The sequence below is a fragment of the Juglans regia genome, chromosome 14 (genome assembly GCF_001411555.2).
Source record: "Juglans regia cultivar Chandler chromosome 14, Walnut 2.0, whole genome shotgun sequence".
Lineage (NCBI taxonomy): Eukaryota > Viridiplantae > Streptophyta > Magnoliopsida > Fagales > Juglandaceae > Juglans > Juglans regia.
In genome coordinates, this window is record NC_049914.1 from 9806506 (window position 1) to 10094863 (window position 288358).

At 36.2% G+C, this 288358-nt stretch overlaps 17 protein-coding genes and 6 pseudogenes across 28 annotated transcripts in view; 15 read left to right on the forward strand and 8 right to left on the reverse strand.

Moving 5' to 3' along the window:
* Positions 1-246, forward strand: part of LOC118344474 (methyl-CpG-binding domain-containing protein 7-like) — a 3828-nt gene extending 3582 nt beyond the window's left edge. Inside the window, exon 7 of one of the 2 annotated variants that reach the window (XM_035685051.1) lies at positions 1-246. This exon is cut by the window's left edge and continues 76 nt beyond it. The gene's annotated coding sequence lies outside the window, so the exon portion shown is untranslated. The other variant, XM_035685052.1, reaches the window with a different exon arrangement.
* A 304-nt stretch (positions 247-550) lies between these two features.
* On the reverse strand, positions 551-5879 carry LOC118343706 (protein ALP1-like). Of its 2 annotated transcripts, none has more exons than XM_035685018.1 (3): positions 5518-5879; positions 5248-5424; positions 551-1785 (listed from the first exon to the last, which is right to left on the reverse strand). In XM_035685018.1, the coding sequence occupies exons 2-3, from the start codon at positions 5381-5383 to the stop codon at positions 740-742; spliced, it is 1182 nt and encodes a 393-aa protein (XP_035540911.1). In that variant the 5' UTR covers positions 5384-5424; positions 5518-5879; the 3' UTR covers positions 551-739. The 2 variants fall into 2 exon arrangements, with proteins under 2 accessions (XP_035540911.1, XP_018823308.1); XM_018967763.2 differs by having other exon boundaries at positions 5248-5427; positions 5518-5862.
* Positions 5880-9763: 3884 nt separating this feature from the next.
* LOC108993011 (protein UPSTREAM OF FLC) lies at positions 9764-13693 on the reverse strand. The gene is made up of 5 exons (XM_018967774.2): positions 13565-13693; positions 13216-13450; positions 12710-12779; positions 11738-12625; positions 9764-10312 (listed from the first exon to the last, which is right to left on the reverse strand). Exons 2-5 carry the CDS (start codon positions 13436-13438, stop codon positions 10150-10152), a joined length of 1344 nt encoding a protein of 447 aa, XP_018823319.1. The 5' UTR covers positions 13439-13450; positions 13565-13693; the 3' UTR covers positions 9764-10149.
* A 25352-nt stretch (positions 13694-39045) lies between these two features.
* LOC108980459 (transcription factor MYB48-like) lies at positions 39046-40648 on the forward strand. Of its 2 annotated transcripts, none has more exons than XM_018951388.2 (3): positions 39046-39253; positions 39318-39447; positions 39606-40648. In XM_018951388.2, the coding sequence occupies exons 2-3, from the start codon at positions 39365-39367 to the stop codon at positions 40315-40317; spliced, it is 795 nt and encodes a 264-aa protein (XP_018806933.1). In that variant the 5' UTR covers positions 39046-39253; positions 39318-39364; the 3' UTR covers positions 40318-40648. The 2 variants fall into 2 exon arrangements, with proteins under 2 accessions (XP_018806933.1, XP_018806931.1); XM_018951386.2 differs by having other exon boundaries at positions 39328-39447.
* Positions 40649-44780: 4132 nt separating this feature from the next.
* Positions 44781-46540, reverse strand: LOC108980460 (aquaporin TIP1-1-like). Its single transcript, XM_018951389.2, has 3 exons — positions 46267-46540; positions 45911-46161; positions 44781-45388 (listed from the first exon to the last, which is right to left on the reverse strand). Exons 1-3 carry the CDS (start codon positions 46397-46399, stop codon positions 45014-45016), a joined length of 759 nt encoding a protein of 252 aa, XP_018806934.1. The 5' UTR covers positions 46400-46540; the 3' UTR covers positions 44781-45013.
* Positions 46541-62165: 15625 nt separating this feature from the next.
* LOC108990971 lies at positions 62166-65142 on the forward strand. 2 transcript variants are annotated; one of them, XM_018965114.2, is made up of 2 exons: positions 62166-62544; positions 63772-65142. In XM_018965114.2, the coding sequence occupies exons 1-2, from the start codon at positions 62509-62511 to the stop codon at positions 64693-64695; spliced, it is 960 nt and encodes a 319-aa protein (XP_018820659.2). In that variant the 5' UTR covers positions 62166-62508; the 3' UTR covers positions 64696-65142. The 2 variants fall into 2 exon arrangements, with proteins under 2 accessions (XP_018820659.2, XP_018820660.2); XM_018965115.2 differs by lacking the exon at positions 62166-62544 and adding an exon at positions 63439-63599.
* Positions 65143-67354: 2212 nt separating this feature from the next.
* On the forward strand, positions 67355-68455 carry LOC109015633 (NEP1-interacting protein 2-like). The gene has a single exon (XM_035685508.1). The coding sequence runs from the start codon at positions 67425-67427 to the stop codon at positions 68259-68261; it is 837 nt and encodes a 278-aa protein (XP_035541401.1). The 5' UTR covers positions 67355-67424; the 3' UTR covers positions 68262-68455.
* A 1163-nt stretch (positions 68456-69618) lies between these two features.
* Positions 69619-72801, reverse strand: LOC108990990 (60S ribosomal protein L23a-like). Of its 2 annotated transcripts, none has more exons than XM_018965133.2 (4): positions 72701-72801; positions 72493-72555; positions 70896-71259; positions 69619-69897 (listed from the first exon to the last, which is right to left on the reverse strand). In XM_018965133.2, exons 2-4 carry the CDS (start codon positions 72506-72508, stop codon positions 69813-69815), a joined length of 465 nt encoding a protein of 154 aa, XP_018820678.1. In that variant the 5' UTR covers positions 72509-72555; positions 72701-72801; the 3' UTR covers positions 69619-69812. The 2 variants fall into 2 exon arrangements, with proteins under 2 accessions (XP_018820678.1, XP_018820677.1); XM_018965132.2 differs by having other exon boundaries at positions 72493-72563.
* A 1555-nt stretch (positions 72802-74356) lies between these two features.
* LOC108990987 (monofunctional riboflavin biosynthesis protein RIBA 3, chloroplastic) lies at positions 74357-77528 on the reverse strand. Its single transcript, XM_018965126.2, has 7 exons — positions 77338-77528; positions 76944-77268; positions 76455-76676; positions 75995-76320; positions 75340-75469; positions 74936-75232; positions 74357-74816 (listed from the first exon to the last, which is right to left on the reverse strand). Exons 1-7 carry the CDS (start codon positions 77394-77396, stop codon positions 74610-74612), a joined length of 1566 nt encoding a protein of 521 aa, XP_018820671.1. The 5' UTR covers positions 77397-77528; the 3' UTR covers positions 74357-74609.
* Positions 77529-85242: 7714 nt separating this feature from the next.
* On the forward strand, positions 85243-92738 carry LOC108990988 (UDP-galactose/UDP-glucose transporter 5-like). The gene is made up of 11 exons (XM_018965129.2): positions 85243-85356; positions 86347-86460; positions 86688-86780; positions 86944-87009; positions 88809-88907; positions 89618-89697; positions 90190-90302; positions 91699-91787; positions 91908-91994; positions 92100-92168; positions 92258-92738. Exons 1-11 carry the CDS (start codon positions 85243-85245, stop codon positions 92354-92356), a joined length of 1023 nt encoding a protein of 340 aa, XP_018820674.2. The 3' UTR covers positions 92357-92738.
* Positions 92739-95854: 3116 nt separating this feature from the next.
* LOC108990984 (nodulin homeobox-like) lies at positions 95855-126587 on the reverse strand. Of its 5 annotated transcripts, none has more exons than XM_035685078.1 (18): positions 126410-126587; positions 122695-122746; positions 122362-122487; positions 122112-122270; positions 116305-116388; positions 116101-116229; positions 108205-108429; positions 107685-107813; positions 107446-107541; positions 106820-106981; positions 106160-106451; positions 105900-106025; positions 105740-105809; positions 98700-98763; positions 98510-98578; positions 97618-98169; positions 97478-97512; positions 95855-96509 (listed from the first exon to the last, which is right to left on the reverse strand). In XM_035685078.1, the coding sequence occupies exons 2-18, from the start codon at positions 122737-122739 to the stop codon at positions 95996-95998; spliced, it is 2877 nt and encodes a 958-aa protein (XP_035540971.1). In that variant the 5' UTR covers positions 122740-122746; positions 126410-126587; the 3' UTR covers positions 95855-95995. The 5 variants fall into 5 exon arrangements, with proteins under 5 accessions (XP_035540971.1, XP_018820668.1, XP_018820667.1 ...); XM_018965123.2 differs by having other exon boundaries at positions 97618-98160; positions 126397-126587; XM_018965122.2 differs by having other exon boundaries at positions 126397-126587.
* Positions 126588-138041: 11454 nt separating this feature from the next.
* Positions 138042-145803, forward strand: LOC108990974 (annotated as a pseudogene).
* On the forward strand, positions 140789-146801 carry LOC108990970 (DNA repair protein RAD51 homolog 4). 3 transcript variants are annotated; one of them, XM_018965108.2, is made up of 11 exons: positions 140789-141040; positions 141462-141541; positions 141654-141769; positions 141866-141947; positions 142274-142408; positions 142523-142636; positions 142722-142812; positions 144381-144451; positions 145001-145150; positions 145385-145573; positions 146787-146801. In XM_018965108.2, the coding sequence occupies exons 1-10, from the start codon at positions 140953-140955 to the stop codon at positions 145421-145423; spliced, it is 966 nt and encodes a 321-aa protein (XP_018820653.1). In that variant the 5' UTR covers positions 140789-140952; the 3' UTR covers positions 145424-145573; positions 146787-146801. The 3 variants fall into 3 exon arrangements, with proteins under 3 accessions (XP_018820653.1, XP_018820656.2, XP_018820655.1); XM_018965111.2 differs by lacking the exon at positions 146787-146801 and having other exon boundaries at positions 140845-141232; positions 145385-145707; XM_018965110.2 differs by lacking the exon at positions 146787-146801 and having other exon boundaries at positions 140849-141040; positions 141510-141541; positions 145385-145524.
* Positions 146802-151566: 4765 nt separating this feature from the next.
* On the forward strand, positions 151567-153104 carry LOC108990980 (annotated as a pseudogene).
* Positions 153105-153812: 708 nt separating this feature from the next.
* Positions 153813-154681, reverse strand: LOC108990979 (annotated as a pseudogene).
* A 2755-nt stretch (positions 154682-157436) lies between these two features.
* On the reverse strand, positions 157437-158903 carry LOC108990972 (protein SODIUM POTASSIUM ROOT DEFECTIVE 2-like). Its single transcript, XM_018965116.2, has 3 exons — positions 158301-158903; positions 158038-158113; positions 157437-157835 (listed from the first exon to the last, which is right to left on the reverse strand). The coding sequence occupies exons 1-3, from the start codon at positions 158766-158768 to the stop codon at positions 157666-157668; spliced, it is 714 nt and encodes a 237-aa protein (XP_018820661.2). The 5' UTR covers positions 158769-158903; the 3' UTR covers positions 157437-157665.
* Positions 158904-172370: 13467 nt separating this feature from the next.
* Positions 172371-176253, forward strand: LOC108990978 (annotated as a pseudogene).
* Positions 176254-188433: 12180 nt separating this feature from the next.
* On the forward strand, positions 188434-190911 carry LOC109018463 (exocyst complex component EXO70H1-like). Its single transcript, XM_019000624.2, has one exon. The coding sequence runs from the start codon at positions 188932-188934 to the stop codon at positions 190774-190776; it is 1845 nt and encodes a 614-aa protein (XP_018856169.1). The 5' UTR covers positions 188434-188931; the 3' UTR covers positions 190777-190911.
* Positions 190912-191692: 781 nt separating this feature from the next.
* Positions 191693-196256, forward strand: LOC108990977 (annotated as a pseudogene).
* Positions 196257-206933: 10677 nt separating this feature from the next.
* Positions 206934-209248, forward strand: LOC118344466 (exocyst complex component EXO70H1-like). The gene has a single exon (XM_035685009.1). The coding sequence runs from the start codon at positions 207269-207271 to the stop codon at positions 209111-209113; it is 1845 nt and encodes a 614-aa protein (XP_035540902.1). The 5' UTR covers positions 206934-207268; the 3' UTR covers positions 209114-209248.
* A 783-nt stretch (positions 209249-210031) lies between these two features.
* LOC108990976 lies at positions 210032-214584 on the forward strand (annotated as a pseudogene).
* Positions 214585-223874: 9290 nt separating this feature from the next.
* LOC109015471 (exocyst complex component EXO70H1-like) lies at positions 223875-226117 on the forward strand. Its single transcript, XM_018997945.2, has one exon. It carries the CDS (start codon positions 224125-224127, stop codon positions 225973-225975), a length of 1851 nt encoding a protein of 616 aa, XP_018853490.1. The 5' UTR covers positions 223875-224124; the 3' UTR covers positions 225976-226117.
* Positions 226118-249948: 23831 nt separating this feature from the next.
* On the forward strand, positions 249949-251585 carry LOC108990973 (3-ketoacyl-CoA synthase 12-like). The gene has a single exon (XM_018965117.2). The coding sequence runs from the start codon at positions 250041-250043 to the stop codon at positions 251436-251438; it is 1398 nt and encodes a 465-aa protein (XP_018820662.1). The 5' UTR covers positions 249949-250040; the 3' UTR covers positions 251439-251585.
* Positions 251586-288358: the final 36773 nt, after the last annotated feature.

Sequence of the window (288358 nt, forward strand, 5' to 3'; positions counted from 1 at the left end):
AGGACATCCCAAATCTACACCGGTTACTTTGCGTGGTGTTGGAACAGAAGTGTACTACGCGTATACTTCTTGTGTACTGTACTTGGATTGTGTATATTTTCAATCAATAAAGTTTTGTTCTTACTTATAATAAAGAATAATTTCTCCTATGAGTGCAGTTGTTTCAAGTCAGTTTTGCTCGCACGCTCCTTAGTCCTTATCATTATGTAAAGCGTTATTGTCATCGAAACAAAGCTTGATTGACAGTCCTCCATTTCTTTTGCAGGAGCTCAAAATAACTTCAGTACCTAAATTTATTTCTTCGATTCTAATACCCCTTAAATTGGTATATTTCTATTTAGTGTGATTAAGCATTGATGTTGGGACAGCCAATTGATTATTGAAGCTTGTTCAATGCCATTCAAATGCAGATATTTCTATTTTTAAGACTTTACAACATTAAACATATTTCCATATTTAGCAAATAAAAAAAGGGAAAACTAAAACAGTTAGCGTGCTAGTTCTATCTCTCGCCTGCTTGACTGAGCCTGTCATCTTGTTCCTTCTTGAGTGTCTTACCTTGTGTTGCATGTCTATATAAATCATTTACAATTTAGGACTAAAACAAATAAATCTCTGACTTCACTTTCATAATTCTAAGGAGATCCTGATCCAGAAACTCTTTCTAAATTAATGACAACAATCTTTACCTAAATAATTCAAATGCAGAATGAAATGATTTTTTTTTTTTTTTTTGAAATTAAGAATGCAACCTTCCCGACAAGTACAGAGACAACTTATCTCTCAGATGCACCCCCTTTATGTCGACAGTTCCACAAATCTGTTGGTGGTAACCTGAGTCGTGGTTGTGAGACAAAGGTACCTCGTCCTGCGCCTCATCATCCATATCAATAATAATGTTATGAAGTAGACAGCAAGTGAGAATAATCCTCGGCAACCTATGTTTGTCAGGCCTCCACATAACTCCTTGAATGATTTTCCACGTGTCTTTCAACCTCGCCAATGCTCTCTGTGCCACTATCCGAGTGGCATGATGCCGCCTGTTGAACTCTTCTCTTGACTCTGGGAGTTCTGTCCCTTCATAGGGAATGATAAGATGTGGCAATAAAGGATACCCTAAATCGCCAATTATGTATTCCCTTATTCCTGATCCCTCAGAGAGCTCTAAATCTTTTCCGTTCAACCTCTCCCCTTTATCACAGAGTTTGTAGAAGTTTGAACTCTCAAATACCAACCAGTCCTTCATTTTTCCTGGCCATCCAGTGACTATGTCTCGAAACCTCATGTCCGGGTCCACAATTGCCTGCAACACCATGCTATGATTCTTCTCATGATCGAGCCAGGTGTGACTTGAGGGATCCGATGCAGGCAAACACATCATGATGTGGGTTGTATCCACAACACCACAGCAATTAGGGAGGCCTCGCATTTTCTCAAATTTAGATTTTATTTCCCTCATTTCCGTATCTGTTGAAGGCCACTTCAGGTGATGAAGCCCCCTTTCTTCCATGGATTCCACAAAACGCCAGGTCACTTGGGAGACAGTTGAGTGGTTCAACCCAAACGAATCGCCAACTGTCACTAGTGACTCGCCGGAGCTCAGTCTTCTTAAGGCTACAGCTACCTGATCACATAAAGACAATGGCTTGCCATTTGCAAACACAAAATGTGCAGACTTAGCCATCATGTCTTCCTTCACGAGTGAACATATGTAGTCAAAGGTTTTTCTGGATATCTTAAAAACAGTTTCAAACCTATCTAGACTCTTGGATGGAGATTGAAGACCTGCAGTGAGAAGTAGAGCAAGGAGAAAATTAAGATTCACAAATGTGGGTCATTTAAATTTGTCTCAAATGCTCTTGGCAGGACTTAATGATATAGAACATAGAACTGACATTATCTTAATCCTAAACTATCAAGGAAAGTCACTTGGTAACAGATGACATACAGAGCATATATATAAATAATGTCAAACGAAGAGTATAACTTTGTTTGCAGAGTATACTGAAAGGGATTTTCAGAACTCAGGTGATTTTTTTTCTGGTAAGTAATGTGATCTCATCAAAAGGTGCAGAGGGGCGCAACCCTAGTATATTAAAAATCCCATTGATTGAACATGATCTTGCCAGCAGAATCAATTTATGGGTTAATTCATCGCAATCCACTTGGAGCATGCAAAACATCAAAACATACATGAGGAGACAACTAAGAAAAAGACGCAATGTGATTGTTGAGCCATTCTATAACATAGAATTATCCTTTTTGCATCATTCAACTGCTTGGTTGACCATGTGTTCCTATAGATATAGACTTGCAGTTATAAGATCGATCAGTACTTTGCGCTATAACTAGTTTCTATATAGAGGTCATTTCTGCTTTTCCAGAACCCGTACCAACTAACTAAACAGTTTTCTATAGAGAGGTCATTTCAGCTTATGCATAACCCATTCCAACCTTGTCCCAAAACAAAGACAAAAATATAGAGCATAGAGGTAAGAAGTTACCTGTTCTTATGTCAGACTGCTTTGGAGCCAAGTCAAAAGATGAGAAACAAACATCCATCTAAATAAGTTCCCAAAGGCGTGATACATGTTGAATGTGCCTTTTTTCTCATTAAGATGAAATTTTCTCCAATTTTAAGCTTGAAGGAGAGATTTTTAACCAGTTGAGCTCAAAGGAATTTAAACTGCAATGTTATGAGGTGAACCACTACACTATGGCTGCTGGGGACCAGAAATACAGAAACTAAAGGATGTAGTTTATTCAGGTATACGTGGGTTTATAACTTGTCTATATTCTATTTGTAGAAATGGTCACTACTCATCCTCTCTTAAACACTATGAGACTTTCAGTTATAACAACTCTTTACAAGAAAGTTCTTGGAAAGAGGATTCAAATGAGAGGACTACCTGTCCTATTAATTTTCTTTTCTTCTTCTTCAACAAGTACCCGTACTATTCCATTATCATAAAGAAGGTTCAAAATCTGTCTAGGAAGGAGAGAATGGAAGAGAAGAGAAATCACAGGCTACTGGATTTGTCCTGGCTCTCACTGTTTGTTTCTCACGTGAAGTGGGGTAAAGAAAGTATGAAGAAAATTTTTTAACAATTCCCAAAATTATTTTCAGGGAAGTTTTGGGATAAAGTTTATTAAGGTACAACATTTTAGCAGAATCTACGCTTACTTTGCACAAACAAACATGATAAATAATTAACCAAAAAAATGAGATTTTGAGAAAAATCTCTCTCCCTATCAAAATAATAATAATTAGCCAATAAAGATTTCAGAAAAATAGAGATTTTGTGGAAACTCTCTCTCCCCCTCCTTTCCTACTTTGTTTTCCCTTTTTATTCTTTTAAATAATAGATCAAATGGGAGTCATAACCTTTTAAATATTATTCTTTTAAATATTATCACCAGACAACTACTGGAGGTGAATGAAATCAAACCATTCAGAGCAGGCACTAGTTCATTCTAGTATACCTAAATATGTATCTCATTGCTCTGAGATCTAGGTAACTCGGCCTATGGAACTGGAAAAAATACCTCCATTCCAAGTTTTCAGACGTTTGGTATCATCTATTAGTGCACTAAACCACCTGGATACATATATTGTATCCACTATTTTATTCTATGTTGAATATAAATCTTTGAAGCTTATGGATATCTGTATATAACCCTCCCATTAATTCATTTGTTAATAGTACCCCAACTCATCAGCCTCTTGTAGCAGTTTATCTCGTATGCCTGCCTATTATGGTTCCTGAACATCTCAAAGTCTTAGAAAGCTGCTAGTTTCCCATCAAACAAAAGCAAAGCAAAATATGATCGGCTTCTGCTTCATGGGAAATTAGCAGCGTTTGTAACAAAACAAGCTGGCTTGATTTTTTGCACCAACTTTAATGAATAAGTGAAGATGAAAGGAAAGTCTCTTAATCCAGTCTTAATATTCTTTTTCTTCATAAGAAGGCAGTCTCAATATCATGTTATGCATCAAAATGAGCTTTCCTCCATGAGTGAATTGTTCCCTCTCATTAAAGCTGTGGTCTTACAAATGGTGAGAACCTAAACGCTTTGAAGTCCGAAATCAATGTGTGCATGTATGTGAGTTTTCTGAGGTGATTCTCACTTAAATGATTTCCAACTCTAATAAAATTAAGCTAACCTATTGGCAACTGGGGAGTAGGTCTTGCAATGCATTCTATTGACTAGTTACTGACTACAAGTTTGTTTTTAGACTATAGAGAGAATGAAACTTTCAAAGTCCTACTGCAATGATTTGATGCTTAAAACTCATTGAAACTATTAGTTTTCCATATCACATTTTTTTCTTTTTTGATAAGTTAGCAATCTTTATCAACAAGTTCAAAAGAAGCAACCCAAGTACATAGAAAGTATATAAGAGAGACACCTAGCTAGACGCTTCACATTTCCTAAATCATAACCAGTTATTTTTCTGACAACTAAAAATCTATTTGACTACTTCAATAGATAGATTCCAGATGTATCCCTCACGTCTCAACCTTTTAGTATGCCCCATGCAAAAAATCAAACATTACACAATTTAGGCAGTGGGGGCAAAATAGCATCAGCTGAACAACTCCCGGTGGCATAGTTAACAAAAACTCTCCCTTGCCTACAGAAGCTGTTTATTCTTATTTTTGAACTTTTTCCAACTCTAGACACTATAATTGGCACCTTTACAAGCAGTTCTACCTTTTAGTATCAGAGTGCCAATTGATTCACCACTTGAATTAATTCTCAAAACAATTTTCACTTCCAACTCTAAAGTGAAAACATCTGAAAATTTCTGCTTTTGGAAAAAAAAAAATATGCTTTACACCATCCAACTACTTCACGCTCTAGTAGCACACATAATCCACAAGCATACTCCAACAAGAAAGGTATCATTCTTTTCTTAGATTTTATTACGAGGTCATTAATATATCTAATATATCGTCTTATCCCTACTGCATTATATAAGAAAATCAAACAAGAATGTCCAGTAAAGAGATGATTTTGAAGTCAGACCAGGAATCCTTCCTACATACCTAATTTATCTATGATATTTCAGCATATAACATGTATGAGACATAAAGCAAAAACCTAATTGGATTAGACCAAATTCAATTCAATCCATGTACCAAAATCCATCGATTATAAATACAAAGCTACATACCTATTATACCAAAAAGGATCGTCAAGAGCAAAAACAGTAAAATAATCATAATCTCAAAGAAGATATACCATGAATTCTCCGTGAGAACTCATCCCACCAATCTAGAGGCCCCTCCTCCGGCCCCGGGGACCCAGAAGCAGAAGCATTCTCTTCAGGCTTCTTCTCTGTCTTTTTCCTCTTTCTGAATCCTCTTACAGGACCCATCAGCAGAAACAATCCAATTGAATCAAAACCCAGAAACCCACCTTCTTCAAACAACCATAATCAGAAAACAACTGTATAACTATTCAAAGACAAATATTAATAATACCCATTCGTAATAGTAAAATAATATTTACCACAGCACAGGAAGATCACGAAACAATGATGAAAGAAGCAGTGGCTCGTAACATGCAAGGAAGACTGTCAACAGAGACTGGTAGTTACAGTGTGCCCATAGCCGTTTGTAGGTCTGTATAGCATGCAAGAAAAGCGAAAGCTTGAAGAAATGGGAAGAGAGAGAGAGACAGAGAGAGAGATGGATAAACTATGTGCGGGAAACCGACGGAAAATCCAAGCAACACATGTTGTTTGGTGAGTGTCTAAGACAAATGTGGGCAGGAGAACTGAGGGACATGAACACAGAATTTCGCAGCAGTGAGTCTCGCTCTCACTCCGCATCTACGATTCCCCCAGAGACTAAAGTCTTGCTTTTAAAGAGGTTTGCTCCATTTTGTTGAGGTTTCACTTATATTTATTTAGAAAAGAGAAAATTATAGGTAGGTTGAAGAAATATACGAAGCGTGTAATAATTATGTAATCGTTTTAAAAAAATATATATATATAAGATTTATATAAAAAGAAATTAATTTCACGATTATATATAGAATTATTTGAAGAAATTAAGCACCGAGTCCAGTTCCGATCAAAATGACAACTTTACTACTAACTAGTTATTTAAGATTCTTTTGAAAAATAATTTTATTTAAAAATCTTTATATCACATATCATTCACGTGGTATAATTTAATTTAAAAGATAAATTTTAAATTTTATTAATTAAATTATACCATGTGAATATTATGTAATGTAAATACTTTCGAATGGTACTTCTACTCTTTCAATATATGGTCGCAGTGAATTTTTGCACCCATGGCTATTCTCATCATTGATTCATTTAAATGATAAAATAAAGGGTTATTTATTGAAAATATGAATGAATCATTTTTATTATTGAAAAAAAAAATGGTATTTATTTAGAAGAAAACACTGAATATAGTAATTTTTTAAAAAAGAGAGAAAATTATTATCTAAAATTTTTTATCTTTCAATACCGTAAATAAATATGCAGTACTGATGAATATGTTAATGACCTTTTTTTTTTCATATTGACTTGCGATTATAATATTATTTCTCCTATTATTATATATAGAAGAACATAAATTATATAAAATGAATAGCGAGAAAATAATCAGTTATTATAATATCACTGCCTTGTCCTCTCAATATTAATTTATGGTTCCTTATGTGCTAAATGATATTTTATTCCTTAATTAAAAAAAAATGGATGACGAATAAAGCCTTAATGAAAAACCTAATTTTGTAAAACCTAATTTTGTAAAAAGTATATCACAACAATAGCCGAATCCAAAACTCACATTTGGAAATGATTAAAATTGCATCCAAACAAGTATTTGATTATTAAAAACTAACCACATTCTATGAATTTTATTGATTTTCTACTTTCTGAAATAAAAATAAAAGAAATCATTTTAAAAATATTTATGAGAACTTAAAAAATCACATAATCATATTTTTAGTCATCAGGCAAAATAATATATATATATATATATATATATATATATATATAATCAAATTTCTATAATCAAAGATAATTAAAGTTATCTAAATAAATTTAAGATTTTTGCTACACAACCTCTCCAACCTCCACACATCATATTTTTTAAATTTTTTAAATTTTTTTTTTTTTTTTTTTTTTTTTTGAGTTTATTCTTCTTAAACTAATTCAATTCTTATATTCATTATTCATATATTAAATATTTGATAAGAGAAAAAAATAATAAAAATTAAAAAAAAAATATGATGTGCAGATGATATGGAGATTTTTTCTAAATTTAAACATGCAACTAGAAAAGTTGGAAAGTGATGTTTTTGTTTACGTTGAAAAAGGACAGTTTGAGTCAGGTGAGAATGCTTCGTTTGGAACCATAATTACTCTCAACTCATCTCAACTCATCATTACAACTTTTTCAAATCCCAACACAAAATATAATAAACAATTCAACTTTTTCAAATCCCAAAATAATAATAATAATAATAAATAATATTCTAATAATATTTTATTATCTCAACTCAACTCAATTCAACTCACTTCAACATCCAAACGCAACCTAAAAGAAGCTGGAATGGGAATCCAAATTTCGATGGGCATCTAATTTCCTCAATTCTATGCTTAATAGTTGGGCCTCGGGGTTTTCCTTAATAGTGACAATGGGCTTTGCTCTATTTTGGGTTGAAGGTTTGAAAATTGTGAAAGAATCAAACCCCATCCCCAGGGTTGAGTTGGACTTGAAATGGTGAAAAGACGAAGGACATTTTGGGGATATCTCTGCTTCAAGTTTCAACCTGAGAGGAAGAGAGTATTGTATGGATATTCATTGACAGAGATTTCTACTTTCTACATACATGAGATCTATGAGATAGGATCACAATGGTTACATATAGACAAAAAATAGTGTCACAACTATTGTCGGATAATCTTTATAACTGTTGCCTTATCTGATATTTTACCCATTTTCAATTTGTGATCATCTCCACTCGTGTGTTCTTGGACACACCCACACGACTCTCTCTCCTTAAACCTACTTTTTAATGTTTGGTTAGCGGGTGAGACAAAACAAAAGATAGCGAAACCTGAAATGTTACAAATATTACTACAATCATTTAATTATAATGTGATGATCACCTCATGTTATCATTTTAAGTGAAGTTTATACTGTATACAACCATTTCTACGCATAAACAAATGAATTCTCGATGACTTTTAGGCCTCGTTTGAATGCACAACTCAGTTCAGTGCACTTCATTTTTAAACTGAGTTGAACATCCAAACGCAGATTTTTACACAAGTTGAATAGAGTCCAAAACTGAACTCATCTGTAGGGCCCACAACTGACAAACATTAATTTTTTATTTTACTTTTTCATCTCTATCAGTTTACTTTTCTCTCCATTGTGTATAACTTTTTCATCTCTCGTACAATCCAACTCAATTATTTATCACTTTTTCTACTTGGCTGGTCTGGCTACAAGTGTAGCTTGTCGGGAAAATTTTTTTTTCAAGTTTTGGCATCTGTAGTTGCTTAGACCATGTCAGATGAATAGTGAAATTAATTTAATGGTGGGATCCATTTATTTTACAACTTCCTATAAAATATATCTAAACTCATATTAACATCTAAACACACATAAACTCGTCTTGAATGGGTCTTATAAAACTCACTTAATCATCTCAATTCACTACTATTTTAAAAAAAAACTCAGCTCAATTCAATCCACCTCAATATCCAAACGCATCCCTTAAGTAGCAAAAGAACTAGGTGAAATGCCCAATTACAATTACCGACAGATGAAAGCTCAAAGTCATTTAAACAGAAAAAAGTATTGGGAGCAACCACTATTTAGGATCATCCGGATCACATCCCAAGTGTCATTGAGTAAAATGACCAAAAACACCTCACAACAAAACTCACTTATCTTTCATTTTACACATTTCAAATTTTTTTTCTTCCTCTCTACCTCCCTAGTCGCCCAAGCCCCCTTGCCCCCGCCCTGCCCCACCACCCGAGTCAACATCCTCTCCCCCACCCGCAACCCGCATCACCATCCTCTCCCCAACCTGTACCCCTCATCGCCCATCTGGATCAAATGAGAGGCATGGCTGAGCATGGAGGGCTAAGGGAGGCTCAAGGTGGCGGCTGGAACCATGGGTGGTGGCGTACAGCTCGGTAAGGGGCAGAACCTATATGGGTGAAACCCATTTCGGGAAAGAGAGAGAGAGGACTATAGTGCTATGGAAGCTCGATGGTGCTCTATGGTGGGACTAGAGGCTGATGACGACGACAGTTGCAGCAACAAACCGTGTAGGAGAACCTATTTCGGGTTAAGAGATGGTGCTACGCATGGGGACTTCCGTGGAAATTTGAAGGTGGCTAGAAGTTGCCGACATGAGGGGAAGCCGATAGTGGTGGGTGGTCACTACAAGTGGCACACGACGGGGCTGAGTGAGGAGTGAACTGAGAGAGGGAATCAAGTGGGGGGAGAGGGAATCGGGTGGGGAGGGGGATAAGGGATTTTGTTTTAAAAAAAAAAAAAACGTAATGTAGCACAGATCTTTAAACATTTCTATAAACAACCAAAATGAGAACAACCATACCTACCTAGCTCTCGAGCGCACACACTCCCACACGTAATAGAGCTGTCCAAACGCAGAATTTGCACTTTCTTGGTAAGCACCACCATCCCAATCTCCATACACACCATGTCGGCCACAGGAAACAAAATCACCCCCGGGGGACTATTTCACGTGCAAAGCAAAATGTTATTTCATAATTCCCGAGGCGCAACAATATTCTATTTCCTATGTTTCAAAGTCAGATTTATACATGAAATGGGTCAAAAGGGTACACAAACAAACATTAGGAATAGGGGTTAGCGCCGATCACCCGATAATTGAAAGCCAATTTCACACCCCGGCCTGCCTCCACACCCCAACAGAAAATCAACAGCCCACTTTTTTTCCACAAGTACAGAGGATGAATCGCCTCGCCGTGACATGCAAAATATTGCACCAGTACCACATACTTACTTGTCGCCTTTCATACAGTTTTTCTTTTCCCCTTTCTTCTTAGTTTTCAGTGACAAAAGTAGAAACTACTACAATGTTACGCAATGTCGTGATCATGTTTAGACCTCAACTCTTTAATTTGTTCCCTCCTTGACTCTCACTACCGTTGAGACGCGAGCCATCGTTGTTACCCTCTTTCTTCTTCGTTGGCAGTGCCCTCGGTTTCCTCGGTATGCATTTCGTGCGCGCTCCTTCCGTCTCTTCTTCCGTCAATTGCAATTGCGAGGTCCTGCATGCATGTCCATAAATTCAAACATGTACATCATGAACACAACAAACCTTCAGAAATATACCAAGAAACTTGCATTATTTATAATCTAATATGCTATACTTTCCTCGACTTTAATTCATCAATACTCATTATAAATAGAAAAAAAAAAGTAGACACATAAATTATTAAGAGAAATATTATTAATAACAAATCAATGACTATTATAAATTAATCTTGAACAAAGATATTAATAAACAAATCAGTCTGTAATTAAAAAAAAAAAGATTAAAATAACTAAACATACTAAAGGTGGTAGTAGTTGAGGAAGTCAACTCTGTCAATTTAGTATTAATAATTTGACTTTAAATCAGTTCAGGAGCTCCAGGATAGAGAGAATTTATTTATGAATGTTCACACTACGGATCGGTCCCCCCACTGACTCACGTATGGATCCTTTCATACCAAAGTGGTCAATAAATAAGGACGTTTGAGTATTTAATACGATAGTTGATAAGTTTGATAGCAAAATAACAAGAGGCAGTACAGAATCACAGATTGAGATTGATTATCACATTCACAGACTCACAGTACATTGGCTCCGGTTTGTTCAGAAAAAGTGGATTGAAGCTAGCTGGCTATTTTGTCAATTTTATAATCTTCGTACGGATCTCTCTCTCTCTCTCTCATCCAAGAAGATGAAAGATCCAAAAGTAGGCCAAAAGGGACTATCAGAGAATCAAAACATTTATAACTGACCCAAAATCCCAGAAAAAGGCTATGCTTGTAAGAACCAATCCACTGCTTCAGTTACTGCCTATGTGAAATTTCAAATCAAGCTTCTATATTCTCCCCCCAATCACTTAAGAAGACTGGTGGATGCTTTCTGAGTACAGCACTACACTACTTCGTAATTTCAATACTTTCAGAGCAAAACAGACCGTTTTCTTATACATATATATCCCTTTCCGACTTTGTTATTCTAAAAAATAAATTTTAAAAAGTAAAGGTTTTGGCAACATTCTTTTAAAATACTACGAGTTTAAGCCTGCCCATCTCTTTGTTGTTTTGCTTGATGGCAACCATTGTCGTCTACAAAAAATCTAATCTAAATACATCATTGAAATCTTCATTGAAAATAACAATTTGTCAAGTTTCTAATTTTAGTTGGTTTTGAAAAAAATAATTATTGACAGTGGATGGTTGCTGAGTGACAGTGATGTATGTGCGATTTGTTCAAGTGTAATAAGTGTAATTCTACTTAGAGCTAAAGTTATGGAATAAATAAGCATCCTATAATTATTTTGAAAAATAGTAAAATTTACTATTAAAAAATTAATCTTTTTTTATATAAATTTTGTATTTATTCATTTTTTTAAAAATAATTACATAAAATTTATATACCCTCGACGGCAGCTATTATTACTCTAATAATAATTCACGTACCGATCTGAATTGTAGGAAGAAGACCTCTTCAAATGTGGAACAACCTCCTCTTTCTTCTTGGTCTCAATCAAGCTCCCGCTAAAATACTCCTTGTCTTCCAATTTCAGGCCCGCGAAACTTGTAATTCCCCTCGAAGTCCCCACGTGATTATTACTATTACTGCCATTATTCCCTGCTCCGCGGGGCAACCTCGCCTTGTAGTGCCCAATCAACGAGAACCCTTCATCCTTCGCTGCCATGTTCCCACAGTCCTTGAACGAGATTGACCCGCACGATATCAACTGCATCAGAACCGACGACGCCTTCGCCCTCCCACTTGGACAAATCTCCGCCGTTGGTGGATTCGAACTGTCACCATTAGCCCCACTTGAGCAAATCACTATCCTTCCGTCGGCCTTCATCAGAGACTCTAGCGTTTCGGGGCTCGAATCCGAAGGCGGTGGCGAGATCTCGTCCCTGCTCAGCTCCGTGCTTCGACTCTGGCACGTTTCGCGTTGAGCTTTCTCTTGGCGCGCATCTTCTTCGTCTTCTTTCTCCCTGACCGATCTGCGTCTTCTTCGCTTCTCGTCGGTCTGAGTCGACGCGTCGGCGGCAGCCTTTCCGGTTGACTCACCCGAAGACTCGGCCTTGTAGACCTTGTACTCGTTGAGATCGATCGAGCTCCACGATTGATTCCTTCTCCGCGTGACCACCGGGAAATCGGAATCCTCATCGGACTTGTTTATCTCCGGAGGCCTCAGGGAACGCGATGATGCCGTTCCGTGTACCGCACGGCTCAGACAGGTGTCGAGGACCTCAGAGCCTTTGAGAACGTACTCTTTGCCGTGCGCCGGGCATATGAAATCGTTCTCCGCGAGGTCGTGCCAAACGAAGCCGTTTTTGTAGCTCCTGAAATAACCGGAACCGAGTCAAGATACAATGCGGAACCGAAGTAGTAATTAGATCGGAGAACTCAGGGAGCGGTCACCGTACCGTTTGGATGACCAGGAGTACATGGTAGCCATGCCTTTTCCGCGGAGGAGGTTCAAGCGGTTGATTACATCTGAGGAAACAGTGTAATTTGACAGTGAGAAAGTTTCACACTTATCATTGACCTCGGTGGAACGAAGTGGTAGAAGATAAGGCTCTGTTTGGTTGCAAAGTAAAAAAGAAAATTGATGTGTTCTACGCGCTGAAAAAATTTAATGTTTGAGAGCGGAGAAACCAATAATGCGAGCTTAATTAGTTGAATTTTGCGTTTTCCGTTCTCTTGTATTTTTCACAGCAGCCAAACAGTGAGGCAAAACTTTGACCAGGTAGAAGCTAGAAAGAAAAGCAATCAATGCAATGAACTTGAGCGTTTTTTGGTTTTACCCAGTTTTAAAATGCATTATGCTTCACAAGGAAGCAAAAAGCTCCAATCAAAAGCCAAGATCATATATATATACAGCAATGCAGATAACATACTTTGAAAAATAGTCACCAGTCCGTGTTTTTACCTCTGAGATAGAGACCGTCGGGAGTGGAAAGAGGGACCTCCATGAAGTGAGGGTGCTCGAGCTGACCATTCCTGGACAGATAATAAACGACGGGGACCGATCTTCTATCGGTCTTAACCTTAGGCTCGGTCCAGACCTTGGTTCTATCCGGGCTAATCTCTCTGTCCTTCCACTTGTTCGGAAGCTGCAGCTCTGTCGCTCTTCCTCTGGTAGCCACCGCCATTTCTTCTTCTTACTGCATGAACAAAACGAAACGAAACAAAACAAAGAGAAGTAGTAAGAAAGAATCGGTTGGTTGTTGATAAAGAGAAAAGGTGGGAAAGAGGACGAAAGGGAGAATGGATAATACCGTGGGGGCGAGAGAGGAAGCGTGATGAGGGGGAAAGAACTAGCAGTGAGTTGGAGTTTTATATAGAGAGGGGTGAAAGGGTGTGAAATGTGAAGAAAGAGGGAGAGAGATTTCAAAATGGGGATGCGGCAGACAACAGCTACCAAACAAAGAGAGGGCTATTTGGGTTTCAGTACTTGCAGTTACCGTGACAGTGGAGTTCTTAGTTTTATTTTTATTATATATGATTGGACGGAGATTCAGATATGCACGTCTAAAACGCCGTCGTTTCTACTTGACTTGAGTCTGGCTCCTACTTCACTTGATTGATATGTTCTTTCTTTTTCATTTTTATTTTTTTATAAATTCTTAAGATATTTTTCCAAAAATTGAGCTAAAAATAGTAGTCGATGGAATGAAAAAGGTCTACTACGCTTTCAATTTAAAAAGACTGTGGTCCTCTAGCCCAGCAGGCTAGCTCCTCTGCCTCTCATACGAATTCTCTGTGTACGTCATAAAATGTCAACAAAAAATTGCAAGCAAAATCATTTAAAAATGGGCAAAAGGAAGGAATGATTTCTAGACACCTTTATTCCTACGACGTTCAAAAGCTCGAGGTCATATATATTCCCCATATATCTCTCATATACTTAAAAGCTATTATAAACATAAATATTAATGAACATTAAATTTATTTTTCACTTTTTTTTCCTGACATCCTTCTCTACTTTTTCACAGTAAAATTATCACATAAATTTTCACACAAATCATAAATTATGAGTCATCGCTTGGAGGAAATGAGGAAGTAGAGGGGTCGTCGGTGAAGAACGAGGTTGTTGGTGGTAGAGAGGTGTCGTAGGAGTGGCTAACGACTGCGCTATAGAGAGAAACCGGTGCGTGTAGAGAAAGAGAGAGGGCTATGGGCTTCGGCCTGTTACAGGGAGAGAGAGAGAGAGAGAGAGAGAGAGAGAGAGAGAGAGAGGTCTATAGAGACGAGATCGGCATGGAGAAGGTCGCCGGTGACTGGGCTTGGTGGTAGAGCTGGGAGGAGCCGAGGAGAAGAGAGATTGAGAGGGAGAGGGGCGTGCGGCTGGAGGGAGGGAGGAGAAAGAGGGAAGAGGGAAAAATGAGGAAAAAAGTTAGGGTTTAAGATTTTAAATCTCAATCATTCATCTTGAATCTCCAGAATTGATCAAACAGTAGAAGTTAAAGGTTGCGTTTGGATGTTGAAGTGAGTTGAGTTGAGTTAAGTTGAGATAATAAAATATTGTTAGAATATTATTTATTATTATTATTATTATTTTGAGATTTGAAAAAGTTGAATTGTTTATTATATTTTGTGTTGGGATTTGAAAAAATTGTAATGATGAGTTGAGAGAAGTTGTGATTCCAAACGAAGCCTAAAAATTAACTAAGTTAAAAAAGATAATTAAAATATAAATTCAACTTTAATTTATAAAATACTAATCTTTCATCATTAAATAAATAATAGAAATTTGTTATATATTTTTAAGAGAATAAAACTATATAAATAATTAGAGTTTTTAATATAATTTAAATCTCATAATATTCTTAATTAACTAAAATCATTTAGATAAAATAATTTTCTACTATTATAATATTTTTAGAGTTTTCAAAATAGAAGAGACTTACTTTAATAATAAAAAAATGTGAGAATAATATAGAAATAAAAGACTCTGTATTTTTTCAGTGCTCTCTAGGTTATTGAGTAGTGTGGCTGAATTCTACAATTCATATATTTTGTTAAGAAAACTATTGATAGAATATTCAAAATCTTTTAATTTTTATTTTACTCATATCACTATAACGTTTTGTTATCATTATAATGTTTGTTAATTTTTTTTTTTACTTCTATACATTAAATTATTGACTAATTAATTTTATTTAAAAATTATATTATTTTTACATTTTATGGATATGAACGTCACTCTACAATTAATATATATATATATATATATATATATATATATATATATATATATATATGGTCCATTCCTTATCCCTACTTGCTTTGAAATTGGTTGAAGGGTAACCTCAATTGCAAGTCTCACTTGACAAGTGTTTATAGATTTTCTTTATATAAAAAAATTGTGCGAAATTTGTCAATTCATAACTTATAAAAATCATTAATCTTAATCGAATCGTGTTTTGGATATATGAATATAGAGTTTTTTACTCCTCAAATAGCGTCTTCCCTTAATAACAGAGCTCAGCCATTTGAAATAGTTGCGAAGGAAAATTCAAACGAGCTTTGCTACACAACTTCCACCACACTCCACACTCCACGCTTTTTTAAATTTTTTAAATTTTTAATATTTTTTTTTGAGTTTATTCTTTTTAAATTATTTCAAATTTTTTATTCATTATTCATATAATAAATATTTAATAAAAGAAAAAAATAATAAAAATAAAAAATAATACGGAGTGTGGAGGTTGTGTGAATAGTAGGAGGTTGAGTAGATTTTTTGAATTCAAACTGCACGAGAGATTGGGTTGACTTGGGTACCCTATTTATTGGTTTTCTAAACCTAACTTTGACTGTGTAAAAGCGTTGATTGCGTTGGCAGGGGTAGGGTTGTTTCCGCAGGTATCAGGTACATACGCACGTAGACAGCGAAAATGAAGCTGCCATTCATGATGGCCATCCCCATCCCCTGTCTCTTCTCTGAAATAACTCGCTTTCACACTCCATCCATCCATCCATCAAATAGCACTTCCACCCAATATTTAAACCATATTCTCGATTTTAGGTTGTGAATTTCCTCATCTACATCTTCTAATTAACAATGCATAAGATTGAAGAAGAAATTAGTAGAAATGTGGCCCCCACATATGAGCATAGGTTTTCATTGTTCCCTAAAGTTCCAGCGAGGATCAACAAATTTGAGAAAAGTATATAAAATATGTTATTTTTTCCTTTTATTAAAAAAAAAAAAAACGTTTTTATTTATTTTTTAAAAAAATAGTAGTGGTCGGTACTGAAGAAAAGAATTGAAAAATGGTCGGCTTAAGTCCATGTTTTCGGCAAAATAGTCCAAAAGTTTAAACATGTTTCCATACGCACTCTAACGTGGATGTGCACATGCATTTGACCTGGATGTCCACGAGGCAGTGGGCCATACATATTCTTTATTTCGTAGCCCCACGGAGATATTGCGTGTGACCAAAGTCCAAGTTATTTAGCTTTAAAAAAAAAAAACAAAACATCCACGTGTGCGTGTGGAATAGGTTGCTCGTGACCCAACTCTAGAAGCATGGAGCAAAATGTTGCTTGAAAATTGAAATTATAATACCGAGTTGTGTGTCATGGGCTTAATAAGATTTTCTATAACTAGTATGGATCGAGTTCCCTACTTGTAAGTCGTGAGGACACAATAATATTGATCTCTACGTAGATTTGTCATTCATCTAATGTTTTCATTCTCAATCCCGCTTGTTACGTATAATATAATAAAGAGTAATTCTATGCATCAACCTACACTCTCCACACATTATACATTCAATTTTTTTTTTTAACTCAATACACTAAGTGTGTTGAGTGTGTGATAAATAGTAGGCTGATGTAAATATTTTTCTTATAATAAAAGGTTGTTATTTAACTAATTAAAATGTGTCGCATCAATAAATATGATTAGAGATGATCAGATTTATAAGAGAGAATATTATTCTTATGATAGTTACGACACTAATAATCTAATTTGTCCAAGTGTGATTAGCAAAAATTGTATCTAATGCAGATTGAGAGTCTCAAGATTAATTATACATTAAGATGTTTGGATAGAGAAACGATCTCATCTCATCATTATAATTTTTTTAAATTTTCATATAAAATATAATAAACAATTTAACTTTTTCAAATGTCAAAATAATAATAATATTAAAAAAATAATATTCTAACAATATTTTATTTAATTCATCTAAAATCATTTTATCTCATCTCATTATTCAAACGAACCCTTAAAGATTGATTCATACATAGTATAAAAAAGTGTGAATAAAACCTGCTAGTGATGGTTGTTTTTCTTAATCAACGGCGTGGGACATCATTTGGGTAAGATGGGTAGAACAACTAGAGTTGGAGTGGATTTGGCACTCTGTTGTGCCAAAAAAAAATCGTTGTATGCATGTGGAAAGCTAAGGTTAATGGTTTGGCTAGAAATGACTGCATTAGGACTCTGCGCATTCCGATAGTTTCACGCTATGATTATCGCTCGTGAGGTAGTAGTGAGTCACTTGATCATGTATTGGCTTCAAGGGATATTGCTGCAAAAGTCTAGGACTTGGCTGAAATGGCTTTGGGTCTTCCCCGTTTGGCAACTCGTTCGTGGTGGGCGACGATGTTGCATTGGTTCTCCTTCGCCAAAAAATTTCTAAGCGTGGTGTCCTAATTGGTATCCTTCCCAGCATTATCACGTGACGGCTTTGGATGTGACGTTGTAAGGCTAGGATGGAGGAGTTTCTCGAACCAGCAGAGAGTGTATGGCTAGATGTCAAAGTGTGGCTGCGAAAGTTATCCGGCTTGTTTATGCGTTCTAGGTCTCTTCCATATGTAGATATCTCCATTTTGCAGGCACTTGATATTCCTTTATGCAGTATTAGGAGTCGAAGGGCACAACTGATTTATTGGCTCAAACCAGTTGAGGGGTGGGTCAAGATCAATGTAGATGGAAGTTGTAGAGGGAATCCTGGGACTTATGGAAGTGGCGGTGTGATTCGGGACCACTGGGACAATTTTATTGATGCTTTCTCGTCCTATTTTGGACATGGTTCTAACAACATGGTTGAATTGAGAGCCCTGCTACTTGGCGTGCACATGTGTAAGGATATGGGGTTTATGCAGTTGGAGATATAGTGTGATTCAATGCTGGTAGTCAATTGGTTGTCGGCTAGTTAGTGTTTGAACTGGTACTTATTGGATTATTGGGAAATCTCCTCACCTTGTTAACGGGACTTCATTTCACCATTGCTCATCAATTTAGAAAAGGCAATGGTTAGGCAGATTTTCTTGCATGACAAGGAGAGGAGGGTATTGTTAGGCTATACACGGATTGTAGTTCATTACCGAGGACTTTAAGGGGTATGCTTAGGTTGGATAAACTGGACTTGCCGCATATTAGAGCTTGAGGATGTGTCTAGTTTAGTTTTTGGTTGGTATCTATTTTGTTGTTTTCAAATATAACATGGGCTAGTGGGTGTATTGTATTTGTCTGGATTTTTTTTGGTTTCACGATATTTTTTTGTCCCAAGTGAATTTTTTTTTTTAATAAAAATGGAAGAGGGTCACTCAGACAGGTAGCCTTCGTCTCTTTGAAAAAAAATAAAAAATAAAACTTAAGACGATGGTTTGATAAAGTTTTAAACATTGGTGGGACCTATTTTAATGAAAATCTAACGGTTCTTTTGCAAGATTTGTCCATGGAAGGGGAGCCGGGGCCTAAGATTAGGCCCAAGGCGTTGTAGATGGAGAACAGGTGAATGGATTGCTAAAGTTTTTTTTTTAACTGCTGGTACATTTCCATAATGATGGTGTGGGGGGCCATTATAAATTTTTGTTAGATGTCAAAACTTTTCGTCGAGCTTTTGAGAGATGCTATAATAAATAATATTAAAGATTTTTATTTAGATTTATGAAAACAAAAGCCATCTTAAACTTGCCCAACCACCCTGTCATGGCAATCCTGGCCACAGTATTGGGGTTGTTATTATTTTTGATAAATCATAATCAAAAGAAAAGAATAGGAGATTCCCATATCTATCAGATCTAAACAAATGTTTTTGAAAGTAATTATATATATATTCTATATATTCTATGTTAAATATTTTTCATTTAGGGATCACAAATATATTTTCGCAAAAATGAATTTTTCAATGAAATAGAACGATAACAAGACATACATATAAGCATTTCCTCATTTTCTGCGTAGTTTATTCGTGATTAGTCTTTATTTTTTTTAAATAATTATTAATTCATGTTAAAATGAGTCTATTCTTATCTCAAATAGTCATTATCGTCATAAGTAATTATTTATAAATTTTTTTTTTCTCCTTGTAGTAGTAGATAGATTGTCCCAATTTGGATTGCTGGTGCTGGTGCTAGTGGTGGTGGTGGTCAAGGTGGCCACCTTATGGAGGTGGCAGCCGCCGCAAGAGGTGGTGGTCATGTAAATGTCATTTTTCTTCAATAGTAGGTTTCTAGACTTTTTTTTTTTTTTTTAAAGAAATTATTTTAAAAATAGCTAATTTATAGATTTTGGATGTTTGAGAAGTTTTAACATTTTAGACGTTTTATGCTTGTGAAGGAAGTAGTCTTTAATAGAAAAATTGGTGACTATAGAAATCAATACCAGTGCAATGTCTTAATTTTATTTACAAAAAGGGTAAAAGTATGATTGAGAATAGTGTTTACCCATTCTGTAACAGTAGTAGTGGCCATACAGAGAAAAAGGACAAATTATTAGAGTAGAGTAAAATGACAAGCTGGGAAGGAAAGGATTGAGTAACTCATCTTGTTGATTTGAAAATGAAAGAATGTTCCATACCTTTTTTAATTAAAGCACTCAAGCATATTATTACTTTTCAAAAGGACTCCCTTATCATGAAGATGCCTGCTAAAATTAAACTTAGTCCAAAATTGACAGAAAAGGAATCCTATTTTTTTTAATGACTTCTGCAGTATAATAATTCAATCAAATTTATCTCTGACATGGTGTATTTTGCATTGCTCGACAAATAATAATAATAATAATATTAAATACAGTCATAAATTATATAAATATCGTATATTTATTTTAAAAAATAATGATATCTATCATTAAAAAATTATTATTTTTTATGTGGTTATCATATTTACTCACTTTTTTTAAAAGAAATGTGTATTACTTAAAGCACTCTTATTGGATTAACTAAAAATTAAATCTAATGAGAATTTAACTATTGAACCATAAAATGTATCATATTGAAATATAACTACAGTAATTTTTAAAGTTATTTCCAAATTTGAAAGACACTGTTTATTCATCAAATCCATTTTATATTATTTGTTTCTCTCTCCCGAGATCTCCATCAATATTTTTCTAGTTTCTATTTTTAATCCATAATTTAATTAGAATATGATTATTAATTAATATATAATATTATGAATAGTAAAATATGATAAAATAAAATAATTTCATAATTAAAAAAATTAAATTATTTTTAAAATTGATATATTAATTTGAGTTAGTGATATATTAATTTAATAAAAATATGATTATTAATTAATATATAATAGGTAGAATAGTAAAATATGATAAAATCAATTAAATTAATAATTAAAAAATTAAATATTTTTGAAATTATTAATTATTCATTACTATATAATAAATAAATATATAATCTAATATAGAGATTTGATGTAAATAATTAAAATCAAATTCATCTTATATTATTTTTTTATTATATAATAAAAAAATAATTATTTCAATATAAAAATTTATGTGAATGAAATAATTAAAAATCAAAATTTTCATATATTCATAAAAAATATCTTTTAATTTTAATTAATCTAATAAAAATGATCTTACGTATTCTATAATTGTAAATATCTATTTAAGTGCCTGAAGATCATTGGTGAGTATTATTATAGATAATGTACAAGGAGAACTACAACATTGGATGGCGCTTGTAGGACGTGCGTGCGGGCCCTCACGTCCATCGATCCAATCATGAAACAAGAGTCGGTGGTGAAGAAGGTTAGATATTTAATGTCCCACGTGGCACATATATGACTTTTAGGCTTTATTATAATTTCAATTCATTTCAATTAATTATTATAATTTTGTTTAATTCTAATATAAAATATAATAAATAATTTAATTTTTTCAAATCATAAAATAATAATAATATTAAAAAATAATATTATAACAATATTTTATCATCTCAACTTAACTTAACTCAATTCAATTTAGTTCAACATTCAAACGCAACCTTAGATTTTTAATAACGTGAGGTCGTCTAATCCAATCTCTAGAATATTGGCTGATACGTATGGGAGAAGTAGTTTCTTATTTTTACTCTTACTTTAATAGAAAGTAGAGTAGCGGTTACTAAAGAATTGACAGTTACCAAAAAGTAAACAGGTTCTCTTTACTAAAGAAGTGTAGTGCAAAATACACTATGCTAGGTATGTCTCAGCAGAGTGGTGTGGCTGAAAAGCGTAATCGTACATTGATGAATATGATCAGGAGTATATTAAGTAATTCTTCTTTACCTATTTTATTATGGATGGAAAGCCTTAAGATTGTTGTTTATTTATTGAATATGGTTTATACTAAAGCAGTTTCAAATACTCCTTTTGAATTGTGGATAAGAAGGAAACTAAATTTAAGGCACTACACATTTGGGGTTGACCATCGGAGGCTAGGATTTATAATCCACATGAAAATAAATTTGATTATAATTTTTTATTCTTTCTTGTAAATTAAAGTAGATTTTATATATCATATGTATTGTGTAGTTATAAATACATCTGAAAAAAAAGTTTATTCGAGTTGATGTAGTGTATGAAGATTATAAAACTCTTTTTTTTTTTCCCTAGAAAGTAAATTTTATGTATCACATTTAGTCATATTAATTTACAAGTTTTTATTTTTTGGATATTATTTCTTGATATAAATTTTATGTATCTCATTAACCATTAGATCTAAAAGGTTAGATCGATGGATAATGTCGCATCAGTAAGAAAAGTAGTGAAGTGAGATTATAGTATAATATAGCATTTCTCTCATACTAAAATGAAGTAGTAATATAAATAGCTTTACTATTCATCATCCCACACATCACATATTATATATATATATTTTTTTAAAAAATTATTTTTATTTTATTCTTCTTGAACTTATTGAATTATTCAACTCATCATTCATATATCACACATTTGGTAAGAGAAAAAAATAAAAAAATAAAAAGAATGTAGTGTGTAATGTATGGAGATGATGAATATAATTTTTCTAATATAAATGTTCTTTAATATTTAATACATGGTCCATGGGCTCAAATGATATCCTATTCTTTGGGTCGAACCCAGAAGGAAAACGATAGGCCTCAATTGGGAAATGGGAATGGTCTAATGACACGAATTAAGGTCCATGGGCCTCAAATGGGTACCCCCCTAAAGGGTTTCTTCTACTAGATTTGAGCTGCAATAAGGTTGAGATAGGGCCTAATTAAAATATTTGGAGCTCCTGCTTTGCATCAATTTCATGAGTCTAAAATAAAGTAGAGATAGGGCCCAATAAAGTTTGAGTTCCTGTAAATGCAGGTTTCAAAACCTAAAATCTCATTCGATCACACCAAAATAAACAAATGTAGTCTAAAACAGCAGAGCTTTTGCCGGGAATAATTGTCGTTAAAAGTGCATGGGAAAATAAATGAATAGAAGAATTGAATAGTAGTGAGTTGAGTAGTAAAGAGAATTATGTGAGATCCATCTAAATTGAGTTTAAAGTGTGTTTGGATTTTAAGATGAGTTTAGTATTTTTTATGATAAATTAAAAAAGGTTGTGGGTTCCACATATTAAGATGTTTGAAGTTGAAAAAGGTTGTGGGTCCCGTGTGTAAAAATATTTTGAGTTGTGATGAGTTTAGTAATTTGAGAGTTGAGTATTTTGATGTTAGACTCAGTTTAAAATTAGACTAAACTCAGCTGAACAGTTGAGTTCAGTAACCAGCCTATCTTATAATTTTTCATTAAAAAAATTCAAAAAGTAAAAAGAAAGTTGAAAGTACAAAATTCGGTCAAGTAGCTCTATCCATAATATATATATATATATATATATGCATGTGTTTATATATATTATATACCATATGATCGATGTGATGTCATATATATTCTGGTTAGTATTGTATGTAATTCTGGTTGGTATTGTATGTATAGTATTTTTTGTGACTTCAAAGATTAAAATTAGAGTCTAATATCAGTTGAGAAGCAAATTAAGCATGCAAGCAGATCAGCATATATGGGATGGATACATATAGCTTTGATATTGGAATATATAAGATTTCCTCACCACCAAGATCTCAGTTTCCATATAATTGACATAATGCAGATTAGCGATAAAGATATATAACAGCTATATACTTACAATATATATATATATATATATTTATAACAGCTATATGATCAGCAAATTAATTAACCCAATCTATGCTTGATGGAATGGGACCAAAACGAGTCCACTCAAGGCGTTCCGCTAGCCAGCCAGCCCGCCGATCTAGATATATATAAGGCAAAGCTGAACGAGCATATTTATATATATATACCAAGGTCATTCTTCAACAGTCTCTAGCATATCTTCAACTATCTCACTCAATATCACACACAAAATATCATGTTCCAATCAACCTTCTGTATACATACATACAGATACATATATATATATATATATATATATATATATATATCACTTGTACAAAAGACTAGATATATATATGCAATTATATTTCCAAATGCCCAATCCTCTCACTGATCTCTCAGCATACTCCTAGAATTATTTGATTCCGGCCTCTTGCTCTCAATGGAGATCATATACCCACACTTAATATATGATTACAGTCTGTACTGCATGCATGCCTTGAATGGCGGAGGACACCACCATAATCCTACCGAGGTCACCTCCTAATTCATTCATGTTTAGCAATATATATATATATATATATATATATATATATATATACCAACTCAACTTATATATAGTACTATTGGGAGTTTGCGCGATTGGTTAGACCAGACTGGATCGAATCGAATCGAATCTCTTGAGTTTTGAATGATGATTGACTTCATTTCTTTCATTTTTCTCTTAAGTTATAAATAAGAGAAATGAACATGCATGCATGTTGGCTCTGATCTAGCTAGTCTATTTCTTTTAAAATAATAATAATAATAATAATAATAAAAAAAGAATCCCACAATTCCAATATTGAACCTCCAATATTAATATTACCAGTACTCGGTACTCAATTAATTACCACGCACAACCACGACGCATGTCGACGTTATATTCATGTAGTCTCCTATAATATAGTCTATAACAACAATATATAATAGTACTCAAGGGTGGATACGTGTAGGCTTATAAATTTGCTGTAAATGGTCCCTCCGAACACTTAAGTTATTATAATATAATATTATATTATATTGGAAGTAGATTTTTGTATGAAGTGGCAGCTGATCTCAAGATTAGTTAATTTCTTTAATTTTCCCATTGGATATTGACAAATAAATTGGCATATCCTTATAACTTATGATCTCTCTCTTCGATCTGGGGCTAGATCATATGATCATCATCAGGGTGGGACCTATTAGCAAGTTATAATCTAAAGACTCGAATTAAATATTAAGATTTCTTCATGTCTTCCAATGAGCTGATCTATCTTTGGTGAGTGGCAATTAATTAAGAGAATGGTTTATATAATTTGGTAATTACATGAAATTTCAAGCTAATTATTAACCATGCATTACAATCATTCACCTATAGGAATTAATAGTTGTGACGTGATATCCTAAAATGTGATCTTCTAATAAATAAATTAATATTCTTGAGTTAATATTAGTTAAAGGTCAATATATAATGAGCGTTGTACGTTGAAATTAAACTGTTAAATTATAATCTGACTATATATATAATATGTATATGTGCTAGCTAAGCTAGTCAACATATGCTGCCAATTATTAGGTGCTAGCTAGCTAATGCCATATAACATATAATATAATCTTCCTGCCTGATGGTTATATATTTGTTGGGATTCTATGTGCAATTTGCAAATTGGCTTGCTATAAGCTGGGTTTAATAATTAGTTTATTTTTACTTAAAAGTGGCTTTGACTGCTTTATTTATGTTTGTAAAGGGCTATATATATATATATTTGTGCTTTGTTATTATGCATTGCTATTACTATATATACATATAACAAGGAATTAGAGAAAAACAAGTTCCTCAAAAATATAAATATACTCTATATAATCAAAAGAAATTATAACAATAAGCTAAAGAAGGATAATAATGTAATTTCCGTTGGAAACTATTAAGCCAAATAGTAATAAGTTTAAACAAACTATATGTTGAAGCAAGTTTGGGAAATAAAGCATGTTTATTGGGAATTCAAATTACAAGTTTTTTGCTTAAACGGAAAAATATGATGGAATTGTTTTCTTCACTGTTCAGATGGTGGTTACAAAGTTTTGGGGGTTATACATATAGAGATCATGTGGTGTCTTCATCCAAGGCATTTATCGAAATAACATTGAAATGTTTGTGGCACTGCTTTTGGAGTTGATCTACCTGATCTGCGCCTAGTTGTATGATCCATTTTTTTGGTAAACACAATGTTGTAATGTTTTGGACAATTGGTAGATGTTCCTATATCAAGTGACTTTGGAGTTTAAGTATGGTTATTAAAAATTTAGGAGCTTATAAATATAGGAAATAAAAAAGTATGGTGAACAAATAAAAATGCAGCAGTTGGGTGTTATGAATCTCACCACCCAATACATAAACATGAGTAATTTATAATCAGAAACATGAATGGAGTGAATTTCATGATGTCAATGACTTATGATTATCCATGATTTCTCCTTACTACTAAGATAAGCTTCCTCACAGTAACACAGAAGATGCACACCACAAACAATTTTTTTACATTGTGTTTGGCTTAATGATCATGAAGCAGTATTGTTACATGCATCAAAGCTTATAAATAATTATGAATACCGACTGCATCAAATAAATGGGTTGGATCGAAAACATGAATTAAACAAATAGAACCTAAAAATAGAAAATAATATGAAGTTTCTCATGGTTCTGAAAATAAAATTAACAATTTTCATTTAAAATCCTTCTAGATTGAAAAGATGCACCAAACAATATGTATGTTCAGCTGAGAAAGATTTGGGGGCAATGAATGGAAGTTGCAGATTTTGTAAAGTATAAATAGAAATATTTATGTTTTCTCCAAGTTTTGATATCTAGAAACATGAACAGAAATTAAAGAAAATGTTCTGTTATGTTAAAGGGCCGGAGAGAGTCGGAATATGTGAAGCTATGAAGGCTTTTTGAGATGACCTAATAAATAATCATTTAAATTTTAATTATTAAGATAATCCAAAACTCAAAAGTCAAAAAAATGGAAAAGTAATGTATTCTACAACAATTAACTTAATAAGTAGGATTTTTTTAAATACATAACGATTTGATTTTGGCTAAGTTTCAACAGGACCATACTCAATGAATAAGAAAATATATGTTTTTTGTGTTTATTGGAGAACATATGTTATGATTTAGTTGGTCTAATTCTAAGGCAAGTTACTTTTAGAAGGCTATGATGAGTGGAGTTGATTTTTTTTAAAATTCTAAAGGTTTTAAAATAAATAAATAGACATGATATAAATCAACAATTAAATAGAAAAATGGAGAATGAAAATTAGGAACACACCACCAATATTCATAAAAAAACTATTTTCTGACCCTTTTAGTAGCATTATAGTTGAGACCTAAATATTTAATCATCAATCAGTTTTGGAATTCTAATATATCACCACTTATATGCTATGATTTTATATATATAATATAAATATGATAGATCATTATTTCCCTAAACATATGCACACCATGATATGCATTTTGAGATCACATAATAATGAATCATTTGAACTTCAATGATTAAAATAACTCAAAATAAAAAATCCAGGAACATGAGAAAGTAATGCATTTTAAAACCATTAATTTAATAAGCATAATTTTTTAAGATAGATAATGACTTCATTTTAGCGCCCTTTGAATAAGAAGTATACTCAATGAACAACAAATATGTCATTTGTGTCTATTAGAGGACATGTGTCATGGTCTAATTGGTCTAATTCTAAGGCAACTTACTCTTAGAAGGCTATGAGTGGAGTTGATTGACCTATTCAATAAAGAAAAAATCTCCTCCATCCATATTTTTTAAATTCTATAAGCTTTAAAATAAATAAATAGATATGATATAAATCACCAATTAAATAGTACCTCCATCAAAGCAGCATGAATGACCAATAGAACCAAACAAACAACAGTTGCATGCTCACAAAAGGGCACAACCGAAAAGTAAAATTCAAGAGTGGGACAAAACCGTAACAACAGCCAACCACATAGGGGCATAAATGGAACAAAAAGTGTCAAACAAAAAATACTATTCATTTATGTTCATATGCTATAATTGCTTTTAATATATACTAGTTGTGGAGTGATGTGCAATATACGTTTTCCTAGTGATAAATATCCACAAAATGTAAAAATAATATATATTTTTAATAAAATTAATTAGTCAATAATTTAATACATAGGAGCAGAAAAATAAATTTTAACAAGCATCATAATGATAACAAAATGTTATAGTAATATAAGTAATATGAAAATTAAAAGATTTTGGATATTCTAGCAGTAGTTTTCTTAGCAAAATATATGAATTGTAGAATTCAACCATACTACTTAATGACTCAGGGAGAACTAAAAAAATACAGAGTCTTTTATTTCTATATTGCTCTCACATTTTTTTATCATTAAAGTAAGTCTCTTCTATTTTGGAAACTCCAAAAATATTATAATGGTAGAAAATAATTTTATCTAAATGATTTTAGTTAATTAAGAATATTATGAGATTTAAATTATATTAAAAATTCTAATTATTTATATAATTTTACTCTCTTAAAAATATTTAACAAAATTCTATTATTTATTTAATGATGGAAGATTAGTATTTTGTAAATTAAAGTTGAATTTATATTTTAATTATCTATTTTAAGTTAGTTTATTTTTAATGTTTTAACCTCTACTGTTGGATTAACTCTGGAGATTCAAGATGAAGGGTTGAGATTTAAAATCTCAGACCCTAACTTTTCCTTTCATTTTTTTCCTCGTCCCTCTTTCTCCTCCCTCCCTCCAGCCGCACGCCCCTCTCCCTCTCGATCTCTTCTTCTCGGCTCCGCCTAGAACCACCGGCTGCCTCTACCGCGCCACCACCAAGCCCAGTCACCGACGACCTTCCTCACGCCGATCTCGTCCCTACAGATCTCTCTCTCTCTCTCTCCGGCAACAGGCTGAAGCCCGTAGTCCTCTCTCTTCCTCTACACGCACGGGTTTCTCCCTATATAGCAGCCGTTAGCCACCCTTACGGCATCGCACCACCAGTAGCAGCCCGTCGATCTTGTCCCCATAGACATCTCTCTCTCCCCCCGCAACAGGCCGAATCTCATAGCCCTCTCTCTTCCTCTACAAGCACGGGTTTCTCCCTGTAGCGTCGTCGTTAGCTACCCCTACGACACCACACCACCACCAGCAGCCTCGTCCTTCGTCGACGACTGCTCCACTTCCTCCTTTATTTCCTCCAGCCGACGACCCTTGATTTGTGATTTGTGTGGAAACTTGTATGGTAATTTAGTGATTTGTGTGGTGATTTTGCTATGATTTTGTGGTGATTTTGCTGTGAGGATGGACGTAAATGCAGAGAGGGACACAAGGGGGAAGAAGAAAAGCTTAAAACACGTAGTACTGTTTATTACTATTCACGTATCACTGTTTATTATTGTTTACGTTTATAGCGACTTTTAAGTATAAGGAGTATATATATATATATATATATATATATATATATATATATAAAAAAAAGATATATGGAGGCTAAGGTTAATTACGAGATGCATGGATTCAATCAGAGCGGGTTTTATTGAGGTTGAAGACGGGTTTCTCTTGCTTCTCAATCGTCCAAGATTAAGCTAATTAATTAAGGGATTAATGATGATTTTATATGGTTAACGTAGGTAGGGTTAATTCTGCGTATGATTCCTAATTAATACTTTATACGTGTACGTACGTGATCTGTCTTCTTGTCTGGGGTAATTACTAATCATTGCTCCAAGTATAGATCAATTGCTAGATCACATCATTTATGCATGCAGGCCATTTTAGCTCTTCTGATAAATATTATATATAGTGTAAATATCCTATTTTGAACCTGATTAATGACAGAAGTAGTAGTTCTTGGTTTTGTATAACATAAGTATAGTATGTGTATATATATATATATATATATTATACTGAATTGTGAATCATGCACCTACATTAGAAGAATTAAAACTGTGTGGTACTTAACCATAAGTTAATGTTTCATTATAACATTATGTTATAGGGAGAAATTAAGATGATTACTCATTCAAACATATAATGTTAGAGTTATAAAATGAGCGTTGGTGTAAAGCCCACCAAAGGTATAGCCCATTATATTAGGTTGGGAGGTAGGAAGAGAGAATATGACAAAGGCAAGGAGTTGATTAGACATAAAATTAAATAATGAGGTGACATAAAGTAGTTTGAAATAACGAGACATAAAACAAGAAGACAAACTAGAAGATGGAGGCAACGAGGAGGGGACTTTGTCATGATCTGCTTCATTTTGAGACTTGCATGCAGGACCAGTACTGGAGATGGGGAGAGATCAACCATAGAGCTCCAAAACCATTTTTTCTATGAGTAATTATATATATAGAGTTTACTGAGGGTGGAGTGCTCGTATCAAATTCTTCTTATAGTAGATTTTAGTATTTTACATCCAAGGCCCATTAGTGTAAGCTTTAGCCTTGTTTGATTTGGTAGATGAGATGAGATAGAATCATTACAATTTTTTAAAGTTTAATGGAGATAATCCAACGAGGTCGTGTCAAACAACATAAATACCATCTTTATTTTTTGCCATTTATTATTAAGCAAGACATGAACGAACACTCCAAATACACTACCACCAAGAACTAACAAGTGAGATCGGTAATCCGACATGCATACTGTTCATGAGATCAAAAAATACATCAATAGAATAGATAATTAAATAAATTTTTGTCAAAAAAATACTAACGTTGAAGATGGCCGTATACTCTATATTTTTTTTTTTGATAAAACGGATCATAACATTTCATTAAGAGAAGATTTATAAAATTGACTTGAAAAACAAGCCAATTACAATCGTTAGTAGCTTCTCAGTACACTTTCATGATTGACATGATCTAGTCCAGACGATAAATCTCTAAAGACCTAGATCTTAGAGAAAAATCATCTCTATCCACGATAGAGGATACAAAATCCCTACCCTGACTAAGCAGGATAGGATTCTCCAAACCCCACTAAACCCCGTCAACGCGGAGGGGGGACCACTACTCCATTCGGACCATGGCCGTATACTCTATGATGACAAACGAACAGTTTCCAATATTGAAGGTTACTAATCTATTCGATGTCTTTAATTTTCCTCCACTATTTTTTTTAATGATTATATATATACACGGCACAGGCTTGAAATCTATTCCAATATCTCACCTGTCCAAATTCAAAGCTAGTGTTACAAAAAACGACAAATTAGAGCTTAAAACCAGGGACGTCGTTGGGTGCATATCCTGATCGATGACGATAGATATGCATGTGGAGAGCAATGTGTGGTATCACGATAGCGATCGGCCGTGATCGAGATAGCAAAATGCCATCTATCCTGATTTCTCACATTCCAATTTCAATGTCTCCCTCACTCATCAGGTCAGATTGAGGCTATATCTATACGTGTACCTGCGCGCGCTTTCTCCCACCACTTATCATGGTGAAACGCCACCACAGTACTATACTCCTCCTCCGGCTGACGTTAGCTAGGCTTATCTCCAAAGAAGAATTTTATTTCGTGATCATGCGATTAGACACATACACCACTTACTCAATTTTCATATATATATATATATATTATGTGTGTGTCATGTGTAATTGTTCTTTGAAGCTTCCATGGGAAAAATTAAATATACGAGGCCATCATCATGGCATGGGGCTTGATTCCTTATCATAGATTTATCAGCTAATGGAGATAAATATGGCAAGGACCATGAATATCTAGCTGGCAGCTGCTTTCAAATTAGAAAATAACACGTCCATATATGTTATAATTGCAGCAATAAAATCGATCTACTGTGGTCATGTAATGCGTGCATGTTTATTCCCAAATACAGTCGTTGCTTCTTTTTTGAGAAAAGACAATTCACGACGTATATGCCTTTTCTCCTTTACACGACAGTAGTACTTCATGAGGCTTCCGCCAATAGATAAGATAAAGCACCTTGACATTAAGAAAAGAAAGAGGGCTAGCTAGTACTTCACCATTCATGGTAACATATGATCAATTGAAACCATGTGATGAATTGAAACCTGGTGCGATGGGTCAATTACTAAAAATGAATGTCTCGACCACTAATTAGTACCGCAATTTCATAAAACTGATTGTCGTATCAATATCCAATAACAAAGGAACGGGCATTTTCGGGGGACTAGCCCACTTCCCATTACTCAAACGATCATAGACATATATATATTTCACCCCATTGATGTCGTATTGATTTAACTTTAGATTTGAATGTGTCATACTGATGGGTTGCTAATCCACCTAAAACTTATTGGTGTTAAGGAAGACCCACATTATAAGTCTTTTATAATATTCGACATTGCACCTGATCACCTAAAACCAATCGTTATCAGTGAAGGTCCTCTCAAGTCTTCTATGACATTCGACATCGCACTTGCAAGCCTGTTGTTAGAACATTCGCAGGGAACTGTGTTGACAATCCCTCCCATACAATTATGCTCCCATAACTCCCTCACAATGATGCTCCCGTAACTCGAATTCATGGTGTTAATGTCGTGTTTCTCATGCCTTTGGGCATGTTCCAAAAACTTAGGTTTTCAAAGCTTGGACCTGCAAAAAATAGGAAAGAAGACAATTGGAAAAGGGCGGCTTTGGGATCGGGAGTCTTCGATGCCAAAATCAGTAAATTCTCTTAAAAGTTTATAAATAAGTGAGAGAGTCTAGGGATCAAAGAGAGTTTCTCATATCTGAGACTTGTTATTTATACCATAAGTCTGGAGGGACAGATTGTGTCTGCCCTCATGGGCCCTCGTGGAGTTCGTGTCCTTCGTATTGTTCCTTTTGTCAGAGTCTTTTAATGTAGCGTGATTCTGCGACGACGCCATTAATACGGCGTTGTTTTTTTATTTCTCTCACCCCACTAGCGTCTTTGATGGTCCGTTGATGCCCCTCTTGTCAGAGGATTGAGGGTCCCCTGTACATCACGCCCACTATACGAACAAGCACTCAAGACCTGGATACTATTTGAGAGATCTCTAGGTCAGTGAGTCTTATCCCCTGCAGCACGTTCACTCATGCAGATGGCGTCTCGAGGAGCCTACCTATGGGCCGGGTAGGGGACTCTAATTGTTCTAGGTTGAGTCTTTGGTTCTTGTTCGCTTAGTTGCCATTGACAGGCTCGCTGAGACTGAGGGGGGAAAATCCCCTTACACATGGCTTCTAGTTCTGATACCACTTGGTCAGATCATTACTGTTGAGCTGTCAATGCATCTAAATTCAATTGGTATTAGGAAAGGTCTACTAAAATCTTTTATGAATTCAACATCGTACCTCATATGTATGTTTTTATAGCTATTGTACGTTAAGGGCGGTATTGTGGACATTCCTCAACAAAATGGAAGATAATATGGATTTTGTGTTCCAAACTCAAGATTATCTACTTTTCCATGATGAATTATCATTTGTTCGGACTTAAGCTATGAAAAATAACAATTCGAATATTTCTTATATTATATATATTAGAGGTACGTACGTATAACCCATTGGCAAAATTCTGGAAGGACTCCATTAATAATCTAAGATAAGAAAGATAACCTTATAACGATCAGAGGTACCAATAGCTAGCTAGCAAAACTATTACACGTACAGAATACAACTTGTCTCTGAACGTCAACAAGAATTATGAGTATCTTCTGAATTCTTCATAAATAAGCCAACGTGCATGATCCAAGTACCACATACTGATGCTTCATTGAATCCATTAATTCAAAACCTCAACCAATTAACCCCAGATACCGTGAAAGATACACGTACATGAGCTCATGATCAATAGCTTAGTTGCCAAAAGCAATGATGCAGGGAAGACCAAAACAAGAGAGCACTAAAGTGAAATGTGATCACCCACTTGATCAATATATATATATATGCATGTATATAATATATATATATATATATATATATCGTAATCATTCGAATCTTTTTATCACATTAATAATATAATTGGCTGCTGTTCTACCTGCCTTTGACTGATCACCAGTTTCTCCTATTAGGAAAAAGAAGTAGAAAAAGGAATTCCCCTTTAGATCCCAGATAGAACATTAACCCACTGGCTATCTAGCTAGCTAGCTAGCTAGGCTACTTTAGCCAATGGCATGCATGAGAATTTTTTTGAGTGCTATATATGCATGCTAGGCTTACATGATCTGATTATCATCAAGAGGTCATGAGAAGTTCACACGGTATATAATGAAAGTAACCGTGGCTAGCTCAATTATGGTAAGCTTGATTAAATATAGAAAGCTAGCTCTGCTATTTTCCCACCATCCCAAAATATGGGATCTTTACATGAGTCATGACCATTCTAGGCGAGACAATTCCCTCTCCACCACTAACTTTTGGTGCAACTTATATATATATCGGTAATTAAAGAACAAAACAACATGTCCTTTTAAATTTCTATGTTTTTTCCTTTGCCATTGATTAAAAAAAAGAGGCAAGCAAACAAACATTAATATATAAAAATAATTATATCTTGTCTCGCATATTAATATATAAAATGTTATCATGTAAGTCTATAAAGTATTCTAGTGGGAACTTTATCAGTACTGAGTGACGTATAGCTGTTCACACGTGGCGTGCCCTAGTGCAACTACGTTCGAGGGTTGCAATATCCATTATGATTAAAAAATAGAAGTAATAAAGCTAGCTGGAAACAAATCCAACAGTTAGATATCAATGACGACCTCTGCTTCAATATTTTATGAGTAATGGAATAAAGATATTATATAAAATAAATTTATAAAGTGACGTAATTTTATAGAATTTATTAGATTTATTTTATAATAAAAATAATTTTATAATTTAATCAATTTATGAATTTATTTATTAAAATATTTTTAATATATATATATATATACGTATGCATGCGAGCTGAGCATGCATGTATATGTATCCGAAATGGCTGTGGGATAGTCGCAGTAGTACTTGACTAATCACAAACGAGATTCAAGAATTTTGGGCAGCCCGCAGATGCTCCTTAGAAGTTGTAAAACAATGGGTAAGACAAGCAAATCTCTTCAGCCCTTGATCACCATTCTAACCCAATATTAGAAGACTTGCAGGCCAGGAGGTGTGTCCATGAATTAGCTAGCTACATGTATATATGTTTATAAGTGAATGTGCATATATATATATATATATATATGCATGCATGAATGTATATATGTGCGCACATTGCAAAACATATATATAATTATCTCTTCATCGGATAATATATATAATTATCAATCTTCATTTAAAAGAAAAAAACCTAGGTCTACCAGTCATTATATATCCCTGCACGAATTAACAAATGACACAGACACGAGCGTGCGTACGTACACACAGATTGAAAAACATATATAAAATAAGGAGAGATCAGATATAAGTGGGTTGGCCACACAGACACACACATATATATTAATTAGTGTAGTACACGTCAGTGGTTGCCCTGGCTGGGCTACTCTTTCATCACCATCCACTAAGAAGGTCGACCCCTCTGATCTCTCGCCAAAGCAAAGAGCTAGGGCAAGCAGTACACGCCCCTGCCGGATACAGTGCAAACATTAACATACGAATTATAATGTTCTTAGTATTAGCGGATGCAAATGATTATGCCGTGCATATATATGTAGGTTTTCGGACTTAGAGAATTCTAGAGGATCAATAAACATTAAAGTTAGACAACAGAAAATCACTAGGAAATTAATTAAACATTGCATGCCATTTTAGGTTAGAATTTTTAAGGAAACTATAACTCATGGAATGCTTTTGCTGATCTTGAGTCTATAAATCTCGTCTTTCCAAAGATTCCAGACATTAATTGATCAGTATGCATGGAGTATATAAATAATGGGAAAAAAATACAACCTTTTATACTATTATATTAACAGTACGTACGTTCTTCCAAATTTTCAGCTTTACATACGCATGTGAGGCAAATTACAGATTGAGCATCTTTTTTTTTTTTTTTTTCCCTTCTCTTCTCTACCCCATCACTGGGTTTTGGCAATAAATTAGATGAAGAGGTGTAAGTGTTTGAACTTTCGGACTCTAAGATAACATTACTAATTGAAGGCAATAATTTGGAGCACAATGTGAACTGCGATCATCAGATATGCCGATAGATACTCTCTGCAAGCAAAACAAAAATAGTACACTGGCAAAGACTGATAAATTTTTTATTATTAATTCCCTGATCTTGTTTAATGAGGGCTTGAGTAAGACGTACACGATCATGTCTAACACAGTTTTGTCATCATCTTGTAGGCAAATCAAAATCGCCGCAATAGATGCTTTTTCTTGTAGTGACGTACATGAATAGTTGATGATCAATTATATCAGAGATGATCAATTATATCAGAGATATATTGCTTATATGGTATATTTCAATCCTCCATTTTTGGGTCTTCCTTGGCTAGCTAGCCCCTCTTATTGAATCACTATCCCTAATCTATATTGATTGGAAAAACTCACAAATCACGGGTAATATTGATTTTTCCTCTTCAACAAAAGTTTTTTGGTTCACTGCTAAAAGCTTTCATCATAGAGAAGAAGAGAGGCGGAAAAAATTGAGCAAACGAGGATTAACGGATCAAAGATCGATTAAAAAAGCCTTATGAGTTAACAAAAAACATATTAAAAAAACTGCAACAATAACTGAGTGCATGAATCGTATGACCACTGCATCAAAGTTGAGTTTGAGGAAGTGAGGAGGCAACAGGGTCCTCTTTGGAGTGCAGCAAAGATTAGAGATTGTGGAACTATACGTAGAGATCAGATGAATATCGGAAAGATTATTTGTAAACAGATCTTATAAAAATAAAATATACTATATATATAACTCCTTTTTACTGCAAAGTTATATCTAGTCACATCAATTTGTAGACTAATTTACTTTTCTATCTTTTATGAATCTAACACTACTGTTTTAAATATATTTATCAGCAGTCTGTATATATGGAATATTTATACCTTCTTACAATATGCCATCATGATTTTTTTTTTCTTTTAGTCTTTGCTCTTATTATTATTGTTATATTAATTATTAGATATATGTAATTGATCAATCTCTTAACTAGCTTGTGAAAACTAACGTGGTTTGCAGGATTGACAAGTAAAAATGTAATTTTAAGTTGTAAAAGTACCTACCATACGTCATGGCCGGCTTGAAGATTGGTGACACCACCTTTCATTACCAACCCTCACCACTCGCATTATCTATCTAGTAGTGCTATATGTATTTATATTTTTACTTATAGGATTCATTTTGTTAGTTTTTTTTTTAAATTCAAATTTCATGATTTTCAACATATCAATAACTGACATGTGAATAAGTAAATTTTTTGTAAGTTTTTCTTAAATACATTTAGCATTTTCCTTATCTAAAACCTACTTCAGATCAATTCCCTCCATCAACTTTCATGCATTAGAAGCTTTAAATGAGCAAACTAAGAGTATTAGCATTGGATTAGTCAAATATATTTTTATCTTTAAATTTAACAAATATCATCTATATTTGCTCCACATTAAATTTGCTAAATTGTTTTCATCCAAACTATAAGTTACAGTAAATCTATTCTTCTTTTCAAATATAAAAAGAACTATAGCAAATCTAAAAGTATTTTTTTAGATTATTATATTATAGATATGATATTTTTATTCATATGAAATTTTACCATCTATATACATATGATATTATTATATTATAGATTGTTGGATTGTGAAAATAAAAATGAATATGATTTGTTGGAGGTTATTGAAGATTATGAAAATAAAATATAAATTAATTAAAAAAATATAAATAATAAAAAATAATAATATTTTATTATTATAGAGAGTATGATGACTAATCCAATATAGACTTCAAGTTTTGAATGATTAGCTAAAGGTGAAAGAGTTACATATTAGTCAAAATTTGAAGAATAGAATGGTCAATCCAATGCTAATGCTCTAACGGGTTTTTATATAAGAGAGAATCATATGAGGAACCTAAGAGTTTTCTAATAGTTTAAATGTTAGAAACCTTTAGACTTCTTTTAAGTTTAAAGATTTAAGTGACAATTTATAACAGAAACAATATAAGATGTATAGTAGATAAGTTAATGCTTCGAAAATTATATATGTAATATCATGTTTAGGCTGCACAATTTATTTCTATATGAAAAACTCTATGTGCAGTTATTTTTGCGGATTTTTTGCGCACTCCACTAATGTGATTGACTGCATCAATTGTTTTTAATATAAAATAATTGTTTTGGTCAATTACATCAGTGAAATGCGCAAGAAATATACAAAAATGATTGTATGTAATAGAATTCTTTCTATATTGCAAGTACTTCGATGGTTTTATATATTGCAGTGAGCATAAAGCTGTAGGCGGATGCAGTACTTGATCTACTAGCTAGATGGGAACTCGATGATCTCCTAATTTATCAGAATTTAGTTAACAATAGATTTCTTGGATTAATCCCTTAATATTCCATCTTCTCATTTTTCAATAAAGAAAAGAAAAGGCCACTTTCGAGGCACATACATATATGAGTTACTATTCCTCTCTTTCCAAGATTTGTCCTTATTCCTTTTTTCTTTTCTTTAGCTTCTAGTTAATGGCCTTTACTAAAGTCAAGGGGGCACTACCATCATTTCCTCATATCCGATGGTAGGAGAAGAAGATCTAGTGACTTCCATTAATTAACTATCAATTCTACCATATCCAACCAATTAAGAAGAGTGCTGAGCTAATTATAATGCTTATTAGAGAATTCAGTAAAAGGTTTTCCTTGAAGCTGTTGCGGCCACTTTTTGGTTCTTCCATACCAAAAGGCCAATTACTATGCATAATCTTACTTGAAACTACATGATCTTCAAACTATCTGTTAATTAAAAAGATTTGTTCTTTCAAATTCAAAAGATTGATTCTACATCACACCTGTCAAAAGCTGGATCAAATTGCGGTATTTTGCTTGATCAAATGCTCAGTTCATTAAACAGACGAGCAAATCATATCGAAACAAGTAGGGGTGATAATGAAATGCACATCAACAGATCAATCTCTTACTTTGATTATTTGCCTATAATGGCTGACATCAGAGGCATAAGGTGCCTATCACAGAATGCCCATGTCGAGCACAATATGTACGGTCCAGATGCACCAATCAATCATATAATACTAAAGAAGCTTTTAGGCACTGTTTCTCCACATTGGAAACTGGCTTATATATATAGCCGTGTATACACCTTGGTGTCCATGTGCCATTGAATAGGTGGAGAAGAATCCCTTTACAGAAAGAGTTGAAAGAAAGAGAGATAAAGAGGGCGGAAAATGAAAATGGTGCAAGAGGGAATCCGAAAGGGTCCATGGACAGAACAGGAGGACTTCAAATTGAACTGCTTTGTGGGTTTGTTCGGAGATCGACGATGGGATTTTATAGCAAAAGTTTCAGGTTTGAAGGTGGCGGGAGACAAAAATAATAGGTATGGTTATTTGGAGACGGGGGATTTTGGAAGGAGCTGCCTTTAACCTCCTGATTTGTTGTAGGTTTGAACAGAACAGGAAAAAGTTGCAGGTTGCGATGGGTTAATTACATGCACCCTGGCCTCAAACGAGGCAAGATGACTCCTCATGAAGAGCGCCTTGTGCTCGAACTTCACGATAAATGGGGAAACAGGTTTGAGAACATAAATAATATAGAAAGAAATTGACCACTTTTTACCCATGTTTATCCTCAAGTTGTGTGCTCTATCAAACGTTGATTTTACTGGTTTTCTTGATAACTAGTTCAGAGATTATTGTATTCACTAAGTTTCTGGTGATGATCCAATGCAGATGGTCAAGAATTGCCCGTAAATTACCTGGGCGTACAGATAACGAGATTAAGAATTACTGGAGAACTCATATGAGGAAGAAGGCTCAAGAGAAGAAACTGGCTGTGTCTCCACCACCATCATCTTGTACTTCTCATTTGTCATCAGCAAGTAATCCTGCTGTGGATTCGTCGCCCTTCCCACAGACTGGAGCAGAGAGCTTTTCTGAAAAACGAGGTGCTCGAATCATAGCTTCAGCAGAAAAGCAGAAGAATGAAGAGAAAGTGGGGGAAAGTGGATACTCAATGGATTATATATGGAAAGATGAAGCTGGAGAAGAGAGCTTTCAAGAAACAGGAGCTCCTAAGGTAATAGCTGTGGATTGTCTGCCCTTCCCACAGACTGGAGCAGAGAGCTTTTATGACACTGGAGGTCTCCCTGTCATAGCTCCAGCAGAAAAGCAGAATGAAGAGAAAGCGGGTGAAAATGGGTACTCCATGGATGACATATGGAAGGATATTGCTCTGTCAGAAGAGAATAATATAAAACCAGCCAATGATAGCTATGGTGAAGAGGTTAGAAGTTTCTCTCCTCCTCCTCTGGCTTCCCCACCATGGGAGTTCTGGTTGGACTCGCTATGGAGGTTCGATGAAGAAGAGAGTAAGATGTATCCGCCCATGGGCGATCAATTTTTCCCCTTTTATGAATATGGGAGGGCGTCTCTAACTGGCTAGTCATAATTTTATTGATTAAGATTTGTTCATATGTGTTATATGCATTCCCACCCCACCACCCAATAAAAAAAAAAAAAAAAAAAAAAAAGCTCTAACCTGCTGTACAGCATGGGTTTTCTCTAAGCTTTCTGATTCTGCTCTGCATCACATGAAAATCACTGTAATAATCTCATGCATACATCTAGTCTGCCCTTTGTATTTTGTGTTTACTTTTCTGAGAGGAAGATAGAACCTCATCAAATCTCCCATAAGGAGATTGGTAAGTTCATGGATGTAATGTATAATATACTACTTGGTACTATTCAATAAAGCTGGCACAGTTCTAATGTTAGAGGGTTTCATTTATATAACTATGCATATGTAGGTAGACAGACTCCTAATTTGCAGGTTGTCCCAGAGATTATGGCAGGAAGTTCAACTGTTCAAGTAAAAGTAGTATTAGAAGATTTATCAGAGGGAGTAAATAGATTGCTGTTGAACTTTGTTCTCGTAGCAGTTTATGGCAGTCAATAAACACATAGTAACTTCAAGATTTTCCCAAGCAAGTGATTGCGGATAATATTAAGAGATTTCCGGTTAAAGCAACCAAAGAACTACATCATTTGAATTTTGATGTTCTACAATTGATATGCATACTCAGAATCTCAGAACCTAAGTAGAGTTCCTAGTCCTGTATAAGATGGCACATTGACTCTTCAAAATGATCTTGAGATAAGAATCTACCGAGGAATAGAACACTCTTTTATCTTCTGACCTTATCCTTAACTGGCAAACGAGTAAAGAAATCTCTACCAGATGTTAAACAGCGCACTTCTACCCTTGTTGCAGTGAAACTTCAAATAATCCCAACAGTCCAAGTAAGGCTTTTCTTTGTTGGAAACATGATGGTAAGATACGATGCAAAATTAAAGCAAGTTTTCATTGTTATCAATTATGTCAAAAGTTAAGGAAACAAAGTAAATGGATCGGTTGTGAGTTAATCGGGACAGTGACATCTATAAGAATATGTTCAAAAGGCATAAAGGCTATTGCACACAGAGCAAGAAGAGTTTCAGCTTTAACATGAGGTGGTCCCGATAAATGGTTTTGATCTTCCTGAAGTAAAATACAAGCTTAGTGGTTAGCAACCCAATTCCATTACATCTGTCTACTTTATTGTTTTGGCTGTGCACAAGAAAGCCAGACATTCTTCATTACACTAAGAAAGAAAAGAAAAAACGCCTCCATTTAAAATCAAATCTGATTTTGACATATAGCTCTCTTAACCTGGCCGGCCCATAATATGCTGGGGCAGCTGAGTCACATCAGCCAAGTTCCAACAAGACCATCCACTTCTATAGAAAGGAGAAAATATTAGCAAAAGCACTCAAGTGCTAAAGACAATTGTACTTCATCTTCAGGAATCAAAGCATGAATGCCAAAAACTATCTATGGAGGTGAGAAGTCAAACAGTTCAAGCTTTTATGTTTCATCTTTTTGAGTCTTTACTGAAACCAGATATAGAATTAACTTAAAAAAAAAAAACATCTATTATCTATAGAAGGATAACAGATCCCAATTATAGCTCCCTCAAATTACAATCAAACATAAGAAAGGGACCATAGATATAGAGAAAGCCATGGATGAAAAAATATTTAGACATGCCAACTTCATTTTACCAATCACCGGCACAAAAAATGAGACTAACTAATAAAATCTAGTGGTGTGTTCTTTACCGCATAACATCATCTAATGTATATAAGCAGAGACTGTTCAATTGGACAGAAGCTCAACAACATCGATTCAGTGTCATTAATTATAGTCCAGCTCCATGTCTATTCAGTGTGATAATGGCTTTGGCATTCTTTCCACTCTTCCTTTTCCTTTGAGGTGATGTATAATGGCTTTGGCAGGAAACTAACTTAAGTAGCAGCATGTTTAATTATAAAGGTTTTAAACTTCAGATTTCAAGTGAAGATGGTAATGTTCCCTACGCCTGTAGTTGGAAATTAAACATTTTATAGTTTATGTTCCTTTCAGGAATATTATCAGTTGATGAACAGATCAGTGGGCTAAACTGCTTTGGGAACTCCTACTTTGGCTGATTCAAAGAAAATATCTAAATATTCTTTAGGCAGGAATAGGGGTGTGAAATTCAAATCTGTGTCATGTTATGTTTGCCTTGTACTTGCTCTGTCCTAACTTGCTCCAATCCTGAATCCCATCCCTAATTTAGGGATGGATCGAGATTGTTTTTGCAAAAAAAAAAAAAATTAAAATTTTATAAAACCATTTTAGGACATCCTATTCGTTAGGCACAATGATTGATCTCTGCGATGCCTACTCTTTCTAGGAGCATATTACAAGATCAAACGTTTAAACCATGTCCACACTTTAATATTCCAAAAAGGTTTTTTTAGTGCAAGAATTTTCCTGATCTCTGAAATCCCACTCACCAACTTTGCATAAAATCCAGAATATTACATTAATGTTCCCTGCATCACATTGTATTTTCATGAACATTAGCAGTTGTGTCACTAATTTTCTCCTTTTATTCTTTCATATGATTTTCACTAAACTAAAGGATGGTTCTGGTGTAGCTCGGGACAACTGGAGTCTCCTCCTACCATTATGCCATATGCTAATAAAGATATGATTTTTTATTTTCATCATTGACATCTAATTGAGTTTTCTATCAGGTTCTTATTCTATGCTACCCTTTCTTAGGCTAAAACTTTACCTGCACATGCTTATGCAATGGCAGGTAAACTGGGAAGAAGAAGAAGAAGAAGAAGAAGAAGAAGAAATGTGAAGGTTGGAGCTCATTCAAAGAAAAAGATCTACAAGAACTTGAAGACTTTAAGTAGAAGAGAAATAAACAAATAAAATAGGTTTTAAAGCCTTTATTGTTATCAAGCAACATTAGATTCCCAATAAATATTGTCGGCTCACTTTATATTTCTAATTCACTTCAAATTTCTATGATCTTTTTCCATATAAAACCTTTAATTGGCAGGTAAAGATTTGAACAAATCTTTGTCCCCTTTTCAGATTTGCGTTTGGGTAATGAGGTATTCTGAGGTATTATATGAATAATAGTGAAAAAATAATGAAAAAGTAATGATAGAATATTGAATAGTAGTAAAAAGCAGGTAAAAAATAATAATAAAATAATAAATAATAGTGAGATATTCTCTCATTACCCAAACTAGGCTAGCTCACTTGCTTGTACTGCTGGAATTCCAAAGGTCATATGTTCGTGTGCCATGTACCCTTGCTTCACAATCATTTGATATTGTTATTATATTTATTTCATTTGGGTGGATTGCATAGGCATTCAGTCATGGGTTCAATGGGTCGGGCCAAGTTTGTGGACACTTGAGGAAGTTCCTACCCTCACTCTATATATGTTTGGAATTGGTCCAATGATTTCTTTTATGCTCATTTTGTGTATTAACTAAGAACTATTAAGGCAGAGGGTGCCAGTCTCCTCCTACACAGCACACACTCTATCCTTTGTATGTTTTGGCATCAATATTGAAAACAAGGTACGTGTTTCTCTTCCACCATTTCATCCATACAGGCAATGAAAATAGATCAGTAGATTATTATGTTTAAATGTTAATATGTATTTCTTGATTCACTACTCTTTTAAACATTGAAGGTCAGGCCATTTATATATGTAGTTCCCTAAAAATATTCAACTCGGACAAGATTAATTAGATGTTTACATGATTGGAAATATTATATGTTAGGAGGAACTTGTATTCTAGCGCAAAGGCTGCAGCAGCAGTACTGGGTTCTGTTGCATGGACATGGGAGTGGAACGTGGCATGGCAGTGCAATTACTGTTGCAAGACCTGGAAATAGAGCAGCATTGTAATCTAATATCTGGTTTATTCGAGAATAAACGACTTTTAATTATGATGCTCTTTGTGATCAATAATCAAATTAGACTTCTTTTTAAGCCACCTGCCCCAGTCCCTTCCCCTCTCAGGCAACAATCCTTTTGTAATGGTTCAACTCATTCTCAGAAGGATATCCGGACTACCCTTTCCTACACTTACATAGGATCTTTGGGTAGAAGAAAGGAGACAGGAAAACTGGCATTGCATTGACTGCCCTGCCCATGTCATGGCCAGAAACCTAACCAGTGGGCTGGACAGGACTATTGGGGTTGTTGGATTTCCAGCCAAAATATTGTCATAAGAAATTATAAATCACCTCTTGCATATCATTTAGGGTGAGGAATAGTATATACATTTGGAATATTCTTGCTCAATTGGCATTTTGTATCAGTGATGGAGACTCCTAAACCCACCACCCATTCATTTTCTATTCTCCCTTTTCTGGTGAGTTCTAAAGAACATATTTACCCCGCTCTACTAAACCCACCACTTTTTTTTTTTTTTTTTATATATATATTATTATTATTATAATAATCATGATTATTCTATTGTCCCTTAGATCTAAAAGACTTGTCAAATTCAAAGGCTGAACAAGAAAACTTCTTAAAAGTGAGTACAAATGGACACTACTCATCAAAATGATTGCAGGAATACAGGACAGAGTTCACAAGAATCAACAATTAACAAGATACAGACAAAACATCAAAACACCCACCCACATTGCTGAAACCAAAATAAAACAGCCAGACATCCAAGTTTCCAACCCTTTTAAACTGAAAATAGAATGAAGAAAGAGATGATGATACTACTTAGAAATCAGTGGGGGGGAGTGGCTCATGGGTGTTTGGGCTAATGAAGAAGATCTCGTACACGACGGCGGCGATGGCAGAGCCGATGAGGGGACCGACCCAATAGACCCAGTGGTTTGTCCATGACCAACTGACCACAGCAGGGCCAAAGGAGACAGCTGGGTTCATGGATGCACCTTCGAAGGCACCACCGGCTAGAATGTTGGCGCCAACTACGAGACCAATTGCAATGGGTGCGATGATACCAATGTTTCCATTCTTTGGGTCCAAGGCTGTGGCATACACCGTGTACACCAACCCGAAGGTCATCACTATCTCGAACACTAAGGCATTCCATACACTCACATCAGATGATAGAGTGAAGGCTGGTGTTGACTGCATCAAATAATAAAGTGAAATTAGTTGATTATAACATGAGTGTCTAAACTAAGAGTAATGTCACTTTTCATCTCTCGTCATACTCAATAATGTGACAAATTTAAAGTGTACGTCTTCGTAAGTTTACCAATTAAATGAATAATCATAGCTTAAATATGAATGATCCATAAAATTTAAGATGAAATAATAATATATATATTTTTCGTATTAAAAAAGAGAAAAGAGAGAGAGGACACCAGAGAAGATCATTTTTCATAACCATATCAAAAATATCAATGAGCTTAACTGAGTCTATTGCTTTGTGCAAACCATCGTCATCAAAATATTATTTGGTCTATTCCAGCCAAAAAGCAACGAGTTTTACCGCGTCGTCACTATCCGTTTCCCAACTTTTTGGTTTTGTTCCTTTTCGTTTACTTTCTGCTTTTTTAGTCTGTATCTGTAATTTTCTTTTGGAAAAAAACATTCTTCTCTACTTGAGAAACTAGCTTTTAAAGACTTCATCCATGAATGTCTTACCAGTCCACCGGTGGAGAACTTGAGAAGCAAGCAAGCAACCACAGCTCCAAGGAGCTGCCCGATCCAGTATAGAATACCCCTTATGAGTGAGATGTGTCCGCCCAGGAAGGCCCCGAATGTAACTGCAGGGTTTACGTGCCCACCGGAAATGTTGGCGCCTACTGCAACCCCTACGAACAGTCCGAACCCGTGAGCCAGGGCTGCAGCCACTATCCCCGCCGGCGTTGACGACCCATCATCCGTTAGCTTGTCTGCCAAAACAACATTCAGTTTCTTAATCTCCAGATACAAATTAAAAAATCATCAAGGGAACAAAGAAGTTGGAAACTAAAGGAATCAGTACTCAGGGGCCTTACTGAATGCCATCCCGGAGCCTTCGCCGGCGAAAACAAAAATGAGCACCGATATGAACTCGGCCAGAGCCGCTTTGAGAGCTCCGGGATGTGTAAACTCGCTCGTAGATCCAACGGCAATCTGAGAAATCGGCATTTTCTGATACTGAAAATTCCGAAACAGCCTCCCTTGAGCTTAGAAAATGTCTGTTTTCCACTTGCTTCTTGCTCTACAAGGCTTTTACTAGGTGGCAGTGTTCATATATAGCAAGTTGCTCTGGAACCGGAAGAGCCGGTTTGTATCCGGTGACAGCATCATTAGTTCGATAAATAAAAGAACGCATGCATTCTCTTGCAGCCACCTGTCCTTGTCTGCTTAAGGCTGTAGGCTGTGCCTCCATTTCATTCGCATTATGCCACGTGTACGGGCAGAAGAAATTCATATCACCGACCAAAGAGCCGGATGTAGCACGAGACGGCTCCCGACAAAGCAAAAATATTTTATTTTATTTTTATTTTTTATACTTTTAAAGAACATAACTAAAAAAACATTTTAATCACTAAATAAAATGGACGCAATCGAGAGACCCAACTCTCGGTGACAATAACGTTTCTGCCAAACAAAACGGTGGGGCGGTGGTGGTGGTGGTGGAGGGTCCATCAATGATTGATTGTTACTATGGAGGTTTTTGTTTTTTATTTGCAAGACCGACCATTGGATTGTTTATGCTGTCTTGATGTCGACCTCTTCGCTTGCTTGAGCTGGTTTCATTATCTAATATAAATAACGAATAATATTTTATTTTCATCACATTAAATAGTATATGATATATTTATTATTATTAAATAATTATTTATTATATATAATAAATAATTATTTAATAATAATAAATATATCATATTTTACTTAATAAAAATAAAATAATGTATAAAATTTTCTCCCACTTGGAATTACCAGTACTGTATTGAAAAGGCGAATAAAGTTCACATGCTTTGGTTGCATTAAACTCGTAGGTTTTGTAGCTGCCAACCTTCCTTGCTTTAAAAGAGTTGAACAACCAAAAATAAAATAACCGCTTCCTTCCTCTTTTAAAAAAATATATTTTTCTTACAATTAAACGCTTTAGAAATGATATTTATGCGCCCATTTTATTTAAAAAATAATAATACATTTAAAATTTATTTTAAAAAATTATTCTTCTAATAATAAATCATTAATAATTGGAGGAGGAAAATGACAAACTTTGATAAGCACACAGGATTCATGAGTTGATCTGAAATTACAGTATATATGTATAGATCTCCCAGCGCGTGATCATCATGTTTTGTTTTACATTCGTTCAGATCTAAAATGAAAGCATGCATGGGGGCACAAGCTGAATATGTACTGTCACTGTGCATTTTGTATGAATCTTTTGAAATGCATGATGTGTATTCGCGCTGGCATTCGAGGAAATCATGTTGAGATGAGATCTCATCCTTATCTGCCAACCCAAAAGGAAATGAATATACAGAAATTGAAATTGCAGTGAGCCAAAACTCTTTTTACATCCAATCATTTTCACCACTACTGCTTCACCACGTGCATTTAATTGGGGTTCCAATGAGCTGCTTAAATTAATTTGTATTGTTGCATTCTGTGTCGTCGCAACCATCTCTACCGACAAAACATCCCGATTCCGATTTATTGTCTTAATTTTTCTATAAATCGATCAAAATATGTTCATCATGATTTTATTGCCCTCCAGCCACTTTAGATCAGCTCTACATGCATGGTATCCCTCTAGCTGTTGACTCGTTGAGCCTTCAATTTCACCTAAATTTATCACCAACAGATAGATCTTCACATGCTACTCAAATGTCACGTGATAAGTCTCAAATTCTCCCCAAATTCCACTTTTAATGATAAGTAAGTGTGTTTTCTTGGCTACCCGTGGATAATTTAAGACTATTCAATCCTAGCTATTTGACTATGTTCCAATATTCTCCCCAAACGTGGATGCAAGGGAAAGTATACTGTTGAGTTTGTGGAATTTGGTTTGTTGTTGTATCGGTCTGATTTGATAACCTGAGTCGACAAATATATGTTATGAATTTTGACTGATTTTCAAGGAGGGTTAGACCATACTTGCTTCGACTTGGGCCATTCTTACTTCGGCTTGGGCTGATAAGAAGTGTCAGACAGAAAGTTTGCTTGATATTTGCATGATAGGTAACTCGAGCGAAGATCAGGTAGAGAGTTTGTTCGAATCTCTCTCAACAGGTCGCTCGAATGAATGTCAAACAGAGAGTTCACTCAAGGAGCACTTGACACTTCACTCAAATAACGCAGAAAAAATAAAAATTAAAATTTTTGTCGTGTAACATTATAAATATATATTTAATAAATATTATAGAAGTTCTAAGTGTTTTGAATAGTGAAATTTTATCTCAAAATGTATTATGTGATTCTTCAGTACAATAAAATCCTCTATAACTCAATAGAGACATGCATATTACTGAACCGTATTCATTTTGTATGGTGCAATTGATTTATTTGTATTTACTTTTGATTGTCTGTCATTGTTTTCACAACATATAGTGCAATTCCCTTTTATTGATTGTAGCTCCCACCTACAACTCTTTATTCCACTGGATTAACTTTAGAAAACTCTGTTACGATGGACATGCCTGCTTGCCCAAATTAACCTTCGGTCTATTGTTCCATTTTCTATATAACTTTATTTTATGTACTGTTCATTTGATCATAATTAATGTGGTTTTTTGAAGTCATGTCTCACTCTTGCTCTTACATCCTTTTTTTTTTTTTAAACGAATCATAGTATTATAAAGAAACAGAGGAACCAAGATTACACAGATGGAGTTAAATCCATCGCAAACTCATCCTCAGCTAGCTCAAAGATGAAAACTAAGCTAGACAGTGACCAAAACAAGTGTCACTTCACCTTACAACTTCTTCCTATACATTGAACTATTTGTGATAATTATAAGAGTCATTCAATAACTTGAGAATCCGCTTGATGTCTGGGAGAAACATTACCAGACTTAAACTGAGCTAACTTGTAATCCTTCAAAGATTGTACTGCCTGTTTGACAACAATAGAGGGATGGGAGAATAAGCTATCAAAGATAAATTTATTCCTTCTGAACCAAATACCTCTAGCAATGACAGAGAATTCCTCCATAGAAGTCTGATTTGAAATACCATGCAGATGCTCAAATAACTCCTTAAAGTTACTTACTCTACATGAACTATTTTGAAAAACCATAGGCCCCTGACTCCATACGTCCATGGCAGAGGTGCAACTCCATAGAGCATGAGTAATTGATTCCTCTTCTCTACTACAAATAGGACACAATGGAGAATCTATAATCTTTTTCTTGAACAAGTTCAGTTTAGTTGGTAATGACTCAAGACATGCTCTCCATAAGAATACTTTAATGGCATTTGGGATCTGATAATTCCAGCAACATATCCAGTCTTTGGATTTCTGCACTACTCGAGAAGTTTGACCCTTTTCCATATCCAGCAACTCCTTTTGCTTGTAGTAAGCACTTTTCACAGTAAACATTCCATTTTTAGTTCCGAGCCAATCCATCTTATCACTAGCACCTGAAGCACTAATGGGTATTTTGAAAACTATGTCAGCCATTTCATTCCCCAAGACAGTCAACAAATAAGAGAGTGATTCATGTCAAGATATGGAATCATGATTACTTAATAATTGTAATATGTATAATCGTACAATAGAAGATTAATGGTGATTAATTATACATAAAGTCATTACAATTAGGGCCCACCATTTATAATTAGATTAATTAAATAAATACATGATTTACATCAACTGATTTTATGGAAATTAATTCCGTCGACACTCGAAAACTCAATGAAAGATCATGACGTAGGATATGATAGAATCTATATAGTACTTGATCCTATATATATATATATATAGTACTTAGCTGCATTAATATTTGTGGACTATATATATATATATATATATATATATATATATCTAACAGCATCATGTTGATGATCAGTTTCTATTTAGGCTGCTCTAATATTAATTTTATTTTTTGATCTGCAGAAAACTGTCTAAGTTTTAATTATTTTTAATTGGATTAAACAGCTGAAATGAGTTGTTAGAATTGATTCAGAATTAATTTAGTAGGTAGTGTGTGTGACATGTTATGCCAAATAATTCAACCGATGCCCACATACATGAGACGCACGACCATTTTCCCGTATATATATTTATATATATATATATATATATATATAATGTCATGTCATGGTATGCCTATAATAATCATGAAAAGCATTTGTATGTATCTTGTCTGCGAATTTTTCCTTTTTCTCTTTATTATTGACGTGTCTCTATTAGATTGTAAAACTATTGTTATTAAAAAGTAAATCTTGCAGTCATGTCAATTTATATATATATAATTATATATATATATATATATATATATGGTTAAAAAACTTGGGTCCAAACATTTTTTGGATGGATGGAATTAAGTTGAATTAAGTGTTGGATGATCATCATGATCACAACTAGGATCGATGGCACATGCATGATGAGGAAATTAATGTATAAGTTGGCTCATTGGCCGGAGTCGTTGTTGGCAGCTGCATGCGGCGGTTTCCGGCCTTTTCTGATAGATTCCGGTAAGACAGATATTGGAAGGAAAAAAAAAGCCCACAAAACCAACCAAACATATATATATATATATATAGATCACGAGACTAAAAGTCGTCTTTTCATCCTTTGTATAGTCACAAGATGATTCAAAATGAACTAGATGGAACAGTACTACTTGCGATTAAGGGAAATGAATTGTCAGATCATGAGGATGCAGGAGATCATGAGATCCAGATCAAAGTTATTAAAAATGGTAATTAATTTCTATCAACATGCATGCCCATGCAGATCAATTGAAAATAATAATAGCTAGCTAGGGACAAGTCTCAGTCTCACGACACTCTGTAATTTCAAATGTCTGCGTCAGTGCCAGTTGTGCATTAAATTAGGCACATGTGGTAGCCCTTTCTTCTCCCAACTACATGTGAAAATAATAATAGACTGCATCATCATCATTCCTTCTTTTAAATCTATCGTCTACGATCTCACTTTTTTAAAGTTGAAGGGGTACCCTCTTATATAGCTACATGATCTAGGGTTCCTTTCTTCTTTCTCCTCCTCCTCCTTTTTGTTCACCTCATAATGATGAAGCTTGAAATCTAGATCGGGAAAATAATAAATAAAGGTAAATGATTGTCCTGTTTTTTGCAATGAATTTGGTTCTTGTAATAATACAACCAATAAGATTGGCAAGATTAATAATTGGGAGATTAGGTATTGGAAACTTGGAAGTTTTACCTCCACATAACTTATCGTATCGTATCGTATTGTAGTTTAGATATTGTGAATATTTTAGAATATTTTATTATTATTTATTATTATTTTTTACATACTTTTCATTACTATTTAATATTTTAACATTATTTTTTCACTATTATTCACAAAATACATGATAATACCTCGCTACTCTAGTAATATATGCTATATATTATATCTTTGTCACATGACTTCCAGATTAATTCTTATTTTTCAAAATAACAGACTATATATATCCTATATCTTAAAAGCATGTAAAACGTGAAAAATAATGAACAATGATTACTATTCACGTTAAAGTGTAATGAACAGTGATTACTGTTCACGAAAAAAAACCAACAATAATGAATAGTTATTACTGTTCAAGAATCACTGTTCACGTTAAAAGTCAACAGTAATGAACGGTGATTGGAAAAATTAAGATTTGAGACTTTAAATCTCAATCCTTCATTTTGAATCTTTAGAATTGATCCAACAGTATAGGTTAAAACATTAAAAATAAACAAACTTAAAATAGATAATTAAAATATAAATTCAATTTTAATTTATAAAATACTAATATTTTATCATTAAATAAAAAATAGAGTTTTGTTAAATATTTTTAAGAGAATAAAATCATATAAATAATTAGAATTTTTAATATAATTTAAATTTCATAATATTCTTAATTAAGTAAAATCATTTAGATAAAATAATTTTTTTAGTACTCCCTGAGTCATTGAGTAGTGTGATTAAATTCTACAGTTCATATATTTTGTCAAGAAAATTATTGCTAGAATATCTAAAATCTTTTAATTTTCATATTACTGTAACATTTTGTTATCATTATGATGCTTGTTAAAATTTATTTTTCTACTCATGTACATTAAATTATTGACTAATTAATTTTATTTAAAAAAACATATTATTTTTACATTTTGTAGATATTAGTTACTAAGAAAACGTGCATGGCATGTCACTCATTGTTAGTATTTATATATATATATATATATATATATATATCATTTTCCTTGTATAATGGGAAGAGGATTCATCCCTGGATCTTACCAATGAGATATTGGAGGGAGTGATGCCCTTTGGATCTCATCCACTCCTTTTTAACTCTCAATCAATTTAAAAGAGAGAGAGAGATAGAAAGGAAAAGACATCAATCAAACCGGGCTGATCATATGCTGGGCTTCACCAATACTTGTATGCAACGAGGTGGTAATATAGAATGGACTTTTTAGCCTCAGTGTTCTTAATTGACCCATCAGCAGAGTCCGGTAAGTAAAAGCCTAATCCGAGCAAATGAATGGCCAGGAAACTTAGACGAGGCCCAACATCTTATCCACCATTACTATTCAGCTTCTTGTCTGTGTATAGGGAATTAGGACTAGGTAATTGGGTTTGGCTCGAGATATAAGAGAGATTACTACAAGAGTGCTTCTCCTTGCAAATTAGTATAGAAAACTACTGATACCATAATATTTTATTTGTAATGAAAGATTAAAATTAAATTCTATTAAGAATTAAATCTCACTATATGAGCAGTGTATAGAGTGACTCGCAAATTTAATTTGTCTTTTTTTTTTTTTAGAGAAGATGACGATGCTCCAATTTTATTGATTACCTTCATTTGTGGCGGAGGAAAACCGTGGTTACAACCAGACACTTAGGGGGTACAAGTTTACATGAAAACCAAAACCCAGGCATCCAAAAAACTAAACCATCCAGGAAAAAAAAAACATAATACAAGACAAAACCATGAGTAAAAATAAAAGAACCAACCCTAGATGAGAATAAAGAAGCCTGCAAGGGAAAAACACATGCAAATGAGGATAAATAAGACAAATAAATCACAAACAACTTACCAGAAAACCATTATGAGGTCCGCAAGTAAGGTAAATCAATTATGTCCATGCGGAAAAGGCCTCTGAGGCGGCTAGGCAGCTCACCAGACCAATCTGAATTTAGATCACCAGCTCCCCTCTTAATAAGAAAATAAGTCACGACATTACTTTCATGAAAAATATAATACACTCTATACTCCAAGCAGTTAAGGTAACCATGTAACAAATTGCTCGGAGTCTACCAAAGTTTATTGGGAAAGAAAATCTGCATGCTAAAGATTTTATTTGAAGTAGATAATGGTAATGGTTAGAATTTAGGACACCAAAAGCAAATTAATAAAAGAGGAGAGAGAGAGGGAGAGAGGGTAATAGTAATACACTTGTAATTTTAAATCATTTGGGCTTAGCAGACAGAACGAGGGTAAAAGGTCCGAATTTTGGATAATGATATCTTCATATTTTTTTTATTATTCAATTATTTTTTTTTCTTTTACTATTTGAATTTAGATTAAAAATTTCAAAATATGATTTTCTTGCATAATTTTAAAAAAAATAAATTCAATCAATTAACAAATCATGTAATTTAATTAAAAATAAATTCAATTTTATAAAAATTGACTCAAAGAGCAAAAAAAAGTCAATTTTTATAAAATTAAATTTATTTTTAATTAAAATTACATAATTATAGTAATTGATTAAATTTATTTTCTTCTAAATTATGCAAGAAGGTTATGTTCTGAGATTTTTTTTATCAAAATTCAAAGAGCAAAGGGAAAAAAATAGCTGAATAGTAAACTAATAGTAAAAGAAGTGTAAGGGTATCATTATCTCTTAACTTTTCTACTCTCTTTACTCTTTGTTTGACAGTTCTTTCCCCTTCAAATTGACATAGCACCATCTTTTCTAATTCATAGACATGATAAAATCAAAGGCTATATCAAAACTTGCAAAATTCATGTAAGAGAATTACTCCTTTTCATGTTTCCCATATTACATCTAGGGTAGTATCATATCTTATCATTATACATTTCCTAAATTTTTACACAAAATATAATAAACAATTCAACTTTTTCAAATCCTAATTCAATTTTTTTAAATCTCAAAATAATAATAATATTAAAAAATAATATTCTAATAATATTTTTTTAACTTTTATCTTTTATTTAAAATCATCTCATCTCATGTCTGAATCCAAACCAACTCATTACAACTACTTACTGCTCCGCTCCTGGAATAGAGATTTAAAACGGGTTTTATGCAAATTCTATAACAGGTCTAAGCAGATATACTAGCATCAATCATTAGGTATGGCAAGTTGGCTTTATCTAAGCACCACCCTCTTAAATCATTGTAACAGTACTAATGATTTCATTGAAAGAGATATGATCTGACTTTTGCTGACTACAAACACCCTCAAAAATAAAATCCACATGACCTCAAGATCTGTCTGTTAGGTGGTCTTCTTCACAACCTTGTTCCTATGGGCACCAAAAAAATCTTTTGTTTTCATGTTCTTTTTTCCAAACAGACCCCCATAAGCTAGCTAATCATTTAAACGGGGGTACAAATTAACCGAACGACTACTTCACACTGATCAAGTCGTGCCTTGGAAGAAGAAGACAACACCAAAGCTAAGTTACTTTTTTTTTTTTTTAAATTTCTTTTTCTTTTTCACTTTGCCGTCACAAACCTACTCCTACACCAAACTCCACCTTAAAGCGTCAATGCAGATGAGCCTAGCTAGCCTTTGTTAATTAGGGCCTTTCCTACAACAAAGAGAGCGTACGTTTTGCAAGTCTTTGTTCAAACTTTTAAGGATTGCTTTAATAAAAACGACCTTTGAGCATTGATAGAATCAATCCGACCAAACCAACAGTGTTTTTGATAATTTGGTCAAATGGGTATTGAAAATGGAGTCTTACTTTTTAGTTAAAATGGATTGGTTTTTTGGGTGAGTTTGATTAAAGAATCCTATGCTACATACTTATCAATGATCGATGCTACTAAGTAGCTGCTTAGATTATGATTGGCATCTTCACCTTTTTTTTTTTTTTCCAATAATTCAAACTTATAGCTAGGAGTATACAGCATATAATTTGCGTGAGTTTGAATTCCGTTTTTCTTGTAACGTGATGATACAGTATCATGTTATTTTGAGTCTAAATTCGACTATACTTGTAACCTGATAGTACAGTACCTAATTCTATAGGGCTGGTTAAAAAACGCAGTACTTGGCCGAGATACTTTCTTGTGACTGTGTCTACGTGCAAGGGATGACCACCCCTAGTAACCTTTATTCCCTGGCCAAAATAAAGAAACAATCAAGAAAAACAAAACATAAAATACTCATCGCAGATTATTTTCTTGTTTGTAGGGTGAGAGTAGGTTATGAGTTGAGATAATTTGTGAATAGTAATAAAATTTGTGAGTTAAAATTTATAAATAGTAATGAATAATAGTGTGATGACTTATTTTTCAATCCAAACCGACTTGAATCATTTCTTCCTTTTTATCCCCTGAGCTGTACTGCACTCATGATTTAACTAAATTAATTGATCAGGAGGGTTATATGCCAAGACTTGACTATATATCTGATCAAGAGTACTGTTATTGATCTGAACAGAAGAAGGGAGATATGAAAAGAAGAAAAGACAGAAAGAAAAAGATAGAACTCAGATATTCTATATAGTTGATCTTTAATGAATTTATATATACATCATAAAATCTAAGGATGCCCTGATAGACCTTTAATTAGGTGCTCGAGATCTTTTGCCTTGACCCACACAAACAAGTTCAGGCCATCAACCACAATGTCTGTCACCATCATCTTCACAATATGTGATCACAACCCATTTGACAGCAACTGCAAGGTGGGTTGGTACTCATAATTGCATTCTTATCTTCATTAGAACCGCCACTCATTTCCTTCCTAATTATCATACGTTATAATTTGCACTCTCTCATTGGTCGACAGTACTGCGCGCCCTGAAGAAGCGCGTACGTAGAATTGCCATTCTTTCTTCCCCCTTGACTCTTGAGCATTTCCCGCATGTCAAAGAAATTCAGAGAAACTAGCATGTTTATGTTTCTATTACTGTATATATCAGTAAAACATGATATTACTTGGGCTCATGCGTACGTAGTAAATAATAGTCACATCCTGATTTTAGAGGTCAGAGCTGATCACGACGGATGTAAATGAAAGAACAAGATTCCGAGGGAGCGTTGGAGTGAATTACAAGGCAAAAGGAAGAAGAAAAAAAGAAATGAAAACGATAGAAATATATGTAAGTTTGAGTTGAGTTGACGTTACAGTCCAGCAACTTTGTCTTAGAAACACTGTGTGAAAGTATTCAGATGATTGTCAGTTTGCTAGCTGCAGCGTCGTTTCAAAAACCCAATTTGAAGATGTCTTTGCTAATCTTTTCTAAACACTAAGAGAAGCTAGCACAGTCCCCACGTAGAATTGATATTTGCTACATCATGTTCTGTCTCATGCACTGCATCTTCGGAACTGAACTATGTTATATGAATGCAGCCTAAGATCCAATTTAAATGTTTGTCGCCTCTGTTAAATCTTTCAGATTAAGGCCTAATTAATTAAGAACCTCCTTTGACACCGACCGGCCTTTTGTTCCTTTCCTTGGACAAATGTTGCCGTTTGTGGACTGCTTTCTTCTAGCTTTTGCTATTATGGTTTTTTTCCTTAGCGCCCCACAAACGACACCATTAACGTTTTGATTTCCAACCCCATTTAGGTCAAATTAATTGCTGTGTACGGCACGTGCAACCTATCCATAAGCTCCGTGCACACCCCTGCATGTGCCTCGCCGCACGGTCGTTACGACAAATGTCACGGAGCGAGGGTCATGACATTAGCAGCACGTGCATGCTTTTTAGACTTGGATTTCTTAGATGTACACGTGTTGCATTGTGGATCACCCCACATGTATTGTACCCAATTGCCATGTGCAAGTCCACAAGAGGACAATCTCATGGGGTTGTGCCAATAGTTCTTAAGCCCCACCTTCTGATAAAGACATGTTATTTTACTGATGGATAATATTTTTTTTATTATTATTATTTAATTTGTTGTGTATCTGGTAGTTAAATGTATATATGATCTGCAAATGAAAAAGTGCTTAGAGCAAGATTCATTCTCTAATTGCATTCTGACACGTGGCAGGTTCTAATTATGTGGAGAAAGTGCAATATATATATATATAATTTTGTTTATTAGTTTTTATTTTGTACCTCTACTACGTACTACTTTTTGCGTAATTATTTTTTATCACGTACGATTTTTTACATGATTGGGTAGACAGTTAAAGTCGTTGCCCGTTAAGGAGCGTATGAGGTAAAAGGGGAACTGGTCTGCACTTTTTCGGACCATATATTCTTCAAATTAAATTAATCTCGCGAATTTACGATAATAACTTTGTGTATATATATATATATATATATATATATATAGTGCTTCACACGAACATGCGTGCATGTACTTCTAACGACGATGTTCACACAGATCAGGATTTGGTCAATTTTCTACAATTCGGCTGTAATAGGGCTCATAAATTAATATATATATATATATATATATATGTGTGTGTATATATTTATCTTAAAAGTGTTAGTTACAAAAATATTTCATAAAAATAAACCTATAAATATAAATATGATTTTATGTGATGTTACGATGTTAGATCTACTTTATATATATTAAAATTAATATATCAAATCACATAGATTTGTGCATTTATTTTTATAGAATCTTTTTTATTATTAAAATATTTTTCTATTTATTATAATTTGTATCGTATTTGGATTTATCTAATCAAACAAGAAATCATAGCAATAAACTTCTACTTTGATAATAGACTATTAAAGTAGAAGTTGTAATTTTGAATTCTTATTCCACATTAATGGCAATTTGATTAAGGTGTTGTTTGGATTTAGAAAGTATCTCAACTCATTTCATCTTATTATTATAATTTTTTTAAATAAAATACAATAAATAATTTAATTTTTTTCGACTCCAAAATAAAAAATAATATTTTAAAAATATTTTATTTAATTTTCATATCATTTCAACTCATTATTCAAACTTCTCTTAAGTATATCTCACACTCTAACATGTATTTGTAGAGATATATATAATCGTCCGATACATACAAAGTTAAAATATAAAATAAATAATCAAACTTAAAGCACTGCACAAGTCCTGGTACTAAATTTAAGAGATCGTGGGAGGGTCAACTGATGAAGGTATAGCTAATCCCTAAAGCAAAGATTAAATAATGTATAAACATTGTGAGATCACACACAAACACACTTAATTATAAGCACGTAGTAGTAATTAATTAAGCAAGCCGCTAGATGCATTGTATTTATAGAGAATCCCAATATATTATATATATATATATATTTCAATTTATTACCTTTTGTCGCAAATGAAGCATTTTAATTTAATACTCATACATGATATATAGTTAAAAGTTTATTAAGTATAATGATGTTTGTGGCGGGAACCGGCCTAGGCTTACTGCCTAGTTGTATAAAACATGCATGCTACTTCAATGGTGGCAGTCTTCTGGGTAAGGATGATGACATGATAAGTTACAGTTGATCATCATTAGGGATGGATCCCAACGAGCAGGTTATGGAAGTTGTATGGTAATTATGTATGACAGTCGGTGATACTACGTACGATGCTTCAAAAAAGAAATATATATATATATATATAGATAAATATTTGAAGAGTGCCGAAACCGCTTGTCGGGGAACAAAGCAAGAAATGTTCCGGTTTTTTCATGGAATTCTGAATCCATGTTCATTGGTTGGTTAATGTCAGAATTACAAGGTTTTTATTAAGGTTGAGAGATTTTTGTTGTTTTGTACTTTCCAAAGAGTAATAATATAAAGAAGAAAAATGAGGACTTTGTTTGCACCTGACGACCCCCATAAATTCCTGGTGTTGTATCTGGATTTGCGCCCACTACTTGGTCTTGCTAATTCTGTTCATAATTTAAGCAAGGGAGGAGGAGCCTTGTAATTTTTTTTAATATACTTTAAAGTATTGTAATCTCAAATTATTGTTTGGATTGTCGGATAAGATGAGAAATCTGTTAATAGTTGTGAGATGATTTGTAAAGAAATAGTTTGAGTTAAGATTATTTTTGAGTTTTGAGAAATGATAAAAAAAAAATCGAATAAAAATATTATAAAGTTAAAATATTCTTAAAATATAATTTTATTTTTGTAATTTGAAAAAATTAGAATTATTTTTTGGTTCTTATATAAAATTATGGAAAAGTTATAATGATTAATAACAATTAGATGAAAAAATATGAGAGAGAAATTGAAAAGCATTTATATTTGAGTAGTATTTGAATGTTGCGATGAGATGAAATAAAATGGAATAAGATAAAACCAAGTAGCTATCCAAACGAGGCGGCCTTACACTATTTATTTTAAAGATGATGAAAAATAGATGAAATGCTGGTTGAAATAGATCTAATTATTTTTATAACTTATTTTTTATAATTCCATTTTAAACAGAGGAAGGTTATAATGAAAGATTTTAAATTAAAGTAGAAAAAAAAATTAATATTTCTGATGAAGTGATGCTGTCATATATATAATTAGTTGTTTGCTATTTGAATTATAAGTAATTGTATGAATAATATCATGACATAATAATCATAAGAAACCGAAGGATATATATGATAATGTAAAAAGTCAATCATTTAACATTCATGATCATCTAAATCATGGAGATTGAAAATTTCAAAAATCATCATCTGAGATCATGTGAATGATAATATTGATCAAAGTGGTATTGAAATTTCACAACTAATAAGTTATAGATCATCATGTCTCACAATAGGTTACAATAATAATAATAATATATAATGGATATATAATAAGTCAACCATATAATTAGATGGTTGGTTTCAGTTTTCTTGGGCAGTTCAGAATGCAATCTAGGAAGATAATCTTATTAATTATTAATGGAAAAAATTAAACATATATAATTATATTATATTATATTATATTATATTACGGTTGATGTCGTCGTATATAGTGCTGCAAAATAAATATGTTCAATAATTCAAAGCTTGGAAAACTATAATCTAGTACTTTAGGAAGAAACGGTGGGACACTGGAGTTCATTCATTTTTTTATTTTTATTTTTTCTCTCTCTCTCTCGTTGATTATTCAAATATTTTGGAGGAATTATATTTCACATTCTCGAATTATATATCATCTAGTATTATATATTATGCATTCTAATTTATATAAAAAAAAAACTGTAATATATATGTATATAATACAAGTAATGATACATACAGTCGTGTAATACGCAAACGTCATGCAGTCGTTTTAAAAAAGAGTGAGATTCACTATTAAAAAATTAATTTATTTTTATGTGGGTCTCATATTTATTCACTTTTTTTAAAATGACTGCACGGTACTTGTACACTCACGACTGCAAGTATCATTTCTCATAATGGGGAAGGCCTCGCACACGACTACCTACGTGGATTAAATGAAACGCGGTGTTTAGCCTCGGGGAAGTTGAAGAAGAAAATCACGTTCATGAAGCCTTCTTTCTGTTGAAACTTGAAACGGTGAGTTTTCTACATTCCTAACTCTCCTGTAGAGGCCACGTATTATAATTTGTTTAACATTAAATTTAATTATTAAAATTTAGTATTTAGTATTTAGTATTAATAATTATTAATTCGTTAGTTTCTAATTATACTAGTATAGTATAAATAGTATTTAACTTATAAGGGAGATTACCTTATTAATTATTAGTGAGATTAACTTATTAGTTTTTAGATTAATAGACATGAATAATAGGATCAAAAGTTCTTATTATATTAATTAATAATTTAGTATATAATATATATAATGTAATATAGAATATTTATATATAATATAAAATATATATATCAGTCCAGTTTAATTCAAAACTGCAAATCAATTTTTAAAATATAAAAATCTGTATCGAATCAATAAAAGTTACAAACCGAGTCGATCGGTTCAACCGATTTTTTATTTTTATTTTTTTACACGGATAAGCTAACCCCTCCCAAAGGGGTGGTCAACCCATCCTAATTACTCTTTTTTTTTTTTCTTCCCAAAAAAAAAAAAAATTAATGGTCACAAGAGATGATCGGAATATTTAAAGATGTTACACTTTTTACGAAACAATTTTGAAATATATCTTTACCATGACCAAAAAGAATATTCTAATCAAGAGAAAAAAAATAAATCGATAAAAGACCAAAATATTGTGGGTATAAGACCAATTAACTCAATAACTCGAGGGCACAATAGGAAGCATAGTGGACCACTGCAAAAGAACCAATCACTGAACAGAAAAATGATCCTACGGTGCTTGTCTCGTGTTCTGGCGGCCACCAGAGGAAACTCCTCTCCATCCGCAAGAGGGTATTGATGGAAACTCGGGCTAAAATCAACCGCGTAAAGTTGTAAACATCAAAGTTTCAACCTTGTGCAAAGTGCTCGACCACCTTATTTTGTTTTTTTGTTTTTTTTTTCTTTTGTTCTTTGGAAAACATCAACATGACCGTTTAAATTTTCTTTTGGGAAGGATTTGTATATATATGGAAAATATAAGCCGATTCTGTTCTTGACCAGAAAAAGTCACAGAGACAGAGAGAGAGAGAGAGAGAGTAATTCTTGCAAGTAAGAGACAGAGGTCCTGAAAGAGTGGCAAAAGGTTTCAATATTGCAGAGAGGAGAAAATGGAATCACCGAATTTTTCTAGATGGAAATGTTTTGGCATTCCTTAATTTTCTTAGACGCCGACAGCCTCCTCTGGAACGTCCTGAAAAACCTTTCTCTCTCCTATTCTTGTCTTATATGCCTCGTCGTTCTTCTATAAATAAGTCACCATTCACTTTTCTTGAACTCCCCTCCTCCCCCATCCCAAACGCCTTATAATTTGCCTTCCTTCTCTGAAAATAAGGACTTTTTTTTTTTTAATACTTTGAGGAGGGAGTATGGATGAGTTTGGTTCTCTGTGGAGTTACCAAGAGGTTGGTCTTGACTCATTCCTCGTTTCCATGTTGATCTCGGTCTGAATTTCTGTTGGTTTTCTTCTTCTGGTTTTGCCATTTAAAAGCTTTCTTCTTCTTCTTCTTCTTCTTCTTTTTTCCAACTTAAGTTTGATGTTCAATGATCGTTTTTTACTGTGAGACTATTATTCTATTTAAATTTCTTTCGGGTTATCTCCAAATTCATGTTTCAGTTCATTGGCGTAGTTTTACTTGTCAGGAATCTGTCATGTTTGGCTGTTTCCTTGCGTTTTTTTGTGCTTCTTGACAGAGAAGAACGGTTTTTTTAATTTTAGCCAATGAAAGGATATTGCCATGCAGAGTATCATCATTTTCTTTGAATGCTACCATGCGTTGGGCAATAGTTATTCTTCTTCTCCGGAAAAGATTGTTGGCTTGAATGGGTTGCTTTTTGCTTTGGTAATTCTCCAGAAGATAATGCTCATAAAAACAAAAATCTCCAGAATATAAGCGTTTCCCCCTTTCGGAATTCTCAGTCAAATTTTGAAGTGTTGTACATGCAAATCATTCTTCAGGAAATTGTCAAAATTTCTACTTTTTTGTCATTTAATCACAGCCTTGTTCTTCCATGAAAATGAACGTTTTGGGTCCGTATCAGACAAAGAACATTAGAAAATCTCTGGATTAAGTTAAACAGTCTAATGCAGATTTCAGATGCAGGTTTAGTCATGGTGACATTCTTTTTTCCTTTCATTTTCTTCTTTTCTTTTCTGCAATTTCAAAAAGAAAGACTTGAAACTTTTTGGGGTTTTTTTTTTTTTTTAAACTTTTTCATCAATTTGATTTATTTGGAGCCTCTATTATGCCAATAAGATTCTTTGATTTTCAAAAAGGAGGTCGGGGTCCATGGCCCCTTTGAAATGATTGGCTGATGTTGATTTTACGCCCCCTGAAATCATAAAAATTCTTTTCAATTTCTTAAAACTTTGGTATATGCTTATATTTTTGCCTTTTGGGAACTCTTCTTTACGATTTCAACGTCTCGGTTAAAACATTCAATACGAACTCCATTATTGGTGATTTCTGTTTGTATTTTTATGTGTTTCTGTCTCTGTACCTATTTTCTCTCTATCTGTATATTTATGTTCCTACGTTTTGCAATTGTTCCTTGAAATTCTCATATTTTTGCTCTGCTATTTTATGAGCTCTCAATCTGAAACTAACAGCTCTGTTTTGAACATTTGTCAGAGCATGGATGAGTTGAGGCTGAAGCTTTTCTACGCCAATCTTGAACTGGAATCATTGAAAATGGAAGCAAATGAGGAAATCAGAAAGAACAAGGAGTACGTGAAGAGTTTGCTCAATCTTCTAAAGATTGCAAACCAAGAGCGAGATGAAGCTAGAGATCAGCTGCAGAAGCTTCTGAACAAGCTCATGCCCTCTAGCACTACTGAATTACCCAGCGTTCCCACCCATGTCCAACCTGAAAGTCCCCTCGTAATAATACCTGCAAAAGCAAACTCAAGCATTACAGAATCTAACAGTCTGTCTGAAACACATAACCACCATTCTCATGGATCTTCCCCTGTAGATTCGTTCTTTGACGCTGTTTCATCTCCGGATTTCTCCAACATTAATGTGGTTGATTCAGGAAACATGGGTCTTGTGAATCAGCACCTTGTTCATAAGTATTGTAGTGGCTATGTTTCCCCAGGCTTAGCCTCTTCAGGAAAGGTAAAGATCGATCCGGATTCTGAAGTGATTGAGAATCTTGTTAAAGGAAAAGCTCTCCCTGAAAAGGGAAAACTCCTGCAGGCTGTGATGGAAGCCGGCCCTTTACTTCAGACACTGATTGTTGCGGGGCCACTTCCTCGTTGGAGAAATCCTCCTCCTTCGCAGCCATTCAAAATCCCTCCTGTTTCCATTGAAGGTTTTGAAACTGCAAATATCAGTTTTAAATCTGCTGCAACTGCAAGCTTTGGGATTCAGAAAACACAGAGCTCATCCCCATATCCTGTAATGTCTCGTGGGAGTTCCCAAGCTTGTTCTGCCTCTGTGATAAATTTTTGTGCCGATCCTGCTTCTTCCTGTTTGAGCAATCCACGGCTATTGACTTCTTGTGCTAGTTTTAACAATCATATCCCAGAATCCAAGCGGCAAAGGTTTCAATGAAATCGCTAGACTTTGCTTCTCCTGTGTAGAAAAACCAATTTTCAGTGGTTGATGGTGTAAATGGGATACTTTTTTTTTGGGTTCGAGTTTTGAATGAGATAGCTCTTTAACTTGGGTTTATCCTTTTTTTAACTTGTACCTCAAAATTGCACATTTCCATTTGATTCTGCGACGAGAAATGGAGAAGTTCGAGTAAAAACTAGAAAGACATTCAAGTATGCTGTAAGATAATGCAGCAGCAAGATGCTAGTGCTGAATCACAGAGTACCAAAGACGAAATTCATTCGGTGCTAAAAGAATCTTTAATTGCAGTTGTTTGCAAATGGTTGCTTGCATGTTCTTGTTCATACAGAGTCGCAGACTTCTTCAGTATGAGATTAGTGACGAGAGCAAATTTTATAAAATAAGCACATCAGATGTGACAATTCATTTCGTTAGATCCATCAAACAAAAGTAAATTCTATATGTCATGTTACCATGAATTTGTAAATTGAAAAACAATTTATCTAATTAATATATTAATATTTAGTTTTTTAGTCTTTTTTTTTTTTTTTTCATTCCTTTTTTAGTTTGGATCGTGCTACAGCCCCCGTTGGGAGCTCCCGCTGGGGGCTGTAGCATATATTGTATGTGCTTTTTTTAAAGTTGTTTTTTATATAATTTTTTTAATATCTTTTAATATTTTTTAAAAAATAAAATAAATTTAGAACATCATTAAAAACATTTTCTTAATCAAGAAGTAAAAAAAAAGTTATTAAAAAATACTTCCTTAATCACGAAGTAAAATAAAAAATCATAAAAAAATATTTTATATTTTACTTCATGATTAAACAAGTATTATTTAAAAATATTATAATTTTTTTTTATTTTTTAAAAATATTTAAAATTATTAAAAATATCTATATAAAAAAAAATTAAAAAATACACATGATAAAATACACTAGAGCTCCAGCGGGAGCTCCAGCATTTTCCTTTTAGTTTTATAAACGATATTACTGATTTTCTATATAATTTTGAAATAATAGAGGTTTACTTTGGTAAGGTACGCAATCCTCTCACAAATACATTTATTACATAACTTCTTAATATAGTAATTTTTTTAAAATTCAAACACATCAAAGTCAAACAAAATTTAAATGAATTCAAAATAAAACTAATATTTGTTACATAGTCTTGCAAAAGTTGTGAATAGTATCTAATAATCTATATATTTTTGCTTTTGATTTAAATATGGTATGTTATTTTAATGAGAACTTTCTTTGTTCTTTTTTGCATCGGTTTTTTTTTTTTTTTTTGAATGGTTTTGCATCGGTTTTTGCTTCATGGTTATCAGATATAAATTTTGTTTATATTGATTATTTAAGCATATCAATATTGAGTAATATTATATACAATTTTAGAATATCTTGTGCAATATTTTTGAAAAAAAGTAAGGTTTATAATGAAAAAAAATAATTCTTCTCATCAGTCACTATTCACTATCCCACACTCCACACCCTATATAAAAAAAAAATCTATTAGGCGTGGAGTGTGAGGATGAATAGTGACTTATGTATAGCAAAATTAATGAAAAAATCTAATTTTTCATGTGGGTTTTAAATGTACCTACTTTTTTCAAAATAACTGGGTGAGACTTGCACACTTTAACATTGTACAAATCATTTTATGTTTAGCTTCTAGTCAAGTTTTAAAAGTTTAAGGCATGAATTCAATCTCTAGAAATCAGTCACTTTTTTTATTACGACAATTATCTGTAAGCAGAAGAGAACTTTCAACTTGTTAATAAGAAACTGTTGGTGGGTTGCTTCAACCGTTGGACTGTACAAATCATGGCATCCAATGATCCATCTCAGTAGTTTTGAGATTCGTTGAGGCTCTCTGGACGGTGTTTTCTAGGAATATAAAGGCTCCCCCAATGCATTGCAGCAAAAATTCATTTAAGTCTTTTGGAAACTTTAATCTGACATCTTTTTGTACCGGTCTACAAAATTTGGGCATAGCATGCTGCACTCATTCAAGTCCAAAATCATCTCCAAGACTTGATTCTTCACATGGAAAGTTTCCTTGGTGTCAACTTTTGATGTTTGCACCATCTTTTATCCCTTCAGTTACTACTGGCAGTCTGGCATACTCGAAACGGCTCTGCTGCATACTTCCAATTCCTGTTCTAACGTTTTCATGAAACCAGGTTGAAAGATGGCCAAGGAACCCTGCCGAGGCCACGTGATTTTTCTGTAGAGTTTGGGCTTAGAATCCTGGCGTATCACTCAGTTAAAGATAGAATGGAGAACAGCCCCAAAGAAAAACAGATTTTGCAGTTTGCTTGGGAGGATTTGAAGAAGGGCAATGGCTAAAGCATCTCCCTAAATTTCATCATGCCTTCCCTAATTCTTGCTGCCCACTCGGTTTCAGTCTCACTCAATGTAATGTTCACTCTGGACTCCGGAGAAGTTTGCAAGTGCGGCAGAAGTTAATCTGAACGGCTGACCTTACTCTTAAAGGGGATTTATTTATAGGAATGATTATCAAGCAGACTGGAAATCTCACAACAAACCAGAGGACATTCTCCTAGAAAACAAGACAGCTTGCGAACACTGGAAAGGGGCCTGGACCAAGAAAACCATATATAAATATATATATATATATATATTATCCGTTATCTGTCATCGAGTACCAGACTCAGCCGCATGCATGTCTTTATTGCCAAAGCATGAGTTTTGAGGCTGTACATGTCTGGGTGTCGGAGTAAACAAGAAGAGAATCCCTACATAGATGGCCCTATAAACATTTTGGCGGCTCATACAATAATAGGGTTTCCTCAATATTATCACCTACCGTTTGCACGTCCATATCTAGTCTGCTTCGATCTAATTAACAACCCCATTTCCTCCCAAACGCAAAAATATCTCCAAACATATCAACATAGGCAAAGTCCTTCACTTGAACCTCTGCACTTTTATGTTCCTATCTACAAAAATTCGCCCATGAATAAATGGGAAATTTCCTTCATTGCAAGTGTTTGCACCATTGTTCTCCTGTGCAGTTACTACAGCATACTCAAAAGTGCCTGCCTTGCATTTCGTGGTGCGACCTCTAGAAACCGGGATAGAAGGCGGCTTATGAACGAGGCCGACCCTGAATCCGATGATCTTTCCCTACAGTTTCACAGCCATGGATTGGAATCTTCCATCCTGAACTCTATTCCCATCACTCAATTTGAGAAGAAGAATGAAGGAGAAGACACGGAAAGAAACACAGAGTGTGCAGTTTGCTTGGGTGAGTTCGAAGAGGGGCAGTGGCTAAAACATCTACCCAACTGCACTCATGCCTTCCATGTTCCTTGCATAGACACTTGGTTTCAGTCTCACTCTAATTGTCCTCTGTGTAGATCGCATATATATGATGTCGATATCCATCATGAATCTTCTATTTCTCTGCACACAATGCTGGAAACTCTAAGGAGGGAAGACTTTTTCCATGAAAGGGCAGCACGTTACCAGATTCTACATTCTACAATCATAGCAGACTCAGGACCGAGACATGAATCCTCTAACGGCACCAGTTGATTTGGTTTTTACCCAATGGAGTTCTTCATTGTATGAGATTCAACTTTGTGGGGTTTGGCTAACAGCAAATCTCCAGGACAGCCTTGAAAACTACAAGTTTCAGGGGTTGTATTATCCTGTTGAACAAACAAGATAATGTACATCATAGTCTTGCGAGAATCAGCTTATGAAAACATACTGGTTTCTCAATTGTAACACGAAATTTCGAGTACAATGCCGATTTGCAGCAGTGGTGTACGTGAAAAATGATCTGACAAATTTATATTTTTATCATGTCATTGAAATAAATCTTAAATCCATGATTAGAAATATGAAAAAAAAATAAAAATGGAGCTGATCGAAACAGAATGCCTTCCATGACGTTCCTCGCACTGAAATTTGGTTTCAGTCTCAATCAAGCTGTCCTCCCTGCAGACCACGTGCTCATGATCCCGCTATACACCATGAATCTTCTCTATTTATTTTCACACGATGCTGGATATTCCAAGGGAGGACCTTTTTCCAAGAAAGGACAACGCATTACAAGGTCCTCCTTTCCACAATTCTAACACTAACCCCAGTTGATTTGATTCATGAAGTCGAGCCTCTTAAAGATAATTGGCGATTTTGATGAGGTAGTTATAATTTGTTGACTTTGTTGAAATTACCATGGTAATATCAACCGAAACTTTACACGAGTCTTCTTCCAAACCATAGAAATAAGCAGGTTCCAAGACTTTCGATAACTCAGCTAGGAAAGCTGAATATCATAAGATGAGGAGGGAGGATAAACAAAATCAACAGGAATTAGATGATTCATATCTCAGTCCCGAAACTGTGAATAACCATCCAAATATAACAGGAAACCTGCGTATAATGCAGACTTTCAGCAAACCAGGTGCACCCGTTGCTTAACCATGAGTGAACGTAGCCATGCAAATGAAAAATAGGCTGGCATGTTTTATCTTCCAATGCAGGTGAGCCTTAAACCCATGATTTGAATTAAGAAGATATGTAGCTAGGATTAACAAAATGCAAGGTGACGCAAAACCTTTATAATTTGGTTGCAACATTGACACCAATTATTCACAATAAACACGCTTAACCCCATCCCTGACGAAACTTCCTTCAGCTTTGGCGCTTTCCCAGTTTTTAATATTTCCGGTGCTTGTTTCCAAAGTAGATTGCATCAGCAAGAACAAAAAATAAATCTTCCTCTTCTAAGACGGACTACTCAGTACTCGAACCAAATAAGGTAATTAATAGTTAGGCACAAATAAATTTTGAATTTACTGATGACTGGTTTTTCTCCTAATATCATCTGAAAGAGTTAGTTTCACAAAAGGTCGCATGTATGCAAATGATTCACATCACCAAGTTAACCATAACTTCAAGCCTACCTTGTTAATTTATCAGTTAATAATAAAAGACAAACATAAACAATAAATGACAAAAGATTACAACTCTTAAAACTAGTTCTCAAAATCTCGCTGTTTATAGTGCCAACAGAACTTACTCTTTAAATTGAAAACACAAAAGAAAAAGCTACAAAAGAGGATGCCAGACACTACCTCAGATAATACCAATTTTGTTTGCCACATCCAAGGCATCGTAGTCTGGTGTCAATCTAACATAGGCCTTCTTGGTACCATCAGGCCTGTATTATAGGAAGTATATAAAGATAAGAATCTGACTATATTCCAGAGAGATGGGAAAAAAATAAGTAAAAAGACACACTGAAAGCTGTTTAAACATGTATAACAAACAATAGTGAAATTACATAACTTTGTTAACCGTTACCCTTGCAAAAAATGGGTAGCCGATGTCAAGTAAAACCCCATGTGATGCATACTAAAATTCACTTAAAATCAACTCTGAAGAAACACACTTCCAAGTTCCAACCATCAAATTTGACATTTTCAAACTCAATTATACCAAACGGAACCACCATTGAGCAATATTATTTGTCCCCACAATCTGGAATAGAGTCCACTTCAGTTAACTGGCTCAACTTATAACTAAGGCCAATAACGTAAAAAAGTAAACAAGTATAATAGAATTAAAACCATGAAAACTGAAAAGCATATGAAGTAGCATATATTTCACCAAAGAGTTCTTACAGGACAGGAGTAGAGCCAGGTACATGACACAAGGGTTCGAAATGATGTATTCCATGTGTTGCACCCCTCTATGTACGTGCAACATTTCAAGCTTCCAGATCTATCTATCTAGAGATCAAATTTGCATCCATAAAAAAGAAAAAAACCCATAAGGCAGCCATGTCTCTTAAACACTGCATAAGAAACCTTTTTGTTTCAGACAGGTGGAAACATGCTATAGGTGGAACTGGCATCATTATCAGAAATTTCTAAAAATTTTAGTACCAATACAGAATAAGGGAAATTATTAAGGCATATGCTACTAAAAAATGTGTGCAACAATTAGTTTTGGAAAGAATATAGCAATGAGAACTACTAGAGAGTAATTGGAGTACTTTACAATGAGCAAACTAAATACAAGATTTTTTGTTTATAAGTAAAAATCTATGGTTGCGGAATTGATTCATTTTACACACCATCCTGTTCTTTTCCATCTAACAATTGTGATAAGAAAAGGAGAAATACCAACAGTTATCTGGTAATACGAAAGGCTCACCTGATCAAAGTATTCACTTTCTTAGCCTGAATATCATACATCTTCTTGACAGCACCCTTGATCTTCTTCTTGTCAGCACGGATGTCAACAATGAAAACCAAAGTGTTGTTATCTTCAATCTTCTTCATTGCGGATTCAGTAGTGAGGGGATATTTGAGAATCTGATAATGATCAAGCTTGTTCCTTGGTGGAGCACTAATTCGAGGATACTTAGGATTCCTCTCCTTCTTCAATGTCTTTGGACGGTGAAAGGTAACTGATGTTCGTATCTTCTTAGCCTTCTTCTTAAAGGTTGGACCTGTTTTCACAGCTTTAGCAGTCTTCAGAGCCTGTGCCTTTGGATCACCCTTTTTGGAACTGTCAACTGCATAAGACATGCACACTCCATTAGGTTGCAGAATAAAGTATGGAGCCAGAATAACTGAATTTTCAATTCATGCTAAAAGAGGGTCTATGATAAATCAATGCATGAATGTCGTCCCAGACAACAATCACAGTTTTGTCAAACCAATATACTTTAACCATATCCTGCATAAACAAGACAATACATGTAGAAATCAACACAGACACACACACACACACAGAGACACACACACACACACTCTTATCTTTAGTGACTAAAGCTGAATATGTATCATCAACTCTGATTAGGCAGATACAGATACACCTTACTCAATGTGTTTTACATTGATTATCCAACTACCACACCTTTCTTATGTGGTAGTTTGTTAATAGGCAGAAGGCAACACTAAAAGTAATTGTGAAATATGAAATATAGGTGTTAAACGCCAAAAGAGAACCAAATCCCTAAATTAAAGTAAAATAAACAATTGGTTGAAGCCAGAGATCTAAGAGATTCACTCCACCCACCACAGAATATTCTTGCGCCTAAAAATACAAGCATTTCATTCCCCTCCAAAAACCACCACCATTTTCTTCCCTGCTGAATGGTTATGCAATTACCACATATCTCATACTTCTAACATCAAGCTGTGCAAAGATACCACCGATAGCAACACTCCCAACACTTTTATGGGGTGAGATCTCGTGAATACCTAGTCTAAATATAAGCCCGGGGACATATTTGAACTAAGTGCAATACAAGTTTTTGCTCAGTTAAGTTCAATTCCTTGTTCAGTTTCTGGCTACAAGGCATACTTTTAATAACTCCTCCATTCACGTATCCCTTCTCAAAATGGGATAAAGATATATATAGTCACCAAGATGAAACAAGAAATTAATAAATTTAAAACAGTAACAAAAGAATAAATAACAATAAAAAAAAGAATGCCAAAGAAATCTTATTTAAATGACAGTATGCCAAGAAACAACAATACAATAAATCGTAGAACTCGCTCATATATAAACCAACAATATCACGGAAGACAAAACGGACTTTGTTCTAAATTAAACATAAGATTGCAAAACAAAATCAGTGTAGCTCATTACACGTAATATTTACAGCATCGTCATCGTGGTCCACTAAATTTTCACAGCAATCAAACAAGTAGTTACTGAAAGATAGCAAGAAGCAAAAGAAATTGAAAGGAAATGAAAACAACAAGACCAAAGTAGATGTGGTGACCGAATCTAGTACCTTTAGCAGGCGCCATTGGTTGATGAATCGGAAAAAAACCCTCTCTAGGACCCTTTTGAGAACCTGAGTCGCTACAAAATACAGCATACAAAGGTTAGCCCTCTAAATAAAAAATCTCCAATAACATGACACAAACCTGAGCCTTCAACAAGTGTAACTTAAATTGTTTTACACGCTCACGGACAGGGAGAGAGAGAGAGAGAGAGACCTGTACGAGGGAAGCAGCGGACGGGCAGTCTCTAGGGTTTGGGTGACGGGGGTTATATAGAGGAAAGTTGACAAATGATATAGGTAATTTTACGAGTGATGCTGCCGGCCGTCGAGGCATAATTCCTCTTTTTTATTTTTTATTTTATTTTTATTTTCATATTTTTTAATATCTTTAAATATTTTTTAAAAAAATATTAATATACTAATAATTACTTTTTTTAATCAAAATAATAAAATTTAAGTAAATAAATGATCAAAATGAGAAAACAAAATAAAGGTACTAGCATTATTCTAATTTTATTACAACTTACCAAAATCAACCATACTTAGATAAAATAATATTGTTAAATAATACATTTCATTTAAAATTTATAATAAAAGAGTTGCAAAAATTGTTGTTTATGTCATTTTCCTTTTCCATTTCTACATCAACTGTGTTGTTTGAAGAAAATATCGACCTCAAGAAAATAGGGTTGGGCAGTGGGGGTACCGTCGCCCACCCTAACCCTAACGACATTTGCCTGATCGAGGTGAGGCCCCATGTCCACAGATGAGGGTGTGCATGCAGATGCTTGCATGCAGTTGGGAGACGGGGGCGGGATTCGAGTTGGGCCCAAGGTCACCCAGGGTTTTCCCCATCCACCTAGTCCAGGCCCTATATATATATCTATATATACCTATATATTTAAAGAATATTTTTTTTAATAAAATGACGTCGTTTTATTAAGATTTTATTTAAAATAAAAAATAAAAATAATATCATTTAGGATTAGGTTTAATTAAAGTAAAATTATTTCTATCCGGAAGCCGCAGCACACTCAATCTATTGAGTATAAAAAAAAATAAAAAAAAAATTGATGTGAGGTGTGCTACAGCTTCTGACTAATACGCAGCATTTCTCTTAATTAAAACTTAACATTTTGCCTCCTCCCATCTCTCCCTTTCCCCCCTCTGTCTCGCTTTCCTTTCTTAGTCTAGTTTCTCTCTCTCTCTCTCTCTCTCTCTCTCTCTCCTCCTCCTTGGCTCTTCCTCTACTTTTTCTTCTCCTCTTTCTTGAAGCACAAAATCAAATGGTTGTGGATTTAAGAGACTCACGACCATTCGTAGTTGTGGTTCTTTGTAGAGTTTGTTTAGATTTTTTTTTTCTCGATTTGTTGTGGATGAATGTGGATTTTTAGTTATTTTGAAATCTTTAACATTTTTCGGTTGTTTTTAACTTTTTAACCTTGGGTGGGTGGACGATCATGGGGCCAAGCCGCCCCTAGCATCTGGACAGGGGCACCTGCCCACCAGGGTCGATGCTAGGATACGGGGGGCCCAAACTGTTTCCATAGACAGCGGTGGAACAGGAGCACCCCCCATCAGGTAGAACCCTTAAAGGAAAGAGTAAAAGAACAAAGTGTAGTATTACTATTTATTCTTGATTTTGTTAATTTCAGCTATACGAGTTAAGACATTTTAAATGATTTTATAAATCAATCACTTACATAAATAATTATTTAAAATATTACACATCAATTAATGACTAAGAATAATAAAATTCATTATGAATAACACGATTTCTCAAGAACAATCAGGAAAACTCAGATTCTAAGGTTGGGGAGATAGAAATTCTAATATATTGGGAAAGATTTTACATAACCATACTTGTTCGTTTAGCATTTATGACATGAACACTCCCTGGTTATAATCTAAATGTCAAGTAAATTTCCCAACTAAATTAATAAAAAAAGGGAAACGCAGTCCTTGACAAATTGAAACGAATGAGAATGGTCGTTAACAAATTGAATTAACAGGCCAAAAACCTGTTGTAACTGATCTATTTTGTACTGTAAGAATTGGCTGATGTGTTTGTAAATGAATGAACATGTTTGCTCTTGTTGGTTATTTACATTTGGATTGATGAATCAGGCTAATGGTCCTTGTATATCAGACCCGTAAACATGACCCATCTTGGTTCGTTTGGTTTCCAAGTACTTCTTGTTTTCCTCTGTAATAGGTGTCATGACAGGAACCCGCCCAATGACTGCCAAGCCGTACCCCTTCAGACCAGTGAACTTGGCCGGATTATTGGTCATTAGCCGCATTGTTCGAACTCCAATGTCTCTTAGAATCTGCAGGCATCAATTTTGGAAGGTCAGTCACCAACTATGACAATGTAGAGGAAGTTTTGGAATCAAAGAGGATCACTAAAAAAAAAAAGGCAATGTACTTTTGAAATTTAGAAACTGACCTGGGCACCAATGCCATACTCGCGTGCATCAACAGCTAGGCCAAGTTCTATATTGGCCTGGACTGTGTCATGGCCTTGATCCTGCAAATTATAGGCCCGAAGTTTGTGACCTAGGCCTATTCCTCTTCCTTCATGACCTCGAAGGTAAACAACAACACCTCTACCAGCTTGCTCTATTAACTGCATCGCCAAATCCAACTGGTTACCACAATCACACCGAGCTGAACCAAATATATCCCCTGTTAAACACTCTGAATGAACCCTTACTAAAACATCTTCTCCATGGCCAATGTTTCCCTGTGAAATTTTGAAGGAAATTTTTCTTTAAAGAAAAAAAGCTTAGCAGAAAATGGCACAGCTACAGTTTATTAGATGAACCCTTCTGGTATAAGGACCAGTTTTACCTTTACAACCGCTACATGTTCTGTTCTATCTAGCTTTGAGCGATAGCAGTATGCCTGAAATAGACCCCATTTTGTGGGCAGACGCGAAATAGCAGTCCTTTCAACCAAATTCTCCCTCTTTCTCCTGTACCTATAAGCAGAGTACACACAATCATATTATTCAGTAAGCATAGTCGTTTTTGCCTCCCTCCCCCGGTGAACGTTAAATGTCAGAATTTATATTGGACAGCAAGAAGAACTAAAGTTCTAAAAAAAAAGTATAATCCCCCCTTTTGTTCATAGACTCCCCCTTTTTAAAAAACTTCATCTGACATTACAACTTGTCCTGAAAGTTTAAACTAATAGAAAGAAATAAATTTAGTTATTGAAGTTAGTACAAATTCATTCTACTTTTCTCTTGATTAAAGCCACTACTACTGAAGTAATTATTGAAAAAGAGTGTTTACACGTTCAGTGTATGCACATAATACCAACATTCACATGCATATCACCTGAATTCAGCTTCGCCTTATTAAATTGACAATTTATTTTCTTTTATACCAGGAAAGACATCCGAAAGAGGCTGCCGAGTGCTGATAAGGAAAAACCTTAAAACATTTACCAAGAAGTTTTCATCTTCTGTACTGAATCAATACGTGATCAGTGTGTAGCTCACCTAATTAAATCAGTTATAGACACAATTGGAATGCTGTGCTCCAACGCCAACTTCCTTAAAACGGGCAAAGACGCCATGGAACCATCATCTTCGTCAACGACAGCAGAAAGAACGGAAACTGGTCGCAAGCCAGCCAGTGAAACTAAATCTACAGAAGCCTCAGTGTGACCAGCTCTTCTAAGAACCCCACCATTTCTGTACTTGAGAGGAAAAACATGACCCGGCTTTCGGAAGTGTTCTGGCTTAGACTCGGGAGATGAGAGGGCATGAACAGTCTTTGCCCTGTCCGAAGCTGATACTCCAGTTGAAGTGCCAGTTTTTGAATCCTATTCAGGCAAACAAGACACGTTGAGGTACCTGAAAATCGGCCTGATGCAAACCTCCAATTTATATGGTAGTATATGCATGGTGCTGTAAATTTATACAAGCCCAAGAAGTAAGAATCGCCTAGAGACGGTACCACTGTGATTGTGAAAGTGGGGGCAGAAGAGTCTTCATCTTCAGTGTCTGGCGACATTAGAGGAAGCTTCAGTCTTTGAAGATCCTCCTCTTTCATACCCACCGAAACAATTCCTGATCCGTGCTTAACCATAAAGGCTACGTCCCTGGGATTTGTAAAAGTTGCTGCCATGATAAGGTTTCCTTCAACATCTCCACTTTCATCATCTACAACAATCACAAACTATGGAATTCGCGACGGAGGTTAACATTAACCTTCACCAAGACTAGAGTTTTGTGAAGAAAGCTAGGTACGTACCCATTTCAATTCGGGTATAACTAATCTTATAAATCTCATGAAGTAAACTAGTTCTGGTTTATCAATAACTATATAATTTGCAAAGATGGGTCAGATAGGATAAATCATGCTTGAAGTTCATCATGTTCGGGCTTTCACTTCCAATTCGCATAAATTGTCAAACACTATGATCAGAATAACGATGGAACAAACCTTTCCTTGGCGTAGTGTATTAAGCGCCTGCTCAATCGAAGAGTATCCGTCGGATGGACAGTCAGGGTCACCCTCAGCATCGCTGACAAAGAAATCAATGGTTTCTGGAGTAATTTCAGCGTCTAATGTCCCAAATGGTGCTGAAGCTGACTCGTCAAAGGAGCCCAACAGAGAGCCATTTTCAGTCCCCTTCAAAGTACTGTCATCATACAGGTTTCCGGCACCAACTCTAGAAATCCTAGTAGCCAAACAAGGATGATTCAATAACCTGTGCTTGTATAGGTAAAATCCCGTGCTCTGACAAGCCGCCAAGGATCGGTGCCATCTGCAACAAAGTCGTCATTGGAACATCCGTTTATTCAACGTGAAGAGGGCAGAGACAGAGAGAGCTTACCGTGAGCTGGTGAAGACATGCAGGGAAAACAAGGGATGAGGAAACAAAGCAGAATCCATAGATTTAAGAAGCCTCAGAGAGTTTTGAAGAAACTACTGTACTGTCTATGAAGGAAATTATATTCTACGTGTTTTTGGTATGCATGTAACGTATCGAACGAAGGAAAAAAAGCCCACCTCTAGTTCTGGATGTGTTTGCTCTAGTCAGCACCATTATCCAGAAGTTTTATACTTTTTAGAAATGTACGGAACTTCCAAAAAGTTTTTAACCACATAAATGATAAATCTGTTTGATCACTAGGGTTAGGCTTGGGCAACGGAACTCCGCGATCTCGTCCAATTAGGTACTGTTTGGATGGTAAAGGTGTTCCATTTTATTTTATTTTATTATTATAATTTTTTTTAATTTTTATATAAAATATAATAAATATTTTAACTTTTTAATATTTAAAATAATAATAATATTAAAAAATAATATTATAATAATATTTTATTTAATTTTTAAATTTAATCTCAACTCAACACATTATTCACACGTATCTTTAATTTGTCCGTAAGCCTCACCACTGAATGAGCCTCACGTAAGATCAAAGTCGTGTTTTGTACGCATTGCCAGGATTCTGCTACTCCATCAACTACGTACATACGCGGCATTGACATATTCGTTGAGATAAATAATATTTGTCGTCATATAGTTACATAAGATCATTTTTATTGAATTATCTAAAAGTTAAATTTAATAAATATTTAATTATTAAAAAATAAAATAAGTTCATATTAAATTAGTTTATATTTATTACAGTAACTTTCAAAAAATTTTCTAAATTTAAAAGTTACTATACATACATCAAATACATATTTTATTAATTATTTCTCTCTCCCTTCTTTCTATCACATATTTTATCACAATTAATATATTAATTTAATAAGAACATGATTATTAATTAATATATAATAAGTAGAATAGTAAAATATGATAAAATTAAATAAATTAATAATTAAAAAAATTAAATATTTTTTAAATTATTAATTATTCATTACCATATAATGAATAAATGTATAATCTAATATGGAGATTTAATGTGAATAATCAAAATAAAATTCATCTTATATTATTTTATTATTATATAATAAAAAAATAGTTATTCCAATGTGAAGATTTATGTGAATGGAATAGTCAAAAGTTAAATTTCTCTTATATTCATCAAAACTGTTTTTTAACTTTAGTTAATACAATGAGAGTACTCTAAGTACATCATATTTTTTAATTTTTGGATGAATATGAAATTCATATGAAAAAATTAATTTTTTTAATGATAAACTCTGTAAGAAAATAAGATGAGAAAAAAGGTCAGACTTTCATTTACGCAATGCTTGTGTTTGGATACAGAGGTCTATGAGAGATTACAACTTATGAAATGAATTTGTGCAGATCAACTAATGAACTAAATATGGAATGAAAGAATAAAATCATGCTGAACAATATCTATAATATCTGACTACAGAATCACTGGGATTTATATTATGATGATTTTTTGGTTTATGATGACAAGATTCGCGGGTAGTGATATTTGGCTTATTTGAACTATTGTGGTTAACACCCTCTGTAAGCTGATGGTGAGTGGTCGGATCAGCTTGTTAATCAGAAAAAAGAACCTAGCAGTAGTGGCTTGTTTTGTAAATATATTAGTAGCGGTGAAAAAAAACCGGTAAACCGGACCGAACCGAACCGGTGAGTTCGGTCCGGTACCGATTCTATTTTTTTCAAAACCGATCGAAATCTGTATGGTTCTGGTTTACTGCATCGGACCGGACCGGTTCATATAAATATATATTTTTAATTTTTTATATGATTTTTATATTGTATAAAATTTTGATATCTAAAATAATCTTGTATTATATGCTATATTACTAATTAAAATAACATTAAAATTTAAAATCCTATAAAAATAACTATATATTATCACTATAGTCTATAATATTAATAGTTATACTAATACAATATCACTATATATTATAATATACTATAATATATCACAATATTATCTATTATAATATATCACTATAGTCTATAATACAATTATAATATATATTATAATATACTACAATATATTATTACTATATTATTATATACTATAATATTTATAGCATATTATATATACTATATACATAATATACTAGAAAGATCAGACCGAACCAAACCAAAATTGTTAAAATTGGAAGTATCGGTTTAAGGGTGTAACCGGTGCGGTATTGGTTCTTCAAATCTCAAAATAGATGTATACTGGTTCGTTTCTAAAATATGTCTAAAATCGGACTGAACTGGACCCGTTACACCCCTATATATTAGCACACTTCTCTGAGGAGGAGATGTGTTTAAGACAAATATTGTTGTTGAGAACTTTTTCTCAGATAAAGTGATAATCCACTTCAATATGCTTGGTTTGAGCATGGAAGATGGGATTAGAAGCCAAAGCAAGAGCTCCCAAGTTGTCACACTAGATTATAAGCACACTGGGAAGAGAGATTTTAAGGTCTTTGAAGAGCATTCGTGGCTATGGTAAGGGACCTATATCCAACTTCAGTGATTCTTCGAGAGACAACAACTTGTTTTTTTGCAATCCATGAGTAAGACAGGGGCCAAGATAAATACCAAATCCACTAGTTGATCGTCTATCATCTATGGAGCCTGCCCAATCTAAATCACAGTAGCCAGTAAGAGAGAGTGTACCACAAGAGAGATGTAGACCATGGGTGATGGTACCTTTGAGATATCTTAATACTCATTTAGTTGCGGACCAATGAGTGCTGGTAGGGGCATGAAGAAATTTACATAGTTGGTTGATTGAGTAAGCAATGTCAGGTCTAGTCAGAGTGCATTATTGGAGGGGCCATGCAATTTGTCAATATTTAGTGCCATTAGTAAGAGGTTCTTGTTCATGCTAAAATAATTGGTGCCAGATGATACTGGGGTGGAACATGGTTTGGCACCAATCATGTGAGCTCGATGCTGTAAATCCAAAATATATTTGGATTGTGTTAAGTAAAGACCAGTGTGATCCCAAGTAGCTTGAATGCCTAGAAAGAAAGCCAAATGACCAAGATCTTTTAAGGCAAATTCTTGTTGTAGGACTTTAATCAAGGAGGATATATGTTCAAAAGGAGTTCTTGCGACAAGTATATCATCAAATTAGACAAGCAAGTAAAGATGAATATTATCTTGAAAATGTAAAAAGAAAATGGTCAAGTTGTGATTCTAAGAAGCCAAGAGCAATCAACACTTGGGACAATTTTTGAACCAAGCCCATGGGGCTTGTTTGAGTTCATAGATGGACTTTTGGAGCTTACAAATGTGGTTGGGGAATTGTGGATGTTTGAAGACAAGTGGTTGCTCCATGAAAACAGTCTCTTGCAAAGAGCCATGTAAGAAGGCATTTGAAACATCTAATTTCTTGATTTGCCAACCATAATGAATTGCAAGAATAAGAACGATTCGAATGGTGGTTGGTTTTATCATTGGACTAAAAGTCTCGGTGTAGTCAATGCCATCTCGTTGTTTATAGCCTTTGGCCACTATGCAGTCCTTACATCTATCAAGAGATCCATAAGCTTTTTTACTTCAATTTGAACACCCACTTGCAGTGAACTACATTGTGATTGATGGGACATGATCCAAGTTTGGTTTGCTTGAAGAGCTTGAAACTCAATAGTCATGGCTACTTTCCATTCCAAGGATTTTGCAACTTGAATAAATGAGGTTGGTTCAGGTGGTAGAGAAATGGAATGAAAAACTTTAATGGGGTATTTTATGGAGTAATATAACTGGTAGTCTGGAAAGTGTTTTGGTTGAGAGCTACCAGCCCTTACTCTAGTGATCATGGGGTGAGAAATATGAGGAGTGGGTTGCTAAGATGAGTGAGATGAGGCCTGAGGAGAAGGGGAAATTGATGAAGATGGGACATCAGTAGGAGGGGGCATGATGTTAAAGATGCTTCTATAGAGGTAGGCGAGGGAGAGTGTAAGAAGTAGTTGTCAATGAAAATGAGTAAGGAAAATGAAGAGTGGAAAAATGATTTAAAGATAAGGAGGAAGAGACAATACCTGATGGAAGATCTTTGCAAGGCTAAGAGTAGGATGTGGCATAACCTTTTGTTGTAAAACACTGCTCATCAAAAACCACATGCCAAGAGAGAAACATCCTATTAGAGCTTGGGTCAAGACAACTATAACCATTGTAATTGGAAGGATAGCTAAGAAAAATACATTGTTTGGTCCTAAATTCTAGTTTGTGTTTGTTGTTGGGTCAAAGAAGAGGAAAACACGCATAACCAAAGACTTTATGAGATTGGCAGGCAGGATCTTTGTAGAATAATTTTTTGTATGGAGAGTTGAAATGAAGGGTGGGGCTTGGCAACCTATTGATGAGATAAATAGTAGTAGAAAAAGCATCGGACCAATAGATTTTGGAGAGGTGTGAAGTGGTAAGAAGAGCAAGACCACTTTCAATGATGTGGCGATGCTTTTGCTTATCTACACCATTTTGTTGGGCTGTGTAGGGGCATGAGAGTCTATGATGGATGCCGTTTTGTTTGAGGAATTGCTTGAAGGAAAGGGAAGTGAACTCCTCTCCTCTATCTGATTGGAAGTTTTTTAACCTTAAATGAAAAAAGATTTTCTGCAAGACTTTTAAATTTGATGAAGTATTGTAGGACATCTGATTTGAGTTTGAGAGGGAAGAACCAAGAGTACATGAAAAAATCATCTACAAAAATCACACTATAATGAAAGTCTTCAATAAAGGAAAGGAGGGAGGATCACACATTAGAATGTAACAATTCAAGTGCATGAATGCTTTGTTGAGTAGAAGCAGAAAATGGGAGCTTCTTATTCTTTGCCAGTTGACAGGGTACACATACAACAGATGATATTGACTTGGAGACTGGTAAATTAAAATTGTTAATGACATGTTTGAAAATATCAGGAGCTGGATGTCCTAGTTGACTGTGCCAGATGGGGAATGATGTCTTAATGCCAAGGAAAGTTGTAGGAGTTTTTGCTTTATTCATGAGCAACGAGTTCAAGTGCATTGGGTAGAGTCCATCCTTACTTTTTCCTTGCAAGAGTATCTTCTGAGTGTGATTGTCCTTCACCATAAAGAAATTAGCAGTTAGGATAAAGTGACAGTTACTGTCATTACAAAATTACTGAATTGAAAGGAGATTGACAAATGCACTAGTACAATGTAAGATGTGTTTTAAATGCAAAGAAGAGCCATTAGAGAGAAACGTAGTAGAACCAATATTTGCAATGGACATGTGGGAACCATTTACAAAAGTAACATTGTCTGTGCCCTCAAATGGTTACTGTAAATGGAGATTCTCAAGTGTGGAAATGATGTAATTATTTGAAGCATTGCATATCACAATTGCTCAAGTTCTTTCAAATGGACAACATTTGATTTAGCCACCATGTTGCCAACTAGGGGTGGGCTCTGACTCCGACAAAGTCGGAATGTCCATCTCTGACCTCCGACTCCGACTGGGGTCAAAGGTAAAAATCATCTCCGATTCCGATCAAAGTTAGAGTTCGACCCCGATCAAAGTTCGGAGCTCCGATCAGAGTGCATGTGGGCTTGCCCTGCTCAGATTGAGTCTGGCCCACGACCCAATATCCAAGGCCCAATCTAAAATTCAGATTGGCCCATCCATGTTTAAAAATATTAAAAAAAGTACAAAATAATGCAAAAAAATAATTAAAAAATCTAAAATACTGTAAAAAATAAAATTTAAATACAATGACTAAACCGTATACAATACAAAAATATGTCATTTAATGTGTGCAAACGATAAATTTAAATTTAAAACTACAAATTCGCAATAAATTTAAATTTACAACACCAAAATATAAATAATGTCATAGATTTGATTCAAATAGACACAGTCCCCCACATCAATCCTGACAATCCATGCATTTTTGAGTCGATGACTCGTCAACTTGATACTCAATAGTGATTTCCTGATTGAAGTTTTACTGATTAGATGCACTATCTTTTCTTTAGTCATTTAACTATAGACTTCGAAACCATCAACCAAGATATACATGACATAAAATAAGACACATTATGAACTCACCTCCACCTCTAACTCTAACGAGTTTTGCATGATGGTAATCATGGTATTGAGTTTCTCACCAATAATGGGGCCAGGGGATTCTCTGTCCCACAGTGCGTTCATCTCAGTCATCCACAATCTGGGGTTCACAACTAGATCTATAAAATCATATAAATTATAAATTAAATAATGAAAATATTAAAATTATGTAAATAAACATTTAAAACCATAAAGTTATCCGATTCAAGCTTATAACTCTTGGCATCAATAATATCTACTCTAATGGGCATTGAACTTAACCAGTTCTGTGTACAAACGAGGGTCTGGATGGTGGTTAGAAACAATGAACTCCGATAGGCATCCAAGACACGACATCCGGTACTAAACGCCGACTCAAAGGCAATCGTAGTGATAGGAATAATTAGTACATTCCTGGCTATTCGAGAAAGGTCTAGAAACTTTTCAGAATTCACCTTCCACCAATTTAGTATCTGGAATGTTTTATTAGGTGTCTCGACATCTTCCATAAAGTAATACTCAAACTCAGATTTACACTGTATAATATTCCTCGATAAATGGTTTTGATGATACCGTCGTAGCCGTAATAAATTTGAACTCTGTGCAAGTGTGTCATCTAAGAAAGATGTCAAGCAGGTCGGGCGTAAGGAGCTATCACCTTCAGTTGAAGACTTACTACTGCTATTGTAATGACTATATAAATCATCAATATCACATTTAAGCTCGCTAATAAACTGATCAGCATCCTTATCACCGATGATGTCCATAATCCAAAATTCTGAAATCGTCAACTTATATCAAGGGTTAATTATCGTAACTACAAATAATAATCTATTTATTTTTTTAACATCCTCCAATATTTATTATATTTGTATTTCATCTTCATAGTCATAGTATTCAACAAACACATATTGTCAGTACAATTCTATTGCAAGTGGTCAAAAAGCTCCAAGAGATCCTCAAAATACATGTTCGAAGAGAGACAGAGAGAGAAGATGTTGAAGAAGGAGAACTGGAAATGAGAGAGAGTTCCTGTGCAAAAATGAGGGGGAGAAGTGAGAAAGAAATGAAGGGAGCCATGTGTTTTGGACTCCTTGTAAATAAAACGACATTATTTCACTTTAAACGGAACAACGTCGTTTAGTTAGAAAGGAGTCATGTGTTTTGAATCCCCTTGTAAATAAAACGACATTATTTCACTTTAAACGAAACAACACAACGTCGTTTAGTTAGGCCAATTTTTTTTAAAATGTCTCAAGACTTCGGAGTGCTTGTGGCTCCAAACTCGATTCTGAATTCTGAAAACTCTGACTTCGTTGGAGTCGAAACGACATCGGAGATCAAACGGAGTCGGAGTGGTCGAAGCTGGCCCAGTGATCACTGCTGACAGCCTAACGTTACTCAAAATAAAATAAAAACATCATCTTTATTCTTTTTGGGGTAGGAGGGAGTCGCCGGAGGGAACGAAACGCTCGCTCAGTCGGTGATCACTGATCTCAATAACCAGTCTGTCACTGCTTCCTCATCGGTTCCAACTTCCAACATTAATTGGTCGTTAAGAGGCATTCAGAGAGACTATAATTTCACCAAAGCTACACTAATACGGGCGTCGTTTAAGAAACATAGAGAAGGAGATGTACCGAGTATCGGTGACGCGAATTGCCGGAGAGAACGACCAGCTAATGTAGCGGGCCAAGGATAGAGGATCAAAGATATTGAACTGCAAGCGCACTCGAGAGAGGGAGACAGGCATAGGAAAGAGGGCCTTTGGGGCGGCTATGGCGAAACCAACAGCAGCTGCAGGTGTCACTTGGAAAGAGAGCAATTTATGGAAAATGGTTTTTTCCGTGGTCGGAATCATGACCACCCTTGTTACCTACGGTGTCTTACAGGTTTCAACATCATTTTCAAAACTTCTAATTTTTTTGTTTATATTTAATATCCTCTGTAGATTATGACTTTTGTCTTGTTTCTAGGTATGTTACGTGATTAGTGTTGTCTCCCAATCATACGTGCATTTTGCGTTCAATTAAATTTCGATTTCAACTATTAACTAATTGAAATACTGATTTTTCTGGTTAATCTTGATTTGGACTACATTGCAAATAGATGAAATTGAGTCATATATGCTCCATTTATGTTAAGCCGATGAAATTGAGTCATATAATTCGCTGACGATGTCTGTAGGACTTCCATTACTGGTGCATGGCATGATAGAAGATTTAGGTGATCAGTTTCAAAATTTGGAGTGAGGGGTTTCTAGAATCTTAAATGTGAGCCACCGTTGGCTACTTGGGTGTGAGCAAACTATTTCCTTGAAATTTTAGTGGCCATGGTTGAAATTATACTGACAATTTTTTCCCAGTTTTCTGGGTCATAAATCTTTTTTCGATAAGTAACAACAGAAAAGTTAAAATGAAATTTGTTCTGATCTGCAAGAAAGATTGAACCATTTGACTCTCTCGTACACAAAATGAATTGATAAATTGATAAATAAACAATCCTTACTTGGTCAGGATTTGAATGCTTGCTTAATGCCAAGTCATTGTCACTGGTGGGGCCACATTTTGTACCGTGAGAGCTGATGCATTTTTGTTTTCCCGTTTTCTAAATGACTAAATCAGTTTATTAAGAAGAAGCAGAATGTGCACTGGTCATTGTCTGTTTTGTAAACATGAGTTCTGTAAAATGCTCCCCCCCCCCGCCGAAAAAAAAGAAAAGGAATGAGGTGCAGGGTGAGGCTGTGGGTCAATATCATTGAGTGCATATGTAACCCACCAATCCTATATGTACATACATATATATGACACAGTAATTAGTTATAGTCTACAAGTGGTCAATCATGCTATTCGAAGTAACTCAGAAATGTTGGTTTCATGCAGGAAAAGATCATGAGAGTACCATATGGGGTGAACAAAGAATATTTTAAATACTCGCTGTTTCTTGTTTTCTGCAACCGCATCACAACATCTGCTGTATCTGCAGGTGCTTTGCTGGTGAGTAGCTGTTACTGTGATATTTTTTTAGGCTTACAGGGTCAGTAGACGTTGATTCCTAGAGAGTAAAACTGATGATCACCCAAATGGATTTTTCAACTGTGTTTAAACTGCAACCTATCTAATGTGCTGTGCTGTGCTGTGAGAGTGGCTTTGGTTGATTCAGCAACTTCTTGGATTATAATTATTATTTTCATTTATGATTTTTTTTTCCCTTTTTGTTCTAGGCAAGTAAACAAGCCTTGGACCCAGTGGCTCCAGTTTACAAGTACTGCCTTGTGTCAATATCAAACATACTAACCACAACATGTCAGTACGAGGTAAGCTGTCTAGATTTTCACATTTCTATGCATTATTACTCACTCCATAGGCAAAACTAATCTGCTTGTTTTCTATGTTTCCTTTTTGCTACTTTTCTGAATAAGTAATTTCTATTGCTACTTGATTGATTTTACACACTTTATTGACAAAGGCTTGTTACAGGCCCTCAAATATGTCAGCTTTCCTGTCCAGACACTTGCTAAATGTGCGAAAATGATACCTGTTATGGTAAGTTAATTGTGCATTTATTTATTCTGTAGTGACAGTATTCATTAATTTCTTTGTACAATCTTTTCATTTTTTGTATAATGTATTCCTATCTCTATAATGGAAGAACTGCTTGTTTTGGGTGCGTCACATTTTGCTTTCTTCTAGTGCTATTTCTATATGAGTGGGAAGGAGAACAGCTGTTCTTCTGTTTTATTATCCCTTGTGAGTCTTTAAATTGGGGAATTGATTACAGATTTTTGTCAACCACCCACTCTTTATCTTCTTTAGATTTCCAACGTAGCAGTTAAAATTAAATTCTTGTTGAAACTGTTGTATATAATTTGTAAATTTCATATCATTTCTGAACTTATTAACTCTAGTTATTGCAGTTTGCTTCTGAAAATTGCTAAGCAAATTGTTGAAACACAGTTTATGGACTCTCTCTCTCTCTCTCTCTCTCTCTCTCTCTCAATAAGTGCTTATGAGTGATGCATTTACTGGAGAGTCAATGCATTCTTGCTTTTCTTATCTCATAATGTCATTTTCTTTCATGTTGATTGCTTCTTTCTCCTTTTTTCCATGGGGATGGGAGAGGGGTACTTGGTGGTTCCACGCACATTCATTACTATCAAGATGGATCTTATGAGGCAGAAACTTATGAGAAAATGATTGTTTTTAGCTCCAGTCTGTGAGGGTGAATTATGACTTGGTCTCATCCCCTGCCTTTAGGTAGATAGAATTCTCTCATTCAAAACTACGTGCATGTTTGGGATTGCGGTGGGAAATATAACTTATAACTTTAGGGCTTATAGTAATAAGTTCTACTATTAAAAATTTATTTATTGTTTGGGAACCATATGTTTAAAACACTTTTAAATATGTTACGTTTGTTTGGAAACATATTAAAAAAGTGATTTCTGAGGAAGAAATGACGATTATTTAAATTTTTAAAGATTATGACCATATTCTTGAAAGTTTGAAAGTTGTAATTATCTTAAAGTTGTATGGGCATTTTTGTCCATTGACAGTCTTTTTAAAATTCGAATTACGTTCCACAGTATCCGGAAAATCATGTTTGAGAAAAAACATCAAAATGATATTTTTCCTCAAATGTACTTTTTAACTTATTTGAGATTAAAAGTGCTTTAATATGTAACACCCAAACAACCTAATTTTTTCCATTAAAGAGCTTTTAAAGCTATTTAAGCACTTTTTAAGACTACTATCGCAACCCCAAACAGGCCCTACAGTTATTGGCAGATTTTAGTCTTGCTACACCAATCTGTCATTAAAGGTTGTTAAATTATAGGATGTGTGGCTCTAGTCTGAATGAACGAAATTAAATATGAAATTTGGATAGCCATGTAAACCATCAATCTTAAGTAGACAATTCAAGAGAAACATTTGGAGATTGAGAGGAGCACACACGCGCGCGCGTGCGGGGTGTTTGATCAATATTTACTTCAATTGATCTTAAGTTTTATATGTTCACAATTTAAACTTATTAGAAAAATGAAGAGTATGATGGCCAGGGACGGTTAAATTATAACTTCTAAAAGAGGGCAGTGGATCATGGAATGTATCTTGGTGACTAGCTTTTCCATCTCTATTAATGGGAAGTTGATTGAGACATTCCTGAAGATTAGTTGAAGTGATGGCTTCGCTTAAACTTCTCTTTGTTTTTACCTTGAACTTTTTCCCCTCATGAAGTTCATTCAGTCAATTGATGACTTGCATCATTTTTCCTGTTTTTTTATATGGAGAACCTTTAATCTTCTGCATGTTATGCTTCTCATTATGAATTGTGTATCACACAGGTTTGGGGCACCATAATTATGCAGAAGATATACAGAGGACATGACTATTTGTTGGCTTTTCTAGTGACGCTGGGCTGTTCAATATTTATTCTATATCCGGTAATAACAGTGGCACTATTCTTGAATTATTTGCCTGATTCATGACTCTTTTGCCCTCTTTTTTTTCCCCTTTTTTCAATTGTTTTTTTTGTATAAGTAAATGAACATAAGACCTAGCCCACCTTTCGCCACTTGACCTAAGGTTTTTTGTGCACAAGTTGATGTTTGTGTTTCTTGTGTTCAAATCAACATGCAACTATATTTTATGTACTACTGTAACTTGGTTTAATTTCCTTTCACATGAAGTTCCCACGAGAACTGAGTGTGACAATGGAAGAAATAGCAAGCTACCCTAGGTTAGTTTCTTTGATGTTTTAGTCACCCTTGTGGATTGTTTTCATACGTTTCAGCATTTAAAATGGTTTTTGTTGTGTTGAAAATGTTATCTTCAATTCATTTATTTATTTCTTTAATAAAAATAAGTGGATGGCATATCTTTTAGTTATGGAATTTATTATCAAAATAACCCCAACTATGATGGTATGACCACATTGTCATTCGAGTATGCACACTTGATTAGGTCATTTGACAGCACACGGAGTAGTAGATTTAAAGTCACTACTACAGTGAATTTTGTTCTCACATGTCTGCTTTATAAATTAATGCCGGTGTTAATTCATGTGGACTCTGTTGAGGACACACAAGAACCTGACTAACTTGTCTTTTAACTTGAATATGATCCGAACTAATTCTTGTGTTTGCTTCTGCAGGCAGCATCTGATATCAGTCCATACAGTAGAGGAAGGGAAAACACCGTTTGGGGTGTCTCCTTATTGATTGGTTATCTCGGGTATCATATGTGAAACTCATATCATCTCATTATTAGGATAACTGATCTCTATAATTGAAAATTTCTTTGTATTAGCTATTAATTATATATTTTTTTATCAATATTATAACGTAAAAGTTGTAAATATTTCTGCTCCATTATTTTTTTTATTAAGTAACAAAAAATCATGAAAATTATTGTTATTTTGTTAAAATTCTTATGCCTTGATGCTTGACTCTCACACATGGAGTTGTATAAATGGTTTTTTTCTAACAATTCTGCCTATTAAACTAAATTGCATACATACAAATAAACATCTAGTCCATTATGGCAATATATACTACTCCCTTGATGCTTCATTGCTTGTCATCCTCACATCAGCTTGGTTGTAACATTTGGCATTTCCATTTTCTGAATGTGTTGCAGTGCACTTTAGAATTTACCTTCTAAATGATAATTGAGAGGTGTTTATTCATTTCCTGTGAATTCAGATGTTCATCTATGTGGTTACAGGTTTGATGGATTCACAAGCACATTCCAAGACAAACTTTTTAAAGGCTATGATATGGAGATACACAACCAAATATTCTACACAACATTGTGTTCTTGCATTCTTAGCTTGACAGGTAGGTTTTTTGCGTTATGTCAATTTTGTGACTTCCTAAACACTCCGGTTACATTTTGGTTGAGGATATATATGGGAGATGGGCTGCATGAAGAAGCATTATAGATGTGTACAAAGTTTTTTTCTTTACTCTGTTTGAGTGCATTAAGAATGTTGTATTATCATGGCATATGCTTGATGTGCTCAAGATTTTGTTATTTCACTATGAAAGTTACCTTCAGTAATTGATTAGTGTTAGCTTGGTTCAAGTCTTGAGATATGATTTTTCTTTTCATATAATAAAGATCAAAGATTTTATGCCAGTTGAGCTTTCTCTCAATATTGGATGTAGTTTAGTGAATTCAACTTAACCCTTCTAAGGCTTTTATCCCAACTAAATTGTTATCATTCCGAATTGATAATTGGAAGTCTGTGAGATGGTACTTCTATTTGAAGTTTAGCCATGTCAATCACTGCGACATATTTTGTCGTGGAAACAACATTAAGCACTAATGCATGTTGCATGGTGGGACATCTAAGCTAAACTCTGGATATATATTTTTTTTTATCTGTGTGACAGAAAATTTGTGTCATATAAGGGCTTGGAAAATATGGTGCGATTTATCAGACTACTTTTGCGAAGGACACTATCTCTACTTATCAGGCATCTTTTTCTTTGATGTCAATAGATTTCTAGAATTCTAGGCCTCTGTCATAAGCGTAGGCATGGAAGAAAAATTGAGTTGTTGCTCAAGAATGTGTTATAATGGAAGTAGGCTGAAGTTGGCTCAAGTAATAAGAGCATTGGTCTTGGTGGTATGCTCCTTCTAGGTCTAAAGTTTGAACCTTGGGTGTAAACAATTTCAAGGGGCCACATCCCATTGGTGAAAACTGATCATTTACCTGATTCATGTGATTGGTACACATTGCACGGATCCGGGGTTTAACTGAATAAAAGACATGATGCATTTCCACAGTTTCAGAGGGTTCCTTGTCATAAAAAAAGTAGTGAATAGTTTGTGAATAGTAATAAGCTATTTGTTAATAGTATTGAGTAGTAGTGTAGTAGTCTAAGATTACTTCACTTACCAAACACAGCTCGAATTTTGTGTACAACACATCTTGTGTAGAGTTATAGCCTCATCCAGATGCAACCTAAACTTATGCTATACGGTAAGTCATAAATGGAAGTATTCTCATATGTAACTGGGGCAGGATGACTGCCCTTCCCTTTTTCAATTTCCATTTGATCAAGTAATGTAGTTGTATTTCAATTTTCTGTAAGTAATAAATTTTAGAACAGACAAAAGCAAGTATGTGTACAAGCATATTGTACTACTTTTAGATTATATTTTTTTCTTTGTTGCACTTTAGCGGTTGGTGATTGATCTGTTTTGATGTTCATCGTTTTGATTTAGGTTTTATATTACAAGGACATCTACTTCCAGCAATAGATTTTGTTTCTCGCCATAATGATTGTTTCTTGGACATTTTATTGCTTTCCACTGTAAGTGACCTTAATCTTCTTGTTTTGTTTATTCCCTTTTTAAACAGCGTTTTATCAGTATTTATGAGAATTTATTACCATTTGTTTCATATTCTGTTTTTATGATGATTTTTGTTACAGGTCGCAACAATAAGTCAATTTTTCATTTCTTACACAATCCGAAATTTTGGGTCCCTTACATTTGCCACCATAATGACGACAAGACAGGTAAAGTATAAATCTCCATAGCAATGGTTCATCTTCTATCGTTTGTGTCTCACAACTATGTTTCTGGTGATGGTATCTTCTCAATCTCTCTCGTTGTTGATGAAGTTGGTGAGCATCATGCTGTCATGTGCGTGGTTTTCCCATCCCCTTAGCTGGGAACAGCGGATCGGAGCTGTAAGCATCAAGTTGAATCCTATCCTGGTCATTTGTTTTTTCAAATTTCTTTTGGAGTCCAACCACACTACATTGGATATATTGATCAGGTTACAGTCTTCGGTGCCCTTTATGCAAAAGGCTTCTTGAAACCACCTTCAGAAGCTTCGGAAAATGGAGCTTCTAGTCCTGTGAAGCCGAATCCATGATGAGGGTCAGTTTTAAGCTTCCTAGCTATGAGGTCTGGAATTCAAGACTGTCTAACATTTAGGTAATAGGCAGCTTTAATTTTAAAGCATAAAGCTGCATGTTGGAAACTGAGAAAGGCTAATGCACAAGTGATTTTACATATAAACCTAGAGAGAGTATCGCATGCATGCACACGCATCTCTCTGGATCCGCAGCATCAATTCTCATATACACAAGGATCCTACGAGTCCACATTTGTTTAATTTATTTATGTAGTCTTGAATGGGAATGAATGATGAGAGAACGAGAGATTGAAAGAAAAGGTTTTGAGGTTTATTGTTGTGCTCATTATGCACTTTGAGGCCGTAACATACATTTTTTATGTTGTATATGTCATGTGTACTTACACTATGCCTACTTCTCTCATTAATAAAATTCTTCTTTACTAATAAAAAAGCATGCATTCTAAGTTGTTCATAGTATATATTTATCAAAAAGCGGTGCTACTCTGCCCTCTGCATGTGACTGTTCACTCTGCCCTCTGCATGTGACCGTTCACTATGCTGCCTAATGCAAATTGTGTTTGTTTTTTAACTTTTTATTTCAAACATTTTTTAAACATGTTTAAATATTTTTAAAAAATTAAAAATATATATATATACACTAATAGTCATTTTTTAATCATTAAAAAAATTTTAAAAAATAAATATATAAACGGTTAAAATGAGTGAACAAATTGATGAGGCATAGTAGATTAAAAAAAATTCTACTTTTTACTCTGAGTTGATCTAGAATTTGATGAGCTGTCACATCAACGATTCGATAGTTTCAATATAGGTAGAGGTAGGAGTAATATGAGTCCTGCTATGAGTCCCGAATTCGGGACCCAAAAATTGTCCCGAATAGAGTAAATTTTTTTCTTTTTTATTCATGTATTTTTTTAATCATCATAAATATTTAAAAATAAAATAAAAAAATTCACAACATCATTATAAAATATTTTTTTAATCATTCGGTAAAAAAAAAAAAAAAAAGTTCCATTCGGGACATTTTTTGTTTCTCGAGTAATATATAGCATTATCATTATCAAATCTCCAATTTGTCCAATTACCTAGACCAAGCATCGAGCATTTTGTACCTTGGTCACTTTATCTTTTAGGCATGGATTATGGAAGCTTAATCAGTGCTGCAAATGAACTCAACCGTACTGATTTCGTAAGTTTCCGAGTGGATCAGACATTTCTAGGCAATAGAAACATAAGACTACTTGACCTATTCCCACATGTCATTTCTTCGCCAATGAGAGAGGGTTGCATCATGCATAGTCATCTCCATAGTTGCTTCATGCTTGTAGGCCTTGCCACTTGAAAATAAAAAACAAAACAAAGAGACTTAGGGGCCGTTCGGGAATACAAATGTTCTCAAATATTTTTGAGCATTCTCATATATTTCTTTTTCAAATATCACTCAAATATAAAATATTTTCAATTTTAAATGTTCAACATTTTCATATAATCATTACAACATTTTCAAACTTCCAAACAAAAGACAAAAAATAATACAACATTTTCAAATTTTAAAATAAAAATTATATTAAAAAATTATATTCAAACATTTTTTAACTTTATAATAGTTTTATTTAACTTTTTCTTTCATTTCCCAAAACTCAATAAAACGTCTTAACTCAAACTATTCCATTGTTATTTACAAATCATTTTACTACTATTCACAGATATTCTGAGATATTCTAAATATCCAAACATACTTTTATACACTTACCGAAGACCAAACTTAACTGGCAACCATATAGAGGAAATCAATATGATCAACAGACTATCATCGAGACAGGAGACCTATAATGAGAAAAAGAAATGAATAGCAATTTCATCATCTATCAGATATTATCGAATCTCACCCCTTTGGCCACCGCTCTACACAATTGATTCATAGGGGTGTAGAACCAGATACGGATCCAGAGACCCGATCATAACCAGATCCATATCCAAGTTTTAAAAATCGAACAATTATCTGCCTGGATAAGCTCGAAAAAAATCTGGGTGATAACCTGACATAAACTTGAATATTTTGAAACTATGGTATTATGAACAATGAATCTATGAAACTATTGCCCAGTTTCCTCGAGAAGGGATCTACCTATGCTTATGTCGTTGACGGAATTCCTCTAGGAGGATCTGAGTCTCACATCGACCACTACAGCAACAATGCCTATAGGATGCCAGCATTTGCTTTGTAGAAGTTTCGAGTTCTCTTATTTCATCCAAAACAATTTGCCTGTTCCTACACTATGCTGCAAAACCCTTGGTCACCCCTGCATTAGTAATGTAAAATCAATCGGTTAGATAAAAAGTTCAATTACAAACTTAATTTCTTTGTTCTTCGATTTACCCAAACCCAAGCTGGTCCTCCTAAAGGAATTTCATCAACAACATGAGCATAGGCTGATCCCTTCTCGAGGAAACTGGGCAATAGTTTCATAGATTCACAGCGTTCATAATGAGAGGAAAACTGAGCTTGGGACCAAAACGACGTAAGGAGGGTGTAATTAGCAAAACAAAACAATTTTTTTAAAAATGACCTGCTTACAAATAATCGATATCCATAACCGGATCTGGATTCATCTTACTCGCTCGAGTCTAATATGGACAAAAATTATCCAGATTCACAAGGATTTTTGGGTTCTGAACCGGACAAAAAAAAAATCCGATCCGGATGTGCACCCCTACAACTGAACAACAATAAATCGACCTGTCGCATGGACATACAATCTGAGTGTAACAAATCCAATCAACTTGGTCTTAAAAAGTTCACTTGCAAGGTTCTTGTTTTATTAGATCTAGTAGTTTATTTTAGTTGGGCTGGGCTCAGAGACTTTGACGGGCTCAGAAGACCAGACTATATTATTTCTTTAGTTGTATTTCCTTAATTGGGGCTAGGCAAAGTATAGACCTAGAACTCTATTTCTTTTATGTTTGTTGCTTCATGTTTATTTGGTTAGGTGGACTTGAGTGGCCACGACCTTAGTTGTTCCTGTAGGAATCGTGAAGGTATAGGTACCCAGCGTTATTCTGTGTAAGACATTCTGTAATGTTAATTGAATCTTCTCTCATTTTTTTTTTTTAAAAGAGCTCCCCACAAAGAGAGCAAATCAGTGTTAACTTATCAAGTCCTCGAGGGGAGATCTAATTTACAGAACTGAGAGCTAGGAAGAGGATTAAGCGGAAAATTTGTGCAGGTATATGGTGCGTAAGTGCCATAAAAGCTCTTTGAAAAACAAAAAAAATAATAAAAATCCATCCGAAAAATTCCACATTCTAGTAGTTGATCCCGCTTTTTCTAAAGGGCTTGTACATCCTGAAGTTATATCTAACATTACTACAAGGATTAAGCTGATCATAAGTTCTAAGGTTTGCACTAGGCAAGAATACAAGGTGGTGGGGTGGGGGATGAAGGAAAAGGTTATTTACTTTTACCCCAGTTAAGCTCGGTGTTGACAGCTCTTTGATCAAACCCTAATCTATCAAGATCCGGCTTCAAGGGCACGCGAAATTCCTGCCTCAAAGACGTTTTAATGATTATAACATGTGAAATTATCAACTTTCAGGCAACAAAAAATACAGCCATTTAGTAATCAGTTACATTCATTGAGGCCGCAACATGAAAATTCTGTTAGCATCCCACAATACTCTCATTACCCCAAGTTTTGATTCAGCCTCATCAAATGAACTGCCGGTGGCTTCGGACGGGTATGGAAGTTTCGCCCCTCTCTCAGCCTTGAGCTCATTAACATCCACAACACATCTCTCTAATTCCTCCAGGTTCTTTCCATACCAGTTACCGTGCACCTGATACACCTTTCCCTTACCAATCTCCTCTCCTTTCACATCTACAAGCACAACAAACTGACCTGGCCTGCATTGAACAAATTCTGCAGGGCCAATGTCAACAAACTCAGCCATGGCACTCCCAGAGTTCTCACCATTAACACTTCTCAACATGCTTCGAGGATCTCTTCTCTCCTTCGCTCTGGCGTTAGCATCTTCACTTGGTACTGGTCCTGCCCCACCTTGCTTGTCTGGAAGGGCATTGTCAAGATCTGAAGTTGTACGTACATCTTTAGCCGTGCGGGCCAGCCTGGCTTTCCGATTATTCAGCCTGTTGATAAACATAAAACATATATATACGTACAAATTTCAGTTACAAACAAAACCTGAAAAGATGTGAAAAATACTAGGCTAGATGTAATATTAAAAAATATACTGCAGTGCAAATAATGTGCTTATTTCAGGAAATGCATTTATCAATAAACGAGACATCCAAGTAAGTTTCAGAGTTCAATCATCACCAAATAGATTATATAAATTATTAGACTAGAAGCTTGCCAAAAAAGATTTGGCAAGATTTTCAAGAATGTCCAAAAGAGTAAGAGGGTAAAAGTCATCATTAGAATTGTGTGTTTGGTTTGGAGGAAAAGTTGGGCGACTTTGAACCCAGTTTGACCATGTAATTTTTCTTTTGGATAAGTCAGTTTGCCAATGTAAATTTCCCAAAGAACTCCCAGTGGTGCCACAAATATTTCATTATTAGCAAACATCCATTCCAACAGCTACTGATGCAACACCTATTATGATTCTAGGACCCCCCCCACCCCCCCAAGGACCAACAATTAGTGACATTTTGTGGACAACCAAAGGGATCAAGTCTGTCTTCAAAGTAGAATTTCACCTAAACCGTCCGTAGAAGTGAAGAAAAGGGAGATACAAGGGAAACGGTCCAAAGGTACCGGACACATTAAAAAGATATAAATCTCACTGATAGATATCTCCTCCAGAATGTTTGCACCTCTTAGGACATATTTACTTTTCTGTCACAAAGTACTTGCCAGCATTGTGATGAAGTTATTAAGGGTGACAGTGCATCGTCTTAGATTTCCACCTATACATTAACCTCTAAAATGACATTTTCACAGCAAGCCGTAGCAACTGACAAAATCTTGCAAGAATCACAGAAGCTCCAACCTGTTATCTTAATTATCATATGGATCTTTAAGTGAAACATCAAAAAGGAAAGAGTTAATAAACCACTGGTGCCAAAGCTAACGTGAACAGTTTAGGCATTCTCACCAATTTTTTAGCTGCGAAGCCGTAACTTCAGAACCCTGGAAAAGACGATGGATGAAAATTTTTAAGAAAGAAAGCACGCTTTTATTTACAAACAGAATTTACTCGAACAGTTACCAAATTATAAGGTGCATTTAACATACATGAAGACTTAATTTTTCAGCCCATGTTTGTATTGAAACTGCATTTCGCTGCATATCAGGTTCATCCAAGAGGGCCCTTTCTATAAGAATTATCTGTTTATCATTCATTATAGTCCGCTTCCGTTTTTTCCGCTGCTTTTCTTCAGATTGAACCATTGGAACCTTTTCATCCTCTGCATTTCCTCCAAACGCCCTCTCTTTGATGTGCTTGTGGAATTTTGATAACTCACCACTTTCCATTTGATCGGCAGCATTCTTTCCTCTTGAAGAGCTTGTGTCAGAACCACTAGTTTCAACATTCTGAACATCTCTATCAATCCCCCTCAAACTTCGAGATGCAACCTTACCAGATATACCTTTATCCTCCTTCCTATCTTGCCTCATTATATCATCACCTTGATCCCCACGATCAGTTTTGACATAATACTGCTCCACTTCTTGAAAATCAGAGTTCTCCGATATTTCCTCCTTCAAGTTACCTCTTTTGTACTTAGATTTTGGAGGTTCTCTTCTCGGTAAAGGTGATGAGCATCCCCCAGTACTCTGGGCCTCCTACCAGGAATCAAACGTTACTTCTGAGGTCATTATGCTGAGAAAAAGCTACACCATCACTGGAAAACTAAAGAAGCCAACTTACACATTGGCAGATTCATGTTGTTCCAAGATTTCAGACACATACCATTAGTGACTAACACGAAAATATACGTATTTACTTAACTCTGTACTTATGTTTAGTCCACAATGACTGTCCTGAGTTCAATTTTATAGCCATCAAGAAAGTATTCTATCATAAGTCTCCCCAGGTGGTTTGAATATCAAATAAAATTGTTTGCCAAATATCCAGTTCAAATTCCACATCAGTCAAAATGTGATCACTGACCACAGCATTCACCTGATGATTTTCACTGGCATTGAGTTTGGAAAACTTATCCCAAGATGTTGAATCCTCAAATTTGTTATCCTTGAATTTGCATCAGCAGTATCGTTAAAACACATAAATTATTCATAAGGGAATAAAGGAAATTGATCGAGTAAAGAACAACATAAATACGACATTAATTACTAAAAGCACAAAAAATTACTTGGACTTGATTTTCTTCCAACTCTCCAGAAGTAATCAGTGATTGCAATTGGTTAGAGAACACCCTGCAAAAAAAAGTGTATAAAAAATAAAACTATGATGCTAATCCAGGAAGTCAAACAGATGATGTTTTTTTTTTTTTGATAAGTAATCGATAATATTATAAATAGAGATAAGCAAAGCCCAAGTACACAAGATGATATACAAGAGATAAAACCTATCTAAGTCAACGAAATGGAAGCTAGAAATTCATGAACATTCAGGCCATTAAAATCTAAAGCAATGGCCCATAGCAATAAAGTACGGAAAAATAAAGCTCTGCGTTCCTCCGACGACCGCTCCTTGTTTTCGAAAATCTGATCATTGCGCTCTTGCCATATGCACCACATGATACAGATCAGATCATTTTCCACACCTCCTTAATTTGTTGAATTCCTCTCGGAAGTGTCCAACTAGCCAATAGATCAACCACAGTTGCCGGCATAACAAAGGATAACTCTACTCGGCTGAAGACTTCCACCCACAATGCTCTAGTTATCTCGCAATGTAGCAAAAGGTGTTCCATTGTCTCACCGGATCTCTTACACAGGCAACACCAGTCTAGTATAACTATCTGTCGCTTCCTCAGGTTGTCAGTAGTCAGAATCTTCTCCCACGCTGCTGTCCATGTAAAGAAGACTGCTTTCGGAGGCGCCTTATTTCTCCAAAGTCTCTTCCATGGGAACTGAATAGTTGTGGCTTGGGAAAGGGCCTTATAGAAGGATCGAACGGAGAAAATGCCCTTACTCGCGGGGTTCCACCATAAACTGTCAGCTTGCTGTCTATTCGGCTTCACAGAATATAAGAGGCTGAAAGAAACCTCAAAGATGTCTACTTCCCAATCTTAGGAGACGTTTGGATTCGAAGATGACTTGAGATGAGCTGAGATGAGTTGAGATAGATTGTGAATAGTAATGAGATGAGTTGTGAATAGTAGCAAAATTTGTGAGTTAAAGTTGCTGAATAGTAATGAATAGTAGTGAGATGAGTTGAGATGAGTTGAGATGAGCTGAGATGAGCTGAGATGACTTGCGAATCCAAACATCTCCTAAATGTGACGTTCCACTGCACTTGGTCCCCTGATATAAGCATGAGGTCCTCAATGGATGCTTCCTGATTGCGAGCCATTCTAAAAACAGCTGGACATGCTTCCATTAGAGCCACATTCCCACACCAAATATCCTTCCAAAACTTAATACAGGACCCCCTCCCCAACACCAATTTAGAATGAGAAATAAAGTCCCCCCACCCTCACCTAATGTGTTTCCAAATCCCCACACCACTTGCTCCATTTACCTCTTTGGTGCACCAGCCCCCCCATAAGCTTCCATATTTACAATCAATCACCAGTTTCCATAGAGTATTTGTCTCCATATTATACCTCCAAAGCCACTTCCCAAGCAAGGCCTGATTGAATGTTCTCAAATTCTTTATACCCAAACCACCTGACGAGATTGACCTACACACCTTATCCCAGCTGACCAGGTGAAATTTGAATTCATCCCCTATCCCACTCCAAAGAAAATCACGATACAGTTTCTCAATCCGAGCCGCTACACTGACAGGCAATTGGAACAAAGATAAAAAGTATGTAGGTAGGTTAGAAAGGGTACTCTTGATGAGAGTCAACTAGCCACCTTTCGACAAATACAATATCTTCCACCCTGCCAATTTCCTTCCTATTTTTTCAATAACTGAATCCCATATCGATGAGGCCCTAGCAGTAGCCCCTAAAGGTAACCCTAAGTAGGTAATGGGAAGAGAAGCTACCTTGCACCCAAGAATGCTAGCTAGCTGCCTAGTGTTACTCACATTCCCCACTGGTACTAACTTTGACTTGTCAAAATTAACTTTCAGGCCTGACGCTGCTTCGAAACATAATAACAGAGACTTCAATGTCCTCAACTGGTTGTGATCTGCCTCACAGAATAAAAGGGTTTCATCTGCAAAAAGTAAATGAGACAAAGTAATAGTACCCCAATTGGGGTCACCAATCGGAAAACCGGCCACCAACCCATGTGTGACCACCGCCGATATCATCCTGCTCAATGCCTCCATAACGATAACAAAGAGAAGAGGGGACAGAGGGTCTCCTTGCCTTAGACCTCGAGGGCTGCTGAAGAAACCAGTCGGGCAGCCATTAATCAAAACTGAAAATCTGGCCGTAGAGATACACCAATTGATCCAACTACACCATCTAACCCCAAAGCCGCATCTCCCCAACAAATACAAGAGGAAGTCCCAGTTTACATGGTCATATGCCTTCTCCATATCTAGTTTGCAAAGAAGCCTTGTGGAGCCAGCCTTTAATCTGCTATCTAGGCCCTCATTTGCTATAAGGACTGAATTCAGGATTTGTCGCCCCCTAACAAATGCATTTTGTGGCTTCGTAATAATCTTGCCCAAAACTGCCCCTAATCTGTTGGCAAGAACCTTAGAGATAATTTTATACACTCCATTCACCAGGCTGATGGGTCGAAAATCCTTAAGCTCCAACGCTTCAATCTTCTTAGGGATCAACGCAATAAAAGTGGCATTTAGGCTTTTCTCAAACTTTCCAACCAAGGAAACTTCCTGAAACACATTCATCAAATCCCCTTTCACCACTTCCCAACAAGAATGGAAGAAGCTCATCGAGAAGCCATCTGGGCCTGGAGCTTTATCTTTACCCATATGTCTCACTACATCATATACTTCTCCCTCTTCAAAAGGCTTCTCCAACCACGCTGCTTCTTGGGGCTCAATAGTATCAAAACCAAGACCATCCAGCTTTGGCCTCCATCCCTCACATTCTGTAAGCAGTTGTTCATAGAAATCCACCACATGGTCACTAATCACAGGGGCTTCCTTACACATCATACCATTAATATTCAGCATTTCAATGGTATTATTTCTTCTATGAGAGTTAGCAACTCTATGGAAAAACTTTGTACTCCGATCCCCTTCTTTCAGTCATAATGCTCTTGACTTCTAACGCCAAGAAATCTCTTCTAATGATAATACTCTCTCTAAGTCTGAAACCAACTCGGCCCTCCACAATATTTCTTCCGGTAAGAGAACTCTAGACTCAAGTATTCGCTCAAACTGTTGCAACTCCTCCACCATGAGTTTCTTACGCTCTCCTATGTCTCCAAAGGAATGTGTGTTCCAAAACTTAAGGTCATTTTTCAAAGCTTTTAGTTTACAAGCTAAAATGAAAGAGGGGTTACCGTAGAATTGATAAGAAGACCACCAACAAACAGATGATGTTTGTGCCGTATTCACATATACAGGTTCACTAAAAAACGGTATAAAGAGCATAACAAATACAGAGATATAAAGATACGATTGTGTGTGTGTGTGTGTGTGTGTGTGTGTGAGAGAGAGAGAGAGAGAGAGAGAGAGAGTAGGGGCAGATCCACATTTGCATGAGGAAGCCACAAGTGACAACAAAGCCAACTTGTAGAAACATAACAGATAAGCTTTTCCACCATATCTTTGTGGTTTTAACTAGGAAGTGATAAAGTTTCCAGCGACTCTGGGGAGAGGAAGGGGGGGACAAACTACACAGAAGAGAGAACTGAAAGGGCTATATTTTCCTTTCCATCTCTCACTTGAGATGCACACTTCTTAGGCAGATCAGGTAGTGATTTGCATTCCAGTTAGGTTCAATTCCATGAGGTTATTCCCAAGATTGAAAGCCACATTTCTATTGTTTCCAAAGAGATTTGATCCTTCATCCGTGTGGCTTTAAGCACCCACCTTTTAATTCACTTGGTGAAATCTACAAATACTTGAAATCCAAAGCGAAAGTGTAACCAAAGTGATTCCAGTACTCGTAATGTTACTTTATCACTATATATCCTTGGATAGACCTATATGTATGAAGAAAAATAGGTCTATTTATGAATGCATAGACATGAAGAAAAATTTTCCTGGAGGCCCCTGTTGGATGGTCTTAGCTTGACCTTATTGCTGACTAGGATGTAGGGTGGCTGGAATAAATCCTCATAGAGAATGGGGCTTTCGAGGTGGTGAAGGGTCTTAGTGGTAATAAGGCCCCAGGCCCTAATGTTTCGTTGCTAACCTTTTTTAGACCTGTTGGGAGGTTCTCAAAGATTTGATGAATGTATTCCATAAGTTCTATGCTCGAGGCAAGCTCGAGAACAGTCTTACGCTGCCTTTATCGCCCTTATTCCCAGATAGTTGAGGCAATGGAGATTAAGGGCTTCTTTCTATCAGCTTGGTTGGTAGTGTATAAATTTATCTACGAAGTCCATGCTGATCGATTATAGATGGTGTTGGAAAAGATACTTTCCAGCTCTCGTAACGCTTTCATTAAGAAGTGACGTATATTATACTGAATTCTCATAGCTAGCAAATGCCTTGATAGCTTAATCAGATTAGGCATTTCAGGTGTGCGTGACAAGCTATACTTGGAGAAGGTCGTGATCATTTGAATTGAGATTTCCTGCTATTTTACTCAGGATATGCAGTTTCGGGAGAGATGGTGCCAATGGATAACACATTTTTTTCCTTGTTTGTTTTTCATTTTTGATAAACGGCTCCTCTTTGAGTTTCTTCAACAGCTCGCTGGGATTGCAACATGGGAATCCTTTATTACCACTGCTCTTTGTACTAGCAATGGAGGCACTGAGCAGAATGTTGTCAACTACAATGAACAAAGGGCTTCTTAATAAGCTTCTCAGTGGAGAATAGAAATAATGAAGAGCTTGTTCTTGTACCATCTCATATTCGTTAATGATACTCTGATCATTTAAGAGGCTATCCAGGATTGTATCCACCATTTGTGTAGTTTATTCCTATGCTTTGAAGCTGCCTCAGGATTGAAGATCAGTTTGGACAAGTCCTAATTAGTACCAAATTGAGTAGCGGATAAATTGGCGGTTTCACACATATCCTTGGTTATATAGCCCTTCCCATGAAGTATCTAGGTCTCCCATTGGAGGCACCATTTAAGGCAAAATCCATTTGGAAAAAAGTAATAAAAAAGATGGAATATTGGCTAGCAAAGTAGAAGCGGCTTTGCTTATCTAAAGGTGTGTGGGTTGCATTGAGCAGGAGTACTCTCTCTAGCTCAGTTGACCTATTAACTTTTTCTATTCCTTATCTATATAGGAGTAGCCCAACATTGTGGGATTTCATGTTTGGAGGTATCAATCAAGGGTTCAAGGTCTATCTAGCCAGTTGGTCCAATAAAATAAGAAATTCATGAACATTTAGCCCATTAAAATCAATTGCCCCAACTCAAAGGAACAAAGTTCTAAAAAATAAAGCTTTCAACTCATTCATTGTGCTCTTGAGATCTCTAGCTTTCAACTCTCCAACTTGCTAGAAATCCACCAATCTTCTAGGTATGACCCATGATATTCCCACTCCTGCAAAAAAGTAATCCCATGTGGTCCTGACCAACTCGCAATGTAGAAGCAAATGATCCACCATTTCACCATTCTTCTTGCACATGCAACACAAATCCAACACAATGATCCCGCATTTCCTTAGGTTGTCTATGGTAAGGATCTTTCCTAAGGAAGCTGTCCAGACAAAAAAGCTACTTTCGGAAGAGTTTTAGTCTTCCATATATTCCTCCACGGAAAGGCATTCATGCCTTGGCTAGTCAGGATCTGGTAGAATGATCTAACAATGAATCTACCTTTCTTGGAGGGGCTCCAACTGATTTTGTCTATAGCTCCCACTATCACTCTTGTGAAATATAATAAAGCAAAGAACTCAGTGATGACATCCAACTCCCAATCCTATGCTACTCTGATGAAATCAACATTCCATTAATAGAAGCCACTAAGTAAATCCATGAGCTCAGCTAATGAACCATCCTTCTTGTGTGTTTCCACTAACACACGCCATGTGGAAAAATATTGGAAGAGGGTGGGGAGAGTTCTCCTGTCTTATTAGATATGAGGTTGGTACGAGTCTAAAATCAACTTTTGGTTCGATAATCTTTTAAGACTCGCTTCCCAGAGTTGTTTCACTTATTCCAATGCAGCAATACTTCGGTTACAGAAGACTCGCAAATTTCTGACAATATGCAACAATGCAATGTAACTTTTATTATAGAAACCCAGTTGGGGAGATGGAGATGTTTCTTTGTTCTTGAACAAGTCGTATTCCTTTCAGTGGAGAAGAGGTAATGATGATCAAATATGTTGGATTCCATTAAAAAGACAATGTCTGAGGTTAAATCCTTTTTCAATGAGCTCCTCCCTCCAGTTGGCTCTTCATTTCCTTAAAAGTATGTTTGGTTGGCCTTAGAAAAGATATAAACAATTTGAGGAAGTGGCATTTCGTAATCATGGATGGGTGTTTTATGTGAAAGCTGAAATAGGGAGAGCAATGATCACATTCTGCTACATTGAGTTCACTGGGGACTTATGGGAGGCAATATTCAGCACGTTTAGGATTGAGTGGGTTAGGGCCTAGAAGGTAGTGCAGTTGATGGCATGTTGGCAGAATCCTTATGGGTGGCAATATTCAACATGGCTACAAAGTGTCATCAAAACTTTGAGTTTGGTGAGAAATCTAGGTACATGTTTTTTTCTTTTCAATACACAAACACAACACAAATACCCTATAGGATTAAACAAATGACATCCCTCCTTTTTCCTCTATTGGCGAGGAGGCACTATTTGTAAAGATCAGGAGCTGGGTGTTTCTCAAGCAGTGTTCTGCCTGGTGCATATAGAGCCAAAGCATAAGGCTTGACTAGAACCACCCTAAAACATCTTAGCATACTAGAGTGTGGAACCCACAGGAAAAAAAAGATCTAGAAGCTTGTCCATCACATCTTTCTGAAGGAAAGTGGAAGGTATTTGGTTGCTAGGTCCGGCCAGGCTATAGAAATGATAGGCCTATGTTCATTAATTTGTGTAAAGGGCTGCTAATTAATTATAAATGACATCAATGTAGTAGCTATCCAAAGTTGTCATGCTATTCTTCCAAAATCTAGCAAAAAATGAAAAGGAAAAAGAACGAGTTTTACAACACCTTAAAAGCTGGACATCATCCTCATTCAAAAAGATAGGAACTAAAGATTCTGCATGGCTTAACAATGAACCTGTACATACAAGATACTCATGAGAAATGTGACAATATCAGCAATTATGATCGCTAGGGAGAAAAAAACAATTGAATGAGTGAGAATTACGAAGGTTCCTGCAAACAATCACAGCTTTCAGAGCATCAGGACTGCTGGAAAATTCAGGTGATGATTTAGATAGGTCCATTTGCAAGCACTCCAAAAACTTGAGAAGGAAGAGGTTCCTCTCCTGCTCTGCAGTAACAAAAAAGCTTGACTAATAAGTTCAAGAAGTACTGGAATGAACTTTAAAAAAGTTGTAATAAATTTTTTTTTTTGATAAGTAAAAGTTGTAATAAAATTTACAAAATCATTGATAAAGAATCAACCTTCACAGATTGTGGGAACAAAACAATGGAGATTTGCAATTATTTTGACAAATAAGGATGTTCTCTGATGTTCATAGGAAGCCTGGGGCATGTTATTTGGAACTAGGGTAAATCCCAAATTTGTTCTATTTGGTAGGCCCAATGATGAAAGTTTATCTAAAAGCCATCCAGCCGCTGCAAATGAATCATATTCAACACTAGCATCTTCTTCCCTCGATGGGAGATTAGATGAACACCAACTGGATAAAAAATCTCCATGAGGAAGTGAAAATATTGCAGTCAGAACTTTAGTCTGGAGTAACACACACAGAAAAGATAGTCAAAAACCTCATCAAGACAAATGCTCTGATGGAAAAATATAGATGAATGCGCACTATATCCATCAAATTTACATGTATACCACACAATGACTTTCTCAACTGTGTTAAGGAAAAGACAGTTACTCAATTTTGTGTAAATTTCTCACTTTTTAGTGAATCATCAAACTATAGTTTCTGAATTCTTTGAACATATCAAAGTGTAGTAGTATTAAAAAAGTCAACACAGTAATTAAGAAAAGTAAGATAAAGGAAATAAAGCAAGGATTTCTTTTGTTGGTAATTAGATGAGAGTGGAAAAAAAAAAGCTCATAACCAGGCTTTGAGGTTCAACACGGCTTACGAAGTGTATAGTAATGTAAGATCGAAAATTAGAATCATCGGAGAAGATATCAGCAAGTCGCATTGCATTGAGTTGCAAAAAGCCCATTGGGAAACTTCTGTCGGGACAAGAACTATGATGTGTGGAGTCTCTACCAAGAGCATTCTTCAATAACTCAAGAACCTACATCATGACAATTATCAATGGCAAGCAGATTGACAGTAAGCTGGAGTTGTATATAGAATGTATATAGGACAGAGTATCCAGATCAACAATGGTTCAACCATGAATATCTACAAAGTTTAGTAGTACTAATAACATAATGCATTTTGCAGACCACCTTTTCATGAGAGCATCCAAAGGATATTCCACATGGAATTTGATCACTGAAGCAGTCATCCTTTTTGCTGGGCACTCAACAAACCTAGCCTCTGCTTATGGAGTTCAGTGCCCAAAGAATTGTGAAACTTGAGCTAGTAGACGAGCATTTAAAAAAGTGACCTTTTTTGGAGCACTAGACCCAGGCAAAAACTGTCAAAAAGCTGACCCCCATTGGTCTATCTTGGCTGAAGAAACCAACAAGCTGTACCAACATTTGCTATGGTCTAAGAGAGGGATAAATACTTTGAAAATTACAGCAAACTAACCTCTAGTGCAACAGACTTTGCCATATTCAGGCTTTCTGGTGAGCTGGCAACTTCATCCAGGTAGGAAAAGCTTTCTGCTTCACACAGACTCAACAGCTGAGAAAAAAGGCAGTTGTGAATGGATCAATCAAAGAGGTTCATTCACGGGTGTACCGTGCAATAGAAAACTGTAGTAGATTCAAAAGCATCTTAAGCCTCTAAGCAGATGTGAACAGTAAGCTTTCATCCATGACACTCACAATTGATAGGACTTTAGCTTTCATCCTAGAGAGAGCAGCCACGACTCTGGAGGACCCGGTAAAAGGTGGTACATTTAACTTCAAGATAGCTCGAGCCAGAAAAAGAACTCCACCCTTTCCACACAGTTCCTGAAATATAACAATACAAGTTAAAAACATGAAATACTTTCAGGAATTACCGGCAAACATAAATAAAATGGGACCTAAAACTTCACAGAGATCTATGAATATAATCTTCCACGAAAAGATTGAAATACTGAGATGTTCTTCAATATTGTTCCTTTACAGTTGCAATCACACTGTTGTCTGCCAAGTGAAGATTTTGACAATTTAAATCTCCTCGTCCACTAACTCTGTGCCTTCGCTTTTGAGCCCCATACAAATGCAATATCTTCAGTAATATATATCCAGTACACTTCTTATAGTTTGATAGCATAAGAATGCATAACAAGGCGCTTCCTAACATATGACTTTGCTTCAAACACACAGGGAAGAAAAATAAAACAGAGAGGGAAGAAACCTTATTCTTGAGTAGGCGCTCTCGAAACATATTTTGCTGGCACAACAACTGAAGAAACTGTAATGAGGCCTCACATTGCTGGCATAAATAGTTTATATTAACTATTCGTTCAGCAGTCAGACTTGGATTTGTATAAATATCAGCATGGTGGGCTGACAGATTGATCCCAAGTAACCCAATGGCTGTGCGAACTGCTCCAAAAGCTGCATCCATAAAGATGTCAACCTGCCACAGAAGCTGCATGATCAGTGCATAGTTATGGGCGCCTGAAAAACTTTATAAATCAGAGGCAAAAAAATGTGACTGGTCTATTAACTACGCATTAAATACTGAATTTTCCCGAATTATCGATTATTCCAATTTAAAACTCCAAATTTTAAAATCGCATCGAGGTTATCCTTACCATGCCTTATAATCACTGTACAGACTGTCATTACATACATGACAAATGATTTTTTTTTGGGTAGACATAGTAACAAGTCTGACATCACCCAAGAAGCAACATTCAGGTATCTGATTGGGTTTTACACAAAGCCAAGGAGATTCAGCATTGTGTGGGGATATTGTGCGACAGTTTTGAGGACCAATTTATAGCTCCCCTCGCAGCTATAGAGGCTGGACAGACTTTCTCTAGTTCTCCAAGTGAGATCAACTCAGCAAAGAAGAGAGCTCGAGAATTAAAAAGGCTTAAGTGGAAAGTCAACGATGGAGTAGGAGAGAGGAGTTATAACCGTGGAAGATTGAAGGGAAGGACGACGGACGTTGTTTTATGAAGCTGAAAATCGTTTCATGGGGGGCTGAATGAGAAGGAAAAGTGTCTCAAAATTAGAAACCAATTACATAGTTGGAGAGAAGACATCGTTTGCTTACAAGAAACAAAATTGGAATCTATCCCCTAAGCACTATTAGGAGTTTGTGGTGTTGTAATCAAGTAGGGTGGCATTATTTACCATCCAATGGAGCATCAGGTGGCATCTTAGTGATGTGGAGTAAAAGAGTGGTGGAAAAGGTAGAAGATTGTACAGGGGATTATATGGTGGCTTGTTCGTTCAAGAATGTTGTGGATGGATATCAGTGGGCCTTCGTAGGTGTTTAAGGTCCTAACTTAGATCGTGCAAGAAGCGTACTTTGGGATGAATTGGCTGGCCTAAGCAGTATATGGAACTTACCTTGGTGTATTGGTGGCGACTTTAATGCTATTCGATTCTTGGGTGAACAATCGGGTGGTTCTAGCATCAAGTCACCAATGGTAGATTTCTCTAACTTCATATATGAACAAGATTTACTAGACCTTCCTCTTGCAGGTGGCCCCTAACCCTACACTTGGTCAAGCAACCGAAAACACCCCACTTGGTCAAGGATCAATAGATTCCTAGTATCACCTGAATGGGAAGCACACTATCCGGAACTTATCAAAAATAGACTTCCCAAGTGGTATTCAGGTCACTTTCCCATCCTTCTTGATTGTGAAGGTATTCATGGTGGCCCAAGGTACTTCAAATCAAATGGTTTCCTTGATTGAGTTTGACAATGGTGGTCTTCTTATCAATTTCATGGCACTCCAAGTTACATCATGTCATGTAAATTGAAATCTCTAAAGAAATATTTGAAGGCTTGGAATGAGCAAGCGTTTGGCAATGTGGAAGTTCAAAAGTCTACTCTCTTTGAGGAACTCAAAAGGATTTGAGGGAATAGAGGAGGAGAGGGTATTATCTGAAACGGAGAGGGCTCGCAAAATTTCAAGTGGCCTCAAACCTCGAAAGGGTTTCTCTAGTGGAAGAAATATCTTGGAGACAAAAGTTGATAGTACTTTTGGTTGAAGGAAGGGGATAAATGTACCAAGTTTTTTCATCGGGTGACTAATTTGCATAGGAGGAACAACGCCATAGAGACGTTGATGATCGATGGAATGGTTTCTTCCAACCAAATCGAGATCACAGATCACATTGTCAACCACTACAAGAGCTTGCTTTCAAAACAGTTCTCTTGGCGACCGCGACTAGACGGGCTTCAATTTGACGCTCTTGAATTGCAAGAAGTAGAACAGCTTGAGAGGCCTTTAGAAGAAACAAAAATCAGAAAAGCATTAAGCATGGCAGGTCACAAAGCTCCGGGCCCGGATGGATTTTCTATGGCTTTCTTCCAAACATGTTGGGAAGTGATCAAAGAAGATATAATGGGAGTCTTTCATGAGTTTCATGAAAATTGTTTGTTTGAAAAGAGTCTCAATGCAACTTTTATTGCTCTCATTCCAAAAAACCCAGCGTTGTAAAGGTAAAAGACTATTGCCCTATTAGCTTGGTGAGCGGGATTTACAAGATCCGTTCAAAAGTTTTGGTGAATCGATTGAGCATGGTGGTTAAGAAGTTAATTTCAAAGCGCCTCAAAACACCTTTGTCCAAGGTAGGTAAATTCTTGATTCGGTGCTTATTGCTAACGAATGCTTGGATAGTAGATGCAAGTCGAGAGTGTCGGGGCTCTTGTGTAAGCTTGATATGGAGAAGGCCTATGACCGTATTAATTGAAGATTTTTGCACTACATGCTAGAGAGATGTGGCTTTGGTTCAAAATGTGTTCTTGGATCAAATAGTGTATCTCTATTGATTGTTTTTCTGTCTTGGTGAATGACACACAAAAAAGGTTTTTTTAAAAGCTTAGGAGGCTTGAGACAAGGTGACCCTCTATCCCCACTACTTTTTGTTTTTGTAATGGAAGCATTTAGCAAGATGATTTCAGGTGACGTGGAGGGTAGGTACTTATCCAAATTCTTGGTAGGGGAGGCAAAAATACTGGTTCACTTCACATATCTCACCTATTATTTGCTAATGATACCCTAATCTTTTGCGGCGCTAGTTATGATCAAATTCGACCTTTGAGGGCACTTCCTTTATGCTTTGATGTTGCATTGGGGTTGAACGTGAACTTGGCTAAATCAGAAGTAGTCTTGGTGGGGAATGTTCCAAATGTGGAGAGCATGGCTAAACATTCTGGAATGCAAGATATCCCAGCTGCCGATGAAATACTTGGGTCTTCCTTTTGGTGCTCCATTCAAATCGAAATCGATTTGGGATAATGTACTAGAAGAAATGGGGCAGAAATTGGCTAGCTAGAAAAAGTTGTATTTATCCAGAGGTAGTAGGGTCACTTTAATCGAAAGTACCCTTTCCAACTTGCCAACTTAATTTCTATCACTCTTTCCACTTCCCACCAAGGTGGCTCATCGCATGGAGAAACTTCAATGGGATTTTTTTTTCTTTTCTTTTTTTTTTTTTTTGTTTGGGGGGGGGGATGAATGATGAGTTTAAATTTCACTTGGTAAAATGGGCCACGGTGTGCTCCCCTATTCCAGAAAGAGGATTGGGTATTCAGAACTTGAAATCTTTTAACAAAGCATTGCTTGGCAAATGGCTATGGAGATACCACAACGAACAGGGAGCATTAGCGAGAGCCGTCATAGAATCGAAGTATGGTGGACCGTGGGGAGAATGGTGTTCGAATGAGGTAAGTAGGCCATATGGGGTGAGACTATGGAAACACATAAGAAGAGGATGGACATATATTCAAGAAATATTCGTTTTGAGGTGGGCGATGGGTCCAAAATCAAATTTTGGCATGATGAATGGTGTGGCGATAGGACACTCACTAAAGCTTATCTAGAATTCTATGGTATAGCAAGAATGAGAAGCTTTAATTGCGGACCTCTTAATCCTATCTCATGGCACTCCCCAATGGAACGTTACATTCTCCAGAGATGCACAAGATTGGGAAGTTGACGCTTTCTAGGAGTTCTATGACCTAGCGTACTCTACCTGTATAATGAGGGGAGTTAAAGATAAGATCTTTTGGTGCCCTTCTAAGAAAGGGAAGTTTTTTTTTTTTAATAAGTAAAAGTGAAATTTTATTGATAAAAATAGGCATAGCCAAAGTACACAGGAAGTATACACAGAAAATGCCTAAATACTATTAAGCACTAGTGAGGGAAACAAACAAATCACGAAAACTATCATCATTACAACTAATGACCAAAGCCCAAGAAAATAAAGTATTACAAAAGAAACTTTTCAGCTCATCCAAGGAACGTTCCCAATCTTCAAAACACCTCTTATTTCTCTCCATCCACAAACACCACATAATGCAGAGAGGAATAATTTTCCACACAGCAACAATGTGAGCATTTCCCCTAACTCATTTCCAGCACCTAAGAATATTATTAACTCTTCCGGGCATAACCCAAGCCACACGTTAAAGATATCATTCCACAAGAACAGAGCCAACTCACAATGTAACAAAAGATGATCCCTAGATTTTTCATTTTTCTTACAAAAGAAACACCAATCCATAATGATGAGACCACGTTTCCTTAAAATATCAGTAGTGAGCAATCTCCCAAGAGAAGCAGTCCATACAAAGAAAACAATCTTTGGAGGTGCCTTACACTTCCAAATAGCCTTCCAAGGGAAACAATGATCATTAGAGAATCCCGAGAGAGCCTTGTAATAGGATCGCACCGAGAACCTATTACTCCCACCAAGAATCTAAATCATTCTATCCTCCATCACACTACCGAATGACATAGCATACAAGGAATCGAAGAAATCAGCAGACATTCCAAGTTCTCAATCATGAGCCACTCTAAAAATATGACATTCCAATGGAAACATTAGAACACCAACAAATCAGCCACCATAGCTTCTTTATCACTAGAAATCTGATAAAGAGACGGAAACACATACTTAAGAGCCCTTGCACCACACCATCATGCCAAAAGTAAACACCATATGATCATTTCCAACCACCAACCTGAAAAAGTTGGAGAAACCCTCCCATCCGGAACAAAAATATTTCCATATTCCCTTTAACTTTATTAGAACACCAACCCCCCCTCAAGCTCCCATATTTTGAATCTATAAGAATTCTCCACAAGCCTTTCCTTTCCTGATGATATATCTCCACAAACATTTCCCCAAAAGAACTTTATTGAAGGTCCTCAAGTTGCGCACCCCCAAATCACCACAAGTTACAGGAGAACATATTTTATCCCACCCAACAAGATGAAATTTGGCTTCCTCCCCAATACCTCCCCAATACCTACTCCGAAAAGTTTTCTCAATATGTTGCCACACCAGCAGGTAATGGATATAAAGACAAAAAACATGTAGGGAGGTTAGATAAAGTGCTTTTGATAAGAGTTAATCTACCGCCCTTTGATAAATAAATTATATTTCATCCTAACAAGCTTCTATCAATCTTTTCTAGCACACCTTCCCATATAGATTTCACCTTGAAAGCAGTCCCCAATGGAAGACCAGGATATTTCATGGCTAGCACGATACCTTATAGCCTAGGATGTCTGCCAACCCTTGAACATTAGACACTATACCCACAGGAACCATTTTAGACTTTGAAAAATTCACCTTCAGACCTAAAACAACTTCAAAACAAAGCAAAAGAGCTCTCAAATATTGAACATGACCACGATTTGGCTCACAAAAAAGTAAAGTATCATCAGCAAAAAGAAGATGAGAAATATTAACACCTCCCACAGTAAAACCAGAAAGAAAGCCTCCATCAACAGCAGCACTCAACATGCAACTAAGTACATCCATCACGATGACTAACAGGAAAGGGGAAAGAGATTCCCCTTATCTTAATCCCCTAGAGCTGTGAAAAAACCCCTCTGATGCACCATTCACCAAAACTGAAAAACAAATAGTAGAGATACAATGTCTAATCCATGAAATCCATCTTTTTCCAAAACCACATCTCCCAAGTAACACATAAAGAGTTAACATGATCATATGCCTTCTCCATGTCTAATTTGCAAAGGATGTCAAGTGTTCCCGCCTTGATTCTACTGTCCAAACATTCATTGGCAATTAGAACCGAATCCAAGATTTGTCTTCCTTCACAAAAGCATTCCGAGGTTTTGAAATAGTGCTACTCATAATGGCAATCATTCGGTTAGCAAGAACCTTGGCAAGTATCTTATACACCCCATTAAGGGGATGCTTAGGGATGAGATGAGATGAGAATTTTGTGAATAGTAGTGAGATAGTTTGAGTTAATTGTTTATGAAATTTTGGGAAAGGAGAGAGCAAAAGTTGAAAAAAAATTTATAAAGTTAAAATATTGTTATAATATAAATTTTTAATATTATTTTTGTTTTGAGATTTGAAAAAGATAAATTTTTTTTTGTTTTTTGTTTGAAAGTTTAGGAAAGTTGTAATGATTAGTTTGAACGTGTTTGTGTTTGAATGGTGTTTGGAAAGAATATGAGATGAGATGGGATGAGATGAAAGGAAATAAAATGGGATGAAAAAAATTTCCAAACATCCCCCTAACAAGGCTGATGGGTCGAAACTCCTTCACCTCCACTGCCCCCACTTTCTTAGGAATAAAAGCAATAAAAGTCGCATGAAGGCCCTTTTCGACTTTTCCAAAGAATGAAATTTGTAAAAGACCTTCATAATATCCTCAACAACCACATCCCAACAATCATGATAGAAGGCCATAGAGAACTCATCCGGACCCGGTGCTTTATCCTTAGCCATCCCATGAATCACCTAAAAAACTTCATCCTCTAAGAAAGGGAAGTTCACAGTCCGTTCCTACCATCAAGCCATGATCATGCATAATACAAATTTATTCCCATGGAAGAGTATTTGGAAGACCAAAGCACCCCTGAAGGCAAATTTTTTTGTCTGGACGGCTTGACTAGGGAAGATCCTCGCAATAGACAATCTGTGGAAATGTCACATCATAGTCATGGATTGGTGTTGTATGTGCATAAAAAGTGGAGAGTCCATAGATCATCTAATACTTCATTGTGAGATTGCTACGACCTTGTGGAATGACTTCTTTGCTTGGATGGGATTAGTTTGGGTGATGCCAAAAATGGTAATCAATCTCCTAGCTTCTTGGCGAGGCATCCAAGGCAACCCTCATATTGCAACAGTGTGGAAGATGGTCCCAATATGTCTATGGTGGTGTATTTGGAGATAGAGGAATGCAAGAAGCTTTGAAGATTGAGGGCGGTCAATGAATGAGCTTAGAAGTTTATTTTTCAATACTTTACTCCATCGGTTGATTGCAATTGATTTTAATGGTATGTCTTTTCATGAATTCCTTGTATCACTAAACTAGAACGCATAGGCAACGCTCTTGTATATGTCCCGTATACTCAGGCTCTTGTCTAATAATTCATGATCAATAAAATTTTTGTTTATCGATTAAAAAAAAAAAAACAATTTTGACATGGCACATTACAGTACAGGCTAGTTTCACAAATCAGATCGATTGAAAACATGTCACTGGCACATTTGTGACCGTAATTTTTTTTGTTTTCTATTTACCATTTTTCAATATTAACTTCTTGATGTATCTCCATATATTTTGAATTCGGGAGACCAACATGAAACCTCATGAACGACGCCAATCTCAAAAAGACGTTTACAAAAGAAAATGTCCACCACATCAGCAATTGACATTTGCATAGGATGCTAGGGCAGGGTAATGATAATATTTAACTTTTATTAATAAAATTTATTTTACCTATAATTTTTTTTTTTTTTTATAAGTACCTATAAAAAATTATTATATCTCACTTTCATTAAAACTTGATGGACTTGTTTTTTTGGAAAAAAAAATACATAATTTGAGTCCACAAATAGAGTAAGGACAAAAACTATGGTCTAACAAAACAGAAAATTTTTAGTAATCATTATTAAGATTAATTGAGCTGAAAATAAGGGCTAAGTAATAGAAGAACAAATTCAAACAAGTGAAGAACCATTTGCATGCAAACAGGGAGCTTTGAAGAGAGAAAAGTTGTGTTTTCTGACCGAACCCTCTTTCCATGAATAGAAGCTCTAACAAATCAAGTGGTCAAGATTGTACCTTAGGGTGCGCAAGCAATACAGGAACAAGGTCGTGCCACTGTGAAGATATGCATCCTGTTAATAGATATAGACTGCTTGCCACAAGTGCTGAATGCACCAGGGGAATGGGACCAAAATTATGGTTATCCTGCATCACGAAGGAAGCATTAGTAAAGATAAATAGTATGGAAGATAGATCTCAAAGGTGAGAATTAAGTACAACCTGTCTATAGCCACCAAGAACGATCAGCAAATAAAACACCAGGTCAAGAAGCTGCTCCAACACTTTTACATCGTCTAGCAAAATCTGCAATATTTCAATCAGGTGAGGATCATCACATTTTATTCTCTTATTCTACTCCCAAAATCTTCAAAATTTTCTAAACAAATATCCAAACAGGTGGAAAGAGAGATAAGCAGGCAAACTATGCAGCTGACCAGAAAAATCTAAAGCATCTGCATTTATGTCCCTTTATCATGTGAAAATTATTTACACATTGACTGTAATTGTAGAAAATCCCATACACCTTAGAGTAGCAAAAATGGAGATTTAGAAAGGAACACAAATTACGTATATCATTCTACACTTGAAGTGCTTCATATTTATCGATACACATGATCTTGCAATTGTGACTTCCCCTCTCTCTTATGACTTTTCATCTTCTATTTCCGGTGTCTCTAGCCAGGAATAATCCCTAATTTCTTTTTGTTTCTTCATTCTGGATTTTTTCTCCGTTTAGTCTTAGTTTTGCTCTTTTCTTTCTCAATTTTTCGGCGTTAGGGATTGATGGAGTGTAGTGTTTGGATCGAAGCTAAGCTGTTAGTGATAAGAAGAGAGAAGGGGGGAATCTGTTTTGATTTGTGGAGAAATGCAGAAAGTTCACGAAGGCTATATACCTCAGTAGAGATGTGGTGGTTTGGTTGGCCAAGGCGGTTGAGGAATGCTTGAAGTTCTCGGGCAATAAGGCTCCTTGCCAGATCAGAAGGGAGGGAAACAGAGTTTTTCTGATCCAACTTTGTCAAGTATGGTAGGTTTGTTAATTGGCTAAGCTGGGCACAGGCAAAGGAAAGGGTATCACTGCAATTCCTGAAGGTGGAAATGGAAGACTGGAAGTGGATGGGAAGTTTTTGTGAGGAAGGTGAGAGAACTTGTTGGTTCAAACTCCTCTGTTATTGTTTCTGAAAACAGAAGAGATTTTAACAATGGTGCTGTTTATAAGGTTCTTAAAGGAAAAGAGGTGAGAAAGGCTAATTCTCATAGAGGGCTTCCTCTTCCCATGAAGCTCCCTACTTGTCAACTTTGATAGTTCCAGTGCAGGATATCCCTGGTCAAAAGTTAATAGCAAGAAATAAGAAGGAAAGTTTGAAGGAAGTGAGTAGTAGGAAGCCTCCTGTAGGTAGGGTCGAAGGTTGGCATTCCCAGAAGTTGTAGAAACTAGGAGAAGTCGAAGGGTCACTATGGCATGTTCGAGCAGAGCTCCTGGGGTGGAAGGTGAAGTTGGACTCACTGTTGAAGATTGTAGATGATGGATTGGGCCTTATTTCACGCTTAGGCTTTGTTTCTAAAGATCTTATTGAAGTTTCTGCTGAGAAGGAAGGGGGGGGGGGATGGATGGGTCTAGGGTCTCTAATTCTAATATAGGATATGGGCCAGATAGAGGCCCATTTAAGAGGCCTGTTTTTCAGAAAGTCCTCAACAATGGCGGGCTTCAGAGAAAAATAAACCCAAGGATGGAGAAGCTTCAGCCCATGCCCACAACGGCTCTAACGGTTGGTCCGTCTTCACAGAATGGGTCGACAGCAATGGGCGAATCTTCCAGGCGTACCCAGGTGGTGAGTTCCAACGCGATTATTTTGGAAAATGGACCTTCTCATATCATGACATCATCTGCGAATCTGTTAGACCCCCACGTTGAGTTGCCTCTAGAGATGCCTCACATGCCCTAGTCATGGTGGGGACATGCACCTTGGCTAGCCCACAAGCATGTCTTGGCTTGTGGGGTGACACGCACGGGGCGCCTAGCATGCATGCATGCATGCCTTGGCCCACGCGATGGCACACAAGGGGCGCCCAGCATGCGGGCCAGCGAGGTTAGTGAGCGCCTGCCAATGCGCGCAGTCATGCGCCGCACGGCAATGCACACAACATTGCACCGCGCGCCCATGAGCGCAGCAGCGAGCCGTGAGCTCATGCGCATTCCAGTGCGTAGCCCATGCGCACGCTTATGGGCCGCAAGGCCATGCACCGCACAGCTAGCCCCCGCACGCGCGCGCACACACGCACGCACAACCCCTACTCCACACCAGTGAGGTTAGTGGCATGCCCCACTGGCATGCCATCCAGCGCACGGCTCCAACCCGTGCCTTGCAGGCTAGGCCACTGGCATGCCCACCAGGCATGCCATCCAGCTCATGGCTCCAGCCCATGCCTTGCAGCTTCAACGCCCAAGCCACCAGCTTGGGCCATGCAAAGTCAGCACCTAGGCCACCAGTCTGGGCCATGCAGCGCACCAACATGGCTCACCATCAACAAGCCATACCGCACCACTTAGCCATGGACCAGCCCGAAGACCACCATGCACCATCCTAGCCCACCATGGGCCCATGCATGCCAAGGCCAAGCTTGGTCCATGCTACTATCATGTTTATTTATTTTATTTAATTATTTATTTATTTCCAAGGGACCTATTGGGGGTTTCCAACTTGTATTACTTATAAGTAGGACATTCTTCAATTGCTTTAGAATCTTTTGGCAAATTTCCTAGAGGGAAGACTATTGTTTGAGAGATCATAAACGGTGCCTTTGCACTTGGGCTTTTTGGGTGAAATTCGTGAATCCAAAATAGAGAATCACATTTTGCAATTCTTTGAATAAGTGTGATTCATTTATCTTGTTTTTGCAACTTGGTGCAATTCGTGAATCCAAGTTGTGGTTATCAATATATGAGGTTTATTCAACACTTGTGCAATCCGTGAATCAATTGTTGAATTACTATCATTATTCATTCAAGTTCTTAAGTATAATTGCATTTGTTCTTGAGTGTTCTTCATTGTGTTCTTGGTGTTCATCACATTTTTGCTCTTCCTAATCCATTAAACCCTAAAAGTCGACCAGCACTAGTATTAGTCAACTTTCCATAATTGTTTTGATTTATCCATTTTGCCCTAGCCGAAACACACTTGCCTCCTTGGTCAAATTACCATTCGGCAATCACTTGCCTTATTTGGATTTGCCCTAGCCGCCCACTCCACTTGCCATACTAGTGTTCCTATAATTTAGGAACCCTAGTTGACCCAATCAAATCCCCATAACCGGCCATACACATCACCTTTGACTTCCAAGTTTTTAGAAAACTTTCCTAAAAACTCTCACTAGCCAAACTCGCCCAACCCTAGCTGCCCAACACTCTTACCCTAATTCCAAAACCCTAACTCTAAACCCTAGCCGTCCATCATCATCTTCCAATCCTTAAACCTAAACCCAAAGTGGCGCCAACCCTAGATTCACCCACTGCCGTGCACCACTTTCCACCATTGTAGCCATACACTTCATCAATCTTTTCCACCATTCCCTACACTCATTCAAGCCTAAACACCTAACCTCACCACACCCAAGTTGTCATCTTTGTGACCTTTGAACGAGAATCAAGCAAGTGAGGAACGGGCATTCGGTCATCTCAAGGAAATCCTAGGCGTGAAGATCATAGTGTTTAGGGACTTGACCGAGGTCCCTAACAGAATCATACCATTCAAGTAGCGGTGCCGACAAGTCTTCTTTCTTCACAGAAGAGGTCAACGACGTTCCCCTTGGAAGCAATACGATGACTGGTTTGTCTCAAGTGAATCCATAAACTGATTTAGATCCTTCTCAGGGCCTGTTTGGTGGCGTAGTTAGGTCCAAATCCATAACGGAGGAAAAGAATGTTTCTCAGAAGGATGCGATAGAAACTGAAGATTCTTTAGGGGGCTCTATGGGGTCGAGATCCTACTCAATTGACAGGAATGAGGCGTCTTCCTTAGCTTCAGTGCCAGGAAACGCAAGTGTGGAAGAAGATGTCAGTTGTGCGGGGTTGAGCGGGGTCGAGAAGTCTGTCTGTATGGCTCCTTGTGCTTAGTTTGATCTCTCTAATTTACAGATGGTGATTTGTGGAGGCGAAGGCTCTATTTCTGGTGAATCAGGTGAGCTGTTTGTTTCAAATGAAGACGAAGATTCTGATGCTATTCCTCTGTGTTCTATTAATCCTGATATCGAATGATCATAAAATCCTTCTGACTGGATGTTAAGGAAGGTGGAAGAAATTAAGAATTGTGTGGGGATTTCTTGTGACAGATTTGAGGAACAATTTAGAGCTCTTCTTACTGCCATTGAGGCTGGCCAACCTGCTCTAGCCAATCAGCTACCAAAAAGGAAAGGGAGTTGAAAAGGTTGGAGTGTACTATCAACTATAACACTAGGGAAGGGAGTGCCTTTAGATTAGAAATAAAGGCAAGGAGAGGATTGTCAATGGTTCTTCATGAAACCCAAGATTATCTCTTGGAATGTTTGAGGGCTAAATGACTATTGGAAACACCTTTGTGTGAAAAATATGGTTCGTCAATGGAAGGCAGATGTTATTTGCTTTCAAGAAACTAAATTGAAGTTTGGTAATCAATCGGTGGTTAATATCCTATGGAGTTGTTGCTGGGTGGTTGGGGTTGAGTTAGTCTCTAATGGAGCCTCGGGAGGTATCATTATTATGTGAGATTGAAGGGTTGTGGAATTAGTGGATCATTATGTGGGAAATTATTTAGTGGCATGTCATTTTAAGAATGTAGATAATAGAATTGAATGGGCGTTTGCTGGAGTATATGGGCCGAATTTGGACTCTAGAAGCATTTTGTGGGACGAAATGGCTGGCCTTTGCTGTTGGTGAGATCTTCCTTGGTGCTTCAGTGTGGACTTCAATGTTACTCAATATCTGAAAGAGGTGGGGATTATCATATTACTAAAGCAATATCAGATTTTTCAGATCTCATTTCCGGGCTATAATTGAGATTTACCCATGGCAGGAGGGGAATTCTCATAGTCAAATGGAAGAGCATGGTTCTGGTTGGACAAATTTTTTATTTCGGCTTCTTGGGAAGCCTTATTTCCGGAAGTGAGGCAGAAAAGGTTGCAGAAAATTGTTTCTGATCACTATCCTATCTTTTTGGACTATGGGGGCGTCGTAAGTGGGAGAAAATATGTGGTTGAAGGATGAGGGCTTTGTTGAAAGGGATAGGAGGTGGTGGGTCTCTTATAATTTTTCTGGCACTCCAAGCTTTGTTCTGGCGGGCAAACTTAAAGCACTTAAAAAGACTTGAAGAGTTAGAATGCAGAGACTTTTGGTAATGTAGTAAATAAAAGACAACAGCTCATGGAACAATTGCAAATTCTAGAAGATAAGGAGATTGTGGGAGGTATTTCCTATAAGGAGAAGGAGAAGAAAAAAGAGGTGAATGCAGAATTGGAAAGCTTTCCCTTATGGAGGAAATATCACAAAGGCAAAAATCCTGGATTCTTTGGTTGAAGGAAGGCGATTGTATGCAATTTTTTCAAAAAATGGCAAACTCTCATCATAGATTCAATACTATTGAAGTTCTTCATGATGGGGAGAATGTTCTTACCGATATTGGGGAGATTGAAGATCACATTGTGAGTTATTATGAGAAGCTTTTTACGGAAGAACATTCATGGAGACCAAAGTTAGATGGGCTGGTGTTTGAGTCCATTGATCAAATGAGTGCAGATTGGTTGGAGCGAACTTTTGAGGAAGAAGAAGTTCTTGATGTGGTTAAAGGTATGACAAAGGACAAGGCACGGGGCCCAGATGGTTTGTCCATGGCGTTTTTCCAAGCATGTTGGGACATTGTGAATGATGACATTATGAAAGTATGTTGGGACATCGTGAAGGATGACATTAGGATTTATAGGCTGCGGATACAAAATGAACAAAAACAACAAAACAGAAAAGAAGAAATAAAACTATGGCAGGAATTGCTAAAAGTAACCTGCTCAACTTTAGCATGACGAGGTGATAAGTCACACATGGTATGCAAGAGCCGAATACCACATAACAAATATCTGAAAAGAGCTTCCTCCCTATCAGATGATATGAGAACTCCAAGAAGGTGCAAAGGAAGAAAGGTTGCTAGCTTGTCCATATCAATCTGATAAATTGATAATATCAAACAAGATATATTGATAAAAATATAAGATCAGAATTGCAAGATGACAATGATATTAAAGGTTTTGTTTGACCTTTATCATTGATCCTTTTTCAGTACGGTAGTGAATTGTAAAATTTTCAGAATCCCTCAATAATTTGTTAAGTTCCTGAGAACTAAGCCCATGTAAGTCCTTCACTGCTGCAATTAAGTCAATGGCCTGTTCATACAGTTAATTAAACGAAACATGAGAGATAGAAATTGGGTCCCAAGAACAAAATGAACTTGAACACAAATTTTTTTGAAAGGATGCAAAAGAGAAGTCTACATCCAATTCCTAACCAAAGGAACTGGCATGTGTGTGTGTGGATGTAAGTATGTCTCAATGTATTTAGCACCAAAGTTTATTTCAATTTATAACTCTTACTTGTGCAGCACTACAAGACGGTTCTTCCTTTGCATGCCTCATCATGGAGAATCTAGAGCCAATAAAAAGAAAAGAATATGGATGGAAAAAACATAGAAAATAAGTACCAAGTACGATTCAAGACCATAAGGCATTTAATACGTATAAAACTACAGGAAAAAGCTGAGAATTGAATGTGTTGAAGCCACTTTAAGTGCTAGATAGTGAGGCAGACATGAGGTCTGCACAGAAGCAAAATGATATATAGTTTCATATGTACCAGAAGGAAAAGCATTTCCCATGCCATCCAAATGTCAAATGATCTTAAAGTGATCATTCCAGAACGTAATTTACTTTTAGTTGCAAAAAGACGTCAATATTTAGTATGTGCAACAAGCACACACCATAATGTCATTGAACCTTACTCTTCAACATTTGGAATGTTAAGTTCTTGATGACATACTGGTAACTTTTGCACATGGAAAAACTATACTAAGCAATATCATATGTTGGAAAAAGTTGATCTTGCCATCCCAAATTAATGAAACTGTTATATTACATCATATCCAACTAATATATCTAACATGTATATGGATGGTCAAACACCTAATCTCCTAAAAATCCAAATATGTTAACATGGACATGCTTGGCAACCAATGATATGGGATTTATGCCGTGGTGCCAACGCAAATGTGAAAAAAAATTACCGTGAGAAAATTTAACAAAAAAGAAAATATCGAAAACAAAACACAAGGAGTTATCAATTATGTGCTACGTGGCCAAGAAGGGGCCATGTCATGTTAGAAAAAATGAGCTGATAAAAAACAAGAAAGAGGTTAGTGGCTATATAGAAAGTACAACAAATTCTTGAAAGAGTAAGATATAAAATACACTGAAAAACCTAATGGTGGCCACATCAGGAATTCTAGACACTATGAGTGTTCTATGCTGCTAGAAAAATCTAATGAAAGCCACAATAACGAGATAGGAAAATTGAAAAAAAAAGAAGAGTGAATGGGTTCGACCACAGTGATCTACATCCACAAAACAAATAGCCCAAACAGCTACATCCATCTTATTCATCTCAATTCAATTACAACATTACCCCTGGAGTGTAACTAGCTTTATAGAAATCCTTAGGGGTTGGCTCAAGTGGTAAAGACCTTGGTCTTAATGGTATGTTTCCTCCAAGATCTAAGGTTCAAATCCTCTTAGGTGCAAACAATATTTAGGGACCATCGGACTGGGGAACTTTTCTCTTAAATTATCCGAGGTGCACTTGCAGGAAACTCTTTGCCAAGGGCTTGTGCACCCCCAGGATTAGTCGGGATGCTGTTCTCAAACACCCGGTGCCAATAAATAAAAAAAAACTAGCTTTATAGAAATCGATACAACTTTCCTAGAGCTTGTAACTAGCTTAGCTACAATATGTGCTCGCGAGTGCAAATGCACATAAACATGCGTATGTAAATAGAATTACCCAAAAGGGGGCATCTTCTTTCCAAAGCAAGTGAAGTGTTATATACAAAACACAAGAAAACCAATACCCTAGAGACCATAAACTCAATTATGCCCTAACAATTAAGGGCTAGTTTGAATTAAAGACTTTCTTGATCATTTCTACAACCTTTGGGAAAAACTTGAGGAGAGAGGTCTTTGTGAGGTTTCGTGCAAGTGATGATGTAACACCCTAGTCTCACGTCGAGAAAATGAATAATCCACGTAGCGTAGATAAGTTACTTGGAGAGCTGTACTTGGAAAGATTTTGACGATTGATAATCTAAGTGAGGTATGGTGGTCACGGAGTGGTGCTACATGTGTAAAAGGAATGAGGAATCGATAGATCATTTGCTTTTACATTGTGAGATGGCTGGGGAGTTATGAGCTAGTATCCTTAATAGAGCTGGGCTGAGTTGGGTAATGCCTAAGAGTGTGATGGAACTACTAGCGTGCTAGAACAGGAGGCATAATAGCGCTCAACTGGCAGCAGTGTGGCGAATGATACCTTTGTGCTTAATGTGGTGTCTATGGTCGGAAATGAATGATAGATATTTTAACAAGAAGGAGCGTGCAGTGAGGGAAATCTGGAATTTTTTTGTATCTTTCTTTTACAGTGGTTTTCTGCTATTGTATTGAAGGTTGGGAATGTCCATAAGTTTCTATCTTCTTTTCATCTCACTAGAATATAATTAGGTGTCTCACTTTGTATACATCCTGTGTACTTGGGCATTGCCTAGTTTCATTCTATTCAATAAAGATTCTTACTTATAAAAAAAAAGATAAGTTATAAAAGTAGTCATGAGTGCTATTGCCTACTTAGTAACCTTTACGAGTAATTCTACAAAATCTTCAAATTGACGAATATTTTAAGGTTTATAGTCTATATTGGTCACCGCTTTCCTTGTGCCATTACATATGATATTAGACCACCTAGTAGGGCTAGCCATGTGATTCTAGAGCATTGTAAAACATGGCCACAACTATGGTCCATATTCTTACAGGGAGAGTTTGTAAACTCCTAGTCCCACTTTTTTTCTCCAAGACAAGGAATAAAGCACATAAAGTGGGTTAGTTAAAAAGGTGGTCATGAGTCCTAAGTCCAACATTTGCTACTTACTACGTGAAACTGAGCTTGACTATTCTTTTGATGCTATAGTATAGATGTGGCTAACGCATTCCTTAGGTACTTCCAGATGGAGCCAGTAGAAAATATGTTTGGATTGAAATAGTTTTTTTATAGGTAATCAAAGATTTTATTCAAAATTGAAAGGCTATTCGCATAGTTTTTGAGATATGATTATTGAAAATTTTGAGAGATATTTGGAAAAGAAATATTTGAGTTTTTTTTGTTTTTGGATTTTGTGAAAGCTGTTTTGCTTTCTGTGTTTGTAAAATCATAGAATAAAATGATTAGATGGAAATTGTCTTTAAAAATGAAATTTTTTTTTGTGTGTAAAAGATGTTTTGGATTGAAGGTAAAAACTTTTTAAAAAAAAATGACATTTTTCCTGAAATTGTCACATCCCAAACCAAAAGATGGTGCGAAGTTTTAGACTAAAATGATTAGATGGAAATTATCTTTGAAAAATGAAAATTTGTTTTGGTGTGTAAAAGATGTTTTGATTGAAGTTAAAAACTTTTTTTTTTAAATAAATGAGATTTTTCCTGAAATTTTCACATCCCAAACCAAAAGATGGTGCAAAGTTTCTGAAATATTTGCACATCTTGTCTTGGGGAAATTTTTCGATAAGTAGACAGTAGTAATGATTTTATTGATGCAAACAATCGAATAGAACATGCAAACAATAGTAATGATTAGTTGTCATCACAGATTGATATTTCAACATTGTCTTGCCAACCTACTCCAATCACCCAAACAAGCTCCGAAAAGCAAAGTTCATAGTAAGAGCTAGTACCCAATAGTCAAAAATTGTACAAAAATGAAAATTTTAGCAAGTAAACTATAGTTGCACGTCAATTCTCTACACAACATACTAACTTACCCATATTCAAACAAACAAAACCAAGAAAAGCTAAAGTGAAATAAAACAGACAAATCTAAAAACACAATTTAGGAAACCCTAGATTTAGAGCAAGCAAAGTAACTTGAACGTTAAAGAAAAAATAACCAACCTACAAAAGCAGAGCGAGCTTCGGGGACAAGTCTGTTGAAAAATAGAAAGAACTTGAACAACTTTAAAATAAATAAATCAGAAAGCTGACCTGGGAACCGTACTGTCCGTGTCGGCGAGCTTCGAGTAGAAAGTAAAGAAGCAAAGAAGAAGAGAAATTTCGCGGGAGTGCAGGGGTTAATGCACACGACGATGTAGGGATTGAGAAGTAAAAGCTATGATTGAAAGACTGACGTTAATTATTTGAAAGCTTTTTATCGCTGTTTTTATTTTGGTTATGGCTGTTTCGCGATTATCTATTAGCTAACGTGCGCTGGTCAAGCTTTTATTCAAAGTGGTCTTTACTTTTGAGTTCCATATTTTGACCGGACGTCGTGCTAAGATTACGTTAACACCCACTAATGACACAATGACACGTCATTTTATCTTTTATTTTCAATAGACATTACCGTAGAGGATTTCGCACCACTTCTAACATAAAAGTTCGTAACCCTTTTAATTAAAAAAAAAAATTTGCCGGGAGCAAGCACTGTCCTTAAAAAAAAAAAAAAAAAAAAAAAGAGTAAATACAGAATTTATATAAAAATAATAATTTTTTAATAATAAATTTCACTTTTTTTTCAAAATGATTACGTGATATTTATATTTTTTACATTCTACGACTGTATATAACATTATTTTAAAAAAATATTTCTGTCACAATAATTTAACAAAAATAAATTTATAAACTAACGTGTTTTTATATGATATGTTAGATTTTAAAATTATTTTTATAATAAAATAGATTTGATGTATAGCATGAAACAACATTAATTTATGAGATTACATTTATAAAATCTTTTTATGATGTTGCACTTCTCAATACAAAAACCCATTCTTTGATGCATTAGCAAAAACTTAAAGGTCTTTAGGATAGATATGAGTAAATAAACCATTACGACAATGTATTCGAGTACACCATATTTCTCGAGTTTTATGATTATCATATATATTTTTTTTTTTTGAAAAGTGCTAGATAGTAGAATTGCTATAAGAATTCTACAATGTCTTTGATATATGCTGACTAGGGTTAGGGTCGGGCCTGGGGGGCAAACACCCATGCGACATGCAGGGGCGGTTGACTCGACTAGTAGGCCTAATTGACTAAGGGATCTTCACTGGATCCTCAACTAAGTTAGTGAGCCATGGGATTTGGATGAGATTGCAGTTAAAACCCTTGTTGGAAACCAGCCGAACAATGGAATTGTCAAGCTTGATGAGAAATTTAAAATGTATGAACCAAAGAAAGAACATCAGGATGGTATGACACTAAATTGTGAGGAGGCGCCATAAGAAGTGGACATTGAAAAAGGTGGAAGGGTTGTGGTCTTGAACACAAAGAACCTTCATTTGGTCAGTGAAGTAAGCCTTGGTGCTGACCTTGTTTTGGATGGGATTACAATGTGCTCTCCTGGAAGCTCTTGCGACTTGGCATTGCAGGTGACTTATATTATAAGGGATTGTGATCATGTTTGGGTTGTTGGTGTTGATGGTCGCAAGGTCTTGGAAACAATTGTAAAGGCAGGACATTTGTTTACCGTCCTAATGGTTTTTTGTTGTTCCGAAATATTGCTGCTCCTGATGGTATGGAGTGGCTCTCTATAATCACCACCCCCAAGCAAGACTTGTTCCACATTCTTAACCACTTTATCACATTTATTTATATTGGTAGTGGGTACCCCATGACCCATGTTGTGTCTACATGGGTGAGGGAGTTATTATTAACTCTCCACATCTACCACTTCAAGAAAGTTAATTAACGTCCCATGAAAAAACTCTTTAAATAAGAGTTTTACGTAAGTTAAATTAATAATAGTGAAAAAGTGAACGTACAAAAGAAAAGCTCATCTCTCTCTACAATTTTCTTAAAGAAACCATCTAAATCTCTTGATCTCGAAACGTGAAATTTTTTAGGAGACTCTAGTAACCTCCTAAGCGATGTAGAGGTGCAAACAACAAAGTAACGTGGGCTATAAGACAAGCAAAGACTCGGGCTTGTGGAAATTCTGCTCTTTTAGATAATTCGAATTAACCTTATTTAACATTGGTATCAGAGCCTATATTGCTTATTTTTACCCATATGAATATGATTACATGTTGTTTAATGCTTTAGGATAAATTTAACAGTATGTAATTGATGATATGTCATGATTGTTTGTATTTTATATTTTTCATTAGAGGCTACAATATGATATGTTTAAGATTGAATTCTCTATAAGAAACTATTTCTTTTAATGTCAGAACCATGTCTCTTAAACATGTTTAAAGTTCATGTTTGGGACGTGACTTTGAGCCAACTTTTAACTAACCAAATCTTATTTTTCAGAAATAATTATTATTTAGTTAGAAAGCTATAAGCTTTAAGTTATGATTGATTGAAAATAGGTAGTCGAAATCGGGAAAAATCAAAAATTTGGGTTGAGGAAGAAGATGATGAACAATATTTTTCACCAGTCCCACTCTCGACTATGGAGAGCGTGATCCATCCTTGCACTTGGGGTGCATTTTTACTCACTTTATTGACATACATACACATTAAGATGACTGAACTTTATTTGTGGACATTGAAAAACATCGAGAATGATGGAGGTGATATACACTCTCTGTCGTGGCAAGTGAACCAAAGGCAATACAACCTCTAGAGCCAAAACAAAGCCCATAGTCATAGGAGGCACATGGGGGCGCATGCGGCTGCTTCCGTTGTCCAATTTTTGACACGTGTGGCATGTGTACTCTTGTGTTGGTGTCTAAAATTGATTTATATATTTTTTTTGTTGAGACAAAGAGTTGAAAAAATATTTTTTAAATCATTATTATTAAAAGCTAATTATTATTAATTTTGGGACACTTGTCATACTTCCTCAAGTCCATTTTTTTTTGTGTTATATGAAAAATTATATAGATTATTTTTTTTATGCATGTATTGAATTGGTATTTTTAAATACATGTCCATATTGAATATGTGTCCCTAGATTTGATGACCTATTAAACCCTTCTCATTAGTTGAGAATGTGGGTTCTCTATCTATTGAACTATCATGCATATTTTTATGATTGGATGTTTAAATTCATTATTTTTAAGTAAAATAAATAGAGTTGACATTGATAATTTGTTGAGCTAATGTGTAATGTATGTATTTATTTTTATGTGAATGTATAAAGTATAGCTTATAAGTATATTGATGACATGGCATCCTTATTTATTATTTTCCTAGAAGATTTGTAGTAAGATTTTATTTAGAAATGTAATATTGATAATGTAATTTTATTATTGAAGCCATATAAAGGGATGTATTTTACGTCTATCGATATATTTTAAGGACACCTTAACATTATACACCAAATTATCAATGAGGTTTCAGGTGGAGCCTATGCATAAATATGTACATGAGTTTTGAGTATTTTTTTAAAAACTACTCTATAAATTTTATTCAAAATTAATCAGATATTATATTTTGACTTATATAGTAGGAGATGATTACTGGATTTTAGCGAAATCTTCAGTCTCACCATGTAGGAAGGAATTCCATGGTCTAGTTAGATTTTGGAATAAAATTAAATGTGTGTTAATGTCAATTTCGCACAATGAATATAGTGATAATGACTACTAAGAATATAGTTGCTAACCTTACTAGAGGAGAGAAACTAGATGAGACCAACTATGACATGTGGTATAGGAAAATCCAATATATGCTAATGTACAAGAGATCTTTGAAAATCTATCACATCTTATGATACAATCTGAGGAAGTGAATACTTTCCGACATTGTCATGTATGGAAGTCTATCATGCTTGAGTAAAGAAAGATCAGTATGCGCATTTTACCATACTTGGCAGCAATATGTACGATGATCCTATCAAGGAGTTTGAGAACTGTCCAACTACCCAAGATATGTGAAACCAGCAGAAAATTACCTATGGGAAGACATCAGCTACTAGGCTCTGTACTCTCACTTTGATATTTGAGTAATATGTTATGAACCCTAAACATATCAAAACTGAGCATTTGAGGTCGATATCTGCCTTAATTCATGATCTAAAAGCCATTGGCAATAATCTCACTAATAAACAGCAAGTTACCGTTGTAATACGATCTTTGCCCGAGTTAACATGGGGGCAAATTAAGCTCATTTTAGCACACAATGAGAAAATTAAGACTTTTACTTATATATCTTGCCATTTTGAGCTAGAGGCGGAGCGCATAAATGCGTACCATAATACTCTTCTTGTTACTCAAGCTGGAAAGTGCAAAACATTCAAGTCTAAACGCAAGCAACATGAGAGATATACTGGAGTGGCAAATAGTCTTGGGCCAAAGGATGAAAAAGTAGTAAAGCACAGTAAATGCAAGCGTGCTGGCGAGGCTAAGTCCAAATTGAAGTGTTATAACTATGGAAAAGTTTGTCACTTTGCCCGTGAGTGCACTGAGGCAAAAAAAGTATCACTAAACACAGTTCTCTCATTACTTTTGTTTGTTCATATATTTTTGTTGCTTACTCAATTCTTGAATAAATTGTAGACACAGGAGCAATCAAACATGTAGCTCGAGATTGAGTTGAGTTTATAGATTATAGAAGAATACTAGCTGGCAAATAGTACGTTATATTGGGTAACAAAACTCGAGTGGAAGTACTTGGAGGTGGCACCTACCAACTCAATATGCGTCTGAGGTGCTTGTTACTTCTTCATGATGTGCTATATGCACCTGGTATTCAATTTAATCTATTTTCAGTTATTTTTATATTGGAAATTGGTTTTACTTTTCATTTTGATTGCCCTCAACTGGACTTTTATTTGTATAGAGTTTTTTATGGATATGGTTTTATTTCAAATGGTTTCTTTATGTTGAATTTAGATAATTCTTTATTTTCTTTTATGGCTTCAAATGATGATGATATTGTTTCTAATTCATTAAAATGACATACTAAACTAGGCCACATACGAAAATATAAAATGGCTAGGCTGGCTAAAGAAGGCCTATTGAGGTTTTTCGCTAATGTAAGTCTACCTATGTGTGAGCCTTGTTTATTTGGTAAGGCCTGTAGGAATTTTTTTTGGAAAGGCTCATAGGGCATCTTATAATTTAGAGTTAGTCCATTCTGATATTTGTGAACCTATAAATGTGAAGGACGTTATGACGCCTCTTATTTTCTCATCTTTATAGATGACTACTCACGTTTTAGTTATTTCTATCTGATCTCCTATCACTTTGAAGCATTAGACTACAAGCGTTTTGTGGTTGATGTTGAGAATCAGAAAGAAAGGAATTTAAAAACTCTATAACTGATCAGGATCGAGAGTACTTATCTAAAGAGTTTCAGGGACTATATGAGCAAAAAAGGATACATAGGCAATTAACGATTTCTAGTTCACCACAACAAAAATGTGTTGCAAAAATGAGGAATCTCACCACAACAAAAATGGTTTGATCAATGATGGCGCAAGCTAACCTACCAATATCATTTTGGGGGATGTTGTTCTAGCTATTGCCTACAGTTTGAACCATGTGTCTTATAAGTTCGTTCCTTTAACCCCATATAAATTATGGAATGATGCAAAACTAAATTTAGAACATTTGCGGTTTTGGGATTTTGCGGGTTATGTTTACACCATTACCCATACATATGAAAAACTTGGCCCTATAGAAAATAAACATCTCTTCATAAAATATTCAGAGAATTCAAATAGCTATATAATATTTGGTGAACATCGTAGCAGAGGAATGACAAAAATAGAGTTTGGTGAACATCCTAGCAAATGAATGATTTTTCCAATATTGATAAAACAAAGAATGATATTGAATTGTTTGAGTTGTAAGAACTTAAACGAGTTACATCATCTTTTGGTAAGGGTGGAGAATTATCACATCCTAGAATTTCAAAAGATAATAAGAGTGACTTGCCTCTTAGTGGGAGTATACCACTAGAAAGTGACTCACAAGAATCTCAATTATGTAGAAGTGAACGTGGAAGCATTCATCGTCATCGTTTTGAGATTGAAGGAAAATTTTTCATGTGTGCTCTGTGTGACTTTGATGAACTTTCTTCTTATGAGGAAGCACTAAGTTCACCTACTTCAAATAAATGGTTAGCTTCTATGAGAGATGAGATGAATTCTATGGAAAAGAACTAAATTTGGGAGTTAGTTGATCTTCCAACTGGACGCAAATCTATTGGAAACAAATGAGTTTTAAAAATTAAGCTTCAGACAGATGGATTAATTGACAAGTATAAGGCTCGACTCGTGGCGAATGGCTATACTCAAAGTGGAGAACTAGACGAGTAGATCTATATAGATCAACCTATTGGCTTTGAGGTTGAGAGACAAGAGCACAAAGTATGCCAGCTGAAACGTTTCATCTAATGCCTTAAACAATCGTCTAGACAATAGTACTTCAAATTTCATGATGCCATTACTTCAATTAGGGGTGTAAGGAGTTCAGTCTGGACCAGAAAAATAAACCAAACTGAACATTTTATCAGGTCCCAAGGTCTATAAATTTTGGACCGAACTGGACTAAACTCCTATATATATTTTAAAAGTATTTTTAATAATTTAATAAATTATTTTTATATAGTAGTTATATAAGTTAATGATATAACTTTCATCAAATTTATTATTATTGACCATATAAAATATTTTTTTAATGAGTTAGTTATATAATCCACTTTAATAATTCATTTAATTTTAATTCAGTAATTTAAATAAATATTTTTATTAATTTATTTGAAAAAATAAAAAAATAAAAAATATTTGGGCCGGACTAAACGGACCGACCGAACCAGAGTCCCTATGGATGTTCGATCTGGTCCAAGGAAAATGATGGATTTCGGTCCATCACCCCTGGACCGGATCGATTTACACCCCAAATTTCAATTGACTTTGAGATGCTATAAGAATATTATTGTGTGTATATCAAACGTAAATTGAAGAGTTTTTTAATTTTGTCATTGCACGTAAATGACATTTTATTAGCTGGAAATGATATGGAGATAATTGTTACCACAAAAGAGTAGTTGTCCTCTACTTTTGAGTTGAATAACATGGGTGAAGCAAATTATATGCTTAGAATTAAGATTTCAAATGATCGATCTAGGAAACTTCTTAGTTTGTCTCAAGAGACTTATATTTAGAAGATTGTAGAATGATTTTGTATGCACAACTCCAAACCCATAGACACTCAAATTGATAAATGTTATACATTGAACTTAAAACATTGCCCTAAGAATGATGAGGAAAAGAAAGAAATAACTAGAGTTCCTTATGCAAGTGCAATTGGAAGTTTGATGTAAGCTATGTTGTGTACACAATCTGACATTTGCTTTGTAGTTTGATTGTTAGTCGTTATCAAAGTAACCCAGGACATGTTCATTGACAAGCAGTTAAGAGGATTTTTTGATACATTCGTGGGACAACAGACCTTTTTCTTTGCTATCATGCTGGAGACATAAGACTGAAGGGTTACCACGATACTGATTGAGCTAATGATAAAGACGAGCGTGAGTCCACGATGGGTTACACATTTATGCTTAGTAGGGGAGCTATTTCTTGGTATAGCAAGAAAAAATCATACATTGTTTTGTCCATGATGGAGTCAAAGTATGTTGCTTGTTCAGCAACTGTACAAGATGTTGTTTAGTTGAAGAAATTTTTTCAGCCCTTAGAGATTACAGTTCATGCTGATGAAGCTGTTAAGATATATAACAATAGTATGTCAGCTTTGACATATGTTAAGGATCCCAAATACCATGACAAAACTAAACACATAGATATTTATTTTCACTACATTCGAGATGTTGTTGCGTGAGGCGAGGTGATCCTACAACATATCTCTACTAGTAAGATGGTAGCTGATCCTCTTACTAAGGCTACTAGTAGAAATGTTTTCCAAACTCATGTTAGGAGCTTGAGACTTCATTGGATTTGATATATGTTGTTTAAAGATACCTTAGACTTTATAATACATTTGACATTATTAGCATCTATTGCATTAATGAAATTATTGTGTTTATCTTATATTGTAAGTGAAATGATACTATGTGAAAGCACACATTATAAAGATGTCATAAGAAAAATATCAGTCCACTCACATGGATGATCACCTTAGCGCTTGAATAGTGAGCAAAATGAGACAAATTAATTACTTTGATGCTTGGAAAGTGAGCAAGTAAACATATTGGTGCTTAGAGAGCATTTAAGATAAATTTAAAGAATGTCGTCTTATCTTGACTAAGATGAGACTTATAAGAGCCATATATGAAGTATTTGCATAACTTCATGAAGCCTAATTAATGCAGAATGTGAAATCTTAGACAGACACTAGATGAGTGACTGTGATAAGAAACTCAAATTAGAGTGCCTTTGTGGTGACTAGACTAAGATGTCTACGGCGTTTGAATGTGACAAACTCAATTAAATGGGACTTTTGCCGTAACATATATTTCATACTGTATGTGCTATAGATGACCATATGAATGAGTGATTGGATGGATCCCTGCTCCATCACTATGTGAGTCCTAATGGATCAATAAATGATCTATTCTTATGCCTTTGAACATAAAACTATATCATGAGATGAAAACTTAATGTTTATACTTTAGCATGTTTTCTTAGGGTCACGAATGATATGGTCTCATAGAGTATGTCTAAGAAAATAGTCAAGTCTAATTGAATTGACACGAGTGTCTAGGAAAGATTATTTGGATCCTTGTTATTTTGTCTCATAGCCCAGACGATTATGTTGTTTTGACTTGATATAATCATGAGCATATTACATAATGTGAGATTAATAATTACTTTGAATTATAAACTCGTGATGGATTAAGTACTCTTGACCTAGTGAGAACAAATAGTCTGGGACATAGACGGAGATGTTATGAGTAGTGTACTATATTAGTATGATGGTGACTTAATATAGTACTCCTATCATTTACCTTTTTGTCATGTCACATGCTTCATTTTCTGTATAAGAGATAATTGATCGAGAGATCAAGAGGAAATTGTTAATGAGCATAACATCCATTATAGACAAGTGAGAGATATTGGTAGTGGGTATCCCATGACCCATGTTACGTCCACATGGGTGGGGGAGTTATTAATTAACTCCCCATCACTACCACTTAACTTTAGGGAAGTTAATTAACCTCCCATGAGAAAATTCTTTAAATAAGAGTTTTACGTATATTGAATTAAGAAAAGTGAAAAAGTGAATGCACAAAAGAAAAACTCTTCTTTCTCTACAATTTTCCTAGAAAAACCATCTAAATCTTTTGATCTTGAGGCTTAAAATTTTTTAGGAGCTCTAGTAGCCTCCTAAGCAAAGTAGATACGCAAATAATAAAGTGACGTGAGCTATAAGACGAGCAAAGATCCGGGTTTATGAGAATTTTGCTCCTTGAAGTAATTCGAATTAATCTTATTTAACAATTTAGAACCCTATTATCTCTCTAATGAAAGTTGTGGCATACAACTTTTTACCCTTTTAGTTACGATTTACCTGATGGAGATTAATAATAGTCGAATTGTACATAATTTTACTAAATTAAATAAAATATTATCACAATTATGTAATGTTAATCCTTATATTTTTATTAGTCTTTGTCATAAGTCCACGAGCAGAATACATGGGCCATGGGCCAGATAATTTCAGTAGCTATTTCCTTCATTTTAATTCAACGTTTTTATTGGAACAATAGTATAGTATAGTAAGTGGGTTTGGACCCATAGTTTTAGTTTCTTTGTATGAAATTATGTCGAGTATCTAATGGACCCAATGGTTATGGGCTGCATAAGTGAATTGTATTAGTGTTAAAGGCTTAATATGAACTATTAGAGTTTATTTTGTTTTTACTGTTTTAGGTTCACTTAGGCCAACTGCTATGTAAAGAGCCAAAGGCTTCCTGTTTGTGCATCCAGAAGCTAAAAGAAAAGTGTATTTCCTTTCTCTTCCCATCTTCTTCATTCTTTTATGGAGGTACGCCCTTCAAAGTGAGCAATTTCAGCATATTTGTTCTTTAGTAACTTGGAGTGTGTTACAATTGGTATCAGAGTTAGGTTTTCCTTGACAGTTACTTCATCAATCCATGGAAATAGAAGAAATTATCTTATCATTACTCAAAATTAAAGAGATGGTCGAATAGCCACAACAACGTTGTGAAGTTATTCTACAGACATTCAAATATGTCAAGAACAAGTTTGAAGACTTCAGGACCAAACTTCAATAAAGAGTTCACCTATCTGCAACACCAACTTTGTGCATTGCAGGAAGAAGAAGAACACGCAATAATGGCGGTAGAAAAAGGGGAAGTGAATCCCGACGAAATTTCTCAGCTCTTTGATCTCCTTCTCCGATTCTCACTTCCTTATCTTCCTTTTAGAAACTATTTTCTTTTTTCTTCCTTTATGTCGGTCGCCCTTAGCACTAATGATTCACTGACTGTAAAAGGGGAACACCTAGCCATCCGATGGAAGTTTGATCCCCGTGGAATCGATTTTCGATTCCTCACCCTCACCACAAAACAATAACCATACCATATTCCAACCTATAGATCTTTCTCATTCCCAATTCTCTATGTCTCTTCGAAGAACAAACCTTCAAAAAATGCAGGCATCCCTAATCATCTCTGCCTCTACCAACACTTCACTAGTGATCGAATGGAAATAGATTGATGAGGGATGTTGTCGACGGAGGTGGAAATAGAACATGAAACGAAGGGTTCAAATGGTAACACCGAAGATTATCAAAATGCTCCGAAGGCCGACAAGGTATCGCCGCTCATGGGATCCTCAGCTTTTGCCCTTCTCCTCTTTTTCATGTCGTCTCTACTCTCACAATCTATCTACTCCACCAATCTGTTCGCCCCTAGTTGCCGACAATTGCAACTCCTTGCCATTTGCCATGATAGCAAGATTGTCTGGATTTTCGTGGTCCACTGGCACTGGATAAAGTTTATTGTGAGTAGGATTGAGGTTGTTCAGATAGCTTCATCTTTCAAGACCAAGTGTCGAACGCAACACTCCAAACAACATAGAAAATCTTCCCCAAAATTTGCAGTTATTGGATTTTTGAATAATACTTTAGAATAGAAGGGAGAACAATCTGTCTTCAGATGAAGAAGAGTTTGAAGGCGTGATTCAAACAGATTTTGCATTCTTCGATCCCAAAGCCAATGACTTTCATGGGGTGAAGACCTGGCTGCAAACCCACTCAAATCACATCGCTTATCATCGATGTAGGTTTGATTTAGAACTGGAAGACATCACACGACCTCCTGAGCATGGTGAAATTGATCTAGCTGCTTTGTCTCAGTCGATGCAACAAGCTGTTGTTGCTCTGGCCTTTGGTTACCTCATGCGTGATTAGCTACTGTTATTTTGCAAGGGAGGTAGTGAGCATGAAGTCAAAAAAACTCGTGTTCAAATTCTTACTCCTGACCGTGATGTTGGGGATGGTAAGATTTGTAAAGTTTGCTTGGGTGGAACAATAATCGAGCATCAAACGACAGTAGGAGGATCTGGCTCTAGTTACTTGTATGAATTTTCTGACCAAGCATGGATGAAAGGTATAGCGTCTCAAATGTTTGATGAAATGCTTGAAAAAAATCTTATGATGATTTTTCATTCTTTTGACTCCATTTTCTTTAGTTTGGTATCAAAATTTAGAGCTGGACTTGAAGCATAAATTAGGCTATTTTTTCCTATGACTGTTTTGAGAATTTTTGAAAATGTTGTTCAATCTAACTTCGAGCAGAAGATGATTGTGCTTCCAATTCTCGTGAAGCACTGTGTTAATTCCCAAATTTTGGTGGAAGCTATCATACTTGAGGTTCTTGTTGAAGAAAGGTCTTCTGTAATAATATTGACATTGAATAGACTGAGACAAGTGAATGCCCTTCCACTTCAAATGTTTTTTCGGTTATTGGAACTTTTCAGTGCCTATAAAGAGGATTCAAATGTCAAGTTGGTAATTATGAAGGGAAAAGGGAGAGCATTTTGTGATGGTGATGATGTTGCAGTTGTGGTTCTGATTGTAGTAAAAGTGACTGGAGATTAGGTGCAAATTATTTTCAGAAGGAGTTCCTCTTAAATTACATCATGACAACCTACTGTAAACTCCAAGTTTCAATTCTTAATGGAATTGTGATGCGAGGTGGAGCCAACGCTTCAATTCACAGTAAATTCCGGGTTGAAACAGAAAATTGGATATTTGCAATGCCAAAAACAGGTTTGGGACTCTTCCCAGGTGTGGGTGCCTCTTATTTCTTGTCCAGACCCCAATGATTCTTTGGAGAGTATGTGGGTCTTACTGACACTAGGTTGGATGGGGTTGAAATTCTTGCTTGTGGCCTTGCAACACACTTCGTCCCCCCAGTGAGATTGTCGATGTTGGAAGAGGCACTGCACAAATTAGATTCAAGTGATCCAGCCATTGTTTCTCCAATGAGCCTTAAGGTTTTTCTGAGATCAATTAGACAAGGAAGGCTCCAGGGTGTTGGAAAATGCCTTAATCCTACAATTTGCACAAATCAAAATGTTTCAAAGGATGACAATTGGCAGTAAAGAATACAGTGTTGAGCTTCCATTTTCTCCAATTGTTTTAGAAGTCAGGGGAGGAATTGGTGGAATGTGGTGTGTCACTTGTGGTTGTGTTCCCAAGAGGATTGAGGTGTATGCTGCAACACTTCTTGATGGTATTATTATTATGAAACTTTGAGTGGTTGCTAGTAAAAAGAAAATACTCGTTTTTGACCCTGGTGGTGGGAAAATTGTGGACAAGGATATTCGTACATTGTCGGAAAGGTGCTTCGATGGGGGATGGTTTGTCACAAGTCCACGAACAGAATACATGGGCCATGGACAAGATAATTTTAGTAGCTATTTCTTTCATTTTAATTCAGTATTTTTATTGGGACAATAATATAGTAAGTGGGTTTGGACCCATAGTTTTAGTTTCTTTGTATGGAATTATGTCAGGTATCTAATGGTCCCAATGGTTATGGGTTGCATAAGTGAGTTGTATTAGTGTTAAGAGCTTAATATGGACTATTAGGATTTTTTTTTTCCACTGCTTTAGGCCCACTTGGGTTAGTTGCTATGTAAAGAGCCAGAGGCTTCTTGTTTGTGCATCCAGAAGCTAAATGAAAAGTTTATTTTATTTCTTTTCTCATCTTCTTCATTGTTTTATGGTGATGCTCCCCTCGAAATGAACAATTTTAGCATATTTGTTCTTAAGTAACTTGGGGTGTGTTAAAAAAAAAAAACTTGGGGTGTGTTACATTTGTTATGAACCTATTAGGTAGAACTCACATTTGAAAACCAGCTTATAAGGGAATGGTGCCTAGGGGCTTATAAACCACTAACCAATTCCATATTTAGTTGATGTGAGATCGTAACAACCACCATGCTTCGTAGCCGACGTCCAAGGTGGTCCTAGCGCTCACACGAGCTAACTGTGACTAGGTCTTTCCTAGCCTTGGACAAATACTGCCATGCCAGTATCACTCCTGTGCCGCACGATTGCAACCATGCCAACATGGACTGTATACATGAGATGACTCTAATACCATTTGTTACGAACCTACTAGGTAGAACTTACTCTTGAAAATCGACTTGCAAGAGAAGAGTGTCTAAGGGCTTATAAATTATCAACCAATCTCATACTTAGCTGATGTGGGATCGTAACAGTCTTTTTACCCTTTTAGCTACAATTACCTATTGTAGATGCCGTAGAAGCAATTGTTTCTTTATCAAGAACTTAGCAGTAGAGGCAATTGAAGGCCTTATATTATAGGCCGAATTATTATCTTCCGTGAAGTGTATTAATTAACCCCTTGTGTAATTTTCCTTTTCGTGGCAATTCGATATGCACTCACTTGGCTGGAAGGACATTAGTGTGGAAGGCACTGTCTCCTCAAGTGCTCTAGGCTGCATTCAATTCAGATATGGAGCATCAAAGAGGACTTCTAATGCCATTTTCTTCTCTCCACCAAGCTCAACGAAAAGCTAGCTTGCTTGTCACCTCAATTAAAAACGATCTTAGAAAGCTATTGTATGAAATGGTTTGACGAGTCATGTAATTACAAAAATACGGATTATATAAAAATAAATATACAAAATAACGTAACTCAATATTATATTATAAAATTATTTTTATAGTCATGATTTCATTTTCGATGTTAAAATTTGGAGCCGATCGGTAGATTCTTCAAAATTTCTAGATTAATGGCAAATGTAAATAATTTATATATATATAATTTAATTTTTAATATTTAAATTTTAAAATTAAATTATATTGCGTAGATGGTATATAGCGTAAAAGATTCTGAATAAAATTATTTACGTGCTGTGGGACTGTATCTTTTCAAATTATAAAAATATTTAGATAAAAAATTGTAAGAAATGGCGATCAATGTATAATCTTTTCGAGAATATTCTTAGAAACCCGTTGACACAAATTTAACGAAGTTTTGAAACAGATAGAAGTGCGCCTTGACATCGAATTCTTTCAACGAGAGAGAAGAAAGAAAGAGGAGGGGGGAGTTTTGATTCCATCAGCTATATATAGTTTTCTCTATGTGACGACGGCGAGAGGAGAGCGGGGCAAATGTGAAATGGCACCATTGAAATATTTGGAGCAAGAGTATCCCATATTAGACTCCAACTTCCAGAACTTCTGTGCTACTCACGGCATTTTCTCAGGTCCGTTTCCCCCCTCCAACTTTTCCCGCATTTACTCTCCCATCCTCACGCCATCGTTTACTTTCCTCGGAGTTCGCTTTGCTCCAATTTTACTTCTCTTTTGGCGCTGCTCCTTGTTTGACTGCTCCGAATTGAAGGATACGAGAAGAAAACATATGAAATTTAGAGCTCTACATAAGAAAACAGAAGATCGTATGTTCTCTTCTGTTGTACTTTATAAAACATTTTGATATGGGAAAAATTATGAATCTTAGCCCCTTAATCAATTCTGGTCTTAGGAAAAAGTAATGATAGACGCAAATCTCGTTTATCCAATTAGCATAGTGTTTTAAGTTGCTCACCATCACTCCGTCCATTTTGCTTCCAGCCTTTTCCTTTTCCTTCAACTATTATATTATTTTCCATGTTTGTGTTTTTGCAGAGGAGGATTTACTCTTGCATGACCTCCATGTATTGGTTGCTTTTGCAGAGCAACAATCGACATCTGAGAGATTAAAGCAGGTTAGCCTCCTGAGGAATTTTTGTTGAGGGCTGCACTCCCTATGATTTTAAAAAAAAATTATTTAGTTCAGTGAAGTGGGGTAATTTAACCTGGTAGATCCTGGGCATTTAGGGCATTACCCAAGTCCTCTCTATCATTGATGGTCAGCATCAGCCGTGGTTGAATGGTATGGAGCTGTTGGAAGATGCTCAACTGAATAAACATGTGTTATCCACTGGTTGTGAGGGGTAATTTGATCAGAGACATTGTCCTATTTCTTGCTACAATGAGAGTGAGAATTCTATTACGGTAACTGATTGAATGCTTTGGGTTACATGACATAGGATTGATCTTTTACTTGAAGGTGGATTACGCATGGGACAGTTAACTGAACTTGTTGGGGCTTCATCGTCTGGTAAAACACAGGTACAAAGCCCCTTCATTTGTGATAACCCTTATATTCTCTTGATGAATACTCTGACTGTCTGAGTCATCTCTCTGCAAATTCATCTGGATGTTGTGGTCATTGTTATGTGTTGGTATGCTTAACAATACTGTATGGTCACAATACAATGGATATTTCTAGATATTAAAGGTATCAACACTTTGAGTTAATATCTAGAAATATCCATTGTATTGTGACCATATAGTATTGTTAATATTCTAACATGCATTATTTGTAACATGCATGTGTATGTAGTCTACAGCTTACTCAAACTCTTCTTAATGACCAAACTCTTCTTATTGTCTAGGTTTGCCTTCTAGCCACCTCAAATGTTGCAAAAAAGCATATGGGCGGTGTTGTATACTTAGATACAGGCAACTCCTTTTCGCCCCAACGTGTTATAGACTTTATTCGTCAGAATTCTGACCCTGCCATTGATCAGGTTAAGCGTATCATCGCTTTTATTGGTGCACTGTTTTTCTTTCTTCTTTCTTAATCTTCCTCGTGCTGTAAATCTCCTCTGTCTAATTTTATCCCAATTGAAATTTTGTTTTAGGCTAAACACAGAATTCTGCAGAAGGTAATGAATAGAATATTATGCCACTCAGTATTTGACATCTTTACAATGTTTGATGTGCTACATCAGCTGGAAGTCAATCTGAGATCTCAGGTTTGCATCAGATATGAAGCACTTTGGCTAGTAAATTTTGGTTGAATTTCACTTCAGTTTATTGAACATATGACTACTGGTTCAGATGCAGAAAGGAGATTGTCAGGTGCGGCTGCTTATAGTTGATTCGATATCATCACTGGTTACGCCAATCCTTGGAGGAGGTGGTTCTCAGGGTATACACTCTTGTGCATAAATCAGACAGTCCTTGCTATATTAATATATTTTTTATAATCTCTCACAAAAGTTGCATAACCTCTCTCTCTCTCTCTCTCATGATTCTACAAACCTTTGTCAGCTTGAAATAGGGGCGAAGCTTGGAATACTAGTAAGGGAAGGTCAGATTTTTATTTTTTGTGGAGGGGGGGGAGTAGGCTGCTTTTGGGGGCTCACAATTAGGAAACCAAATTCTCACTTAGTTATTCTTTTAATGTTAGTACGGCATTTCTGGGTTCAGACAGTAACATTTGAATCGCTCTCTCTCTCTCTCTCTCTCCTTTGGTTATTGTCTGTTTTATGATTTCTCATCTATACTTTGAGATACAAACATTCTGGGCAAAGTTTTTCTTCTCTCTCTCTCTGTCTCTCATGATTCCACAAACATTCATCAGCTTGAATTAGGGGCAAAGCTTGGAATACTAGCTAGGGAAGGTCGGGGTTTTTGGGGGGGGGGGGGGGGGGGGGGGCTAGGTTGGAACTTTTGGGGGCTCACAATTAGGAAAACCAAAATTCCCGTAGTTCTTTTTTTAATGGTAGTATGATGTTTCTGGGTTCAGACAGTAGCATTTGACTCTCTCTCCCCCCCGCGGGGTTATTGTCTGTTTTATGATTTCTCATCTATACTTTGATATACAAACATTCTGGGAAAAAAATTTCATACTTTAAGAAGTTAGTTGCAAGAGTTTAAACACTGATGTTGTTATCTTCTTCTACGCTGAATGCAGTTATTGTGTAATAATCAAGATAATTGTGAACTATATAGTTCATAATTGTACTGTCATTACTTGTAGAATTATCCAGGCAGTTGTCAACATTTTTTCCATTTAAAAGAGAATAAATGAAACTTCCTGAAGCATCCCCAAGAATTCTCGACTCTGCACCATCGAGAAATGTTATTCATGTGTGTATTTGTTTCTTGATTATTGGGGAGAGATATGAACTTTCAATTTTGTGTAGCAGCATGACAGTTTTGAGAGTGCTAGCCTTTTGTTAAACCAAGTCTCAACATATCAAATGTTCTGCTGCCAATATAAACCTTTGAATAATACTCACTTTACGAATAAAGACACTTTCTGACATAAAAATCTATGGTTTCCGTGATTGACCACTAATTTCCTTGACTGTTCACCTAGTGATCCTGCGTAAAAATGAATATTTGTTGGATCAGATTTGTGCTAGCAACACCAGAGAAAATAGACTGCAACAGAGACCGTATTCATTACCAACTTGTTCAAATCTATTAAATTGATGTTTTTGGCTGCTCAGGAGCTTGATTAGGAATGCTCTTTTTGCTTTTGTTTAAAATTTTTTGTAATATGTTTCTTTGCTTCTCTAAGGAGGAATTCTATTTCTTGTTTTCTATTGTTTCTCTTTATAGGTGCCAAATTTAATTTTCCATGGTTAAGCATGTATAGTATATATTTCTCTCCACTCTAGGATATTGAATTGTGTAGTTCTGAAACCTTTCATATTCAAATAGCATCAGTTAGGAATTGAAGGTACTATGATTGGTTGATAAATACAGGACATGCATTAATGGCTTCTGCTGGATTTCTGCTGAAGAAATTAGCACATGAGCATAATCTTGTCGTATTGGTAAGTTTTGTGATTGAATTTCTTGTTTGGTTTCCTTCATTACTAAGATCCTAGCTTCCTGAGTTGTTTTGTTCATGCAAATCCAATTTCCACGTGGCTAAATCATTGTTTTATAATAGGACCCCTCTCTGTGGCTAAAGATAAAGCCAGGGTTTTTAATTGACAGCCTTGGAGAAAACAAAGGAAAGAAATAGAAAAATATAGAAGTTCATGAATAATTATTGTTTGCATGTCTAAGTGTTTTCTCACTTCCATTTTTTTAAGCAGTTACAGCCCTCTCTATTTTCTTTTAATAAATTGGCATCTTCCTAAGTAACTTTGACCTGTGTAAATTATACTATTAAAACTATTACTTGGTTTGCATCCCCTGACGTTCCATCAGTAGATATAAGCCCAATTGTCATGGTATCGAGTAGGTGCAAAAAAATGTAGAGTTAAGGCTATGCTTATGGGAATGACGGTAAAATTTGATTTCCTATGCTTTCAATTTCTGATTATATAGCTGGGTAGCAATGCTTGTGCCTTGAAATAAATTCCATGGATTTGAAGGTGACGAATCACACTGTGGGTGGAGAGGGAGGTATCTCTAAACCAGCTCTTGGAGAGAGTTGGAAGAGCATCCCACATGTTAGGCTTCGGCTTTCCCATGACCAAGGAAGCAGCATCTACAATGTTTCTGTATTTAAACACCCATCCATGGTACGATCCGTGGCTGCATCTTGATTTATGCATAGACTATCGATCTATCTCTTTGTTTGGTGTTTCTATCAATCCACCTTAACTCCAAGTTTTAGATAGCCGAAACATGTTCCAGTCAATAAGGACTAAAGTGCTCTCACCATCAAATCCTAAATTGCCATTACTCGCCAAAATATCTCCTAAAGCCTTCTTGTTCGGATTATTTTAAGTTTTAATGCTCTAATTTTTTCTCAGGTTTCTGGTAAGGCTGCAAGGTTTACGATTTATGACTAGTGATGTGGATTATACTTGAACCTGGCCAGTTCTCGGGTGAAATATCTGGGGTGGCAGAGAGTCATACAAGGAAGATAGTGATACTCTTGATAAACTCAAATTGCAGAAATGCAGCTGTTTTGTCATATCATCAAGAACTAGCAATTTTGTGTAAGTTTTGTTTTTTTCATTATTGTCTTTATTTATAGGGTGCGGAAGCTGTTTTAGTTAGAAGCACATACTCTTGACTAAATCTGTTAAAACTCAAAGCACATACTTTTAACTTGTACTTACTGGAGATAATATTCGTTGTGGCCCAAATTTGGTTGCCAGTGAAACTGTGAAAGGTCACAAAATGTGAGTGCTGGGTTAGACAATTGAGTACCACTGTGCTTCAAAGATTTGAAATGAGCATTACTTCACACTTTTTCAGGATGAATTATAGAACCTGAGATAATTTTGGGCCATAGAGGGCAGGCTCAGCCCAAGCTGAAGCGAATATAAAAAGTTTGAGCATCAACCATAATTATTATCATCCCATGTAATAGAAAGAGTTTCTACATTGGTGGTGGTGCCAGCATTGTTTTTAATTTCGTACCGTACCGGCCGGTATGGCCGAAATTTTTCGTTTCGGCCGTCCGGCCAGTACAGGTACTAGATATATACCGTATCGGTAAAAATTAGTGGCCAGATTCAATTTAAATTTTCTTATATCTTCTTATATTTTCGTTTGAAATATATTGGACTGTTTTTTTTTTTTTTTTTTTCATTTTTTCAAATTATAAATTTATTTTTTGACCCCCAATTTTGGATTAGACTATTTATAATTTATATGTATGTATGTATTTATATATAATTTATTCATATATAAACTATTATTTTAGAATATAATTGTTATATATATTTATATATATAATTTATTCATATATCGACTATCCCGAAACGGTACACGAAACGGTACAGGTACCGAAATATTTCGTTCCAGTGTCTTGACCGGTACGCCATCCGGTACGGTATTCAAAACATTGGGTGCCAGGACTTTAGGTTTGGGGTAAAAGACTCCAACCTGAAATGATGATATGTTCATTAGCAGATATATGCTGACAATGACAAAAATGGTTGGATGTCAACGGTACCTTTTTTTTTTTTTCGTAGTACTTAAAGTGAGAGTTGGTAATTTTAGACCTTCCCAAATAGATTTTATACGTGTGAAAAACTTAATTTCAGATTGGAGCCACAAGTTCTAAATGTTTGAATCTATTTTTCAAAATGACAGCAATATATATTAAGGAATTATTCAAACTTTTACAGTGAAGGGGTCAAGGCTTCCTCACACAAAAACACAATTTTCCTATATGAAAAATATTATTTGTGAGTTTTTCAGTAGGTACTTGGCTGGAGGCTATTGGATGATGAAGGTGGTCTTAAATTATAATGCTTGTGGAAATTGAGAGAGTTTAAATGTGGGGTTGAACTCAATAATAGGATTTATGAGGTTGTAGAAGCTGCAAGACATTACCCAAACCTCCACTTGGAACAACCAAATCAAGTTAGGGCTGAACTTTGGACAGCTTCCATAGGTAAACCTCTAAATTTGAAAATTTTCCTTCAGCCAATTGGAAAAGATTCTTCTTTTATATCTCATATACCGCAATCTTTCATTTTCTTGTTTTAACCATATTGAGAATGGTTAAGTTCCAAATACTTCTACATGGCCCTTGAAAAGTGTAACACACCTCAAATTACTAAAAATAAAATACACTAAAATTGCTCACTTCGAGGGGAGCACTTTCAAAGACAAGAGGAAGAAAATGATAAGAGAAAAGAAAATCGGATTTTCATTTAAGTTTCTTGATGATGAACACTAGAGCCTTTGGCTATAAACAAGATGCCCCCTACATGGGTCCAGGCTAACAAAATTAAAAGCATACAAAGAAAATAAAACTAAGGGCCCGGGCCCACTGACTATCTTATAGTCCAAATAGCATGCTGAATCAAAATAAAGTAAGTTGTTCATGAAATTAAACTGGACCATGGCCCATGTACTTCGTTCGTGGACTGTGAAAAACCATCCTCATAAAAGCACCTTGTCCACAAGGTGCGGTATCATTGTCTACAATTGTCCTACCATCAGGGTAAAAAATGAAGATTTTCCTTATCTCAACAGCCACACCATGTTTTTGCAAATCATTTTTTTAGGCCCACTACAGAAAGGGGTGGTCTGCTGAACACAACAACAGGTACATTTTTGTAGTCTCGTTTCGTAGGTCACCCACCAAAAATAGTTGTTACAAGGCATGTGGCCTCCATTAAGGCCACATGGATAACAATCATTCTATTCGTAACATCACCTACACACAAGAACAATTCCTACTCTAGAGCAGCAGTTCTTTTAGCTGTTGCAGCACTAGCCATTAACTTGCACATGGAAGCCTGATAAGTGTCACTCAATGGCTGATGGAAGTAAACACTTGTTATTAGATGATGATGTAATAGTCCACCCCGCACCTCAACAAGTTGAGAAACTACTATTGCAAGTTGTTCATCCCATGGTTCTTTGAGCAAACATTGAGAGTTGAATAAGTATCACCTCCAAGCCGAAAGTAAGCAATGGCCAGCTCTAGCTTATTTCTTTTCATCAAAACATAAGCCTTCTTCAAAGCGACTACCTTATATTTTTCTTCCCGAAAAGTCCTTGCAAGAAAAGCCACCAAAAGCTTATCCTTCTCATCCCTGCTGATTATAAAAAGACCAACCAACACTTGAAGTCTATTCAATGTTGTATATAACAAAGCTTAATCATTGGGATCTTTGTTTTTAAGATATTGTAATCTTGCCAGTTTCTCCATCTATGCATGCAATTGTGTTGTATTAGCAGACCAATATCCAACTCTAACAGCCTGCATTTCTTGCCAAGTTGGTTTGTTAGGTAGAAAAGAAGCAATTAAAATTTATTGGGAATCAAAATGGTATGCCCATATAATCAACCTAGAGCCAACACCCAACTCTTTCACAAATGTCGATCTTTCAATCATTTGGAAAAAATGTAACTGCTGACACCTCACCACTATCCAAAACCTTCGCCCAAGTTTATCAAGACTTTCATAGGCCAAAGTTTGTGGAATACTAAGTTCACCAAGAAGATTTGTAGTTCCAACAATTTGAGTCTTCTCTATCTTGGCTATTGCTGCCAACCAATGCAAGTTTTCAAGAGGCTCAACAAAACCATTAAGTTTAGATTTTCTGGAAGAGGAAGGGAAGTTTTTATTGGAAGAAAAAGAATAATAATCAGAAGCAAATTGGAATATGTTGTTCTGAAATTGAGACAATGCTGTGGTCAAATCTCCACTCCATTGAAATCCCTTATCAGTTGAAATTATGAAAATGCTTCCTTCCAAATAATCAGATGAGGATCTCTGGGATTATGCAACTGGTCCTTGTGTGAATATTTTTCATCTTAGTAGCATAGTTAGAAGTAAGACCTTCAGCTAGATGCCACACAACCATATATGCAAGTTTCCATTTCTCTTAATCATATTTCAATTGATCCTTTGCTATGAACAAATTGATGGCAAGGAAATTCTTCTTATGAAACTCTATAGATGATTGAGACTCACATGATTGATTAAAAATATCAATGTCACAATCAGTAAAAACTACAGAAAGATGCTTAAGATCTAAGCATTACAGCCCCAAGACAGTTAAGCAATTTGACATCCTTGCCTAACTGAACCATTTGCATTGATCTTGTAAATCCAGGAGTAGCACCAACATTGGCGACATAGCACCTCTTCAAGCTATTAATGAGACTACTCTTACCAAGATTGGGTAGGCCAATAATACCTACCATAATTAACTTCTTGATCTCATGGTTTCTTGAGTAATTCTTCAACAATTTAATAAGAGTTTCAGCCCCTATACAATCCCTCATTTGTAGAAGATTGCTTGGTTTTGTTGCCTTGAATGACGACTCCCACCCTTAGCTTGATCTTTGCTGTTGAGTACTGCACTTAAATGCAACTGCTGGTAATTCTTCCCTAACATACTTGAGCCACTTCTCAACAGCTTCTCTAGGAACAAGATCAATTTTATTCAGAAGTAAAACTAGAGTCTTGTGAGGTAAAAATTTAATCACCAACTTCTTCATATCAACACATCGAGTACCTAGGGAATCACGAGTATCAAGAACCTCTACAATAACATTTGATGCTTCAATGACCTTACCCAACTCCTTGTAGAAAGCTTTGTCCACATCATCCTGATTTTTTCCAGCTTCCATTGAATTGGCGTTATGTTGGCTCTTACAATTCATTCCCACAAGTTTTCTTTCTTTTCCTCTATCAAAGGGCCCAAAAACACCCTTAAGTGGCAATATATCAAGCAATTGGAGAGCAAAAGTCATACCTACCAAAAATTTATCCCTCTTCTGCAGTGTTAGATGCATTATATCATCCTCGATGGTCCAGAAAGAAGAGTCCGTCTCCACTGGATCCCAATCTAACTCATGCTCTTTAGCTATTTATTTCATAAGCTTTAGTTTCTTTTTAGGTGAAGGAGCACCAATTGTTAGTAGTTCTATTAACTGGCGATTAACACCACAATCTGGCATGAGCTTTGTTGCAGCTAATACAACTTTCTTGCCATACTTAGTCGCAAATAGCATTTGAACCTGCAACAACTTTGTAGATTTGCAAAACTTGGTGCTGCAAAGCACACATTGGATATCACTTCCTTCACATCCAGAGGACAGTCCCTTTGTGGTTCGATAATTGGAAGGCGGATGATGATCAGCTCACAGAATGGCTCACTTGTCCTTGAGCAGCCATCATATTATCTTCTCTAACAATTTGCTCAATGCGAATGTGAGCAGTGGTCGAAGATGAAATCGGGATCTGAGAGAGGTAGCTTTGGTTGAAGATGAAATTGGACAAGAAATTTGTCGTTGCTCGTTCTTTGTCTTCTTTCTCTCTTTCTTCCTCCGACGTTGCATGTACTTCATCTTCCTGTATTGCAAGTTCCTTCTGTATTTGACAGATTTGATTCTCCAAGTGGTTGAAGCTTTCATTAAAGTTGCTTGCAAATTTGTTTACATGCTGCCGGAATACTTTGTGCATTTCATTCAAATGCTGCTCGAGAACTTGATAGCCTTGCTGAGTTTGAAGAACAAGTTTCGTAATCTTCTGAACCGATGCAGAATTTCTTGCATTTTTTTAAGCATAAGGATTAGTGTCTCTCTGATACCAATTTGTAACACACCTCAAATTACTCAAAATAAAATACACTTAAATTGCTCACTTCGAGGAGAGCACCTCTAGAGAAAAGAGGAAGAAGATGATAAGAGAAAATAAAATAGGATTTTCATTTAAGTTTCTTGATGATGAATACTAGAGCCCTTGACTTGTACATAGACAAGATGCCCCCTACATAGGCCTAAGCTAACAAAACTTAAAGCATACAAAGAAAATAAAATTAAAGGCCCAGGCCCACTAGCTATCTTAAAGTCCAAATAACATGCTGAATCAAAATAAAGGAAATTGTTAATGAAATTAAACTGGCTCAAGCCCATGGTCCATGGCCATGTACTTCGTTCGTGGATTGTGACAAAAAGTTTCTATTTGAATTGCATGCGGATTGAGTATATATGATTTCATTGAAGTTGCCAAAGTAGATGAGATGAAAACATCAGATCTTGTCCCAAGAAATAAGAATTTCGGCTAGTTGAAGCATTATGTTGCTTTCCTGAAGAGGCCCCAAAAACTATTTGCCATATGGGTTGCCCATGATTAGTAGGTTTGGCATTATTGGAAGAAGATGAATCATTTTGAATGCCTTGTGTCGAAGTTATGAACTTCAAAATGTAGATGACACAAAGTCAAGTTTGTCCTTGAATCCTTAGCCTGATTGTTTGGATGAGTTTACAATTTGGGGTACATTTGGGTACACATTAGATTACAAGAGCACAAGAAGTCAAACTATATGCAAAACTTCAACTTCTTTGATTTCCGTACGGTCGCTTTACTACCGCACTGTGTATCCGACTATCTTCTAAAATAAAATTGTATGTAGCTCCTTGATGTAGATATATTGTTGAGCCATGTGAATCTTGTGTGTCATGTGTGATTGGTTCCGTTTTGGCTTTACTTTTTTTCTTATTGTTCCTAACAATGATAAAAGGCTAGTTAGGGAAGGGTGAGTGGAAACAAGCTTGCGATGTGTTTGATGAAGTGTTTGAAAGAAATGTGCAAGCGAGTGTCATGACTCATGACATATAATTAGAGGTGGCAATTCTTGTTTACATATCGTGTTCCTGTTGTGAAGTGTTACCCAAATCCGACCCGTTAAGCTAAACATGTCAGACTTTCAAACTCTAACATAACCCATTTAAATAACAGGTCGTGAAGTGTCACATGTTTTGACCCGTTAATAACTAATTAGAAATGGGTCAGCATAACACAACCCATTTTAACCATTTTGTAAATGAGTTGAACTAATCCACATAACCCTGACCTGATTAACATAATTTCACATAAAAGCTAAAATTTATATATATTAGTAATCACAATATCTAAAAAAAAAAAGACTGCATACTAACAAAAAATATCAATATTTTTCAGATTTTAATCTATAAAAAAAACCAATATTACAAACCCAATAATAACAAATATAAGCATAGGTTCAGAATTATAATCACACCAACAAAAACATATATAAGCATATTGCGAAATACTAATATTACAATCTAACAACAATAAAATTAAAATTTTGAAATAAAATTTGAACACGTTATTGCGGGTTGACCCATTTATTAGTCGTGTTTTAATGAGTCAACTCGTTTTGACCTGAACCTATATATATCAAACTCAAATACACCAATTTCGTACCGTGTTCGTATTGAGTTCACAAGTCATATCATATATTGCCACCCCTACATGTAATAGTCTTGTCATGTTTTTGTCTAAAAAGGGTAGTTTGGATGAAGCATTGAGTTTGCTTGAGGATATGATGCAGAAAGGAAAACATCCAAGTGGTGACATCCGTTGTTGATGGAAGGTTTGTGCTCTGTCGGAGAGTATACAGAAGAAAAAAAAGATGACGTTTGATATGGAGTATCGAGGGTGCAAGCTGCAGCTGGTGAATTATGGTGTGTTTTGATGAGTGACCTTGGAAAGAGAGGGAAGATTGAGAAGGCAAAATCTCTACTTCACGAGATAAAGAAAAGGGGGTTTAGGCCCATGTTGTGACGTATAATATATTGTTAAATTACATCATGTGCAAGGAAGGTAGAGTGAGTCAGTGACTGAGGCTTATAAAGTTTGGATTGAAATGCGGCTTGGAGGTTGTAAGCTGAATGATGGTACATACCGGATGATGGCTGATGGATATTGCAGGGTTGGGGATTTTGAAGGAGGTTTGAAGGTATTGAATGCGATATTGACATGTAGGCATGCATTATCCACGTTCAGAAACATTTAAATGTTTGTTAGTGGGACTGTTGAGTTTTGGGAAGATAGATAATGCCTCCTTTGTTTTGGAGGAGATGGAGAAGATAAAGATTCATTTTGATTTGGAGGATTGGGAAGCCTTAATCAGGGATGCTTGTAGTGGAGATAGAAGTTCCTGTGGGCTAACTGAACTGGTTACTGCTAAAAAATGTGTGACATTTAGTAGTTGTTCTAGGATTTGTGGTGGGAAGGCTCTGTGACTTGTCACCAGGGTAATTGATGCTTGGGCTTAATAATCGATGAGGTCCTCCAGGCTTTAGATACACAAGGAATCATCATGCATGTTGTTCTTATTTAAATGGCTTCTAAGAGCTAACTTCGTGTTTTCCTGTTTAGATACGAAAATACTTTAGTGATGCTTCACCTACTAAAGTTATCATCTTACGATATTTGTACTAATGTGATGTAGCCTATTTCCATATAACTTTTTTTTTTTTAATTTTTAGTTTAATACATAAACTTAATTGACTAAATACAATAAATTAAGATGTATTTATGAGATTTTTCTTTCTTAACAATCCATTGAGCTCTCTAAAGAGAAATGCTTTAGTCACAAAGATATTTTATAAAAGTACATCTACAAAATAATATGACTTGATGTGATACTTTAAATTATAAAACTACTTTTATTAGAAAGTAGATTTAACGTATCATTTGAAATATGAAGCTACGTGATGTAATACTTCTCTCTAAAATTCTAAATAGTGGACATAGGCCTCTTTTGCGTTCTTCCTTCTCTCCCTTCCTCAATATTTTCTTTATTTTATGTTACAATTTATTTGTTTTATCTACAGACCATCTCTTTCTTTAAATTTCTTCGCATCTGATGCAACTTCAAACACACATATATAACCTTCTCTGCAACAATTTAGTGGGGGAAAATGAAAAAAGAAAGAAAAAAAAAGAAGCTATTGCGTAAGGTAGACATTAAACTGAAGAATCGTGTCCACACCATCAGTGATATGCTGATCGGATAGATGAAGAGTCTGGATGGTTGCATATCCTATAGCATTCGTATATTTCCCAGTTCCTCCAACTATAGCCAGCTGAGAGTCACGTGCAGCAGCCGTGCGGTGGACCCCAAAGAAACTAATTGTATCATAATAGTGATGATCTTCGTTGTGAAACACTGCTGCAAAGGCCATGGTGTGGCTGCTTCCATCCAGTGAGGTAGCCAAGTGAAATCCCTGTGCCTTCCCAATTACAGAGTAGCCCAATTCATGCCCTTTAGTAAGCTCATCGTCAAGAACGGTGATTGTCCCAAATAAAAGCTTTTGCATTGGGGCTCCTGGCAGGAACTGGCCTGCAGTGACAAATGGAAGTAAGCCTCCATTGATAAATAAACTGTATGCACCGTTTAGGCTAGCCAGAAATGGCAGAAAAGAGGTATACCACCATTCATGGGGAAAACCCCACCATAATTATTGGTCTTTGAGAAAGGGGGGGTGTTGATTTGAGTAGCAGCAGCAATTTTCCCTGCCACAACTCTGCTTGTGGGAGCTGATCCACCAAAGATGTCATGCATGAAAAATGAGAATGGAAGTTGTTCCACCCTGGCACTTGAAATGGTGGCCGGTGTTGTGGCAGTGGGACCCGCCACCGGTGACACATTGGCACCTGGTGACTGGACATAATTCGACTCTTCAGTTGTGGGGATTGGTGCAAGAGTGTCCCCCTCAGCAAGGATTGTGGTTGTATTGGCATGACATGTGGTGATGGCTGCAAGTAAGAGGTGGAATGCGGCCTTGAGAACAAGTGATAGCGGCCTCTTGGCCATTTCAGCTTTGCCAACTTGAGGGAATTGTTGATTGTACAAATAGAATCAAGATTCTTGTAATGGAATTGGAAGGGGAATGGTTTACCAGCTTTTCTTATGTGGTTAGAAGGGTTAGCTGAAGAAAAGTGGAGCAGATGAGAGTGGACTTATGTATGTTGAAGATATGTGTACACATTATATATATATATATAAATTGTTGTTTTTGGTTGAATTTGTCATGAGCAGCATACAAGTTGGAGACGTGGGGTAGCTGATTCCTCTTGTAATATTGTATTTTAACAGTATTTTCAAGGAATTCGTACCTCAGAAAAACGATTTTATCGTATAGAGGCTTGTAACTTCATCTCACCATTAATAACAAGTGAAGAATCATCAAGGATTCAGGATGATTCTGCATTCGATGATTCACTTGTCACTAAGATCATGAAGTTATAAGCCTTTATACTATATCTGTGAAATTTGAGTGAATGAGAAAGAAAAGACCTCCATTAATGTCGATATATTGAAAGGGGAAAATACAGTTTAGCTTAGAGGAAAAACTTCCAAAATGGTACCACAAAAGTCATCACAGTACTGAGGTATGCTGAACTATATTTCCTGAGCTCCCATTGAATGTTCAAAGGCGATATTCAATATATATATATTTACCAAAAGCAATCCAAAATTTCAACAACTCCAAGAGACATAAATTATAACTTGTCTCAAAAAGAAGATAAAAGGCGACAAAGTTGTTTCGGATAACTTATGGATATTATCAAACAATTTACGCTGTGGTATCTTTCCCAACTTTATCAGTTTCATGTTCACCTTTTCCTCTTCTCTGTTTGGTTGCATCATAGAATACAACCAGCCAGCTGATCATCTTAAGCTAGCTTGTCCTCATTACTTCTTTTTAAAAGCCCTTTGTCTTTTTTTTTTATTCCATATTTATTTATTTTTCTTTTTATCATTCAACCAATATTGTTAAATGATTACTGTATTTAATGTTACATGATCAGAAAATGATGAACAAAAATAGAACTTCAAATGAAACACAAATAATTAGATAGGAAAGAGAGAGTACTGCATGCGCTCTCTGTCCATGGATGGTGTAACTACCCAGATCACCAAACATTTCTATCAAAATCATATAATAATTTCTTAATGCTGGGTGGTCCTTTCTCCATTTTTTTCTTTATTTCCTGTCATTTTCTTCTCCAGCCGTCCAAGTTTTTAAGTCAAAGAAATAAAGGAACCAAATTTAGAGAGAAGGCACAAATTATGTTGGATCAAGATAGAGAAATGAAAATTTTCTTGCTTCTACAGTACGGACTACATACACATCATGATAATCCAAAATCAGTACTTTTGTCTCGATCGTCAATTTGTTGAGAGATCAGGAAGTTTTAAAAGCAAGAACAGAGGAAGAAACATAAAGCTCTGATCATGAAGCAGCCCCACCACTAGAAAATTTGAAATGGACTTGTGGCTAAAAGTTTACCATGCTTTCATCATTTGGTCCATTACGAGGATGGGACATTGATGCATAAAGCTGCAAAGGATTGCCAACAATATTATTCTGGCACAGGTCGCCCAGATTAATTAGGGTATAATACTTGGAAATTTATTAAATATTATGCTCAAGGATATCATGAAATGATGACTATTGTCTAGGTACGCCCTCCCTTCCTCTCTCCCTTGTGACTACATACATATCCATAGTTCCCAAAAGTACTTATAAAGCCATGAAAAATTGTGAAACAAAATCATATGTATTTGTCCAAACCATGAAGAAGAAGAAGAAGAAAAGAGGTAATTCATGCTAAAGTTTTAAGGGAAAAAGCACAAGAATCCAAGTTCTGACCACCATCCAACAGAAGAACCACCCACCAAAGCGATCTAGCAGAATCCAGAAGACAGATCAGAGAAGAAAAGTATAGTAAAAGTGCATGCCGCATGTCTGTCTCCCAAGCAATAACCTCGCTCGTCCTCGATTGCCCACCATTGCACCCGCATGCATTCTCATAAATATTATCTCGACACGCTCTCTTGAAATGATGCTTGTCATCTTTTTGTTTATAACATGATTGATCTAGTCACTTGTGGGCGCAGGCTATCTGTTCATGCTTGGAGACCATGGTATATATATTCGATCTGTCTGGTCGTTAATTTCGATTAACATCATGTACAGATCTCTTGTTCTAACGCTCAAGTAATTATTGAAGTACTATTCTTAGTAATTTTCTCTCCACAATGATCTAATTTGTAACATATCATAGTCCTAAAGCCTGATGACTAGTAGTGTAAAGTTTCTCCCCTATTAGTGACATTCATAAAAAAATGAAGTTAACAAAGAAAAGGGATTAATAAGGAAGTCATAATTAATAATTTCCAAGCGATCGAGCCATTCAAATTCAGAAAAATAATTCCAAATTAGATAATGAAGAAACTTTAATCTAATTAAGGACATGAAGGCATGACACTAATCAAATTCAAATGCATATGGTGGTTGATGATCACCAAAAGTTGAACGGAAAGAGATACATCGACCTGGGGGTTTAGCGATCGAGTCGAGGTTGTTTTTTCTACACATTAATCACCATACGCTTTGATGCATGCAGTAGTGGATGGCTACAGAATGCCCCCCCACAAACAGGTCGGGCATTATATGGGAAACAGTAAACTATGAGACATTTTCAGAGTTGCCAACGCCAAGTATGCTTTTGAATTCAAATAAAGTAGAATGGAATACTTAGAAAGATACCAATATTGTTTGTTCCAAGAAATGATGATCAGAATGCACAACATGAGTACCATATTAATTATATACTAAATCCCCCTTGCTTTTACTTATTTCAATCCCATATATAGAAGAGAAAGCTTACATTTACATCACATATAAAAGCATGATAAGTTGATTTTACATCTCTGGAATCACACACCCATCTGGAATTCCCAACTCTTACATCAAGATTAAATGGAAACTCTAGTTTATTTGTAATTATTCATGCTGACCATCGGGAAGATGGCAATGGGGACGTGGATGATGATATAGGAGACGGCCAAAGCTGTGCGTTTTTCACCTTGGACACACTGGCAAGTACACCTAAAGGGGTCACGTCCCCAATCACAGTAACTTTCTTTGTCTCCAAATCAATACTATAGGATCTCACTCCTGCACAAAGTTACTTAGCCAAAAAAATCACTTTAAAAATGGCAGCACTGCAAATTAATGTTAGTTTACTAGCTAGCAACCCAAGGCCAGGGTCTAAACAACATATAAAAGAAGTATTACAGCAATTAATTGTTAGTACATGGCAATAATTAATTAAGCTATTTAAAGAGACAAAGACTATATGTCTAGTACTATCACTAACCTTCCATTTTAGAAATATGTTTTCTCACTTTTTCTTCGCAGCCCTTACAGTGCAGTGACACCCTCAAAACCACGACCTGCAAATTCCAGTATCAGTAGTAAACTAATAGAGTACTGCGTATGTACATATATATCATGAAGACTCTAAGTAGATATGTTCGAGTAAAAACTGTATAGGAACACGTATTTTTCACAAACCATAAGACTAAGTTCCAGATTGTTTTCTAGAAGTATTAAAGAAAAAGAGGGATTAATAAAAGGAACCTGTTCGTGGGAGCGAGATGAGGAAGAGGATTTCAAGGCAGGAGAGTCATTTGAACTCAGGCGGCTAGGCTTTGCCGTTTCAACTGGAACCAGTGCAGAGATGGGTTCGGACTCAGATAACCAGTCGATTAAGGGTGTGTTACTCAAGAGATATCTAGAGGAACGTCCTGGGGCCCTGTTAGGATCATTTATGTCAGCGGAGCTTTTTCTGCGCAAATCACTTTGCTTGGCGGAACTCCTCCTTTGCTTTTCATAATAAGGCTTAGGATTTATGGGCAACTGAGATATTGAAGTGCAGGGGACGTGAGAATGGAATTGGGTTTTTCTTCGACCATGGAGATGTGGATTGTGGCGCTGATCAACGTCGGGTCTGGCCGGGCCACGGCGAACCATGGAATAACGGTGTTCCATGCTAGAGCATATAGCTGTGGATGCTGGAGATGCACAGAAAAGATCCATTCCCCTCATGTTGGTGGGATAGTAGTTGGGAATAACTAGGAAGCGATTGCTTTTGTGAATATGCAACTGAAGCAAAGTAAGCTGGAATAAGTAAAAGAAAGTATCTTCAGAGTGAGGCCAACTAATCTCCTTTTAAATTTGGATGAGAGAGGCCCCATAGATAAGAGAGAGAGATAAAGAAAAAGAAGCAGCAAGGTCCCACCAAAGGGACTAAGGTTGAGTAATGAATCTTGATACCAGCTTGGAAGATATGTGATTAATCTCGACCTTTAAAGTTGTCTAACCCTTTTCCTTTCCTTTAATTTCATTGTTTAAGAGGTGGGGGAGCTTAAAAGGTTAGGCTCATCTTTGTGTGATATGATTACTACCACTACTAGCAGTGAAAAGAAAGCCTCAAATCAAGCAAATCATATTATTTAGACATCATTGTTTTGCCATTGACAATTGCAGCAAGCTGTACAACCTAATTCTAGCTTGGGGCGACTCATGTTTATGTGGGACATTTGGTTTTGGGATTTGTAGCTAGCATGCATGGCTGGATCTAATTAATTCCCCAATCATCTAGTACTTGACATTCCTTTACAATTATAACAAACTCAAGACCTAATTCATATTATTAGAAAATTGTGCTCATCATTTCCATTGCAATGGACCACAATATTGAAAGTCTTGCAATATCGATTCAAGCAAACCACCAATGTTAGGTTCAATAAGGCAAAGGGGTGGGTGGCAATATTGTCTATTCAATGTGCAAACGGCCAATTTGTATAATTTTGAGTACTTCCATTGCTTTTTAATTAAGAACTGGACATGCGTTTCCCTGCTTGGAGTTGGTCTCTTTAAGATAATCTCATAGTCGACAAAAAATAATATCACTATAAGAAAACTGCTTATTTGTGACCAGTTAATTCTAGCGAAATAACTATTTACAACTAAAATTGATTGTAAAAAATCTTTTAATTGTAATAAATTGGTCACAAAAATTCATTTTTCTTGTAATGAATATTCTTTTGAATAATTCGGTTAATATATAAACGTTGGACAAAATGGAAACCGCGCAGTTCAACAGCACGTGGCTGTTTAGATCATAAGAGTAATATTATACACCGTCTTAAAGTATGCAAAAAGTGTACAAGTCTTGTACATGACTTTATTTAAAAGAATCCACCAATTTTATAATAAAACCAATCATGCATGATTTCACAAGCTTGACTACCCTATAATTCCCATAAATTTTATGATAACTCCTTCACCTGCTGCATGCAACTTTTTGCCGACTTCATTGTACATCTGATTAAAAAAGAAGAAGAGAATTTCAAGTTCAAGAGTATAATCCAAAAGAAGTCGCTAAAGAATTAATTTGGAATCCTAATAATTCGGGGATTACCTTCGAATGGGACAGAGAAAAGGTCAAATAGTCAGTAATGGTCGACTGCATTAAATTGATTGAAAATTGAAATGAGGACAACTTATATATGCAGATAATTAATTAGAATTTAGGGCAAAAAGAAGATGATCTAAGCTGGGGTACTTAAAGCAATCTTACGTACGTATAAGCCAATATATATATATATATATATATATATATATATATCTCCATCTTCTCTAATTTGATTAAATAAACATTAATATATTTAACTAAATTACTAATTTTTATTTAAAGTTAAGTGATTTGTAATTTTTCTCACGCATTCTTTTATTTCTCAACTCATGGCTTTTTAGTTACTTATAAAAGTTATTAAATTTTAGAGAAAGATTAAGAATTTATTATGATTCTTGGTGTCCAGAATTATCTTGATATACTAATTAATTACTATATATATATATATATAAAACTATTAGTCATTTTCTCCACTCAAATTACAATATATATATATATCAACGCTAATATATAATATTTACTCATAAATATGCTAAATTTGTTCCTGAAATTCAATGGAAATAAAATAGGAGTCCTAATCATAGTCTATTAATTATTCCTAATAAAATAGGGTCAATATTCTCTATTTCAGATAATAATACATGTCATTCTTTTCGTACAGTTTCCCTATGTATAATATATATATAGTATCTGTTTTACTTTTAGCTTATTTTAAAATTTATTTAGGGCTAGCTGTATCTAATGCATGACATGATTAATGATTAAGTTTGGATATGGCTGAGGTGTTCTCCATCAACTGGCGAACCGGTGGGTCCAACATCCATCTTTCCTGACAAGTAATAAAGTTTGAAAAACCACTAATGTATCTTCTAATCACGATCTTATATATATGATCAAGTATATTTTGTTGAAGGATGTTGCTATTATGACGCCCAGTTTTGATGGTTAAGTGTACTGTGTCTTAGTGTAAATTATATATATTTTTAAAAATAAAAAAATAAAAATACTAATAATCATTTTCTTAATTATTAAATAAAAATAAAGTACCGAGAGGATAAATTTAGATGGCATATATTTTAAGTGCGAATATTATGAATAAGGATGAGCCAAAAGGATCACCCAAGATCACATCCCCATCAAAGTATAAACATACAAGAATGTCTATATATGTACATGATACGTATGCATGCACATACATTTTTTTCTAATTGATCTCTCTCATCTTTTTTTTCTTTATCAACCATTTTTTCTTTCCAGCCTTTATCAGACTCTCTGATCAAGTACTTTAGAATGTATAATATCATGTTAAGCCATTTGTTGTATAATCACGCGTTTAAAGATGTGGGTCTTTCTTTAATAAGTTAAAAGGAATTAGGAGGAAGAAGGGGTCCTTTATTAGTTCTTAATTGCCCTTTTTTTTTTCCTTTTTCTTTCTTTGCTTTTGCTTCTTGAATCCCCCATGCCCTCTTTGATTCTTTCCTCCTTAAGTAGTACGTGACGAGAATTTGAGATCAGTTTATATCATACTGATCCATGACTTGAAATTGATGTTTTCCAAGCTCTATTATGTTCAATAGTAATAACTAAAGCCGCACCATTGCTCTGTTGTTGGAGGCATGGACGCATTTATGCAGTTAACTACTACAGAAAACTGAGTGCTGCATGTACGGGAATCATCATCATCTCTCTCTCTCTCTCTCTCTCTCTCTCCCCAAAAGCTTACCACACAAACACCCATATTCCCTTTTTTTTTTGGATTTTCTCCTTAGCTTGAATTACAACTCCCCAACCATTGATATCTCGGTTCTACAAAGAATAGCCACAAAACGATCGATCCGAGGTGCTGTCTAGATTGAGTGGGTGTCATGTGCTACCGTGCCTCTGTAAGTAATTTGATGGCGGCAGGCATGACATCGATGGATCCAACATCCAGCTCAATTCTCCATATAATTTGACCCACCTTATCACACCACCCCAGCGTGCGTGGGGATGATCCCACACGTCAGGAAAACTGCAAACAAGTATTTTCAGACACCAACACTGGGTCACTTGAAGGCTATTCATCCATCTATGTTACTGCTTTCCCTAATCGAGTATTACAAGATAGATAGATGAAGTGAGTTTCACTGCCGGTTTGTCCAGGACCAAGAAATGCAACGACGATCATGAACTTGCCAAGGTACTGCATGATCACCAATGTGTGCATGGCGCCATAATTCACAAGTTAGGTAGGCTATAATAAAAATAATAAAAAAAAAACAAAATTCAAAGCGACTCTCTCCCTTGAGTTCTTTAAGAATTATAAGAATGGGTGAAGATCAAATTATTCGTTTCAAATCTTATTTTGTAGATTTTTATTCTTGTATACGTTCATGTACAAATTGTAATGCGGTGTTTGTAATTGAAAGTTTCGACGTACGTACACTTTTCCCATCATGTATTTTCCATCGGTTTAATTAATGAAATGCTTGTTAATTCTTTTCTTTACATGAGTATCATGATAGAGAGTATATATATATATATATATACAAGACCATATGCATGGATTAAGTGCATGCGTAACGTTTTGTCGGTCCAATTAATAGGCCTTGTCCATATATACTCCGACCAATATAAGAAGAGTCTCCGTTTGAATCGTCATTTGTCATCTTACCTAACACCACTCTCAAGTTTTAATACTTAGCTAGCTTGTTATATATGAAACGTCATACCTACCAATCCTAGCTACTTTCCTTTTTCTCCTATTTTCAAGTTGGTCCCATATTAATTTATTTTTCTTTTTAAAAAATGTAAGATATTTTTACACTCTATAAATATAAATATCATTTCTCCTAAATATCAATCCATACGTGTACTTTACCTATCGGAAAAGAGGGAGAAGCTTCCCTAGTCTTGCTTTCCCATCTTTCCTCCTGGCAAGTGGGCTTCTAATTGTGTCATTCTGTTTTTGTGTCACTATATGCTGCACATGATGATGCCGCTCCATTAGTTAATTTATGGGCTCTAGATCTTTCAAATATGAACACTAATATTAATTCATTCACTGTCGGGATCCCTTCATGCCCTACGCATCGGTACGTACTGCAGATTCTCATGTTTCTGATTCTCATGAACAAAATTAAGATATGTCAAATTTCCTTTACTTACCTAATTACTGATCATTTTCTGATCGAGTCGACGTACCCCTAGTCTAGTACTTATTATCAAAGTTTTGAATATCGTACGTATCATACCGGTTAAGGTATTGAAATAAAATATTTTGTAACAATATCATTTCGAAATAATTGATATATGAATAAATTATATATATATAAATTATATTTTAAAATAATAATCTATATATGAATAAATTATATATAAATTATAAATAATGTAAAAAAATAAATTTATAGTTTAAAAAATAAAAAAAAAATTAAATACCAAAATATCAATTAATACTAATCGAAATATAAGTTAATACGATCAGTATTTAAGTCGATATAAAATATATATAATATTTATATTGGACCAATAATTGATACGACATATACCGACCGTACAAACTGATTCAATACGGAATTTAAAACAATGCTTATCACGAAGATCATGAGGATCGGAGTTTGTCTTTTATTTATTTATTTGTGATTTCTCAATGCAACTTACAAAAGTGCACCCCATAGCTAGCTTCTTGTCACAGTATCCGCCCTTGATGTTTGTGCTGAGACATCGCCTCAACCCAAAAAAGATTAAGCAAATGGATTTGACTTCGAAATGTTATATCAACTACTCGCTTTTATTACCATCATTTGATATTGGATTCCATCATTTTTTTTTGGAATCCAACTTTTTTGAATCATTTAAGCACATGATCATGTGCATGCATGCCCCTTTTAATATTTTCTGGATCCTGTAAGCCAACCCATGTGCCAAAGCAAAAGCGAGAAGATTACATAAACTAGTAATCTATATAGTAATATATAGATCAGTGCTAAAGTTAAGCGCCATAGCTTTTCTTGAGAAAAATAATGCTACATCAATAGAAACCTAAAAGAAAATGTCAAAAGACTGCAAGATCAGAGCTTTCTACCCTTCAATATTATCTAAAATAAATTATATAAAAAAAAAACTTGGAATACCAATATTCTTAATTAGCTAGCAAATTAAAGCTGTGGCTAAATTTCATTATGAGAAATAATACTTGCAGTCGGGAGTGTGCAAGCGCTGTGCAGTCATTTTAAAAAAAAAGTGAATAAATATAAGACTTATATGAAAAGAAATTAATTTTTTAATAGTAGATCCCATTCTTTTTCAAAGTGACTGTACGATATTTACGCATTTCACGACTGTATATAATATTACTCTTTCATTCTATAGCCGAGTACTGTATCCTTGCGAGTGCCAAAACATGAATGAGCTAGCTGATCGTAAGCAGAAATATACAAGAAGGAGAAATGCCATTTTCTTTTCATGAATTTAAAATGTTTTTGCTTTTTTCTTTCTCAATAACATTTTGATCATCCACGTGATCTATCCCTTGTAGACACTTGTTTGGTAAATGATAGCGGTATTTTTGGGTGCAACCCTTTTACAATTGTGCAAGATATATAATTTGGGGATGAGGTATTTACCATCTTTTGCTTGCGGATATATTAGCTTAAAGTAATAACGTTTTGGGCGACATGTATAGTATCTCTAGACATTTTACATATAGCGTCTTCTCATTTGAACTTTTAAGTCTATCTGACCTTTTTGTTTGTTGCATTTTCTCAATTAAAAAATCAGTTTCATGCATCCAACTTAAATCCTAAAATTTATGCATCTATTATACTCGTAAGATATTTTAGCATTTCTTTTTATGGGAAATGGGCTTCATTCATTCATGAAAGCGAAATTACAGTTGTGACTGATACATACAGTAAAAAAATCCAGATTAAAGCCAACTTCTCACTATTGGGGCTCGACTAATACACAAATTCTTTTGTGACTGACATGATCTTAACTTCTAGAATTCTCTATAAACAAACCATCTGAGAGACCACACTCTGCTTAAAGCAGAAATTTCAAACCTCACCCTCCAGAGGAGGAAATGACTTTCACTCTATAGACAAAATATCCGAGAGACTATTTCTTTTTTATTATTAATCTAAAATAAAGGAAATAACCGAAAACGTAAATGATACATGGGAAAACAGCGGACAGTCGAGTCTTAAGAAACCAATGACTCTGGTCCCAAAAATGCCGCGGGTGGCGACGGTAGAGCTCCCCTTGCGATAGTGCGTGGATGTCACGTGCGCACTTTGGATTGTGCGTGTGGCTCACGCTTTGCTCCGTTCAACGAGATTTTTTGCCCGTATGAAGGATCGACGCCTTGGGAATCGTGCAGTGGGTAGTGTGGTGGTTGCAGGGCTCCAGAGAATAACAAATCAACATTTCACCCTACTTTGAAAGAAAAACACATAAAATTAGAAAAAATAAAAGAAGAAACTAGAGAGAAGAGGAAGGAGGGATGAGGGATGAGGGAGGGAGGAGCCAAAGCTCCAACCCCCTTCCTCTGGTCTGGGTTTTTTAGGGGGGCTATTCTAGAGAGAAAAGGGAGAGAGCGAGAGGTGTGCTAGGGTTTTTTTAATGCCCAAGATATTTTAGCATTGAATTATTGTAATGACACAAAAACAATCGAAAGAAAACCCAAAAAGTCTCTCAAAATAAAAGATTAGGATTCTTTAGAATTATTGTATGAGCTTTAAAATTTAGACAAGTTTAGATCCATATAGATACATAAAATGGGTCTTACAATATTTATTATTGTTTGTGTGAAGTTTTAGATATTAATATGAATTGTTAATGCTTAATAAATGGAGTATTTTGCTAAATAAATATTTTAGAATCCCCTTTTATGTTTAGGTACTCTCTCCTATCTTGGGTCTTAAAGTTCAAACATAAACTCTAATATTGATCTTGATCTAAAATAAGGCGAGATATAGGATGTTGTAAGTAACCAAAACACAAATGAAAGAGAACAAAAAAATAGGAAAGAAAAGAAAACTCCACAAGCATACGTTGAGGTGTATAAACATGCTTGAACTCAAATATGAGCGGTGGGTGGACAAACTTTGCTCATTTAGTTTTTATTTAAATATGAATTGAGTTCCATCGAGCTTATCACTTAGTTACAATCAATGTTAACAAATAGCACATTTATTCTTTAAATGAGTTTGAGTTTGTTAATAGCTATTTAATTTTGATAATATAGATTATCTATATATTGTCTACAGCTTCATCTAAAACTTTTGATAAAGTAACTTCGGGTTTTGATGCCGGGCTTACAGCTAGTTAATTAACAAAAATTAAGGACTTAAACTGACAAAAGATGCAACACATAGAGAAAATTATGAGAATAGAGTTTATTCATAAAAATCGAAAACTGGTTCTGAAACCCGCATGTCGGGCTTAAATAACTAAGGAAAATATTCGAGATCTTGAATTCAAATTATTACATAAATATAAAATACAAAATAAAGTAAGTATTTCGCCAAAAATTTGGTCCAAATCGGAATAAAAATCATCTCTAAAAATGACAGCAAAATACTACTATAAAAAGAAAAAGATAACTTAAAATGATGGTTAGGAGGGAAAACAGTTAATTTCAATGGTGAAAGGGCGTGGTGACCATGACATGTGCGCCAAAAAAGGCTTTTCGAATTGGGGTCATATGCTCGATTCTGATACCTTTGACCAAAGTTATGGCCAAAATATTAACATATGGGCAATATTGTCCCAATTCGCCCAATCTTCACATTTTCCTGCCATATTTGTGCTGATTTGCTTTCTCGAGATAGTCTAGAGCTATCAATGTGGAATCTACCAACTCAACATCATCAAACCTAAATTTTCTTGCATCTGTCTCCCGGGATTGGAAAGAACTCGCCCTCGAGTTCGTGCTAGCATCGACAAAGCATGAATTGAGGCGTTTGATGCTGAACACATAAGAAATCTTTAGATGACATGAAAGGCACAACCTATATCCATTGTCATTGATCTTCTGCATTAGGTTTTCACAAATATCTTTGTATAGTTTGCATAGACACAAGCATATCAATGATTATAATCATAACGATTTAAATGTGTCTTGTTAGGGATCACTTGATTTTCAAATTTCTATTATCTTTTTAAATATTTAAGTCATGATTATCATAATAAGTTATTCGAATTTATACAACCTTAATTATAAAACTCTAGCCAAATTTGACAATTATATTGCAATTTTCCCTTTATCAAACTGGTCATTCTGTTATAATTTTTGCGATTTTGTCCAAGACAAACTGGATTTTGTCTATTACATGAGATGTTCCTGTAACTTGTCTTTTCTACCAAATCGTTGATTTCATTTGAATTGTCTTGGATTTTTTCTTGAACAAATCTTTTAGTCGTTTTAATTTTTGCTTTCTTTAATAGTGTTTTAGTTGTTTTCACTAGTATTATTAGGGTTGGGTGACACCTGCCCCACCCCGTCCGACATCCACCTGGCCAGGGCGGGGGCCCTCATTCGCAAATGGGGGATGTGCAAACGGATGCCCACACAAAGTTTGGAGCCAAGAGCGGGGTTCGGGTTGTATCCAAGCCCGCTCGGGGTTTACTCAATTCGCTCAGCCCAAGCCCATACACACGCGCGCGCGCACACACACACATGTTAAAAAAATAATTTTCTTTGATGAAACAACTTAAAAACAATGTCGTTTAGGGTTAGGTTTAACTTAAAACCTAATCCTCTTCCTCCCCCATCTCTTTCTTTCCCCTCTCTCTCTTTCCTCTCTCAATCTCTTTGACTCTTCCTCCCCCTTCTCTCTCTCTCTCTCTCTCTCTCTCTCTCTCTCTCTCTCTCTCCTCCTCCTCCTCCTCCTCCTCCTCCTCCTCGGCTCTTCCTCCACTTTTTTTTCTCATCCTTCTTGAAGCACGAAATCGAATGGTCGTGGATTTGCAAAAAGACTCACCGCCATTTTTGCAGTTGTGGTTCTTTGTAGAGTTTGCTCAGATATGTTGTTTTGAATTTCTTTTTCTTGTTTTCCGATTTGTTGCAGATTTTTGGTTGTTTTGGAATTTTTTGGCATTATCCTATTGTTTTTAACTTTTTCCTATAGGTGGGCAGTGGATTGAGTGGGCCAAACAATCATGGGGTCAATCCGCCCCTGGCGTTTGGACGGGGGCACCCGCCTACTACGGGAGGTGTCAAGGTACAAGTGCCCAAACTGTCCACCCCCCATGCAGGGGCGGCGGCGGGAGAGGGTAACCCCCAATCCATGGGGTGCAGGTAGCACCCCTAGGTCTTATATTTCAACACTGCATTATATTGGTTTTATTATGCTCTCGCTTTCTAAACTCGTGGGAAGAGGACAGCATGGCAGAAAACCCATTTTCTTGTCACAGCAAAATATATATATATATATTTTTCAGCATGGAAATGGAATCTGAAAGCATTTAATTTGCATAATGTGTTATGTTTATATTTTGTAGAAATTAGGTTCAGTTCCTGGGGTTTAGTGTGATGGGTGATTATTCCAACTCACAGTTGCTGAAGGCTCTTTTGTTTCTGGTGTTTAATTCATGCAGGCATCTTTGAAGGGACAACGAGATAAGAAGAAGGAAGATGTACTTTCCAATGAGGAAGAATGGGCATTACTTTTAACGAAACGTCGGAAACGGCAAACAATTATTCTGATTAGAAGGCTTCAGCTGTTAATTATTCTGATCCTTCTTTATTAACGAAAAGTCGGAAACGGCAAACAATTATCCACGGTAACTTCTGGGCCGGGCTTGATACACTTTTTCAACCAGATTCTTTCTAATTGCTAAATTAATTGTGAACTCTAAATTCTAATATTAAATGAAAAATACCACCTACTTTATATCACTCGTTATGCCTCGTTGATATGTCACCATAGGTCCATAAATATGATTAACGTGTCTTATTAAAAAAATTTAAAATATAAATATAAATAGGTAGAAGAAATCTAAAATTTATTATTCATCTTTTTATATTTTCAAGAGTCATTTTGTTTTAAATATATATATTTTTAATTTTTTAATAAACCACCACTACAAGAAATAGGCCTTTTACCAGCGATTTTATATCTGCTGCAAAAGAAATCGCCACTATATAATATTTTTGCCAGCGATTAAGAATTCGCCGCACGTTTTAAAATCAAATCCTCATAAAAACACAGGGCCGGTCCCAAATTAAGTAATTGTTGCGATTTAATAGATTTTAGCTGCGAAAATAATCGCCGGGATATAAAATCACATGTTGTAGCGACATGAAATCGACGGGATAGCTCTGGGCGCCAAATCTAATTTATTTCCCCCTTTCCCTCCCGTCCCGAGCCTTACCCATTTCTAAAATCATCTCCGTTCTTCCCCAGTTCGGCTACCTGCAATTAAATCCACCCACTTCACACACACGACTTCATCTCCATTTTCAAATACGCCCCAAAGCTTCTGCTCTGACCTCCACTTCATTTTCCTTCCCCATAGAAGCGAGGGTCGTAATTTTTGGAGTCACTTCTTCTGGGATCAAGTATCAGAGGGCAAGCATATTCCACCAAGACTCTTGGAGTGAATTCCTTTAGTGAACAGAGGTATTGCTTCGCCTAATTTCTCTATCTCTCCACCTTCATATGTAGACTGGTTGCTTTACAACAATCGGTGCATTTTTCTTGTAGACTAATTTCCATCTGTTTGAGTCAGAAAGCTTGATGCTTTTTGCACGAAAATGCCACATTTATATTTGCATTTTGTGTAGGTGTTGATGTGGGGCGTTAATAGTTAGTAATTTTTGGGTGATATTTTTAATTTGCACACCATAGATACATATATATATATATATATATATATATTATATACATGTCCAACCAGGAAATAAATTAAATTGATTTGTTGGTCTGATAATTACACCCTCTAGCTAGGCTGCTAGTGTTATAAAGTCATGCAAGTTATTTGGGTGTCCAAAACTGGCTATCTCACAGCCCTGAAGTTTTGGACACCTAAAATTATAAATGATGATGATATATTAGAAAGACTTCCATAAATATGTATTTAGAAAGTATATATATATATATATATATATATATATATATATCATTATAAGAATATAATTTGAGCCTTTGGAATTAAACAATAGTTTAGCAGCTTGGACTTTTCTGGACAAGTAAGAATACTGTATATGTATACCATTATAAGAAAAATTGTATTCAGGCGCAGGGCCAGGATTATAATATTACCCCAAACAATACCACATATGGAAAATTAATTAGGAGGGTAAGATCACTACAAGAAAAGTCAGCTTTCTCCATCATGTGTACACCATACCAGACTCTACTCTGAATGAAATTTACAAGTGAAAATCTGGTCCTTCATTTGGTTGTGATCTTCTCATGAATTTACCCCTTCGATCGTAAATGCATAAACAATCATTTTCTGAAACCAGCAATGAGTGTCAAATTGTAATATGAGTAACCTATCCAATAACTGGATGAAGATTATTGTCAGAGAAAATCAGCTCAATCCATGAAAGCTTTGAAGATTTCCTTGGGTGCTTCTGGAAATTCCTCCCAATATTCTGCCTGCATGTTCTCTGCAGCTAGCGAGCAATTAAGGATCTAATTAATTTGTTAAGCATTTTTAAGCCAAATATATATATGCATGTGGCATTTTCAGTTGGTGTGAGAGGTTTGTGCCCAGTTTTAATACTTTATATATATATATATATATATATTATAATTGCATTAGTCTAAACAGTACTAATATATGAAAAACAGACATCCACGTTATAAATGTTGGAATGATAACTGCATGCACGATTTCAGTACCACAACTAGAAATAGAAAGCTGGAAGATTTACACGAACATATATATATATATCGCATATATATATACATATTATATATATTAGTTTCTTCTCTAAAGTTCTGCTTGATATATATATTCTCAACCAAGGCATTAACTAAACATCTTGCAGCTATATACAGACCAAGGCATTAATAATCAGGCCCATAATTATTTTGCTTTTTTTCTGATGCTCTCAACTTTATATATAGACCTTAGATGATCTGGGCATGCAGCATTGTAGACTTTGTTCAAGGAGTTTGGTCCCTTTTAGTATCATTCCTTATACTAAAAGGTTTGTGTATGGTTCCCTGGTGATTATGTCCCATATGGTTTCAGGATTTAAAGGATTAAAAATTTTAGTGGATCATGCAAGCATGAACATGATCTTATATATATAGGCATCTTAGACATAATTATATATATTGGTTGAGGCCTTTTAAGTATAATGAACTACTCCTCTAGCTAGCTAGCTAGGCTCTATATGGTTATAGTCCATATATATCCTCCATTTAAAGAACAAATAACGTATGTACACAACCTGCAGGCACGTATTTAATGCAGTTTATTGTTAGAGGTAATTAATGAGGAATCTGATCCCTAGCTAATGGACTAGGGCTTCTCAAAACAGTGTCATCTTTTACTCATGCTATCGTGTTAAATGTAGGCTTATTGAATATTGATATTTATTTCTACTCTTTTTAATATTGAGAAGATCTTCTGTTTTAAATATTGAGTTTGAATCATGTTTTGACTATGTTTAACCCTTTATGACTATGTGTTAAACTAGTGGAGATGACAGAAAATTTCAGCTCAGCTCAAAATCGGGAGAACCGAAACAAGCAGACCATTAATCACACATCAGGACGTAAATCATTCGTCCGATTACTTGAGCAAAATGTATGTCTAAGGGAAAACAATCTTTTCATTTCAATAGAATAGTGAAAATGCACTTGGAGATTTTAGTGACAATATTACTTTACTATCACTAAAGGTGGTTACTCATAGCTTTTGTTGTTCAAATGTCACATGGTTCATACACATGACAGCGCAATGAGAATGAGAATTTGGTCGACTTCTACAAAGAGACGCGTTGGTCGAAGCAAAAGAATGCATTTGTCACAGATGCTACAGAAACTACTTATGTGAGTAGTACAGAAACAGCTGTTGGGATCTATGTTTCTTTCATACGTGATAAATATTAATATAGCACTAGCTGATTATTTGTTAATAATCGTTGCTTTCTCAATGTGCAGAAGGAGATGTAAGGTAGGTTGGATGGCCTAGGACCAAAGCAACGTAGTGATGAGGCAGCAGCGACTGTCTTTAGGGAGGTTCTTGGCCATCGACTTGGATATGCACGGGGACTTGGGGAAATGGTCATCCCCGAGTCAAGTAGACAACGTGACAAAGTTCAAATGCAACAATACATGTCTGAGGCTGAAAAGCACAAGAAGGATGCTGAACAATATAAGAAGGATGCTGAGCAATATAAGAAGGATGCTGAAACTTACAAGAGTCAGCTGGATGAAATGAGGACAGAGATGCGGGAGCTGAGGGAGTATCAGATACAAAATGACAATCTGATGCAGTCTTTCTTTAGGGCTTTCCCGTCGTTCACTGAGTCAGTTCGACAGACTCAGTGTAATGATTCCCCTGGCCCATAAGGGGCTTCTCATAAAAGGGCACATTTTTTGGGTGGTTTTTTGTGACACCGGGGAGGCATGAGGAGTCAAGGGTGTCGACGTAGTGATGATTTTGGGTGGTTTTTATACTTAGTCTATACGACATTGGGCTATATATATATAAATATATATATATAGTATTATATATATATTTATATAAATCTTGGATCTATGTCTACACCGGAGATCTCTTGGATCTCTCATGGTCTGCAAATGAGGTTAGTATCATTTGGAGTTATCCACCATAAAATGTACTTGTACAAGTGAAGTGTTCAATATATTTCTAGCAACTTGGTTTCCCAAACCCGACTTCTGATTCAACCAAAATTTTTGTTGTTTGCCACAGTTGCTCTTGTCGTCCTCTGTCGAGAAGAATATCTACGTACACTCAGCTAGTGGGATGTGACGGATGCCTAAGGATCTTTTCTCAAAATATTCTATGGTGAGCATAAAAGCTGATTGTTTGCTTGTATCTATTAAGTGTACTAGTTCGATATGGGTGATTTTATGCATATTTATTTCCAAGAATTAAATAAATAACCAAACAAAGATTCTATTAAAATCCCAAAAGGCATAGCCGAAGCACATGAGTAGTATACAAGATGAACTCTTTATTAGGAACAGGAAAAGAGATGATTAAATCATGAAAACTCAGCCCATTACAATCTATAGTAGTTACAAATATGTAGGTGCAAGTCTTGCTCTAGTCTTGCTCTCTGATATGCTGATACAAGATGTTTTGTTGAAGTAATTTGCAATCCTATCGATCCCAAACTATCAGATCATATATTATTAGTTTCGAACAACTACTTTCCTTGCAAATTCTCCACTCATTTAATTAAAATCCAACTGTTTATGGGGGAGTAACGAATTAAGTCATACGCTCATATATATATACTAGGTCAGGACAAAACAATATATTGGATACTAGGTCACAATTACAAACGCCAATATTACAACCAAAAACTTGCTAGTACTGAATATTCTATCAAAACAATATACTGGATATTTGGTTGGCTTGAATTATTCAACTGGCCTGCATCAAAGACTTTCAGAGGGCCACCTTTGAGTTAACAAATTACCTTGCTTTGCATTGAAAAGGTTCACGAAAAACAAATGATTTTAAAATTTTTGGGGTCTTAGATGAAAACACCCTGTCGCAAGCTCAATCTTTAATGTTTTTCGTTTCAGATCTCGACTTTCGGTGATTGTTTGAACCTATATAAGCCTTGTAAAAGTTCATGGGAATTAACATCGAGAAAATAAACCTCATTGGTAGTATCTTATAAGTTTTCTAGGCATTTTACCTCCTCTCCAATATATTTAAAAAAAAAAAAAACACCTCATTTTACAATAAGATTGTAAAGACGTTACCGCAAAATATAACAAGATCTTCACAACACAATAACCAATCATGAACAAGCCTTCGATCAGACATAATCAGAAAAACTCTAGAAAACGAAATATATATATATATATAATAATAATAAAACAAAACTTGTTCTGGAAAACAAATACCTAGTTCCCTTCCATCACAGCCTCCATACAATGACCAAATCTTCACTTTCTGCAGATCTCAGTCCCAAACCAGGAAAAGAAAAAAAAGTTAACCAAGAGGGGCCAAACACTGTCTGTAGAGAAGATATTTGAGAGACATCGCTGAAGAATCGTGAGGACGGAGTGAGTTTGAGGAGGGTCGAGGGTGAGAGAGAGTAGCTCTGGGGGAATATACAGAGGATTGAGGGTGAGACATCCCTGCATGTTGAGTGCGTGCTGTGCCATATGATGTCACTTTGGGTTTGTTGGATGTGAATTAAGTTATTAATTAATATTGGGATTTTGTTTCTTGAGAGTAAGTTAGGACAGCCTTTATTTTCCATTATGTTTACCAAAGATGAAACTGGATTTGGTCTTGTTCTGTCAGTTGTACGTACACCATAATGGATTTTATTTTCTATTATGTTTTCCATTGAGTGCGTCCTGCTGCTTGCTTTCCAAAATACCAAAAAAAAAAAAAAAAAATCTAAACTAGTATTAGTTCCTGCAGGAGTTAGAAATGGACGGTTTGGAAGCTATTGGGCTTTTTAGGGTCATAGTTTAGCATGTATTGTTGAATTACTTGGGTAAACTAGTATTGTATATCCATGCATCCATCCGTCCCTATGGCTCTATGATATGATCATTTTGTGTATTGGCTGGCTAGCTTAATATTTTTATTGCCAGGGGAATGGAGTATCTTCACAGTGTGGCTCACCAGAGCTTCATACACAGAGATCATAAATCTTCAAATATCTTACTTGGGGATGATTTAAGAGCAAAAATTTCAGATTTTGGATTGGTGAAGCTTGCTCCTGATGGTGAGAAATCCGTGGTAACCAGGCTTGCTGGGACTTTTGGATACTTAGCACCAGAATATGCCGGTAACCTTCAAACTAATTGCTTTTCAATTTGTTGCATTGAAAATTGATATGAATAAGAGGGCAGTGATCTTCTTTGTTCAGTACTTAATACCTGAAGGAATACGTGTTTATAGAAGCTATTTTAGCTCACTTAGGAATATATAACAAATTTCAACTTGGAACTTTATACCCTAAATATGGACATAGCTGACCCCCATTGGTGGATCAAGAGGGCTACATTTCATTGAGCTTATGGCACTAATAAGAAAACTTCTTGCAAAAATCAATTTGGATCCGGTAGATAATGAGGATCTTCCATATGCTTCAAGTATACAAACTGGAATTTGAAAGTTATTTCCAAAAATCACATTACTTTCAAACTGTTATGTCCATTTGTTTCGATCTTGATCATTTATAAATTGATTGGCAATTTGTGCAAGTTTCTAAAGGGATTTTGAAATGTTAGGTTTTCCTTTCAATTTTGAGCGGGAGAGAAATTTTGGTGCCTAAACCAGAAATGAAATATTGGTAAACGAATTATAGCCCTTCCAACTTATTCAAGAGGTAAAAAACATCTCTTGCACAAGAAGTCACCTACCTAAGTAGTCAACTCCATAGACAATGATTGGAAATGTACAGATGCATATTTACTTATCTCTTGTATAAGTAGGAATGACCATGCAATTTCATTGTCTATTATCCCAAAATTAGTGCGTGCACATGTCTTACTAACTCCAACTGCGATCATTTGATTGGTCCAGTGACAGGAAAAATTACAACCAAAGTTGATGTCTTCAGTTTTGGGATCGTGCTAATGGAGCTATATATTGACTGGGTTGATGGCACTTGATGAGGACAGGCCCGAGGAGAGCCAGTACTTAGCCGCTTGGTTCTGGCGCATTAAATCAGATAAGGAGACACTGATGGCAGCCATTGACCCAGCCCTAGATGTAAAAGAAGAAACATTTGAGAGCATCTCCATAATTGCTGAATTAGCTGGGCACTGCACTGCTAGAGAACCCATCCAAAGGCCAAATATGGGCCATGCCGTGAATGTGTTGGCCCCACTTGTGGAAAAATGGAAACCATTCGATGATGACACTGAGGAATATTCTGGAATTGATTACACAAGCTTAGGGCTTTGTGATGACTGTGATGCTTATTTATTATTCTGAATTTAGCTCGGTTTGTATATGAGAATACAATACACCACCCATTGTAATACATGAGTTTGGATGCTTGTTGATGGGATGTTCAGTTTTGCATGTTATATCGATGTTCAACTTGAATGAATGAAGTAGCCATCGATTATGAATGTTGCATTTAGGAACAATTAAAAACCAGGCCCAGAAAAAAAAAATTAGGCCAAGGAAATTTAAAGCCGAATTAATTTTTAGCGGCGAATTAAACGCCTTTACCGACGACTAATTTTTCGCCGCTAAATACCTATAACATTATTTATCCTAAACTAGCGATGTACAAATCGCTACTAAAAATCAATTCCGGCGATTAAATATTCGCCACAAAAAAATTTAAATAGCAGAACAAAAAATACGGCGATACTAAAAATCGCCGTCTATTAATAATTCGCAGCGATATAAATATCGCCGCTATATACTTATCGCATTGAAAAGTCAATTCGCAGCGAGTAAAAACTCGCCCTAAAATAGTAAATAGCAGCGATTAAAAGTTCGCTGGGAAAAAGGAGAACTAAAATGGCGGCGATAAAAAAATCGCGGCTATTTATAAAGGCCGGCGACTAATTTTTCGCCGCTTGGACCAACATTCGGCGATTTTGATATTACGGCGAATTTTATGGGTCGTTGCAAAATATATTTGGCAGCGATATTTTTACTTATGGCGTCAAAAATTAATCGCTGCTATTGATTTTTCCCAGCGACTAACAACTGAATTTGATATTGATCTTGCGGCGATTAAGTTATATTATACGGCGATTAAATATTCGCCGGGAAAAAATATATATGGCGGCGAGTTTTAGGTTCCGTTGGACTAGATGTAAAGTGGGGCTTTAATACCGGCGATATTCCAGCGACTTATAAATCGTATGCCAGCGATTTTGTGGGTATATCCAGCGATTACGTATCGCTGGCAAAAGTGCTGAACCTTGTAGTGCACATGGTGCAACATCAAAAAAGCATAATGAATGGTATAAATTGGAGGATATACCAACATTTTCCTTAAATAATAGGTGCGGAATTGACTAAAAGTTTCTAATAATTAATGTCAGATACATTCTTTACAACGACCACAAAATTAGGGGTAAGAAAAAAATCTAAAAATCAATCGAACTGGTTGGTTCGGTCATTTTTTAATCGATTGAAAATTGGTTCGATCTTGATTTTTATGTTTCGAAAATTGATTTATACCAAACCAAACAAAAAAATTAATATAACGTTTTATTTATGTTATATACAGTACACATTTTATAAAATTAATATAACATGAGATTTTAATTTTATTATTTAATTATATATTTTTTTATATAAATTTACTCTTAAACATGGATATTAATATTAGATTATTAATATGTTATTATTTATCTTTATATATTAAATTACATACTTCCATATATAATATTGTATAAGAGTACACATTTGATATATATATATATATTATAAGGATAAATGCATTTTTGATAAGTATATTTTTACACCTTTTTGGTATAATTTTTTCATTTAGATCAGAAAAATCAACTAACCTAACAAAAAGTTCAAAACTGAACTGAATTAGACCGAAATCAAAAATATCAAAAATTTCGATTTCCTAGTTGAATTGGTTTATATCAATTTTAAGAATTCCAAAACCGACTTAGACCGATTTAGTTTCAAAATATGTCCAAAATCGAACGGAATCGAACCAATTACACACCTACACAAAACCATAAATTAGAAACCATCTGATCCTTCAAGTCCTGAACGCTCACTTCCGATGGAGGCAGGGATGTTCTTTATATGCTAGAGTCAGAGTGCTTGGAGTAAAAAATCAGATCGGAAGATGACAAGTCGGGGAAAAAAAAAAAATGGAAACCCTTTCTCTGGAAAAAAAAAAAAAAAAAAAAACACAGCCTTACTCTTCATTGCAAATACTTAATTTAGACTTGGACGCGCGCACGGGTAAATTAATAAGGATATACGTGTTTGGATTCAAAAATCATCTCAAATCATCTAATTATTATAATTTATTTCAACTTTTAAATAAAATATAATAAACATTTTAATTTTTTTAAATCTCAAAACAAAAAGTATATTAAAAAATTTTATTCTAACAATAATTTATTCAATTTTTAACTTTCATCTCATCACATTTCAATTCAGCTCACTGTTAAAAAAAAAAAAAGAAAAGAGTTGCAAAATCAAATTAGGCATGCATGATGCAGGGTTATAATCCCATGGGCCATAGGTAGGAAACGTGGAAAAGCCAATCTCTTTAATCCCGTCAACAAAGTATTAATTAAAGTCAAACATAATAAAACCGCAGGGGGTTTATGGTGGCAAATCCAGATTTTAATTGCATCAAGGAAAATGAAGCGACCATGTTTTGTTCGGTATAGACGCCAGAATAGATTTCATTAGATGATCGATGGTTCATTTGGGTAATGTAGATAATAATTAACCACATATATATATATATATACACAACTTAATTCATCATGACTTTTCTAGTACTACTCTTCTAAATGACCGGATTGGATCAAGTCAACATGAATATGATTTAATATATAGCCCACGATGATAATATGGATGTTGATACAATTTTCGCATAAAGACATGAAATAAACAGTGTATAAAATGTAATTAAATAAGGAAAGAGACATTGAGATCATTGAAATATGATTTCCAAGATGTTGAGAGAAGTAGTCTAGCTATTCCATCCCCACATTAATATATAGTGATTCCTTCGACATTTTATATAGATGTTTCTAATTTCCTCCTTTAAAGTATATATAGCTACGGTCAACTTTCTCTTTATTACTATCAATGGGCTTCCAAGTCTAATTTATTGAATTCATATACAACGTGTAGTTTTACCAGTTTTCTTTTCAAGTACTACTTCTTTAATTTGACGAAAACATTAATCTTCGTGCTGCATGCATGCATGGATATCGATGGGCTTAATTAAAGTTTTGATTATTCTCTCTTGCATGTTTCCTTGTCAAGAAAAACGATTAAAAGAACAGAAGTCTTTATGTGATGATGATCATTAGTAATAATTAGCTTGAAAATGACTTGCATGCATGCATGGGACGGACGCGCGTTTGTAATTAAGGTGCATATAATATGCATGGTGCCTAGTGTTCCAGGTGGCGTTTTTCAAAGTCGATGATGATATATCATTAGATCATCAGGAATATTTACGAAATGACTAATTTTGTGATCCACACATGATATGTCCTACGTACGTACCATGCATGCATACATATTCAACGCCATTAATATTGATCAGTACTAGTAGTAGTACTAGTACTACTATTTTTCGAGCACTGCTACGGTTCTCGTATTCGAATTCTAAAATATGTTTTGATCAAAAGAATAATTTTTTTTTATGTATTTTTTAATCATCATAAATATTTAAAATATAATTAAAAAATTCATAATATAATTAAAAAATTCAATAAAAAAAGAAAAGAAAAGAAAAAAAAAAGCATTTCTCCTATATTTTTACAAGTCAGAGATGATAAGCGCCGTGGTCGATAGGGAAGTAATTGGTTGGGGCCGCATAGAAGCCGTGACGTATCATTGATTAAGAGCAGAAGATTCAAAATTCAAATGTTTGACGTTTCTCGATTTATCCATATATGCATTATAAATATCTTCTTCGATATATCTAATCTTAATTTCAAGTCTGTCCAAGAGATTCTGTCAATAATATTATAAAGCTAGACGCCATAATAGATTTCTTTGGCCTAGCTTAATTCTGACCCGCAAGTATATAGTATCATCTGCGCACGTAATCATTATGTCCGGCCTGCCTTCCTTCTTGTGCATTGGAAAATTATATTCACTACAAAAAATTTTAGTTTTAGGGACGGAAGAAATTTCATCCATAAAAGTAATTATTAGAGATGAAATATAAATTTTGTCTTAAAAAATAATGACTTTATAAAAATGTTTAAACAGCTAAAAACCCATTCGAACCAAATCTTTTGAGACGGATTAGGTTGTCTCAAAACGTCAAAACCATTTGAACGGTCAAAAATACAATCGAACATGAAATTAATGTTTGTTCGAATGGTTTATAATTTGTTTGGATGATAATTTTGGCGCGGAAGTAATTTATTTTGGCGGAAAAAGTTCGAATCCGTTCGAATCCAAATATGTTAATTCAAACGGGAAAGATTTGGTGGGAAAAATAGGCAGGAAGGTTGCAAGCTCATTCGAATGCACAATTTATGCATTCGAACGAAACATTTTATGGGAAATTAAGTTAAAATTTGTGGGAATTTTTTTAAACCTTATTCAAACGAAACATAAGATATTTTCAAATTCATAAATTAATTTTATGTAATTAATGTAAAAAACTTTTAGTGATTTATTTTATGCTAAATAAATATTACTTATAGTGTCTTTTTTATATTATTGTAAACGGTACGTAAAATAAGAAAAAAAAACATAATTAACAATAAACAAGCTAGTAAACACTAAAAATAAAAATCATACATTAATTGCATCCCAAAAATATAATGTTTGGCGAGAATATAATGTATGAATATTTGAATATTTAAATTAATTATACAAAATATAAATAGTCATAATTGTCCATACAAAAAAGCACATTTAATACAAATAAAAGATATACAGTATTACTGGGCCATGTCGTGTAGCACTGCCTCGACTCCAGCAATGTGTGCCTCAATATTAGTCACTCAAGACATGATCTTCGACTCAATCTCTGCGAGGGCAACCCGGACTGCATCAACAATCTTTGCTGTCTATGCACGCATCTCTACACGCATGATATATGCAATCTCCTCACGAGTAGCACTGTGTAATACACTCTGTGTAAATGTTTCACTAGATATGCTCTTGGACCTCCCTGAGTGTCGGCCACCTTTGTAGTGGATGCACGAATATGAAATCTAGAGTGTCCGGTGCTACGAGACAAGGTCGTCGAGTTGATCGGTCCAATCGGCTCCTGAACACTCTCAAGCTCATCTGGTCTAACTCCTTTTGCTAAAAGGAATTGTGTGAGCATGACTCCAAACGGAAATATATCTGTCATAATTTTTTTTTGATAAGTACAAGTATTATATATATCAAAAGGAGTAACCAAATATCCTGAATAAAATAAAACTCTACTTGTCGTAATATAGGTGGCCTCTGATCCAATTCTAGAGAATATATATCTTGCTAAGTCGATAAGTACCCCACGAGCGACCCGTAACATAAATCGTGCCCGGTCCATGCTCACCTCAATCTTGTGCAGTCGAGGATCGATGTTGTTGGCTATTAGGGTTCCACACAAGAGAACGATTCATTCCTTTCAGTTACCACATTTCTGTGGAGTGAGTTATATGGTATTTGAAATCGTTCTACCTTCTTGCTTGTCAGATTTTCAATGCCTTCCCAAGTGTTTGAACTCATTAAACATGTCACTTACTGCTTCAAAAAAACAAGTCCAGCCTTTTCTCAAAATGGTCACCAAAAAACAGGGCGTCACCTTGCACAAGATGTGCCCCAAATATTAGAAGAAATAAACTGCAATAAACTTGATTTTGTACTGCTTCACAAAGACACAATGCTAACAAAAAAAAAATAAAGCTTCCTTGTCTTCTGATTATACAAAAGCAGAAAATTGCTTACTCACAAATGATCATGCTCGTTCACTCATATGGCTCAATCAAATGTGTCATAAACTTGTAATACCTGAATCTGAAATGTCTAACTATAACCTTACGACTGCACCAATCATTGTCTCACAAAATAGAAAATACAGACCATCAATCTTATTTCCTTTCATTATAATCGAAAAACCCTTGTAGACTCGAATGACTCCACTTTCAATTGTATACTAATAATCAAAGGAGTCAAGAGTGTCCAAAGATATAAAATTTTTCTTGTAAGATAAATGTCGAACATTAGACAAAGTTCTAACGGTTCCATTATACATCTTAATCTTAATTAAACCAATCCCAACAATCACACAAACCATATCATTCCCAACTAAAACAAAATCATTGTTGAATGATTCGTAGATAGTGAATCAATCTCTCTTGGGACACATATGGAATATACAAGCAGAGTCCATGACTCACTTGTTACCAAAACAACTGCTAGAGCCGTTGACTACTAGGACAACATCAGAGTTGTTAGTATTCTCAACAACAATAACAATATTAGAGGAACTCGTGCCTTCCTCCTTATTCTTCAATCTTGAACACTCATTCTTGTAATGATCAAATTTGCGACAATGGTGACATTGAATATTTTTCTTGTTAAATGTAGAGTAGCCATTGGAATTACTCCCACCCCAATCCGAACCTCTTCCATAAGATTCACCACCAGAAAAACATTTCACAAACAAGTTATTGGCTTGATTATCTGTGTCTTGTATACCCAATTTTGTTTTCAACTCCTTAGAATTCAAATTAGATTTTACATCGCCAAGAAGATGGCATCTCTAATCTACAACATCGAGCTCACAAAGTTATCAAACGCACCGGCAACGAACATAAAAAAAATTAAAACTTGATCTTCCTTGTCAAGTTTAATATCAATGTTCCTTATATCCATAATGATTTTGTTAAATTCATCTAGATGATTAGACATAAGAGTACATTCCTTCTTTCGGAGAGTGTACGGTCGTTGCTTCAAATACAAACGGTTGGTGAGTAACTTCTTCAAATACAAACTTTCCAATTTTCTCCAAAAACCTGCGACAGTCTCTTCATCGGTCACTTCACGCAGAACTCCATTAGAAATAGATAACAAAATCGCACTATGTGCGTTCTCTTCCTCTTCCTTTATTGATGTAGAAGGTTCATCCGACACGTTCTCCTCCAAGACTTTCGCCAACCCCTGTTGTAGTAACAAGGCTTGTTTCTCTACGCGCCACAAGCCAAAACCATTTTGACCATCAAACTTCCCAAATTTCACTAAATCCTTCTCTCAAGAACAAAGATCTTCCACGGAACATGACACTCTGATTTCTATTTATTGGGATTAACTGAATATCTAGAGACGAATTTGGAATAGATTAACGGAAGCAAATAACAAAAATTTGACAATCACAAAAAGAATGCCAAGATTTAAGTGATTTGGCTTAAACAATAGTCTACGTCTACTGGCAGAGTCGATTTCAAGGAATTCACTTTTACAAAGATGGAGTACAAGAGAGAAATCATAAAAGTTCTCAATCTCAAAGTTCTAACATATCCAATGAGCTCTCAAGAATCTCTCAAAGAACTTTTCTCTCTTTTCTGTATACTGGTTGTAGCTCCCGCAACTCACCCTTTGAAAAAATATGTTTATATATAAAACGGCGAAGGAACTAGGTTTGCTGAACATTCGTTCGAGCGGATGTTGAGCGAACAATTTGTCTGAAGTTTGCTCGAGCGGACTGTCGAGTAGATATCAAGCGAACAATCTATTTGAAGTTTGCTCAAGCCAAGGTTGAGCCAAAGTTCGCTCGAGCCAAGTTCGAGCTACAGTCAAGCCAAGTCTCTATAATTACGTTTTCAGCAGGAAATCAAGCAACTATTCCAACGTGGCAGGTGTACAAGTGTTCTTACGGTAACTCTGAAAAAAAGATAGATAAAAATTTAAACACCCTAAATTTATTTTTAGTATTATACTATTTTAATACGTAATATTATATATAGTAGTAAGAACACACAAGATACTACTACTTATAAATAATTTAAGATCACCTCAATATCCAAACACAGCTAAAATGTGTGCAAGTCTTGTGTAGTATTTTTGAAAAAAGATGGGACCCACTATGAAAAAACTCAATCATGACCAAGTGTGCCCACTTTTTGAAAAGTATTGCGCGTAGGTTGCACATTCTAAGACTCGAAACATTTTTTAATTTTAATAATCAAATTATTATCTTCTAACGTGACATTAAATAATTAAAATTATCTTAATTGTTATTATTTACTTTGCTGACATGATAGAACGACGATGGTTAAGTGTACAACAAATAACAATTTCTTAAATTAAATGGGGTCCACCACGTCATTAGAGAGATCACGGGGATACAAAGGAAACGGTATATTTTCTTTGCATATTAACTAATTAAGAATTAAACTGAGGGTGAGAGATCACAGTAGTCTAATTAATAAGATGTCACTCATGATCTTATACAATCAATTCATAATTACGTTATTAACAAATGAATATTCACTAATCATCACTAATTTAAAGACGACTTGTTCCGTTATCCTATAAATAACTTGAATAGTGTGAGTAATAATAGGGACAGGTAGATGACGTGTCCTTGTCATTTTTTTATTAATTAAGCTAATTAAAAATGTAGTAAAACAAGAGTTGAAAAACTCTCCCAAACTTTTTTTTTTAAGCAAGTTAATTTCATTAAACTAGAAAAATGATACATGAGGAGGGGATGGAGTTTCCCAACAATGGCCTTCAAAAGCAATAGAAAATAATGAAAAGTGGTGAGCGGGTTTATTTGGGACCAATTTTTTGGTCCCTACCCCTGTCTTACGAAAGGATACCATCTTATAGAAAAACATAAATATGTTTGCAAAACAGCGAACGCTAGAACCACAGTTGGAGACGGTGAAACCTTCGCTAGAATCGGTGAAGGTGGCGAGTGCACTGTCACATATTGTCTGGAGATAATTTTTAGAGAGGTCCATGATTCCTCTTACAAGATCACTAGTTAGGAAAAACGGTAACATATGGTAGCAGCTGGAATCTAAGCCGAGTCACCGGCGACAGGTCAACACAGGCGGTGGCGGCGCTTGTAGGACACGTGCCACCTAAGGAGGTGAACGAATGAGCAGATCTGAAGGACCTGAGGCCTCTGAAGCCGGTGGGGCCCCGCATGGCCGCCAATGCCGCTCTAGGATGCGACTGCGACTGGAAAACCTGCATGGTAGGGGTCACGCGTGCTTCGAACGCACCAAGCATAAACACATTCTTCTTCCTCGAACATGAAGATCGGCGACCAGAGAGGTTGAACCTGCGTTGCGTGTTGGTCGAAGGTTGCTGGAAAGCAGTAGATTGGCGAGGATCAACACTAAGGAGAGAAAACTATGGAAAAACTTAGGGAAAAAAATCAAACAGAAAAGCATAAAAATTAAAAAGCCTATTGGGCTGGCTAGGGGAGGAGATGCTTGGAGCCTAAGCTCCGAACGCCCTCTGCCTAGTGAAAACGAGAGAAAACTTGGTCTGAGAATTTCAGAGAAAAAGAAAAGAAGGAAAGAGAAAAAAAAAAGAAGAGAAAACTCGGTCCCCTAAAAACTCTCCCTAACTTTAGACACTAGATAGTGGGTCATGCCTGCCCGCTATCTCTAAACCAAACCGAATATATTATTTGAGATAATTACAACCCCATTGATTAATAAATAATTGGTTGAACATGCTTTGGGATCAAATTACACATATGCCATGAGATCAGGGGTAGGGCTTGAAGAAAAGGTACGTAATAACTATCTCCCATTGTATCAAACTAATAAACTAGCTTAGGTAGTACATAGTGCACCAAATTGTAAATTCTTTTCAATTAAAGTAAATATAACGTCTTACATTGAGTGCAATATTTCTTTGTAGATATAACATTGTTTCAATCTCTTAAAAAAGTAAAATAAAAGTACTAGAGACACAAAGAGATTTTACAAAATCTATAAACTGACGTATTTTTAATTTTATATATATATGGATCATGCGCGCGTTTTTAATTTTATGAATGGAAGGTCGATCTAAATTAAAATAATAATAATAATAATAATAATAATAATAATATTGACTAATGGAACCTTCTAATTATGAGTAATGAGTAACGCTCTAGGAATAAGTTAAACCGACAGCTCCAAACAACAAAATGACTAATGGAACACGAGTACTATATATGTCTATGTATTGAACCTTGATTTCAGCTAAGAATTAGTCAATTATACTAAGGATAATTTGTAGTATATAATATTATTATTGATGTTTACGAAGCTAATGTTTGTGATGATTTATGCTTTGGTTTGGGAATATTTCCACGCTTACGACGGGCAACGCAATATATATAACAGCTGTCTCTAAGACGTACGAGATATATGTCGTTGTTGTTGGTTATAATAATAATAATAATAATAATAATAAAATAAATAAGATATTTTAAATAAGAAATGATTTATACAGTATTAGAATATATAAATTTTATATATTTTTAGAAAAAAGTAAATATGAAACCCAACATGAGAAAAATCTACTTTATAAATTATAATAATGAACCTTATATTTATTTTAAAAATAAATACGCAAAATTTATTCAATCATATAATTATAAGTCCTGTAATACATTATACAGAGGAACTGTCGTATTGAAAAAGTCAAAAGTATAAAGTACGTGACTGACTTTGTCACGGTCTCGGTCTCACCAAAATATGTGTATATATAAATAAATAAATAAAATACTCTTTTTTGGTACAAGAAAGAGTACCCAGAAAGAAAATAAATAAATAAACAAATAAAACAAACATGGTGGTGGGGAGTAAGCGGGCGACGGTCTCGTGCATTAAATTAACTGCAATTTCTGTTTTTCTGTGACTGGTGGCCAAGGAGAGCAAGACAACCGCCAGTACGAGTATTAATAAGGCTTGCGATGACTTGAGATGTTTGTATTCGAAGATGACTTGAGATGATTTGAGATGAGCTGAAATGAGTTGAGATGAATTGTTAATAGTAATGAAATGAGTTGTGAATAGTACTGAGATTTATGAATTAAAGTTGCTGAATAGTAATGAGATGAGTTGAGATGAGTTGAGATGAACTGAGATGAGCTGAGATGACTTGCGAATCCAAACAAGCCATCAAAATTCAAAATCATTTTTTGTTTTTTTTTTTTGAAGTATAAAGTTAGAATACAGAGGAGTAGTCGTCGTATAGAAAAAGTCAAAAAATATACAAATAATAGTTGTAGTAGTAGTCGTGACGTCTCAGTCTTACCTAAAGGTCGTTTATTATTCGTATGAGCTCTACCTCATCTGCAAGGAATTAGGCTCGCTATACATGTATATTCGTTGTGACATGCTTAACTTATAAAATAATTACATAAAAATAATCTTATAAATTGATATGATTTGATATAATTTATTAGATTATAAAATTACTTCCGTTATAAAATAAATCTAATAAATCAATAAAAATCATATCATTTTGTAATATTTTTTTATATAATTTCTTTATGAATATAAACAGTACTTGGGTTGGGAAATATCCACAAATTCCATATATATATATATAGATGAATTATTTGTATAGTGATAATTGATAAGGTGTGAAAGTCCCCTATATTTATTTTGAAAAAATTAAGCAAATCTGGAATTCAATTAAATAAATAAAATTTTAATAGTGAATCTTACTTTGTTTAAAATGAAGTGCGTGAAATTTGTATATTTTATAATTATATATAACATTATTTCTATATTTATAACCTAGTCAGAGTAGAATCATTCAAAGTACTCATCAACGAGAATAATGCATTGGCATAAATTAATAAGCCATTCTATTATTTGTAGGAACCACGCAATAATGAAGGATTTTTATATGAAACCGAAATTCCAAAATCTCAAGATCTCATGCATCAAGCGTGGGAGAAAAAATATTGTAAAATTAAGGTCTCCTCGATGATTACTTGCGCATCACAGGTTCTCAGATGATCTTGAATAAAGACATAGTATTCGCAGCCACGTAACTCGGAGCCTTTCATGTGCAATGTACTATATTTTATGGATAGATAAAGAAATTTTATTTATATAAGGAACAAAAGTTTGAATTATGAGTAATGTTACTTATCATTTCAGCTTCCATCATTTTATGATGTGACAATAAATGATTGAAAATTATTTATTACATTTTACTTCTAAACCTATCATTTAATATTACATCATAAAATGATGAGAAGATGATAGAAATTGAGATAATGAATAGATTTATTTATTCATTTATTTAAAAGATACATTTTCATAATTTATTTTTACTGGATATAAGCTCAATTTCGAAATTAATGAAAAAGCTCAATTTCGTTTAAAAAAGATAAGAAACTCAAACATGGTACTCATGATGAACTCGGATATAATTTAATTTTATATTAAAATTTGATCGGTAACTCTGATTTGACATCTTAATCATAACCACAATCTACCGGATTTCGACCCCAAAGAACATGACAACGACAATGACACGAAGGAATTAATCTGAAAATCGGGAGTGGAGAAGGACATGCAAGCAATTCCTGCCGTCTGTCGTTTTGACATTATCTTTTTGTCAAACGTAATTCCAAACTTAAAAGCGAACTTAAAAGCAAAACAAACAAACAAGGGGCGAAGCGCGTATACGGCAGTCTTCAAACGCGCCAGTCTAATCAGTCCTGCTATCCAGACGACAATGTCAACTATTCTTACCGTTACCGGCCCCAGTTGTCCCCTGCACTCTTGAGTCTTTCTTCCCTCTCCCTTCCTCTATAAATGCCCCCCACTCGTATTCTCTCCCCTTCCATTAAGCAATATTCCAACTCTCTCGCATAGCAGACTACGCCAGAGCAAGAATCTACAACCCATCTCTTTTTCACAACTCTCGTACTCTGTTTAAATCTTATCTGAAAAGATTGAAAAAACAAATACCGAAGATTATACAGTGACTGACAAGAAAATCGGAATGAGGAATCATTTCTTGTTCAAATCTTCACCTCCATCTAAAACAATCCCACCTCCTTCACCCCCCCGCACTACTTTCTCTGAATCGCTAATGAATGAAAACATCGAAATAGCAGAGTCCCTTATTATAAAGTGGAGCACGGACGCTTCCTCTTACGTCAAAATCGCCTCCCTTTTCCACGACGACCGTACTGAATCCAAACAGTTCCTACACTCCGTCAGAGACCTGCAGTCCGCCATGAAATATTTTGTTACCCAAAACGCGGCCTCCGAAAAGCTTGTCAGGGCCCACACCTTGATGCAAATGGCTATGAAGAGGTTGGAGAAGGAGTTCTATCAGATTTTGTCAGCCAATCGGGCGTGCCTGGATCCCGAATCGGTTTCGGCCCGCTCCTCTAGATCCTCGGCGGCGAGGTCTAGTGTTTCCGACCTGGAGGATGATGAGTCGGAGGACGAGTTTCGTGCCGTTGGCGAGTCGGTATCTGAGGTGGACCGAGCTTCGATGATTGCGATGGCGGACTTAGAAGCTATTGCAGACTGTATGATAGCTTCTGGTTATGGCAAAGAGTGCGTGAAAATCTACAAAGTAATACGCAAATCTATCATCGATGAGGCTTTGTATCATCTCGGGGTTGAGAGGCTGTCTCTCTCGAAAGTGCTGAAGATCGATTGGGAGGTTTTGGAGCTGAAGATCAAGAAGTGGTTGAACGCTGTAAAAATGGCCGTGAAAACTCTCTTTTATGGAGAGAGGATTCTGTGTGATACCGTGTTTTCCGCTTCGGAATCGATCAGAGAATCGTGCTTCGCTGATATTTCCAGAGAGAGCGCGATTAGCTTGTTTGAGTTCCCGGAAATCGTAGCAAAGAGCAAGAAATCCCCTGAGAAAATGTTTCGTATGTTGGACATGTACGAAGCTATCTCTGATTCCTGGCCAGAGATCGAATCTATTTTTTCGTATGAATCGACCTCTGTCGTTCGATCACAGGCAGTTTCTTCTCTGGTCAAGCTCGGTGAGGCGGTGCGCACGATGCTAACGGACTTCGAAACCGCCATCCAGAAGGACCCGTCGAAGAGTCCCGTCCCCGGAGGTGGGGTTCACCCGCTCACACGCTACGTAATGAACTACATCTCCTTCCTAGCCGATTACAGCGGCGTCCTCGCCGACATCGTCACCGACTGGCCTTTAACATTGCATTCACCGTTACCAGAATCCTGCTTCGACAGCCTAGAGTCCGACGATAGTCTGATTTCCACTCGAATTGCGTGGTTGATCCTCGTCCTCCTCTGTAAACTAGACGGCAAAACTGAGTTCTACAAGGATGCGGCGCTCTCGTACCTGTTCTTAGCCAACAACCTCCAATACGTCGTCGTCAAGGTGCGCACGTCGAACCTGAAACTCCTCCTCGGTGAGGATTGGGTGACTATGCACGAATCAAAGGTGAAACAGTACGCTTCGAACTACGAGCGGATGGGCTGGAACAAGGTATTCTCTTCGTTGCCCGAAAATCCGACGGCTGAGATTTCACTGGAGCAAGCGAGGGATTGTTTAAAGAAATTCAATTTGGCGTTTGACGAGGCGTATAGGAAACAGAGTGCATGGATTATTACGGACCCGAAACTCCGGGACGAAATCAAAATCTCGGTGGCGAAGAAGCTTAGATCGGCGTACCAGGAGTTTTACAACAAGTATCGGGGTAAGTTGAGGTTCGGATCTGGATCTTTGGTCAGATATACCCCAGATGATTTGGGGAATTACTTGTCGGATCTGTTCTATGCGACCGGAAGTGCAGGGAGTGTTTCGTCATCTTCTTCGACTTCCCACTCTCGTGGTGGGCAAAGCCATTGAGATTTTTGTGCTCGTGTTTTTTGTACATAAAAAACAAAAGAAAACTCAAAGTGAAAATAATTTTGTACACGTATATAGAGATTGATACATCTGATCTGGATCAGCAACAATACAGATACTACAAAATTCTTTGATTTTTAATTTCTCTATTTTTAATTTTGAATATTATTAAAAACGTTATTATTATTATTATTATTTTTTATTTTTTACTCTCAAAACATTTCCAAATCATATTGTGCAACCAGCGCCCACAAACAACAAAATACTGTACAATCACAACCAAGCTGGTAGTCTATCAAAAAAAAAACCAAGCTGGTATCTAATTATTTCAGGAAATGAAGCGAAGAAATATATACATGTATGAGTAAATACTTACGAAAAATTCTATCTATACTTATAATTTTATTTATGTAACCATACGTGCTAATGTGTCAACCTAAAAGCGGTAAAAATATAAAATTCAAAATATAAAATATAAATTAAAAAATAAATATTAATATAATAAGGACATGTTTGCTCTGTTTTCTTACTTTTAACAAAAAAGTCATCTACACAAACTTTCATATTCCGCCTGATTCGATTTTTGAACATTCGGTTAACTAGTCGCTGGTACGTTACTCTCAAATTTTTTAGACCGAATGACATCGCTCTGCAGCAGTAGAGGCCTCCGTCTGTGATAAATGCAGTTTTCTCCTCATCATCAGAGTTCATCCTGATCAGATTATAACCAGATTATGCATCCATGAAGCTAAGAAGTGTGTTCCTGGCCGTTGAATCCACTATTAAGTCTATCATTGGGAGGGTAAAGCTGTCTTTAGGACATACTTTATTTAGATTAGTGAAGTCTACACACATTCTCCACTTTCTACTTATTTTTTTTTTTTACCAACACGATGTTGGAAAGCCATTCGGGACAATGAACTTCTCGGATGAACCCTATGGCCAAAAGGTGATCTTCTTCCTCAGCGATGGCTGCATACTTCTCAACACTGAAATTGTGGTGTTTTTGTTGGATCTTTTTCGCCTCAGGGTTTACACTAAGGCAGTGTTCTATTACTGACACATCGATGCCAGGCATTTCTTCATGACTCCAAGCAAACACATCTCAATGTTCAATAAGAAGTTGCCTCATGAATTGGCTCAATTCGGTAGCCATTTTAGTTCCTATTCCAGCAGTGTGTTCTGGTTTCTTTGGATCCATTGCTACCAAAACCAATGGTTCGTTGGGCTCTGTCTTTGTCTCTTACTTCTCTATCTAATTCTGTTAATACTGGAGGCAGGGGTAAGACTGTTCTCCTATGGTCTTCTTCGAGAGTTTGTACAGCTATTGCTTTAGACTTCATTTCTCGGGTATGGCAGTCTCTTGCAGTTTTTTGTTCGCGGTGTATTTCGCCTACTCCTGACGGGGTTGGAAACTTCACCTTCAGATGATATGTGGAGGTTATAGCCATCATTTGATTCAAGGATGAGCATCTGAGAATTGTGTTGTACGAGGATGAGGCTTTTACCATAAGGAAGTCTACCATAAGAAACGTCATTTTGGGGGCTGTTCCAGCCAATATAGACAAAGTGATTATTCCGATAGGCTGGATTGTATCCCTAGTGAAACCTTTGAGGGGCTTATGTGCCGGTCATAACCAATCAAGAGCAATCCCCATTTTAACAGATAAAGCGCACCGTTCGACGAAGGGTAACAAACAAATACAACAGACGGAAAAAGAAGATAAAACGGAAGGTTAAAATCAACCAAATACAACAAAACAAAGCGCACTGTTCAACGAAGGGAGACAAGCAAATAAAACAGACGAAAAATAAGATAAAATGAGAGGTTAAAATCAACCATGCTCTGACCAAACCAAAGGTACATTCATATATGCAAATTTGTCAACTTACATCAAAGTCTCATGCAGGTCTGGAAACTAAAAGAATAAACACACAAAGAGGTTGAAGGTTAAGGAGAAGCATCATGGAAGGCTAGGGGCATATCTATGCCCATGGTCAACATATCATAATAAGCCGACTTATTCGGAGGGAGTTCTTGAGGATTGAGGGTGTGGAGACATTTCATAAATGCCTCTCTAGGAAAGTGAAACGTTTCTCAGAGGAAAGAGATTGAAAACTACAAACACTCTCATCAAGCCGATTGATATGGTACACTGACAGAAATTCCCGACCAATCAGATCAGGATAATTCTCCAAATCACCAAGAGCAATTCAAAAGGCAATGCAACTAGCCATTATGAAATGCCAAGCATTGGGGTTAATTTGGGCCGGAGCTAGTTCCAGTAAGGCTAAGATATCACGCACCAAACGGCAGAATGGCAACCAAAGTCCATTGGAAAACATGTGGGGATAGAGAGCAACCCTTTTCTCCAGTCCATTAGCATCTACCATCGGAACACGAGAACTGGGAGCTTCCAGAACGGTATCGTAAGGGATAGGGTATAACCTGCAAAATGTGAATGGAGGTCGTTACTAGTCATAGTCTACGTCCAACGTTTCCCTGCAAAGTAGCTGGAACGGGCTTCATTATCGCCACGTTTAGTCATGATGAAAGGAAGCAGAGATGGTAGAATTTTAAATTTTCAGAAATACGAAGAGGGAGGTCAAAATAGAAATGGCAGAGAAGAGAAAGAGGAGAAAGAAATGAGTCTAAACAATGCGATGGAACAGCTAGACTTCTGAAGCGGCCGCACAAAATTCGAAGGGATACATCACTTGCGAAAATGCAGAATGACGCTTACCAACAGCACACATGCAAAAAACGAACCAATCTCGGGCGACGTTGAAGTTTACACAAGGAAATAACTCCAATTAATGAGGACAAAGTTAATGATTAATCATGCTCATTAATGCTGGAGATTAGTTCGCATCCCAATAATCTGGAGGAGGTGAACAAGTGAGTATACGCAAACCCTTTCACCTTCCACATGCCCACCCAGGTTAGAAATCCTTATAATGGCTCACTCGGCTAAAAAAAAAACTTTTCATAATTTCCAGCCCACAAGTGTGTTACAAATTTGCGGGATACTGTGAAGAGAGTAAATCTTTTGGGCCGGGCTAAAAGCAAGGCCTAGGTTAGAGCCTAGATACGAGGTTTGTACAAGACTGAATAGATTAGGAAGTCTTGGGTCGGAACCTGGGTATGAGATCCGGGTCGGACCATGCTTACGTTAGGAACCTAGTCAGAGGATACATGAGAGGATTAAGGAAGAAGGAATGTCGCATTCAATGCAAGCCGGGAAAATATAAGGCAGTTCACACTGAGCATTAATGGGATAGGAGGAACTCAGAGCAGAAAGCACGCCGCATTCAATGCGAACCAGAATAGAAAGCGTGCCGCATTCAATGCGACCCAAAGCCTAGACTACACATAGCGAACCTAAACACTTCATAGCTCGGCGAGCAGACGACATAAAGATAGCTCGGCCTGTAGACGGCGTGAATATATTACTACCATGGTGACCAGGTCGGCAAGTATAAATAAATACTACCTGCAGCAAACAAGAAGGTTAGCTTTTAGACCCATCTTCATTGTTATTTTATCTTTATCTTCTACATCACAACTAACTTAAACATCGGAGGTACAACGAACCTTGAGGTTCCCCCTTTTCCATTGTGCAAGTGACGCTCCGAGAACTGTCTACATAGAGTTGCCCAGGCCCGCAAAACATGACATCAACAGTTTGGTTGGACCCAATGGAATGGGCAAGTATATGTTATTAAGGCCACGTTTGGATGTTGAACTAAGCTCAGCTGAATTGAGTTCTTTATAAATAGTAGTGAGTTGAGTAGTAAAATGAATTATGTGAGACCCATTTAAACTGAGTTTAAAGTATGTTTGGATGTTAAGATGAATTTAATACTTTTTATGAGAAATTGAAAAAGGTTGTGGGTCTCACATATAAATATGTTTTAAGTTGAAAAAGGTTGTTGGTCTCATGTGTAAGAAGGTTTTGAGTTGGGATAAGTTTAGCAATTTGAGAGTTGAGTGTTTGGATGTTAGACTCAGCTTAAAATTAGACTGAACTCAGTTGAGTTTAGTAACTAAACGAAGAAAGCTTCTATCTTGGAGAAAGATCCATGTTCCTAAGAATATTGATGTTCTTTTGGTTGAACAAGAGGTGATTGGTGATGATAGAAGTGCTCTTGAAGCAGTTGTTTTAGCCGAAATGAGGTTGCATTTTGCAGAATTCATCTTCTGTCGTTGAGGATGAGAATGATGACGACGTGGCAATGCTGATGATGCAGGAGAGAAGCTCGCTGAGTTGTATGAGAAGTCGCAGATCTTGGGATCAGATACGGCTGAGGCCCAGGCATCAAAGATTCTTGCTGGGTTGGGTTTCACCAAAGAAATGCAGGTTTTTCCAACTCGTTCATTCAGTGGTGGTTGGGGGAATATGAGAATATCACTGGCTAGGGGCGCTCTTTTCGTGCAACCAACACTGCTGTTATTAGATGAACCCACAAATCAACTCGACCTTAGGGCTGTTCTCTGGTTACTGGTGTAGTCGTTGTGTCGGTGGAAAAAAACTCTTCTTGTTGTCTCACATGACCAGGATTTCCTTAACACTGTCTGCAATTAAATCATTCATCTCCATGATCTTAAGCTTCACTTATACTGTGGAAACTTTGATGAGTTTGAAAGCGGGTACGAGCAGCGTCATCGCAAAGAGATGAACAAGTGGTATGAAACTTACGAGAAGCAAATTAAAGCAGCCAAGAGGTCAGGGAGTCGTGCTCAGCAGGAGAAGCTGAAGGACCGTGCTAAGTTCAATGCTGCATAAGAAGCATCAAAGAACAAGGCGAAGGGAAAGGTTGATGAGGATGAGCCTTTTCCGGAGGCCTCAAATGTTGATGTTGGTATTGATATGGGAACACGTGTTGCTATTGTTGGCCCTAATGGAGCAGGAAAATGTACTCTACTGAATCTTCTCGCTGGTGATTTGGTTCCAACTGAGGGTGAAGTGCGGAGGAGTCAGAAGTTGAGAATTGGGAGGTATTCGCAGCACTTTATGGACCTGCTAACAATGGAGGAAACTCCAGTTCAGTATCTTCTTCGTCTTCATCCAGATCAAGAGGGACTCAGTAAGCAGGAGGAGCGCTGTTCGTGCCAGGCTTGGAAAATTTGGTTATCCCAGCCATAATCACCTCACTCCAATTGCAAAATTATCTGGAGGGCAAAAAATCACGGGTTGTATTCACTTCAATTTCTATGTCAAAGCCACATATATTTTTGTTGTTGGATGAGCCCACAAATCATTTAGACATGCAGAGCATTGATGCGCTGGACGAGTTTACGGGTGTTGTTGTCCTGGTCAGTCATGACTCTAGGCTCGTATCACGTGTTTGTGAGGATGAAGAGAAGATCAGTGAAATATGGGTTGTGGAAAATGGAACTGTGAGAACTTTCCCTGGAACAGTTAAGGAGTACAAGGAGAAGTTGAAAAAGGGAGATCAAAGCAGAGGTCGACGATTGATTTTGAAGTATCGATATTGCAAATCATGTAAGGCGGTTTCCCCTACACTCTTGTTGTGTTATTCAATTTTAAAAGTGCAATAAAACAGATGCATATAACTCTTTTTTATTCCATTTCCTGTACTCATGCGGATGTGAAGAAATTACAAAACTGATTAGTAAGATAGATGTTTATACCTATCTTTTGATCTAATGCAAATTACTCCACTTGTGTTGTTATAACGTTGCTCTGATTATACCATTTTTCCCTTTCCATTTCACTGTCATCACAACCCCAATATTTCTGCATTGATTTCCTTGAATGAGTCCTATGATGAACTCTGAATTTATAAATTATAATAATAATAATAATCTGTCTTTGTTTTGGTTGCCAGAACTCCTACAGGTGAAATGGGATTTGCAGTCTTGGTAACAATTGAGATTGCTTGGTCTTTGGTTTTTTATAGCTGGGTTTTGGTCTTTATACTTATTTGTAACCTCTCTAATAAATATCTTATTATAACTACGGTTTTACTCCCCTAAAAGTTAGTGTTATCAATAAAATTGCGGTCATTTTTCTATTATCTATCCTACTTTTATTATCACACTTTGTAAACGTAACATTTTCCCATCATTTCTTCATAATATGATAAAAGTGGAATAATAATGCTGTACATGGAATTTTCCTTAATTTTTTCAGGTTATTACAATAATGAATAAAAGAAAAATAGTTACATGATAACTTCATGTGCACATAAACTCTAAGGACATGTTTGGCAAACATGAAAATTTTTAAAATTTTCAAAATTTCTCATAACTCCATTATCAAAAATCACTCAAACACAAAAATACTCCATTATCAAAAATCACTCCATTAATTTTAATTTTTTCATCAAATTATTACTCAAATACAAAAATCAATACAACTTTTACAAATTTAAAAACAAAAATAATATTTAAAAATACTTTAACTTTATCTATTTATTTTTACAAATTCCAATACAATACCATTTTAAAATATATTTTTATTCAATTTTTTTTCTCTCATTCTCCAAAACTTCAAAAAATTATTCTCACTCAAATCATTTCACAGTTTCACCACTACTCACAAAGTTTTAAGATTCTTTAAGCATCCAAATATGTCCTAACTTCATTATCTTTATTAGGCAAACTTAAATATGTCAACTCATATATTTTAATTTTTTTTTTATTTTTTTAATGATTAAGAAATTGACTATTAGTAAATTTTTATTTGTATTTTTTTTAGATGTCTAAAGATGTTTAAAAAATGTTTAATAAAAATAAAAATAAAAATATATTTGTATTAATGTGCATATTCGGGATGCACCCTAACATTTTTTTTTTTAAATTGTCAATACCATTTTAAAATATATTTTTATTCAATTTTTTTTTTCTCTCATTCTCCAAAACTTCAAAAAATTATTTTCACTCAAATCATTTCACAGTTTCACCACTACTCACAAAGTTTCAAGATTCTTTAAGCATCCAAATATGTCCTAACTTCATTATCTTTATTAGGCAAACTTAAATATGTCAACTCATATATTTTAATTTTTTTTTATTTTTTTAATGATTAAGAAATTGACTATTAGTAAATTTTTATTTTTATTTTTTTTAGATGTCTAAAGATGTTGAAAAAATGTTTAATAAAAATAAAAATAAAAATATATTTGTATTAATGTACATGTTCAAAATTTCTCATAACTCCATTATCAAAAATCACTCAAACACAAAATATTTTTTAATTTTAATTTTTTAATTTAATTATTACTTAATCATTACTAGAACACAAAAATCAATACAACTTTTACAAATTTCAAACTAAAAGTAATATTTAAAAATACTTTAACTTTATCTATTTATTTTTACAAATTCCAGTACAATACCATTTTAAAATATATTTTATTCAAAATTTTTTTTCTCATTCTCCAAAACTTCAAAAAATTATTTTCACTCAAATCATTTCACAATTTCACCACTATTCACAAAGTTTTAAGGCATCCAAACATGCCTTAACTTCGTTATCTTTATTAGCCAAATTAAATGTGTCCACTCATATATTTTATTTTTTTTAATTTTTTTTAATGGTTAAGAAATTGACTATTAAGAAATTTTTATTTATATATTTTTTAAAATATTTAAAGATGTTTAAAAAATATTTAATAAAAATAAAAATAAAAATATATGTGTACTAATGTGCATATTCGGGATGCACCCTAACATTATTTTTATTTTTATTTTTTTTAATAATTGTCAATACTTGGGTCCCTTGGTGTGTGAATCCTTGAAATTTGGGTAACCGAGTGTGAATCTTTGAAGTGAAGTCAGCCAAGTTCTGACATGTTTCAACACCATAAGTTCCCTGGAATCTGGAATCCTCTTCTATTTTTCTTCTCTTTGAATGTAAAAACAATTGGATGCCAGATCAGGCAGGGAACTAACTAGACGGTGCCCATGAGTTGAATTTCATTGACTAATTTCTAGTTGATTTTCAGTATCTTCCAAAATTAATTGGTTCACACATTCATGTGGTTGCAAAGTTTGACACTTGGTGCTGCCAAAAATGAAAAAAAACAAAAATATTGCATTGAATCCGCTGGAATTGGTGAAGGTGGCGGGTGCACTGTCACATATTGTCTGAAAATTTTTGAAGAGGTCCACGATCCCTCTTACAAGATCACTAGTTAGGAAAAACTGTAACATATGGTAGCAGCTGGAATCTAAGCCGAGTTGCCGGCGACATGTCAACATAGGTGGTGGCGGCGCGTGTAGGACACGTGCCACCAAAGGAGGTGAACGAACAAGCAGATCTGAATGACCTGAGGCCTCTGAAGCTGGTGGGGCCCCGCATGGCCGCCAATGCCGCTCTAGGATGCGGCTGCTACTGGAAAACTTGCACGGCAGGGGTCGCGCGTGCTTCGAACGCGCCAAGCATAAACACATCTTTCTTCCTCGAACATGAAGATCGGCGACCAGAGAGGTTGAACCTGTGTCGCGTGTTGGTCGGAGGTTGCTGGAAAGCAGCAGATCGGCGAGGATCGATACTAAGGAGAGAAAACTAAGGAAAAACTTAGGGAAAAAAATCAAACAGAAAAGCATAAAAATTAAAAAGCCTCTGGGGCTGGCTAGGGGAGGAGATGGTCGGAGCTTAAGCTCCGAACGCCCTCTGCCCAGTGAAAACGAGAGAAAACTCGGTCTGAGAATTTCAAAGAAAAAGAAAAGAAGGAAAGAGAAAAAAAAGAGAGAAAACTCGGTCCCCTAAAAACTCTCCCTAACTTTAGACACTAGATAGTGGGTCATGCATGCCCGCTATCTCTAAACTAAACCGAATATATTATTTGAGATAATTACAACACCATTGATTAATAAATAATTGGTTGAACATGCTTTGGGATCAAATTACACATATGCCATGAGATCAGGGGTAGGGCTTGAAGAAAAGGTACGTAATAACTATCTCCCATTGTATCAAACTAATAAACTAGCTTAGGTAGTACACAGTGCACCAAATTGTAAATTCTTTTCAATTAAAGTAAATATAACGCCTTACATTGAGTGCAATATTTCTTTGCAGATATAACATTGTTTCAATCTCTTAAAAAAGCAAAATAAAAATACTAGAGACACAAAGAGATTCTACAAAACCCACAAACTGACATGCATGCCACGCCAATTAAGTTTTTTTCCTCCTTTCACTCTCCCTGGCCCCGTTCCCTACCCCGTCAGCCTAGAGAGAGATGGAGAGAGAGAGAGAGAGATCTTGTACTTGCCAGTGAGGGGCGATGACGACGACGTTCTAACATCGGTGACGAGAGGAGGAAAATGGTTGGGCTACGGTGAGGGGTGCGGCAACGACGTCAATGAGGGGCGAGGAAGGTGCGGCGCGATGTTTTTTAGGGCATGAGTTGGCAATGACGGCGAGGGGTGATAGAGGAAGGTGCAGTGACGACGTTTTTTAGAGGATGTGTTGGCAACGTCAGTGAGGGGTTGTGGAGACATTGGGCTTAGGGGTTTGGGAAAGGGAGCGGACAAGGGGAAGGGGGAGGAAGGGAATGAAAGTACTGTTCATTCGTGTTCTGGCCAGGGAGCCCGAGTATACCCAGACCGAAACCCGAATTGAAACCGGTATTTAAAAATCCGAGTTGCACCCAAGTTTTTTTTTTTTTAATAAATCAAAGTCTATATGATATGAATATGCTTTTATGAAAAAAATGTTGATGCAGCATTCAAACTTTATTTATTTAATTTTTTAAATCAAAGTCTACATGTTCGTTGACCACCATTAAAAAGTCACATAGAAGAGAGTAAAAAAAAACCATAAAATAGATGATTCATTGAACATAATATGCATTTTCCTTTTGAGTTTTTTTCCATTTAGTTGCTAGAAAGTAAGGTTGTACAACAAACCAAGAAACCGACCTAGACTGACCCAGACTAGCCGCCAGAGCTTAGAACCGGCCGAAATCGGTGGAGAATCGATCGGCGTGCGGCAGCAAATAGAGAAAACCAATATCGGCCTATTCGACATCAGTTCGAACCTGGTTCAAACTGCTGAACCGACCGATTAAATAAATTATTATTTTTTTATATGTTCTGTACTCAAAATGACGCCATTCTACTTAAGCTTAAGTGGAACAATATCGTTTTAAGCCTGTAGTTATGTTTTAAACACAATTAAAACGACGTCGTTTGGTATTACACCAAACGTCGTCGTTTAATTCATAACATATTAAAAAAAGTTTTTAGTAGAACGACGTCGTTTGATTTAAACCAAATGGCATCATTTCAAATAAAGTCGCCTTCTTCCTCGGGTCTTCTTCCCTGATTGCAGATTCTCAGTTCTCATCCACTTTCTCTCTGGCGGTTCACAGTCAGTTCTTAGGCCGAGCTTCGTCTGAGAGAGTAGAGAGAGCGAGTGTTGCAAAGGGCTCGGGGTTTTCTATGTGGGTATCGGGCCGAGAAAAAACCTGGCCTAGATGAATAGTCCGACGAAGCGGCACGAGGGAGAAGGAGAGAGGGGAAAAATGAGAAAAAAAAATTTGACGTGGCATACTAATTAGTATTGTGTCACATTAATTTGTGGGATCTGTTCGTATCTCTAACAACTTTCAAAACAAAAAGGGAGACGACTAGAGAAACATATATAACTATAAGAACCAATAGAAGAATATTTAGGCTCTGTTTGGTTGTTAAACTCAACTCAGTATAGTTCATTTTTAAACATCTTCAACCATCCAAACAATCACTTAAACTGCATCTGGAAAGAACTTGAGTGAGTCTACACTGTTTGATGTAACTGTCCTGTCCAATGGCAGAAATTCTGTAGTGGGCACATGATGCCTACAAACCGGTGGCTAGGAAAAATAGAAAGTAATATTTTGTACATTTTGCCCCTAGTTAATTTGATGTGGATGGATGTCATATCAACACATTTAAATTCATTTTAAGCGGACTCCATAAAATTCACTCTACCATCTCAATTCATTATTATTTATAAAGAACTCAATTCAGTTTAATATCTAAACGCAACCTTAAATTGAGAGGGTACTGTAGCTATAGCTAGCCTAAGATGTCACGTAAATATGATCTCATGTATACACAGAAACACGGTTTCGACGATGATTGATTCAAATATATTTTATGATCAACATCCAATTTAGAATTCAAATTTGACATTTTTGAACAAACAGGACAAATTCCTGGATGAGCTCTATGCCTATATGTATTATACTCAAGGAATAATATTAATTAATTGATCGTGATTGGTCTACATATAGACGACTCGTTCCATGTACAGTATTTTATAATTACTTTTGAAAATACCTTAAGAACTCCGCCATCTCGGGGCACACTGCTCAGCCAAACTATATATGTCATCAGAAATAAATAAAGAAAATAAAAATAAAACATCATAAATGACTTGACACATACATAAGATCATTTGATTTTTTTTTTTTTTTAAACATGTTTGCTGAGAAGAAAATTTTCAATTTTCTAATATTTAAACTTCAAATTTCAATGCATGCACACATATTTAAAATCCCAAAATTGTTTTTTCATCTCCCTAAAAAAAACATTTTCTACTTTAAAATAATCAACTAAAAATTATTTTTCACATCTTTTTTCACATCTTTTTTAATTCGAAACATGCATATATATATATATATATATGGATCATGCGCGCGTTTTTAATTTTATGAATGGAAGGTCGATCTAAATTAAAATAATAATATTGACTAATGAAACCTTCTAATTATGAGTAATGAGTAACGCTCTAAGAATAAGTTAAAACGACAGCTCCAAACAACAAAATGACTAATGGAACCTTCTAATTATATCGTATTTTGGTGTCATGTCATGTCTTGAGGTGCGCACGTACGCAATAATTGCTATATATATATGCCACACGAGTACTATATATGTCTATGTATTGAACCTTGATTTCAGCTAAGAATTAGTCAATTATACTAAGGATAATTTGTAGTATATAATATTATTATTGATGTTTACGAAGCTAATGTTTGTGATGATTTATGCTTTGGTTTGGGAATATTTCCACGCTTACGACGGGCAACGCAATATATATAACAGCTGTCTCTAAGACGTACGAGATATATGTCGTTGTTGTTGGTTATAATAATAATAATAATAATAATAAAATAAATAAAATATTTTAAATAAGAAATGATTTATACAGTATTAGAATATATAAATTTTATATAGTTTTAAAAAAAAGTAAATATGAAACCCAACATGAGAAAAATCTACTTTATAAATTATAATAATGAACCTTATATTTATTTTAAAAATAAATATGCAAAATTTCTTCAATCATATAATTATAAAGAGTAATGTTATATATAAGTTCTAAATAGACAAGTTTCATACAAGTCTTTTGTAAAATAATGGGTCTCACTAATAAATAATAATTTTTTTATATTTTTTTAAAGTAGAGTCTACTTTTTTACAAAAATTTATATAAGATTTATCTATTTAAAATTTATATAAATCATTTCTCAATTATAAATCATGTAATACATTATACAGAGGAACTGTCGTATTTAAAAAGTCAAAAGTATAAAGTACGTAACTGACTTTGTCACGGTCTCGATCTCACCAAAATATGTGTATATATAAATAAATAAATAAATAAATAAATAAAATACTCTTTTTTGGTGCAAGAAAGACTGTAGGGGTGTAACCGGTCCGGTCCGGTCCGGTTTTGGATAAAATCTAGGACCGAACCGGTATGTACCGGTTTTATATTTTTCAAAACCGATTACGCACCGGTTATCCTCCTAAACCGGTACTTCCGGTTTTACCGGTTTCCGGTCCGGTCCGGTCCGGTTTTCCGGTTTTTTAAAAATATAAATTTCACAATTTGTCATTAAAAATTTGTTTATAAAAAAAAAAAAAAATTGATTTAAAAAAAACTGTTTTATACTTTTATTAATATATTAGACTATATAATAGTATTAATATTAGACTATTGGTATAGTTATAAGTTATATATTAGTATTAGTTATAAACTTTTAGTAATTTAGTATTAATATTTTATGTAATAATTTATAAATTATAATAAGAAATTATTTCATATATGAATATATATGTTATATATAAAATTTCACATAAAAATTTATAATTATACATTATATATAAAACTTATATATATTAATATTTAATATATATAAAATATTTTGTATAAAACTTATATATAAAATTATTTTTTTTTATTTTTTTTAATCAACCGGTCCGGTCCGGTCCAAAAAATTCTGGAACCGGAACCGGACCGGAACCGGCCGGTTTTTACGTTTTAAAAACCGGTTCCGGACCAGACCGGTTCAAAACCGGTAAAACCGGTCCGGTTCGGTCCGGTTTTTCGATTTTTCGGTTTGAGTTTACACCCCTAAGAAAGAGTACCCAAAAAGAAAATAAATAAATAAACAAATAAAACAAAGATGCATGGTGGGGAGTAAGCGGGCGACGGTCAAGTGCATTAAAATAACTGCAATTTCTGTTTTTCTGTGACTGGTGGCCAAGGAGAGCAAGACAACCGACAGTACGAGTATTAATAAGGCTTGCATCTTAGAATTCGTCAAAATTCAAAATCATTTTTTGTTTTCTTTTTTGAAGTATAAAGTTAGAATACAGAGGAGTAGTCGTCGTATAGAAAAAGTCAAAAAATATACAAATAATAGTTGTAGTAGTAGTCGTCGTGTCTTACCTCATCTGCAGGGAATTAAAATAGTAGTTAAAATTTTAATGCATGCGGATCAACTTGCACTATTATTCAATCCAGAATTGAGATTGCACAGCTCTTCCCACACAGCTCTTCCCACTAAGCTACCTAAAACTTCAGATTGAACGAAAGGGGGTGGGAGCTTCGGCTCCTCCCCCCTATTCCTCCTTCCTCTCCCCCTTTATGTCTGTCCATGTTTATCTCTGTGTAGTGTTTGTCTTGGTTTTATTTTTTGTTTTTCAGGCCGAATAAGGGAGGATCGTCGTTCGGCTCTTTGCAGCCGTCTACCGCCTACACGCGCCCCACCGGGATGAAACCCAGCCGCCGATCTTCAAACCCACCAAATATGGCGTTCATCGGAGTGGAGCGTAGCCCGCACGCGCGGGACGAAGCTCTGGATCTCGTCGACGCGTGCCCACCACGCGCCACTGCGGAGCCCTTTGCCGATGCCACGCTCGGCTTCTCTGGACTCCTTGACTCCGGGGCTTCCAAGATCGACCGTCGGTTTCCCTCCCCGAGTGACTAGCACCCTGTACGCGTCACTGCCGACGCATCGTGCACTGTTCATTCGCTGTGGTCTTCTGTTACTTTGTTCTATTCCAGTATTTTGTTGCGTTTTGTTTTGTGTTCTTGTGTTCTTTTGTTGACCCAAGTGAGGTGTTGTGCCTTTGGATTGTACGCAATCTAGGGCAAGAGCTATTTGAGAGTGGGGGGTGATTTCATGGCCGGTGATATCGTATGACCAGTCCTCGCGTAGGTGCTACCTGCGTAGTGGAGGCTGTTGTGTCTGTACGTGAGCTGGGTGCTCGTGCCGTCAGGGCTCGAAACGTCGATGCTTGCGGTGGGCGTGTGGTCCGGGTCACACCGAGACTTGTGGTTTTGTAGTTTAGTTTGTTTAGTTAGTAGTTTTTTAGTTGTTAATGTGTTTTATTTGATTTTTGTTATTTTAGGTTTTAATAAAATAGAAATAGGTTATTGGATTTAGTGTTCATAGTAGTGTCCCGTACTTTTTCTCCTTAGGAGGATAGAGGGGCCGTCAAGTTCTGTTTACAGAATGCTTTCTCCGTTAAGAGAGAGTTATTAAGAAGTTAAGACAATGTCCGCCATAAAGAAATTTGTGTGTGGGGAAGCTCAAGAACTTATGCGTAGTTGGCTTATACTCTGGATTTATCCATATATTGATAAGTCACATTTGTAACTTCGGTTTATTAATGAAATGAGACTATTTCATCAAAAAAAAAAATTTTTAATAAACAAAATTTCAATAGTGAATCTTACTTTGTTTAAAATGAGGTGCGTAAAATTTACATATTTTATAATTATATATAACATTATTTCTATATTTATAACCTAGTCAGAGTAGAATCATTCAAAGTACTCATCAACGAGAACAATGCATTGGCATAAATTAATAAGCCATTCTATTATTTGTAGGATCCACGCAATAACGAAGGATTTTTATATGAAACCGAAATTCCAAAATCTCAAGATCTCATGCATCAAGCGTGGGAGAAAAAATATTATAGAATTAAGGTCTCCTCGATGATTACTTGCGTATCACAGGTTCTCAGATGATCTTGAATAAAGACATAGTATTCGGAACCACGTAACTCGGAGCCTTTCATGTGCAATGTACTATATTTTATGGATAGATAAAGAAATTTTATTTAAATAAAGAACAAAAGTTTGAATTATGAATAATGTTACTCATCATCTCAGTTTCCATCATCTTATGATGTGATAATAAATGATTGAAAATTATTTATTACATTTCACTTCTAAACCTATCATTTAATATTACATCATAAAATGATAAGAAAATGATAAAAATTGAGATGATGAATAGATTTATTTATTTATTTATTTAAAAGATACATTTTAATAATTTATTTTTACTGGATATAAGCTCAATTTCGAAATTAATGAATAAGCTCAATTTCGTTTAAAAAAGATAAGAAACTCAAACATGGTACTCATGATGAACTCGGATATAATTTAATTTTATATTAAAATTTGATCGGTAACTCTGATTTGACATCTTAATCATAACCACAATCTACCGGATTTCGACCCCTAAGAACATGACAACGACAATGACACGAAGGAATTAATCTGAAAATCGGGAGTGGAGAAGGACATGCAAGCGATTCCTGCCGTCTGTCGTTTTGACATTATCTTTTGAGATTTGCTACATAATTTTCAATACACTTTACACTTTAAATTTTTTAAATTTTTAATATTTTTTTTAAATTTTTTTCTGAGTTTATTCTTTTTAAATTATTTTAAATTTTTTATTCATTATTTATATAATAAATATTTAATAAAAAAAAATAATAAAAATTAAAAATAATGTGAAGTGTAGAGGTTGTATAAACAGTAGGAGGTTGAGTTTTTTGTCAAACGTAATTCCAAACTTAAAAGCAAAACAAACAAACAAGGGGCGAAGCGCGTATACGGCAGTCTTCAATCGCGCCAGTGTAATCAGTCCTGCTATCCAGACGACAATGTCAACTATTCTTACCGTTACCGGCCCCAGTTGTCCCCTCCACTCTTGAGTCTTTCTTCCCTCTCCCTTCCTCTATAAATGCCCCCCACTCGTATTCTCTCCCCTTCCATTAAGCAATATTCCAACTCTCTCGCATAGCAGACTACGCCAGAGCAAGAATCTACAACCCATCTCTTTTTCACAACTCTCGTACTCTGTTTAAATCTTATCTGAAAAGATTGAAAAAACAAATACCGAAGATTATACAGTGACTGACAAGAAAATCGGAATGAGGAATCATTTCTTGTTCAAATCTTCACCTCCATCTAAAACAATCCCACCTCCTTCACCCCCCCGCACTACTTTCTCTGAATCGCTAATGAATGAAAACATCGAAATAGCAGAGTCCCTTATTATAAAGTGGAGCACGGACGCTTCCTCTTACGTCAAAATCGCCTCCCTTTTCCACGACGACCGTACTGAATCCAAACAGTTCCTACACTCCGTCAGAGACCTGCAGTCCGCCATGAAATATTTTGTTACCCAAAACGCGGCCTCCGAAAAGCTTGTCAGGGCCCACACCTTGATGCAAATGGCTATGAAGAGGTTGGAGAAGGAGTTCTATCAGATTTTGTCAGCCAATCGGGCGTGCCTGGATCCCGAATCGGTTTCGGCCCGCTCCTCTAGATCCTCGGCGGCGAGGTCTAGTGTTTCCGACCTGGAGGATGATGAGTCGGAGGACGAGTTTCGTGCCGTTGGCGAGTCGGTATCTGAGGTGGACCGAGCTTCGATGATTGCGATGGCGGACTTAGAAGCTATTGCAGACTGTATGATAGCTTCTGGTTATGGCAAAGAGTGCGTGAAAATCTACAAAGTAATACGCAAATCTATCATCGATGAGGCTTTGTATCATCTCGGGGTTGAGAGGCTGTCTCTCTCGAAAGTGCTGAAGATCGATTGGGAGGTTTTGGAGCTGAAGATCAAGAAGTGGTTGAACGCTGTAAAAATGGCCGTGAAAACTCTCTTTTATGGAGAGAGGATTCTGTGTGATACCGTGTTTTCCGCTTCGGAATCGATCAGAGAATCGTGCTTCGCTGATATTTCCAGAGAGAGCGCGATTAGCTTGTTTGAGTTCCCGGAAATCGTAGCAAAGAGCAAGAAATCCCCTGAGAAAATGTTTCGTATGTTGGACATGTACGAAGCTATCTCTGATTCCTGGCCAGAGATCGAATCTATTTTTTCGTATGAATCGACCTCTGTCGTTCGATCACAGGCAGTTTCTTCTCTGGTCAAGCTCGGTGAGGCGGTGCGCACGATGCTAACGGACTTCGAAACCGCCATCCAGAAGGACCCGTCGAAGAGTCCCGTCCCCGGAGGTGGGGTTCACCCGCTCACACGCTACGTAATGAACTACATCTCCTTCCTAGCCGATTACAGCGGCGTCCTCGCCGACATCGTCACCGACTGGCCTTTAACATTGCATTCACCGTTACCAGAATCCTGCTTCGACAGCCTAGAGTCCGACGATAGTCTGATTTCCACTCGAATTGCGTGGTTGATCCTCGTCCTCCTCTGTAAACTAGACGGCAAAACTGAGTTCTACAAGGATGCGGCGCTCTCGTACCTGTTCTTAGCCAACAACCTCCAATACGTCGTCGTCAAGGTGCGCACGTCGAACCTGAAACTCCTCCTCGGTGAGGATTGGGTGACTATGCACGAATCAAAGGTGAAACAGTACGCTTCGAACTACGAGCGGATGGGCTGGAACAAGGTATTCTCTTCGTTGCCCGAAAATCCGACGGCTGAGATTTCACTGGAGCAAGCGAGGGATTGTTTAAAGAAATTCAATTTGGCGTTTGACGAGGCGTATAGGAAACAGAGTGCATGGATTATTACGGACCCGAAACTCCGGGACGAAATCAAAATCTCGGTGGCGAAGAAGCTTAGATCGGCGTACCAGGAGTTTTACAACAAGTATCGGGGTAAGTTGAGGTTCGGATCTGGATCTTTGGTCAGATATACCCCAGATGATTTGGGGAATTACTTGTCGGATCTGTTCTATGCGACCGGAAGTGCAGGGAGTGTTTCGTCATCTTCTTCGACTTCCCACTCTCGTGGTGGGCAAAGCCATTGAGATTTTTGTGCTCGTGTGTTTTGTACATAAAAAACAAAAGAAAACTCAAAGTGAAAATAATTTTGTACACGTATATAGAGATTGATACATCTGATCTGGATCAGCAACAATACAGATACTACAAAATTCTTTGATTTTTAATTTCTCTATTTTTAATTTTGAATATTATTAAAAACGTTATTATTATTATTATTATTTTTTATTTTTTACTCTCAAAACATTTCCAAATCATATTGTGCAACCAGCGCCCACAAACAACAAAATACTGTACAATCACAACCAAGCTGGTAGTCTATCAAAAAAAAAAACAACCATGCTCGTATCTAATTATTTCAGGAAATGAAGCGAAGAAATATACATGTATGAGTAAATACTTACGAAAAATTCTATCTATACTTATAATTTTATTTATGTAACCATACGTGCTAATGTGTCAACCTAAAAGTGGTGAAAATATAAAATTCAAAATATAAAATATAAATTAAAAAATAAATATTAATATAATAAGGACATGTTTGCTCTGGTTTCTTACTTTTAACAAAAAAGTCATCTATATAAACTTTCATGTTCCGCCCGATTTGATTTTTGAACATTCGGTTAACCAGTCGCTGGTACGTTACTCTCAAATTTTTTAGACCGAATGACATCGCTCTGCAGCAGTAGAGGCCTCCGTCTGTGATAAATGCAGTTTTCTCCTCATCATCAGAGTTCATACTGATCAGATTATAACCAGATTATGCATCCATAAAGCTAAGAAGGGTGTTCCTGGCCGTTGAATCCACTATTAAGTCTATCCTTGGGAGGGTAAAGCTGTCTTTAGGACATACTTTATTTAGATTAGTGAAGTCTACACACATTCTCCACTTTCTACTTATTTTTTTTTTTTACCAACACGATGTTGGAAAGCCATTCGGGACAATGAACTTCTCGGATGAACCCTATGGCCAAAAGGTGATCTTCTTCCTCAGCGATGGCTGCATACTTCTCAACACTGAAATTGTGGTGTTTTTGTTGGATCTTTTTCGCCTCAGGGTTTACACTAAGGCAGTGTTCTATTACTGACACATCGATGCCAGGCATTTCTTCATGACTCCAAGCAAACACATCTCAATGTTCAATAAGAAGTTGCCTCACGAATTGGCTCAATTCGGTAGCCATTTTAGTTCCTATTCCAGCAGTGTGTTCTGGTTTCTTTGGATCCATTGCTACCAAAACCAATGGTTCGTTGGGCTCTGTCTTTGTCTCTTACTTCTCTATCTAATTCTGTTAATACTGGAGGCAGGGGTAAGACTGTTCTCCTATAGTCTTCTTCGAGAGTTTGTACAGCTATTGCTTTAGACTTCATTTCTCGGGTATGGCAGTCTCTTGCAGTTTTTTGTTCGCGGTGTATTTCGCCTACTCCTGACGGGGTTGGAAACTTCACCTTCAGATGATATGTGGAGGTTATAGCCATCATTTGATTCAAGGATGAGCATCTGAGAATTGTGTTGTACGAGGATGAGGCTTTTACCATAAGGAAGTCTACCATAAGAAACGTCATTTTGGGGGCTGTTCCAGCCAATATAGACAAAGTGATTACTCCGATAGGCTGGATTGTATCCCTAGTGAAACCTTTGAGGGGCTTATGTGCCGGTCATAACCAATCAAGAGCAATCCCCATTTTAACAGATAAAGCGCACCGTTCGACGAAGGGTGACAAACAAATACAACAGACGGAAAAAGAAGATAAAACGGAAGGTTAAAATCAACCAAATACAACAAAACAAAGCGCACTGTTCAACGAAGGGACACAAGCAAACAAAACAGACGAAAAATAAGATAAAATGAGAGGTTAAAATCAACCATGCTCTGACCAAACCAAAGGTACATTCATATATGCAAATTTGTCAACTTACATCAAAGTCTCATGCAGGTCTGGAAACTAAAAGAATAAACACACAAAGAGGTTGAAGGTTAAGGAGAAGCATCATGGAAGGCTAGGGGCATATCTATGCCCATGGTCAACATTTCATAATAAGCCGACTTATTCGGAGGGAGTTCTTGAGGATTGAGGGTGTGGAGACATTTCATAAATGCCTCTCTAGGAAAGTGAAACGTTTCTCAGAGGAAAGAGATTGAAAACTACAAACACTCTCATCAAGCCGATTGATATGGTACACTGACAGAAATTCCCGACCAATCAGATCAGGATAATTCTCCAAATCACCAAGAGCAATTCAAAAGGCAATGCAACTAGCCATTATGAAATGCCAAGCATTGGGGTTAATTTGGGCCGGAGCTAGTTCCAGTAAGGCTAAGATATCACGCACCAAACGGCAGAATGGCAACCAAAGTCCATTGGAAAACATGTGGGGATAGAGAGCAACCCTTTTCTCCAGTCCATTAGCATCTACCATTGGAACACGAGAACTGGGAGCTTCCAGAACGGTATCGTAAGGGATAGGGTATAACCTGCAAAATGTGAACGGAGGTCATTACTAGTCATAGTCTACGTCCAACGTTTCCCTGCAAAGTAGCTGGAACGGGCTTCATTATCGCCACGTTTAGTCATGATGAAAGGAAGCAGAGATGGTAGAATTTTAAATTTTCAGAAATACGAAGAGGGAGGTCAAAATAGAAATGGCAGAGAAGAGAAAGAGGAGAAAGAAATGAGTCTAAACAATGCGATGGAACAGCTAGACTTCTGAAGCGGCCGCACAAAATTCGAAGGGATACATCACTTGCGAAAATGCAGAATGACGCTTACCAACAGCACACATGCAAAAAACGAACCAATCTCGGGCGACGTTGAAGTTTACACAAGGAAATAACTCCAATTAATGAGGACAAAGTTAATGATTAATCATGCTCATTAATGCTGGAGATTAGTTCGCATCCCAATAATCTGGAGGAGGTGAACAAGTGAGTATACGCAACCCTTTCACCTTCCACATGCCCACCCAAGTTAGAAATCCTTATAATGGCTCACTCGGCTAAAAAAAAAACTTTTCATAATTTCCAGCCCACAAGTGTGTTACAAATTTGCGGGATATTGTGAAGAGAGTAAATCTTTTGGGCCGGGCTAAAAGCAAGGCCTAGGTTAGAGCCTAGATACGAGGTTTGTACAAGACTGAATAGATTAGGAAGTCTTGGGTCGGAACCTGGGTATGAGATCCGGGTCGGAACATGCTTACGTTAGGAACCTAGTCAGAGGATACATGAGAGGATTAAGGAAGAAGGAATGTCGCATTCAATGCAAGCCGGGAAAATATAAGGCAGTTCACACTGAGCATTAATGGGATAGGAGGAACTCAGAGCAGAAAGCACGCCGCATTCAATGCGAACCAGAATAGAAAGCGTGCCGCATTCAATGCGACCCAAAGCCTAGACTACACATAGCGAACCTAAACACTTCATAGCTCGGCGAGCAGACGACATAAAGATAGCTTGGCCTGTAGACGGCGTGAATATATTACTACCATGGTGACCAGGTCGGCAAGTATAAATAAATACTACCTGCAGCAAACAAGAAGGTTAGCTTTTAGACCCATCTTCATTGTTATTTTATCTTTATCTTCGACATCACAACTAACTTAAACATCGGAGGTACAACGAACCTTGAGGTTCCCCCTTTTCCATTGTGCAAGTGACGCTCCGAGAACTGTCTACATAGAGTTGCCCAGGCCCGCGAAACATGACATCAACAGTTTGGTTAGACCCAATGGAATGGGCAAGTATATGTTATTAAGGCCACGTTTGGATGTTGAACTAAGCTCAGCTAAATTGAATTCTTTATAAATAGTAGTGAGTTGAGTAGTAAAAAGAATTATGTAGGACCCATCTAAACTGAGTTTAAAGTATGTTTGGATGTTAAGATGAATTTAATACTTTTTATGGGAAATTGAAAAAGATTGTGGGTCTCACATATAAAGATGTTTTAAGTTGAAAAAGGTTGTGTGTCTCATGTGTAAGAAGGTTTTGAGTTGGGATAAGTTTAGCAATTTGAGAGTTGAGTGTTTGGATGTTAGACTCAGTTTAAAATTAGACTGAACTCAGTTGAGTTTAGTAACCAAACGAAGAAAGCTCCTGTCTTGGAGAAAGATCCATGTTCCTAAGAATATTGATGTTCTTTTGGTTGAACAAGAGGTGATTGGTGATGATAGAAGTGCTCTTGAAGCAGTTGTTTCAGCCGAAATGAGGTTGCATTTTGCAGAATTCATCTTCTGTCGTTGAGGATGAGAATGACGACGACGTGGCAATGCTGATGATGCAGGAGAGAAGCTCGCTGAGTTGTATGAGAAGTCGCAGATCTTGGGATCAGATGCGGCTGAGGCCCAAGCATCAAAGATTCTTGCTGGGTTGGGTTTCACCAAAGAAATGCAGGTTTTTCCGACTCGTTCATTCAGTGGTGGCTGGAGGAATATGAGAATATCACTGGCTAGGGGCGCTCTTTTGGTGCAACCAACACTTCTGTTATTAGATGAACCCAGAAATCATCTCGACCTTAGGGCTGTTCTTTGGTTACTGGAGTAGTCGTTGTGTCGGTGGAAAAACACTCTTGTTGTTGTCTCACATGACCAGGATTTCCTTAACACTGTCTGCAATTAAATCATTCATCTCCATGATCTTAAGCTTCACTTATACCGTGGAAACTTTGATGAGTTTGAAAGCGGGTACGAGCAGCGTCGTCGCAAAGAGATGAACAAGCGGTATGAAACTTACGAGAAGCAAATTAAAGCAGCCAAGAGGTCAGGGAGTTGTGCTCAGCAGGAGAAGCTGAAGGACCGTGCTAAGTTCAATGCTGCAAAAGATGCATCAAAGAACAAGGCGAAGGGAAAGGTTGATGAGGATGAGGCCTCAAATGTTGATGTTTGTATTGATATGGGAACACGTGTTGCTATTGTTGGCCCTAATGGAGCAGGAAAATCTACTCTATTGAATCTTCTCGCTGGTGATTGGTTCCAACTGAGGGTGAAGTGCGGAGGAGTCAGAAGTTGAGAATTGGGAGGTATTCGCAGCACTTTATGGACCTGCTGACAATGGAGGAAACTCCAGTTCAGTATCTTCTTCGTCTTCATCCAGATCAAGAGGGACTCAATAAGCAGGAGGAGCGCTGTTCGTGCCAAGCTTGGAAAATTTGGTTATCCCAGCCATAATCACCTCACTCCAATTGCAAAATTATCTGGAGGGCAAAAAATCACGGGTTGTATTCACTTCAATTTCTATGTCAAAGCCACATATATTTTTGTTGTTGGATGAGCCCACAAATCATTTAGACATGCAGAGCATTGATGCGCTGGACGAGTTTACGGGTGTTGTCGTCCTCGTCAGTCATGACTCTAGGCTCATATCACGTGTTTGTGAGGATGAAGAGAAGAAGATCAGTGAAATATGGGTTGGGGAAAATGGAACTGTGAGAACTTTCCCTGGAACAGTTGAGGAGTACAAGGAGAAGTTGCAAAAGGGAGATCAAAGCAGAGGTCGACGATTGATTTTGAAGTATCGATATTGCAAATCATGTAAGGCGGTTTCCCCTACACTCTTGTTGTGTTATTCAGTTTTAAAAGTGCAATAAAACAGATGCATCTTTGTTTTATAACTCTTTTTTATTGCAGTTCCTGTATTCATGCGGATGTGAAGAAATTACAAAACTGATTAGTAAGATAGATGTTTATACCTATCTTTTGATCTAATGCAAATTACTCCACTTGTGTTGTTATAACGTTGCTCTGATTATACCATTTTTCCCTTTCCATTTCACTGTCATCACAATCCCAATATTTCTGCATTGATTTCCATGAATGAGTCCTATGATGAACTCTGAATTTATAAATTATAATAATAATAATAATCTGTCTTTGTTTTGGTTGCCAGAACTCCTACAGGTGAAATGGGATCTGCAGTCTTGGTAACAATTGAGATTGCTTGGTCTTTGGTTTTTGATAGCTGGGTTTTGGTCTTTATACTTATTTGTAACCTCTCTAATAAATATCTTATTATAACTATGGTTTTACTCCGCTAAAAGTGAGTGTTATCAATAAAATTGACGAACCGTCCTCTTTTTTTTTTTTTTAAATGCTAAATCTCTCTTAAGGAATAATAAAATTTAAGCCCAGTTCATTTTATGGACTCTTTGATTCCGCAATTTGGGCCCCTAAGTTACGGCCCGGATTCACAAGGATGTTCTGTTTCAGTGCTCAAGTCAAACCCCAACCTATCCATTAATCATGAAACTCAAACACTCATGCCTGATGTTTTTCTTTCTAATTTCATAAACATGTGAATATTAGATAGAGACTTTAACGCTAAATGACATGATAAGTAATCTATACGTTGATTTCTCAAAGGACTGATGTGATTCAGTAAATTACTATTATCTATCCTACTTTTATTATCACACTTTGTAAACGTAACATTTTCCCATCATTTCTTCATAATATGATAAAAGTGGAATAATAATGCTGTACATAGAATTTTCCTTAATTTTTTCAGGTTATTACAATAATAAATAAAAGAGAAATAGTTACATGATAACTTCATGTGCACATAAACTCTAAGGACATGTTTGGCAAACATGAAAATTTTTAAAATTTTCAAAATTTCTCATAACTCCATTATCAAAAATCACTCAAACACAAAATATTTTTTAATTTTAATTTTTTAATTTAATTATTACTTAATCATTACTAGAACACAAAAATCAATACAATTTTTACAAATTTCAAACTAAAAGTAATATTTAAAAATACTTTAACTTTATCTATTTATTTTTACAAATTCCAGTACAATACCATTTTAAAATATATTTTATTCAAAATTTTTTTTCTCATTCTCCAAAACTTCAAAAAATTATTTTCACTCAAATCATTTCACAATTTCACCACTATTCACAAAGTTTTAAGGCATCCAAACATGCCCTAACTTCGTTATCTTTATTAGCCAAATTAAATGTGTCCACTCATATATTTTATTTTTTTTTAATTTTTTTTAATGGTTAAGAAATCGACTATTAAGAAATTTTTATTTATCTATTTTTTAAAATATTTAAAGATGTTTAAAAAATATTTAATAAAAATAAAAATAAAAATATATGTGTACTAATGTGCATATTCGGGATGCACCCTAACATTATTTTTATTTTTATTTTTTTTAATAATTGTCAATACTTGGGTCCCTTGGTGTGTGAATCCTTGAAATTTGGGTAACCGAGTGTGAATCTTTGAAGTGAAGTCAGCCAAGTTCTGACATGTTTCAACACCATAAGTTCCCTGGAATCTGGAATCATCCTCTTCTATTTTTCTTCTCTTTGAATGTAAAAACAATTGGATGCCAGATCAGGCAGGGAACTAACTAGACGGTGCCCATGAGTTTAATTTCATTGACTAATTTCTAGATGATTTTCAGTATCTTCCAAAATTAATTGGTTCACACATTCATGTGGTTGCAAAGTTTGACACTTGGTGCTGCCAACAACGACAAAAAAAAAACAAAAACATTGCATTGAATCCGCTGTTCAATCACAGAAGTTGCGTACCGAGTAACATTTTCCTATTTTGTTTTTTACCTCTTTATTTTTATAAATGAGATAAAATAAAAATTAAAAATTAAATAAAATATTATTTTTATTTTAAAAATTAAAAAAATTGAATTATTTATAATATTTTATATAAAAATTTAAAAAATTTATAATAATTAAAAAAAAAATTATAAAAGTAAACAAAGTCTGTTAACTTTTTTACACGCAGTTTACATTTCAGGTTACGTCTCTTTCTAGTTTCTGATATTTTTGGGGTCAAGAACAGCGACACCCACCGTTTATATATAATTGGCGCTACTCTACGCGGTTGTGGCCGTTCGATCTTACACGCAAAAACAAATTTGGTAAAGGAAGGTATTTTTTCTGTGCTAACATAAAACATTTTTTTTTTTTTTGGGAATATATCTGTTTTATTTTTTTGTTACTGTCAAATTAATTGAATTCTTCTGATTATTTATTGTTACTACACTATATATACTTGTTAAAGAAAAAAAAATAAAAACAGATATACATTATAAGAATGATTACCAAAACTTTTCTTCGTGCCTTAGAAAAGATATGGGAATTAAAATAATAATAAAAAAAAATCTAATGTGAAAAGGAGAGGTTTGATAATGGAGCCCCTGAGATGTCACTAATGGTGTCATCAGGTATTGTTTGTTGACTAATTTTAGTTGTTCAGGGTGGCCCTTTCATCCACCAGTAATATTGAGAGCTGTTTGATGCCATAGATCACAATAATTAAATGGGTCCAAATACATTGCTTATAAAACAAAAAATGGTTCCAATGCATTGACTACTGATAACCACGAAAGAATTTGTGGAGAGGACGAGAATGTGATATATTATATCTATTTTATAATAAAAATAATTTTATAATATGATATATGATATTAATTATATTAATTTATATTTAAATTTATTTTTATAAAATGTATTTTTAATTAAAATATTTCTTTTATATATAAATATATATATATATATATAGAGCTCATCACTAGAAAGAAAAATAAAGACTGCACAGCCACACAGAATGTAGACAATGACGAAAAATGCTTATTGCAAGTGCCTGATGTAAATATGACTGATGTGGAGACACTTGATGAGAAAGAAAGACCGAACTGATGAGAGAGACCAAGCTGATGAGAGAGACCAAGCTGATGCAAGAAGAAGAATTTATTTTAAATCTGACGAGGTCAACTACATGTTGATTGTATCTACCGACTATATATAGAAAAACTGGACAATGACAAGAAAAATTAACAAATCCAAAGTCAAAATCTTGATAGCAGATATGATTTTTATTTTTTATTTTTTTATTTTTTTTTACAAAGGTGAGAGGTCTCCAACCCAAATTTTCTATTTAAATAACCGGATCATACGCGCTCTTGGCAACAACATGTTGATTTTAAAGTATTCAAGTGTCACAACTGTTTCAAGCTCATGCACCCAAAGGAGTAGGAAGCAAGCTGTGTTGGGTTTTGTCCTCTGCAAAAGGCTTAGCTGTAATTACAATATTTCGACTTTGCCTTACTAGTTACTAATTAAGATGGTTGAGGGACGGCTGTTCAGCTACACAGATAAATTCAAGACGGTAGAAAGTGCCACTTGTTTCATTCTAAGAAAATTTTGAGAAGATGCAAGACAATGTTTTACTCACTATTCATTACTAATGCTATTATTTATGAGTAATGTTATTTAAAGTCGTAAAATATCATAAATATACGTGATTTTTTTAAAAAAAATTAAAATTTATTAAAAAAAAATTAATTTTTTTATGCGATCTCAAAATTAATTTTATTTTTTTTTTAAAAATACACATAATTTGCGCATTTCAAGACAACCAATATCATTTATCTATTCAAAAACATTCAGTTTTGGACTTCAGCATCGAAGTTTTTTTTTTAATCACGATTAGTGTAAATACAAACCTCTGGGCTAGCTTTTGATACCACTCGATCGAAGCCAAGCAAGCATCTGTTGAATAGAAAAAAAGAAAGAACATAAACAAGATGTCAATATACAGTCTGTCTCTAAAATAATATATATATATATATATATATTAGGATTATTAATATGACTAATAATTAACTATATATTATAAAAATTTAATCAAAAATTTCTAGTCATTATACGTGATTTCGGATCAACCATGTTTAAAATCTAGTATTTCTGTTCATGCATAAAAAATAGGTTGAAACCAAACTAATTAACTCTCTTATATAATGTAGCACTAGATTAATTTAATTGACTTACCAATTAATTCGATAGCTTCAACAACAAATTAATGACAAGTACTGGAACCTTCTAATCGTCTTTTCGTGTACTTTGAGGTGAAGAGAAAAAAAGAAGAAAAAAAATAAAAATAGAGAGTTGCCATATCTGCAGCCACTCGTACGAGCTCTTCTGTAATGAATTTGAACCTTAAATACAACTCACATATATTGATGTTCACGTACAAAAGCTATTTATAAAGACCAGTTGTCTAGGAATAATTCGGTCCTTGCCACGGGCAGATCAACAACATTTAATAAAAACTATCTTTCTATTACTATTTATTACTGTTCTCTCCGCATGTTTTGTTTTTCTTGTTTTTGTTTTTTTTTTTTTCTCTCCGCATGTTTGTTTAGTTTTTTGGTTTTTTTTTAGATTCGTTCGTGTGAATGCCAGTGTGCGATGTAATACTACAATCCGCATCCCTCTCTACATCATCACAACAAAATCACGGTAAAATAACAACAAAATCACCACAAAATAAAAAAATAATCACACAACTCACCAAATCAACACACAAGTTTCTACACAAATTGCAAATCACAAATCATGGTCATCGGTTGGAGCTTGGGAAGGAGGGAGAGTCCGTGAGAGAGAGTGGGTATGCGTGAGGGGTAGATCGGGGCCATGGGTAGTTGGGGTAGGTCGATGGTGGCCAGAGGAGGCTCATGACGGTGGCTGGACACCGTGGATCGTGGCGCACGACGGTGGAAGTGGGAGAACCCGTGCGTGAGGGAGGTAGACTTCGTGGAAGCAAACGGCAGGGAGATAGAGGCCAAGCTCGTTGGAGGGGGATGGCCGGTGGAATAGGAGGCTACTGTTAAGGTGGTGGCGCCGAAGGATGGCACACAGCGGCGCAGCAACATCAAACCCATTTGAGCTGTGCATAGTCGAGAGAGAGGAAGAGAGAGCGTGAGAGAGGGAGACTAGTGTGAGGGGACTTGCCGAAGTGAGGTGGTGCCGGTGGAAGGGGCGGTGAGGCTCACTGGTGCACGGCGGCGCCGGGCTGGGAAGAGGAAGATTCGGCTGGGAGAGGGGCAGTATACCGCGTACGCGTGAGCTGAGGGAGGAGAGAGAGAGAGAGGAGGAAAAAGTGAGGGAAAATGAAGAGGGTCTGAGTATTTATCCAGTCATTTCGTCTTGGAGTCTTCAAAATGATATAATTGTAAAAGATTAAAATATTGATTTGAATATACATAAACATTAACTTAATTAAAAACATTGAAATAAATTAAATAGATGATGAAATTTTATTAAATATTTTTAAGAAATTAATCTCAACCCTTTATTTTAAGTCCTTAGATTTGATCTAAGGATAGAAATTTAAACACTGATTTAAACTAATTTAAAATTTAAATAATTAATATATAAATAGCATATCATACATAAACTATCAAATTTAATTTATAAAATACTAATCTTTCACCATTAAATAAATGATGAAATTTTATTAAATATTTTTAAGAAATTAAAACCATATAAATAATTAGAATTTTAACATAATTTAAGTATGATAATATCCTTAATTAACTAAATAAATAGCATATCATACATAAACTATCAAATTTAATTTATAAAATATTAATTTTCCATAATTAAATAAATGATAAAATTTTATTAAATATTTTTAAGAAATTAAAGCCATATAAATAATTAAAGTTTTAACATAATTTAAATATAATAATATTCTTATTTAACTAAATTGGGCAAACGTGCGTGAGGAATGAGAGAGAGGGAGAAAGGAAAAGTGGGAAAAAATGTTAGTTTTTGGGTTTTAAATTTCAACCCTTCATCTTTAATCTTCAGATTTAATCTAATGGTAGAAGTTTAAATATTGATTTAAACTAACATAAAATAGATAATTAAAATATAAATATTTTATCATACACTTAAAATTAACTTCAATTTATAAAATACTAATTTTTCATCATTAAATAAAAGATAAAGTTTTACTGAACATTTTTAAGAGAATAATATTATATCATACACTAAAAATCAACTATAATTTATAAAATACTAATTTTTCATCATTAAATAAATGATGAAATTTTACTATACATTTGTAAAAGAAAAAAACTATCTAATTAATTTGAATTTTTAATATAATTTAAATTTCATAATAAATGATGAACATAAATAAATAATAATTTTATTCTTATAGATTAAACTATTTTAATATTCGAAGTTACACTTTATTTTTTTCTTCAGTTTGACAGATGTGGCAAACGTGCTTTGTACGTTTACCGCTGCTGGTATATATATATACACACACTAGGTGCAAGTAATGTACAATGCGCGTTTGCTTAGTTTATTTTATTTATTTATTTTTGTTAAAAACTAAATTTTTATTAATAAATAGATAATCTTTTTCGTTAATTAAATAACGATGTAATATTTATGTAATTTATAAATATATACATGATGCTATAAATAAACATCACAAGCAAAATAGATCATTACATACCAAAATATCTATCCCTAAAGCATTTCTAAAATGTAAAAATATCAAAAGATTCATATTTTAAACTAATATTTTTATTGAATTTGTATTAATTTTATCGTAAATAATTTTGCTAAAACTATTGAAAGAAGATACATAAATAAAAGCATGCATACATACATACATAAAGAGCTCAGATATCAAAAATCAACAAAACCACACGAAAATGGCAATTATTTACTACACCCCTCTTAAATTTGTCGTCAGTTATGTCCCTCTCATTTCATTTACGAGAGAGAGAAGCTCTGGTGTAGGATCATGATAGCCTATGGGTGTAGGATCTTAAATTAAATACATACCTTTATACGGTGCCGTTTAAAGAAAAAATAATCCTCATCATTGACACCATAATTTTTAATAAACAAACTATGAACTAAATCATAAGATCTACTTCTTTTCTTCTTTGTGCCGATACATTCATTTCTTTTCGACTATTCTTATTTTCTTCTTTCCTCTCTACTCACACTTTCTTCTCTTCCTTCTCTCTTTCTCATTTTCTCCTCATCTTCTCTTTCTGAAACCATACTTATTTCTCTCTCCCTCTCTGTGCGAATAGGGCTTCTCCGATCTCCATATTTGAGTGGTTTTAATTTTTTTTTTAACTTTTTGGTTGATTAGCAAATTTATTTTTTGCTTTCGTTTTCTGTTATTTCATTTTTTTTGCTCTTCCTTCTATGGTGTGTTTGGATGTAGATGAAGAAATATGTGGTTTTTTTTTTTTTGTGATTCTGTCTCATATATCTGAAGGTTTCTTTTTCATATCTGGAGGATTTGTTTTTGCTCCTCCTCCTCATTTTTAAATATTAAGATCTTAGCTCTAATATTTTGGAAGAATAATTATTTTCTTGCAACTTCTTACATATTTGAAGGTTTATTCTCTCTAATACTTAAATTTCTTTATTAATCTTTAGTAACTTATTGATAGAAAACTTGTGTTTTTGTTTTTCTCTCTAATAGTTAACATAAAACAGATTACTGAAGATATGTAAGATTACCTTACACCGAGGAAAATTTGAATATGTAAATCTCTAGTAGCTTCCAATAGCACAAAGATGAATAGAAACTTGAGGAGAGACAAGATTTCTTCGCCTAAGGAGGAGTATCTGATGCGTTTGTGTTATTCTTTAAATTTTATTCATTTGTATTTATTTTTTGAATATGTAATTGTTAATTGGAGAATTGTATCGCCAAATATAAATACAATGAATGTCAGAATGGATGTGCATGCAGTTGTATCGACTGGAACTGATAAATAGAAATATATTTGTGAACTGATAATTTTAATGAGTGGGCAAAAATACAGCCATTTCATGAGTCATAAATAGGGCATCAAATTTGAAAATACAGCCGTTTAATTTTTCTCCTTTCTCATCATTTGAATAAGTGAAAATTTTTTCATAAATAAGGTAATAAATTATTCTTTCATAAATAAGGTAATAAATTATTGTTTTCAAATTCAGAGAGAATTATTGTTTTAAATTAACAATCATTAAATGGTTGTAAAAGAGTTAATAAATTGTTGTCTTTAAATTATAGATCAAAATCCGTTACAATCATAGTAGACGAAGGGGAATAACTTTAATGGAAAAACAAGAAATGCCGTTAAAATAAGAATTGCAGTTTGATAGTCACGTTATATATATAAAAAGACACACACACACACATATATATATATATATATATATATATATATATATTATGGACCAGTTGTGATCAGCAAGACAATACAATACATGTATATCTTCATGTACGTGAACAACAAAAAGCATATCTTTGACATCAAAAGCACAAGTACCAGATGTTTCTCCTGTTTTTTTTTTTTTTTTGATTGAAAAGATTACACTAATTAAATTTATCTTTCATTGTTGTGATCAATAATAATAGTTGTAGATAATCGTACGGGAAGAAAAATATAGGGCCTGTATAAACGATTTGACCCTTCAAATCGCGTAGACTTTTTTTATTGAAAAAAAAAAAAAAAGTTAAAAAGAAGGTTAAAAAATTATTTATGCCTTCGATTCATGCCGTCTCACTGAATAGATATCTTACACGTGCAGGAAGTCGTTGTTTTTCAAAAAGATATAGAAGTAATAAAATTCATTCAAATTATATTACACAACTTCCGGTACTGTTATCATTGAAAGAGGAGAAATACTTTTTGTTTTGAAAATGTGTTTTGAATGATTTTTTTATTTATTTAGCGATTAAAAATAATTTTTTAAAAAAAATATTTATGATGATTAAAAATATATATGAAAAAAATAAATAAAAAAATGAAATAATCTATTTAAAATATTTATTCGAAATGCGTAACAATGCTCTTGAAAGAGGTAGCAGAAGGCTACAAGCAATTACCTGCGACTTTCATTGGACTCGGGAATCATTTATTTTCTTGCTTCGTAACATCGTAAACCTTGAGTTCCCTTTCTTTTTTCTTTTTTAATCACACGTCACTCCACACGCAGCCAGACAAAAACAAACGGCCTAACTAAGCGCGTCCCACCCACATTTGTCGAATGTTTTTTCACTCCATAAATACTCCATTTCACTCTCTCCCTTTCCTCCAACTAAATTCCAAACTCTCCCACATTGCAGACCACGCCTTCAACTTCTAGCAATAACAAACTCCATAACAGAAGCAGCTACCTTGTACTGCCGATCTCCTTATCTACTAAATTATTATCTGGAGATTGAGAAATTTATTGAGATATTTTCTTGTAAATGCCAAGAAAAGGAATGAGGAGCATTTTCTTCAAGTCTTCGTCTCCGTCTAGAGCAATTATCCCACCTCCCTCCCAGAGCCGCCCTTTCTCTGAATCGTTAATGGACGAGAACATTGATCTCGCAGAGTCTCTCATTACTGAGTGGGATTCCGACGTTTCCTCCTACTGCAAAATCATCTCCCTTTTCCACGGCGACCGTACCGAGGCCAAACAGTACCTACGCTCCGTCAGAGACTTGCAGTCCGCCATGCAATTGTTGGTTACCCAGGATTCCGCCTCCGACCAGCTTGTTAGGGCTCAGAACTTGATGCGAATGGCTATGAAGAGGTTGGAGAAGGAGTTCTACCAGATTCTGTCGGACAATAGAGAGTACTTGGATCCCGAATCGGTTTCAGTTTCGACCCGCTCTACGAGATCCTCGGCGGCGAGGTCGAGTGTCTCCGACTTGGAGGACGATGAGTCGGACGAAGAATTTCTAGTCGCCGGTGAGTCCATATCTGAGGTGGAGATAATCTCGACGGTTGCGATGGCGGACTTGAAAGCCATTGCGGACTGCATGATATCCTCTGGCTACGCGAAAGAGTGCATGAAAATCTATACTATTGTTAGAAAATCAATTATCGATAAGGCACTGTATCATCTTGGTGTTGAGAGGCTGAATCTCTCACAGGTGCAGAAGATGGATTGGGAGGTAGTGGAACTGAAGATCAGGAGCTGGTTGAACGCTGTGAAAATCGCTTTGAAAACTCTCTTCTACAGAGAGAGGATTCTCTGTGACAGCGTGTTTCCGGGTTCGTTTCCGATCGCAGAGACGTGCTTCGCTGAAATTTCGGGAGAGAGCGGGATGATCCTGTTTGGATTCCCCGAACTCGTAGCAAAGTGCAAGAAATCCCCCGAGAAAATGTTCCGCACGCTGGACTTGTACGAAGCTATTTCTGATCACTGGCCGGAGATTGAATATATTTTCTCGTTCGAATCGACCTCGGCAGTCCGAACACAGGCCATCAATTCTCAGATCAAGCTCGGTGAGGCGGTGCGTGGAATGCTAACAGACTTCGAAATGGCCATGCAGAAGGACTCATCGAAGACAGCCGTTCCTGGTGGCGGAGTCCATCCACTCACACGCTATGTAATGAACTACATCTCCTTCCTCGCCGATTACAGCGGTATCCTCGCAGACATTGTCGCCGACTGGCCTTTAGTATTACAGTCGCCGTTACCGGAATCCTACTTCGGGAGCCTGGAGTCCGACAACAGTCCGATTACCGTCCGAATCGCTTGGTTGATCCTCGTCCTCCTCTGTAAACTCGACGGCAAAGCGGAGCTCCACAACGATGTGGCGCTCTCTTACTTGTTCTTAGCCAACAACCTCCAATACGTAGTCGTTAAAGTGCGAACGTCGAACCTAAAGCTCCTCCTTGGTGATGACTGGGTGACGAACCACGAGTCGAAGGTCAAACAGTACGCCTCGAACTACGAGCGAATGGGCTGGAGCAAGGTGTTCGCTTCGCTACAGGAAAATCCGACGGCCGAGATTCCACCGGAGCAAGCGAGGGACAGCTTCAAGAAATTCAATGCTGCGTTCGAAGAGACGTATAGGAAACAAAAGGCATGGATCGTTCCAGACCCGAAACTCCGAGACGAGATAAAAGTTTCGGTAGCGAAGAAGCTCGTATCGGCATACAAGGACTTTTTTGAGAGGAATCGTGTGGGGTCAGAGTCGTTTGTTCGGTATACCCCTGATGATTTGGGGAATTACTTGTCGGATCTATTGTATGGGAGCGGAGGCGGAGGGAGTGTTTCGTCATCTTCATTGTCATGTGATTGGCCTCGTAGGCAAGGCCGTTGAGATTTGGGCGGTTGCTATGACCGGCGTTAGGCGTGTTTCGTATAAAAACAAAAGAGCGCGTAGATATTATATAGATATTTTTTTTCCCCGTGTATAGAGATGGATTAAACTGCATGTAACACGATTCTTTTATATATATATAAAGAATAAAATTATTTTTTCTTTTCATTTTGATCGTTCCATTCAATTTATTTTTATTTAATAATTAAGAAAATAATTTTAAATGTGTTGATATTATTTTTTATTTTTAAAAATATTTAAATATATTAAAAAAAAAAAAATTACTAGACAGTACGCCCAACGGTAAGAGTGAGGCGGCAGAATAGCCCCACTCATATATAAATATATGGATTTGTTATTAATTATCTCCGCACATTATATATTGTACTTATTTTTATTTATTTATTATTTCTGTTTTATTATTTTTAAATTAATTAAATTATTCTATACGTCATCTATGTATCATACATTTGATAAAAAAAAAAAAAAAAAAACTATGTATAATGTATGATATGAAAGTGATGAATATAATTTTTCATGAATATATGTATACAAGTCGGATTGAGGCGTGAGACAGACACATTCATAGATAGTTGGAGATAATAATACAAGTCGATTTGACTAAGCAAAGAAGTCGGCCCCCTTATGCAAACAAAGGGCAATCGCCAATCACTAAAGTCTCTCTCGCTCTCTGTCTTTCGTATGTCATTTGCCATTTTGAATTTAAATTTCGCTGTCAGTCCTCTCAACGAAATAACAACTACTTCTAAAAATAGTTGCCGTCGATATTCGGGTAGATTTCCATGCATTATCTTCAGGCTCAGGTTGAAGAATTTAGATTAAGATTTTTATTAGATTTTGGAAAATGAAATAAAAAAAATGTTGAATAGAAATATTATAAAATTAAAATATTGTTATAATATAATTTTTAATATTATTTTTTTAAAAATTTGAAAAATTTGAATTATTTTTTATATTTTATATGGAAGTTTAAAAAATTTATAATGATTAGATGAAAAAGTATGAAATATAAATTTAAAAATATTTGTGTTTAAGTAGCGTTTGAACGTTAAGATGAGATGAGACTAACTGCATATCCAAATAGGGCTTAAGAGACTCATTCATCTCATGATGCGATATTAGATGATTGAAAACTATTTATTATATTTTACTTATGAACCTATCCAAAATGCTGACATGAACCACGTGGTCTTTGAGGACGATCTTCCAAGTAATGGGCCGAAGAATATTTTCTAGTCCAGTAACCGATAGTGGGCTGGTTTCGTCAAATGTTACTCCTTGTGGAAAGTTTAACAGCAGAAAAAAGGAGGAGACCCTAATACAAAGGAAAACTTCTAGTTATTCTTGTGGAAAGTTTTATTTTTATCATTTTATTTAAATACACACATATTGTGTTTAACTAGAATGACAAAAATGACATATCATATATTGGTGTGTGGTGTGGAGACGATAAGTAGCATTTCTTTATATAAAACAAGACAATTACAAATCTCTTAGAGCATTGGCATTGAATTAGCCAAATGCCATTGAAGCAAAAAATATGGCTCGTTTTTTTATTAAACCAGCTGTATTGGACTAGCTAAATGCCTTCAAATAAGACTATGAGCTAAAGTATAAATCTATTGCAAAAATCATATTTGGAGAGTCACTGTTCACCAATGAAAAACATATTTTATTGAAATATGAGAGAATAAAATGTTAAAATTCTTGGGTCGCATCCTCTATTAACTTGTGACTTCTCAAGTGACAGTTTTTGATTTAAATGTCATGATGTTTCACTTAAAGACTAAATTATATACATGTCAAGTGTTGGACACTTCCTTTCTCCAGGGAGGTCATTGGTTTGAAACACACCTATTCAACATGAAACATTGCACCCTTTTCAAGTGCCTAAACAAGCCAAGCATTGCACCTATTCGGCCAGGCCAATGCATTGCTCCTCTTTGGCCCAAACATTGTGCTTCTTCGGGCTTGGCCTATGTGACTATTCCATGCCTTGTTAAAATTTAAACATCAAAGTGTAGCTATGATAAGTGGTTTAAACCCATATCATTTCTTTTGAATTAGCACATTCTTATCAATGAACCAATGCATCTCTTTGAGATAGTGGTTCACGAAAATAAATAATAACTAACATTCAATACATTCACATATTTAATATCATAATCTATAATAAATATAACATTAAAACTTTTACAAATTGTTAAAATTGGTCTTATGTCTTCTTTTTCACCGATTTTAATGATAAAGTCTCAACCGATCGATGATGGAAGATTTTATTAACCTTAAGTTATAACTAAATTACCAAATTCCATAGTTTAGGGTAAATGACAAATTTTTGTAGCAAGTTGAAAACATATTAATAGTGGTTCAAAGCTAGAAATATAATTTCACCATAAAACATGATTTCCAAACTAATGGTTGGCCTCTGATCAATTCGAGTTGTTTCTTGAATCAAAAGATGATTTACTTTTGTTGGTTTCCAATTATTGACTCGGTCCCTATGTTTTATTGGCCAAAGTCTAAAAAGAAGATTGTCATTAAGGTAGTTTTTACTAGAAAGAAGACTGCTGCAAGTCTTGCACTACCTGATGTACTAGAAAACTGGAGGCCGATAGCAATGGAAATGATTCCATAGTAGATGACTGAAATGAAGCAATTGTTGGAAGTTCCCCCATTCCACATTACTAGTAGTACTAGAAGTCTAGTAGCCGCACCTGAGCTCTATGTGCTTACAACATGCAGCACGTGTGATTCATGTGTCGAGGATTTTGTTTCCAAAATCGGTAGGGATGGGAGAGAACACAAAGAGGATATATCATATAGGGTAGGGAAAAAATCATGGTCGGGGGTGGTAATTAAGGGAGATAGATCCAAAGCTCCAGTACCTTCTACCACAAGCATGGCCACCAGCGGCGCTTAGGTGAGAAAGGGCCTTGGAAGAGAGATGATTTCTATGGAGCATCTCTCTCTATGGAGCTTCTTTCCCTCTTACTTTCCTAGGAGGAAGATTTTGGCAATTAACTGCCCGTACACACCCATGCACTTGTTTCTTTGATGGTTTGTTGCCCTTGGGTAAATCTAGTTCTCATGCTGACATATGCTCTAAAATCTGTTTGGGAACACAACCATTTAAATATTCTCATACTAGCTATTAGTGGTGTAACCATTTCGATTTGATCAGTTTTAAGAAATTTTAGAATCAAACCGGTATATCGGTTTTGAGATTTAAAAAACCAATATCACACCGGTTACACTCTTAAATCAGTATTTCAAGTTTTATCATTTTCTGTCTGGTTTGTTATGATTTTTCTGGTATATTATATATATAGTATATATAATATTATATATATATATATTATATATATTATATATATAGTATATTATATATATAGTATATATAATATGCTATATATATATATTATAGTATATAATAATATAGTGATAATATATTGTAATATATTATAATATATATTATTATTGTATTATAGACTATAGTGATATATTATAGTATATTATAATATATAATGATATTGTATTAGTATAACTACTAATACTATAGACTATAGTGATAATATATAGTTATTTATATAGTATTTAAAATTTTAATGTTATTTTAATTAGTAATTTAGCACATAATACAAGATTATTTTATATATTTGATATCAAAATTATATATAATATAAAAAATCATATAAAAAATATATATTTATATAAATCGGTCCGGTCCAGTTCGATCTGGTGTTAGAAAAATAAAAATTTAAACTAGACCGATTTTGATTGATTTTGAAAAAAATGAAATTGATACCGGATCGAATCAATTTAGAATTGGATTGGACTCACCGGTTCGGTTCGGTTTGGTTCAGTCTAATTTATCGGTTCATTGATTTTTTTTTCACCCCTACTAAATACTTCACTATTGTTTATAAACAGATTATTATTATTTTACTATTATTTATAGATTATCTAAAATACTCATAGAATCTAAACAATCAAAATTGGTGTCCATGTATGTGATGGTTTGGATCTTAGTACAGTTACTGCTCATCATACAAATACCAAGGTCGATTCAGCCAGCAGTTTACATCGTATATGTCTGTACTCGTGGAGACGTTTACATTGCCAAGTTGGCCGGCCAATATATTAATACGCATATTGACTTGCTTTTGAGAACTGTCTTTTCCAGAAAGTGGGCTTAAAAATCTCTCTCAGCCCATTAAGAAGTGGTGGGCTCATTCCGCAAATCTAGCTCCTAGAGAAGTAGACTTCAAAAAATAAAAAAATTGATAGAATTGCCTATTTTATGTAGGTAACGATGATAGCATAGTTCCCCATTACAAAGTCGAAGCCTTTGATTCGCACCATCATTTTAAAAAGGAAACTGCCAGGCCAGTGTTCCGATAATTCCCACCCATAAATATAAAATATATATATATTTTAATTTTAAGTGTTTTTTAAAGTATTTTTTAAATCATTTTAAAAAATTATAAATTTATTAAAAAATTATTTTTTAATTATTAAAAAAATAAAAAATTGAACCGGTGAGGAATTTCGGTCGGTGGCCTAAGCATTATTCTTTTTTAAAAAAAAGAACCTAGCTAATATGGTGGCCAAGAGTTAATTCATGAGAGCTGGACCTCTTCTTGTATCTGATCATGATATATCAAGGACAGCTTTGGCAGTGACTCAAACCTACCAAATTGACCATTACCTTTGTTTAATCATGGACCATTAATAACAAGGCCGGCCGGCTGGACGGCCAGTACTCAAGCACACCGCCGATAGCGAACGGCCAACACAGCCACAGTTGTGTACTCGGTCAAATCCCCTGACCTCGTTAATTTACTTTAAAAAGAAAAATATTTTCAATGAAATAGTTTTATCGCATTAATCTTATTGTAAAGTGTTATATGAATGTCATTATTCGATAGGTTAATCTATCTTTAGAATTTCATAATCTTTCAGTGACATATACTTTCTCGAGAATGTTAATGTATATTTTGTGTGATAACCATATAAGCTAAATTTTTATAAACACTAGAAATATATCAAGTTGCCAAAAATATTAATTGGAAAGTCATATAATTAACATCTCTAGATCAGCTATGACATGAATGTGATTGATCTTTTTTTTTTTTTTCCCCGCAGAAAAAACGAATATTTGTAACAGATTATTTATTATAAGAATTACTATTTATAATAAAAAATAAATTCATTTTAATAGAAAATAATCATTTTTACAGAAAATAATTGGTTTTAAATAAATAATTTTTTTATAGTATCTTTTTTTATTTTTACTGTTAAGTAATAGGTCCAAGAGATCAGTGTAAGATTAATGAATGTCAAACGCAAACCCTTCCTAGCTAAATATCAATGTAATAGGTTGCCAACAATGGCCTCATACTAGCTATATATATATATATATATATATATATATATATATATATATATTTTTATTATAAGAAAATTATTTATTTATATATATTATTTATTATAAAAATAATTGTTTTTTATTAAAATAAGTCTATTTTTATTATAAATAGTCATTATAAATATTTTTTTCTTTTTAAGGCTTGCCAAATTGGTAGTAATCTAAATACTTTAGTACCCGTTTAAAGAATACATATCGGTTGTCATCATCTTAATTTTGAATATTTTTTTGTTTTAAAAAAGAAATAGCTGATGTATAGATAGTGACATATTATCAGTGTATCACAGTGACAGGAGAGTCATTACAATCCCAGTACTATAATGAGGTGGCATGCATCATCCATCGGTGAAGTAAATAGCACGAATCATTATTTATCTTAACAAAGGGTCAATTTCTAGGAGAAGAGAAAAGTTGAGAACTGTTTTGCCAACTTTATCAAATGTCTTTAATTAGTATCCAGCCCCTCATGTCCTTTTTATTTGCAATTAATTTAAGACCAAACTTAGAGGCTAACGTGGCTGGTGAAGTCCATGACATGCCAACTGATCAAAATACTTATAAATGCTGGTATATACAAGCATGTGCTAAGGTGGTTGTGCATTAAATTAAAGGCCAGCCATGCAGCCAAAACATTTTGTTTTCAAAAAATAATCTGATAAGAAAAAATAGAAGATTTTTTTTTTTTATTAAAGTAAATACAATTAACTTACGGTCATGAATATGCATGCATATACACAATTAAGTACAACTGATTCAAATTACAGGCAGTCGATTTTGCATGCCTATAATTATTTTTCTAGCTATATGCAAAATAACAATCGATTCTAGCTATCTGTTGCAATTATACCGTTTTGGAAAAGTGCTGCAATCACAAAAAAATTATATAAAGTAAATTTATAAATGGTTATAATTTTATGAAAATGTGATTTATTATATTTATTTTATAATAAAAATAAATTTAAAATCTGACATATATACCATATCAAATCATATCAGTTTGAGTTTATTTTTATATAATTTTTTTATTGCTAAAATATTATTTGATCAGGTTTAGAATCAATGAGGTGGATTAATCTAGAAGTTATGCCATGGAGACTGGAGTTAGATAATATATAAGCACATGATCAAGCGCGGATTATTATAATTTCGGCCACGAAAAAAAGGTAAAAAATAAAAGATGTTTGAAAGGTGTCAATAACGCAGGCCGGCATGGCAGAGATAATTCCTTTAATTACTATTATTAATATCTGGCATAAAATATATATTCTTCTGAGTAAATAGGCTGATTTTTTCTTGTAATGCATATGATCTACATATAATATATGCATCAGTTGATACAGCTTGGAGCCAATTAATTAAGTGGTGTAGTGAACGTATTTTTACAGCTAATTTAATATTGCTCGAATTGCCTATTCGTAGGGGTGTTCATCCGGCTTTTGATCCGAGAATCCGGATATACCCGGACCGGAACCCGGGTTTCAAACTCGGGCCGGAAGCCAGACTGGGTTGGTCTGGGACAAACCCGGGCCAAAACTCAGGTGGATCTGGATTTTCGAAACCTGAAAATCCGAGTTCCGAGTTGTATCTGGATTTTTTTTTTCTTTCAACTTTGTGTTTTTTTCTTTCAACTTTCCCAACAACCAAACAGATTCATTAATTTTTGAGCATGGATGAGTACATACAGAGAGTGAAAAGGACGAAGTAAAAAAATTTAAATTTTTTTCCTTCAACTTTCCCAACAACCAAACAGATTCATTAAAATAGAGAATTAACGAATCAATAAACAAGTCGATACCCAATACTGATTAAAAAAAAAAAAAAAGTTTCCAAACATTCCAAAAACCACATGGCCACTAGCAAACAGATGGTCAAAGCATCCATCCACCACCGCATAACCCATCTCAACGGTAAATAGTTTACACACCCAATGACCTTGTACTTACGCACAGAAACATAGTTACAAGGGGAGAGAAAGAGAGACAGAGACAGAGAGAGAACCGGAACAACAACCTAGAGGCAAAGGTCGACGACGAAGGAGATGCGACGACGGGGTCACGATGGCGGTGGCTAGGGTTTCTCCTTCTCTCGCAGCGGCAGTGCAACAAGAGAGAGAGCGAGAGACTAGAGAGAGAGAGATAAGTGTGTCAGGGGGTTTACAATCAATAGTTTTTTTTTTAAAAGACTCGGGTACCAGGTCCCTAACCCGTACTCGGACCGTGTTGGTCCGAGTTTTGCAATCAGGATTTCAGATCCGTTTTGATCCGAGCCAGAACCCAGAATCGGGATCCGATTTTTTGGATTCCAGACTGGGCTGGAAAAAAAATCTGGTCCAAATAAATAGTGCTACCAATATGTATGTAGGACTAGACGGGATGATTAAAAACCAAACAAGCAGCTAGTTTATTATGGTAGCCTAAAAAAGATGCTCTACTTTTGTATATACATACCCATGCATTAATTTCCTTATTTTAATGTTTTTATAGCATATATAGGGGTCATATATATATAAATATATATATATATACACACATACAAGAGGTGTCAAAATGAAAGACCAACTGGAAGGTGACAATCAAATTATTATAGATGTTATAAAAAATGAAGCTCCCTTACCAATATGACAAATAACTCTAATCATAGATCACATTTGTCAAAATCTTCACTCTCAACAAGATTGGAGAGTAACTATAATTCATAGGTCACAAAATTGATGTGCACACTCTGTGACAAAATGGGCAACGATTAATTTTATTTCTGGTTACATACCCCTTGATGTCATTCTTAGATGTATCTTATATATTGATAGTGACAAAGTCCCTCGTTGAACTTTATGAATCTTTTAATTTAGTTTTCAATATAATTTATACTTGTTGAGGAAAAAAAAAGATCTAGCTGTTAAATGTGTCACATGATCACCTACTTTTCATCAATCTTAACAATTAAAATTAAATTAACAAGGGTCTAATCAAGTGTTTGTTTTTTAATATTTTGAAGTTTTAGACTGTGTTTGAATATTGAGCTGAGTTCAATTTTTTATGAATAATAGTGAGTTGAATAGTAGAAGAAGTTATGTGTAGCTTATTTAAATTAAGTTTAAAATGTGTTTATATATTAAGATGAATTTGATACTTTTTATAGGAATTTAAAAAAAATTGTGGATCCTATATATAAATATGTGTTAAGTTAAAAAAAATTATAAATCTTATTTATAAAAAAATTTTAAATTAAAATAAGTTTAATAATTAAATAATTAAATATTAAATTCAACTTAAAATTAAATTGAATTTAACTGAATGCAACTGACACTTGTAATTGAACGCAGCATAATATGTTATAAGTTTTGATAGTGATGCATGCATGCAGAAGTTGTTATCATCAAACTTTCAGGCCATTTATACTGATTGTGACATGTCAAGATCATGGAAAAACACACTCCCAATATTGAAACTAAAAGGCAACTAATAATATATTAATCGACCATGTTATTAAACAGTACTCATACTGTACGCGAGATTGTGCAGTACTACTCGTGTGTATTTAGCTAGCTAATATATAGCTAGGCACGTAATTAGTTAGGATGTATTTATTGGCCAATGTAAGTTGTTACTGGGTCACATCTTGCTAGCTAGCTAGGGATCCTAATAGATTAGATACCTAATAATAATAATAATAAAAAAAAACCAATATTAAGCCTCCTCCTCCCATTGGCCTAATTTAGTTAATTAATTAAGCAGCATCTCTCTTCCATGCGCCAGTAGTACTCTCTCTTTTTTCACCAAAAAAAAAAAAAGCTTAAATAACGGATGGAACATGAGCTGACACGGCTACCATCTTTGTGTTTTGTCAACCAATTCTTCTAGATACAAGCAATCTTATATATCGATTGTACATAATTATTGCATGATTTATTATATTAAAAAAAAATATCAAATCCCCTTCGTCATCCCCAAAATATGTCCATTGTGCTTACCGTACTTGTTTTCTCAGCCCCTGAATAGCTCCCCCACTGCATCCGCAGTTGCACCTCCTCTTAAAGCTTCTCCTCCGTTGCCACTGCCGCATTAGTTGCTGCGTCTGCTATTGCATCTGCCGCTGCCATAGTTGCGACATCCAAAAACCTAGAACACCCGTTTCTCTAATATGCACTGAATTCCCTCATATTCTCCATAGTTGTGCCATTCTCGATTATGTCTTTATGCAGGGGTTTATGCTAATGAAAATGGCCTAAAAGAATCTTTGGGTGAGAAATACGAGAAATTATCCACCTATGAGTTCAAGGAAAACAATGAGTTTAATGAAGATCTTATTGATAACGATATAGACATGACAGTTAGACTTCAAATAGTCTATAGCAAATTCAGTATCTGCTCTGTACGTAGTGCTTTTGAACATTCAGTAGGGAGCAGACTCCAAAAGTTTGGTGGATCGGATAATAAAGAATTGCTTCAAAGGTAAATCATCCTATGACTTAATAGTTTCTTTCCATACCAATGGTAAGTATCTGTTGAATATTATATTTCAAAGAATGAATGACTGGAAATTGTTAAGAACTTTCATAATTGGAGGCCATTTTATGAAGGGATATCACATCTCTCTCTCATTTTCTACATTTCGTGATGTATTTATAATTGTCGGGTGCTCTAATTTCACCATAGGAAGTGTTTTCAAAATTTTTCCAAAAACCATATCCCCTTCGTCTTTCCCAAAAGAGAAAAACTTGCAGTCGGATAAGTTTAAAACTCATTTTCACACATGTCAATCACATCTTGCCACGTATGCTATTCACAAAAAGACTTCATGCATCTCACCACACCCGAATACCTCTCATATATTTCCTTCAAATACGTAAAACTTCATTTCTTCCATTCTCACTGCACTGCATCAAATCAACCCAAGACCCCATCTCGCTGCACTGCACCTTCCCATAAGAAAACCCACCTTCTCAACAGAAAACCCAATGTCCTCTCTGTTCTCTCCCTCTCCCTTCCTCAAGCCATCAACCCAGACGGACACTCTGTTCTCTCCCTCCCTCAAAGAGTCGGACCAATGAAAGATGACCAATGACTTAATAACCGGACCAATGACTTAGATTTTTATTATTGAGATTATAATTTTAGACCTATGTTCATATTTGTTATTGTATGGTTTGTAATATTGATTTTATTATATATATATGTTAAAATTTGAAAAATATTAATATATATTTTTAAAAATATTGTGGCTACTAATAAATATAAATTTTTATTTTTATTTAAAATTATGTTAATTAGGTCAAATGAGTTATGCGTGTTAGTTCATCCATTTATATGAAACGAGTTTAAATTGATGGTGTAGTGTTAATTTATTTTTAATTAATTATTAAATGGGTTAAAACGAGTGATACGACATGACCCGTTATCTAAATAGATTGGATTAGAATTTGAAAGTTTGACACGTTTAGTTAAACAAATCGAGTTTAGATTGTCCTATATAATTAAATATTTATGACTTGGCACGATATAAATACGATCTTAAAACACGATTTATCACCCCTAATTTAGAGATATGGACAGTGGAAACCGACTTTTTGAAATGACACCCAACAGACAAAATTTTTGTTTCTTTGTTGTATGTGTGTTTGCTATCATTTTGAATTGTGGGCATATATTTTGTTTGCAATCAAAAGTTCTCCATGCGTTGCTTAACAAAACAAAAAATAGTCTCCTCAATGTTCAGACGAAGACCCGGTAAACGCATACCTTTATCATCGGACAAGTGAGGAGCTGAGCTTCCTGGAAGTTTACACTTTACAGTACCCGGAATCATTTACTTTTCTAAAACAAAAGACTAGAGAGAATTTTAATTTTTAGCTATAACCATCGTATCAAAATGGCCTTTACTCCCTTTCAATGACAGAAAATTCCTGTCCTTTCTTTATTTTTTGGCTGAGCAATAGAAAATTCCAACTTGGTATGGCTGGATGGTAAGAAACTGTCACGATTCTGAGTTGTGACTGATAAACATTCAAGTAGACTTGCCAGTCATCCCCAAAAATTAGAAAAAAAAAAAAAAAAGAAAAAAAATTCATAAAAAATCAGACTTGCTAGTTTCGTGTCTTGCGCGAAACTTTCACGGGAAGATCGCAGGTATGCGACAGTTTTTCAGATATCTTATGTTTTTGGCGGCGATTTTAAGCAACCAACCAATTATAACATCATAGGAATTATAAAAAAAAAAAAAAAAGTTTTTACTGTTAAACCTAACAGCTGCCGATATAATCAATATAAGCCTATAATATTATCACTTAGCCCTTGAAACATATAATATAAGCTATAATTCTTCTATTCATTAAAAGAATGAGTAAAAGGTAGAAAGGTAACAATTAACATATCTCGCTGTGGTGTAAGGCCAAGTTTTAAGACTTGCCGACCCCCTTCCCAACAAAGCCGAGTCCCTAGACTCGCCATAAAGTCGAGTTTCTAGACTCGCTGCGGGGTAAGGCCAAGTCCCTAGGCGTTCTGACCCCCCATCCAACACAGCTAAGTTCCTAGACTTGCCACGAACTCGTGTCTCTAGATTCATTGTGGGGTAAGGCCAAGTTCGTAGACATGCCGACCCCCCATCCATCAAAGCCGAGTTCCTAAACTCGCAACGAAGTCGAGTGCCTAGACTCGTTGTGGTGTAAGGCCAAGTCTATAAACTCATCGATCCCCCGTCCAACAAAGTTGAGTCCGTAGACTCACCGTGGGGTCGAGGCCGGGCATCAGATCCCGAGCCCTCATCCAAGCCTCGGGACCAAAGAAGTCAAGTCCCTAGACTCACTGCTGGGTAAGGTTAAGTCCCACGACTCGCCGACCCTTCGTCCAACAAAGCCGAGTCTTTAGACTCACCACGAAGTCGAGTCCCTAGTCTCGTTGCGGGGAAAGACCAGGTCCTTAGGCAAAGAAGCTGAGTTTTGAAGCTCGTGGGGTCGAGCTTCGAAATTCAAGGTAAGGACAAAAGACAATAAGTAAAGTACAAGCAGTCGAAAAAAACACATTCTCATTTCATTAATTAACAAAGTACCACCCTTACAGAAACAAAAGCAAAACAAGTGCTATACAAAGGTCCTACAAAAACAAAAAAGGCCCGAGCCCATCATTGGGGAGGAGGAGGTGGAGGAGCACTAGGGTGGTATGAAGGATACTCTGGCCTCCGGAAGTTCTTGACGTAAGCTTGCGCTTGGGAGTTCAGAGGAAGGGAGGCAAAGGACAGAGCGTGTAGGTTCAACCCTAGGTTCTGAAATAGGTGTTCGTGCATTCGTACGAGACCTTCTTGATAGTCGTAAGACCAGGCCATGTCCTAGATAGCGTTGGCCTTCACGATCTAGGATTTGATTTCCCTAGACTGCTGGCAACGTTATCCAATTGAGACTTCAAACCGACGATCTCCATGTTGCGGGCTAGGAGGTCAATGTTCTTCTGGGTCCCTGATTGTGAGAGTTCATTGATGCGTGCCTTCGCCTGTCGCAGTTGCCCTTAGATGCTAGGCCTCCTGGGTGAGTTTGAAGTGCCTGGACAGCAGTTTCAAGCACTGCCCGGTGACCGAGGCCCGATACCGCTGAGACTTCTCAAACTTCTTCTCCCGAGTAGCCTCCAGTTCCGCCTCCAAAGCGAACAAGTTCCGCTAGGCCTCGACGCGGGCCTCTTCAAGGCATTTGTTCGCTGACGACCACCAGCGGATGTTTTCCTCAACATCACGTGGTAGGTCTTTCAGAACCTTCTTCTTCTGCTAACACCTGGCAGCGACTGTCTCCAAGAGTTGGTTCTGCTCCTTCATGTACTCCACCTCGTTGATTAACCCTCTACACTTATTCTTGAGGTCCTTGATCTTCTAGGTCGCCTGCTTCATCTTGAAGTACTCGAAGTAGTCCAACGTCTCGTGATCTCAGTTGGCTTCCTCTAGCTCCCCCAGCGCCTCCCCAATCGTTGCTGCCAACTAATCTGCGGCCTGAAAGTAAAAGAGTAGTTAGAGGTGTCAAGGTAAGGGGCCGAGATGGCTCAACAACATAAGCAGAGTGAGGGAAGGGCCTACTTGGATGAAGAAGGGTCATAACATTTGGGCTGCCCGCTCGGTGGTCGCAGCACGGGCCTTGTACAGGTTCGAGGCTGAGGCCGGCCTCCCCTTGACTCGACAGAGGAGGAAGAGCCAGCTACTGCAAGCTGCCAACGACCTCAAACTCTCGCTCCAGGGTCTAGGTGCAACTGGGACGGAGTCTTAGAGTCATCGTCATCGCATAACTCCACGACGAAGGGAGATTCTGGGAACCTCCCTCATGATCAGTCCCGTTGGACTCGGCAAGGAAAGGAGGGACTTCTTCTCGTCTTTCTTCCTCTCCTTCCCTTTCTTCTTCTTCTTCTTCTTCTTTTTCTTCTTCTTTTTCCTCTTCTTCTCCTTTTCCTTATCCTGCGTGGAAGAAGAATTGGAGATGCCCTCGAGCTAATTTCTTTCCCCCTTTCTCCTTCTTCGCTTGCTACCTCGGAGGGACTCAGCTCTTTTTCTCGATGCCTAGTCTTCGGGGTCGTCTCGAGAACCTCGCGGACTGTCTCCTCCTCAGAGTGTCTTCGAAAGACATGAACGGCTCAAACGTGCTGGGCTCGCATGGGGGGATGCGTGAAGGAACTGAAGAAAGCTGCCTGGAGGTCACATTCGTCCACCTCTTCCTCATAAGGGAACAACGGTCAGGGAAGGACCCAGCAGAAGCAGGACGGTGGCCCATCAAAGAGGAATAAGGCCCGAAGGTGGAGTGCGAACCACTTGGAAACGAGGTGCTCCTCCCCCATGTTGAAGGAACTAGAATCTCTGGGCACATGAATTCCTGCTGCCCCGGTTCACGAGTTTCTTGAGCCCAGGGCGATTCGACATGGCTCCCCGACTCCCAAGCATGACCCCTAAAAGAGGAGGAGCATTTGGCCTCACTACCCGATTTCTTTCGGGGCGGATTGTGACGCACATTTGGCCATTTTCCCTGGCCGTCAAAGGAGCTTGAGGCACTCTTCCGCCCCTAAGGTGAAGGAACTTCGCCTAAGAAGTTCCTGCCAACCACGTACGATCGTTTGGGCATTGACAAGTAGCGTCGAATGTCTCATCAGAAAGGGCCAGGTCGGTCTGCGACTCCTTAGGATGAGTCCTCACCCAAGCCATCACTATTTCTAGGTGGGCCTCGTCCCTCTGGTTTAGTGTGAGTCCCAGACTATGAAGAAGGTAGAAACCCTCGGACCACTTGGACAGGATATTCCTTGTGTGCTTCCTCCCCCTCGGAGAATTCCCAGTCTGAGCCCGCCATAAATAAGTACTTCCGGGACCACTCATTGATGCTCGAATGGCGATGTTCGAGTGAAGTGATCTTTCGACTGGGAGTTCGAGCCGGGAAACTACATATGCTCCCCAGCTGGCGGGTGATACGGTACACCACCAAGAATTCCCGAGCTGTCAAATCAGGGTACTCCTCGACAATTCCACTAAGAGCCCTCTAGTAGATGACACAGCTGGACACTAGGAGTCGCCAAGCGTTGGGGTGGAGCTGAGCTGGGGCCAGCCCGAGGTAGTTGAGAGCCTCGCGAACGGGGCGACAAAACGGGAGGTGAAGACCATTTGCAAACATCAATGGGAAGAGGGCCACTCGAGACGCTGTGCAGTCAGGGTTCACCGTGTGCTCAATCCCTCAAGGAATCTCTAGAACAACGGAGGAAGGGATGTCGTATTTGGCTTGGAACGCCCTAAGATCCACACCGGTGACCGATGAAACCCAGTGTTTCCTCGACGGTATTGGAAGGTGCTTTGAGGGCAATGACCACGAAGGCTGCAACATGAAAAAGACGAAGGGGCTCTGTGAGAAGGGAAGATGAAGTCGTGGCTTGGAAGAGGAAGGCTTGGAAGAAGAAGGTTGCATTGTGGAGAAGACAAAGGGGCTCTATGAGGAGGGAAGTAGAAGGCTGGGGAAGGGAGGAAGACACGACAGCAGGGGAACCAGTTGAGAGAAGGGAGAAGCTCGAGGAAGGCAAAAATGGAGGAAGTGGGAGGCATAATGGGGCTTTATATAGACGAGGAAGGGAGGAAAGAGCAAGGAAAACGCCTCGGGAAACACTTCGTTTGGTAGTAATGACGCCAGCAAAATGCCTCGCGAATCCCAAACGACAAGGTCGACACGGGTGGGAGCCAGTGTGTCTCGTCAGCCGTTGGAGGAAGGCAGGGCCACGGGAAATGAGGAAAGGCATTTATTGAACGAATAGGTGGCCTTGGGAACACAAATCAACATGAGCCAAATGGGTGGCCTCGATAACTCAACTAACAGGGGGCTCATTGAAGACAGAAGGAGAACGAGCCTAGGGAACCAAGGAGACGCAGAACGAACAGGCAACCTCGAGAACTCAACTGACGGGAGGCTCATTGGAGACAGAAGGCGGACGGGCCCTAGGAACCAAGGAGATGCAGAACAAACAAGTGACCTGGAGAAATTGATGGGCGACACCATTATTGGGAGGTACACTGAATTCTCACCACATTTCTGTGAAATGTATTTGCGGGGTACTGTAAGGGGGGGCCTTCTGAGAGAGAGAGAGAGAGATAGGCGCAGGCCCAAAGAGATCAATCCGTGTAGAGCCTAGGCCCCCTGAGGCCAAAAACCAAAGCAGGCTTGAAGCCCAGATCGGGAATCATGTACCGAGCCCACGGCCACAAGCCCATCCAGAAAGGCTTTGGCACCGAACTCGACCACGCCAAGAAGCCCACCATAAAGGAGTGATTGCTTGGGGACCCAGTGAACTGTCGAGCCCTGCCAAAAGGTATGTTGCAGACCGTCGCCGCTGGATGCAAATAGTTAGGCATGTCCGATCGCGGGCATGCCTGGCCCAAGACACATTGCATTCATTGCATGCCAGGGAACCCAGCATGCAATGATGTGTTGGCAAAGGTATCGTAGGACGGCTCGACCATGGTAGGAGAGTGGTAGCAAGCATGACCCAGGCATGACCTGACACACCACGATGTCTCTCGACAGTCTAAGCCGCGGCCTAACATATTGTCACCACAGGGGTGGTACTGGTTTGACCCAGACACGAACTGACACCCCACGATCTCCCTTGGCAATCAAGTCCAAACCAAGTATAAATAACAGCCATCCCTCCCATGGGAAGGCTCTCAGAACCTTTACTATTTTTCAGTTTACTTAACCATCTTCATCACCCAACTATTTTCTACTGACTTTGGCATCAGAGTGACCCCGAACGTCACTGGAGCCTCTTCTCCCTCTCAGCTGCAAGTCCAATGAGTTTGGTTGCTGTGGAGCTGATCGGGCTGTGAAACACTACATCAACACATATGATCGAATATTTATGCTAATGGATGGTCGCATGGACCACTGCAGTAAAAAAAACAAAAAATGGTTTGTTAAAATAGCTTGATCATGTTTTTATCCTGAAAGAAAGATATTTACATATAATTAAATAGAGTAGATGATCATGTATCTTGTTTCTGTAATCTCCTGTAGATCATCTGCATGTATTAAAATTAAAGAGGTTAATTTGGAAGATAATTAAAAAGTAAATTCGATCCGAATTGCACGGGATGGCATTCATCGATTGACTTTATAAGACATGATGCAGAATAATAAGGTACTTAGCCGTAGGGCTGGGGAGGGAATTAGGTGCATGCAGGTGGTTAATAGGGACAAGCACGATGACTAATACTCGCTACTACTCATACTTATTACCATCAACTTGATCTTATTAAAAAATATATATATATATATATATCCTTCTAATACTTAAAAGCATGTATAAGATCTACAGTAATGAATAGTTCTTAATAGTTATCTCTGTCCAGACTCCAGCGTCCTCTTTTTATTTTCTCGTTGGCTTCTATGAAATTTCTTTCTTTTTAGTCAGGATTTTACTCTTCTTCGTTGAGTTAGAAACATTTTAGCATTGATCTTTTTCGTGGTGCGACAGTTAAAATATATGGCCTCTTCATACAAGAGATGAAATACGACGTCTCTTGCTTTTCCACCATCTGCAGAACAATTTTTAGAATCAGCTGGAGGAAGAAAAAAAAATTCCGTGCTGTTTGAGATTTGTTCTCACCGTTGGTATGCAATTCTCTTCAATCTCTGTTTTGTTTTTTCGATTTATTTTCGCATCTCTTTTTTTTTTCTTCTTTCATTTTTTTTCTTATTCGAAGACAAAGAGGGGGAGGGAAGTGCCGTGAGAAATGAGTTTCTGGGTGCAAATCGCAGTGTGCGACGGAGAGGGAAAGGGAACTTCGTGGTGGCTGGGTCCGCTAGAGGTTGTCGTCGGTGTCAACTGGTGGAGGTGCGGTGGCCTGGGTGGCTGCCTACGACCGCGGAACTGCACACAAATGGGTCATACCCATTTCGGTTCGGTTTCCGTGGGGGAGAGGGAGGGCTGCGCGTGGGGGACTTCGATGGTGGCTGGGTTGGTCGTCGGCTTGAGGGGGACTCGTCCGTGGTGGTCGTGAGGTTCGGTGGCCGCGTACGGCGGCGCAATATGAGATAAATGGGAGAAACCCATTTCGGTTCTGTTTCCGCGAGGGAGAGCGACGGCTGCACGTGGGGGACATTGGTGATGCCAGGGTTGCTCGTCGGCGTGAGGCGAACACGCCGGTAGTGGCGGTGATGATGGCCGAGGCTTGGCGGCGCCGGGCTGCGCTGGAGGAGAACTGGCCGTGCGGAAGAATCGCATAGAAGAGAGAGAAAAATTAGGAAAAATTTTTTTTTCTACAAAATTACTATAAAATCACTTAAAAATATATATATGTTCCTATATTTTACAATTTTTCATCTGAAAAAGATTAAATAATAGTAAATTTTTTTTTTTTTTTTACAACTTTACTTTTGTCCTTACTATAATATTACATTGTTTAATTTTTTACATAGGTTGAGCTCCGTGACGTTGAAAGTGGAAACAAAATATTCCAACGACTAGCTACTTATGAGAGTGTTAAAAGTATGGATCCTTTAACTTTTTTATTTCGTATTGTGAATTAATAACTCAAAATTATCAATTATCATTGTTGGAATATTAATGGTTGATGCTTGAAGATCATACACATTTCTTACTTGTCTTAAATAATCTAATCTGCTTCTCTGATTTTAAGATCTTTTAAATCAATTATTTAATGTTAACACTTGAAGAGATAGTAGATAGTTGAATATTAGCTCTATAATTGTTTTGCATGGACTTTGAGCTATTTTTAACTCATAAAAGATTCAAATATGAATTCTAAAAGAGGATCTACCACATTTATCTTCTCAAAAAAAAAAAAAAAAAACCATCTCATGTCACATTTACATCCAAACATATGCTAAGATAAATCATATAAATGCAAGATGATATTTGTTATAACTTATATTGAACCCACAGGTATATACCCGTGATACCACATCTAAAACTATAATTCCGAATTAATCTAAAAATAATACTATATTTTAATTAATGAATTACCATTGCTTAAAACATTCACTAGCGATATTTTATTTAATTAGTTCCACTTGTCTTAGTTGATTTTACACTATAATTTTGCTTCTTTTATAATTCCAAAATAAACAGAATAGGTTTGCCATTTGAAAAATAACATCAATACTTACAGTGTTACCAATATAATTATACATAACCAATTATTGAAATGTTGAAATTTTAAAAATTGAAATTTGAATTAAAGAGTTTGATAAAATAGAGTAATACTCAATAAAAATAATATTGTGCATAAAGTTGTACTCTAAAACATGCTTGAAAAAAAAATGAAATAAAAATTTTGTGAATAGTAGTAAGAAAGTTTGTAAATAGTAGAGAAGTAGTTTTGGATTAAGTAATTATTGGATTTTCTGAAATGAGACATAACAGTTGAATAAAAAATATTATAAAATTAAAATATTTTTAAAATATAATTTTGTAATTATACCTCTTTTACTATTATTTTACTACTAAGCAATTTTTTTTTTCCTTCTGCTATTTATATTTGGATTATATGTTATATCTTATTAGTTATGTATGCATGTTTATCAAAAAATTTTTTTTTACAAAATTGCTATAAAATTTCTGATAAAATTTTATCAAAAAAATTATTTCTGTATGTATATAATTTTACTACAAAATTACTATAAAAATTTTGTAAAATTTTTTTTACAAGATTACTATAAAACTTTTTTACAAAATTACTATAATTTTTTTAAGATGTTTCCAAACATGTGTCAAATATAGTTGCTTTATCTTAAAGTTGTAGAGAACATATTTCAATTGGTGAGGTTTCCTACCATGTTTCAAATACCAATTTCTAATTAGAGAACATATTGCTATTTGATTAGTAATTTCTAATTAGAATTAGTTATATTATCTTTATAGACCTTATTATTAAATTCTGTTCTTCTATACTAGATGTCTATATTTTAGAATAATCTAATACAGAGTAAACATGTATCGCACGTAACTTTACTGCTAGTATATATATAAACATACATTATTTTTTATAATATTTTATATAATAATATTTTAAAAATAGTAATATTTTTATAAAATATCTTATATATTTAATATTATTTTATAAAAGTATTTTTATTTTATAATATATATTGTGTGGACATGCCATTAATTCTGTCAACTAACTTTTCAGTTTGGTCCTTTTCTTTCACGTCCATCAAAAAAATATCATCTAGAGGCATCCCCATTATTGCGGTCCCTCCCCCCTCCCCTCTTTTATTTTTTATTTTTGTTTTATCAACAAACGGGATATGAGTTTAGTACTAAAATTAGTATGAGTTTTATAATGTATAAGTAAATTTGTGTATTAATCTATATATTAATATTATTGTCTTTATATATTAAATTTAAATTAATATTATTTTTAATAAAATTTATTTTCTAACTAATCATATTAAATAAATATGTATATTAATATCCAGAATCGCTTACAATTAAATTTTTTCAATTAGTATTAGTGTTGGAAAATAGATCGTGGGTTTTTTTTTTTTTGGTTAAAATTTACCATAGTACTGTTTTTGGAAGCTGCCATGCATGCATAGTACTTACTACTCGATCGAGTAATATCCTAAATTAGTCCATGCACGACTGCAAGTTATAAAGCGCTTAATTTGGGTTATTTGCATGCACGCCTTTGGTGGGGAACATGAGCTTCTGATACTTAATGGTTGTTTTATGGACAATTAATATGTGTTTACTTTTGGTTTCGACTCATCGAGGAATGATGTATCCATGCACGTTGAATTTATATATACAGGTAATTTATTGCCTTGCATGAAAGGGAGATTCTCATTTAGTCATTAATAAAAAATCTAGCCAAGTTGTATGGTTTTGGGTCCAGGATGCCCCAGGAAGTGATGATTTGGAAGCTAGCCAGCTAGCTAGCAATCGAAGCGGCGGAGGCTATATATATATATATATATATATATATACACCTTCCGCCCGACGCTTATTTCATAGTATTAAAAATAAGATTAATAAACATATGCTAGACTGACAATTAATATTGCATGATGATATTGTACTGCATGCCGGCAGACAGACACAGAATTGACAGAGTCTCATTCATGACAAGCTGGGGCATGCAAATTTCTGGTTACGTACGTAGCTATAGCTGATGATCAAGCATTTTAAGTACACCTTTAACTGTAGCAAAGTGCATGCAGCATGCTTTTGCTTGATTTCTTTCGTTTTGATTTTATGAAACTATTTAGCTAAGAGAAATATATATATGTGATGCTATATATTTTCTAAGAAAAATACTATCTATAAGAGTACTTTTTAATTGCTTTTTTACAAACTATATTTGTCTAGCTTAATTATACAAGTCCCAGGCAGCAATTTGATGACTTGATCAACTTTATTATAAGTCTCTAATTGAAAATATTATATAGTACTTCACCTTTTAGAATGTGCCCAACATGATGATGTGCCATAGAAGAGTGTAACCGATATGGAAACCTAACCGACCGTATCATGACGAGATTCGAATCTATGAACATAAGTCCGATTGTGATATTCGCACTGGATGGGCACTATCAACTTCCAAATTATCGTACTCAAGAAGATAACATCCCAAACTAGGTGCTAAAAATCGTATCTATAGGGAAGTTTTAGCATATTGGGTCTCCTCAACCTTTTAAATAACCCACAAGGGATGTATCATTGAGATTATATAGATTCATTAGCAATTGCAAGAGCATAACTCTTCGTTGACTTAAAGGTCAGAGGTATCCCTTAATGGTTATCCTGATCAGTCTTCATTTTCTGGTTTTAGGTCGTTCGGGCATGTCGTAGACATACTGAGAATTATTGCATCAACATGTTGTTTAAATTAATCACGTCATTCCATGAAGAGATTTGCTTTATCGATGACTGTCAATGACTGACCTTTATATATGCATGTTCAAATTTCACAAACTGGACTTGTTGCATGCTCGTGATTCATTGTGAATATCAAAATGGACCAAATTAACAAGGGATGTTTGGAAAAGTTTTTTAAGATCTCATTTCATCTCATTTCCTTCTTAAATATTATTCAAATATAAACACTTTCAAACTAATTATTACAATCTTTTCAAACTAATCATTACAACTTTCCAAACTTTCAACTAAAAATTAAAAAACAATTCAATCTTTTCAAATTCCAAAATAAAAATAATATTTTAATATTTTTTATTCAACTTTTTCTCTCTTATTTTTTAAAAATCAATAAATATTTAACTTAAACTATTTTACTATATATTATTCACAAAGAGAAAACCTTCCCTCAGGCGTAACCTTTCTTCTCTCAAAAACGGCATCCAATGAAAATATGCCATGTAGACACTCCATTTTCAAATCTTGTAGCCGCATTGCAAAGAAACTTCCCATTTTCCATCTCCCTCTCTCTCTGTCTCTCTCTCTATGTGGAACCACTCCCTCCCTTGAGCACTAGCCCCACCCACTCCTGAAAGTCCCATTGAGCCCGAGCCTCACCACTCCCTCCCTCCTGTCGAGCCCTAGCCCCACCCCTACCTCCCTCCCGTCTCTCTCTGTACTCTTTCTCTCCCACATGTGAATCCATTCCATTGTTCCTAGCTTCCCAAAAAAGCTTGCAATTTGATCTATATCCCTTAGAGGATGAACGTACAACTAGAGAGAAAATGGCCACTCGGACTGGTAATGGCTTTTAATTTTCATTGTCCCTCAAAAAATCATGTCTGATGATTCTTCAACGCTTCAGAAGATAACTTTAAATAAAACAACCCTTTGATCAACCTAGCAGACAAAACTAAATAAAACAACCAAAGAACAGAACAATGCTCTGTTTGGTCGCCAAGAAAATGGTGAGAAATAAAAGGAGAGAAAGAAAATCCAATATTCTAAACTTTTAATTTTCACCACGTAAAGCTCCAGCATATTTGTCATGGCTGAGGAGACAAATGTGAAGTGTTGCGGAGTGAAAGGGATTTCAATGAAATGAATATATTCTTTGTTTTTCTAACATATTTAATTTTGCTATCCCCTGTAATATGATTCATGGGATTTAGATGTAGATTGCTGACGTGTTTAATTTTTATTTGTTGTTGTTTAAGGATTGAGAACGGCGTAACCGTCCAGAAGAGGGCCTGATTCACAAAATCTTCATCTCATTTCATTCCCCCAGCTTCCCCTAAGGCATTTAGAAAGAGGGATCAACCTATATAGCTCTTATCTTGAGCAGTACCCCCACTAGGTCCTATAATGCAGTTCGATTAATTTTGGGCGCAGCTAAAACTAGTTTCTAAAGGATGTGTAGATCGATCAGTCTACAGAAAGCTGATTGAGAAAAGCATGTGTACAATGCCCTTTTGAGCTACTTACATACAAAGTTCTATATATCATAGAGTGCGGACCGATATCCTTGGCAGCCAAACATGTATAAATATATAAGATATATTAGAGAGAGAGAAAGAGAGAGATAAAAGACGAAAAGCTGTATGTTATTGATGATCATATCATAATGCATTGCATTATTAGCTAGCTACGTGCAAATTATATCGATCATTTGTTCACTGTAGCGGTACTCCTGCATTATATAATGTCACCTTTGTTTTTCCAAATAATAAACAATAATTTTTCTATCCACCTCCTTATCATTATTAAATGATCGTAGCCACGTACGGGTCCTCCAACTTACTAATTAAATGAACTATTATATATAATTAATGGCGTTCCCTTGAAAAATGGTACAAATTAAACTGTATGATCGATTGATATCGATGTAAATTGAGAAGACCATTTGATAACCAAGATAAGAATTAACAAGCAAAATTACTTGAATAAATACCATAATTTAACGAAAACCTTGACGGGAGAAAATGCCATTCTCTTCCTTTATTTCACATGCATGCCTAAGGTGTGACCCCGTTTTTTATTTGTAATAAAGATTGGTGCAGAATTTAAGTTTGGCACAAAACCAGTTCGGTGGGAGTTGGGTGAGAACAATGGGTTATAATTAAGCATTTCCACATATACTGTACAACGCATCATCCACTGTCACACTTCTTCTTATACAAGAGTCCCATTTGAATTCCCAACTACAAATCCAATTCTACTCTCTCTCTCTCTCTCTCTCTCCCATGGAGCATCTCATTTTAGTACTTTATGTTGTCCCTGTCTTCTATTTCCTGTTCTTGGTTTGGAAGTGGGTAGATGCAAAAAGAGATCAAGAATGTTACATTTTGGACTACCAGTTGTATAAGCCGACCGATGACAGAATGCTAAACACGGAGTTCTGCGGGGAGATCATCAAGAGGACCAAGAATCTTGGTCTCCTTGAGTACCAGTTCCTCCTCAAAGCCATTGTGAGCTCCGGCATTGGGGAGCAAACCTACGCACCAAGAATCATGTTCACCGGCCGGGAAGATAATCCCACATTGCAGGATGGGATCTCGGAGATGGAAGAGTTTTTCTTTGACAGCATTTCAAAGCTGTTGGCCAGGTCAGGAATTTCTCCCTCCCAAATCGATGTTCTTGTGGTTAACGTGTCCATGTTGTCCGTGGTTCCTTCTCTTGCCGCTAGGATCATCAACCGTTACAAACTGAGGGATGACATCAAGGTATTCAACCTCACCGGAATGGGGTGCAGTGCTAGCCTCATTTCCGTTGACATAGTCAGGTACCTTTTCAAGTCGTACAAGAATTTGAACGCTCTGGTCGTGACTTCTGAGTCCTTGAGTCCAAATTGGTATTCAGGAAATGACAGATCAATGATTCTTGCAAACTGTTTGTTCCGGTCTGGAGGCTGTGCAATCCTTTTGACTAACAAAAGGGCCATGAAACACAAAGCCATGTTCAAAGTGAAGTGCCTGGTAAGGACACACAATGGGGCTAGAGATGACTCCTATGGCTGCTGCATACAGAAGGAAGATGAACAGGGGAGGGTAGGGTTTTATCTAGGGAAGACTCTCCCGAAAGCTGCAACTCGGGCTTTTGTGGATAACCTAAGGGTGATATCACCCAAAATATTGCCAATGAGGGAACTGCTTAGGTTTCTGGTTGTGTCCTTTGCCAGGAAAATGAGTCATAGCTCCAACAAGAGTACTGCTGGGGGAACCAAAACTTTGCTGAACTTTAAGACTGGTGTTAATCATTTTTGCATTCACACGGGTGGAAAGGCAGTGATAGATGGCATTGGAGTGAGCCTTGACCTTAGTGAGTATGATCTAGAGCCGGCGAGGATGACACTGCACCGATTTGGTAACACATCGGCGAGTAGCCTTTGGTATGTTTTGGGCTACATGGAAGCCAAGAAAAGGCTGAAGAAAGGTGATACAGTATTGATGATAAGCTTTGGTGCTGGCTTTAAATGCAACAGCTGTATGTTGGAGGTGGTGAGGGATCTGCAGAGCAATGGAAATGTCTGGAATGAGTGCATTGATGTGTACCCACCAGAGTCCTTGACCAACCCTTTCATGGACAAGTACGGCTGGATCAACCAGGAAGATCTAAGCACCTTCAAAATCCCAGATCAGTAAATCAAGATACTTTAAAAAAAAAAACATTCTTAGTTATTGCCATCATCGATTTCTATTTAATAAAACAAAACAAAAAACACTTTCCTTCTGTCATTCTTACTGTTTCAATTATTTTCTGTAATTTATTATAATTAAGAAGGTTCTTTTGTGTAACTTTGAGATGTTTCTTATTGTTGAAATCTCCCGATCGATCGCCGGATCATGCCATGATCTATATCCCACGCTTTTTATCCAAAGCATAATGATATATACAATTTTTTTTTTTTTTTTTTTTAATAACAGACCAAATTCTATTCATTAAAAGAGGACATACAAAGTTGACTTAAAAACAAACTAGTTACAAATGTTAATTGCTTCCCGGTACACTTTCGTGATTGATATGGTCTAGTCTAGACGGCAGATCTCTAAAGATCTAAGTCTAAGAGATAGCACGTACAACTCTATCCATGACAGAGCTAATAGTAACCAGGTGACAAAATCCCATATCCCGACTAAGCGGAATATGGTGCACCAACCCCACCATAAGCACCGCCTAAGCGGAGGGGGGGACCACTCCATTCGGACTAAGGTCTGAATGCACTATTTTTATAGATTTTTATTTTTTAAAAAAGTAAAGATAGGACACGACATAAAATACAATAGAAAAACACTGCAAAAATTGAAAAACAGTGCTTCAAGAGGCTGCTGTGACATGTGCAGCACACGCTCCACTCTAGGAGGAAAACTGACGGTTGATCTTGGAAGTCCTAGACTCACAGACCCGGAAGCGCCGCGCGTGGTGTCTGTAGAGGGCTTCCCGGTAGTGCGTGAGAGCTATGTGCCGAACGTTTTTGAGAACTTCAACCTGCGTGTGCGGGCTACTCGCTACTCTGTTTGGCGCCGCATTTGGTAGTCTTGAAGATCGACGGCTGGGTAACACCATGAAGGGGCGCGTGCTGGCCTATAGTCGCCGAAAAGTTCCAGATCTGCGATTATCCTTTATTTTGCTTAAAAAAATACAAAATGGAGCATTATACAGTACCCCCTCTAGCTGGATCTGTAGTAAAAGTTTAGAGAGAAGAGAGAACGTTTTGCTCTAGAGAGAAGGGAGGCTCTCAAAAGAAAATCGCAAAAGGGTTGGGTGGCTTTTTCGTTAGCCTTAGAAGTGAGTCAATTGATATATACAATTCTAAAATGTATAAATATCATGCAGATATTTTATTAAACAGTATTTTTATAAAAAAAATGTGAAAAATTATTTATTTTTAAGCCCCCTATATTTTTATAAAAAATTTACTTTTATTTGGGCATTTGGAGGTTTTCCGTTACTCTTTTACCAAAATGGCTGTTAGACCTCCAATCATTATAATCTACTTTGCTTTCTTATTTAAGGTTGATAATGGTATGCTTTGTTTCATTTGAATGAAATAGATATTGTAAAAAAAAAAAAAAAAAGTTTGTACTATTCACAACCCTTCCCCCTTAAAATGGCAAAATCATGTAATTTTTATTTTTTTATTTTTTTAACTCTTTATTGATTGCTGATAAACTCATTCACAAACCATCTCATCTCATCTCATCTAATTATTTTAATTTTTTTAAATTTTTACATAAAATACAATAAATAATTAAACTTCTTCAAATCTTAAAATTAAAATTATACTAAAAAATTATATTTTAATAATATTTTATTCAATTTTCAATTTTTATCTTATTTATATACCAAAGGAGACCTAAATCTTATTGAGTTGTTTTTTTTTTAAAAAAATTCCAAATTCTTCTTATTTGCATGCAAGAAATTTATAAAGTGCATATATACCAAGAGAGATGCTTCAGGCCGCTCGGGTGTCCAACGAGATTTTACACCAGCAAATAAATAGTTGCCACGTTTGAGTTTCAGTAAAATTGAGAAAATAGTCGGATGTAGCATATCACAATTTCCTCTTACCAGATCTATCTTGTGCCCCACCCAAAAAATTTCCTGTGCCCCCACCCCCGTCCAAACACTGCCCCCACCCCTGTCGAAACCTCTCCGATGAAACAGTAGTATCTCTCTCTCTCTCTCTCTCTCTCTCTCTCTCTCTCTCTATCTCTCTCTCTCTCTCTCTCTCTCTCTCTCTCGCTTTTGTGTGCAAAAATATTGCCTATAAAGAGCGCTTCTGTGTGCAAAAACTCATTCGCTTGGTGGGCATTTATATCTCTGAGGCTCGATATACAGATAATTTCTGATTTGGTAATTTATGATTTGGTAATTTATGTTTGGTGATTTTTAGAAAATGTGAGAAAAGTAAATTCAAAAACTTTGGTGATAAATGATTAAAAGAGCACCTTTTGCTTATACGTTGGTTGCCATTTGAGAGAAGCTAAACGTTTTTGTCAGAATGGAAACTCTGATCGAGAGGTTTGTGTTGAAGTTTGCATTGATAGTGCTCATGTTGATCTTGGTGACTCTCACGAGAATGTCAGAGACTTGGAGTGTTCATACTTGCTGCAAATTAGATCCCCTATAGATCCTCGCATCCCAACCTGCTCGAAGAACTAGAAAATTATATAATGATCTTCTAATAATCCTCGCATCCCTTTCATACCTAATTTCCCTATCACGCGGTTCCCGCACTTGTTTTTAAATTATTGAAGGTGTTAGGAGCTAGCATTGATTGCATACACGACACCTCGAAACTTTAATTTATTACAACTACTCGTATGCATTAAGTGAAGGGCTAGGATACAATATTCGTACGTCTCAAACATTTTTCTTTTCAGTGAAATATTTTCAGGTAACATTGAAGTGATAACATAAATGAGAAGCCCACAGCTGAAAGAACATACATATGTACGTACGTACGTGTACACATTAATTAGATCTAATTCCATCTAATTCATGCAAATCCGGACATTGGCCGATAGATTTAAAGAGACAATAAACTACACTTGATTTTGTTTTGAACACACAATATATTTCATTCTGTGTTTGTATATAAATACAAGATTCTAATGATCTATTTATGGAAACATATTAACCCTAATGATAACGTAAAGCATATACAAGGAAATTAAAAACTGACAGCATATACACATCAATTCGAAATCAATCCCTTGATTTTCTGGTGGACATATTCACGGCAGATTTGGTGCATGGATTAGGATTTGGCCAGCTCTTCATTATCTTCCTTGATACGCCCCCGCAAGAACGGGCTGCCATCAGTAAGACCGATCTTGTTCTTGAGATATTCCGTACGTTGTCGGGAGAGAGGCTTGGTCAATAAGTCAGCAAGTTGATCATTTGTATGAACATGACGAACATTAAGCATATTTTTCTGGACCAAGTCACGAACAAAATGAAGATCAATTTGAATGTGTTTCATCCTAGAATGTTGAACCGGATTGAAGCTAAGATGAGTGGCTCCCAAATTATCACATAACAACAGTGGAGGAGTTTTGAGTGAAAAATGCAGTTCTTGAAGGAGAGATAAAACCCATATACACTCAGCAGCAGAGGTTGCTAATGCCCGATACTCCGCTTCGGTAGATGAGCGAGAAATTGAACGCTGTTTTTTTGAGCTCCATGATATAGGTGTAGAACCAAATAGAAGTAAATAGGCTGATGTGGAACTTCGATTGTCCAAGTTTCCTGCCCAGTCTGAATCCGAGAAGCATACAAGAGCTGGAGTGACTGCCTTTCGTATTGTGATGCCATGAAAAATTGTATTTTTCAAGTATCTTAACAATCTTTTGGTTGCTGTCCAGTGCATTGTAGTTGGAGCATGCATGAATTGAGAAAGTTTGTTAACAGCAAAACTGATGTCGGGCCTGGTTAATGAGAGATATTGCAGCCCTCCAATCACTTTTCTGTACTCAGTAGCATCAAAGGAGGGGGTGCCATCCTCGAGTTTTAAGGAAACTGAGGTTGACAAAGGGGTTGCAACATCTTTGGCACCTTCCATTTTTGTTCTCCCTAGTAATTCTCGAATATATTTGTGTTGACTTAAAAACAGGCCATCACTTGTGGGTATGACTTCTATGCCAAGAAAGAAGTTTAGTGACCCCAAGTCTTTAAGAGAAAATTTTTTTCCAAGCTGATCAATGATACTTTCCACAAATTTCGGTTTATTGCCAGTAATGACCAAGTCATCAACATAAACCAAACAATAAACAAGGATAGAATCATGATGATACACAAATAAGGAGGAATCAGATTTAGCATTCATAAACCCAAACTCAAGTAAAGCATTTTTAAGAGCAGAGTACCGAGCACGAGGGGCTTGTTTGAGTCCATATATTGCCTTGTTAAGGCAACACACATAATCTGGTTTTTCTGTGTCCCGAAAGCCTGGGGGCTGTTTCATGAAAACTTTCTCAGTGAGGTGCCCATTTAAAAACGCATTGTTTACATCTAGTTGCCTAAGTGACCAACCCTGCATCACAGCAATAGATAAAACTGTTCTAATCGTAACAGGTTTGACTACGGGACTAAAAGTCTCTTTGTAGTCCAAGTCAGGCCTCTAATGAAAGCCTTTTGCCACAAGTCTGGCTTTGAACCGATCAATAGAACCATCTGCGTTTCTTTTAATCCGAAAGACCCATTTGCACCCAATTATATTAGACCCTTTTGGAGATGGAACAAGCTGCCACGTATCATGACTCATGAGAGCAGTCAATTCTAAGGACATGGCTTCACGCCATCTGGGATCAGAGATGGCCTCAGAGACGGTGGTGGGTTCCAGTGAGGAGGGAATGGGATGCTTGGTGACCAAAAAGGATTTTTTTGGTCGGTAAATGTTATTCATGGAACGGGTTACCATGGTGTGTGTGCGCAAATCATCAGTAGAGGGCATCACAGATTCGGTTTGGGTAGGAAGTGATGAGTGAGGTTCAGAGATTGGCAAAGATAAAATTTGTTGTTCAATTAAAGGAGATGAGGAAGAGTTATTTACCTGGGTGGGATTCTGAGCCGGAGAAGACGTAACCTGAGGCGAGCGATCCACGAAGGTAGCCATTTCCGAAATCGTGACCGGTGGAGCCGAAGGAGATGAGATTTTGGTCAAGGAGATCGGGACATGAGGTGATTTTTCATGGGAGGGCAGAGATAGGTCAGCACGATTTGGAGAGCTGGGCGACGCAAAGGGAAAGTTCCCTTCATCGAAGAGAACATGGCGAGAATGGAAGAGACGGTGCGTTTTGGGCTCCAAGCATAAGTAGGCATTTTGAGACAGGGAATATCCCACAAATACACACGGCGTCGCTTTGGGTTCCATCTTATTTTTGTTGTAAGGTCTGGTAAATGGATAGCATAAGCAACCAAACTGTTTGAGTTTCAAATAGTTTGGTGTTTGGTTAAACAGGTGCTCAAATGGGGATTTATTTTGAGAGGTGGAGCTCGGCATCCTATTGATTAGGTAGGCAGCGGTTTGAAAAGCATAGGGCCAAAAAGATTTAGGCATGTGAGCATCCGTAAGGAGAGTAAGCCCTGTTTCAACAAGATGACGATGTCGTCTTTCAGACATGCCATTTTGTTGTGGGGTGTGTGGAGCAGTGGTATAATGAGCAATGCCATGGACAGACAAATAATTTTTTAACCCAACATACTCGCCACCATTGTCTGAGTATAGACTTTTGATTTTGGTGTTAAATCTATTTTCCACAAGATGTCGAAATTGTGGAAAAATAGTTTGAACATTGGATTTATTTTGCATAGAGCCAAATATATTTGGTATAATGATCAACAAAAATAATATAATATTTTGACCCGTCAATACCAATATCATGAGATGGACCCCAAACATCTGAATAAATTAATTCCAAGGGAGAATCACTGGTCAAGCCATGAGAATTAAAAGGTTGACGATGCGATTTATTTTGAGAGCATGAATTACAAAGAGATGAGTGCCCATGATTTTTTGTGGGTAGAGAAAAAGTACGAATAATATGATTAACAATTTTAGACGAGGGATGACCAAGTCTTTTATGCCAACCATCAGAGGTAGTACGCTCATGCACGTACGCAACAACTTTTTTTGAATTTATGGCCAACGATTCCTGTAATGAATACACTCCATCTTCACATTTGCCTTTGAGTAACGTCGCCCCCGTGATCTGATCCTTCACCAAGAAATAAGAGGGATGAAATTGTAAATAAACATTGTTTTGTTTTGTAAAATGATGGACTGATATGAGATTTTTGTGAATGGTGGGAACATAAAGAGTATCATGTAGATGAAAAATACGATTAGGTGAAGCAAAAGATAAAGAACCAACATGAGATACAGGCAAACCTGAACCATCACCAATTACGACCTCATCAGTACCATCATATTCCGAGTGTATTGAAAGATTAGAAAGATCAGAGGTCATGTTGTGGGATGCAGCGGAATCAACAAGCCATTTCTGATTTTTGCCTTGAGAAGACGCAGCACAGTTTGCTGTAAGTTCGGTGGACTTAAACTTGAAACAATTCTTGGCCGTATGGCCCATTTGGTCACAAAGTTGACATTTGGGCTTGTATTTCTTGAAGCCCGAATCTGAAGGCCCACGTTTTCCACGCCCACGGGAACCATGTGAGGAACTCTTCTGCGCAGAGTTGCCTCCATTTCCAGAGAAGCTCCGCTTCTGTTGCGTGTAGTTGGCGGTGGCAATAAGAGTTGCCGATTGTGCTTCCAGTCGACGGATATAGCTTTCGTGACCCACGAGCAAGTCATGGAGTTCCTCAAATCTCATTGAGGTTTCCCGAGCACGAATGGGTGCTGCAATTTCACGGAAGTCTGGTCCAAGACCATTTAAGATGTAGAGTGTAAGATCATCATCCGAAACAGGATGATCTATGATGGCGAGTTCATCAGCAAGCATTTTGATGCTTTGAAGAAATTCGGTGACAGATCTATTGCCACGGGTGCTCAAAGTTAAGTCCTCCTTAAGTTGCATGGCACGTGTTCGAGATTTGCCCGCATAGAGCCGAGTAAGTGCAGACCAAGCTTCTTGAGATGTTTTGCAAGAGGCAAGAAGTGGTGTGATTGTTGTGGAAGTGGAAGCAAGGATGGCGTGAAGAAGAAGTTTATCTTGGCGGACCCAGTGGGAGTGCGCAGCTTGAGAGGTAGCAGAATTTGTGGCATCAATGGCTGGACATTGACGTTTTCCGGTGACAAAATCAATGAGATCGTATCCGATGAGTAGAGCCTCAAATTGGGCCCTCCATTGAGGAAATGTGGCAGGGGTAAGTTTTTCATTGATGGTGGTGGCTGGGTTGATTGTGATGATGGATGTTTCGGATGAAGGAGATTGTGCAGCAGCCATGATCAAGATGGAGGTAGGAAACTCGTTAGAGGTCTGGCTCTCTTGATACCATAAAGAGACAATAAACTACACTTGATTTTGTTTTGAACACACAATATATTTCATTCTGTGTTTGTATATAAATACAAGATTCTAATGATCTATTTATGGAAACATATTAACCCTAATGATAACGTAAAGCATATACAAGGAAATTAAAAACTGACAGCATATACACATCAATTCGAAATCAATCCCTTGATTTTCTGGTGGACATATTCACGGCAGATTTGGTGCATGGATTAGGATTTGGCCAGCTCTTCATTATCTTCCTTGATAAGATTAACCATTCTGATTATATATATATGTATATATATATATATATATACATATGTGCATATAATATGCATGCATGCAGGCATCTTAGTTTAAACATAAAATTATTTTTATGTTTATAATTCTGTCATTTGTTTTTAACAGAAGAACCTTAAGCAACTGTAATAAATCATATACATTTAATTTAACGGTTTAACAAACATATATGGTTGATGGTCCAGTAGTAGTACCACATGAGCACCACCTTTTTGTCATGAATGCCATTAATTGGGCGACTGCCTACTCGGCATTCACAGCTCTGGGCCAGCCAGATCAATGAGATCATGAACCTTTTAACCTCCTCCTGCAACTGGAATTATCCAAAAAGTAATGTTATACATTATATTTTTATTCTATTAAATAATATATAATATTATTATTATTATTTATAATAATAATAAATATATCACATCATATTTAATAACGGATCTATAATTAATTATCGAGGAAGTGTATCGAACGATAAATGCAAATGATTTTTTTTTATTTTAATTATTTTTTATATATCTTTCAAATATTTTTAAAAGTAAAATACTTTTAGTAATTTATTTCTTCCGTTCTTTTCATTTTTCTTTTGTCCTGTTTCTAAAAATTTATATATCTTTTAAGAAGACATTATCGGAACAGAATTTCCTTCATCAGTACCTTTAAAAGTGCAGTACTTTATATATTATTTATATATTTAATTGTTATAAATATTAACGACGAACGAATCATTGATATATTCTTTTTAAAAAAATTTAAGTTCTCAACGGAAAGAAAAATAGATTTTATAATATTTATTATTTATTTAATGTTGTCCAAAATATTTTATAGATAGTAAAAAATATTATAAGACCTATTTTATATTCTATTGAATAATGATAATATGCCTCCTAATTTATACAAGTCATGACTTTACCCCTTTACGTTGTGGTGTCACGTGGTTTATTAAAAAAATTTAAAATATAAACATAAAATGGTAGAGAAAATTTAGGATTTTATTGTTTCTCTTTTTAAACTTTTAGGCACCGTTCTGTTTTAAATATATATTTTTTAAAATTTTATAATAAATCACGTGGCACAACATTTGATGTCATGTCAAGAAATCAAAGTGAATGGTATAAATTAAGGAGGCATAATAGTGTTACACATAGTACCCTCAAATTCATATATAAGGATATAACATGAAAACCTTGACTATGACTCGAGATCATTTCCTAAAATCTTGGTTTAAAATTCAAAGCAAAGATTTCTGTCAATATTTTTTTGTTATCCATTTGACTCTCCCTGATAACATATGACAAATAAGAGAAGTGCTATAATCATAAAAAAATCATACAAAACTAAGTTTATAAATTGATGTGATTTAATGTAATATGTAAGGTATACTTTACAATAAAAGAAGTTTTACGATCTAGTGTACCATATCAAATCACGTCAATTTATGAGTTTACTTTTGTATAATCTTTTTGTGGCTAAAGTATTATCGATAAAGAAATATGGGTAGTGCTACATCTCTTTACAACTTCACTCATAATATTATATATATTGAGTATCCGTCTTATTTTATCAATTTTTTTAATTTAAATTTTTAATATAAAATTTTAAAATTTTTTACTATTTCAATAACTAATACGTTAACACTTATATGCGTAAATATAAATAGTATTTAAGAAAAATCCAAGTTGTCAAAAGCTTTTCTCTTTTTCCAGAAAGAGAAGCTTTGACTTCTCTCTAGAAAAATACTCATGATCTTTTCATTTAGTTTCATCAGAGAGCCCGAGACTCACACCTCCCTCTCCATCTCCTTTTCTTTTTTTCTTTCCACTACCTATATGCGAATATGCTTATAAGGTAGTTTTTTCTCGCCAGTTCGGATTTTCTCAAATTTGCTGCATTTCGGCCAGGAAAGTCGACATGCGCTCCACCATGACGTTCCCCTGCCGTTGATTTGCTGGGAAGACGCTGAATGCACCCAAAACGTCTGCGCGTGGCTTGTTTCCGCGTGTGGTCTTCACGCACCACCACCCTCCAACAGCTCTGATGGCTACACGTGCCACACTAGCAAATTCCCCCACCCTCCATCCTTTAGGTCGGCCAGACCCCACCTCCATCCAACAAACACGTGATCCTCACACGCCACTCTAGAGGCATGGGTTGACTGTTCCTCCATTGCAGATTTGCTCTTCTGATGCCAGTCTATCTGGATTACCGCTTTTCCTAACCGGCGATCTTGTTAAAGGGACTACGGATCTTTGCAAAAAATATCTCAAGACAACAGATTGCAGTGCATCCGCTTACACCATTTCTAGTAGTGGCTTATCTTCTGAACGTCTCTTAAGACGGTACCCTATTTGTAGGGCTTGGGTAGAGACCAATAAATTGGTTTCAAAATCTTTTTTTTGTTTTGTTTTCCTTTTTATCACCACTTTTGTAATGTAGTTGTTGTATTGGGATATTTGTTGGGGAACCCAACCCCTTAACATGTATCATCTTTTATTTTAATGAAATTTTCTTGCTTAGAAAAAAAAAATAGTTTAGATAGTATTTTTCAATAAATATTGAATACCCAGGCTCTTTTGTGAATTTATCCTCTAGTTAATGATCTAGCTGAGCCTAAGACCCGTGTAAAAGTTACATGAGGGAATCTTGACCCATCTTAATCTCCTTAATGATTATTCAATATCATCTTTCAATCGTCATTAATAGTCTGTCACCAATAACTAATCATTAAACTGACTCTCATAATATTTATATATATATATATATGCATGCTTATAATTAGTCGCTATTTAATTTATGGTTTGAGAAGATCATAATTTTTTAATTTTTTGGATTTTATAATTTAGAAAGATATAAACATAATGCATATCTCTATTATATTTAATGTTGGGGTTGATCCATTGTGTCCGCAGATAACATTTAATGCAGTAAGATCCATGTACATACTTGGTGCATACAATTATCTTTCCAATTGCAGAAGGTGTTCAAGTTAGAAAGTTATAGAAAGATTTCTATATATTGTTATTAGCATAAAATAAATGTGCATGTTTGATAACGTGGTGCACGATGTTCCTTTAATAAAGTTTTCGCCCGTTATCCTTTAAATTTCCTTTACATTCCTAATGTGTACGTGAACTCTTATTTAAATTATTATATTCTCAAGTCACTACAAGAAAATAGGCCATTTCTAGCGATTTTAAGATCACCGCAAAAAATAATCGCCACAAATAATGCTTATTTGTGGCGATTTCCATTTCACCGCTGAATTCTAGCGTGAAGTTGGGAAATACTGAGGAGAATTCATTGTTCACTTTTTTGTGGCGACTTTTATTCCTATTGTGGCATTTTTGTCGTCACAAGAAAATATTTTTACAATAATAGATTTTCTTTCTGTCTGATAGGAAAATTGCTACAATACATACTTTTTGCGACGAGACATTTCGTCGTAAAAGCCATATTTTTACTGACCTGTCGACTTATTTATTTGCGTGCAGTTAATGATTCTTTGCTGCGATACAAAAGCACCAAAAATAGTCTGTTATTCTATATTCCCCCCACCTTATTTTTCCCACCCTTCTCGATACTCCCCTAATTCCTTTCCATCCAGCTGTCTGCCCCCCCACCCCTCTTTTTCTCCCCAATCCCTCTTCTCCCTTAAGCCTCCGTCGCGCACAGCCCGTCGCCAACGACCCCACTTAGCCTGCCACCTTCTCCTCCTCCCCTCCAGCAGATGCTGATTTCTCCTGAATCTGGCCTCACCTCTTTCTCTATCGGATTTCTCTATATCGCCGCCGCTAGGGGGTGCCATTCACCACCACCCACACCTCGACACCATCACCAGTCCTCTGTTGGAGCCTCCTTCTCCTCCACGCCTAGCCCAGCAGCCGAGGCCCTCGCTCTCTCCCTTGCTTTGTTCGCAACCCACGTTTACTGCTAGATGATTGGTGGTATTCTTAGGACTTCATAATTTTATTGGAATGTCTGTTGCAAAAAAGTTTTGAACTTTACATTTGATGTGTTTGAAATTTGAATTTTATAAATACCATTGTGAAGTTGGAGGAGGCTTTGCTTATCGATCCAGTGAAGCATGATGCTCTGTGGTGCCTGGGAAATGCCCACACCTCCCAAGCATTTCTCACTCCTAGCATTGATGAGGCAAAGGTAGCTTTTGATAAGGCACGTGACTATTTCCAAAAGGCAGTAGACGAGGTAAATTTCCAGTTTCTGAGTTTTTAAATTATGTTTTTCTTGAGGTCAGAGAATCTCGTAGAAGCTTGATGGTGGATTTTGTTTTTGTAGGATCCATCTAACGAGCTTTATCGCAAGTCCTTCGGAGTCACAGATAAGGTAACTTTCAAGTTTCAACTTTTATTTCATTTGAACCTTATTAGCAATGATCCTATATTGAATTTTAATCTAATGACTTGCATTCCATTTTTAAATGATTTTTTTCGATAAGCAAATTTTTTTTTAAGATGATGACATGGCATTGTCTCAATATTGCTTGGGAAAAAATAGTAAATATGGTTTTATGAGCTTTTTTGGTACTACTAATTATCTAGCAGAGAATTTAGTGCTTCTTTAGTGTTTGGGCCATGGATAAGTGTGGTGGAGAGTGGGATTGTGTTGCCCCTAGTGATATCCTTTCTACTTCAAATAGTCTAGCCTTTAACTCATAAACCCAAGTGTCAATTGATTTTTGCCATGATTTTTCATGCTATTAATTCGATTCCATTGTTTATTGTTCTTAGGCACCAGAGTTGCACATGGAGATCCACAAGCATGGGCTTGGTCAACAAACTATGGGTGGGGCATCTTCTGCTTCTGGTTATGTTAATGAAAAGGTTAGATTGTCAAAGTTTTCATTCACTTTATAGTTTATGCAAGAGGATTCTGTAAGCTATAATTGTGTAAAGCCTATTGACTTGGTTGGAAGCGCTTGTCAGAGTTGAACAAATCATTGACCAATGCCTTTCGTTTTTTATTCCAAAATTTCTAATAACATAAAATATTTCTCTAAACTTGTAAAGTCACTGTTGGTTGTATTTATTTATTTGTTGATTGTGTTTGGATGTCAAATCTCTGTCATCTATATTAGAGATATTTCTAGTATCTCTCTCTTCTATGTGCCCCCTTAGACCTATTTAATTTACTTGTACATGAGCATGAGAAGGCAATGTTCAACCACCAAGCTTTTTTTTTTTCCCTATAATTACATTAAATGTAGCAAATAAAGATTGAAAAAAAGAAAGAAGAAAAACAAAAGATTATGTGGGCAAAATGATATGATTTCCCATAACTTTTGGGGGATAATTAATGCAAGCTGCTGTTAAATTAAAACATGAAAATCCTTATTGATCTAATACCCAATCCTTTGCTATAAGGATCCAAATCTGGTATATCTGAGTGAGATTTGTAATTTTCATGATGATAAATTCATAGGGAGCACTTATAATATGAAAACTGGAGTAGGAGTTCTTGGATCAGTACTATTTATCAATAATTCGACTTTTGATTATTGGTGGTACCTGTATCTCATGTGCTTTCTTCCAGAACTCATCATTTACTGTGGGGCTAGAAGTCTCACCCTTCCATTTATGTTTCTCTCATTTGTGATAAAGAAAGATGGATGCTCATTATTGGTTTAAAAATCAAGGTCTACCTTTATACTTCCTAAATTTATGCGATTCAATCAAACTTTCAAGATGTTGTCACACACCATTTGCTATATGTCCCCCTTTTCCTACAGGATTTTGGTGATAGTATACCTGGACATGGTGAAATTACAGATAACTTTGTAATTTCCAAGTAAGCTTTGATGAGGTTTGGATTCAGGAGATTCCTATGAAATACTTAATTGAAGTATATTTTAGACAACTACTAATTATAAGATTTTTTTATAAGTACTAATTATCCAATTTTTTATTATGGTTGCTCATAATTTTTCTTGTTCTACTCTTGGTTTATGTAAATTGTTTTACTCAAGATAAACTTGATTACCATCCCCAATGCATGTGTGATTATTCATAATGTCATTTTTGGCAGGAAATCATGATGCCTTGCTTGTTTAATTGATGTTTGTAGCCATAAATTATGTTTTACTCTTAGAAACTTCAACTGAAAACCAAAAAAGAGATGTGAAAGATGAGTTTGATGTCGTGTTTTGCACACCCTTGGGCCAGGCTCCAATTGCTCAGGCCTTCACAATGGGCCCTGCAAAGAGAAGAACGTATCTGGCTTTGAGAGGGCGACCTAGGGGTCGGGGTGCCTCTGATGCCAAAGTCAGTAAGTGTTCTTGGAATGTAGTAAAAAAGTAAAAAAGTCTAGGGATTAAAGAGAGTTTCCTCGTACTTAGGATCAACTATTTATTCTATCTGCTTGGAGAGCAGATCATGCTTGTCACTATGAGGTTCGGAGTTTTCGTATTGTTCATTTTGTCAGAATATTTAAATGCGGCGCAGCTCCATGTTAGCTTCATGATGATGGAGTGCAACTTGACTTTATGGCGTCATTAATGTGAGGTGGCTCCCTACACCTCAGTCTGATTTATGTGAGTCGTTGATGCTCTGATGCTGGCGAATCGAGGGTTCTCTGCTTTTCCCATATATCCTGTGCATATTCTGTTTTCGAGGGAGGTCGCCGATTGTGTCAGGTCGGGCAGTCTTGTCGACCAGATGGCACTACTCCTTGGCTGACAGCTAGCTCTGTGCATTAGTAAGATCCTCATTTGTTTTGGGCTTTTGGGCCGAGGTCCAATGGGCCTTTCTTGAGGGGAAAATTCTCCTTATAGTTACCTCGACAATTCTTCCCGGATAGGTCCGGTAGGAATTCCTTTTATCTCCTTCGTCTTAGGTCTGGCTAAGTTCCCGATTCTCCTAGCGTATGATGAGTGACCGCTTGTATTCCATTCATATGGGAGCACAACTTCAGCCACGTTTACACATTTATGGCATACTTCCAGCTTCTTCGCCACGTCCGTGTATTCTGCACTCATTAATTTGCACGTCATTCCAAGGGATATGCTTACAGTGGTTGCACTAACTGAGGGATCCTGGTACTTGAGTGGGACACGTGTGAGATATGTGGAGTTATGATGCTTCGATCAGAGGGATTTCCCTCCTAAATATATATATATATATATATATATATATAAGGGCTCCCATTCAGTTGAGCGGCCTATTGCAATTTTGCCTTGTTCTGTTATTCTGCAGTTTCGTTTCCATGTCTTTTCTCGCAAGTATCTTTGTGAGTTTCTCCTTGTTGTTATGACTCCAAAGAAATCATCGCGCTCCAGTTCCCGCGTGGTGACCTCTCGCCCCGATTCGGCTTCTGCCGATTGAGATGACCCTCTTACAGATGATTTCACAGGAACTTTTTGACGATCGACAATTACTTTTGAGGAATTAGAGGAATTGAAAGCGACCTACGAGATTACTCCAAAGCTGGAGTTGGAAGTACCTCCTCCCATAGGCAGAGCGGTGGATAAGGAAGGCTACGGTACTAGAGTTGCAGTGTATCCTGCAATGTTCTCCTGTGGCCTGAGGTTGCCAGTTCCTAGGCCTGTGCGTGACGTGCTGGCTTTTCTTGAGATGGCGCCTGCACAGCTCCCCCCTTTGCATGGAGGATTTTGGTCTCATGTTGCGCCATTTGATCTCTGGAGTTCGGGTCTGACCATCCTGACTTGACCGCTCGGGAATTCTTCATTACCCACAATTTAGTACGGAAGGGTCGGCGCATCTATTGCTTTCAACCAGTCTAGGAACTGGCCCGGATAGAGAGGCGGCATAGGGTGGTGAAGGGATATAACCGTAAGTTCTTCTTTCTACCAGTCCACGGTTGGGAACATTCTCTTGGGTAGGCTTTTAGGCGGCTGTTCTTCATCCGTGCCAACTGAGGCATGATATCCAATGTTTCTATCTGTCGCCCTGAACCAAATTCCCGCGAGTAAGTGAGACTTGAGATTGTCAGGTCCTGGGTGGCGACGCATCTTAACGACGTTTATTCGAAGGCTTTGCTATCAGATGATAGCCTCTGTTGATATCTGGTTCCCCCTGCCGGTCAACTCTCTGAAGTGGGGATTCCCTTAGAGCAGTCTCCTAAGCCCGCCCCAAAATTGTAAAGTCCTGCTAGTCTGCCAGTTGTGGGGAGGGGAGAAAGACCTTGCAGCATCTCGCCTCCACCCACCGACTTGGACAGTGTTGCTGTTGCCACCCTTACTGGGAGGCCATCCATGCTGGTGCTTCGTCTCCCTACGCCCCCGAAAGCATCCAAAAAGTTGGTGCCACCTACTGTCCTGCATTGCGCCACATCACCGGCCCAAATGGTTTTTGTCGACATAACTTCTGCGGCCGAAACCCCCCACCCTGGTGGTGCAGTGGAAACGGTGGATAACGTTCCCTGTGAAGGTGTCGTCGGTGTCATTGATGATGGCAGGGAAGTCGTCGTGAAAGCTCCTGAGGATCTTTGGACGATTGAGTCATGCGGCCGTGCAGATCGTGTCTGTAGAGCAAAAGGGAAAGTCAGGAGGCTGCTTACCGAGGTAAGTTTCACTCGTCCTTTCCTTTCTCTCTTCTATTTTTTTTTTTGTTTTTACTCGCTTTTTGCTATAGGGGTTGGAGCGCCTGGCCACCTTTCTGGTGGATAGCCTAGCGGCACTAGGGAGATAGAACCGCGACCTTCGCTCTCTAGTCCAGATTTCCACGGGAAGCATGGCTTTTTAGTGGGGACTGAGGGGGCCTTGGCTGACCTGAGCCAATCCCAAGGGGAGGTCGGTTAACTCTGCATCGAGGCGTCGCTGGCTTGTGAGACTATGGACACGCTGCAGCAGTCTCTAGATCAATGCAAGTCAGAACTGGAGCAATTGCAGGCTGATGTTCTGGAGCTTCGTCGGCAAATAGACATTGATGGCCGATAGATCAAGTGGCTTGATTCTAAGCTCAAAGAGGCTATCGAGTCACTGCTGGCGAATAGGGAGACCTTGAAAAAGGAGAGGCAACATAGATATCCCACGATGTTTCTTTTGTGTAACTTTGAGATGTTTCTTATTGTTGAAATCTCCCGATCGATCGCCGGATCATGCCATGATCTATATCCCACGCTTTTTATCCAAAGCATAATGATATATACAATTCTTTTTTTTTTTTTTTTATAATAATAACAGACCAAATTCTATTCATTAAAAGAGGACATACAAAATTGACTTAAAAACAAACCAGTTACAAATGTTAATTGCTTCCCGGTACACTTTCGTGATTGATATGGTCTAGTCTAGACGGCAGATCTCTAAAGATCTAAGTCTAAGAGATAGCACGTACAACTCTATCCACGACAGAGCTAATAGTAACCAGGTGACAAAATCCCATATCCCGACTAAGCGGAATATGGTGCACCAACCCCACCATAAGCACCGCCTAAGCGGAGGGGGGGACCACTCCATTCGGACTAAGGTCTGAATGCACTATTTTTATAGATTTTTATTTTTTAAAAAAGTAAAGATAGGACACGACATAAAATACAATAGAAAAACACTGCAAAAATTGGAAAACAGTGCTTCAAGAGGCTGCTGTGACATGTGCAGCACACGCTCCACTCTAGGAGGAAAACTGACGGTTGATCTTGGAAGTCCTAGACTCACAGACCCCGGAAGCGCCGCGCGTGGTGTCTGTAGAGGGCTTCCCGGTAGTGCGTGAGAGCTATGTGCCGAACGTCTTTGAGAACTTCAACCTGCGTGTGCGGGCTACTCGCTACTCTGTTTGGCGCCGCATTTGGTAGTCTTGAAGATCGACGGCTGGGTAACACCATGGAGGGGCGCGTGCTGGCCTATAGTCGCCGAAAAGTTCCAGATCTGCGATTATCCTTTATTTTGCTTAAAAAAATACAAAATGGAGCATTATACAGTACCCCCTCTAGCTGGATCTGTAGTAAAAGTTTAGAGAGAAGAGAGAACGTTTTGCTCTAGAGAGAAGGGAGGCTCTCAAAAGAAAATCGCTAAAGGGTTGGGTGGCTTTTTCGTTAGCCTTAGAAGTGAGTCAATTGATATATACAATTCTAAAATGTATAAATATCATGCAGATATTTTATTAAACAGTATTTTTATAAAAAAATGTGAAAAATTATTTTATTATTTATTTTTAAGCCCCCTATATTTTTATAAAAAATTTACTTTTATTTGGGCATTTGGAGGTTTTCCGTTACTCTTTTACCAAAATGGCTGTTAGACCTTCAATCATTATAATCTACTTTGCTTTCTTATTTATGGTTGATAATGGTATGCTTTGTTTCATTTGAATGAAATAGATATTGTAAAAAAAAAAAAAAAAGTTTGTACTATTCACAACCCTTCCCCCTTAAAATGGCAGAAATCATGTAATTTTTATTTTTTTATTTTTTTAACTCTTTATTGATTGCTGATAAACTCATTCACAAACCATCTCATCTCATCTAATTATTTTAATTTTTATTAAATTTTTACATAAAATACAATAAATAATTAAACTTCTTCTAATCTTAAAATTTAAATTATACTAAAAAATTATATTTTAATAATATTTTATTCAATTTTCAATTTTTATCTTATCTATATACCAAAGGAGACCTAAATCTTATTGAGTTGTTTTTTTTTTAAAAGAATTCCAAATTCTTCTTATTTGCATGCAAGAAATTTATAAAGTGCATATATACCAAGAGAGATGCTTCAGGCCGCTCGGGTGTCCAACGAGATTTTACACCAGCAAATAAATAGTTGCCACGTTTGAGTTTCAGTAAAATTGAGAAAATAGTCGGATGTAGCATATCACAATTTCCTCTTACCAGATCTATCTTGTGCCCCACCCAAAAAATTTCCTGTGCCCCCACCCCCGTCCAAACACTGCCCCCCCCCCTGTCGAAACCTCTCCGATGAAACAGTAGTATCTCTCTCTCTCTCTCTCTCTCTCTCTCTCTCTCTCTCTATCTCTCTCTCTCTCTCTCTCTCTCTCTCTCTCGCTTTTGTGTGCAAAAATATTGCCTATAAAGAGCGCTTCTGTGTGCAAAAACTCATTCGCTTGGTGGGCATTTATATCTCTGAGGCTCGATATACAGATAATTTCTGATTTGGTAATTTATGATTTGGTAATTTATGATTTGGTAATTTATGTTTGGTGATTTTTAGAAAATGTGAGAAAAGTAAATTCAAAAACTTTGGTGATAAATGATTAAAAGAGCACCTTTTGCTTATACGTTGGTTGCCATTTGAGAGAAGCTAAACGTTTTTGTCAGAATGGAAACTCTGATCGAGAGGTTTGTGTTGAAGTTTGCATTGATAGTGCTCATGTTGATCTTGGTGACTCTCACGAGAATGTCAGAGACTTGGAGTGTTCATACTTGCTGCAAATTAGATCCCCTATAGATCCTCGCATCCCAACCTGCTCGAAGAACTAGAAAATTATATAATGATCTTCTAATAATCCTCGCATCCCTTTCATACCTAATTTCCCTATCACGCGGTTCCCGCACTTGTTTTTAAATTATTGAAGGTGTTAGGAGCTAGCATTGATTGCATACACGACACCTCGAAACTTTAATTTATTACAACTACTCGTATGCATTAAGTGAAGGGCTAGGATACAATATTCGTACGTCTCAAACATTTTTCTTTTCAGTGAAATATTTTCAGGTAACATTGAAGTGATAACATAAATGAGAAGCCCACAGCTGAAAGAACATACATATGTACGTACGTACGTGTACACATTAATTAGATCAAATTCTATCTAATTCATGCAAATCCGGACATTGGCCGATAGATTAACCATTCTGATTATATATATATACAAGACTTGATTGACAATTCTGATTATATATATGTATATATATATATATATACATATGTGCATATAATATGCATGCATGCAGGCATCTTAGTTTAAACATAAAATTATTTTTATGTTTATAATTCTGTCATTTGTTTTTAACAGAAGAACCTTAAGCAACTGTAATAAATCATATACATTTAGGTTGCGTTTGGATGTTGAAGTGAGTTGAGTTGAGTTGAGTTGAGTTGAGTTGAGATAATAAAATATTGTTAGAATATTATTTATTATTATTATTATTATTTTGAGATTTGAAAAAATTGTAATGATGAGTTGAGATGAGTTGAGAAGATTTTTTGTTCCAAACTAAATCTTAATTTAACGGTTTAACAAACATATATGGTTGATGGTCCAGTAGTAGTACCACATGAGCACCACCTTTTTGTCATGAATGCCATTAATTGGGCGACTGCCTACTCTGCATTCACATCTCTGGGCCAGCCAGATCAATGAGATCATGAACCTTTTAACCTCCTCCTGCAACTGGAATTATCCAAAAAAGTAATGTTATACATTATATTTTTATTATATTAAATAATATATAATATATTTATTCTAATATAATATATTAATTTATTTCTTCCGTACTTTTCATTTTTATTTTGTCCTGTTTCTAAAAATTTATATATCTTTTAAGAAGACATGATCGGAACAGAATTTCCTCCATCAGTACCTTTAAAAGTGCAGTACTTTATATATTATTTATATATTTAATTGTTATAAATATTAACGACGAACGAATCATTGATATATTCTTTTTAAAAAAATTTAAGTTCTCAACGGAAAGAAAAATAGATTTTATAATATTTATTATTTATTTAATGTTGTCCAAAATATTTTATAGATAGTAAAAAATATTATAAGACCTATTTTATATTCTATTGAATAATGATAATATGCCTCCTAATTTATACAAGTCATGACTTTATTCCTTGACGTTGTGGTGTCACGTAGTTTATTAAAAAAATTTAAAATATAAACATAAAATGGTAGAGAAAATTTAGGATTTTATTGTTTCTCTTTTTAAACTTTTAGGCACCGTTCTGTTTTAAATATATATTTTTTAAAATTTTTTAATAAATCACGTGACACAACATTTGATGTCATGTCAAGAAGTCAAAGTGAACTGTATAAATTAAGGAGGCATAATAGTGTTACTCATAGTACCCTCAAATTCATATATAAGGATATAACATGAAAACCTTGACTATGACTCGAGATCATTTCCTAAAATCTTGGTTTAAAATTCAAAGCAAATATTTCTGTCAATATTTTTTTGTTATCCATTTGACTCTCCCTGATAACATATGACAAATAAGAGAAGTGCTATAATCATAAAAAAATCATACAAAATTAAGTCTATAAATTGATGTGATTTAATGTAATATGTAAGGTATACTTTACAATAAAAGAAGTTTTACGATCTAGTGTACCATATCAAATCACGTCAATTTATGAGTTTACTTTTGTATAATCTTTTTGTGGCTAAAGTATTATCGATAAAGAAATATGGGTAGTGCTACATCTCTTTACAACTTTACTCATAATATTATATATATTGAGTATCCGTCTTATTTTATCAATTTTTTTAATTTAAATTTTTAATATTAAATTTTAAAATTTTTTACTATTTCAATAACTAATACGTTAACACTTATATGCGTAAATATAAATAGTATTTAAGAAAAATCCAAGTTGTCAAAAGCTTTTCTCTTTTTCCAGAAAGAGAAGCTTTGACTTCTCTCTAGAAAAATACTCATGATCTTTTCATTTAGTTTCATCAGAGAGCCCGAGACTCACACCTCCCTCTCCATCTCCTTTTCTTTTTTTCTTTCCACTACCTATATGCGAATATGCTTATAAGGTAGTTTTTTCTCGCCAGTTCGGATTTTCTCAAATTTGCTGCATTTCGGCCAGGAAAGTCGACATGCGCTCCACCATGACGTTCCCCTGCCGTTGATTTGCTGGGAAGACGCTGAATGCACCCAAAACGTCTGCGCGTGGCTTGTTTCCGAGTGTGGTCTTCACGCACCACCACCCTCCAACAGCTCTGATGGCTACACGTGCCACACTAGCAAATGACCCCACCCAACATCCTTTAGGTCGGCCAAACCCCACCTCCATCCAACAAACACGTGATCCTCACACGCCACTCTAGAGGCATGGGTTGACTGTTCCTCCATTGCAGATTTGCTCTTCTGATGCCAGTCTATCTGGATTACCGCTTTTCCTAACCGGAGATCTTGTTAAAGGGACTACGGATTTTTGCAAAAAATATCTCATGACAACAGATTGCAGTGCATCCGCTTACACCATTTCTAGTAGTGGCTTATCTTCTGAACGTCTCTTAAGACGGTACCCTATTTGTAGGGCTTGGGTAGAGACCAATAAATTGGTTTCAAAATCTTTTTTTTTTTTTCCTTTTTATCACCACTTTTGTAATGTAGTTGTTGTATTGGGATATTTGTTGGGGAACCCAACCCCTTAACATGTATCATCTTTTATTTTAATGAAATTTTCTTGCTTAGAAAAAAAAAATAGTTTAGATAGTATTTTTCAATAAATATTGAATACCCAGGCTCTTTTGTGAATTTATCCTCTAGTTAATGATCTAGCTGAGCCTAAGACCCGTGTAAAAGTTACATGAGGGAATCTTGACGCATCTTAATCTCCTTAATGATTATTCAATATCATCTTTCAATCGTCATTAATAGTCTGTCACCAATAATTAATCATTAAACTGACTCTCATAATACATATATATATATATATATGCATGCTTATAATTAGTCGCTATTTAATTTATGGTTTGAGAAGATCATAATTTTTTAATTTTTTGGATTTTATAATTTAGAAAGATATAAACATAATGCATATCTCTATTTTATTTAATGTTGGGGTTGATCCATTGTGTCCGCAGATAACATTTAATGCAGTAAGATCCATGTACATACTTGGTGCATACAATTATCTTTCCAATTGCAGAAGGTGTTCAAGTTAGAAAGTTATGGAAAGATTTCTATATATTGTTATTAGCATAAAATAAATGTGCATGTTTGATAACGTGGTGCACGATGTTCCTTTAATAAAGTTTTCGCCCGTTATCCTTTAAATTTCCTTTACATTCCTAATGTGTACGTGAACTCTTATTTAAATTATTATATTCTCAAGTCACTACAAGAAAATAGGTCATTTCTTGCGATTTTAAGATCACCGCAAAAAATAATCGCCACAAATAATGCTTATTTGTGGCGATTTCCATTTCACCGCTGAATTCTAGCGTGAAGTTGGGAAATACTGAGGAGAATTCATTGTTCACTTTTTTGTGGCGACTTTTATTCCTATTGTGGCATTTTTGTCGTCACAAGAAAATATTTTTACAATAATAGATTTTCTTTCTGTCTGATAGGAAAATTGCTACAATACATACTTTTTGCGACGAGACATTTCGTCGTAAAAGCCATATTTTTACTGTAAAAGACCTGTCGACTTATTTGCGTGCAGTTAATGATTCTTTGCTGCGATACAAAAGCACCAAAAATAGTCTGTTTTCTATATTCTCGCACCAACCCCCCCACCTTATTTTTTCCCACCCTTCTCGATACTCCCCTAATTCCTTTCCATCCAGCTGTCTGCCCCCCCACCCCTCTTTTTCTCCCCAATCCCTCTTCTTCCTTAAGCCTCCGCCGCGCACAGCCCGTCGCCAACGACCCCACTTAGCCTGCCACCTTCTCCTCCTCCCCTCCAGTAGATGCTGATTTCCCCTGAATCTGGCCTCACCTCTTTCTCTATCGGATTTCTCTATATCGTCGACGCTAGGGGGTGCCGTTCACCACCACCCACACCTCGACACCATCACCAGTCCTCTGTTGGAGCCTCCTTCTCCTCCACGCCTAGCCCAGCAGCCGAGGCCCTCCCTCTCTCCCTTGCTTTGTTCGCAACCCACGTTTACTGCTAGATGATTGGTGGTATTCTTAGGACTTCATAATTTTATTGGAATGTCTGTTGCAAAAAAGTTTTGAACTTTACATTTGATGTGTTTGAAATTTGAATTTTATAAATACCATTGTGAAGTTGGAGGAGGCTTTGCTTATCGATCCAGTGAAGCATGATGCTCTGTGGTGCCTGGGAAATGCCCACACCTCCCAAGCATTTCTCACTCCTAGCATTGATGAGGCAAAGGTAGCTTTTGATAAGGCACGTGACTATTTCCAAAAGGCAGTAGACGAGGTAAATTTCCAGTTTCTGAGTTTTTAAATTATGTTTTTCTTGAGGTCAGAGAATCTCGTAGAAGCTTGATGGTGGATTTTGTTTTTGTAGGATCCATCTAACGAGCTTTATCGCAAGTCCTTCGGAGTCACAGATAAGGTAACTTTCAAGTTTCAACTTTTATTTCATTTGAACCTTATTAGCAATGATCCTATATTGAATTTTAATCTAATGACTTGCATTCCATTTTTAAATGATTTTTTTCGATAAGCAAATTTTTTTTTAAGATGATGACATGGCATTGTCTCAATATTGCTTGGGAAAAAATAGTAAATATGGTTTTATGAGCTTTTTTGGTACTACTAATTATCTAGCAGAGAATTTAGTGCTTCTTTAGTGTTTGGGCCATGGATAAGTGTGGTGGAGAGTGGGATTGTGTTGCCCCTAGTGATATCCTTTCTACTTCAAATAGTCTAGCCTTTAACTCATAAACCCAAGTGTCAATTGATTTTTGCCATGATTTTTCATGCTATTAATTCGATTCCATTGTTTATTGTTCTTAGGCACCAGAGTTGCACATGGAGATCCACAAGCATGGGCTTGGTCAACAAACTATGGGTGGGGCATCTTCTGCTTCTGGTTATGTTAATGAAAAGGTTAGATTGTCAAAGTTTTCATTCACTTTATAGTTTATGCAAGAGGATTCTGTAAGCTATAATTGTGTAAAGCCTATTGACTTGGTTGGAAGCGCTTGTCAGAGTTGAACAAATCATTGACCAATGCCTTTCGTTTTTTATTCCAAAATTTCTAATAACATAAAATATTTCTCTAAACTTGTAAAGTCACTTGTATTTATTTATTTGTTGATTGTGTTTGGATGTCAAATCTCTGTCATCTATATTAGAGATATTTCTAATATCTCTCTCTTCTATGTGCCCCCTTAGACCTATTTAATTTACTTGTACATGAGCATGAGAAGGCAATGTTCAACCACCAAGCTTGTTTTTTTCCCTATAATTACATTAAATGTTGCGAATAAAGATTGAAAAAAAGAAAGCAGAAAAACAAAAGATTAAGTGGGCAAAATGATATGATTTCCCATAACTTTTGGGGGATAATTAATGCAAGCTGCTGTTAAATTAAAACATGAAAATCCTTATTGATCTAATACCCAATCCTTTGCTATAAGGATCCAAATCTGGTATATCTGTGTGAGATTTGTAATTTTCATGATGATAAATTCATAGGGAGCACTTATAATATGAAAACTGGAGTAGGAGTTCTTGGATCAGTACTATTTATCAATAATTCGACTTTTGATTATTGGTGGTACCTGTATCTCATGTGCTTTCTTCCAGAACTCATCATTTACTGTGGGGCTAGAAGTCTCACCCTTCCATTTCTGTTTCTCTCATTTGTGATAAAGAAAGATGGATGCTCATTATTGGTTTAAAAATCAAGGTCTACCTTTATACTTCCTAAATTTATGCGATTCAATCAAACTTTCAAGATGTTGTCACACACCATTTGCTATATGTCCCCCTTTTCCTACAGGATTTTGGTGATAGTATACCTGGACATGGTGGAATTACAGATAACTTTGTAATTTCCAAGTAAGCTTTGATGAGGTTTGGATTCAGGAGATTCCTATGAAATACTTAATTGAAGTATATTTTAGACAACTACTAATTATAAGATTTTTTTATAAGTACTAATTATCCAATTTTTTATTCTGGTTGCTCATAATTTTTCTTGTTCTACTCCTGGTTTATGTAAATTGTTTTACTCAAGATAAACTTGATTACCATCCCCAATGCATGTGTGATTATTCATAGTGTCATTTTTGGCAGGAAATCATGATGCCTTGCTTGTTTAATTGATGTTTGTAGCCATAAATTATGTTTTACTCTTAGAAACTTCAACTGAAAACCAAAAAAGTGATGTGAAAGATGAGTTTGATGTCGTGTTTTGCACACCCTTGGGCCAGGCTCCAATTGCTCAGGCCTTCACAATGGGCCTTGCAAAGAGAAGAACGTATCTGGCTTTGAGAGGGCGACCTAGGGGTAGGGGTGCCTCTGATGCCAAAGTCAGTAAGTGTTCTTAGAATGTAGTAAAAAAGTAAAAAAGTCTAGGGATTAAAGAGAGTTTCATCGTACTTAGGATCAGCTATTTATTCTATCTGCTTGGAGAGCAGATCATGCTTGTCACTATGAGGTTCGGAGTTTTCGTATTGTTCATTTTGTCAGAATATTTAAATGCGGCGCGGCTCCATGTTAGCTTCATGATGATGGAGTGCAACTTGACTTTATGGCGTCATTAATGTGAGGTGGCTCCCTACACCTCAGTCTGATTTATGTGAGTCGTTGATGCTCTGATGCTGGCGAATCGAGGGTTCTCTGCTTTTCCCATATATCCTGTGCATATTCTGTTTTCGAGGGAGGTCGCCGATTGTGTCAGGTCGGGCAGTCTTGTCGACCAGATGGCACTACTCCTTGGCTGACAGCTAGCTCTGTGCATTAGTAAGATCCTCATTTGTTTTGGGCTTTTGGGCCGAGGTCCAATGGGCCTTTCTTGAGGGGAAAATTCTCCTTATAGTTGCCTCGACAATTCTTCCCGGATAGGTCCGGTAGGAATTCCTTTTATCTCCTTCGTCTTAGGTCTGGCTAAGTTCCCGATTCTCCTAGCCGTATGATGAGTGACCGCTTGTATTCCATTCATATGGGAGCACAACTTCAGCCACGTTTACACATTTATGGCGTACTTCCAGCTTCTTCGCCACGTCCGTGTATTCTGCACTCATTAATTTGCACGTCATTCCAAGGGATATGCTTACAGTGGTTGCACTAACTGAGGGATCCTGGTACTTGAGTGGGACACGTGTGAGATATGTGGAGTTATGATGCTTCGATCAGAGGGATTTCCCTCCTAAATATATATATATATATATATATATATATATATATATAAGGGCTCCCATTCAGTTGAGCGGCCTATTGCAATTTTGCCTTGTTCTGTTATTCTGCAGTTTCGTTTCCATGTCTTTTCTCGCAAGTATCTTTGTGAGTTTCTCCTTGTCGTTATGACTCCAAAGAAATCATCGCGCTCCAGTTCCCGCGTGGTGACCTCTCGCCCCGATTCGGCTTCTGCCGATTGAGATGACCCTCTTACAGATGATTTCACAGGAACTTTTTGACGATCGACAATTACTTTTGAGGAATTAGAGGAATTGAAAGCGACCTATGAGATTACTCCAAAGCTGGAGTTGGAAGTACCTCCTCCCATAGGCGGAGCGGTGGATAAGGAAGGCTACGGTACTAGAGTTGCAGTGTATCCTGCAATGTTCTCCTGTGGCTTGAGGTTGCCAGTTCCTAGGCCTGTGCGTGACGTGCTGGCTTTTCTTGAGATGGCGCCTGCACAACTCCTCCCCGTTGCATGGAGGATTTTGGTCTCATGTTGCGCCATTTGATCTCTAGAGTTCGGGTCTGACCATCCTGACTTGACCGCTCAGGAATTCTTCATTACCCACAATTTAGTACGGAAGGGTCGGCGCATCTATTGCTTTCAACCAGTCTAGGAACTGGCCCGGATAGAGAGGCGGCATAGGGTGGTGAAGGGATATAACCGTAAGTTCTTCTTTCTACCAGTCCACGGTTGGGAACATTCTCTTGGGTAGGCTTTTAGGCGGCTGTTCTTCATCCGTGCCAACTGAGGCATGATATCCAATGTTTCTATCTGTAGCCCTGAACCAAATTCCCGCGAGTAAGTGAGACTTGAGATTGTCAGGTCCTGGGTGGCGACGCATCTTAACGACGTTTATTCGAAGGCTTTGCTATCAGATGATAGCCTCTGTCGATATCTGGTTCCCCCTGCCGGTCAACTCTCTGAAGTGGGGATTCCCTTAGAGCAGTCTCCTAAGCCCGCCCCAAAATTGTAAAGTCTTGCTAGTCTGCCAGTTGTGGGGAGGGGAGAAAGACCTTGCAGCATCTCGCCTCCACCCACCGACTTGGACAGTGTTGTTGTTGCCACCCTTACTGGGAGGCCATCCATGCTGGTGCTTCGTCTCCCTACGCCCCCGAGAGCGTCCAAAAAGTTGGTGCCACCTACTGTCCTGCATTGCGCCACATCACCGGCCCAAATGGTTTTTGTCGACATAACTTCTGCGGCCGAAACCCCCCACCCTGGTGGTGTAGTGGAAACGGTGGATAACGTTCCCTGTGAAGGTGTCGTCGGTGTCATTGATGACGGCAGGGAAGTCGTCGTGAAAGCTCCTGAGGATCTTTGGACGATTGAGTCATGCGGCCGTGCAGATCGTGTCTGTAGAGCAAAAGGGAAAGTCAGGAGGCTGCTTACCGAGGTAAGTTTCACTCGTCCTTTCCTTTCTCTCTTCTATTTTTTTTTTTGTTTTTACTCGCTTTTTGCTATAGGGGTTGGAGCGCCTGGCCACCTTTCTGGTGGATAGCCTAGCGGCACTAGGGAGATAGAACCGCGACCTTCGCTCTCTAGTCCAGATTTCCACGGGAAGCATGGCTTTTTAGTGGGGACTGAGGGGGCCTTGGCTGACCTGAGCCAATCCCAAGGGGAGGTCGGTTAACTCTGCATCGAGGCGTCGCTGGCTTGTGAGACTATGGACACGCTGCAGCAGTCTCTAGATCAATGCAAGTCAGAACTGGAGCAATTGCAGGCTGATGTTCTGGAGCTTCGTCGGCAAATAGACATTGATGGCCGATAGATCAAGTGGCTTGATTCTAAGCTCAAAGAGGCTATCGAGTCGCTGCTGGCGAATAGGGAGACCTTGAAAAAGGAGAGGCAACATAGATCGGACATAGAGGTTGCCCTAAATGTGAGCTAGTTAATGCTCAAGGGCCTGAGATGCGACTGTTCGCGGCCTGCGAGATGAATTGTCCTACGTCTGAGGGGTCCGCAATGACACGTGGAGGTTTGGTTACGAGGAGGTCCTAGAGTAGATGAAGACCTTCCTCCTTCAAAACCCCCAGTTCGACCTTCGGATCGTGAGTATGAGCGAATTTTCTCCATACGAAGTGTCTTTGCAATGATGTGACATGCTCGGAGTGGTTCTGATCCCAAGTGGCCTTGGCGGTAACCCTACTGGAAATGAGCCCACCTTATGAGGGCAGACTCCCCAAGTAGACTTTCTCGCTTATCCCTTGCAGTGGTGGCATCGAAGCTCCTTTTCTCGTTCCCGCCCTTTTGCTTATCGTGCTTCAACCCCGCCACCATCTTTCATGGTCGGGGGGTTATCTCAGAGGATTGGTAGTGGCTCTGCGGGGATCAAGACTAATTGATGACGGCCGGATTTTCAAGTAGATTCCTTACCAATCCTCTACTGTAGATGTTCTGAATGCGTGCCCCCATATGCCTGAATTAATTGTCTCATAATATCCCTGTTGACTTTCTCGGGTGTTATTTACATGTTGTAATGGCAGAGCCCTTAGCCTCGCGTCATACCCGTATGGTTGACTCCATTAGACTTAGTTGCGGTGGCATGGTTCTATGGTTATGTGGTCGTTGCTCAAGGCAGCCGAGTCGGTCTCGACAGTGTTTATAGTCTCAGACCCTTTCAAAGACCTCTCTTCCGTTTGTGTATGCGTGGGGCAAATGGTACTGCAGGCAGTTTTGCAAAAAGTACAAGCTTCCCGGTGTGAGTTGCTCTTTGTAATTCAGTGACTTCAAGCTGCCTTATGATGTACCTTTTTTCCTTGTAATTCGACTTCATGATGTAATTTTCCTTTTGTATGTGCACAGTTAATAAAATGAGTTTGTGCATCCGATGGTGTATTTTTTGCATAGTGTTTCCAGCTTTCCCTGTTGCAGTATTTCTGTGTTTCCCTAACTATATTGTTTTCTTATTTTGCTTGTCGTACTGTTTTCGCATCTTCCTTATTGCATTTTTTTTTACATGTGGGTGACCCTTTGCACTGCATTTCTTTTTCAAATGATGATGTTTTTGTCATGCACTTTTGTTACTTGTGCGGCCTGCCAGTTTGGCTGGATTCTCGCCAGTAGGGTGCCGACAACCTCTTCTCCTTTCAATTTTGTTACGTAGCTGTCGTCCTTTCAACTTCTATTGTTTTTGACCTCCCTTTTCTGTGGTGGCTTGTGGCCACAGCCTGAGTGCGAACATCGCCTGAGTGCGAACATCCTATTTACAGGGAAAGGCTACCTCAATTAGTACTGTCGGTCAGTCGAAGGACTGAACCCGCGTTTTACCGTGAGACCAGCCGAGCCGCCTTATGGTTGGCTCATTGGTTGACGTTAGCAGTAAGATAAGTAGGAGGTGCCGTACAAGTCAAGCTTGTTAATGAACTCTCAAACTTGGGTTGTTCTCCCCGGTAGCGGTGTAGATTTAAGGCACTATTCGTTCAGTATTATGTTGCTGGAGATTCTTTTGTTATAGTAAAGTCTATTGATGGGAATTTTTGTCTTCGGTTTGCCAAGGGCAGACCTGGACTCCCTCGCAAGAGGGCTAAGGCAGCCTTTAAGGCCTACCTATCCCTTTTGCCTCCCGGAGGGGGGGAAGTTTTCGATGGAGATTCTGCTGATGGCGATTCCGTTGATGATGCCTGTGTCTTTCTCATCATCATTCTGGTGGTCTATAGACTCGGTCTGCTCTCTGTCGAGGAGTGGTCGGAAGCCTCATGCCATTCTGCCTCTTTGTCCCCCGGGGAGGTAATTCGGATTGCAATGTGGCTGGTTCGCTCCTTCACTGTGATGGGGACTAGGGTAAGTTATTCGTGTAGTCGTGAAGCAGATCCCATTCTCCAATGTGGGAGGGAGAAGGCAAACTTAAGGTCTACCTTCAGGTAGTCTATTACTGAAGCCGCTCCCGCCCGTTGACATCGCAGGAAATGGTAAGTTTGGGTCAGGCTGGCGCTGATCTCACACTTCACCGTAGAGGGGCCGGGGTAAGTTATTCGGGTGGCCATGAGACTGATCCCACTCTCCATTGTGGGAGGGATAAGGCAACCTTAAGGCCTACATTTGCCTATGATATCCCGCAGGGAGGTAAATCGTTCGGGCAGTTTGTTACTGACCCGCCCTCGCCCGTTGACGTTGACGAGGAAGGTAAATTTTATGATGTCGGGTAGTTGAGGACTAATCCGCACTCCGTTGCAGGAATGATAAGGCAACCTTAAGGATTACCTTTCTCTATACGCGCTTGTGGGGAGTTAAGTTTGAACAGCAGTTGACTGGCCGCTCCTTCACCATGATGGGGGTCGGGATAAGTTATTCTGGCTGCCATAAGGCTGGTGGTCCCGCTCTCTCTGACGAGGTGGCTAAGCTGCCTGTGTGCCTATCATCCTTCGTGAGGAGGTAAGTATTTCGGACAGTATGTTACTGGACCTGCTCCGGCCGTTGACATAACAAGAAATGGTAAGTTTGGGTTAAACTGGTGCTGACTCCACACTTCATCACAGCGGAGGTCAGGGTAAGTTATTCAAGCAGTCGTAAGCTGACCATGCTCTCCCCTCTAGGAGTGATATGGTAACCTTAAGGCCTACATTTCTCTACGGTATCTTGTAGGGAGGTAAGTTGTTCGGGTAGTATGTTACTTGACCCGCTCCCACCTATTGACGCCTACGAGGAAGGTAAGTTTTATCTTCGGGTGACCAGAGGTCAACCCGCATTCCTCCGCGAGAGGGATAAAGCAACATTTTTTAGGCCTACCCTTCCCTTTTCGCCTCATGGGGAGGTAAGTCGTTGAAGTATTTATTTGGCGACGTTAACCTTGCTTGTGTGTGGACTAATTTTCTCATACACATGAAATCAATAATTGAGACGAAACAAAATACACATTTGGATTACGTCCTGCAATTTTCTAATAAAAGTATAGAAATCATGACAAGGGAGTTGGCTTAGCAGTAATATTTTTGTAGGTGCTCAACATTCCATGGGTGCGGTAACTCGTTTCCTTGGGAATCTTTGAGGCGATAGGTGCCTGGTCGGTTGGTGGTCATGACCATGTAGGGACTCTCCCAGTGGGGACCCAATTTTCCTTTGTCTTGCATCGTCGTTCCTGTTTCTTTGAGTACCAATTCCCTTACTTGGAATGTCATCGGCCGTACGCGCTTCTTGAAACATCTCTAAGCCCTTCTTTCATCGGACGTGAACTTTATCTCTGATTCCAGCCGTAATTCCTCTAGCAGGTCCAGCTATTACTTTAGTCGTCTTTAATTGGACTCTTGTTTGAAATGTTGAGCTCTATGTGTGGGAAGTCTGATTTCTACTAGTGGCATTGCCTCGTGTCCGTAGGTGAGAGTGAAGGGGGTCTCCCCGGTCGGTGTCTTTACCGTGACCTAGTAGGCCAAGAGCACAATGGGGAGTTCCTCTACCCATGCACATTTTCTGTCATCGAGTTGTTTCTTTAGTATTCCCATTAGCATTTTGTTAGTCGCCTCGACCTGTCCATTTGACTGTGGGTGTCTCGGGGATGAGTATCGAAACTCAATCCCTAGTCTCGACACCAGGTTCGGTAGTGATTGGAGTCGAACTGCCTTCCATTAACTGAGATGATAGTGTGTGGGACGCCAAACCTGTAAATTATCAACTTCCACAGGAATTGCATAATATTGCATGCGGTGATGGTGGCTAAAGCTTCAGCCTCAACCCATTCGGTAAAGTAGTCAACTGCCACCACCATGAACTTTACCCCCATTGCCTGGAGGAAGGAGGCAGACTAGATTGACCCCCCTCTGGGTGAATGAACAAGGTGAGGTGATCAACGCCAAGTTCTCCGACGGGCGATGGGGAATTTGTATGTACTCTTGGCATTTTTGACATTTCCAAGCGTAGCTTTTGGTGTCCTGGAGAGCGTGGGGCCAGTAATAACCCATTCTCATCACTTTCCGGGCTAGTACCCATCCTCCTGAATGGTTCCTGCAAATTCCCTTGTATATTTCCGCCAATATGTTTTGCGCATCCTCCGGAGAAAACATCTTAAGAGGAGACCTGACTGACCTAGCCGGTACAGGATTCCCTCAATCATAGTGTAATGTGCTGCTCTACTTTTGAGTTTTCTCACCTTCTGCCTATTCTCAGGTACTTCTCCAGTTTCCAAATATTTGACTATGCTTGCTGCCCTGTTTAGGGTCCCAAGTTGTATTGCCATGACCTCAATCCCGATAGCAGGTACTTCTACTGTCTTAACCACCATGTTATCTGGCAAGGTACAATCTTCCAATCCGGACGCCGTGCGCGCCAGTTTATCTACCTTTTGATTCCCCGTTCTCGGTATTTGTTGAATTTGGAAATACTTGAAGTGAATTCTCTTTGCCTCTACCAATGCGAGATATCTCTTTAGCTTCTTGCTTTTGATGGCAAACTCTCCCAGTACTTGGTTCACTACCAGTTGAGAATCAGCCTATATTTTGATCTCGATGGCTCCTAAGGCTCTGACCTCCTGCAACCTTACCAACAACTCTTCATACTCTAATTCATTATTCGTTGTCTTAAACGCTAGTTTAACGGCGTAATTGTTTTCTTCCCTTTCAGAAGTCACAATGCGCACCCCTACTCCCTCTCCCGCCAGGCAAGACGAGCCATCAATGAATACTTGTCAGGGTTTCATGAGGAGTGTACCCTCATCCACTGTTGGGAACCCGGTAAACTCGGCGACAAAGTCCGCTAACACCTGCCCCTTAACAGTAGTTCGAGGAGCGTAATTGATGTCAAATTCACTCAATTCCACCGCCCAGTTCATGAGGCGTCTTGAAGCATCCAACCGTTGTAATACCTTTTTCAGAAAAGTCTCTGTGAGGACTCGTATAGGGTGAGCATGAAAGTAGGGGCGCAATTTCCGTGTGGTTGCTACTAAGGCAAAGGCCAATTGCTCTATGTAGGGGTATCGGGCTTTGGCCCCTTGGTACGCTCGACTGACGTAGTAAATAGTAAACTAGTCTTTGGATCCCTTCATCCTCACGTACCAGTACTGAGGAAGCCGCCTGAGGGAAGACGGCCAGGTATAAGGTTAACATTTCTCCGCACCTGGGTTGGCTAAGCAGCAGAGGGCTTGTGTGGTATTTTTTAAGGGCTCTGGATGCCTGGTCGCATTCATTGTCCCATACTTTTGCTTTTTGCAAGACCTTGAAAAATGGCAAACATTTGTCGATTGATCTCGAGACAAACCTACAGAGCGCGACAATTCGCCCGGCTAACCATTGTACTTCGTTTATTATGCTTCGTGGTGAAGGCACACTGAGGATGGCATGGCGTCTACCTTCTCGGGATTGGCCTCAATACCCCGTTTAGACACCATGAAGCCAAGGAACTTTCCCGACCTAATGCCAAAGGCGCACTTTGTCGGATTCAACTTCATCTAATATTGTCGTAATATCGCGAAAGCTTCCTTCATGTCATCCAGGTACTGCTCTAAGGTCTTGCTTTTGGCTAGTAGGTCATCCACGTAGACTTCCATATTTCGTCCTATTTGGTCTTTGAACATTCGGTTAACTAGCCGTTGATAGGATGCCTCCGCATTCTTTAGTCTAAAAGGCATCGCCTTGTAGCAGTACAGACCTCGGTTAGTGATGAATGAGGTCTTCTCCTTGTCTTCAGGCTTCATACGGATTTGGTTGTACCTGGAGTAGGCTTCCATGAAGCTGAGCATGTGATGACCCGCCGTAGAGTTGACGATGAGGTCAATCTGAGGGAGTGGGACCTTTCGGGGCTCCCACTCATCTCAAACTTCACTCACGACCTCCACGCTATTGAGGATCGGAGGCAGAACACCGGCTTCCTCAGTCACTCATCGCATTATGTCCTCGTCTGCTTGGTCTTCTTCCATCACCACTTTCTGGGTCTTGCATGTCTGGCTCTCCATTCGGTCTACCTCCCTATCTCGAGTTGGTTTAGTGATCCTCTGAGTTACCTGGAACGGGTTGCCTCAGATGTGTGGAAGACACACAAGATCTATTAAGATCCCACAGATGGCGCCACTGTTGATGTTGTGTTTTGCACAACCTTGGGCCAGGCTCCAACAACTCAGGTCTTCACAACGGGCCTTGCAAAGAGAAGAACGTATGCAGCTTTGAGAGGGCGGCCTAGGGGATGGGGAGCCTCTGATGCCAAAGTCAGTAGGCGTTCTTGGAGTGTAGTAAATAAGAAAGAAAGTCTAGGGATCAGAGAGAGTTTCCTCGTATCTAGGATCAGCCATTTATACTATCAGCTCAGAGAGTAGATCACTCCTGTCACTATGAGGACTTGGCGTCTTCGTATTGTTCATTTTGTCAGAACCTTTAGATGCGGGGCTTCATGATGATGGAGTGCAACTTGACTTTACGATGTCATTAATGTGAGGTGTCTCCTTGATTTATGCGAGTCGTTGATGCTGGCGAATCGAGGGTTCTTCACATTTCCCGTATATCCTGTGCATATTTTGTTTTCGAGGAAGGTCGCCGATTGTATCAGGTCGGGATGTCTTGTCGACCAGATGGCGCTCCTCCTTGGCTGACAGCTAGCTCTGTGCTTGAGTAAGATGCTCATTTGTTCTGGGCTTCTGGACCGAGGTCCAATGGGCCTTTCTTGAGGGGAAAATTCCCCCTACAATGAGTTTACCAGGATGAGCTTGAAACTTTCTACATAGAAATGCTATACGAATAGGTGGAAGGCTAGGTACACAGAATACTAAGCCAGGAGTAGAGAATATTTGATAATCCAGCAACAATATTGGTGAAGAATATACTAGGGTTGATTAAGATTTCATCTATATGCCTGTAATGGGTTAGGACCCTAAGATTTGTGTACACTTTGCAATCCATTGTGGGGAATTGGTGGTGCCTCCCTGTGTTGCCAGACTCTACTTGCCTTGCCAGCTCAATATCAAGAGTATGGATATCAAGCTCTAGCAATAACCTGCCTCACATGTTAGATTTGTTGTTGCATGGTTTGCCCCGAGTTTGTTGAAAACCTTAGTGGAACTTCTTCAATGCTTGGGCCTTTAGTGGAACTTTCAGTGTCGAAGAAAAATTTCATCTACATTGGAAGTTACTGTTGTCTCTTATGGTGATTTGAACTTGCTTTTAATGGATGACCATCCCTGTTCCCCTTCCCTTCTATCAGCTATAAACAAAATTAGAACATAAATAATCTTTAAAAAATATGTTTTTGCAAGAGATTGCTTTTCATACCAATGTTGTCCTCTTGTGTGCTAGTTGACTAGTGAACAAAAGGATCCCATCACATATTTGAGAAGTTTTAACTGCTTACCATATGAACTATTATATGGAAATAGCAAAGTTTGGAAATGTTTCCATTCCTTCCATGATCTTTGCCACCTAATTCAGTTATTGTCCTATACCATGCAGTATTATTCGTTGTAAGAATGTTTTACTGTTATGTTCGATTTGGTTACTTTTAGCTCAAAAGTGATTTTACTCCATCGAGGAAAATGAAGGAAATATATTTTAAAATACATTTTCGATTAGACTGAATTCATTTATGTTGGGACGACCAGATGATGATCTTGGTTTGTTGTACTAGGGTGAAATTCGAGTGAGTGTGTGCAGAATGTTTCTAGTTTTTGTGTTTTACGTGTAAGGATAATGGTTTTTGCAATTGTCACTATATGCCAGATGCAATATATAATCATGTATGATTGGATAGGTTGGTGGACAATACAGTTTCATACTTTTGAATCTGTTATAGCCACACTCTTTGCACCAAGTGAATAAACCATTGATGGCCCACATTAGCTTGGTTAGGGGGCCTGAATTTCCTTCTATGAAAAATAACTGGTTTGATGATGGGAATGATCAGGCATCCTAATCCATTATCCCGTGGTTTAATGCATAGTTCAACTCCAGGTTTCTGCTGATTCATTCCCTTGAAATGCTTTTGGAAATTTAACTTGGAATTATTAGGATATAAAACCAATTGAGGTTACCAACAGCTGCAGTGGCAAATGGCACAAGAATTGTCGCTGTAAAAACAGCGTGTTGAATTTCCATTAAGTATTAAAGGGATAAGATACTAGCTGACGATATTAACTATAAATAGATACCATCAGGAATACATCAATTATATTGGTGATTTTAATTTACTGCATTACTGGAAAATGAAATGGCTGAAACACCAAAGATTTCAATGCTCTCAGGTAATGCTTTGGCCAATGCTTTTTGCAATAACGATAAGTTCTAGCTTCTCATTCTTCTATCATGAAAGTGTTTGTCCTGCTTGGCACTGGTCTTTCTTTGTTTCTGATGCTTTATTAATACTTTTTCCTATCACGCACTCGTCAGGTTT

What these genes read in the sequence shown, in the direction of transcription:
- LOC108990984 (XM_035685078.1), bottom strand. Translation starts at nt 122,739, where the DNA reads ATGATGAGGCATGCAAAGGAAGAACCGTCTTGTAGTGCTGCACAA. An exon ending in TTCTTGGTGGCTATAGACAG is followed by an intron (nt 116,230 to 116,304) that starts GTTGTACTTAAT and finishes TTCGTGATGCAG; the next exon opens with GATAACCATAATTTTGGTCC. An exon ending in CTTACATTACTATACACTTC is followed by an intron (nt 106,452 to 106,819) that starts GTAAGCCGTGTT and finishes GTGTTACTCCAG; the next exon opens with ACTAAAGTTCTGACTGCAAT.
- LOC108980460 (XM_018951389.2), bottom strand. Translation starts at nt 46,399, where the DNA reads ATGCCGATTTCTCAGATTGCCGTTGGATCTACGAGCGAGTTTACACAT. An exon ending in AGGCTCCGGGATGGCATTCA is followed by an intron (nt 46,162 to 46,266) that starts GTAAGGCCCCTG and finishes TTGTTTTGGCAG; the next exon opens with ACAAGCTAACGGATGATGGG. An exon ending in AGTTCTCCACCGGTGGACTG is followed by an intron (nt 45,389 to 45,910) that starts GTAAGACATTCA and finishes TATTTGATGCAG; the next exon opens with TCAACACCAGCCTTCACTCT.
- LOC109015471 (XM_018997945.2), top strand. Translation starts at nt 224,125, where the DNA reads ATGCCAAGAAAAGGAATGAGGAGCATTTTCTTCAAGTCTTCGTCTCCG.
- LOC108990972 (XM_018965116.2), bottom strand. Translation starts at nt 158,768, where the DNA reads ATGAGGGGAATGGATCTTTTCTGTGCATCTCCAGCATCCACAGCTATA. An exon ending in CATCTCGCTCCCACGAACAG is followed by an intron (nt 158,114 to 158,300) that starts GTTCCTTTTATT and finishes TGGAATTTGCAG; the next exon opens with GTCGTGGTTTTGAGGGTGTC. An exon ending in ACATATTTCTAAAATGGAAG is followed by an intron (nt 157,836 to 158,037) that starts GTTAGTGATAGT and finishes AACTTTGTGCAG; the next exon opens with GAGTGAGATCCTATAGTATT.
- LOC108980459 (XM_018951386.2), top strand. Translation starts at nt 39,102, where the DNA reads ATGAAAATGGTGCAAGAGGGAATCCGAAAGGGTCCATGGACAGAACAG. An exon ending in GCGGGAGACAAAAATAATAG is followed by an intron (nt 39,254 to 39,327) that starts GTATGGTTATTT and finishes AGGTTTGAACAG; the next exon opens with AACAGGAAAAAGTTGCAGGT. An exon ending in CACGATAAATGGGGAAACAG is followed by an intron (nt 39,448 to 39,605) that starts GTTTGAGAACAT and finishes GATCCAATGCAG; the next exon opens with ATGGTCAAGAATTGCCCGTA.
- LOC109015633 (XM_035685508.1), top strand. Translation starts at nt 67,425, where the DNA reads ATGTCTGGGTGTCGGAGTAAACAAGAAGAGAATCCCTACATAGATGGC.
- LOC108990990 (XM_018965133.2), bottom strand. An exon ending in AAAGTGAATACTTTGATCAG is followed by an intron (nt 69,898 to 70,895) that starts GTGAGCCTTTCG and finishes CCTATAATACAG; the next exon opens with GCCTGATGGTACCAAGAAGG.
- LOC118343706 (XM_035685018.1), bottom strand. Translation starts at nt 5,383, where the DNA reads ATGGGTCCTGTAAGAGGATTCAGAAAGAGGAAAAAGACAGAGAAGAAG. An exon ending in GTTCTCACGGAGAATTCATG is followed by an intron (nt 1,786 to 5,247) that starts GTATATCTTCTT and finishes TTCTCACTGCAG; the next exon opens with GTCTTCAATCTCCATCCAAG.
- LOC109018463 (XM_019000624.2), top strand. Translation starts at nt 188,932, where the DNA reads ATGAGGAATCATTTCTTGTTCAAATCTTCACCTCCATCTAAAACAATC.
- LOC108990971 (XM_018965114.2), top strand. Translation starts at nt 62,509, where the DNA reads ATGGATGAGTTTGGTTCTCTGTGGAGTTACCAAGAG. An exon ending in CTCTGTGGAGTTACCAAGAG is followed by an intron (nt 62,545 to 63,771) that starts GTTGGTCTTGAC and finishes AACATTTGTCAG; the next exon opens with AGCATGGATGAGTTGAGGCT.
- LOC108990987 (XM_018965126.2), bottom strand. Translation starts at nt 77,396, where the DNA reads ATGGATTCTGCTTTGTTTCCTCATCCCTTGTTTTCCCTGCATGTCTTC. An exon ending in CCACTTTCACAATCACAGTG is followed by an intron (nt 76,321 to 76,454) that starts GTACCGTCTCTA and finishes TTGCCTGAATAG; the next exon opens with GATTCAAAAACTGGCACTTC. An exon ending in AACATGTAGCGGTTGTAAAG is followed by an intron (nt 75,233 to 75,339) that starts GTAAAACTGGTC and finishes AAAATTTCACAG; the next exon opens with GGAAACATTGGCCATGGAGA.
- LOC108993011 (XM_018967774.2), bottom strand. Translation starts at nt 13,438, where the DNA reads ATGGCGGTGGCTACCAGAGGAAGAGCGACAGAGCTGCAGCTTCCGAAC. An exon ending in TACTCCTGGTCATCCAAACG is followed by an intron (nt 12,626 to 12,709) that starts GTACGGTGACCG and finishes CGGTTATTTCAG; the next exon opens with GAGCTACAAAAACGGCTTCG. An exon ending in TCTTCCTACAATTCAGATCG is followed by an intron (nt 10,313 to 11,737) that starts GTACGTGAATTA and finishes ACATGCATGCAG; the next exon opens with GACCTCGCAATTGCAATTGA.
- LOC108990970 (XM_018965111.2), top strand. Translation starts at nt 140,953, where the DNA reads ATGGCACCATTGAAATATTTGGAGCAAGAGTATCCCATATTAGACTCC. An exon ending in ACATAAGAAAACAGAAGATC is followed by an intron (nt 141,233 to 141,461) that starts GTATGTTCTCTT and finishes GTGTTTTTGCAG; the next exon opens with AGGAGGATTTACTCTTGCAT. An exon ending in CATCGTCTGGTAAAACACAG is followed by an intron (nt 141,948 to 142,273) that starts GTACAAAGCCCC and finishes CTTATTGTCTAG; the next exon opens with GTTTGCCTTCTAGCCACCTC.
- LOC108990973 (XM_018965117.2), top strand. Translation starts at nt 250,041, where the DNA reads ATGGAGCATCTCATTTTAGTACTTTATGTTGTCCCTGTCTTCTATTTC.
- LOC118344466 (XM_035685009.1), top strand. Translation starts at nt 207,269, where the DNA reads ATGAGGAATCATTTCTTGTTCAAATCTTCACCTCCATCTAAAACAATC.
- LOC108990988 (XM_018965129.2), top strand. Translation starts at nt 85,243, where the DNA reads ATGGCGAAACCAACAGCAGCTGCAGGTGTCACTTGGAAAGAGAGCAAT. An exon ending in TTACCTACGGTGTCTTACAG is followed by an intron (nt 85,357 to 86,346) that starts GTTTCAACATCA and finishes GGTTTCATGCAG; the next exon opens with GAAAAGATCATGAGAGTACC. An exon ending in CGAAAATGATACCTGTTATG is followed by an intron (nt 87,010 to 88,808) that starts GTAAGTTAATTG and finishes TGTATCACACAG; the next exon opens with GTTTGGGGCACCATAATTAT.